Consider the following 210,234-nt stretch of genomic DNA (forward strand, 5'->3'; position numbering starts at 1 on the left):
CTTTCTAACTTCCAGTTATAATTAAACCAGTAATAAATGCTTTCTGTATTGGCGCATTCCCTTTCGAAGCGTTTCAGTAACCACTACTCTGATTTGCTCGATGTGCTTTTGGCTTGGACAGATTCCGGAGATCCCCATCCGATGCTGTCCTCCTCCGCAAGGACTCTGTTTATCCCCGACAAAGAGGACGACGCACTGCCTGCTGATTGCAGCCGTTGCCATTGAAAGATGCTGCGGAGCTTAGAACTCGGAGCTCCGGCCTCGGTGTTTATCTTCCGAGCGATTCCAGCTGCCTGCTCTTGGAGAGCTAAGCAAACAGGCTGTCGGGCAAAGGGTTCTGTCGTTTAAATAGCATCTTGACCGCCCAATGAATCATTCATTTGCCGCCGAATCCAATTATTGCGCATACGCCCTGCTGCACGGGCCTAAAACTTAAAGCTGGCGAGCAACGAAGGAAGACCCACTAGTCACATAAATAGGTGTCGCCTGCAGCTGGAAAAATGGATGCGATGTCTAAATCGGAACCGGAATCTGGCAATGATTTATTATGCGACCACTTAATTGCATATGGATAATGACCTACAAATGGAAAATTATTGCCTTTCATGGGGAATTATCGGGCAAAAGTGCATGTGAGGCTCTAATATCGAGTTCATACGTCTGCAGCTGTTTACCCTTCTAAGGTTATTGTATAGTTAAATACACTCCTGCAGAGTTGAGGTCTACATAGTCATTACAACTTTAATTCGTCGGGTAACTTTTTAAATTTGTGCCTAAATGTGTTCTTTATTGATAAGAGCAATAAATTGCACTGTATGCAATTCCAAGTCGAGTCACATATGTATGAAAATTATGCTATATCAACTAATACGCAAAAAATGGCAACATGAATTATTCGCTAATTGAATTCATGGCGATTGTGTTATATTTATTTGCAATTACCGCGTGAGTTCTTTTAAATATTTCATGTTATGAAAAATTAACAACAGAAATAATTGGTAGAGGCCCAATCATAACAGGCTATATATTTGCGATTATTATTCATAATTGCTTCTTTACTCGCCAAATATTATTAATATTGCGATAATTATTAACATCAGCTCAGAACGTGTGTACAGTAAGGGTAAACAATATGAATGTGTTTCTATATCAACTAGGCAAGCCATGAGTTCTAACTCAAATATTGACAATGAAGGTATAAAGTTTGTTTATTAAAAAAGTTGCATTATGATAACGCAAGTGTCATGGCAGATGAATAATTTTGTGTAAATAAACGCAATTTAGGTTTGTGTGTTATTAATAATGTGGGCTTCTTTAATGTTTCGACATTTCCCTGCATTTACCCAATAATCGCATAGCACCGCAGTTTTTTTGGCTTACACATTAGCTGCAACTATGTGAGTGTCAAAGGGTGTAAAAACAAAGCAAATAGAGTGGGCGAAGTGGGCGGAGTGGGCGGAGATCAATAACATGTAATAGCACGTAACAAAGTCTGCGCTCGTCACGCGCGCAATGTAAAATCAGACAAGAAAAAAAAAAGCGAAAAAAACAATAAATCGATTCGCCTTCAAAATGCGGGAGAAAAAATAAAAATATAAAGGACGAGGAGGAAATATGGAAGGGGTTTTTCGGGGTCGACTGCCACGGCAATAAAGCCAGAAATCACGCTGTGTGCATGCAAATCCCAAAAAGATTTCCACACGCCCCCCAAAAAAATGTGCCGTGGAAAAATTCATTTTTTGGCCACGAGCAGAGACAAACAAAAGGAAACAAGTTAACTAAGACAAGGAAGAGCCAGGAGGAAAATCTCGTGAAAATCTGGGTGTGGGCGACGATAAATTCATATAAATCGCGTTAATTTAACCGCAAGCGCAGTTTAAACAACTCAAATGGCTGGAAAAGCTGCTTCCCTTTCCGCTGCTTTTCCGACTGGACCCGCACCTAAGCTTGATAAAATGTCGCCGCAAAGCTCAAGACAAATAACATCCAGCAAGCCAGGCAGCCAGGCAGCCAGGCAGCCACCTTCCTTCAGAGTTTTCCACCACGGAAAGGTTGCCAGGAGTGCGGAAAAAACGATTGGAATCTAGAGAAATTACGTTCTGAAATGTTTGCCACAATTTGTTGTGCTCCATAATGAGTTGCTTTGTATGCAAGGACAGACCTCTACCGTCTGAGCTCCAAATGGATGGAGTTCTGGGTGGCGCTTGGGCGGCCAAGAGGCCGTTTAAAGTTATCCGCTCGGTTTGGCATTTTAACGCTTTTGCCTCAATAATCCGGTCAAGTGTCGGCTAGCGATTTTAATTGTTTGCAATTATTTCACCGATTAATTGCATTTAATTGGGCCACCAGTAATTGCCTGCTAATGCTAGGCGATCATTCATAGATTTGTAACGCTTTCAAATGTTCACACCTCGGCAGTCAGTTGACTGCACTTCTGTAATTTGATACCTTTAAGGTAGTTACATTCTTATATACATATGTATTTACATAGAACGTTACGGCTTTATTTACTTATAAATCAGTGTGCGCTTTTTTTTGAACCAAAAATAAAGCTTTAATAAAAACGTGGTTACTCTCATGCCCTAAATTATTATTCACAAAAGGGAATTATTTATCATTGGTGGGGCACGGCATTGAAGCCAGACTTTTGGAGGCCAAACTGGCAATCAAGGCCGAAAGTCCCGACTTGGCCTCAACTTTCCTTTGATGGCTCACTTGAAGCTGCGCGAGCCAAGGGATTATTGTGTCCTTGCTCATTTAAGTTTGCCTTTAAAAGTTTTGCTCCATTGGCTGCTAAAAAAGTTGACTATAAACTTGGCTAAGGCTTCGCTGGCGCCGCCTTTTCCTTCATTATAACCGATTCTCGAAAAGTAAAGGGTATATTAGGTTGGTTCGAAAGTGTAATGTAACAGCGTTTTAATATATATCCTGATCAGGAAAAGCAGAGCCCATCTATCCCTGACTTTCTGCCTGTCCGTGATCATAGAAATGTATCCCTCTTATATGCCAGCAACAAACCTCTATAGTCCCAAAATCTCTTTAAAGGACACTTGCCCAAAGGTTTTCTCTAGAAGTAGTTATGAGGTTTGGGATTGCTTACCAACATCCATCACTCTTCACTGAGCTCAGAACATTTATTTTAAAGTTATGAGCACTTAATGCGACCCCCGCTTGGTGGACCCAGTGTGCAATCTTGGGAATGTCTCCATTTCCTTTGTACTTGGTAGATGAGTAACGGGTATCTGAAAGTCGAAAGTTTCTTTTCTATTTTTCTCACATTTCTTTTTAAGGCGCGACCCAACAACCCTGAAAAAAGGGTGGAAAAGAGGTCCCCCGGCGACATAAACGTTAATTGTTGTTGGTCATGACATAAGAACCACCATAAGAATGGCCAACACAGCCAAATGACATTGCTGGCAAAACACAATTTTCGCTATGCATAAAGTGGGTTGGAAGGGGAAACAACTCAGGCAGGCTTCTGCTAATGAACTAGCTAGGATATGCGGCGAATTGAACGTCAACTGAAATCAAGGAGAGTGAAAAGGATTGGGCCACGTTTCTGCAGAAGGCCTAATCAAAGCGACAACTGAAATCCGCAACAAAACACACTCACACACTCCTAAATACCCGTACATACATATATACATATATGTATAAACAACAAGGTCAAATGGTTGGAAATGCGACCGAAATATTTACGGCTGAATGAACTGCTCCTTTCAGTTGGCCAGAAATCGCAACCGACCCGAATTTAAAATACAATCAAGGGAAAGTAATGCTCACTTTATTGAACTCAAAAATGAAAACTCAGAAGTTGCTTAAATGAAAAGTCTTTACCTTCCCATTTCCCTTGCGCAAACTTTCTTTAATTTATTTATTTTGCAGCAGATTTTTCTACTTTGTTGAGTTTAATTAAAGTTTTTGCATTTGCACAACATTTTCAGTGGCTTGAATATTTTTGTATGGCTGCTTCGTATTATTTTTATTCGGCTAAATATTTCAAAAACCATCATACAAATAAATGGCATCTGTTATAAAAGAAACCGCACATTTTAGCTTCTCATGAGTTGACATTATCGAAATGACATCCCGAAAATAAGTACCACATGTCATTTTAAAACCGAAAAAAAGCGGATCCAGTGAAGCAAAAACTAAAACAAAACCGAATCAATGACAAAAGTAAACAAATGAAAACCCAATGGAAGCCTTACATGAAAACCCATTAATCTTGGCTCTGACGCAATTCGCACACAGGTGAAAAGCAGGTGAGGATGGGGGCCAGGAGCCAGGGGCTATGGGCTATAAGGAAGATTAGCCACATTGTTGTGCAATGGCCATCAAAAGGCGACCAGGAACACAGGAGATGATGGCGTCAGTTTGCTCTTAGTCCCTGTTCACCTGTGGCTTTCACGTTTCTCCTCGCAACATTTAATGCGATTTAATGCATGTATTAGGAGAGTGACTGCCATGGCTTATAACATCATCTTCGAATGACAAGTCCTTCCTTTCTTTAGGTGTTTCCATTCCTATCATAAAAATCCAATTGTTGCAGCGTCATTTTAAATCAATGAGCAATTTATAAAAATACTTTACGATAAGGCAACCGCAAAAAAATTGAGACGAGATAAGAAATTATCGGGCATCTGTGTTGGCTCTAAGTATGATTTATTTCTCAATCATACAATATTTAAGAAAAATGTATAATTTTTTAACTGTAATATCATCATATTCAACGTGCTGCCTTTAATGATTATAATTCGATTTCAACATTCTGTTTATAGTAGATCTCAATCAAATCCATCATGCATTGGATGAATACGAAAACCCTCTATCCAGCGCACCAGCTTGGATCATTTGTATTACTTAGTTATAATGCCACCCCTCTCGTCCTGCAACTTGTGTTCAGCTCCTGAAATTATTTGTTTTTGCCTTTTCACTGGAGGACAAGCTCGCTCGACTGACAAAACACTCCCATGTCGATGGGTGGAGCGAATGAAATTTAAAACCGAGACGCCTTTTTAATGCATGTGTACTGTGCACGTCTTCCTTAGTGGAATTAAATTAATGACAAACAATTCCTCATTGTCTTTTCGCTGGTGCGTACTTAGCACGCGCCGGAAATGTATCCATATCCGCTTGAAATTTTTCCATTGTTTTCTTGCTGCACACAGAAACTCGTTGTAGCGGCGATAAAGAGGGCCTAATGCACTCAAAAAACGAAATCCGATGAATTTTTAAAATAGAAGGTTTTTTTAACGTTATGGCTGCATGTTTAAGAACAAGGGTTTTCGATTAACATTTATTGCTTCACTTCCTTCATTTACTACTTTGACTCCAATGGACGCTTCTATTGTGCAAAATTGTAAAACAATTTTATTACTCTAAGCGAAATAAAATATAAAACTTTTATTTTATCAAATACCCCTTACTTGTCGAAATAAACCATGTACTCAAATTTTCGGTGTGCCGAATTGTGAAGTTGAAGGCATGTTTTTAAGAGTGTAGAAGCCGTAGAAAAGGGTGGCAATGTAGGAACAACAAGGTGGGGGACCAACAACAAATCGCCCTTAAGTGGCGGCAGTGAAGCTCCGCTAACTGCGAACGACAAACTGTCGAAGGACCGCCATTAGGCCCAACACTTGGCCAGGACATGGGATCGCACATTAGCAGTCGTAAAACTTATGGCCAGGGCCATTGCTAACTATTAGCCATTATAGGCAGCTGTGCTGCATATATCCACAGCCATCGTGTCCTGCGAAATCTCTTTAATTTGCCACGGCTTCGCCCAATCACAGCCAATGCGAAAATTAAGAATAATCTGTAAAAATTAATGTACATATGTGATGCCCAGTAAGTATACCCGGTACTCGTTGAGTAAAAGGACATACTAGATTTATTTAAAGTTATGTAACAGCAGCAAATCATTTCAGATTTAAAGTGACTTACTGTATTAGCTGTTGATGAAACAGAGGGTTTCTGGTAACATGAACCCTTTCATTAAATTGCCACACATTTTATAAAACTTTAGAGCAACAGTATGGCTCATGTCGATATGTTCAAACCCCTTGGGAAAGTTCCCAAATTGTTTTTTTTTTTGCTTTAATTCTCCAAATTTCCACTTCTAATCACTTTTAAGTTCTCATGTTATCGCATTCCAAATAATATATGTATGTAAACTATTCAAACATATTAAATATAAAAGCGAACCTAATGGAACTTGATTAGAAATAAACAATTATTCATAGAGCGTCAATATAGTTTGGTTATCCACGCAGAACGTATCGTGCTCTTAAATGAAGCTTAAATTGTTTGGTACATTTCTTGTTTTAAGCTTGGCAAAATTCGGAGCGGTTCATACAGACTCCAATGATACTGAAGCGAAATCATGTGTAAAATGTGATAACAATTGTAATGATGACAACGATCTCTGGCACTGCATTCGGATTTGTTGCCCTCGTAAAAATATGATGGCCAATGGCGGTTGTAGTTTTGAGGAGCAACTCTTTCGAACAAAACTTTGTTTAAACATAAAACTCGATGACAATTCGACAGAGACACTATATTTCAACAACCAAACCCTGCATACAACACCGTTTTGGGATATTGATGAAATGATCGGTCTGACCAGAGATGATTACACGTTGTACAAGGTACCCCAGATCTATACTATAATTTCCTGTCTATTTGACAGAACAAAATAATTCCGATTAATTTCAGAACGGAACCATATACATTCACTCCGAAAAGAGGCTCAGGAACAAAACGGAATACTGCTTTTATCCCCATCAGATTTACTCGGACTTTCCACAAACCATATGGATTGTTTTACACGAGTGGTCATCAATAGAGATACCAGGGACTTACGAGCGTAAGGCAATGCCTATAAAGAAAACTTTCCTTTAACTCTCAGAGTTTTCTTTAGTCACACCAGTTTCTCTTATATGCTATATCTTCATAATCGGCATTTATCTTTTCGTAAAAGAACTACGAAATGTCTTTGGAATGTGCCTAGTCAGTTGCATATTCTGCATTTTTCTTACCTACCTTATCTGGCTTATAGATGAATTAAGATGGATAGATGACTTTTGCTCACTGGCAGGTTAGTGGTTTAATATATTTCATTTATATATATTTTATTTAAATATAAAAGAAGCATCAACAATAAATTGTACTCTTATTTTTACTGAAATTGTGTTCTATAGGTTATATCTCGTACTTCTTCGATTTTGCAACTTATCTTTGGCTGTCTATAACTAGCTTTTGCTTATGGAAGAAAGTTACAGCGATCGATCGAGAAGAACATCGCCATCAGTTCATGTTTTACAGTATCTTTGTCTGGGGCATATCTGCTATTCCACTAGGTATAATCTTATTGATGAATCATCTTTGGGAAGATGATCTCCAGAAATGGAACTGGTTGCCCTTAGTAGGATTCAGTAGATGCTCGGTGGAGGGTACGTCTCTATGGCAGAAGTCGCTTTAAAGTATTACAGTTTTTTACCTTTTAACTTCAATTCACAGTTTATAGGTGGTCTTCGTGGGCTTATTATCGGGGACCTTTTATGATCCTTAGTGCGATTAATATTATTATGTTCATTCTGACTATCAACCACATTAAAAAAACGAAAAGAGAAATCAATAAGTTGACAAAACGAGCAGATGGGACCAAAACTTGCCTTACTGTCGATTTTCAAAAGTAAGTGCTTTAACTTTGGAGCTTACGATCCTTAAATATAATTACTACATTTTCTCATCCCAGGATCCTATCATATCTGCGGATCTTCGCCATTATGGGCGGATCTTGGATACTGTTCCTGATTTCTTTGGTCAAATTGAATACCAACTTTTGGAATATTTACGTTATACTAATCCGAGTGCTCCATCGTGGTTTGGGTATCTTAATATGTGTGCTGCTTATTTTTAAGCGCAGCACCTATCGCCTGCTCATTAACAAGTAAGTTCTCCTCAAATTCTATTTTTTTCTTTAATGACATAAGTATATTATAATCAGAATTCGTGGTGAGAACTTTTAAACACAGCCCGATGCACAGATCATGTTTGATTAATGAGAAACCAATACAATTCAACATTGCCTACAAATATTTGAATTATAAGATAGTCTTATAAAGTAAAACAATTTCTGAACAACATATGTTATATTTTTATTCATAATAATTATGATCAATCATTCTTATATAAATTAGAATTTCGAGAAAATCGATGTCATCTAAGTTGTTAATAATCAGTGTTATCGACTGATGAGGTGATGGTTTGCAAAACGGTCCAAAGGCAAAAAAAATCATTGATTTCCACATGACTCTTTGTTATGTAACATTCACACGTACATTGGATGGTAAATATATACTTTCTTAGCATTCTTCCAAGCGGCATTAGTTTAAATACTCTATAATAATGGATAACATCTGATCCATGTATTTCATGTACTTTTTTACAAGAATTGGAATATGTCTGAGATATGATAAGTGGATGAAAACTGTAAAATAAATTAAAATTATACTAATGAAAAGTGGAATTAACTTTTATGTGGACAATCGTTGATAACGTCGTTTATCGGAGGCATTGCTTAAACAATCTAAATATGTTTTTTTCTCCTAGCAGATATGCGCTAAATGTTAAATACCAAAGACAGGCCTACGAATTTATTTCGGCTAATGTGTGTAAGTAATGCTAGCCACAATTTTAGTTTGAAGTCAACAAACCAAACTTTGGACGGATATTCCCATGCAATATACCTATCGATTAAAGGTAGTTCCCCCATAAGTATGCAGAGACAAAGACGCAGCCCAAGTTTGCTGACACATTTTGCCGCGCCCTGAAGCCGCTTTTTACTTAGCTTTCTTGGCTATCGATATGCAAAATGAATGTTGAAATTTCTGTTCGCCCACAGGTCAGGTATTTGACAGTCGGGATCTGGACTATAGAGTTTTTCTTGTTTGGTATATTATCGCATTCCCAATTATGGGTGTTGAAATATGTACGGTTTTTTAAACACACGAGTATTAATATGTGCAACGATTGTACCGAGATTGTGTCCCTTAGGGAAGACGCATATCAGCTCGAGCTCTTTGTTCAAATTATATACAAATTATACGAATTATTCATGGAGCGTCAATATAGTTTGGTTATCCACGCAGAAAGTTTCCAGCTCTCAAATGAAGCTTAAATTGTTCGGTACATTTCTTATTTTAAGTTTGTCTAAATTCGGAGCGGTTCATACAGACTCCAATGATACTGAAGCGAAATCATTTGTAAATTGTGATAACAATTGTAACGACGATGCAGATCCCTGGAACTGCATTCGGATTTGTTGCCCTCGTAAGAATATGGTGGCCAATGGCGGTTGTAGTTTTGAGGAGCAACTCTTCCGAACAAAACTTGTTTAAACATAAAACTCGATGACAATTCGACAGAGGCCCTATATTTCAACAACCAAACCTTCTTACAACACCGTTTTGGGATATTGATGAAATGATCGGACTGACCAGAGATGATTACACGTTGTACAAGGTACCCCAGATCTATACTATATTTTCCTGTCTATTAGATTCCGATTAATTTCAGAACGGAACCATATATATTCACTCCGACAAGAGGCTCAAGACCAAAGAGGAATACTGTTTTTATCCCCATCAGATTTACTCGGACTTCCCAGAAACCATATGGATTGTTTTACACGAGTGGTCATTTATAAAGATACCAGGGACTTACGAGCGTAAGGCCATGTCTATAAAGAAAACTTTCCCTTAACTCTCAGAATTTTTTTAGTCACATCAGTTTCTCTTATATGCTATATCTTCACAATCGGCATTTATCTTCTCGTAAAAGAACTACGAAATGTCTTTGGAATGTGCATAGTGAGTTGCATATTCTGCATGCTAGGTTCTGCAGGTTAGTGGTTAATTGTACCTTTATTTTGACTAAATTTGTGTTCTACAGGTTATATGTCTTACTTCTTTGACTTTGCCTCTTCTGTTTGGAACTCTGTAATTAGCTTTTGTTTATGGAAGAAAATCACATCGGTCGGTCGCCAAGAACATTGCCATCAGTTTCTGGTTTACAGTATCTTTGCCTGGGGCATATCTACCATCCCACTCGGTATCATCTTTTTGATAAATCAACTTTGGGAAGCGGATCTCCAGAAATGGAACTGGATGCCGTTAGTAGGCTTCAGTAGATGCTCGGTGGAGGGTACGTCTCTATGCCATAAGCCACATTAAAGTTTAAACCTATCACAACTTTTAACTTCAATTCACAGTCTTTAAGTGGTCTTCGTGGGCTTATTATCGGGGTCTTTTTATGTTTTTTTTTTTTTTTTTTTTTTTTTTTTTTTTTTTTTTTTTTTTTTTTTTTTTTTTTTTTTTTTTTGGGTTTTTTTTTTTTCCAAAATGCGATGAATTTATTATGTTCATTCTGACTTACCATCACATATCCAGATACCTGACTATGTAACAAAAAATGTCCGTAAGAGATCAAAAAAAAAAAAAAAAAAAAAAAAAAAAAAAAAAAAAAAAAAAAAAAAAAAAAAAAAAAAAAAAAAAAAAAAAAAAAAAAATTATAAACGACTATCAACCACATTAAAAAAACGAAAAGAGAAATCAATAACTTAACAAAACGAACTAATAGGACCACAACTTGCCTTACTGTCGATTTTCAAAAGTAAGTGCTTTAACTTGGAGCTTATGATCCTTTAATAAAATTCCTACATCTTCCCATCCCAGGAACCTATCATATCTGCGCATCTTCGCCATTATGGGCGGATCTTGGATACTGTTCAGTGTTTCGCTGCTAGAATTGAATACAAACTTTTGGAATTTTTTCGTTATACTAATTCAATGGTTCCATTGTGGTTTTGGTATCGTCATATGTGTGCTGCTTATTTTTAAGCGGAGCACATATCGCCTGCTTATTAATAAGTAAGTTCTCCTCAAATCCCTATTTTTTCATTAATATCATAAATATATTATAATCAGAATTCGTGGTGAGAACTTATAAACCCAGCCCGATGCACAAATCATGTTTGATTATTGAGCAACCAATACAATTCAACATTGTCTACAATTATTTTAATTTTAAGATAGTCCTATAAAGTGATACAATTTCTGAACAACAACCTTGTTATATTTTTATTAAAATAATAATGATTTATAATTTTTTATATACATAAGCATTTTGAGAAAATCTGTCAGGCATGCTCCGGTAATCGAATTTGTTAGATTTTTACGATTTGATTTGAAATCAAAAAACTGATGGTCCGGCTTTCGAATTCGTAAGAATTTTTCAATTTGTAAAACGGGCACTTTTGTCTATCCGAAATGAAAAGTAAATTCCTTTTTTTTATATCAAATCAGATCTTATTTACTAAGGGAAAAAAATAGTTTACTCAGTGGTCTATCGATGTTTATTCCTCATCACCACAAAATCATTCTGCAAAATCATTAGACTTAAGTTGTGGCCAGCATCACTTACACAAGTTATGATGTCAGCGGCGATATGAATTACAAGACCCTTGTAAAAGTTGTTGAAAACAATATTCATTTTTAAAAAATTTACCTCAGGCCTTACTATAAATAAATAAAATTATATTATAAAAAAAATTATTTAATATTATATTAAAAGAATTGTCTTCATATCCCTACAATGCGACTGCAAATAAGACCTTTTTTCGGCCTCTAAAGATATTTCCCCCGTTAAATTGCTACAATCAGGTCTTTGGCTCGGTTCGTGATTCAACCCATGTAATGGTACGGCTGTCGTTTCTTTTCCCGATTACAGCCTCGGTTGGAAAAAGAAGCGGAGTTTCAGTGCACTATGCGGCCGGAGATTCCCAATGTTCTGTGTACTCACCACCATTCTTTTAAAAAAGGAAAAGGCACTTCCTGATTCTACTATAATTAATTGAACAATCAAATAATCACAAAAATTATCCCCGAACGGTATAGATGATAGAAGGAGGACGTGAGTCAGGATTATCGATTCGTGATTTAGTATGAATTTATCATGCGTTCTATACCCGCGCTACCATGGTAATGGCACTTGATTTGCATTACCCCTAATGTAACACCATATCGTATGTTACCCTCGATAATTGTTTGGCAATTTGTAATTAGACGGATTCATGGTCTACTTTAAAAGTGTTTTGTTTTTAATTTAATAACGGAGAAAATTACTTCTTCTTTATATTTCATTTAAGTTTTTTTTTGGATATTCCGGAATACAATATAGACAAACTGAGAAGATTACTTTTAATAATCTAGGAAAAATTAGGTTTAATTCCTTTTCAAATTTACAGAAAGCCTTTACACAAGAATGTATCCTTGGTTCCCTAAAATACAGTTTTCAATGTCGGTTTACGTCATTAAATAATTTTACCTAACACGTTTACCTACTACAAGACTTTGGGCCCAATAAACTGCACTGTGGCTGTGTAACAATAATAATAATTCTGAATATATGTATGTATGTTGTATATCATGATTGTCAGGCTGACATTCCTTGGGTATTTGAATGTATACAAAAAATTAGGTTTACAAGAATGTATGAGATATGTAGGTATTCAAATTCTTTTTTCTTAGGCCACTAGAAAAATATTAAGCATTAGAAAACTTTTTTTATGAAACAAGAAAAATCGGGTTTCTCATCGCAACACCTCCAGGCTGCCGAACTACCTGTCCTTCCGATCTGAGATCCCTTACATCAACATACATATGTACATCTCAGTGGTTGCTTGTGGTGGGTATCACGACGAAGAAGGACACATATTATGCAACGGCACGTGCGAGCTTACTTCATAGTTGCCTCCCATTGGGGCAACTGCGATAAACTTTTAGAAATATGAACTTCAATTAGAACATAAAAATAACTTTTCACTACCGGTAGACTAGCATCACTACCGGTAATAGGGTTCCTGATCACTGCTCTAAAGTCGGGTGGCCTTGCCAATTTGCCGAGGTTAAGTTTTGGCTCTGTGGATATGTTTTTAAGCACACGTGGTTGGTTATAAATTCTGGTAAAAAGTTTTCCACTGAAAATTTGCACAACTGCGATTCTTGAATATCAGCCATAAAGGGAACTTTAAAGGGACTCTTCCAGGCTAACATAACTAATCAAAATATGGCAGTGAGACTATACAGTACTGGTTTCGGAACATATAGTTGGTTTTAAAGCTCCCACTTTCGAAATGATTTAACCCTTAACTGATGAACGTGTGTTAGAATTCAAAACAAGCTAATCCATTTTCACTGGACAATGCAACCATAACCATTGATAAGGTCCCGGCACTCGAGCCGGTTCGCCGACATTCTGTAACGTAGTTTCGGTTGGAACCAGGGCTTATTTTCTATCTTCTTAAATTGATAAAACCCCTATTACCAGAAGAGTTTGTGACTAATTTACTTACTTTTCCCTATGTTTCTAATGGATTCTAAAATAAATAGTATGGTACTGATACATTTTGAGTACCTTGTGTGCAGCAGGGCATTTTTCTCGCCGGTCACATGTGCAACAGTATGCCAAGTATGCACCTCATGCCAATATGATCCAAACCTTTGGGAAAGTTTTCAACCGTTTCATTGGGCTTAATCCCCCAAATTCCAACTTTGGATTGTGCATACCCCAATCGCTTCTAAATTATTTCTGAATATTATTGTATTTGCAATTATCGGTAGATATGTACAACTTTTTAAACGCATTCATATTTGAAATAAATTAATTATCCCTCAGGGAACACGCATATCAGCACGAGTTTTCTGTTAAAAAAATTGGAATAGCAATAGAGCTATAAAAACCTTAAAAATTATTCAAAAGGGTCAATATAGTTTGGTTATCCACGCAGAACGTATCGTGCTCTCAAATGAATCTTAAGTTGTTTGGTACATTTCTTGTTTTAAGCTTGGCAAAATTCGGAGCGGTTCATACAGACTGCAATGATACTGAAGGGAAATCATTTGTAAAAGTTGATAACAACTGTAACGATGACGACGACCTCTGGCACTGCATTCGAATTTGTTGCCCTCGTAAAAATATGATGGCCAATGGTGGTTGTAGTTTTGAGGAGCAACTCTTTCGAACAAAACTTAATTTAAGCATAAAACTCGATGACAATTCGACAGAGGCCCTATATTTCAACAACCAAACTCTGCTTACAACACCGTTTTGGGCTTTAGAAGAAATGATCGGACTGACCAAAGATGAGTACACGTTGTACAAGGTATATCCCAGATCTATGCTATATTTTTCTGTCTATTAGACAGAACAGAATAATTCCGATTAATTTCAGAACGGAACCATATACATTCACTCCGACAAGAGGCTCAAGACCAAAGAGGAATACTGTTTCTATCCCCATCAGATTTACTCGGACTTCCCAGAAACCATATGGATTATTTTACACGAGTGGAATGTAATATTTATACCAGGAACTAACGAGCGTAAGGCGATGTCTATAAAGAACACTTTTCTTTAACTCTCAGAGTTTTTTTAGTCACATCAGTTTCTCTTATATGCTATATCTTCACAATCGGCATTTATCTTTTCGTAAAAGAACTACGAAATGTCTTTGGAATGTGCCTAGTCAGTTGCATATTCTGCATATTTCTTACCTACCTTATCTGGCTTATAGATGAATTAAGATGGATAGATGACTTTTGCTTACTGGCAGGTTTGTGGTTTAATATATTTTATTTACATATATTATATTTAAATATAAAAGAAGCATCAAAAATAAATTGTACTCTTATTTTTACTGAAATTGTGTTCTATAGGTTATATCTCGTACTTCTTTGATTTTGCAACTTATCTTTGGCTGTCTATAACTAGCTTTTGCTTATGGAAGAAAGTTACAGCGATCGATCGCCAAGAACATCGCCATCAGTTCATGTTTTACAGTATCTTTGTCTGGGGCATATCTGCTATTCCACTAGGTATAATCGTATTGATGAATCATCTTTGGGAAGAGGATCTTCAGAAATGGAACTGGTTGCCCTTAGTAGGCTTTTTTATGTGCTCGGTGGAATGTACGTCTCTATGGCAGAAGTCGCTTTAAAGTGTTACAATTTCTTACCTTCAATTTACAGTTTATAGGTGGTCTTCATGGGTTTATTATCGGGGTATTTTTATGATCCTAAGTGCAATGAATATTATTATGTTCGTTTTGACTATCAACCACATTAAAAAAACGAAAAAAGAAATCAATAACTTAACCCATCGACCAGATGGAACCACAATGTGCCTTACTGTCGATTTTAAAAAGTAAGTGCTTTAACTTGGAGCTTATGATCTTTTAATATAATTACTACATTTTCTTATCCAAGGTTCCTATCATATCTGCGGATCTTCACCATTATTGGCGGATCTTGGTTACTGTTCCTCGTTGTGATCGTAGAATTAAAAGCAAACTTTTGGAATATTTTCGTTATACTAATCCGAGTGCTCCATCGTGGTTTTGGTATCTTAGTATTTGTGCTGCTTATTTTGAAGCGCAGCACCTATCGCCTGCTCATTAATAAGTAAGTTCTCCTCAAATCCCTATTTAAACCCGTTACTTGTACAGTAAAAGGGTATACTAGATTCGTTGAAAGTATGTAACAGGCAGAAGGAAGCGTTTCCGACCATATAAAGTATATATATTCTTGATCAGGATCAATAGCCGAGTCGATCTGACCATGTCCGTCTGTCCGTCCGTCTGTCTGTCTGTATGAACGTCGAGATCTCAAGAACTATAAAAGCTAGAAAGTTGAGACTAAGCATGCACACTCCAGAGACATATACGCAGCGCAAGTTTGTCGATTCATGTTGCCACGCCCACTCTAACAAACCGCCCAAAACTGCCACGCCCACAATTTTGAAAAATGTTTGGATATTTTTTCATTTTCGTATTAATCTTGTAAACTTCTATCGATTTGCCAAAAACTTTTGCCACGCCCACTCTAACGCCCACAAACTGCCCAAAACTGCCACGCCCACACTTTTGAAAAATGTTTTGATATTTTTTCATTTTTGTGTTAGACTTGTAAATTTCTATCGATTTCCAAAAACTTTTTGCCACGCCCACTCTAACGCCTACAAACCGCCAAAAACTGTCAGTGTTAAAGACTCTCCTTCGCACTTCCACTAGCTGAGTAACGGGTATCAGATAGTCGGGGAACTCGACTATAGCGTTTTCTCTTGTTTTTCATTAATATCATAATTATATTATAATCAGAATACGTGGTTAGAACTTATAAACACAGCCCGATGCAAAAATCATGTTTGATTATTAAGGAACCAATACAATTTAACATTGTCTACAAATATTTTAATTTTAAGATAGTCCTATAAAGTGAAACAATTTCTAAACAACAAACTTGTTAATCATCAGAGCTATGATATAATTATCAATTGAAAAGGTTTGGGTTTGCAAAACCCGATAAGTGGATGAAAATTGTAAAATAATATAATTAAAGTTGAACATTGCATAATGTGTATTTTTTCCTAGCAGATATGCTCTAAATGTTAATTACCAAAGACAGGCCTACGAAATAGTTTGGCTTTGTAGAGAACAAATAAATTAACTAAAGTTTGAAAGAAAGCTGTTGTTTTACTTATTTGCGTAACTCTAGCTTTAAAATTAAAGACACTTGTAACCGCTTTAAGCTGTTTGTCACCAAAAGGGTTTTACTCTCACATTTCATGTCCTCAGTAAATAGATGGACACTTCTCACCGGTTACATGTGCTCCCACAATAAACAAGAGAGAACGCTATAGTCGACTATCTGATACCCGTTACTCAGCTAGTGGAAGTGCGAATGAGAGTTTTTAACACTGACAGTTTTTGGAGGCTTGTAGGCGTTAAAGTGGGCGTGGCAAAAAGTTTTTTGGAAAATCGATAGAAATTTACAAGTCTAATACAAAAATGAAAAAATATCAAAACATTTTTCAAAAGTGTGGGCGTGGCAGTTTTGGGCGGTTTGTGGGCGTTAAAGTGGGCGTGGCAAAAAGTTTTATGGCAAATCGATAGAAATTTACAAGACTAATACAAAAATGAAAAAATCTCAAAACCTTTGTCAAAAGTGTGAACGTGGCAGTTTTGGCGGTTTGTGGGCGTTAGAGTGGGCGTGGCAAAAAGTTTTTTGGCAAATCGATAGAAATTTACAAGACTTATACAAAAATGAAAAAATATCAAAACCTTTTTCAAAAGTGTGGGCGTGGCAGTTTTTGGCGGTTTTTGGGCGTTAGAGTGGGCGTGGCAACATGAATCGACAAACTTGCGCTGCGTCTATGTCCCTGGAGTCTGTATGCTTAATCTCAACTTTCTTTTGTAGTTCCTGAGATCTCGACGTTCATACGGACAGACGGACAGACAGACGGACGGACAGACGGACATGGCCAGATCGACTCGGCTACTGATCCTGATTAAGAATATATATACTTTATATGGTCGGAAACGCTTCCTTCTGCCTGTTACATACTTTTCAACGAATCTAGTATACCCTTTTACTCTACGAGTAACGGGTATAAAAACAATGGAAAGCAATTTATTTTTATCATTGCCCACAAATATTAAGAACCACGGCTATTTGATATATTTCGACTTCTGATAAAAGCCAATTTCTTTCTTCACTTTAAGGGGGGGAACTACCTTTAGAGTCTGCAGTCGCTTTGTATAGAGATATGAAGAAAATTCTTTTTATATCTAAAAAATTTTTTTTCGAAGGTCGACATTTTATTTTAACAAATTTTTACAAGGGGTCACAGTTTTAGTCTGAACTTACTCGAGAGGGTTATTTGTCGTCGATGAACAAAAATCTTTTCGAAATTTTAAAACAAACTCCTGTCAAACAAACTCAGAAAATAAAAATTCGTGGTTTTTACAAAAAGGTTGGTTGTGAATGCAGTCAAAAAGTGTGCAAGATTTAAAATCTTCAGTCTATATAAACCTAGATGATGAGAATCGGTGCATTAGTATTTTTATCACTTACACAAATGTGAAAAATTACGTTTAGAGTTTGCGGTCATGGAACATGGTGACTAGCAGGGAAAGCTCTTAAAGTCAAGAAAGCCCCTGGGAAGGATCTGATTGCAGATGGAATAATACAAATACTCTCGAAGCGAGCACTTCTTTTGATCACATTGATCTTCAATGCGATCCTAAGAGTTCATTATTTTCCGAAGCAATCGAAGAGTGCCAGGATTTCAATGATCCTTAAGCCGGGAAAGCCAGAACAGGACAACAGTTCATATCGGCCGATCAGTCTTCTACCTTCACTAAAAGTGAAAGTCTGTTCACTTCTGGACTTGTTGAATGTAAGGATGACAGCAAAACGATCCCCAACCATCAATTTGGATTCCGCTCTGGTCACAGTACCATTGAGCAACTACATAGAGTCGTAAACCAAGGACCCAAGGCATTCGACCATCGAGAGTGTTTCTTGATATCCAGCAAGCCTTCGACCGAGTGTGGCATATGGGACTACTGGCAAAAGTCAGAGAGATTGTAGTCCAATGCCGGGCCGCTACATCCCCAGCAGGTTCTTTCACTCCTGTGTCCCCCAAGAAAGTGTTCTGGGACCACGTTTCTACGCGATCTACTTGGCACTTCGGCGCAAGCGTTTTATCTACCAACATGTCATAGCACCCACTTGGACCCATGGACGCCAAATCTGGGGTATTGAAACAGCATCAAAATGGAAAAGAAAAGTGCAAACGATGCAGAACAAGTCGTCAAGAGCCATTACCGCCAGCGAATGGTACATGAGTAACCAGACTCTGCACAGAGATCTTGGCATACAAACGGTGGAACGTAAGACTGATGTCCCACCGTAAGGCGATTGAAAAGGAGACAAAATCTCTTGAATTTAACCTAAATAACTATAATTAATAATCTACTAAATTTATAGATACATATATAAAACTTGGAGACAACGACGCAGCCCAAGTTTGTTGACCCATGTCGCCACGCCCATTCTAACGCCCTGTTTATTATATTTCTTGGCTATCGATATGCAAAATGAATGTTGAAATTTCTCGTTCGCACCTTTACTAGTTGTGTAACAGGTATTTGACAGTCGAGGATCTGGACTATAGAGTTTTTTCTTGTTTTGGTATATTATCGCATTCCCAATTATGGGTGTGTAAATATGTACTGTTTTTTAAACACACGAGTATTAATATGTGCAACGATTGTACCGAGATTGTGTCCCTTAGGGAAGACGCATATCAGCTCGAGCTCTCTGTTCAAAAATTTTTATTAGAAATAGGGCTATACAAATTATACGAATTATTCGAGCGTCAATATAGTCTGGTTATCCACGCAGAAAGTTTCCAGCTCTCAAATGAAGCTTAAATTGTTCGGTACATTTCTTATTTTAAGCTTGTCTAAATTCGGAGCGGTTCATACAGACTCTAATTATACTGAAGGGAAATCATGTGTAAAATGTGATAACAATTGTAACGATGACGCAGAACCCTGGAACTGCATTCGGATTTGTTGCCCTCGTAAGAATATGGTGGCCAATGGCGGTTGTAGTTTTGAGGAGCAACTCTTTCGAACAAAACTTTGTTTAAACGTAAAACTCGATGACAATTCGACAGAGACCCTATATTTCAACAACCGAACCCTGCTTACAACACCGTTTTGGGATATTGATGAAATGATCGGTCTGACCAGAGATGAGTACACGTTGTACAAGGTATACCCCAGATCGATAATATAATTTCCTGTCTATTTGACAGAACAGAATAATTCCAATTAATTTCAGAACGGAACCATATACATTCACTCCGACAAGAGGCTCAAGACCAAAGAGGAATACTGTTTTTATCCCCATCAGATTTACTCGGACTTCCCAGAAACCATATGGATTGTTTTACACGAATGGTCATTTATAAAGATACCAGGAGCTTACGAGCGTAAGGCAATGTCTATAAAAAACACTTTCATTTAACTCTGAGTTTTCTTTAGTCACACCAGTTTCTCTTATATGCTATATCTTAACAATCGGCATATATCTTTTCGTAAAAGAATTACGAAATTTCTTTGGAATGTGCCTGGTGAGTTGCATATTCTGCATATTTCTTACCTACCTGATCTGGCTTATGGATCAACTAAGACTGATTGATGACTTTTGCTCAGTGGCAGGTTAGTGGTTTAATATATTTAATATATTATTGTACCTTTATTTTTACCGAATTTGTGTTCTACAGGTTATATGTCTTACTTCTTTGACTTTGCCTCTTCTGTTTGGCTCTCTGTAACCAGCTATTGTTTATGGAAGAAAATCACATCGATCGAACGCCAAGAACATCGCCATCAGTTTCTGTTTTACAGTATCTTTGTCTGGGGCATATCTACCATACCACTCGGCATCATCTTTTTGATAAATCAACTTTGGGAAGCGGATCTCCAGAAATGGAACTGGATGCCGTTAGTAGGCTTCAGTAGATGCTCGGTGGAGGGTAGGTCTCTATGCCAAAACCATTTTAATGTTTTAACCTATCACACCTTTAAAATCCAATTCACAGTCTTTAAGTTGTCTTCCTGGGTTTATTACCTAGGGCCTTCTATTACTTTTTGTACCATTAATATTATTATGTTCGTTTTGACTATCAAACACATTACAAAAACGAAAAGAGAAATCAATAACTTAACCCATCGACCAGATGGAACTACAATGTGCCTTACTGTCGATTTTCATAAGTAAGTGCTATAACCTTGGAGCTTTTGATCCTTTATTATAATTATAAAGTCTTCTCATCCAAGGACCCTCTTATATCTCCGGATCTTCGCCATTATGGGCGGATCTTGGATACTATTCTTCGTTTCGATGCTAGAATTGAATTCCAAATTATGGAATATTTTCGTTATACTAGTTCGAGTGCTCCATCGTGGTTTGGGTATCTTAACATGTGTGCTGCTTATTTTTAAGCGCAGCACCTATCGCTTGCTCATTAATAAGTAAGTTCTCCCCAAAATCCAATTTTTTCTTTAATGACATAGTATATTATAATCAGAATTCGTTGTGAGAACTTATAAACACAGCCCGATGCACAAATCATGTTTGATTATTGATGAACCAATACAATTCAACATTGTCTACAAATATTTTAATTTTAAAATAGGCTTATAAAGTGGAACAATTTCTAAAAAAAATTCTTGTTATATTTTTATTCAAAAAAATAATGATTTATAATTTTTATATAGATTAAAAGCTTTAATAAAATCTATAGGTCATTAAAGTTGTTAAAATCAGGGCTATGATTAGTTATCGATTGATAAGATCCTGGTTTGCAAAACGGTCAAAGGCGAAAAAAGAATTGATTCCACTTAACTGTTTTTATACCCGTTACTCGTAGAGTAAAAGGGTATACTAGATTCGTTGAAAAGTATGTAACAGGCAGAAGGAAGCGTTTCCGACCATATAAAGTATATATATTCTTGATCAGGAGCCATGTCCGTCTGTCTGTCCGTCCGTATGAACGTCGACATCTCAGGAACTACAAAAACAGATTAAGCATACAGACTCCAGATACATGGACGCAGCGCAAGTTTGTCGATTCATTGGCTACGCCCACATACCGCCCAAAACTGCCACGCCCACACTTTTGAAAAATGTTTTGATATTTTTTCATTATCTTATTAGTCTTGTAAATTTCTCTCAATTTGCCACGCCCACACTTTTGAAAAATGTTTTGATATTTTTTCATTATCTTATTAGTCTTGTAAATTTCTCTCAATTTGCAAAAAAAAAAATTTCCACGCCCACTCTAACGCCCACAAATCGCCCAAAGCTGCCATGTCCACACTTTTGTCAAATGTTTTGATATTTTTTAATTCTTTTGCTACTATTATAAATTTCTATCGATCTGCAGAAAAACTTTTTCCCCGGCCCACTCTAACGCAAAAAAACCGCTAAAAACTGCCAGTTTTGAAGAGCCTCCTTCGCAGTTTCACTAGCTGAGTAACGGGTATCAGGTGGTCGGGAAACTCGACTATATGGTTCTCTATTCATTTTATGTAACATTCGCACGTTCATTGGATGGTAAATATATACTTTCTTAGCATTCTGCAAGCCAATCACTCACGCATGATGAAAAATTGTAAAATAATATAATTTAAATGGAATTTATGAACAGGACTTTCAATTGGACAATCGTTGATAACGTCGTTTATCGGAGGCATTGCTTAAACAATCTGGATGTTTTTTTCTTCTAGCAGATATGCGCTAAATGTTAATTAACAAAGACGAAATAGTTTGGCTGTGTAGAGTCCAAATACATAAGCTGTGATTTGCTGTGGGAAGCTGTTGTTTTACTACTTTTATAATTAAAGGGAAGTGGAATAAGCTCTAAACTGTTTGTCACCAAATGGGTTTTATATCAAATTATGAGGTAGTCTCACATTGAACAACTTTACACTTATCTACATCGAAACACAACTGCACGCAATTTACTTTTATCATTTCCCAAATAATACCCCAATAACATCGAGAGCCACTGCACTTTTATTTCGGCTAATGATAAATGCGATTTTTTTTTTTCGCTTTAAGTAAAGACATTGATGCAGCCCACGTTTGTGTTGCCACGACCACGCTAACGCCCACAGTCCGCCCATAACCGCCTCGTAAATACTTTTGAAATTTTGTTATATTATTTGCCAAAATTAAAAGAGGAATTTCCTCTAGCTGAGTAACCGGCATCAGATGGTCGAAGAACTAGACTATAGCGTTTTCTCTTGTTTTAAAATATTATCGCATTCCCAATTATGAGCGTGTAAATACATATGTATAGTTTTTTAAACACACGAGTATTAATATGTGACACGTGTGTACCAAGATTGTGTCCATTACAGAACCCTCATATCAACAAGAGTTCTCTTTTTAAAAAATTGGATTAGTAATAGAGCTATACAAGTTATTCGTCAATATAGTTTGGTTATCCACGCAGAACGTTTCAAGACCTCAAATGAAGCTTAAATTGTTTGGTACATTTCTTGTATTAAGCTTGTCAAAATTTAGAGCGGTTCATACAGACTCCAATGATACTGAAGCGAGATCATTTGTAAATTGTGATAACAATTGTAACGACGATGCAGATCCCTGGAACTGCATTCGGATTTGTTGCCCTCGTAAGAATATGGTGGCCAATGGCGGTTGTAGTTTTGAGGAGCAACTCTTCCGAACAAAACTTTGTTTAAACATAAAACTCGATGACAATTCGACAGAGACCCTATATTTTAACAATCAAACCCTGTTTACTACACCGTTTTGGGATTTAGATGAAATGATTGGTCTGAGCAGAGATGAGTACACGTTGTACAAGGTATACCCCAGATCGATAATATAATTTCCTGTCTATTTGACAGAACAGAATAATTCCGATTAATTTCAGAACGGATCCATATATATTCACTCCGACAAGAGGCTCAAGACCAAAGAGGAATACTGTTTTTATCCCCATCAGATTTACTCGGACTTCCCAGAAACCATATGGATTGTTTTACACGAGTGGTCATCGATAGCGATACCAGGAGCTTATGAGCGTAAGGCAATGTCTATAAAGAAAACTTTCCATAAAATCTTTAATTCTCAGAGTTTTCTTTAGTCACATCAGTATCTCTTATATGCTATATCTTAACAATCGGCATTTACCTTTTCGTAAAAGAACTACGAAATGTCTTTGGAATGTGCCTGGTGAGTTGCATATTCAGCATATTTCTTGCATACCTGATCTGGCTTATAGATGAATTAAGACTGATAGATGACTTTTGCTCAGTGGCAGGTTAGTGATTTAATATATTTAATATATTATTGTACCTTTATTTTTACTGAATTTGTGTTCTTTAGGTTATATCTCGTACTTCTTTGATTTTGCCACTTATCTTTGGCTCTCTGTAAATAGCTTTTGTTTATGGAAGAAAATCACTTCGGTCGATCGCCAAGAACATCGCCATCAGTTTCTGTTTTACAGTATCTTTGTCTGGGGTATATCTGCTATTCCACTAAGTATAACCTTATTGATGAATCAACTTTGGGAAGAGGATCTCCAAAAATGGAACTGGTTGCCTTTAGTTGGCTTCAGTAGATGCTCGGTGGAGGGTACGTCTCTATGCGAGAAGTCATTTTAAAGTATTAACCTTTCTTACTTTTTAACTTCAATTTACAGTTAATAAGTTAGCTTCCTGGGTTTATTATCTTGGACCCTTTACGATCCTTAGTGCCATGAATATTATTATGTTTGCTCTGACTATCAACCACATTAAAAAAACGAAAAGAGAAATCAATAAGTTAACAATACGACCAGATCGGACCCCAGCTTGCCTTACCGTCGATTTTCAAAAGTAAGTACTTTAACCTTCGAGCTTATGATCCTTAAATATAATTACTACATTTTCTCATCCGAGGATCCTATCATATCTACGGATCTTCGCAATTATGGGCGGATCGTGGATATTATTCCTCGTTTCGGTTATAGAATTGAATAGCAACCTTTGGAATATTTTCGTTATACTAATCCGAGGGCTCCATTGTGGGTTTGGTATCTTAATATGTGTGCTGCTTATTTTTAAGCGCAGCACATATCGCCTGCTCATTAATAAGAAAGTTATCCCCAAATCTATATTATCTTATTTTACCCGTTACTCGTAGAGTGAACAGGGTATACTATATTCGTTGAAAAGTGTGTAACAGGCAGAAGAAAGCTCTTCCGACCATATAAAGTATATACATATATTCTTGATCATTTTTCTATATGTCTCGTAAATTACTGTCGATTTGTCAAAAAATGTTTCGATTGATAAGGTCCCGCTTTGCAATACGGTCCATAGGCGAAAAAAGCAGATTTCCACTTGACTCTTTTCTTTATGTAACATTCACACGTACATTGGATGGTAAATATATAATATACTTAGCATTCTGCAAGCCAATTGGTTAGTTTTAATTCTCTATTATAATTAAACTGTATACACTTTACTTAAATTGTAAAATAATAAAATTAAAATTGAACGAATGAACAGCACTATTAAGTGGACAATTATAGGAGGCATTGCTTAATCGGTTGTGATTCTCCTAACAGGTTATTACAAAAACAGACAAATTATTTTGGCTCTATAGAGTACCAAGAATTTTGTGTTGATTAAAAATAAATTTACTTAAGCTTGCAAGGAAGCTATTGTTTTACTTTTTGCAAACAACTAACTGTCTAATAAAAGGGACGTTGAACTGTTTGTCACCGAATGTGTGATATATTTTATCATATGGTACTTTGACAACGTATGTCTCTAGTGAACACCTGGACACTTTTCTCGACGGTTACGTGTCGTCCCACAACGAAAAACAATTGAAAGCAATTTACTTATATCATATCCAAAAAAAATGCCCCAAAATATCGAGAACCGCGGCACGTTGTCATTTATTCCGGCTAATGACAAATGCGAATTTCTTTCATCGCTTTCGTTTGCATTGAACTAGAAATGTATTTTGACAGGCCAGCGAATATATAAATTGCCGGCAAAATTTATTTGCAGAAGGCCAAAGTCGACTTACCTGGCCATGTTACGTCCTTGAAAGCTTTCTACTGTTTGTCCTTCGTTGCGGTCGCAATTTCAAGTGAAATCAACATGCAGGATGACGATGGTGCTCCCCTTTCTGCTCCCGCTCCTTTTTATCCTGCTCCCTATTCAGCTGCCGACTTTGTCCCAATATCCAGACGAAAGGCAGCCACTTAGATCGTTTGTCCCTGTCTTTTGGACCAGCTCCTTTCTGCTGCTCTTTCTTAGGCTCAGATGGTTGATTGAGTTTGAGATTTATGCCTTAAGTGCTGCTGGGGGATTTGTTATCTTGTCCTTTTTGGCCTGGCCTTTACGCATATCGTTTGTTTGCCTTGCTTTCCCTGCTGTGGCTCTGATTCCGCTGAAAATGGTAGAATAAGAACAGTTTTATAGTTGATGATGATGCTGATGCAAATGATGATGATAATGATGACGACGCTCTGCGGTTTCCTTTTTGCTTTCAATTTACATAAGCAGCAGCATCATTAATATTGCAAATGTGTGTGTGGGGTGCACGGATAAAAATAATGACGTAATACTAAAATTTCAATTCAAATAATAGATATAGTATTGATAATTATAGCTACAAAAACACATTCAAAATTAAATAGACAAATATTTTATTATTCTTATATTTTAAAAGAAACTTTATTCTATCTATATCCTGTATATCCAGGCTTCAAATTCGATAAGGAGTTGTTGAGCTCTTGAAATTGCAACATATGTTGACTTTTGTTCACCTATCCCCGTTTAATGAATTAATCTTATTTTTTCTGTGTCTATGCGTGCCTGTTTTTGTTTCCTTTTGAGTTCGCTTTGAGCACTTCTGTAATTTCATTTCCATCCTTAACAAATTTAGCTCGTTGCAGACATTTATCATACGCCCTGTGTGCCATGCGTTCTTCCCACCATAAATCACTCACTTCTGCCCAACTCCCGCTTCCCTCTGGGACTCCAATTCTCCAAATAAAAATGACCAAATGCAATTATAATACGCCATCCAAACAACTTTTAATGCCAACTGACAGCTGCCCAAAGTCTGCCCATTGAAATCGTTGTGTGTTGTTTTATGTTTCGGGCCAAATGTTATGGATTGTGCGCTGATTGATTGTTTAGGCCGGATTGTCCAGCTTAAAGAAGCTGGTTTCGGAAAAACACAATTTTTGAAACTTGAAGGCTAGAATCGTTTTTCTACCAACTAGTTTATTGCGCACGTTTAGTTTTCAAAATATGATATTTCGAAAACTTTGGAGATGAAAAATGTAATCATTTTTTTTACCTTGCAGCATTGTTTTCCCACGCTTTTCGCAATTTAGAATTTAAAATATTTAGTTCCCTGTATGAGTAATTGGCTCTGTTTGCGTGGCGCGGGTTTCAGGTTTCAGGGTCCAGAGTCCCAAGTTCGCAGGAGTTTGGGTGCTTCAAAAAGGACAACTTATGTAAAACCAATGTTGCAGCACTCAAAAACAAGAACGGGCCCATATAAACAGAAGATATACTATAGAAAGCCCAAAAAACACGCCCATTAACGCCCAGAACTCTTTTATGGCTGCCCCGCGCCCTGTTTGTGTCCCTGGAGAAAGGGCTCGATTAGGGGGCAGTGGAAGGGGGCGTGTACTATCAGCTGTTTCCCATTATGACTTCAGCGGAAATACACAAGCAAGTGGAAAACAGTCGAGGAAAAGCGGAAGCAAAAAAAAACCGCCAGTGGTAGTGCAAACACAGTAACACACTAAGACACATGGAAAACTCGCGTACACACGCAAGGCGATAAAAATAAAGCGAAGCCCACGGAGCGAAAGGCAAAAATTGGAACTAAATGCGTATACGTAATGTGATACAACCCACCCACAAAAAATGAGAACTACAGAGTGATAAAACAATGGTGACGTTGACGACGGCGTTGGCACTTCTCAACAAACCAAAAATAAAGGGCAACATAGGGACGAAGCTTTAAATAGCTTTCTTTGGAAAATTTCCTATAAATTCAACTTCAAATAGAAGTAAAGAAGTCCTATTTTTGTATGCAGAAATCACGACTTATTGCGTACCTAATTCTTTGTAGTTACGAATAACTAGTTCCCTTCCGCTTTGTAGTACATTCGATAAGGTTAGGCAAAAAAATGCCAGCAAAAAGCGGAATCGAAAGGAAAAACAAGATTTCGTGGAAATGCCGTGGTGAAAATCGAAAACCGAGAAAAGCGAAACAAAAAATGGTATAACCACACAAACTCACTCATACAGACACACAAAGCTACTTAAGCCCGGACACATAGCACACATTCAAGCGAGGGGAACCCCCTGACAGCTGCCATGGCAAACGTGCGAAAGAGACGCGTGGTGGGAGCGACAGGGACGGGCAGAAACAAACAGTGGGACACGGAGCTTGTCACTTTATTTGGCTCGATTTCAATGCACTGCCGACTTGGGCATATTAGTATGCAAAACTGATAATCAATAGGCGACGACTCAATGCCCGACGCTCAGTGGAGATTATGGCGCAATTTGCATACGGGCATGTGCCAGTCGAAGATGTCGCCACCCGTATCCCTTATCCCGGGAAATCCCCTGAATTCGTCCGCTCAATTCCCTCCAACGAAGGACTCGATGTCGTTTAATTGAGCCAGACCATCGCAATCGGCCCAACTGCCAAAGCGACTTTTTTGCCCTTAATTGAAATAAGAGATAATGACTCCAAAAGGGTTTCAGTCTAACTGGCTAGCAAACAATTATTGCATAGATCAATTTAAAAGTCTATAAAACTTTAAAAATCGATTGTGGCAAATTCAAACATGATCTTAAACTCTTAATCAAAGTAGAACCACACGTTTATTTTTAATAAATAATTATTATGGTAATGCCAATTGCAAAAGTAAATGTATTTTAGGTAATACCTTTAACGTTTTCCCCAAACACTTATTTATCAACAGCAGCATAAGAATTTTTGAACCTACATACATATTTCTTTCCTAATATTTATGAAATGAGAGCTGAAAATACCATAAATATGAAATGCTATACCTTTTCATTGGTTCCTTACGACCTCTTCGCTGAAATTTTTCAATAACTCTCTGGGGATTTTATGGTCGCAATTTGCAATTTATCATCAATTTGATGTGCAAAGGGCCGAACATTAAAGTGGACCAAATGGTGAATGTAACAAAGGGCAATAAAGACGTACGTATATGGCTGCACCAGGCGGTTGACTAGCCCCCAACCAGATCCATAAGCGTTAAGCTTGATTTTCTATTGATTTCTGGTCAGAAGCTCGCTCCTATCACCTGAAATTCTGAGTCAAATGCACCTGCTGCTCCTACACGAGGAGAAATATCGCACTCATTGATTTCAGTTCTAAAAGTTGCTGCTAAGTAGGAAAGTTGAATCCCAGTACTGTATAATGTTACACATATGTACATTGTAGCCCCAGGTCTTTTTTATTAGAGTACCAGAGCTTGAAAGTACTTAACTTAAGCGGAAATCTTCAACGTTAAAATTCGCATTGCTTCATTCCAGGCGATTTTATTGATTGCCTCATTCGAAGAATTATGAAAATATATTTTATTTCATAAATACATAATCAGTCGATGCTAAAGTTATTAAAGAATTTGGCGTTAGAAGCAGAGGGATTGGTACTGCAATTTTCTTCAAGTGTTCCTGAGTGAACTCTTCAGCAGAATAGCAAAAACTATAGCATACTTATGGGCCGCTTTGAGAGTTGCCATAAGACGCTTAATAACTGTGAGTAGTGCCCAGCAGGGGCGTGGAGTAGGAGGGGGCACGGCAAGGACATGGGCGGCGAATTAAGGGTACTCCGTCCGATGTACGTGCCAATGGCCGTAGTCGCAGTAATAAACACACGCACAGCCCAGTTAACACAGAAATATGCCCCAAGTGTCAGGGCGGGCAAAACATGCGATGATGAGTGGGGAAAGCGGTGGGAAATGCGAGGGAAAGCCCAAGGAAATGGGAAATGGATTTTCAGTGGCCTTTGTAATTGTTGTTTTTTGTATTATTCTTGTTTTTCTTTTGTTTTTTTTGTATAATTACTGCGATAGAGCTGGTTTTTCTGTGTATGTGTATTGCTGTGCTGTGGTAAGCACACATAACGGTAATTTAATTAACATACATAAACACTCACACCGGCACACATAGGAAGAATGTGGCACACAAAGGAAGGTGAAAGGTGTTTGGGAGGGGGTTACTTCTTTGGGCACTTACGAATCGGTTTCACAAACTTTTCGACCTTTTGTAATCGATATTTTAATAGGGGCTTAACGCGCCTTTAATATATTAGATATTTATACCCTCGGAAATCACTTGACAACTTGAATTATTTGCAATAATTTGAATTCTTGATTTGATCAACAAGCGCACACGAATTTAGACTATATTTTTTATGCATTTATAATTTGGTATATTTTTTTATGATTTAACTATTTATCTTTGGAGGTGTGTTTACAGGTTTCTTTTTGGGTTTTATTGAGTTGGCTTTTTGCTGCTTTGCCGCCGGATGTTGCACGTTTTGCCAGCACTTCCGCTTCCTGCTTTGCGACCGAACCAACCGTCGAGAAACGCGTTCCGCAAGCGAATAAACAAACGGACTTCCACCGCACTTTTGTCGCACTTCCACGGCCAGTGTTGCCGTGCTGCAAGTCCTGCGCAGTGCGAAGTCGAGAGAGTTAGGCGAGGAGAGCGACTTTCTCTCTCCCGCTCTCTGCGAATGCAACCTGCTGACGGAACATCTGTGTTTTTGTTATTATGCTTTGTGACGACAACAGCAACAGCAACAGCAATAGCAACAACTGCAGCGATTCAATTGCAATTGTGGCGACTGAACATCCAGGTATTTCAATTACACTCACTCGTGTGTCGGGGTCACCGAAAATAACTGCCGACTAATTGATGGCACACAAACGATTTGCGGGCTCATTTTGATTGATTAATGCGAACAGTACATATGCACGTCCAGTGATTAATTTAATTTGACATTCATTTAAAAGGGGAACGAAGCACAGATATCCAAAATGTAACGAAAGCACTTGGCAATTTGTCTAAGGAAGTTTTAATCATCAGAAATATGAACTATGAATATCAGTATGTGTAAAAAGAACAAATAAAATATATAGATATCTGTTTTTCCCCACTTTAAAGAGCTTTAAATGTAAAAATGGTTAAAAGTAGTTATATTTGCTTGTGCTCCTTTCATATTAGAATAAAGCCACAATTAACTAATAATCAGATATTGGTAACAAGCATTTACACATTAACAATAGGCAGTTTTAAGGAACCACGTTTTTCCAAACACAAATGCCTGGCTAGGACAGCTCAAGTACAGCGCCTTTTTTGCAGGACGACTTGCACACAAATGCAGGATTTTGTGCCTCGTCGACGTCGGCGGCGCTGCTTAATGTCAAGGTTTTTTGGCTGCTGCTGAAAGTGCAGCAGCAGCAGGAAAAACAGAACAGAACACGGCACGTGTCCTGCCCCCCAAACGAAAAGGGGCCAGAAAGGGGGTCGATTATGCCATTACCAGGGCAGTCCCGCACCTCTCCTCCCCTGGATCCCCTATACCCCAAGTCCCGTCTGTGCCGCGCATGAATGAGCAAAAATGCCGCGACAGACCCGATTCGAAAGCCAATGTCAAGTGCACGCGGCACAAGGATATGGAGGCAGGAGCACATTACTGACACCCTTGTACCCCGCTGACAGCTCCCCTTCCCCTCTGCCCTGAGCAGCTACAGTGGAGCTTCAAAAAATAGACCTTAGGCTTTCAATAATATTGGGAATCTTTTATGTAGACTGGATAGTTTGTACACAAAATTCAGAGTTTCACATTTGGCAAAGTTCGACGTACAGAAGCTTGACTGTACCTCCGCAGGGAGCATTAGGACGGTCGCTGTTGCGACCTCCGAATGGGATGGCACACTCACCTAAATGGTAGTGTATCTATATTTTATGTGCCATCGATTGCAGTCAATTGCCCCCTTGTTCACAATCCGTCCTTACACCCGAAATTTGTCTCATGCTCTGTGTCCTGGCACGAATTATTGTCCTTATTGCAACACCGCAGGCCCATTCACTTGAGCACCAATTAGTGACTATATGCTTAATATTTGCCAATATCAAACATCAGGTGCTTCGTCAATTAGGTTGTTAATTAGGAAAATAAACAGTAGTTCAGACGAACGATTTCAAATCTTCTAAAGCCACTTACCGTAAATGGGATAACATTAAGGAGAATACATGTTATTGAATTAGTCCCAGAATTCTTTAGTTAACTAACTTAGTGCATCTTTAAATGAAATAAAACAAAACAGTGATTGCACACCGATTTTTAATGAGAATACTTTTTAATAGACTTATACTAAAATAGACTTAATATACGTAATAAAAATAAAAGGACCCTCCCAAAATCTAACATAAGATAAAAACATTTCTCATTTGATATTTATTCAGTGTTGTGTATTATTTCATGTAAGTTTTGAACTTATTTATAATAGATAACCTATTGTGAATAAAATACAATTGTATCGTTTTTCTTCTTTACTGAGTGACTCTCAGCTGCAGAGGATTGGCTGCTTGGCAAAACTTGTTTATTACTTCTTAAAATTTCTCCAAAAAACTCTTTATAACTTAAGACTAAACTCATAATTCCGGCTAGTTTCGAGAACAAATTTCCAAGGACAAAATAAATTACATGTGGTCTACTAAAACTAGAATCTACACCTAAGGAAGAGGTCCGACCAATCCGTTTACGACCAGGTCTTGGGAACACTGAACGGCCCGAATCGCTGGTGACTATCAACGCCCCGCACAGCGAAGTAATACCTCTGGTTCTCCTGGAACTGATTCAAGGTTACGGCCATGGGCAGCAACATAGCGTTGACATCGCCCACATGCCGCCAGCTATCCGTGCTGGGCTCGTGAATCGTCTCCTGGTATGCATAGATCTGGTACGTAACGCACTCTGCGAACCGCGGGCTCGTATCCTCCAGCGTCCAGGATATAACGATTCCAGTGTCAAGGAGACTTATCCGGATAACTGGTCGCGAAGGAGGCACTTTCCAGGATGGATTAAAGGGCTGGGCGGGAGACGAGGGCAGTGGCGCAGGATGTGAATATCTTAAACGAGAGGCTGCAGGCGGGGTATTCTCCGAACGTATCTGCATAGTTACGTTTGAGCCCAAGGGACTTCGCTGACCTGTGGGTAAGTTTGGAAATTAGTACGCTGAATATTTTGGATGTGATAATTTTCCAGCTTACCTCCTCCATTATTCTGGATTAACTGTCGCGCATTAACGCGACCAAGTTGCAGTGGAGAAGCTCGCACTACATTTCCGCCTCCTCGTCCTCCTCTTGTCCCTGCTGCAGCCTGAGCATTCCGCTTAACCGCCGCATTGGATGCCTGACGCAAGCGCGAGTTAGCCTCGATTTGAGCCTGGGCAGCCCTTGCCGCCGCCGCAGCCGCTGCATCATCCTCATCCGTGAGGTCTATGACCGCCTTCTCCTTGGGTTTGGCCGGCGCCAAGCTGGGCTGCTGCTGCTGTCCATAGCTGCCAGATCCCGACCCACTGCTGCTAGATGACATGGGAACTGAAACCGTGGCCCCCGAAAGCGGTTGCTGCATGGCGCGCACTTTCGTTGTGCACTTGGGCACCTGCTTGGCGGGACTCGGTCCTGGGGTGGTGGAACCGGAACCGGGACCAGGTCGAGGTCTGCAATGTAAAACAATTGTAAGTTAGTAATATGAATATGACATGTTTCTGTTGGCGAAGAACGGACGGACAAGTGGACGAACGGACAAATGAACGAACGGACAAATTAACGGACAACCAAATTGTAATTTGGACAAGAATATTTTATAGATCGATAAGGCTATCATCTACCCATTTGGCTTGATTATCCTAACATGTAATGGGTATAACAGTTGCCAAGTATTAAGATTATTAGCTGTTATCGGAATCTATTGGGTCGGAACGATTTCAAATAAATTGCTAGTTGAATATTTCTGCACAAGAGTGGAACTCGCTTTTAATCTAAGAGGACGACTAGGATTATACTCACGGTTGGAACTGTTGTTGCTGCTGCTGTTGTTGTTGTTGCTGCTGCTGCTGTTTTTGCGCTGAGTACGCGGATGCTGAGTTCCGGCCACGCATGACGGCTTTGTTTGTCGCATTAGCCACCGAGGAAGGCGTTGAGCTAGTGGTTCCGGTGTGCTTGGAGGCATACATTGTCCTCTGAGCTACAGGCGGTGACGTCTGCAGACGGTGAACATTGGCCTGATTGCTGACCTGTGGCACGGGCGGTATGTTACCCGGTACCGGTCGCTGGGGCGTGACCTTCTGCATGCAGCCTCGTCGCACAGGTGGCGTACTACTAGTCGCGGTCAAGGATTGAGATGGCCGTGCTGGCTGCTGCTGAGGATTGGAACTTTGAGAGGCACTGATGCCCGGACTCGTTGCGGATGATGATGTGGATGGTCCAAAGGCAGGCGGGGGAGGTCTTGGTCGCGTTGTCGATCGCATCGGGGAGGTGCTGGCCTTGGGTGGCGTTCCAGTGGGCGGCGCCAACACGCTGCCAGCAGCATGAGGTGGCTCCGGAGCGGCGACCGCGGGCTTTATGGCTTTAAACGGAATGCCCACCTGGAGACCAACAGCTCGCGTTATCCGCACGGGAGCGGTGAAATGAGAGTTCTTAGCCTCCAAGTCCTTAAGCACCCGCTTGTGCACCGTCTCCAAATCCAGGAATTGCTTCGACACTTCAGCAATCTTGCGGCGGTAATTGGCGAGCGTGCTCTCGCATTTGTCGAGCTGCATACGGATTTCTGCGAAATCACTTTTTACCAGCATCGCCTCGACAACTTTCTGCAGCACCAGCTCCTCCAGATCATCACGGGTCATTGTGTCGAAATTCCGTCGGAAGGCCTTAAAGAATTCCAAGCGCAGAGGCTTGACATCCTGTTTAATTTCTGGAACAGGCTTAAGGTCGAACTCGGGTTTCTTTTCGACTTCTTTTTTAGGGGATTCTTCATTTTTGGTCTGCACATCATCTTCTTGACCACCCATATCAATTTGCAGCGTACCTTCGTGCGAGCTGTTAGAGTCTGAGTCTTCAGTCTTAGCTTTCTTATTAGGTATCTCCTCCTGAGGGCTATCCACATCATCATGGCTCCGCTTGGTTATATCCTTCAAAGAATCCTCTGCTCTGCTGACTTGTGGGGATGCCTCTTGTCCCGTCTGCGTTTCGAGGTCCATTTTTTCATCGGTACTGAGACGCAACCGTTTTGGAGCCGACTCCTCCGAGTACTCGGCGGGTCGCAATAGATTACTGGAATTACTGTTCCCATCCTCTGTGGCAGTTTGCTTCACCATTTCACGTTTTTTCAGTTTCTCAAACTGATCGCACGCGTTGTCGGAATTGTCTATTTGGAGGTCTTTAGCTTCAGCTTGTTCTGTATTGGACTCATTTTGAAGTCCTTTAATAGCTGTTTCCTTTTGGGAAGTCAGAACTTCCTTTTCCGGTGTCTTAGGCTGCGGTGTTTCATCCTCATCCTCGGAGACAAGAACAACTTCGTCGTCCTTAGCTTGTGGTTTCTCAGAATTTTCAATCGTCGAATTCACTGTAGTTTCCACTTTTTCGGTCTTCTCGAGGGGTTCAAAGAAAATGACTTCGTCGTCAGACTCCGTTTCTTTGGTCTCCTCTTCAACAGTCGCTGTGTTCTTGCTTTCCAAATCCTTTATATTGTCATCAGTTGAAATTTCGCATACTCCATTTATCCTGCCTTCCTTATCGTTTTCAGATATAACCCCAAGTTCATCGTTTTCAGATATAACCCCAAGTTCATCGTCTGCAGCATTTTTTTGTTTGATCTCTACCACATCCTTGTCCGCTTCTAAATCATCTATGGTTGTGTCGTTCATTTCCTGGGTTTGAGTTCGAGCCTCAACTTCAGTTTGGACCTCCTTTTTGGGATCTTCTGTTTCTTCGCCTTCGACCTCCACTAATTCCTCAAGGTCTTCCGTCTTTTCTGTTTCCCTTTTATTTTCCGGCTTTTCTGTTTCCCTTTTATTTTCCGGCTTTTCTGTTTCCTTAACACCTTCCACCTTTTGGGATGGGTTTGGATCTTCTTTTCCCTTGCTGTCTCTCGGTATCTCAGCTTTTTCCGAAAATTCTATTATTTTGATCTCCGAATCATCTTTTTCCTTCTCCTCTTCCGAATTTGTTGTTCCCTTAAGGTTTTCAGGCTCTTCTCTTTCGTTGTGTTCTTCGTGTGCTTCGGATTCTTTGGATTTCTCCGGTTCATCGACGTCCATTGACTCTTCGCTGTGGATTAGGATAGACTCTTGCGACTTTTCGGTTACATTTGGCCCCTCGTCTTCAGGTAACGTGGACTCTGTAGGTTCGTTACCTTTAGTCAACTTTTCTTTCTCTTCACCAGCTTCGACCAGCTCATCTGCGTCCGCACTCACGGACTTCCCTGAGATTTTCTTTTCCAAATTCAATGAATCCTTTGGAGAAACTTTCACATGAGTAACTTCCTCAGTAGCTTCGGTTTTAGCTACTGTTTCCTCGAGCTCTGTTGGCGTTTCGCAGTCTCCACATTCGCCCGACGAGTCTAAATCTATAACTTCAGTGCTGGGTTTTTCACATAAACCGACCTTATGTACTTTCTCATCCTTATTTATATGATCATCATCAGATGAAATTTCTTCTAGATCATTGACAGGTGATTTATCTTCCGTGTTTAGTTTTTTTCCTTTCTTGACCTTCTTAGAGTCCTGAGAGGCGAAGGCATCAAACTCATCGGAACTGGAAATGCTCTCTAAAGCATCCATAAACACATCATCTGTGGATGTGTTTTTCGGGTCTTTTTCAATGTTATCCGCAATATTTGCTGTGATTTCATCTTCTTCCGTTGACTTTAATTTTTCATCTATTAATTCTTCTTTACTCTCCCCTTCTGGCTCAGCCAAATCATCGGTAATCTGTGTGGATTCTTTGGCTGGAGCGTGTTCATCCGTTTCTTCTACTTTCTCCTCAGTCTTTAACTCAGAATCCGGATCGACGCACTCTTCTCCTTCTAGAGAACTAAGCACCTCTTCTCCTTCTTCTTCTTCTGGTTTTTCTCTTTGCTCTTCAAGACATTCGTCCGTATCAGCAGCTGTTCCCATCTTCGTCGACGCAGAGTCGCATTCCTCGTCTCTATCGAGGGACTCGAGATCGTCGGAGTTCTTGGGACTACAAGCCACAATGGAGCTAATCTTGTCCAGGAGCGCGTCCAAATCACTGCCTGGATTACGTTCTCGTTCCGATACCTTTTTCGTTTTGTCAATAACCTTGACGCTATCGGAGGTATCGACGCCATTGGCCAGCACAGAAAGATCCTCTTCGTCGACAGACGTTCGACTGGATTTGTTGACGATGGCTGTAATTCAGATATCGATATACCCCAATCGGATTTATACAAATAATAAAGTCGCACTTACCAGGGGTGGACAGGGTTTCCACTTCACTGCCGAGCTCTGAGGATAGGGTTCGCATTAAGGATTCCTCCGTAGACAGTTCCTTCAGTTCCATGTTCTGGCTTACTTCCATCATTTTCAAAGTTTTTTGATTTTACAGAATTATTCAGACGTCATTGAATTGCTAAAAGAAAGTAAAACCATATTATAGTAAACGACGTGTGTTGGCAACTCTGTTACAGTAACGTGCTACCCCCAACTCCCTTTTTTGTAATAATACGCCGTCCGGTTTTGGGATAAAAAAGCAAAAATAATACATTCAAAAGATTGCTCCTTAAAAAATGTCTGGAAAATAGCTTTCAAAAGAAAGCTCTCTAAAAGCTTAGTTCACAGTTTTCGCCAATCAAAATGCTAATGTAAAAGGTTGAGAACTATACCTTTGAGGGAGTCTGAAGCCAGCGATATTTTATTCGGACTTCGCCTATCTTCTTAACGGCTTTCCCGAATTAATTTTTAAGCCTTTTCTAAATCTAAGATATGTGAACCTCATTGTATTATTGTCATTGAGAGTAGATGTTCCATACTGACCCGATCCGAAAAGTCCAAATCCAGGAACATCATAACTTAAGACCAACAACTTTTTTCTTTTTTGTTTTCGGACTCGATTCTGTGTGTATCTACCTACAGTATAACTGTGTTGTTGTTTTTGTTGTTGGTTGTCTTAGACGTTCGTCGCTTTCCGAACGCAACAATAACTACACGATTGTAGCGAAAAGACAAAGCAAAGCGTAGATAAATATTCGTGCAAGGGAAAAAAGTGCGTGACGAAAGATGCGAATAAGGGAATAAAGAGCAAATTAACTGCTACCTATTAATCTATGGTCAAAACTGTATGGTCTAAGGTGCCACAGACATGCATATAATAGTTTTTACTTTCAAAAGTGAGGTTATGTTGAGTTTATTGGATTTTTAAGCGATAGCGTAACTACAAATGTAATGGGTATATTAAGTTGAGCAACTTACAAGATAAAACGTCCTAATACCCTGTTTACGATTTATTTCGATTTAGCTACACTCAAAGAAATCAAAATGACTTCAACATCTCGCCGCGATTAGTGCAAAAATGAACGAGGTGAACGCCAAACCAGCTGACGTCGAACGAAAAAGAGAGCGAGAGAGCAAACAGCTGAGAGCGGTAAAAGCGGCAGGGGCGTACGGGTGAGCAGGAGGGAGATATACGGCAGGAGGGCGTGTCTCGGGATGATATGATAAGATTCGATAATGGAGTTTAAGAAAACCACATTCACATCTTGAACTTTGGCATGTCGCGAAAAATAGGGCAAGGCTATAGTCGTCAAGTCGTCAATGTTACAATGCTCTATGGCAAGTTGGCAGTCTCTTTTGGTATGGTAGTGCCTTCATAAAATTATAAAAATAAAAGCAATTTGCGGGTGGTATAGAAACAGAAACTATGTGAGAAGGGATCTTCGTTGAAACAAAAAACATGGTTTGATAACAACGAAAAAGCAAAGCATTTAATAATAACGCAAATAGAACGCGTTTTGTTGGTCGCAAGTGGCAGGGCGAGATGCGGGAATGGGCAGTTAGAGCGGGACGACTATATGGTTGCAACTTAATGGGGGAGCATCATTTAAGTAAAAAGCATTATGGAATATCTATTTCCTAGTGCAACTACTCACATCTCCAACCATAGTTAGTAAATAGATTATTTGAAGTGGGGTGGCAGAAAGCAAAGAGCAGGAGGAATTAGCGAAGGCTGAAGCAAAAAAGTAACTGATTACCATACCCTGTCGAAAAAAACTTTTCAAACTTTCAAAACTTAGAACCTAGAGTCCGGTCCGTCCGTCCTTCTGGTCTTTCCGAGACGAACTTAGGACCTTGCCAGGATACCGGTTTTGTAGAAAGTTGCGGAGTGAGCGGGACGGACAGAGAGAGCGGCCGGAGAGCAATTGCGAGAGAGAGCAAGAGGCCAAATATATATATGCACGTGGCTATATATATTTGCCAGTATGTAGGAATTGAATAAAATTCGCGTAGCACTGCATGACAAAGATACAGCAGCAGGGCGAAAGCAACAACTACAACACCGGGCAAACAAAAATTGAGGCGTAAAGTCGTTATATTTGCGGGTCAAATGCTAAAACCGGCGATATTACCTCTATTTAAGGAGTTGGTCCTACGAGCTAGTGCCGTTGGATCGTGCAATTTCGACTTGTTCCGATGATAGTACTTTTATCAAGTTTTCATATTTATGGTCCAATAAATCGTTGCACATGCACACAAATGTAAAAATAAATATGCAACAAAAAGTATCTTTGGACTGATATATGGTCTTTAAAGTTCCGTCTTGTATTTAAGCCCGTGTTAGGCTCTATGTCTATTATAGCTGTCCCGCTCTAGCACCCGCACACACACCAGTTTAGTTCGTTGTAGCAACGGCAAATCGGTGAGCGTGTGTATGTATATCAGAATGTGTATGTGTGCGATTTTGCAACGCATTTACATTCTTTTTAGGTTACGTATCGATTTTGATGCAGAGTGAGGTTAGGTCGAAAAACATCCAAGTTTTTGCATGTTTTACGAAACCAAGGACATTTTTGAAATCCCCTCAGCGCCCTCTGTAGGATTCTGATATCAGACTTCCAAGAAAGACAAAACCCCGAAAAACCTAAAACGAGCAAGCTGCCAGCAGAAGCAAAAGCAAAACGGGGCAGCGTTTTTATTCACCTATTGTACAATTTTATGTTTTCAGGGTTGCCAGGTATGCATTATGTTTGTCATAAATGTAATATAAAACGCGCTATGTCCCAGTTGGTGCAAATCAAATGCCATTAATTGCATAATTGCGACCTTTCTGGCGGGCAGGGTTGCCACCGGCAGGTCATTTATTGTTCTGTTGCTATGGCATTCCTTTAGTTTGTCCCGCTGATATGTCAGTCGTCTTGACTATATTTTAGCATCGTAACGAATCCAGAAATATATCCGATATCGCCCGATTTGCGAATCGCGGTTACTTGACAACCCTGAAAACACAAATGTCTTCAAAGAGACTCGAACCATATCTGACGTATGGTACCCATACCCAGCCCAAATAAAAAAAAAACTTTCAAAAATTCTAAAACAAATCGTAATACCAAGTGAAACATTCGTTTGGACCATTATATTATAGTGTATTTTAAGTATAGTATATATATAACATAAAATAAATAAAAAAAATCTGCACTTACCTTCCTACGACCCAATAAACTAGTTTATTAACTGATGTAGTCGCGAAAAATATTGAAATATGACATATGGGTTATCGGCAACTATCAAATGTCAATGATTTAAATGAATTTAACAGCTCTTTTGTGATTTGTTTACAATTCGCAGGCAATTCCGCTTCCGATGCCCTTAAACGATGAAGAATGAAACACAGACTAAAATCGGACAACAACAAAAGGTGCCGAAAAGAACCAGTCTATGCACAACTGGTTCCGAAGAGCAGCGCACAGATTGCAAACAAGCGGCATGTGCAATAGAGATTGGCGCGTGATTTCAGATGCCGAGTACTGATTTCGTGTGTCGAGAAGAGATTTATTATGGGTTTTTCGAAACATATGTTCTTAATCATTTTAGTTATGGTTCTATTAAGGTGTGTTTAGTCAAACCTTCTTCTTTTGCCTTGAATTAAATAAAGCAACCTTTCCTTCATTCCTTCTCTAAGAGAAAACACAACTTTTAAGAAGTACTTTAGCATTGTATCAAATGTATATGTATATTAAAACATTATTAAAAGGATTTTATTAGAATGAACATTTATTTAATACCTAAGATAAAAAATCATTTAATAAACTTTGGATGTATATACATAATACGTCGTGCTATTCACGCAAGTGCTCATCTCTAGTTTGGAACCAAACAAAATCATATGTTGCTGATAGGGCTGATTAACTGAACTTTTGATATTTGGGAGCGGAACCACTAAGTGTCCGTTGGAACTACACCAAGATCACCCCTCCCTTTCTCTTGCTGTGAACTATATTGTATTGACAAATAAAATAAGTCCGTTATAGTAATGTAAAGTTCCCGTGAAATTTAGTTATGTACGTTGCAAAAATCGTGTTAGTTTAGTTAAGTTCTCCAATTGGTGAACTAGTGTTCGGATTCAGTATGTGCCAGCCCTGAAGGCGGTAGGTAAAACTAGCTCCAGTTCCGGAGCTAGTGAACCAATGGCAATTGGAACAAAATAAACACATCTGTAGATTATAGGTTAATTTGTTTTATAATAACAAATGCAGAAAGTTTTCAATTGAGATGAGCAATCTGCTGAATTTCGCCTTGCGTCAGGGCGTTAATTCTATTAAGCGCCTTAGCCTCCAGAGTTTCAGACTGGCAGCTCCGGCCATTGTAACCAAAACGCCGGTCAGTTCCACGATAAAGAGGTTCTCTTCCCAAACCGCCCCCTTCGATGTGAATACCAGTGTTCCCAAGGACATAATACTTTTTAAGTATGAGAACCCGCGATTCTACCAGATGCTGAACTTTTTCGGAATCTGTCAGTTTGTTTTCTGGACATATCTCTCGCACTTCGCCTTCACGACGCTAAAGGATGCTCCGGTGGTGGAAAAACCCGGAGAGGATCTAAAGTGGTTTCAGCGTATAAATCTGGGCGATAATAAGTACAGAAATGGTATCACAGTCTGTAGTTTTCTGATAGGTGAGACTGCTTTACTACAATTTCGGCGAGGCTCAAATGAAACTCAACCAACATTTTAGGATATGGCATACTGTTTGCTGTCTGGATGTTTACCCTGCGCTCGGTGCGTTTTCTTATCTTGCGGAAGGGGGGTCAGAGCGTATCCTTTGTGACCTACGGACCTTTCAACCGGAATCGCATTATGACTGTGCCTTTGAAGTGCGTCTCCGCTGAGGAATCCCGGAACTTGGCCAGGGTGCAGCTACCCATTAAGGTCAAGGGCAAGACACTGTACTACGTCTTGGATATGCGCGGCGAGTTTCGGAATGCCGAGCTATTCGATTACACAGCGGGCCTTAAGCGTCGCATTTAAAGGCCAAGTTTGGTTGTTACGTAGCTTATTATTTGTAAATAAAGGTGTACACTAATTAAAACTAAACTGCGGCCTAGTAAATGGGCTCCGGTTTCTGGGTGAGCAGCAGTCCAAAGCGCTTCTTGATTGTGAGCCTCTGGCGCGAGTACTTATCCTCCGGCGAAAAACGTGCTGGGTGAGCAGACAGAGTTGGACGACCATCCTCGGTGCGTTTCTGGAAGATCAAGAAGTTGTGACTTTGCCGGCTTATAATCAAAACCTATGATAACAATTTACCTTCAAGGTGTAAACGCGATCGCCGTTTTCGTTAATCGTGTACATTAGATACATTTTTGAAGTTTTTGGATTGTTTTTCCGTGGTCAAAGAACCAGAAAATAAAACACGTGTGGCGTGCGTTTCAGTGTGCTACCATGCTTTGAAAAATTATAAGTGCTAATTAATCCATATGAATCGACTAGCCATGCTGCAAACCGTGGAATAAGTCCCGGCTAAAATCCGATTGTTATCGATTCACTTCCATCTCAAAATATATTTATTTACAATATTTGGCGGACATTTGTCACAATGTCAAATAAAGTGGACAAACTGCACAAACAGGCGTTACGGGAACAACAAAAGCGAATCAAGCCCGGAGAATGCATGAAATACGTGCGACTGGTCATAGATGCCGGATTTCTGGCCATTCCCGTTGGCCAGGAGACTCTGCAACAATTGAATGCGACGGATTTGAAGTACGAAATAAGGAGCTTGCCCGTGAGCCACTGCATCCTGTGGGAACGGAATGTGGGCCAGCAGACGATTGCTGTGGGCAACAGTCCCACTGGCCTGGATGAAGCTTGGACACCGGAAAACCAAGTGGTCCAATGGCTACCCGAAAGCAGCTTCCAAAAGGCAGTGAAGGATGAAAGTCTTGTTTGTCTGGGACCCCGATTGCAGGCTTCATTTCCGGACTGCCAGTACACTATTGTCCTACCAACGCTCCGTCATAGCAAGCATGGCAACTCGGCCAGCCAGGACGCTCTGATTGAAATGCAGTTGCTCCAGGAGCTGCACGTGGAGCAGCTCAATAAGCCGGAAAGCCAGGAACTAGTGGCCCTGCTGCAACGCTATACAAAAGCAATAGCCGAAGCCCCTTACAAGAAACAACGCAGCGAAACATTGGGAGGCTTCAAGAAGTATCTGGCCAACGACAAGAAGCAGTGCGTCCGAGTGGATCAGGGCAATGGATACGGACGTCTCTGGCAGCAGCATCTGAATCGACTGCCTCTGGTCACCCTAGAAGTGGCCGAGTCCATTATAGCCCAGTATCCTTGTCCCAAGAAACTGATTGATCAATTTTCCAGTGATCCACAGGCGGTCCAAAGTCTCGCCGATTTAAAGATCAAGCGCTGCAATGGACCTCAACCCCTTCACACCGAACGACGTATTGGAAATGTTCTCAGCAACAAACTGTATACATTGTATACTGCCAAGGACCCCAACACTCTGATCTAGGAAACTAAACTATAAGACTTTTAAAACTAAGTAATAAACAAATACTTTCTTAGCTTTAGAATCTGTTCATATATTGATTTTCTAAAATATGTACAATTAGAATTAGGTTTTAAGTTAAGAGCTAAATATTTTACATTATTTTCTCATCGTATAAGGTATAATTTAAAAATCACAATGTTCCTATACACATAGCTATGAATTCAATTAATTGTGGTTTGCACACCTGAAGAATTGATAATATGTCCGTTCGGAAGTCGGAACTCTGTGAACATTGGATTGGGCGCGATGAGGAGAATGAAGTGGTGGCCATGGCCAATGAAAAACTTCAGTCCGTGCTCTACAGCGTGGCCAGAATCCGGGTGAATCCCAGGCAGGCAGAGACGATGGTCTGTCCGAGGCCCCAAATCATGGCGTATATGGGCGACATCGGCAAACTGGAGGCGCGATGCACAAAGGCGATAACCGCACTGCTGATAATGCCGCTCGACGCCGGCGACAGGAATCCCATTACCAGGATCAGGATCGAGAAGAATCGTCCGAATTTGTGCTTCCGGAGCGTGAAGAAGGCAACCACGGCGGCGCAGGTGTGGATGAAAATGGAGGAGAACAGGGCCCACAGAAACACATGGTACCACATCTCGCGAAAGGTATTGAGACGCGCCTGTGAACGGAGTCCCATCACATCGGCGATGGTGTCCAACTCATCGGTGTCGTCCGAAAACATGGCTAAAACGTAGTCGATGCAAGTTAACGCGGTATCCCCCTAATTACTAGTTGCTAGTTATTGCTTTTCTGTTGGTCAGTTGAGTGCCCAGCCGCATGTCCGGTGGCGATTCCCTTCTTAAAGCATCTATCAGCCAATATTCACGGATCTGGAAAGCAGAACACTCCCTTCAGACTTCAGACTTGACCTCTTGGCATTTATTTATGCTCACGCCAACACATGTGTGTGCTATAAGCCACACCCACACCACATTCGCCGTATCCTATTGCCGGATTCAGGTTGCAGTCTTTTCCACTAGCTTGATCCTATATAGCATGGCCTAAACTTGCGGTTAGCACTGTAGTTTAGCAAATGTTTGGATTATTTTTAATTCGGTCAACAATCGATTGAACTTTCGTCACGGCACTCAATTAGCCCTCTGCTGGCGGCAGTGTATCCTTATTCGGCCTTAATTACCAGGCTACTGGTGTGTGACGGCCCTAACTCCACATTTTGAGCCCAACAAAGCACTTTTAGTGGTTTTAATTTAATTTTATATTGTTTTTGTCTGCGTTTTACTATGCCAATGGAAATGGAACATTTGGGAATGGGCCAGTTCTGATAAGCAAACAGCTGTGACTCACTTGCGAACTGGTTCGGGGCTTGAAGTGCAGCTCTAATAAACGTATTCGAAATGTCCGTATATAAGGAAGATATTCCAGTGGGAAAGCATAGATTTCTCAAGGTATTAGCTTTCATTAGTAGTGTTCAAATGCAGAGCTTTCAGGTTAAACCGATACTTATCGTTATCGAGCTGCAGTAATCGCCGAACTAGTTCCGCAAAAACTGTCTTGGCACAAGTGACAACTCTACAACCAATCCATAAACAAAAAAATTTTGTGTAAACGAGAAACAAAAAGCGGAAGTTGAAAAACAACACTTTAGCGTATAGTTTGGACCCTTATGATTTGTTAAGTTTCTGTTTTAGAAAATGGAATGCTGAGACAGCCCTGAACAGGTGTAAGTTCGCCTGTCGTCGCTCACTATGACACATTTCTTCCGAGACGAACCTACATACATACGTACATATGTACACATATGTATGCATGTATGTAACTGCATCCATATATGATACATGTATCTTACGCACTCTCGGCTATATACACACCATATATGCTGCATATATGTGTGAACCGTCAGTCTGCTGAAGTTAAAGCCTTCATTTAAAGTACACATGCGATGGATATATACATATTTTTAACCAGCATATGCTTGCGAACCGAGATTAATCAAAGGCCCCCCATTGCAGACTTCATATACTTCGAGCCCCACAAAACCAACGACGCATTTAATCAATGTTCTCCAACGGATTGCCGTGCAATCTGTCGTTTCCGAGCTGTCTCAGTGTACCAAAAGACGAGATCGGTAATGAAGAGCTCCTGCCATCCAATATGGGTACTCGCGAGCCTGTTATACTCAATGTCTACGATATGGTACGCCTACTCCGATTTCCCATTCCTCATCGCACAACTATAAGTGTAACCTTGCATTTGCAGTACTGGATCAACGAGTACACCACCTCAATCGGTCTGGGCGTATTTCACTCCGGCGTAGAAGCGTTTGGCACCGAATTCGCCTACGGTGGACATCCATTTCCGTTTACGGGGGTATTTGAGATCTCACCGCGGGATCACGACGAGTTGGGCGATCAGTTCCAGTTCCGGCAGAGCATCCAAATCGGCTGCACCGACTTCACGTACGAGGAGGTGCGACGAATCGTCGAGGAGCTGGGCAATCAGTTCCGGGGCGACCGATATCATCTCATGAACAACAATTGCAACCACTTCTCCGGCTCTTTAACTCAGGTGAGACATAAATCGAGGAAACTTTCCACTGGGTGGATCCAATACCTTTGCAGATATCAAGCAACATTTTGGGTGTGCTGATAAATGATTCACCGATTGTCAGATACGGTCAGTTACAACCAAAATTTCTTGTAGTGAATCACCTTAAAAGTAGGACATTACGAATGCATCTAATTCAATAAGAAAAACAATTGCTGTTTGGAAGAAACGAAATGCAAGCTTTAAAAGCAATAGAGTTGTTAATGATAATTCGACTATATCTGCAATGCCAATTACTCGTTCTAGATACTTTGCGGCCAAGAAATACCCAGCTGGGTCAATCGTTTAGCGCATTTCAGCTCCTGTGTGCCATTTCTACAAAGATGTTTGCCAAAGTAAGCCCACCTAAATGAAACAAAAGCCAAGTTTATGACTATTAACTACTTTATGTTGGTTTTTAGAGAATGGCTGACACCGAATGCCTTGCAGCAAAGCATTACCACAATCCAAGAACGCGAAGACTCCGACAACAGTCCCCTTTGAGACGTTACCTGACCGAAAATATGTCACTTGGCGACACACAAGCGATCATAGTTCACATCCAACAACAGTCCTAAGACCAACATTGTTAAGTTACACAGAGCGAAAAGCCGGGTTACTCATGTCACATCAATTTCCAAGCCAACAAAGCCCCTAAATAGAAAGCAACAACTATTATGAATAGACTTAAATTAGGCGAAATACATACATACTTACATAGAACATAACTACATTGAGACATACTTATACATAAATGCGAAGTGACTAAATTATTGGCTATTGTAATTTGTATTTGTAATATTACTATTCAGAATTAAGATATTATTAAGTGGCCGATAAATTTAAGTAGCAGGCGCCGTTCAGCAGCAGTGTCATTTATAGAATTTTAAATTAAATACGAAGACATCGAGAAATCATCATTAGGCACTTGCTAAAATTGTACTAACAATACCGCAGACATATTGGTGAACGATATCAAAATGTTGCCCAATTTACTTGTTTACTTTTGTCAGCGGTGGGGATTAGGTTTTTTTGAATCCCCGCCAACCATCGGAGCTCGATTATTGAGATGATTTCCTGGTTGATTTCGTTTACACAATTATACAGAGTTCATAAGCCGCATGTCTATCAAAACACCAAAATGATCTGTTATCAATAAATATATATGTACTTGACATTCTGATATTTACACATGCATAAATACTATTATTAAACATTTTTAAAGAAAAATATATTTTGATCGAAAACATTCGGTTGGGTTTGATTTTTAAGCGAGCGGGGTGGAATCAATATTAAAATATATTATTTGGGTTAAAAAGTGGGAGATCCAAGAAACCTAAATCGGTTTCTATCTATCGTAGAACTCTTCTAGAACTCAATTTAATCCAATCTCATATTTCATAATTTTAAACTAGATATTCTAACCACTTACGCTGAATTTAAAAAGCCAAACCCGTACAAACAACAAATTGGGTGTATAACTTTGTATTATATTTATATATTTTAGACCCAGATTAGATTCATCAGTTGGAAATAAGTTAACTTTTCTTTGTAGTTTAAAACTTGATTACAATTAAGATAAATATATAAGATTTGCTATGTACAATGGGCACCTCTGAGGGATTACCAAACTCAAACTAGACTCGAGACATTGTTGTAGAGGCCAACGGCAGACACCTCGTCCAGATCGATTTCATTGGTTGGAAGATTCGGATGAGGCCAGTTTCTTGGCCGATGGTTAACATGGGGCGGCACAATGGCCTGAAAGGTGGGGGACTGTAGCGGCCTGTAGGTTACCGCATCCACGTAGTCCCCTTGTCTCGGAGGAGCATTTGGTTGTGGTATCCTTCCCACGTATAGATCTTCACTGCGATAGAGACTCGCATTTGGTACGTAGCCGGAATGCATCCTTCTCTGCGGGGTTTGTGGGATCGGTGGACGGTGGGGCAGTTCGTGGAAGTAGGCATCTTTGGGTATGTGTCTCTCGGGCAGTCCAAACTGGCTGGCAGTCCGGTGGGGAATACTATAGGTGGGCGAAGGGTTCGAAGAGGTGCCCTCTATGTGGTGGAAGTTATTGTTCAAGCGGGAGTGTGATCGTGCCGCGATCACATGTGCCGTCTGGAAGTCCTGGCGATTGGAGTCAATGGTGTTTTGGAGTTGGGCCACCATATCCCTTACCTGCCCAGCATTCGGCTTCTTTAGGCACTTGATTTCACTGTTCCGAATCTCCACCTTACTCATATTTTCATTGCCATTTTGCCTCACTTCTGTTTCCTCGGCGTACTCCATGATGGGGTTGGAGTAAAATAAATTCGACATGACGGGATAATTGTCTTCTAAACACAGCGGCTGCCGTTTCATCAGATTGGAGATACCTGCCGCCTCGCTTGCCTGCTCCTTGTACAGCAGCTTGTCGCCTCCCATTCCCTCGGCAGTTTCATTGACAGCCGTCTCCTCTTTGCCCAGATCCGCGAAAGAGGCATCTTTCCGGAGCGCCTTTATCACGGAGTTCAGCATGTTCTCTCCTCTCCCAATACGCTGGTAGTACTTATTGTAATCTGGCTGAGGATTACTGCCTGTGGGGGATGCCTCCCAGTCCCAGCTATTGGAGTTCTGGGAGGGATTTGAGGTCCCACTGGAGTTCGGATAACGCCGCATTACGTTGGCATACTCGTCGAAATTGGGACTATTAACACTCTCTTTGTCGTCCCGTAGCTGGGCGGACTCTGCTCTAGGATGGGGATTATAGGGTGGCGATAAGGAAGAAAGCTGGTGCTTGTCCTCCTGTTCGCTGTCCCTTTCCATGATCAGTGTGGTTTTCTCTAAAAGGACTCCCAGTCTTTCGGATACTTTCAGGAAATCTAGCTTGAGTTCATCTAACTTCGAGTGCTCCAGTTGCGCCTCTGGTTCCGCCGCCCCTTCCACCTGGTCCTTATCCTCCTCTTCTGCATCTTCCTCTTCTGCAGCTTCATTGGAATCTTCATCGCTGTCACTATCCAGCTGGACCTCCGCTGATCGGTGTACTATAGCTTCCACTGCCTGATCTTCGAGGACATCCACACTCCGTGAGTTGGTGAGCCTACCACCTTCATGATTGTTTTCCAAGAGCTCTAGACTGCGGCATCTGGACATTGTTCTTTCGATCCTTGTGTTTTTGTTCTGCTGATCGAAGGTGGACCGCATAGGTTCACCTCTTCTCAGGAACTCACTGAGGTGCTGCCTCTTGCTCTCGCATCTCAGTCTGTCCTCGATCATCGTTCTTGTGAGCTGTTCAATCTGATCGTTCGTTTTGATTGCCAATGCCTGAACTTTGTGACCCAAACGTTCCTTGGTTTTGTGAACGTACTTCTTTAAACTCTTTCTATTGCAATTCAGTTTGTTTTCAATATGTCGGAAGAAGGGACCGCAATAGCATGTGTTGCCCACGCTGACCGGACCCTTGTGAATATGTCCTGCCAAGTCCAGGAAATATTGCTCCCCCGACTTAAGTGGCTCCTTAGGCAGTGTCTCCAGTTTTGGTGAGGGAAAGGCGCGCGGATCGGGAAAGTAATGGCAGCCATAGGGTGACCAGTTGATACCCTTGTCAACCACATCCCTTTCTCGATCTCTGTCCTTGTCCGACCTGCTGCCGCCCTCCTTGGGTTTCTCCTTGCGATTCCGTATCTTCTTCGGCGTGTTCAGGATCTCGATGATTTCTCGGTAGTTCTTCCTGATCGCTATGTGCATGGGACAGTCGCCTTGTGCGTTTTTAATGCCCAGCCGAGCATCTGCCTCCAGAAGAATCCTTGTGAGCTTTCTCCGACCCATGGCACAGGTGATGTGCAAAGCGGTGTCACCGTTCAGATTCGTCTTATTCGGATCGCAAAGGGCGGAGAGCAGGATTCGAGAGACTCCTGCATGTCCATATCTGCAGGCGGTGTGCAGCGGAGTGTCTCCATACTGAAATAACAGATTGTTTAAACAAGCTTATAATGGATATCACCCCCACTTACATTATTCTGGACATCGGGATCGGCGCCGGCCAAGAGTAGTTCCCTGGAGCTCTGATTGTGACCATTTTGAGCGGCCAAGTGCAGGGCGGACAACCCTTCGTTGTTGGCAATTCCCAGGGCGCTATTGTGTAGGGCTTCGATGGTCTGGTGCGCCACCTTCACCCTGCCCTTGTTCTTATCCTTGTCTTTGTCCTTCAGCCCCTTGGCTGGTTTTCCCACCCCCGAGGAAGCGGGTGGTGTGGGGGGGGCGCAGATCAATTTCACGCAGCGACTGAACCCGCGACTGGCGGCCTCGTGGAGCGGGGTGTTCCCCTGCACGGATTCCCTGGCCAATCGATCGGCATTGCTGAACAGGAGACCCTCAACCCGACGATCATCGCCAGCGGCCACCGCCTCGTGCAGCGAAGTCCAGTTGCTGGAGTCGGGCTAAAATCGGAATAGGGGTTACATCAGTGTAAGCTTGGTTGGTACTGGCAAGTGCCTTAACTTACCCCGGAGATCGCGTTCGGGAGAGCTTCCTGTTTCGGGATGCGGGAGGATCCATGCTGCATTGTCTGTGAAAGGATTTGAAGTTAATCAAATTCGTAAAATCATCACCTTATTCATTTACTTTGCAATCTAAATTTTGTAAGTAACCGTTTTTGCACTTCAAAATCAGAAAAAATCAAGACTAGACTTCTTCCTTACATAGCGAATAATTGTTTCATTGTGTCCTTGAATTTGAACCACGTTTGATCTTAAAAACAAGGAAAATCAGAAACAATGATAATATTTACATTTAAATGCATCTCATGTTATTTAGTGTAATAGCCGTTAGAACTATTTGAAAAGCCAAAAATTGTGTAAAGTATTTTATGCTTTGATATAACATTGCTGACGACAAAAGAGCTTACTTGACCTAGGATCAAATGAATATGATCTTCGATCCCATATTTTCTAGACGTGTATGCGCATGTGTGTGTGCCTCACGTAATGGCGTACCACGTAGTAATTGCCATTACAAATAAATGTGGGAGTTACCAAAAATGTTCAAATGAAGATCTCGTAATTTCAAAAACAGTCTTTGAGTGTAGTTTAATGATCTTTCTTCATTGCAAATTGATAAAACATGTATGGTTTCCTTTATGCTTACATTACATTTCTAGGCCTGAAAACCAGGTTTAAAGTACGCCTTGGTTTTCTTTATTCCCAACTTACTTTTCACTAATTTAAAATCCCGTCTACGGACCGTAATTTACTCATTGCAATGCGCCACTCTCACGTATTTACACATGTTTCAATTCGACTATTTTTCAGTGCCCGACTTTGCAATATTTGGCCAACGATTAGTGGAACGCCCAGAGTTAATTTGGCTTCAAGCCAGGCCTAAAAAGAGACTAAAAGAAAGCCAATCACAGGCAAAATTGGCAACAGGTTTCGATAAGGGTTGCCGTATCTTCAACAGCTATCGGTGAAGCCGATAGTCTGACTTATTGTGCCCAACCAAGTACGGTCACTCTTCAAGTAGGCAACGAATTTTGTTTGTCATCGGCATTTCGCATTCAACGTTTTCAATTGTTTTTAAGGAGCTTTAAAAATGGCTTTGGCTGAAATCTGCAAGATATTAAATGCTCCGTACATGAAGCCCACGGCCTGGTCATCGGCGGACATGGAGGAAGAGCAAAACGCGCTTACTTGCAATCTGGCCAATCCCTACACACTGGCTGCACCGCCATTCGAGAATGTATGTAGTTAACTGATTTTCTTAGAGAATCTACTTAACAGTTAAAAATCTTCTTAGCCCCTTCACAACCTCAATCAGATCCAGGCCAATGCCGACAAGACCGGCATCAAAATCAACTTCGATCACGGCACCACAACGTTGGGCTTCAAGTTTAAGGGTGGCGTCCTCCTGGCAGTCGATTCCCGTGCCACGGGTGGATCGTACATTGGCTCCCAGTCGATGAAAAAGATCGTGGAGATCAATCAGTTCATGCTGGGCACTTTGGCCGGTGGTGCTGCCGATTGTGTTTATTGGGACAGAGTCCTTTCGAAGGAATGCCGCCTGCACGAGCTGCGAAACAAGGAGCGCATCTCGGTGGCCGCCGCCAGCAAGATAATGGCGAACATAGCCCACGAATACAAGGGAATGGGTCTGAGCATGGGCATGATGCTGGCCGGTTACGATAAGCGTGGTCCTGGCCTGTACTATGTGGACTCCGAGGGATCTCGAACGCCAGGCAATCTTTTCTCCGTGGGCAGTGGGTCACTGTACGCCTACGGAGTCCTGGACTCCGGCTATCATTGGGACCTGGAGGACGAGGAGGCCCAGGAGCTGGGACGTCGCGCCATCTACCATGCCACCTTCAGGGATGCCTACTCCGGCGGTATCATTCGCGTGTATCACATTAAGGAAGACGGCTGGGTCAACATCTCCAACACCGATTGCATGGAGCTGCACTACAAGTACCAGGAGCAGCAAAAGCAGCAGGTCGCTAAGTAGAGTTTGGATTAAGGGAATATAAGATATTCAGTTTGTATACGTTTGAATTTCTTGGAATAAATAAACGTGCTAGAGACTATGTTGTGTGCTTCATCCAATACGAATTATACTTGTAATGAAAGGATCTCTTGTTTGTTTTACGGTAATTCTCTGTTGCATAGATTTAATAGTAGAAATTTCGGTTTTTTTTGGTAAAAATAAGAGGTTTAGTTTAGGTCTCCTGCTTATTCTTTTGTTGCTGGGAGATCATTTGCAATGTTTCCTTGTGGCGCACTTCCGCTCGTTTTTGCTTGAAAGTCCGCTTTCCACCCTTGGTTTCCACTCGCTTTCTTCGCAGGACTCCCCGTTCCATGGCGCTCCGCAGTTCCTGCTCGGCATCCAAGTGGGAAGGTATGTGGATCTGTCGGATCATGCGATTCCGCACCATGAAGTGATCAAAGGGGTGCTGACCGCCGTTGCGATCGAAGAAAACTGCATGGGTGAGTTCGCAGGTCATGTGTCCATCCGCCACATCGATGATCCCGGCCACGGAGGTCTCGTTGTGCAGATCGATCAGCACGGAATGACCCTGCAGCATTACGGGCCAGCAATTCAAGGTATTGGACACCAAATACTTCTCCCGCGCACTAAACTGCTGCATTTTTCCGATAGGTTTTAAAATAAGTATTTTGCTCTTGGAATCGGAGCTGCCAACTCGCTTTATAAGTAATTTTACACCTTTTAACTTCGATATTTACTCAACTATTAGACGGTTGTGTAAAAAAGTGTGTTATATTATAGGCGAATTTTATGTAAAGCGTGTATTATTGATAAGCAAAAATTATACGTACACAAAGTTCATTAGGTACTTTTCGGATTCTGATCTTAAGGTTAAGAAATAATAAAATACTAAACTTAAATAGCTGTTCCACGCTCCAGATTTTGTTTGATCTCGGCTGTATGCTCGCTGTAGAATCGGTCCAGCTTCTTGTTGAACTTGGAGTTCCTCTCATTGATGAAGTCCACATCCGCATCGTCATTGTAGATCCTCCTGCGAGAGTACTTCTTGCGACGCTCTATCTGCTGCTCCAGGTCTGTAACCATTTTGTTAATAGCACCTGGGGTGTCCTTCGTCCTCGAATGCAAAGAGGTGTGTGCACCACCGTAAAATGCGTCGCCGAGCTCCTCTTTCTGGCGCTCGTACTTTTCCATATCGCGGACAGGCATACTCTTGACCAATCTGTTGTACTGCCTGGCTGTTTGGGCTTCGTATGTGGAGAAACCAAGATCTGGGTTGTCTTTACGCTTCTTCTTTTTCTCAATGCGATCCGCATCGACCGCGGAGACTTCCAAAAGCTTTAGACGTTCGTAATCCTTGCCAGCTGCCTGCGCCTCCGATCGCGCCTTGTCGTCCGCTAGGATCCATTCCGCCTGTCGCTTGCGAGCCTCCCAGTTCTTGGGGAGCTTCTTGCGGGCGTCCTCTGCCACTACTTCCTGGTGGTTGTCCGTACGCGCCTCCTGGCGCTTCTTGTGCAGGTCCAACAGACGCGCCTTGCGCTCCGCCAACTTTTCCGCAGCCGTTTTTGTGGTCTCCATCGTTTGTTTGTTATTAAAACTTGTTTACTTTTTAGAAATTGTGAAAATGCGTTGCTTTGTTTTTTCGGTCTGCATTCGAGGTTTTGAGCCGCGTTGGCAGCACCAGTGAAAACATCTGTTTTGCAGCGCAGTACAGTAAAAAACAAGTATGAGAGCTGATGTAAATGTAAAATTTAATAGCTATAAAATCAACAAGAAGTTGGGGCAATGTTTTATTTTAATAATCATTTATTTGTTTTTGTTTTAAAATTCTTGAAAAGACGTTTCTTAATTTTCGCTCTGTTTGATGTTCGTCACCGTTGTGGTATATACCGCAGTGGGATCTAAAAACGCGTTAGTGCATTTCCAACTTCATGTGCTGTTTACCTCAACACGTGCGGGAGATTTTGTTTATATTTTAGCTCGTGGTTTTTGCTAAAAACCCGCTACAAAATGAAGTTTTCCTACAAAGTAATTTGTGCCAAATGTTATCACTACAGATTGCTAATGTTTGATTTCACAGTTTTCCAACCTGTTGGGCACAATATATCGCAATGGAAACTTGGTCTTCACACCGGATGGCAATTCGGTTATCAGTCCGGTTGGCAATAGGATAACGGTCTACGATTTGAAAAAGTGAGTTACCCTTTAAAATCCAAGGATTTTATTGATATATTAAATTCGTTTGCAGCAACAAATCGCGCACCTTGTCATTGGAATCGCGGTATAACTACACGAACTTGGCTCTTTCTCCAGATGGAAGTCTGCTGATCGCAGTTAATGAAAAAGGGGAGGCGCAGCTCATCAGCATGGTGTCCTGTACGGTGATACATCGTCACAAGTTCCAAATGGGCGTTCAGTGCATCCGCTTCAGTCCAAATGGGGCGTTCTTTGCCGTTGCTGTCCAGAACGTAGTGCTAATATTCTGTGCGCCCGGTGAGATCACCGGGGAGTACAATCCTTTCGTCCTGCGCCGAAAATTCCTTGGTGGATACGACGATGTCACTTGGCTGGACTGGTCTTCGGACTCTCGGCTTTTGGCCATCGGCTGTCGGGACAGCTCCACCAAAATCGTCGCTATCAACTATACAAAGAATTTCCGTACCTATAACCTAAGTGGCCACACAGATGCCATTGTGGCTTGTTTCTTCGAGGCGAACAGCTTGCACTTGAACACCATAAGCCGCAATGGTCAGCTCTGCTTGTGGGAATGCAGCCTGGCGCCCTCGGATTTAGAGGATGCTGAAAGGCCAAAGTTTGCTCCCCCTCAAAGGAAGAAGGAAAAGAAGGCAGTATCTGACAATGAGTCAGAAGATGACGTTGAAAACGTAGTGGAAAAGGATGCGTTAAAGGAGGAATCATCCAAAGAAGCTGAAGATGTCAACCATATAAAAAATGAGGAGGAGACGCAGGGTCATCCCTTCTTTTACAAGAAAATAACTCGTCATTATTTGGCCGACGAGCCGCGCAAAGAGCAGCGGGATGTGCAACTTACCGCGGCAAACTACAACACTCGTACCAAGGTTTTGGTGGTAGCCTTCAGTTCCGGAGCTTTCTACCTCTACGAATTGCCTGACGTGAACATGATTCATTCGCTGAGCATCTCCGACTATCCCATTTCAGCGGCCCTCTTCAACTGCACAGGTGACTGGGTGGCATTGGCTTCCCGGGAGATTGGCCAACTTCTGGTTTGGGAGTGGCAAAGCGAGCAGTACATAATGAAGCAGCAGGGACACAGCAGCGAAATGACCTGCATTGCTTACTCCTCGGATGGTCAGTTCATCGCCACTGGCGGAGAGGACTCCAAGGTGAAGCTTTGGAACACGCAGAGCAGTTTCTGTTTTGTTACTTTCAGCGAGCACACAAGTGGAGTAACTGGCATACAGTTCAGCAGGAACAAGAAGTTCCTGGTTAGCAGTTCCCTAGACGGCACAGTGCGTGCTTTTGATATCAACAGGTGGGTTTTTTAAAGGTCTTAACCGTGTGGTAAACCTAAACGCTTTTCTTTATTTCAGATATCGAAACTTCAGGACTTTTACCTCACCAAATCCTGCTCAGTTTTCCTGTGTGGCTGTGGATTACTCCGGCGAGTTAGTTGTGGCTGGTGGGCAGGACGTTTTCGACATCTTCCTGTGGTCAGTCAAAACAGGGAAACTGCTGGAGATCATCAGCGGCCATGAGGGACCCGTGGTTTCCATAGCATTCTCTCCAGTTGCTACCTCATCTACTTTGGTGTCTGGTTCTTGGGACAAAACCGTCAAGATATGGAACTGCTTGGAGAGCAACAGCGAGCACGAAACTATTGATGCTGTTTCAGATGTTACAAATGTTACTTTCAGTCCTAGTGGTGAAGAGGTATGTGTTGGAGTCATTAGTTCGACATTACAGTGGTAAATATTGCATTCTAACTCTTGCAGATTGCCGTGGCCACTCTCAGTGGTAATATAACCATTTTCGACATCAAATCTGCAAGCCAGGTTAGTGCTATAGAGGGTCGCAATGATCTGAGCGCAGGACGCCTGGAAACCGATATAATAACAGCGGGAAAGAACGCTCAGGCAAAGTGAGATGACCTCAAATCTAGAATAAGTGTTATGTATTAACTGACTCTCCTCCTAGTTATTTTTCCACCATTGAGTACTCAGCGGATGGAGAGTGCATACTGGCTGCTGGCAAGTCTGCGAACATATGTATTTACCATGTTAGGGAGGCTATACTTCTGAAGAAATTTGAAATCACACAAAACCACAGCTTAGATGGACTTAATGTAAGTACTCAAAGAAATCGTAGACTAATATCCTTGCTCACACTTTTTACTTCGTTCCCAGGACTTTATCAGTCGGAAACATTTAAGTGAATTCGGCAACATGGCTCTGGTGGAAAACCGCGAAGAGCTGGAGGGTGGCAGGGTGGCTATCAGACTGCCGGGGGTTCAACGGGGAGACATGTCCTCCAGGCGATTCCAGCAAGAGGTTAGGGTGTTCTCCGTAAAGTTCTCACCCACGGGACAGGCATTTGCGGCTGCTGGAACTGAAGGACTCTGCATATACGCCTTAGATAAGGGTAGGCTATAACAATAACATAATAGTATAACATAATAGTAATTGAAATATTTAATCTACCATTTTTACTGTTCAGGTGTTGTCTTCGATCCCTTCGATCTCTCCTTGGAAGTTACACCGAAAGCGGTCCACGAGTCCCTCAAGCAGCAGAATTACACCAAGGCGTTGGTCATGTCCCTCAAGCTAAACGAGCCCAATTTGATTGCCCTAGTGCTGGAGCGAGTGCCGTATAAGGACAGTGAGTACTATGCTAAATCGCCTGCTGCATTCAGGGGCCAGTCCTTGTCAGTTTTGGCAACCTTCATCGCTGCCGCGACTAAAAATAGCGGCGACACACTCCGCCGTAGGGGCGGTCGCCACTTGCCCTGACTTCGTTCTCCGATCGAATGTGCAAATTTGCACTTTTGCTGTGTTAATAAACAGTTTCAAGGTCCTCGCCCCAACTCTTACCTTGGTTAATAACCCCTTCCAATACCGCTTGCATACGAACTATAATAGTACATGCAAATGGCTTGCCATAAACAGCTTTGCCAGCACGTGTCTGCATTGCATGCATATTGAGTCCTTGCTCCTTTCGCTTTTTCGCTTTTTCAGTCGAACTGGTTTGTGCGGATCTATCGCCGGAGTTTGCCCAGCGACTGTTGCAACAATTGGCCCGTCATCTCCAGTCCACGCCTCACATAGAGTTCTATCTGCAATGGAGTTGCTGTCTGCTGACCAAACACGGAAACCAAGATGGAGTCTTTCAGCACACGGGATTGCTGGCACTGCACGAGGTTCTTTCGCGTAAATACGAAATGCTTAACAAAATGTGAGTGTAATTGTTTTAGTTGTGCACAGAAGTCTCACCAAGGGGTTCATATTTTCAGCTGCGACTACAACAAGTACACGCTGAAAGTACTTCTGGATAGAGCTGACAAGTCGGAGCAGGAAAATGATGGCAAAACCAATGCGACGGAAGAAGATAGTGATGAGGAAATGCTGTTAATCAGGTCGAAGGACGACGAAAATGGGCAGTCGCAGTTTAGCGATGAGGAGGAGAGTGACAGCGGTTCCGAAGAGGAGATGGTTTGAATCCAAGCATACCACCTATTTCCTTGTTATTTAAATCGACGAATAGTTTGTTTGATAGATGTACGCGCCTTGTCTTTTATTAAGAATAAATTTAAAGCTTTCCGATAACATTATTAGAGGGTTCACTGAACTACGAATAGCTGAGTGAACAACAGAACTTAAAAATGGAAAGAATACAGATATTTATATAAACTTAAATTGGTACAGCAGTTACAATCCTAGATAAATATATGCATGTAATATATAGTAGTGATGTAATATATTTACATAGTGTTTGTATTTTCATATCAAATATAAACTCGATTTAGCTTAACAAATATATATTTATATGTTTATAGTTTCAAAAATTATGCCTGATGTGCGCTGTTTGAACTACAGGTCAATTTTAGTATTAGATGTAAAAGCCACAGCTCTAATGTTTGCATTAAAATGCGCTATAATGGATAAATAATTCTAAATATGTATGTAAAAATCTCTAAAAGCATTCACTGTTCGTTTCGTTATTTGTATTTACAATCCAAATATCCTTAGAGGCCATTGTATTATTATCTCCGTAAAGCACCAATTCCATATCTTGGCGGATTTGCTTAAGCCTAATACAAAAGTTCAATTAAAATCGTTGCCCAAGATGATTTATGCGTGTAGCTCGCAATTGTAGAGAGTGTATACTTTGAAAGTAGGGACCACCCTTTCGATTGTGGGTATTGTCACTAGCACAGTGATATACGTTTGTTTGATATCCGGTGTATATAAGGCAGAACTAAACTCAAATTTGGGTAGTCGTTGTGGGATCTTGGTTAATATAGCGAATATATAGAGTAGCGAAGCAATCCATCCTGTGGGAGTGCGCGGTGTCCGAAAGAGTTACGTACGTGTTTAGTTCTGCGGTTGAGGCATAGATTTAAAATAATGTGGGGGATATATCGGTATTGTTCGACGCTAGATCGGATTTGTACAAAGCAAATACTCAAATGAACAATACATATTCTCTGTGAGCAAATAGTCCATAACTAAGCTATACACTCAGTACTGGCATTTCGATGTACCCGATGGTTGTGTAGTAATACCCATGCACCTATTACATATGTAGGTAACTGTAGACTTTCCTTGTGGTTTCTTGTACTTTGATGACGTGAAGCAGCTACATAGCGCCGTTTCCAGATATGAAGATCCAAAGACCTAGCGTCACTGGCATTGCACCTGGCTCCAATTCCAGTCCAGTTGTAGTTTCATCAGCAGATTCGCGTTTGTTCGACTTTTTAACGGAGTCCAGACATGTGCAGTCTGGAGCTCCCCAAATCCTAGGACGACTTCATCAGCAGAATCGGCCAGTACAGGAGCACAAACACAAAGAACAGGATGGGGAATACGGCGCGGGACACCTTGTCGATCTCCCGCCACATGATCTTCTCCACGCCGGTATCCGTATCCGTCCACGCCACGGAAAGTAGACTCTGACGTCTTGCTGGCTTGGGCGGTCCTCCGTTTCCCTGGAGCGAGGTCTAAGGAGTTACATATAGGAGTATATATCGCTTGTGTGACATGTGCCCCTGTTCGCCCACATATCCATATGAGTGGTTAATAATAGCTCACCTGGCCCGGCGTCGTGGGCGTCTGAGTGGCCTTCCGCGACCGCACCGCTCCGCCTTCCCAACTGGCCACCGTCGCACACTGACCCTTCTCCATGTTGCTGATGCGCTACGCGAGTCGAATCGAAACGAATCGAATCGAAATCAGAACGACAAGAAGGTGGCATTACTTATTAAAGCGATATCCCCACAGCTGCCTTACCATGGGCAGTACCTTGGGTATGCGGTTCACCTGGTACTGGTACTGCACGTCCAGCACTTTCACCACCACGAACTCGGCCAGGGCGGCGAACACGGACAGCATGCACCCGGCCATCCAGAGGTCCAGGGCCTGGAAAAGGTGAAATTAACCCTCTATGTTCGAGTTAGGACCGCAAGTTGAGTAATGAACCCACCTTAACGTAGGCGACTGGCGGGATGTCGGCGCCCGTAAACATGGTCACCAGGGTCAGCATGCAGGTCACCAGGAGCGTTACCCGCCCCGGAATGGCGTCCAGTCCCAGCCAGAAGCTGAACCAGGACAGCATCACCACCAACGATGAGGGGGCGAAGGTCTGGATGAGGTGGTGGCCAATCTGGCGCTCGAAGCGGAAGTACACGGTGAGGCGGGAGAAGTTGCCCACCTTCTCCGGCATGTAGCCGTCGCTCTCCTCCAGTTCCAGCGGCTGGCCCAGATTGTACTGCAGCAGCTTCAGTTCCGGATTCAGGGTCACCCCGGAGTCCGACCAGCGCAGCTTAACCTTCTGATTGTTCGACGAGACTTCGGAAGTGGAAATGTCGTCAGATAAAGCTGCCATGGGGGGCCTACAAACTTACAGCTCTCGATGTAGATGGGACACACCTGGATGTCCATGGGGTACAGCTGGAACTCCATCTGGCAGGCGATGATCGCGTGCATCCGGGCCGCATAGCGCACCGTCTTGTTCTTGTAGAGCGTCACCGACGTGAACTTGTGGGTCAGTGTCGCTATTTCTACAACGAAAAGACATCGAGAAGACGTTGCAGAGATGCGGAACAAATGGGTTTTGATTAGAACTATGGCATTGGCATCGATAGACTCATTTCTTGCGCATTTCGGTGGTGGTTCAGTGGTTGGGTGGTGGTCAATTGGTGGTCAGTTGGAGGTGCCGTGATGCTGATCTTGCTCGTGATCACCTAACGTCTAGGTTAAAGCGCGATTATCTACTAACGACGAATGAGTTGATGTTTCGTTTTATTGAATAAGAAAATTGAATCTATCAAAATTAAAGATAACAAGAGAGAATGCTATAGTCGAGTTCCCCGACTATCTGATACCCGTTACTCAGCTAGTGAAAGTGCGAAGTCTTCAGCACTGACAGTTTTTGGCGGTTTGTGGGCGCTAGAGTGGGCGTGGCAAAAAGTTTTTTGGCAAATCGATAGAAATTTAGAAGACTAATACAAAAATGAAAAAATATCAAAACATTTTTCAGAAGTGTGGGCGTAGCAGCTTTGGGCGGTTTGTGGGCGCTAGAGTGGGCGTGGCAAAAAGTTTTTTGGCAAATCGATAGAAATTTAGAAGACTAATACAAAAATGAAAAAATATCAAAACATTTTTCAAAAGTGTGGGCGTGGCAGTTTTGCGCGGTTTGTGGGCGTTAGAGTGGGCGTGGCAACATGAATCGACAAACTTGCGCTGCGTCTATGTCTCAGGAGTCAGTATGCTTAATCTCAACTTTCTACCTTTTGTAGTTCCTGAGATCTCGACGTTCATACGGACAAAAACTTAAATATTTTACAAGTGAACGGATCTCAATCTACTTGCAGATGCTATAATGATTTCAAACAATAAAGTATATATAAAAGAACGACATGCGTAATAATTTTCAAAAATTATATTATTTGAATATCCAAGACTGACTGGTGCTTTACAATCGTGACTGGGGATATAAACAAGGCTGACCGATTTGGAATCGATTTTTGTTTTGTAAATGTTGACAATGGCAACCCAAAATGGAAAAAACCGAATTGCCAACGGGGTGCACACGTGATTCCAAGGTGAGATCTTATCAGGACCCCGGGTGCAACTGCAAATTTTCGTTTTCGTTTTCGGATTCGGAGCGTGGGCGATGGTCCTGACCATGGCGGTGGTGGACTACGGGTGGCTCTACGGTGGATTGGAGTGTCCTGTTTCGACCATGGCATTGGAACCGGAATGGACTTCGTGCGTGTAATGAGGGCCGCTAGTGGGCGGGTCCGGTATTGGGTGGGGAAATTATAAAAAAACTTAAATGTACACTGGTTCTTTCGCTAGGTGTGCGATGTATGGATATATATACACACAAGGAACTGAATGGCACGAGAAAAAACACTTGATTCAGCCAGTAGGTAGTCGGTATATAGATATAGATAGATTTCGAAGAATGTTGAATATACAGGAGACATTGGATGGAAGTTATGCGCTGATACTGATACTGAAACTGATATTGATACTGATACTGAAATCGATTTCGATGGATTTTGGCAAAAACAGAAACACAAAAGTGGCAAACACAGATCTAGAGTCAATTTGATATACTTATATCTTTGTCTAGATGAAAGTTTTTCGAATCTCTTTCACCCTTATTGCGTAGCAGGGAAGTGGACGCAACATATGGACTTCCGTATCCTATGCAGAAGTATCGGTATTGTTAGTTCGGGAATTGTTAGTCGGTGGATTAGTAACCGGTGGATTAGGAAAAAACAAACAAACAAAGGAAACAAAACAAAGTAATTCGTTACTATATACAAACGGTCCACACTTATAGAGTTTAATTAGACACATAGGGTGATGAGCTCAGCTGGACAAAGTGCATGAATCCCGGTCCAAGATACGTAAAACACACAGATATCAACACACACACTAATCGACTAATCTCAACTAGTCAACTAATCGAACATGAAGCATTCGCATACTACATACACACACATAGTCTATGGGGTTGAGTAGTGGGGGTGGACGTACCGGCAATTTTGGAATTTAGAAAGTACGGATCCGGCTGCCAAAAATTCTCAAAGACCTCTGGAAGCAGCGTCACGTAGTCGTCGCCCTCCTCGAATATGTCATCTGGGATCTCCAGACGCGACTCCAGCCAGCGCTGATGTATAAACATGTCTACTCTGAAAATGTACACAGTATCGCTATATGCTCCATTACGATCCTCCGATCTGAGGTGTCTCCGGGCGCGACGGCACTTACCTAAAGTCCATATCCTCTACGTTAATTGAGTTAATATCTACAACGAATATGCTAAAGTCTACTATCACTGGGGAGCCCTTCTTCGAGGGCGGTCGTATTTCTGCAATAAATCAAGGCGATCTCCGGTTAGCCACATTTGGTGTGAACACTTTATTCGCACAATCACGAATCACAATTACCCCAGCCCATCCCACTGAGAAATCCGGAGGAACTTTCGTGCGCGAATTCATTTTAAAGGGGCCTCCGTCTGGAATCCCCCAAAAAACCGAGGATGCCCCCAACTCCAACTCCCTAACTCCCGATTTCCCCACCAAGTTCAGGGGCAGCCCACGGTTTTCATGCGTATTACACAACCCGCGAAAATCGATAGAAATAAAGGTGTTGATTAGCTCCAGCAATTGCCTCGAATGAGGAAAACACGCCTCTCGCTCATTTTGGTGAATTATTCATACCTTTGCCAACGGCTTCTGACCCACCAAAGCAGCTATTGCATAAGTTTGCAATCCGATACTATGCGATTCTAATACTTACAATTTTGACCATACTTTATGAATATTATATATTATATTTAAGTAGAATACTTTCAAGACTTGGAGCTTGCTCAAAAAAAGTAATACATCAGATAAAGGTGTTTCAAACTTGTTATTCGCGTACCGCACTAATTGGCATTACAATGATTTTAAGTGGATAACCATCTGTTTCTTTTCAATATATGTACATATCTGCTTAAAGATTTATTACCCACCGCTTGCCAGTCGTTTATTTTTTCGCACAAAATGTACTTAATTGTGTTGAGTAATTTATGGTGAACATTAAGTTTAGTGAACTTTAGTCGTTTTGGGTGCAAGCCAAAAGAAAAGGAACTAATAAGCGAATAATTTGATTGGTACACCCCGTACTCATAATCATACAATTATGCGGGTGAGTTTCGGTAGAATGTTTCCGTTTAGCATGAAGCATTTTACGAAGTAATGTAAGTTTAATGCCAGCTCTCCTTCAGATCCTTAGATTACACAAATTCTTCGGCAATTCGGGCAGGCAATTGGCGCCGGAAAATGTTATTTTGATTTTAATCGATCGTAATGCCGGATGACGTCAAAAGCCCCGCCCGGGAGCCTGGGGGGACCCCGTAGCTCCTAACCCATACCCCGTAATCCGTAACCCTAACCTAGTATGCCATAGACGGAGGCCCTGAAATTCGCCGCGCCGCGTCACGAAACGAGCGGAGAGGAAAAAGAAAAAAAGCTAAAACGGTGAAGAAAAACCCCGAACACGCATATCCATATCCACATCCATGCCCACGGTTGGCGGTTTCATGGTGCAAACAAATCAGAAATCAGAAATCCGAAAGGAAAAAACGGCTGTGGGCAATCCGTAGCAATTAAACACAAAAGGAGACCGCATCGAAAAGGACACCTCCGAGGAGAACGATTCACCCCGTATTGCATCGGGGCATTGGGGCATTGGGGCCTGTGGGGGGCTATTAGGGGGCTTTGCTAGGGGCACAGCTATGGGTGGAGTTCAACTTACCCTTGACATAATTAGGCGGAAGAACTACTCGCGGCTTGGCTGTGTAGTTCATGTGGGCTTCCGTGGCTTCGCTCAGCCTGCAAAATGAGCAGCACAAAACAAAAGGGGGAAATTCAAATGCAGTTCCTTGTGGGAAGTACTTGGTTGGGTTGGGGATTGGGTGTTTGGGGGTTGGGGGGTTGGGGAAACCCCACCTCACAGGGGTAGTCCTTTCGCCTGATGTCTGCCACATGCAACTGTAGCAAACTTTGTCAATTTAAGTCTGAATTTGAAATTAACTTCCTTCGTGCTGGCCGGCGCTTCGATTCCATTCGATTCGATTCAGCTCGGCTAGGCTCTGTTCAGTTCTGTGCTGTGCTGTGCTGTTCTGTTTTGGTGTTTAACCTCCTGGCAGGCGAGTAATAACATTAGTTTCCTCCGCTCCAGTCGGTCGCATATGCCGTGCAGGATTCTCATTTGACTGTGATCCAATTGACCTTGCTATAGGTATTTCGAACCGAAATCAAACTAAACCGAACCGAACTGAACTGAACTGAACCGATTTGCACATTTGGCAGGACGAAGGTTCCCCTTGAACTGGAAACGATTCTGGGTCTGGGATAAGTTGGGGTTGCACTTGGCGGACTCGAAACTCCAGATGGTATAAGGAATGGGAATGGGTATGGGGAATGGGCATCGGGAGTCGGGGTAACTCGAGCTTACCACATCAGTATGAATCCCAGTCCAAACGATATGAATGCGTTTGTGTTGAATTTGTCGAGCATGATGTTGGGGCGACGGCACGGGAAAGGATTTGTAACACACAGACCTCAAATCATCTCACTTTACACCGACGTGGGAATTTCATAATTCGGTTTCTGTAACACAATATTTTCAATCATTTGCATTGGCTCGCCTTTGGTATTCGCAACTTGTATTTCTCTGGACTGCTGTAGCTTGGTCTGGTTCTTACATTTTGTTTTGATTGGGATTTACTTGGCTCTCTGGCGGTTTCTTACTTTCTTTTTGCCCGCTTTTCACTATATGCACGACACACTATATACACTGAACAAAAGATACATTCGTATATATGGAGAGCAGAGATCGCACATAGACGGGGTCCTGGTTGGGGCCAACTTAATCCGCAAGGTTTTCCCTCCGACTCGGCTGCCGTTCGGAACTCGAATAAACAAGAGCCGAGTTCGCGCGCCGAGTGAGTGATCATCTAGATACGAGTATCTGTATCCGCATCTGTGATATGTGGACTTGTGGATTCCACGCTCGGTGTGTGGGCGTGCGATTGCGGATTGCTGTCGTAAAACGGTATCTACAGTGGTCACTCGCGTTTACTTTCTCTAAGTGCAAGTGGAACTAAGATTAATATCGTAAGAAAGAGTAACGAATAAGAGCTACAAAGGCTGTTGAAATGGTATTCCAATAAATGGAAATAAAGTACATTCATTTACTAAAGTAGTTCTAATCATAGTACTGGACATATTTTTAAGACAATTATTTCAAAGTGCTAATCATATTTTTCCAAAGAAATACTGTGTTTCCCTAGCCACAGAGCTTCCACTGTACGTACGGACGCATAAGGGTCGCAAGGAGCTGGAGCGGCGGAGGAGAAGGAGGAGGAGGAGGAGCTCTGCCGGCGGTCAAGGCATGGCATAATGCTGATGTACTGGCAATTGTCCCGGCCCCGGCACAGGGCACACAGCACAGAGCACACTTCTCGCCAAGATTCAATTGAATCGCGTGCCAATTTTACTTAAGTCGCTGAACAGACAGACAGCTTTTACGGTGGCCGGTGTAACAGCTCAATCTATGCGGCTATTTATGCGACCGATATCTGGCAGATACCAGTGTGCGGATTTCCCAGATGCACGGGGAGCGGACAAGGGGGGACAGTGGGCTAGATGGATAGATCGAGGGTTTCAATTGCAGGCTTCCTGGCCAGCAGCACACACATAATTGCATGGACATCCACTTCCTATAAATTACTTTCTGCGGCTGACATTGGCAATGGCAATGGGTATTTTCGCGCAAATTAAAAATTCCACTTCCAGATCTGCCAGCTCTCGGGAATACGTATGTAGATCTGTAGGTAGTATATAGAAGTGCGGCTGTATGCAGATCGTGAGATGAACCGTATCCGGCTAGGCCCGGCCCGACCACTTGGGAAGTGGTGTGGACACACACAGATAGGGATCTTGCCTAAATCACTCACACCGCATGTCATAACGTTGATCTCACATCTCACAGATACTGTATCTACACACTCGCCTGAATGATGGGCTTCACTTTGATTGAAAACACGCACTAACTCTCGGATGAGTCGAAATGAAAGCCATTAATATTCATGCGCCGGATCCTGCCGGGCGGCTATGTTCAAAGATCCAGCTCGGATTGAAATTAATGGAAGTTTAAAATGGCCCAACATGCCGCCGCATTTCGTTATATAAACACCAGGATGTTCGATCCCCAGCAATTACGATTACATTAATTATGTAGTTAGGGGCATTTACATTAGTAAATGCTCCAGCGGGGGGTCGGCTCCGTTTTCCGAAAGAACGGCCTAAAATTGCGCGACTTTAACGCCCGCCTCACGCGAACTCCACCGTACACCATACTCCATGCACCATCGTGTCCCAAGCCATATTATTCAGATATGTATTATTATATTATTATATGGGGAATTACCGCGCTGCGGGAACGACGCGCGCCCGAGTCCGTTCGCCTTCGCTCAGGAACTAAACTGAACTAAACCCAACTCAACTCAACTGAATGGAGCGGAGCGGAACTGAGCAGTGAAAATACGCGAATTTCTTGGCCGCTCGCCTTGCCAACTTTAATACGACATACGAAAAAATCCCCAACGTTCTGCGGAGGCTCAGGCACGACAACCAACTGTAACGGGTTTCCACTTACAGTGATGGGAGTTGGGTTCGGAATGAGTCTGGCTATGGGCTATGGGCTATGGGCGATGGCCGATGGGGGCCTGGAAGGACGATTGCATGGGCATGGACATGGGCACGGGCGCGGGCCCTCGGTTCGCTTGCAAATTGGTGTTGGGTTCCCTGGAAGTGTGTTTGGGATTTTCTAATCCCCATGCCCACACCCGCCATGAGAGTGATCAAGTGTAATTTCCAATAGCTGCCACAAATCCATCATTACCATAATCATCGTACATGTGTAATTATAAGTAGCAGAACATTAGTCCTAATAATATTATTAATAATAGATAAAAACTGAAATTTTGAAAAGGTTATCTTTCGGGTTTAGGTGTTCCATGACATAGCTATGATCTTTAAGTGTGTTCTGCATAGAATAAGTATTGGAATGCATAAAGTAATATCCTAATATCCAATATCCCTAGCTATTTGTTGACTGACATCCGTTGGGTTTTCCAACGAGCTGCATGCGAGTTGACTTGAAAATTCCACAAAGTAACCAAAACATTAAACAACTGCCACACCAGGCTAATCCCCACCTGCCACTAACCAGTGCCCAAGGGCTGGAAACGAGGCCTGAATGGGCCCTCCGACCTCAAACCTCGTGGGAAATTTCTATATGACTGTGTAAATACAAATCGCGTTTGTAGGACCGACTTTAATATATAGTAGCGCACTGACACAGACATGTCGTGCATATAGTTGATGTAGGCGCTACTGCGAGCTGTACAGTACATATGGACTGGTGGCGGGGTAAAAAGCCACTTTGTTATAGCATTCTTGTAGTTGGCATTGCTGTTCGCCAACTGACAATGAATTGGAGTTTATTTTATTTTCGCTTCGATTGTCTCGCTGTGGACTCCGCTTTATGTCCGCCCGTCGAGCTAGTAGTTAGCAGCTCGCAAATCGCTAGACTAAACTTGTTGTCAGCCAACCAGTCAGTAAGTCAGTTAGGGCTAATTGCCGCCAGGCAGGACATTCGCTGCGTTCTTTTCCAGGGTATCGTGATGTGGCATTGTTGTTGTGGTTTATAGCCTCGGCGCGTGCGGCGCAGTCAGCCACTTTGATTAATGGGCGACCGACAACTGACAACCGACGATGACGCCAACAGGAGGCGACATCACGGGCCGACTCCAACTCCTAATGCTAATGCATTTGATTCGGAGGAACTATTCCCGCAATCACCACAGTCACCGCAACAGTTTGTCGTTTATCCAATCCTTCGTTTATAGATATCACTTAATATATACGCCTGTGTATACATTTCACATTTAAGCCTAGAGAACAGAGCCGGAAACTTAAGCTAGACAATGGAGGCTCCCTGTTGATTGGTTCGCTGGTTGATCTTCACGTGCGTCTGCCGCTTCTTCTCCTCCTTGAAGGCCTCCGTGTTGGCCTTCTTTTCGATGCGGCGCTCGTTGCGATAGTCCTTCAGCAGGCGCTTCCGCTCCTTTTTCTCCTCGGCGGTCTCGTCCTTGGGTCTGATGGACAGAACGCTTAATGTGGAGAGTACCGATTTGGCGCACAGTGACTTTGGCCCAGTGGCAGCGGGTGATTCATCGGCCAGATTGGCAAGCGCCTTGGCAGTTAGTTGGCCATCGACCCCACCTCGCAGGACATTTGTGGGCAGTCCTGTCTTCGGGTCGATCTGAATGGGAGCTGGATTTGTGCTGGCGCTGGAACGACGACTGCGCCGTGGCTCGTCGATCACCTTCGGGTGATTGTAGATATTCGAGTAGGTGGACAGGATAGACTCGCAGTCCCACTTCTTCTGCTTAGGGTCGTCCACCTCGTATTCCACTAACTCCTCCGTGGGATCTGCTTCTCCCTCGACCACATTTCGGTACTTTTCAATGCGCTCACGATCCCACTCTTTGTTATACTCGATGCTCTTGTCCTTCTTCTTGAACTCCTGGAAGCACTGCATCACAACGGGATGTTTCTGGTGCCAGTTGCCCTCGATGTCCTCCAGAGCCAGGTCGCCCAGCTCCGGATCATCGTATGAGGCGTAAAACTTCTCGAAGCGATCGTCCAGGAGGGACAGCTGCTCATTGCGTCGGATAACGCTGGAGGACATGGAGTACTCAGTGAAGCGCGACTTGAGCTCCTCGTCGTCAAAGCGACGTTCGCGCATTAGGGGCGCCAAGCGATCCATAATTTCGTCCTCGTCTTCATCCTCGTTTAGGTCATCGGAATCGAAGTCCATGTCAGATTGCTCCTCCCCATCTTCGTCATCCCACTCCTCGTTGTCGGAGTCGCCCTCAGCCATGGCCTGCATTACGAAGTCATCATCCAGCTCTTCGTTCTCACAATCGCTGTCCAAGGCGGCCACCACATCGGGATCCCAGTCGAGACGCAAAGTTTGTGGAGCCGCCTTGTTTAGCATGCCCTCGGATTCCTCAAACTCACTGGCGAACACTGAGCTGGGCAGCATAAGCTTGGGTGCAGGGCCCGGTTTCTCGTCATCGTGGGCTTTCTGTTTTCTCGCTTGATTGGGATTCTCCATGAACTCCCAAACCACGTCGTTCTCCCGTTTCTTCAGGTGCTGCATGTAATCATAGTCGTCGTCGAAGTGAATGCCAAACGTCTTCAGCTCCTCCTGCCGCTTGGCCGGATCGGTGGGTGGCTCTGGATCCTTGGGCTTTTGCTGGCGCGCCGCCGCCTCGAGGAGCACCCTCTGCGGAGCATTTTCATCGGTCACCAGTGGATCGTGTTGACTGCGATGCACCAAATGGAAGGTGACCGCCTTCTTGCGGTCAATGTACGGCTTCTTGCCCTTAACCTGCAATGGAATATTGCCTTTGAGATAGGTTCTACGCAGTTTAAACGTGTTTTACCCACCATTATTGGATTGTTTTCGGGAAATCTTTTGTAAATACAGAGAAACACATGTGCCTGCTGGAGCTGCCACCCAGAAAGGGATTTTGTGTTACTGCCCTGCGGTCACACTGTTTTGTTCACTGCGTAGTTGCTCTTAGTGTTGAACAACGGCCACTTTAATTCAAAACAACGCGCCTATGAATCTATATTTATTGACTCGCATGGGACCAAACGTTTTTTGGGCTACAGATTAAATACAGAAACAATATTTAAGCTGAGAAAGTTCTAGTATTTTTCGTTCTATGAAATTGATCGTTTTTGAGCTTTTTTTCTGATGGTAAGATTAATTACGTGAAATATTTGTCAAACAGCTAATGATAAGAACTATAAACTGCAACTTTTTCCCATATGATTGTATGATATATTTATCATTAAAGGTAAGTAAGAAGTGAAAATGCCACACTTCCCTCCAAACAAATTATCGTCCATAGTACACAGTAATTGTACAGAGCGTACAAAATCCGGAATAGGTATAAAAAACACAATTTGTACTTGGATATTTATTAAATCGTTTTTATTTGTAGTATGTACATTTACAAACTTGACACTTCGAAAACAATTGTACACTCGCAATGTTTTAAATACACTTGGGTGTGAATATGCTCCAATTTCTACACGTTACATTCATATGGATCTGTAATCTCAGCAGACTCTAAAGATTATACATAAACAAGGGCTTTGAAACAAGTACGATACTAATAAGTAATAATAGTTAGCCTAATTAGTAAAATCAATCTCTTCTACCGGTTAAAAGCTTGCAAAATATCATCTTAAAGTAAATCAGATGTTTCGAATATCTCGGGATCCTTGCTACGCGTAATTATACTCACAGTCCTTAAAGTTTTCTTGACTTTCAATCAATAGATGTAATTTAGTTTATTTCAAAACATTTCTCGACATGCACAGAACAAATTCGAAATGAAGCCTAGTTTTCAATAGTAAGCGATACTCTGCATAGACTAAAAATAAGTATAATCTAGTCACTTTTTGAAGATCGGTATATAGTTATTGCCTATCGAGTCTTTCGGGCACCGAACCCGAGCAGGTCGTTATTGTCTTTGGATGACCTCGCCAGTCCAGCGCCCTCAACTTTGATTTCATTTGCGATTCTTTACAGGTTTTTAGCTAACGAATATAATGATAATTTGATTATTCCCTTAGTAATTTTGTTGCCTCCCAGTTGGCTTTATTTGCTTGAAGGAGAGCGCATCACTAGACAAAAGCACTTGGATTGCAGCTAGGCTAGGTACAGTCTGGTCGGCGGAGTATTCAGGCTATCCTAAATCACTAATCCATTACTTTAGCGCCTCCTTGGCCCTCTGCTCCCACTCGGCGCGTCTCTGGTGGATGCCCTTGAACTCGCCCACGGTGGCTGATCGCTCGATGGGCTTACTGGGTGCTACTGCAGCCGCTGCTCCAGATGTTGCAGTTGGTGCTGCAACAGGTGTTGCTGCTGCTGCCGCTGCCGGAGACGTTGGAGTAGTTGCTGTCGGGTTGGCCTGCTTCAGTTGGAGGGAAAACCTTTCGGCAGTTGGCCTGGCACTCCCATTACTGTTGCTGATATTGTTGTTCAGGCTATTGCGTCCCTGATTGCTGGTCTTGATGGGGGGCAGGTAGGTGACCACCTTTGGTGGCACCTTCTGTTGCTGCTGATTGTTGTTGTTGTTGTTGAGATTGCGGAAGTCGGCCACCGAATTGCGATTGGTGCTGGGGTGATGGGTCACCTGGGTCTCGCTCTTGGGCGCCAGTTTGTCCAGCTTCTCCTCGCTGTTCGACTGGTTCTCCTTGTCGCTATCCACGCTCTGTCCTCCGCCTCCACTGGGCGAGAGCTTCTTGCTGTTGCTCCCTGGAGCGGGGGGTTGTACCTGTGGCAGGGTCACAACCTCGTCGTCCTTCACTTTAAGTGAACGGCGGGCGAATACCTTCATCAGCTCGGGTGTGGGATCATCCTTGGACGGGCTGGGGTTGCCGTTGCTGCTTGCAAAGGATTTCTTGCGCAACACCACGGGGTTGGAGGTGGGTGAAGTGTTTCCATTGACCTCGAATATTTCGGGAGAGGTGGGAGTAACCGGAGTGACTGGAATGGCGGGCGTTGCTGGAATCACCAACGGAGTGGGTGGAGCAGAGTTTTCCGCCTTGGTTATGGACTTCCTGCGCTGCTCCGCCGTCCTCGATCTCTCTTCGCTTAGGAACAACCGCTTGCGATCTTCTAGAGAAAGGCGGTTACTCTTGACTGGATCCTTGGGACTGACTGGCTCCTTGGTATCTTTGACTTCCTTAACATTCTTGGGAGCACTGGGACTACTCTTTGAAAACCCATTGCTTTTCGGTGTGCTCGGTGTAGTGGCAGGAGTAACTGGAGTGGCTAATCCTTCGCTACTACTTCCATAGCTATTCCTCATACTAGTGGCACTAACGGACTTCAATTGCCTGCTCAAGCTGGGCTCCAGTGTCATCGGCCTGACCGCCGGACTAAGAGGCTTCGGCTGAGGGTGCTCCACAATCTCGATTCCCGCCATGTTCTCGCCGCTGCTCCGTCTGAAGCTGAGATCATCGTTGCTTTGACTCCGCTCCGTGGGCGACTTGAAGTTCTTGGCTAGCACCAAGTGATTGGTCTTGTTGTGCAGACGCGCCTGATCCACGCGATTCAGCTGGATCTTCATGAACTCCGGCTCTCCGGTATTCTCCACATTGCTGGAATTCCGCCGACTGCTGTTGGAGGATCCCTGCCCTTTGGCCGGAGTGGTGGGTGGGCTGTTTGAGAGCTTGGCACTCTTGGTCAAAGGACTGGCCGGGCTGGGACTTGAGTTCGCCGCAGGAGCCGTCATCTTTGCTCCCAAATCCAGCAGCTTGGGACGCTGTTTGGTCGGAGTGGTTTGCTCCTTGGGCAGCTTTTCCGCCACATTTCCGGATTTCCGCAGAACGCTCACCAAGGGTGATTTTACGATAAGGTCAATGTTCTGCTCAATCTGGGAGATATCCGCTGATCCCGGACTGCTCACTATTAGCTTTGTGGAGCCGGCCTTTTGCGGGGAGATTTTCGCAGTCGATGGCAACTGACCCGTGGATTCGGCTCGGGCCTGCAGCAATTTGTTGTCGTTGATCTCGAATCCCAGGGACACACACTTGGCGTTGGGGGACATCGGTGAACAGGGCGATTGTGGTGCCTGCTTGTAGTAGGCAGGTACCCGAAAACTTAGCGACAGATCCGGCAAACTCGGCATATTGTTGTGCACGGCGGTGGAGTCCACAGCCTCGTCCTCATAGTTTCGGAAGCTGCGGGACTTTTCAACCGTCTTGCGCTGCTTCTCCTCGTAGTACAGGGGCGAGGGCTCGTCCGTGCTGGTCTCCAACGAGTTGGAGGAGCTGGAGTGCTGGCCCACTGAGTCAGTGGATCGGGATAGCTTCTGCTGGAAGGCACTCAAGCCCACAATCCTTGGTTTCCTCTCGAAGTGCGTTGAGGTCTCCACTTTGCTCTGCTGTTCCCGCACCAAAGTGGTGGACTGGAAGGTGTCGTTGCCCCGCGAGCTCTTGGACAGCAAGTTGGTCACATCGTTGCCCGAGGTGATCTTCTCCAGCGGAGCAGCGCCCAGTTCCTTGGGCATGTACCGCTGTCTGGCGGCAGGACCTGATTTGGGCTTTATTGCCGTGGGTGGATGTGGATGCACTCCGTAGTTACTGACCATGGCGTTTAGTCCGTGCTTGCCCTCGTTGTGGATTTCCCGCTTGATCGTTTGTCGCGTCTCCTGGATGTGCTGCTCGTGGGATGTGGCACTGCGTGACTTGTCCGGCACTTGGAGCGCATCCCGAGCAGCGGCCTCCAAGCAGGAGGTTGAGATCTGCAGCTTCTTGGCCACACTCTGGCTGGAGTCCGTATCCTCAACTCCGTCGTTGGCCCTGGCTATGGATCTCTTGGAGTTCCGATGGATCAGCCTGCGCAGGAATCCACTCTCGTTCTCCTTTTCCCGCTCGTTGGCCAGGAAGTCATCCGCATCCGTGGAAGACTCTCCTCGATTCTCCAGCAATGTGTTGGTCTTGCTGCTCAGACCTCGGAGTCCAAACATGTGGGACGTCGTAGAGGACGAGCTTGTGGTCTTAGTGGTGCTGGTGATGGTGGAGCTCTGATCGATTGTATTGGTTCGCTTGGTCGTCACCGAGCTGGTGGCGTTGGCCTGGACCGGTGGTGCAATGGCAGTTAGAGTCTTCGGTGGCAAAGAGCGCGTCTTGATCTTGAGATCGGCTTCTAAAAGCGAGAGATTCGTTTAGACAATCAGCTGATCTAATGAATTCAACTTTTCTTACCGTGTACAGCTCGTAATCCAGGACTCGGCTTTGGCACATCCTCATTGGCCTCCGGAATGGAAGTCTGAAAGATAATAATAATAATGTGAATAAATGAAATGTTACTCCGGGATTTATCATATCCACTTACCTCCAATGTCATGCGATGCTGCCTGGTGGGTCCTTTCTTTTTCACAGGTCTGATGGCCATTTTGTGTTTGGCGGCCGCGTGGGAAAGGCGATGACGTTCTCCGCCCACGGCGTCCACGTCGTCCTCGTGATGTGATCGCAGTATATCCGAGCCCATCGAGATCGATGAACTGGTGGAAACTCGCGAGTGGTGACGGTATTGATGGGAGCTCTGGCTGTCCTCCGTCTCCACTTCGGCACTATTGACACTGTGCAAGCTGAGTGAAGACACCTCGCTCTGGTGGCCCCGCGACTGGTGACCCACTCCGGAGGTATTCCTACTGCTGGTTCCACCCGCTGCCCTCCGTTGCGGAGAAGCCGGGCTGCGGGGCAGACCCAAATCCTCGTCAGAGGCATCGGGTCTGTTTCGTCGCTTGCGCAGGACATCCGTGAGTTCCGCCTGAAAAGGGAATTTATAAACATGTTATTCGGGTTTTGTTGGCATAGGGCATGTGGTTGATGGTTTAATTTCTGGTGGGTTACCCAGCTTTTCCAGCGGAAAACGAAACGAGCCCGCAGACAACTGCGTCCCAGGCGACTCTCGCCCATGGAAGAGCCACCCAGCTTCATCTTGAAGGGATTCTGCTTAAAGTCGATCATTTGGTGGGCCTCACAGCGCGGACGAGACTACAAATGACTGATGGGTAATCCCCGATTTAGCTGGGCAACTGTGGCTACCGAAGAAGCCTGCGATTCCGAATAGATTGCACAAAGACACTCCCCATTCTTACCGCAAACGAAAGCTGGAAGGGATTGGACTGCGCCCTGAGAGAACCCGAACCTCCGGCTACCATTGTGACGTGAATGTGACTATGGAAATGTCGCTGCCTATGAGGATCACGCGATCTCAAAGATTTCACTTTCAACTCGAGCAGCGGCAACTGACGACACCAAAGTGCAATGTGCAACTGAAGATTTCGATGCAGATGCATCTCGAGTGAAATGAAAACGAAAATGGGAATGGGAATCTGAATGGAAATGGAAATGGCGATGGCGTCGCATTTGCTTTTTACCTAGACGAACACAATTGGTGCAGGGCAGGCACTGAAGATCTGTTCATTGTCAGCTCTCGACCGAGTTTCAAGGGTACGACTCGAGGCACCCGACCTCTGTCCACAGAGTAAACAAACGAGTCCGAAGCGAGGAAGAATCCCTCCTCCAACTCCGGAATTCCCGCCTTCTCGTATCCCATGTCGTTCATCTATCAGTGTTTGCGGCGCGTGACGTCGCCATCTGTTGGTTGGACTCATTTCTGGTGGGGATGCTATTTTTGGGAGCTCGTTGCCCGAGGATTAAGTGCCGGGCTGGTTCAGGTTAAAGACCTCGCCCATCAATTCTAGCTAAACAATTGCAATTGGGGATTTGGGGGCGAGTTCAATGTTCTGCAAGATGATCAGCAGCGACGCCTGCATCCCAAGGTACATATAAATCCTACTTAATTAAAAGCATATTTCACATACATACATATTATATATAGTGAAGTTATTATTGTGTTTATGCTTTTTTAAAAATTATAGATCACATTTACTTGGCCTTACAAAGGGCAGATGTATCTCACATATGGTTTTTATTTCCCTACATCTTCTTAAATAAGAATCATATGAACTACAAGCTGTTAATATCTTTTAACTTAATATTTTTCTGATTATTTCCTTTTCTATCAACTTTATCCTTTTCACCTTGTACTTCCGCACTAAATGGAAATATAGTTTTACATAACCTTGTACAGCTGCTTCTATTCCGCGGAATTTTCGGCGGATCGTGTAGTTGCCATCCGCAGGTAGTTGCCATCCTGCGTACCTTAACCCATTTCGCACCGGAGCTACCTGCACCGGATAGCCACTTCTCAGCCAAGTTCCACTTCGGCTTTGAGTGGGAAAATCGCGGAGCGGACTCGACCAGTCGTCACGTTCACTGATTTATTGGCCCACTTGGCGAGTGGGCCAACTCGCGTTGAAGGAGGAGACAGCAGAAGGGGGAACCAGTGGCTGGTGGTCGGCTCCCAACATGGCCACACACAACCGCCAACATTGATTACCGCAATCCAAGAGAGGGGTTTTCGTCCAGAGAACGGGCACAACAGTTGGCCAAGTGGGAGGCATGGCAATCGCTTTGAATTAAATGCAATTGCATCATTGCGCCGTCCGAGTTGCATTTCAAACGCGGCTCAAACAAATGGCCGCCATCTGCAAGTGGGATAAATGCTCCAAAGTGTGCACATTTACCACCGGTAGCCCCGATCGGCGAATGGTTAGCGTGAATTGACCCTGACTTCGACCATAATCTTTCATATTTATATAGACCAATTGCAATTGCATGAGACATTTAATTCAATTGGTACAAATGATACCGCATGTGGGTAAATCAAGGCAATGGGTCCATTGCTTGCTTTTAACAGCTCAAAGAACTGCGTTTTGTTTGTAGTTTGCTAGATAATAATTGTCTATGAATAGTTCCCGCACTATCTCTCACTCATAGATATATTCCTGAAGTACAAGTAAATCTCTGTCCCGAAACCAATGTAAAGTCTAAGAAACAACACCTAAATGAATTGTAGTTTCTAAAACTACCTTTACATTATATGCTTTCTAAACACTATTGATTTACTAGTCATACATTCTAAGCGCTTCGCTTTAGCGATGTTAAGATTGGCTTTCTCCCCAGCAGACAGACCCAGTGAACACTGAAGAACCCTTCTCCACACTCTCACCCAACTCAGCTCCTCCGGCTGCCTCACATCACAACGCCACATCAAATCGCCGCGAATCAATTTCTCCTCGGCTGTCAACCCAAGTGGCGGAAAGTGGGGCCGGGAAGTGGGCCAGTAGAAGTGGCCAGCCGATATGGACGTGGGCCGCATTTTTCGCCAACTCCAGAATGCGCCCATCGGCGTGCGAAGAAATGCAATTAAAATCCTAACGCGGATGCGCCGAGGACGACTGAACGATTGGACATGGAACATGGTACATGGGGGCCTGAGTGCTCCTAATGGACGCGGAAATCGGTGCGCTAGTCAAATTCAGCAGTGGATGATGGGTTACGTAATATCTGGGAGTGCGGCCCACCAGACGGGAAGTGCCACAGATCTCATGTCGCTGCAAACGAATGTAGGCCGAAAATGAAATTTCAAGTGTCGGGAGCTAGGAAGAAGTGGTTTCTGCCCTCCCCATTCCCCGCCAGAGTTGGTCAATTAGCGCAGAGCGTGTGAAATGGTTCCCCCTTCAATCCACACACACCCATCTACATCTACATCCACATCCATGTCCACATCCAAGTCCAAGTCCGATGACGGCCATGCTCGCTCCCAGGCGATTTTAATGCGTGTTACCGTGTTACCATATCGCTGTCATTCCAAGTCGTCCGGACTAAATGCCCGCCCCTCTCCGCCGGCCATCAAATCGCTCGACTGCATTGTCATTTAGTTTTTCCATTATGGCCATCGTGTAGATGTTTTTCTCTTTCTATTTATCCGCAATTAATTCATCAAACTGGTTGCTTGGCCAGGAGCTCTGACTCTGGGATCACATCTGCTGCACATCGGCTGGTAAATATTTATAGACCTAAGCTCGCTTTCCGACCTGCTCTTCAGCTTTTCAGAGGAAAGTCGCCAAGTGCACTCGACTGGCTGGAGGATTAGCAGGGAGCCGCAGGACAGAATGGTCTTAGAAAATATGTATACTGGAGAACGAACGACGACGTCTGTGGGGCTATGATCCCCTCCTATAAGTGCTTTTAAATATTTTCCAAGAAAATAACAAGACAAGATAAAGTACTTTGAATACTTTTAGTATTGTCTTTTAGATTTTACTACCTAGCCTTTTTCTAATTAGCAAGGTGTATATTACAAAAGCCACCTAATCTAAATCTATCTAATCTCCTATCCTTGAATAATACAATTTAATGTTTAATAATCTATCGCCCGAATTCCCTCCAGCACTTGGGACTTCCGCCTAGCTAATCCAATTAATCCGACAACCAGGGAATCGCAGTTCTTTCAATCTCCACCACAGTTACCCAGTTGGACCGTTAAATCGCAGGTTCAGTAACTTTTTCACTTGGCTAGAGTCCAGGAATCTCGAGGATCGTGGACATAGCGCGGATCGGAGTCGGTTTCGAAATAGTAATCGCAATCGGAATCGGAATCGTGGAAATCGTGTGTCTTCACTGGCTAAAGTCTCGATGCAAACTGATTTAGCGGAAAACCTGCAGGAGTTCAATAGCATAGAAACAGAAAGAAATGCGATTTATTTGCTAACCAGGTTGGCAAATAAGCTGGGAGCCCGCGGAGTGAAAAGCGGGGCGCCGGAGGAGCACTGGCCAAGTGGAAAAAAGTGGAATAACAAGAAGCGGCCAAGCGGCCAGGCGACCAAGCGACCATCGGCTGCCAACTGCCAACTCGTTTGTCCAGAAACCGAAGAAGCAATAGAAGTAGCAGCCGACTGCCGGGAGAAGAAGCCGCAAATTGCCACGCGCTGCCAGAGGTGGAAAATCGCCGGGAAAAGCGGGAGTTTCAGGGGGGGAAAAGCGGTTGGCGGGTGGTGGAAAGACTTACTGCATGGGTGCACAGAAAGAAAATATTGGGTCGTCAATAAATAGGCTATTATCAGCAACTAAAGTTTTAAGTAATTATATAAATAATTAATCCGTAAAATTAAAATCTAAAATCTTAAAAAATTTAAATCTTTGGATTCTATTAGAGGATGATAAAATGATTCGTTAATCGCTAAAATATCAAAGTAAGTTTGATTAACAGCAAAGATTTTAGTTTCCTTAAATATCAACTTGTTTAAATCGATTTTTTGTAGTGCCACAACTAACTTTGGTTTCTGTTTCCAGTTGCAACTTGCAAAACTCGTGCGTTGGCTATAGTTTTTCTTTTTCACTCAAAAAGAAGAGAAAAACGCTCAACCGACTTATGCATTAATGTTGATAATGATGTTCACGATGAGGTTTCATGAGTCTATTAGATAACCGTCTCAGCCAGACTATTTTATTTTCGACTTTCCTTTGGCACAAGTCTCAAGTCGATTTAATTAGTTTAGTTTGCAATTGTTTTTGAAGTTGCTAAATAGTTGTATCTGATATGGGGAATATCTCCAAACCAAAAGAACTACGATTGTCGGGAGTTATTCAACTTTCCCCATGGGAAAAACACTCAATTAATAGATGTTCTGTATCGAAGATAAGTCAGCTAGCTAATCAAAGATGTGTTTTCCCCACCAATCTCGAAAATTAAAAAGCCTTAAAAATCAGAATCGTAGTGAGTCAATGGACTCTGGAGCAGATTTGGTCATCACAAATGCAGTAACCAGTGCCAACAAAGCCACCAATTGACTTTGATTAAAATCAATTTAGATTGATTGCAGCTCAAGTGCTCAGATAACAATCACATCAAGCGGATTCCCCCAGTGACCCGAGGTCCGTGAACTTTGTTCAATGAAGAACAAAAGTGAAATCACTTCCTATTGCAAAAGCATGAGCTATAGAGTCCAGTTCTAATGGGTCAAAGAAATCTGATTTCAAAGGGAAATACGAACTGATTCCCTCCATATTTACCAGCTATTAAATACTCTGCAACTCACCTTGAGTACAATGGATAGACTGCTGGCTGTGGCCGACTCGGAGAAGACGCTGTCATGTGACTGAGACAGGGTGTCCCGAGAGTAGTCTCTGAAATCGAACATTGTACCACCATTGTCGTTTCGAGAGGAGATGAACTCACCCGTCCACATCCAGGAGGCGACCTTCGCTGAGGCAGCGCTGGCTGTCGGAGATGTCAGCGGCACCACCAGCTCCAGGTCCAGATCCGGATCCTGAGCCCAAGCCTATGCTGGACTCCAGTTCCTGCGAGGAGTCACCCACACTGCGAAGATGGCGCTGTTGGATTCTCTGCTCGGCAAAATAGCTGCTCCGGTTGAGGAGAAGGGAGTCCGGGAAGACGGCCACGCCGCCATGCTGTCGCTGGGCCTGGTACATGGCTTCCTGTGGAGACTGCGACTGGGATGGGGAATCGGGAAGAACTGCCACCTGGCTGTGGTCCTGCTTGCTGGCCCGCTTTTTGCCCAGGAGCACACTCAGCAGCTCATCGCGATGCGAGCCGTACGATTTGGACTTGGGCAGCGATTGCGTCTGGTAGTTCTCCTTCAGTTGCTTCGGATTCAGGGGGGATCCTGGTGGCGAGGCGATCCCGCTGCGCAGATTCTTCTCGCTGCTGCTGCTGGCGGGCGGTGGCAAGGTGTTGCAGGATCCGGGTCCTGGCGACTGACAGGCTGCAGGACTGTCCGCAGAGCTATTGATCGTGCGTCGCCGGAAGATGCGCCTCAGGTTACGGAGCGGATGGAAACGACGACGCTTCTGCTGCTGTTGTTGCTGCTGATTTGGGTGCTCTGGAAGGACCAAGAAAGACGTTTAGGAACTAGGCTTAATATAAAAACATTTTTTTTTTTAATTTTTATTTTGAAATACAAAGAAAGAGTAGTTTTCCAGACGCTTGCTGGTGTCATTGTCCCAAACCATAAAATTTACGCATCTATGCCCAGAATTTAAACTTACTGTTGCGTAAAAATGATCACAATCGAAATATTATGCGAAAACATTAGGACCCATAACGTCGCTTAAAATATTTGTAACACTTGCATTCAAAACACATTTATTTCTATTAATTAATAAAGATGTATATTAAATCCGTGTGTTTTATAAGTTTATTATAACTACTGCTGCGTTGGGGAAATCGTTAGATATATACTTGTATAGATATGTTACCTAAATTTCATTAAAATTTAAAGATATTTTAATGTCAAGTAGGGCCAGATGTCAAGCAAGGCAATGTATTCAAAGCTCCCGCTTTGATTGACAGGCGAGCATAAATATTCCGGAGTGAGGGCAAAATCGCTTGGGATTAGGTTTTCACACTCAGGCGAAGGGAATTAAATTATCGGCGATGGGAATTACGTTATCGCAGCAACAGCCAGCGAATCTTATGCCTTCTCCCTTTAGTAGATTCAATTTGAAAAAGGATTTCCATTAAAGTGATGACATAAGTTCACTTTGCAATCAGTACTTCCGTAAAATAGCGCAAACAGTTCATAGTAACTTCCGAGGAAGTGGTCAACTTCATAGGTTACTCAGCTGTTGAACCAATCTTTTGTTAATAGAATCGTTCTGTCATTCATGAGAAGTTAGGACGCCAATACACCGAAAACCAAATGAGCGATAAGAAGTAAACAATAAGCGAGTGAAACGCAGCGAATGGTACAAGAAACATGACCATAAATAGGCAAAAGTTGAAGACCTCTCAATTGGTGGAAGTTCCCAGCCGAATGAGAGGGAAATACGCAGGGATTAGGAGAGCGACAGGGACGGCTTATATACATAGGTGACTCGTCGATAAGAACGATTGGGCACCACGTGAAGAACCTGTATAGAGGCTTACTCGACAAGGTCATATCGTATCTCAAGTTGGCGCGATACACAATACCCAACTTCCCAGACGAAGAACAATTGCATACGAAAATCCGAAAGAGAAAAAGGGGTTATGGAAAACGCTTATCAATCGATTTGCGTTATCTTAAATAGCTTTTATGGCTTTTATTCCTTTCTGAGTGTCTGTAGACGCCAACATGTTTGCACAATTAAGATGGCCGATAAGCAGGAGAAAGAAAAAGAACCATTCGTTATCGATCACAAAGAAATTATTGCTTTTTCCAGGTACACGAACTAGTAAGTATGCCCATGCATCAGAGCTAAGTGAAGTGTAAATACTACGACTTGGAAGACTTTGTTGGGATTTTATGTATGGGCTTATAATCAATATGTTTGTCCACTACAACTGGTGACCTCATTATTCGCAGAGCGTACTGATAAGCCCTTCCGTCATCTGCGAATATTTAACATCTCCCAAGTGACTCACGCATCATCACTCTTTGTGTGTCATTGCCAGAAATGAAAGTTCGGAGAGTAAATACCCATCACTCGGTGGAAAGTCTGCATACCAGCAGTAAGTGCATATATTAATTAGAGAAAAGAACGCCGCTAACGGAAGTACAAGAATTTCGAAAAATAAATCAAAGAACTCAGCCAAGAAAGCTTCGACCTCCAATCAAAAAAACAGTCACGTTTTGGGGCCGCGACACGCGAGCACCGAAAGACACTATATACACAGTATATACATTTATATTGTGTATGTACAAATTTGTTTATGGCCAAACACATGTGTAGTCATGGGTACGACTACTTCATTTATGTTTTTTTGATGGCTCGATTTTAATGATTAATTTCACCTGCGTTGGGGCTGGTCATCGCTTGATTAGTCATGGAAAAAAAAAGTAGTACGCCATACAAATATGACGCGTGGGGTAAGAGGACTCCCAGTGGCACGTCATTCTATTTACGAGTATTGCCCCTTGGGGTGTCTGGCTGTCGGCCTCGGTTCGTCTCCAAAATTGCTTGGGGATCGGGGGCTAATGGAATTTGAACGTCAAGCGCCCAAAAGAGGGAATTACCACCCCACTGAACAAGTGAAAATTGTTTATTTATGGAATGCCTAATTGGGTCAGCAGTCAGTCTTTTTTTTGCGCCGAGTGCCGAATGGAATTACTTCTGCAGCCTACCGAAGTTCTTAAATTAATTAACCAACAGGCGCCCATCTCAGATTGAAAAGTTTCGGCTTGGCTCAGTCTGACGAAGCTGTGATTCAATTTATGAGGCAATCCCGATTACATCAGCATTGTGGATACATTATTTCTAATTCATCTTGTCTAAAGTCTATGGAGCAAGATTCGCCATTGCCTGAGCACCCATATTGTTCACTTGGCTGTGCCCCTGTCATCAGTTTGGGTTTCGCTTTTTCCGCGAATGTGGGCGAGATCTTGGCGTCATTGTCATCTTTGGCTTGGCACTGCTTTGGGCTTTGGGCATTGGTAATTCATCAAAAGCGATTTTCGTCTTTTCAATTTGGCAAGCCGATGCCCAGGGGATTAATGCTAGCTCTAATAGCAACTTCGAGTGCCCACGTGGGACTTTTGGAGGTGTTCGAGTGACACCGATTGCCATTCGATTCTGAATTTGCAATGCCAAAAAGGTTGGGCTGTGGGTTCGTTATTTATTAATTAATCATTGGCAAAAACATTCCCAAGTCTCAACATGCAAATTGTGCAAATCAAATGGCGAACAACTTTTCAACCGATTGCAGTAATTGGAGACCTTTTTTGCCAGTTTTCGCAGCGTTTCTTTACTTGCCAGCGGATGTGAGCTCGACCAGCTCTTGGGATTGTTGTATTGGGTAAGGTCAAGTGAGCCACGCCCACATCCCACCGGCCGCCTCTCGGGGGGAGGGGGTCTACCCCATGTGGGCAGCTTATCCGCTTAACAAGTGCTGAGTTCACTTGCGTGGAATAAAAATAGCGAGCCATCGCGGAGAACGAGAACCAGCACCAGCACCAGCACCCGAGGCCCCAAAGAGGCAGACAAAAGCTCCAAGAATTGCACAACTCTGGCAGCAAAATAAAATGAAATGAAATAAAATAAAAACGGGTCTCGGGGCCTTCAAATGTTGCCTCTACTCGGGCATATAGTAAATTGCAATGCTGTAAGCCTCGAGAATGGTTGAATGCTATGCCGATGGATTGGCCAAGGTTCGTTGAGTTTGTTGGTCAAAGAGTTCAACAGGCGTATGATTAATTACATCAACACTGCGAATAATCGCCGAGTTTCCAATCAACTGCTGCGTAATTGTTCCACACAGAGACTGGGATATCGCCGCCTGGCTGTATCAGTGCATTTGCGGCTATAAAGATTAGACATAGTGCCCAATAACTATAAATAACTTGGGCGTACGACTATCGGAGAGCTATCAAAGATGGTCGAAGAAAAGGAAATGGCCTCAAATGGTAATCCCCTTCGATTATTTTGATTACGTATTTCTTGAAACTTCATAATCCAATACTGCGTGCAAAGTACACGAGAAGGAATGAAATTAGAAGACAATAAATGCCAAGGCGTAGGAACTTTCAATATAGTTATAATATATCATACAATATTGGTAAAAATATCGGATAAAAAAAGGTGTACTTAGTCCTAATAGCAGTATATATCATATATCTCATGAGCTGATTAATAAGTACTTGCTAATGACAAAGTCAATTGTTTTCCTAATAGAAAAGGCTTGAATGTAATGTGCTAAAAACCCTATTTGTGTACATACTCTGAAGTTTATTTCTAGCAATTTTAATAAAGATCAAACGCCAATCAGAGCCTATTCCAGAGAAGACCTATCGCCAATCTCTGGGCCAAAAGACGTCGAGTGCAATCAGTCGTCTGCGTGCCAATGGCCACGGCTTATCAGTTTTAACCAGGCCAAAACGAGGTGCGCACTCGAACGCGACAAATCACAACGACAACGAGTACGGCAACGGCAACGGCGGTACAACGCAGCAAATTGATTACACAACTCATGTGGCACTTCAATTAGAGGCGCCGGCCAATTGGACCAATCCCCATCAGCTCGTAACGAGGTTTCTTCGAGGAGAGATGGGATTGAGCCGAAACAAGCCATTATCAGCGCTTGATAAGCTCCAAACGGATGTCAACTTATATAATGGCCCATGGTTTTGTGGGCCAAGTGTTAGTTTTAAACTAAATGCTCATCGTTTTAATTGGGTTGTAATACTCTTTGTTAGGAGGCACTCATCAGTCAGAAATTATTGAAATGCAAATTCAAAACAAAAAGCGTTCAGTGCTCAGTAGCTACACAATTTCACAAATTTCGCTCTTCGTTCTAGTCCAAAAAATGCACAAAAACACAATACGTTTTATTACCTGTTTAAATATGTATCATGAGGCCGAAAATAGCGGCAGATGTTTTATTCAACTGAAGAATTCCCGCGAATTGTTTACTTTACTGATTGTTGCCTTTTGTAAACAAGCTTGTTTTTTAGTTTTTTAGTTAGAAGACAGAATATGGCATATATCTTTGGGTATATGTAAGTATCTGCTTTAGTTGAACTTCACTTTGCAGCACACACAAGTTTGCACTTAGTTCGATGACTCCAGTGGTGTATGTTTTCCCGATATTATTGATTAAACTTTGTTGACTTTTGCATCTTTCGTATATCTTTGTATCTTTGGGATTCGGATTGATCGCTAGCAGCTGGCGAATGGCGGATTGGGATTACGGATGGGATTGAATATTGCAATTGCATTCAGCGACAATTCAATTAGTGCAATAACCGGCGCGACGCGTTCGGCAGCGAAATTGCTCACCTGTTCAGGTGGAGCGGAGCGCACAGAATGAATTGAATCAATGGGACAGCGCGAAAGACCGCCATGGAAATCGAAATAACAGACCCCCAACACAATACAAGCAAATGATACTCACTCTCGGGCACTGAAATTGAAATCTACGAAAACGAAACGAAGCGAAAAGCCCGAACAGACCCCACAAAACAAGGAAAAAGCGAACCAGCGTACTCAACTGAACTCGGCTAAAATGAATCGAATCGAGTCATCGACAGCGGGATTGGGCTTATTGGCGCGTTGTGTTGCCAATTCGGACTGATTAGCGTTTCTTGGCTCGCTGCAGGTGTCTGCCTGCCGTCTGCGCGGCTAACAGCGCTGTTAACAGCACAAGAGCACAACAGCACAGTGGGCCATAAATGCGATTTAACGAGCCTAATCAAGAAATCAAACCTCAACAAGCTTACGACTTCCGCGAGTGTTCCCTAAAAGATACCAACCACTGTTTTGTGCAATCAGAGCTAATGTGGATAGGTGCAATCGTTACAGTCGGACCATTAAAATGGTTTTCTAATTTAAAAATAAAATGTTATGATTAATAAAACCATACATATGTATCAACTGAATAACTTACATTTGCGAATACTGTATTATTCGTGAAAGCATTGAGTAATTGGAATGACATTTAACCAAGTTTAATTATATTAAAAGCATTAGAATAAACTTAAACTTGTTATGACCTACTGCCTTTACTTGAATATGCCGAGTTCTTGAAGGCAATGAAGTATGGAACTTGTCATTCATGAAGTTTCACCCACTGTCCATCGATCCATTTATTCACGTTGCGACCCACACAGGTGAATAGTATGAGTGCGGTCCGTTATTGTTGATGGCGTTTCTTTGTGGGAGTTGTCATAACGACCACGGTTGGGGTGACCCCAAATGGATAAAGCTTCCTATTCCCATTACGAATCCGCTGGCAGAACCCATGAGGTCGGATTCGCTGTGCATTTGCATTAGCCGTAGAAAGTTGGGGGCGTTAATTAGCACGTGTAGCCAGTAATACCCACAATTATATAAACATTATCCAGTTATTCAGTTGTCGGTGCCTATACTATGAGGGCTAGCCCAACGAAAACAAATAGACAAAGGCCATTTCACATGTGAACTGAACTATATACAACGTGCAGTAGCAGCCATGTGGATGTGGCTCAATCTGAATATGTATTACGGCCACTTTTATCTCTAGCTCATTGTATCTGCATCTGTATTTGATTCAGGGGGAGGTGGCGTCGACAAACCGAAAGCCAAACAACCCACTAATTATGCACATACGAAACAGCCAACAAGCCACATCTTACATCTCTGTGCGTGCCCAACCGTCTGCCCAAGTCGGACATACCCCAGCCTCGTATAGGGTGTTTACAATAACATGGCTTTGTTGGGTTGTTGGTACTACACACACTTTCCTAACTACCATACGATCTGCAGAGGGTTCACGTCTCTGAACTCTGCAATGCGATTCCAACAAAGATAGTTCACTCAGTTTTCAAGGAAGAGCACAGCTCCAATTCCGTTCCATATGATCGATGGCATTACTACGGCATTACTCCCGCAAGTGATGCAATCCAGTCTGCGGATATTTTAAGACAAGGCCGGGTGAAGGGAATTCATTGTACTTTAACAATGCATAGTCATAAGGAAATTTCCTATTTTAGTAGTCCAATAGTAGAAGGAATTTGAAATTTATTATTTCCTTAAAAAAGAAAAGGATATGTTACTCTATGATACTAAAAGTATAACGTGTATCCAGCATAAATCCCTATAAATATCTAGAATACGTTATGTTAGATTTTATACTGTCTTCTTTTAAGCTTCCTATGGAAAATGATTCACGAACAGTGCGCAACAAAGAGTTAACATTATCATATATTTAGCATCAATAGTATTGCATTATGCGGATAAAAATACGTATGCGGATATTTTACTACAAAGATATGTTGGTTGCCAGGGACTTTGCCATTGATGGCTTTTCATGGCGTCACATATATTGGCCTTTCCAAAGCAGATCAACAGATATTCAATGGCCATCAAGCATCCATAAAGCCAAGGCTTAACCTGCCCAACTGCTATCAACCCTCGGGGATGGCAATCAAACCAAACTCCAAGCCTTTGGCAATCAGCGAACCTTTTCGCAACCCGTGTCCTGGGGGATTTTCCCGAAATGATGAACACGTGAAGGAGAAATCCTCAATATTGTAAGCGATTCCCGGAAAGCGAGAGCCACGGCCCCAGGGCAATTTCATAATCCCACATTCCGCACTTGAATGATTTAATAACGCAGCCCAACGAGAAATTCCTTGGCAGGAATACGGGATGTGTGTGTTTGTTTGTTAGCCCAGCTCGTTGGGGGTATTACGAAACCAATTAGATAACTCACCGGCGGTCGGGGACTGGTGGGCATCGTTTCCTGGACTGGAGATGGGCGTTGAGGTGGCCCCATGGCTGTGCGAGTGGGCGTGGCCCTCCGGCAGTGACAATGGTCCCCCGGCACAGCTGGCATCCAACTCCGATTCCAGCGGCGGCGAGTTTTCCCTCACACACGACATCAGGCCGGAAGACATGCTGGAAAAAGGGAAAACTATTTGTAATTGCCATCTGCGAGTATGCGGTGTTAGTAGTATTAGTAGTATTAGCGCAATAGAAATATCTCTTCTCTGCGGTGGATGACTACGACCACGGACTCTTCCGCATCGGAGTCCTCCGTAGGAACCTCCCCTGACTTAGCCCGTACCCATCGCTCAACTGCACTGACATCCAGCGACATCGCACTAATGGATCTCCATTATGGCGGTGTTCTGGGGGAAATTAAACGTCATATTGCATTCGCCGTAAAAGCCACCACAACCTGGCGGAAAACTCAGTCTGCAGAGTGACAGGGTGACAGTGTGACAGGGCAATTGGTTGAGAGAGTCCTTAAGTTGTGGCATTTAATTCAATTTGTGCGGATCTAAAACATAACTACTTATTGAATGCTGGGTAATTTGATGTGTTGACTTGGTAATTATAGATAAACACTAAAGGCCTACTTGACAGTCTTTCACAATTAAAACAATTACCTGCCAACCGAAGAATGCAATAAGAAAGAGTATGAATCCAGTTTGAAAGTGACTCCCCTCTTAAAGAAACAGTCTAGTTTGGACAATTTACAAATAATTTTCATACTTGTGCCTTTAAATTCAATAAAATGACTCATGCAAGTTTTAAATGAATCAATCATTTCTTGTGAATATTTTTAGTTACGCCTAAAGAATTTTTGGTTTATTTATTAAGAAGACAAGCAATATATTTCGGTTTCACATAAATGACAATATGCTCAGAGCATTAGGAATTAATGTGATTCACAATGATTTAAATGCCAAAACTTACTGTCGCTCTGACCAACCAGCCCATCCTTAGTTCAGTCAACCCACTTGATCACCCCGAGTCATCCAATAAATAAAAGTCATGGCCCGGCAAGAGCAGAATGCATCTTCCATTTGCTCGGCGGATTCCCTCGAATCGCTTGCATCGAAATCGCGGCTGGTCCAAAGGCATTTCAAGGAAAGCTATTTCCATCTAGGAATTTGCCCCTTTTCCTGAACTCTGTGGCCTGCAGACTCTGTCGATGTGCATATGCCTTTGGCTCATGGTCTTCCTCCGCTGTCTTTGCCTTTATTTTGGCTTTTCTTTTGGCTTTGAATTGGCGCCGGACGAATGGGTCGTGAGTAATGGCTTCTCGAGCAGATGATTCATGCCAAGTTCGGGGATGCCGAACACTCACAGACGTTGTGAGATTTATATTACATCAGGCGCATCTTGGGTCACTAACATGATTTACGAGTGGTTCAAATGAGATGGTTTAATATTTGTTAGCCTGCGCCATAAACAATCATTGATTGATTAATTGCTAGAAATGTTTAAATGAGCACTCATTCTACATTCTACACTTTTTCATTTCTTAAACGAGAAACACACTTAGTCAAGGAACCCTTGCATAGCGAATTAAAAGGTAAAACCAACAATATTTCGTTGTTAATCTGCTCAAATGGTAGTATAACTCAAGAGCTTTTCATAATGGCTAAACGTCAACTAATTAATAATTTTATGCTGTTGACACCTTTTTCGCTGCATACTTTTGGGCAGTCTATTTATATGACAAGCAGGTTGTAATTAGCGCGTTTGCGAGCGAGTAACTCAACTACTAACGCTCCAGCTCCACAGGGCCAGTGAGTTAACCCAGTTAGTGGGGCTGTCCAAAGAGCGTTGAGCTGACATTTGACCCCTTTAAGGCAACAACCCCACCCACAAGGCGATGCGAACGTGTGTTCCGTGTGCACAGAGTATTTGATGTGCTAATTAGTGGGGAGCACACCCCCCTTTGGACCCCCTTTGCCGCCCCTTTAACCGCTTGAAGCAAGCGCAAATTGCAGTTTAAGCGTTTTTTGCGCATCGAAATGGAAACTGCAGCCGCGGATTCGTGTCGACTCTCGTGGGTGCATGAGTGCACCCATGCACCCAGTTGATAAAATGATGAAGAGCTTCGTAACGATGATAGAAACCGCGGTGACGATGGCGATGACGATGATGCTGATGTTGATTGGGGCAGACAAATGAGCAGCTCTCAGCCAGCCAACACAACTGCAAAATGTTCATTTCGTTTTGAGCATTGGTTAATTAAACGGAATGACTGAACTGGAGGTCTGTACTGCGTATAGATGCTATAAATGGGGGATCAGTCCACTAAATACGATTTTGGCATTGAACTTGGGGGAATGCCAAGGCGAAATTCATAAAATCTTCCAATTGAGCTGGGCATGAGTGGAAATTAGATCGCTAAATAGTATAGTTTATGAGTCAAGTTTGTTTACGAATCATGCACTCGAAATAAATAATTCACTTTGTCAATTAAGCATTTTTAGCAATATGTATTCAAACCAAATATATTAGTCTTTGTCTGAGGTAACTTAAGTTCGAAACGAAGTCGTAGAAATATGTTTCAATAGAACAGTAACATCGTATGTTAATGATAAATTAACCGAAAGTTAACTGAAGTTGTTTCCTTTGAAACATTAGCCTGTTCTGGTAAATTAAAGTTCAATTTAAATCCAGTGATTTCTGTTTAAGAATACCAGGATTGTCCTGTAAGAGACTACTTTATTTCCTTAATAATACTCAATTATAAATTTGTTGGCAGCTGGAGTTTCCTCTGCCAGCTAAAGACCAGCCATTAACGAATACATCAAATTTCCGCAGCGGTAATTGATTAACAGCCCGAAAGTATGCCGCATTTTCGAGGCAGGCAACCGCAATGTGAATGCCGCCTTTGATTTCCCCAGTTGAGGGCTTTTCACTGCTTTTCCGCCGAGACGAGACTGCAGGCAGACGGAAAATTGAGACGTGGTCCCCGGCACTTTTATCTCACTTCGTTGCTGTAGTGTTGTTTAACCGTAGCCGCAAAAGTAACTCATCACAGTCACGCAGTTTTTGCCGGCGGTCTCGCGATCTTGTATCTCGACGTGAAAATCTTACAAATTAACTTTGACTTTCATTTGCATTTCGCAGATGAGCACACACTCAGCACTCAGCTCACTTGGCAAAGTGGGCAAACACTGCAGGGAAAACGAAAATGAAAACGAACAGCAAAGGAAAACAAAGCCAAAACCAAAACAGCCCAAAGTAAAAAACGCCGGCCACAAACTATAATTATGTGTGGCATTTGCATAGGCCCAACACGGAGCAGGCCGTATAATTGCACTAGCTCATTACACAAATTTGCCAACTTAATTACGAAGGGGTATGGGCATAGACAATGGCCCAGGAAGCCAGCTTGCGGCTCTAACTCTAAAGCAAACTCCACTCCAAGTGAGCTTAGAGATTCTCGACTCTGTATGAGGCATTAACTACAGGCAGAGAAAACCATAGGATAATACTTACAATAATTAACTGATAAACTATTCACAATGAACAAAATTTACGATTAATATTAGCTGTATCATTTTAGTTGTCTATTGAGTTTATATAACGAGTTAATATAAGAAATTATTGTGATTGTGTAATACATATGGTGATATTAATGGGATAACTATCCAGGGAATAATCACTGACGTTAATAAATGTCAACAAAATAAACACGATATTTTGCGGAGTGTAGCCACTTGTTACCGACACTTCAGCACAATTCCCAATGTCTAACGCTGGTCAGCAGAGCAAGCGGCAATGCAACACGGCCAAGAGGCACAATGGCCAAGCCAAAGAGCTGGTCGAATTGAAAAGGAAAGTGCCCCTGACCGGAAAGCTCGAACAACCGAGCAACCCGAGAAGGAAAAGCAAACAGCCGGGCTGAACAAAAGTGCATGCTCATCGCCCATCACACGGTGCACAACCTCCGGAGTATTACCTCACCCTATTGCCGCCAACTGAATGGATCTGTCATCACTTTTAATGACCGGGCTTCTATGACTTGGGACAAAATGCGAATCGGGGGCGATTCGGGCCATTTGAAGGTCGTCTCAAAGTGCGAAAATGCCAAAGTTAGGGCTTCAGTAGTGCAATGGCGTAACTCATGGCGAGGTAGAGGGAAAATGCCAGCCGCACTTTCAGTTTGTCTATTGCCATTGATTTATATGCATTTTTCCAGCAGCTTTATTGAGAATCTTAAATGAAAACGCCAGCAAAATGAAATATTTGCTTATTTATGGGGAAAGAGCTGTTCGTATCTTGTGTACACAAAGTTTGGTAGGTAATGTATACAGATGGGGAAGGAAAGCATAAACACTTCTGATCAAAGCCCCAATTTTCCAATTCAAAGTAAGCCCCTCGAGTTATCATTCACCTCTGGTGCCTAATAGGTAGCCAATTATTTGAAATTCAACTCAGCAGCTATTAAGAGAGGTGCCCAAAAACAAATGAATTAACCACCGAACCTAGAATAGGTCTCAGTCCAGTGTCAACCTTTGTTTTTCGCAGAACCATTTAATCGCATCTCGTTCTATTTGATTGGGCTCTTCAAAGGACAGCCGTGTTTATACAGTGCCTATTTTCGCTCCATTTGACAAATGCGAACTTTGAACCCGAGGCCCACTCGAGGCGCTCATGGAAATGTCCCCACCTTCCTATCAATCAATCTGTGTATGATAGATGGAAATCGATGGAAACCAATGGGGTTGGGGTCGGTAAAAGTTCCGATAAGAGCGATTATGATGATTACGATGATGATGATGATGACGCAGCAGTCGCTGATTCAGAGATTCTGACCCCGAGAAACTAAATAGAGAACACACTGACTGGCTGACTGATGCTGCTGTTGATTTATTGGCTGTTTACTTCTGCGTCGTTTTAATTGACTAACAGATGGGATTGTGGTGTGGAGAGGGGAGCTCTCCTGCCCTTTACATACTGCAGATCCAGATCCGAGTCGGTGGGACTGCTGACATTGCGGGGGATCATTCCGTTCACATTCACATTCACCATTCACGATTCACCATAAAAAAGCACTCTTGAATCTTCACTGCTTCTCCGCGCTTTCCATGCCATCCGCGTGGCCACAACTTGTGGCTGCTGGAAGTGAGCGACTGACTCGGAATTTCTGTCCGGATCTCGCGTCCCCGAAGGGTAAAGCACTTCTGGGGCGGCGGGTGGAATCGGAGGGGGTTTCGAGTGCGTTCGTGCCCAAGGTCAAGGAGCGCAACTGCGAGATGTGCTCTCAGTGCGCCGTCCCGCTCCCTCTGTCTCGCCATCCTGCTTGCTCTTTTTGCGTGGGCGACAGCATCGCAGCATCGCTGCTCATACAGTTTGGCAGTCACTGGAACTATGTTGCAGGGAACGTTAAATTGTGAGATGCTGCCACTAGAGAAGTTCTTCCTTTAGAAAGAGGTTTTCGGATAGTTATAGTAATATAACTATTTTCAACCCAATGATTTTAGTTAACAATTTTCATTGAAAAATAACAATATCCGGGTCAAATTAAAATAGTATTTAAATTTGTTGCAAATCAAGCTAAAAAACGTACTTATATCGTTTTAGTTTTTTTTCAGCTTCGTCTAGCCTATGATCTCAGTGTAATTTATAGGCGAAAACTTTAGAGAAGCTATGTTGCCAACCGAATGTTGCCAGGACCTTCGCGACTCCCTGCGCAGTCGCAATTTGGGCAACAGAAAACAAAAGTGAAGCCAACACACACACGAAGCCATGCAAAAAAAAGAGAGAGCCTGACCTAGTCAACGAATTTGGCAGAAGTCTGTCACCGAATAACCAAATAAGGCAAAAAGGAGCCGACTTCCTTCCTCTCTGCAGCAGAATCCCTGTACTCTTGCATCCCTGTGCTCGTGGAGAGTGGAAATTTTCAGCAGTGTTCAGGATTTTCCACCTCCTTGAAATTAGTCAAGGAAATCCGAGGAGCCGACTGTCTAATTTATGGGTTTGGCCAAAAACGGAGGACAGCACAAGGTTGTCCGCCTTTTCTTTGGCAGAGCTATTGCCTCTTTCCGGCGAGAAGGTGTTAAGCTGCGTGGTTTACGGGTTAATCAGTCTGATTATATTGTTTGAATTACACGCGGATTCAAGGCCGATCTGCCACCAAGGCCTTTCGCTGCCTGCAAACAATGAGGGCAAAAGCGTTATTGTAATGAGAATGAAACCCCAAACGCAGCTCACATTACCATAACAACAGAGACGTCGCCCAGGTGCGAATAAGTATATATATTAGCATATATAAGCCCGTTCACCTCGCATTTTAGAGCTGCACGTACATTGAGTTTTGAAGGGTTCTTTCCGCGCATAAGCGTAAATTTGAAGAGGCCAAAAAACATAGCAAATGCCAAAGTTCCAGAGTTTTGAACAAAGTCATAAACAACGGGTCGTTTTCCCTCCTCAGGGGCTTCTAAACTCTTGCCAAAGGGAACCACAACTCATGGCAATTTAAAATTGCTATATTTAAGCAGAAAAATATGCCCAGATCAAAGCGAATTATGATTGCGCATCACTCTTTATCTACGAATGTGTTTCCCAATCCCAGAAGCAATTCCAAATCGTTGCCCAACTCACCTGATTTCGCTGAAGTGGTTTTGGGGTCTGTGCAACTTTATTTCTGGGCAATACTCGTACAGTAATTTTCCGCCTTTCGATTGTGTTTAGATCGTTTAAGGTGTCGTTACATTGTTCGAATCTCTTTTGTTGGTGGTCTGAAAAGAAGAACGAAAACAGATTGAGTAAACGAATAAGTGATCATGGTTTTCGAGGGTGAAGTGATGCAATCCAAGGTTGGATCAGCTGCTGCCGAGGGACACATGTGTGGGGCATGTGTATCCCCAAGAAGTGTAAGCTATTTATGAACTCATCAAGTTCATGTTCATCGAAACCGAGCAATGATCTATGGACTCATGTCTACGAGTTTGAACTATACACAACACTTAAAAGTAATCAATAATTGTCGGAGCGCTATTACAAATTATTACGCCTATTTAGCAAGGCGACCATAGTCAATCTTAATCTGGATGACTAAATATTACATGTTACCAAAAGATATGGAAAGATATGCTATTTAATGGTTAGGCATTATGCAAAACTTTATTTTGAAAGTTTTTCTCAGTGTGCAGTTGAAAAATCTCCTGCAATAGAATCAATCACCACTCTGGACGGTCATTGACCCACAAAGAGAACATGAACCCCGGCACAATCTGCCATCCACAGGCGACTCCTGGACTTCCCAGCCCCATTAGCCGATGATAACGGCGAAAGTCGGGCGTAAATCTTGATTATCCCCCGACACTACAATGCCACAATGGCTGAGGAAGAAACTAAAGACCCGAACAGGCGCATTACGTAAGGCCTGAATACCCAAAACAGACTTCATTTTGTCACGTTTCTGCCAAGCCCGTGGCGAAAGGAATTTGCACATTGGGCTAGGCCTTCCTTCCCTCCGAGGACCCTGCGCCACCCCCTTCGCCCACCCTAACCCCTTTGAATTTGCATATCCCTATCGCATATCATGCGGTGTATTGAAAGCCGGTGCCCCATTATAAGTATATGAGGCCATCCCCAGCACCTCCTCCTTTGCTCCCCAACTGATGGGCTGATGTGTGCGTGTTCTCAGCTGATTTGCATAGAAATGGGCCTGCAAAAATGTCGATAGGCGGGAAAAGTCGGCGAGGGAGAGGTCAGTTCTTTGTGAAAAAGTATGACTGAACCTGCAATTAAATTGGGCCAAAATAATAGAGCTTTATGTATTTTTTAAGATTTTTATATGCATTTACCCACTTTAAATAGTCTTCCCAAATGCATATTAAATAGTTAAAACTTTGTATAGGTAACATGTTGACTTCTCCGTAGTAATGTGATGCACTTTTCCATTTCCGATGCAATCTTCAAGATGCTTTTTACGATTGGTAGTGAAACTCTACCGAGCAATATCATCATCATTAATCGCCCAAAAAGCATGTGTATACAAAAAACCATGATCTAAAACCATGATTTCTACGCATTTCCACGTACGATACCATGCCATTCGAGATCGAGCACTCGAGCAACTGCCCACTGCAAAGGGCTTTTATTAGATGAGTGTTTTATGCAAATGGCGATCGTATTCCGGATTTCGTGTTTCTGATTCCGGCCCAGTTTCAGTCCGGCCAGTGGGCTAGAACGAGCCGTAAACTTTCACTCCCCGCTGAAAACGAGTAGGCCCTGGGTTATCTAATTGGATTGTTTGGGGCTGGCGGAGATTAATTGCAGGGGAGATCTCGTCGAGCCTCTTCGAAGATGAGCACTCACAATGGAACCATAACAATGTTGAAAAGTAAAAGTTTCTGTTTGGGCCATCGAACAATGCATCGAATGATGAATCCATGAATAAATTATCCGAACCTGGATTCTAAACGGGTTTTGGTCAGCTTAATTTTACCCATTCAAAGTCTAATTGAATTTCGTTTGTCATTTGCTTTGTTTTCTCTAAATCAATTTGGCTTGTGCCGGAAGAACATAGTGCGTAAACCCATATATAACCATTTTTAGAATGCAAAATTTTTAGTTTTAATGACTCATCAGGCCAAACAGAATTCGCTGAATACTCCAAAAATAAACAAAAATGCGAGAGTGAGGGATACACTTTGCATGTCCATTAATATATCCACGCAATAATAAGTGAACGAAAGACATAATTGCCTGCTGTGCGGAATGCCAACTATTCCTCTGGCCCAAAATGGTGGATATACATTTTACATTATAATATATATAATTTCATATACTTTACAACTCAGCAAAATGTTGCTATTAATATCAGAATGAATATTTGCAAAGATTATAGTAAGAAGTGCGTAGCTTCTACACATTTAAACACCCATTTTAGTGCCTTCGAATAAGATCTATAGTATATTATCTCAGAAGAGTACAATGTATGTGATTTTCCAAAGAAAAGTGTCCAGTTTTCCGAACTGCTTATTCCGGGATGTTATGGCTCACTTTCTCGCTCACGTTTTCCGCCTGGCAATCGCCGCAAATAGGTCAGTTCAGATGGGGGTTACTGAACTCTCTCGCCCGCCGGCCAAATGTATTTATGGAAAATTTGTCACATAACTTTGTGGGCCAAGAAGTGACGCCAGCGATTGCGAATTCAGCGAAGACAGAATTTGCCTAAAGTCTGGAGTAATTCAACACTTCAATGCCACACAGCTCGTAAGTGGAATGGTAATAAAAGTAAAACCGAAAACCCGAACAACAAACTGAAAACTGAAAACTGGAAAACCACAAGACCACATCAAGCCAGAGGCGTAAAAAACAAAAAAGAACCGCAACAACAGCAAACTTAGCAATATCATTTGGATGCTAACAACCCAAACTTTGTTTGGATAACTCGAACGAATTTTGCACTTCGCAGAACTGTGTAGATACAACTTTTTGATAGAAGTATGGGTTTCTTTCTCAAGTGCTTAAAAAAACGCACGTATTGCTTGGAAAATCGAAGTCATCATCGATGCGCCACAAACACATTAACATTTTCTTATTGCCACCACTGAATTTCTAATGTTTCAGTGGAGTCTTTCCCTTACTTTCCATCGCTTCGTTGGGTTTCGATCCGCTTTTTTCAAAACAAATCCAAAACGAACCGCACAGCACAGAACTTGCCACTTCAGCGGGGTCCCTCATAAATAGTTGAAGAGTTGTGTTGTTCAATAAAGCAGCTTTGCCCCTCGCCTATTCCCCCTTCCACCGAAAGATCATCCATGGCTTCTTCACTCCATTCTGTTTCTCCCCCTAACTCAAAAACTCGTTTCAGTTAATTGTTGCGTTAATTTATATTCTGAAAACAGTGGAAAAAAGTAACAAGAAGTACGTACTCTCTCCCTGCTCCGCCCTCCACACCTCTCACTACCAACTCTTGCCACACTTAATATGCTCTAATTGAGCTGAAAATATGATCTTGGGTTGATTTCAAACTTGGTTAAGCGGGCACACATAAAATGCTAACAAAACATAATTTATGGCATGTGGTGAGTAAGTATAATTTATCTGTCTCTAATATCTGAATCTTCTTGGTGACGCACTTGTTTCGAATTTGGCAGATTTGTAATTGACTGCTCATCGTTTCCAAGATCACCATTTAACCATTCATAGAGCGGTTTAAATTGGCAAATTTGTCAAAATTAATATCATTTCACATCTAGAGCACCTGAACTGCTCGAGCTACCCACGCCCTGGGGCCACTTACTCATGGTTTAGCTGGCCGTTAGTCACTCACCTAAGCCGCACATTAAGATTGCAGCGGGCTGGGAACAAAGGAGAATCTCGAGATCCCCTCTTGGGGGCATGATCCACGGGCGATCAGACCCGATGAGCCGTTAAATAGAATATCGTAGACCCCAAACCCGAATGCTCGGCAATGAAACGAGTACGGACCAGCTTTGGAAATCAACCTAGCCCCTTGGTCACCATCATCATCGTCTTCCCCAAGCCCCTCGACTTCGATCATCTCGAGTACAAGTCAATGGGGCATGAACATGAATAGCGGAAAGCGAAGCAACTCCAAATTGTAACGTTCATATGGATAATAAGATGGGTTTTCCTCTGACGAAAGAACCTGTTCTTAAAATGAATAATTGTAACAAGCATTTTTATACTGAGATCATAGTTATTTTATTTTGTATCTCTATGACCCCTTTTAATTTCATTCATGAGTTTTATGATAAAAACTCTTCAGAAACCCATTATCATTAGTGCTGTTAGTCAACACAACTATAAACAATTTAAGTGTATGAATAATGCTCCGGTATCCACTGAAATGTTCGATGACCAATAATTTGCGCAGAAAAAACGAGGAAAGCCAATCGATGTGTTTGCTTTTGTGGGCTGGTGAAAATCGGAAAACCAGAGGCGAAAGGGAAAATTGTGGGAGCGATAAATACTTGGCTAAGTTTGAACGCTCGAGTAATTCGCAAGCACGCTGAAAACGAAATTCAATTGTGAAATTAAATTTCATTGAATTTAATTGCGGGCATGATCGGATCAAACAAACAAATCGAACGCTCTAATCAAAGCCAGCGGAGCATGAAATCCGCCAAGTGACTTCTGAACATTCCTGCGCTGAATGCAGGGAGATTGGATCTGGTTTCATTTCAGTGTTTTTCCAATCCCTGGGTGTGGTCCGGATACAGTTCGCGATAAGGCTGAAGATCCCACAGCTATGCTTTGGATCGTATATTCTCGTACCACCCGTATATCTGTCCGTGCTTTATCCGCCTGGAGCTCATTTCTTCTACAGAGTGAAGCACTTCCTTCAACACCCCAGCTGATAAATGGACAAAAGGGAAAGCAACTGAATAACAATATGAATATTTATTAGACTCTGCTTTCAGTTCAGCTGCCACTGCCCGAGAATTTGGAAATAAATAAATATTTTATCGTCTCTAATTTATTACCCTTTTAAAGCTCAATAGGTCATCAATGTGTATTCGAATAAAGAATTGATGCAAATGAAATCGTTAAATCGTTAGTAAATGCTCTTAAAATGAAGTATATAATATTTTGCATTATTCAAACACATTTCAAGGTTAGTGTAATTTCTGCCCGACTTTTACTGCACCAAGCTCGAAAGTCTTTAGGCCTTTTTCACGATATGCACGACCTTACCAAACAGACATGCCACCCATCTGCTACCTAAAAACTTAATAGCAGTGACCCAGAAAGAAAACCAAAAAAAGTTATTAAAAGTAAGTACGCTAATAGCGCGCAAATTATAAAAGAAACGCATCAAAAAGATTGGCCAACATTAATGCCTAATCGTTTTAGCCTCTTGTGCATAAAGAGTAAAGTTACCAACATAGGCAGCCAAAGTTACCAACTCACCCAGTCCCATCCTCAAACTTTGTTTATATACAGCTTACAGCTGATATACCTTTCCGGACTCTAAGCCGGACATGATCTCCGCGAAGAAGGTGACTTTGGTGTGCAAAAGATTAGTTTTTTCCTATTTTCTCCGCTCTTTGCCCCAACGAAAGTTGTCCGCCAGCTCTGACAATTCTTCAGCATTAACCCAAATAAAAGTGAAGCAGCCAAAATAAAAATATAAGGTAAACTGACCAAAACAAAGAGCGAAGAGAATAGAGGTCGAATGTGTGCCATTGTGTCGATTGAATATTTGATGCCCCGAAGAGGCGTCTGCATAATTAAGAAAGAAGAACCGCTACAAGAAAGCAAACAACACCCCCTCTTCTGATCGGTTCTTTTAAAGCAAAAAAAAAGATTTTAAAATTTTAAAAAAAGTATTCTATTATATAATTAGAAATATATGTAAAAGTGGTTCGAAACAGGAAAGCGCATCCCTTAACCAGGCAAAACGTTGTGACGAATGCATCTGCATCCAACGCTCTGAATTCGAAATGTGTGACGAACAACAACTAATATTTATTATACATTTAAATATGTTGAACTAATTTTAAGCCTTGGTTTCCAATTGCTGACGGCGTCACTTGCTGCTTTCCCAGTGGTATTGAAGGCAAGAAACCTGTTGCTCCGTAACTGAAAAGAGCTTCTGCGTAGCTGTCGATTGTAAAGTGAGTTACAAGTGGCTGTTCTCGTTATTTTGTAATTCGACATGCAAAGCACGTGCAATTGTCTCGACTCGAGCACCTCCCACCGCCCTTCTCCTTGGATGACGTAGGACATAGAATGCGACTGGTGTTGTTACTCAGTCCACAGAAAATATATAATATGCACACATATATGTATGTGGCTCTTGTTTGCCAGCGTGAAGGTCTTCTTCGCGGACTGCCTCGTCATCGTTCTGGTTTGGGCATTAGGCGATTGTCTGGGTCTGAAGCAAACACAGTGACTGCTAGAAGTATCTCAGCTAGCTCAGCTCAACAATTTGTATGTGTGTCATTGTGGCAATTGATTTGAATCGCGTGCATGCAACCTGATAAACCATCGTGAATGGTGTGAATATGAAATGTCTTATAGCCATTCGTCTATACGAACTCGTGTATTTCGCCTTTTATGCCTTGTTACTGTTACGTGGCTTGTGCCCAGAATGGCTAATGAGCTGGCCAAAACGGGCATAAGTGCTCGCTAATAATAGCAGTTTACTTGAGGCGTTCATTGCAGGGCTCAGCCCAAGTGTTCTTACTGAGGGCTGAATACAAATGCGTTAAGGGATAATCTAATATATCAGCTAAAATATATAACGAACTTCACAAGCGAAAGTTAACAGGGAATCGAAAACGATATAGTCTTGAAAAGCTAATAAAGCATAATATTTTAGAAAAATAAGCAAAACAAATAACTTCGTATTTCTATCTTAATTTAGTATAGACGTCTCCTTATTTTTTCTTGAGTTCCCATCGCATCAAGTTGGAAAGCAATTGATACAGCCACATAGTGTTATCCCCACCACTTATTAATTTACCAAATTAATTGGTTACACATGCTCACGAGTGTATTTTCCATGTTTTTCATACACTTGTCTATACGAATGGCATGTACATACATATGTATCCATGTACCTCCCCCGTTGAATCCCATTAACAATGCTTTTAATTACCCCATTACAGCCGCTCCCCAGTCCACAAAAATTGGCAAAGACAAAGACAGATACAGAAGCTAACTGTTTTGCACAACGCAATTTGGATTAATTAAACCTTATAGACTGGGAGACGAGCGCACCACACCTCAAAATGTGGAAATGTAGAAATTGCGAAATGGCGAAATGTCAGGGCAGTAAAATCACTAGATGCTGCAGCAAAATTGCGTCGAAAGTGATCCCATTCTACTTGAGTACCGCCACTGACTCACTGAACTTGTATTTATATTAAGAATGCTCATGCTCATGGCGCAAAACATTAAACTTATTAATTAACACTTGGCTGATATCTTGGGGGAACATCTTTGAGCAGTTTTCAACGTGCTTTGTTTTGGAAACGGCTTTTACCACTTTTTCGCTCGTCCGAGCATTATTGTTTCTCTTTTGTGATTAATGGGTGCGTTACCATTGGGATTTAGTGCGCGACTGACTTCGGCTAATACCATCCGCCATCCCCCTTGGAAAAGCACCCGGATCCCCCACTAGCCCCACCCATAAAGCATCTCTCATGCCTTTTCAATTACACCCCTCTGTGTTTGAATTTTGCGCCACATTTTTAATGCCGAAACCATAAAAGTGCTCATGTGTGTGCAGAAATAAAAATGTAAAAAATTGGCTAAAATAAAAGCAGGCTTTTTCAGACTGAACGCCGAATGCTCGTTAGCAGCAGCGGCTACCAAACTACCGAACAAGCTCAAAAGCGCGACTACAAAAAGTCTGAAATTAGTTTCGAATTTTTGAAAAACTCACTTTGCCATGGCGGAATGTCTTAGTCACGCCACCTGCTGCAATCCACTTGGGATTGGATCTTGGGCAGTAGGTAGGTGGGAAGGTAAGGAAGGTACTAAGCGCACTCCAAATCTATTGGGTAAACACTGCAGACGAAGCGTGTGGCATTAAAGCCAAACACGATAATTGTGCCGAGACTCTTGGGCCGGAGATTGTCAAGGTCGTGCATCTTACACGAGTTAGTCCAGATAAATGTCATTGCGTTAAAGAAAACAATATATCTAGGGATGTTTAGAAAATACTCTGAAAGTTCTTAACTATATTCGGATATACTTAAATAATACTTGTTTCTGTCTTATCAGATCAATTTGAAGAACTAAATTAATGTAGCTTCAATATTTAAATAGAGTTTAGTTTCCATCTACAGGATGGAGCGTGGTTTTAGCAATGTATCTTTCTGTGTAACCCACTACTTCGGTTGCAGTTCATTTTGTGTCTCAATTAAAGAGACGCAGTACGGCTTCGCCTCGAAGTGAATATCATAATGCATGCTTATCGGAAACTACACATTGAACACATTTAGAGTGGCCCCATGCATAGCCGGGAAATGAAGCAAAGGGGCGACGAACAAAGCGAAGAGAAAAAGATACGGATGGCAGGGGATGTGTGCTCAAGCCCACTCCCTCCAAGTAATATGAGACATTGCCAAGGGCACATGAAACAAAATAATCAAAACCTTCGGCGGATAAACGCTTGAGTGCAGGTCAGAAAGGAAGAAGGACCCCGCAGCCCCTGATGTCCTCGGCAAACACTTTGCGGAGTCCACTCGAAATATACTCATGGATGCCAAAGCCAGGCCCGCCGCTGCTGACTCATTTTCCTTGAGTTCCGAACAGGTTGGCCGACTCACACTTGCACACATCCGCACCCCTGCAACCCGGACTCAAGCAGCACTCAGATACAAATGCAAATGCCCACACAACTGCGCAAACATTGCGAAAAACATCGACTTGGGGTTCGGGAACAACTACGCCCAAGCGGAATGAAATGCCCTGAAATTGCATGGAAATTAACAAAACAAAATGCAATGAAATAAAACTAAAAGGCGAGGCTAGGCCTCCAGATTCGCCACAGCGATACCTTTTTAATCGAACTATGGCGCGGAGAATTGCGATTTCTGATTCAACTTTTTGGTGCGGCTGGAAAAAGGTCTTTCAAATCTAAGAAAAATAACAGGCAGCAAGGTGGCAATTCGTAAATCGCAATTGGTAAAGGTCAGCAAACATGTCACTAGTTATATGGTTTCTATTTTTAATTAGGAAAAAGGATGGAAACTATGCACAAATCAAAAAAAAGTAAGACAAATGGACTTATTCTAAGCTGGCAGTTGAAACAGGGTTAGCTAATGTAATTTCCCAATGGTATTCAAGGCTAAATGTAATTGGTGGGAACGCGCATCGAATAGTTCGCACATTTAACATTGTTCTCACAACTCCAGGTGCGAATATACCCCTCTGGAAGCGCTGTAAAAGTCGCTGGGTACGTGCACAACTTAAAGGCGAACTAAGAAACACAAGACGACGACAAAATTTACTTTAGACCAAGCTCAAGCTCAAGTCGGAGCTCCAACTCCGGTGCTCGAGTGAACAACTCGATGCAATCGGCCAGCGAATTCGAACGAAAGGTACTTGAAAAAGTGCATGCGGGTTCATTTCCTGTTTGCTCTTGCCATTTGAGCTACACGGCTGCAAATAATCTGTATTACTCACAGTTTATGTACTAAAAATGCAGCAAATAGTAATAGTAATAGTAATAGAGGAAATGAAAGGAGAACATTTATTATAAAAGAGCATTTATATGTTTTTTAACGGCATTTAGCTGCAACAGAATTCTAATCTGATAATGCTAATCTGATGATGAAGTACTTCTGTGGAAGTAATTATGCCATGCTCAGTATGGTTTTCTAAATACTTCTTCTATGTGTGCTTCTAACTTATTTGCATTTCATGGCAATGTTTGGTATGGATATTTTAAACAATTATTTTTTCTGTGCACCTCAGAGAGGCTTCTTGCCATTTTGCGATGTCAGCTGAACTCGACGACAAACATGCTCAAGCAGTGGCGATTTCCCCCCATTTCTACCCCCCAACTGCGCAGTCTTAAAGGTTTTTACATTTATTTTTTACTATTTTGTGTTTCGATGTTTTTTTCTGGTGCTGGTGCTTTGTTTTTGCGGCCAACTTTTGCCTTCTTTCCTGCACTTCGGCCGCTTAGCCGCTCTCTAATTTGCCTACAGCGTCTAACGATCATCGCATATTGGGCTTTTGGCTTTACGTCAGTGCAAATTATATCCACGTAGGTTACGATTTTTGACACTTTTCCAGCGCCGCGTCTAACGGTATTCGAAGCCATGGTTTAATTTATCTCTGGACTACAGTTATTAATGATTGGTTTTGGCCAGAGCTGCGGGCCAGGAAAGTGTTTATCGTCGGATCGATTATCAATTACATATACACAATTTTTCGGCTCTTTTTCGTCGCATTCATTGGGGCTTGTGATTAATTGACCGTTAGCAAGTTGTCATTTTGATTGCGTTTTAATGCGGCGCCGAACTTTCAATTATTAGGTAAACCAAATTGCGCCAAATGTCGCAGAAAAGGTGAGGTAACAGCCCTCGAGCTAGACAGCTTAGCCATTTAGTATTTCAAAATTAAAGCAAACAGTCGAATTAAAAAATAAACTTTACATAAATTGTTTCCCACGTTTCAAAGAACTCGTATACCGAATAAACAATGAAAGTGTTAATTTCGCTGTTGTAGCTCAACTGGTTCTGGCGACATTTTTGCACATTCAATAAAATTGAATTGGATTTAAATTTTAATTAGGCTTAAAAATTAGCGCGATCTGAAGAATGCTTTCATTGTTTTGTCTTTCTAAAAGAATATGTATTTATGGCTGTGGACACTGTCTTAATAAAATAATGCTATGTTAGCTATGTCTTAATAAATTGACTTAATAATGTAATGTTTACCATGTCTGCTCTTGTAATAAATCATTCACGCAATTCATAGATTATTTTAATAATTTGAACTCAAATAAGTTACAAGCTGAGGTATTTATTTCTGCCTTTTTCATATTCATATTTGGATAATCTTAACGAAAACTTAAGAAGTTTGGATTTAACAAACGAAGAGTGGTTTTTAAGTGAAGTGAATCTTAAGCAACAGGTTTTTTGACCGATTGAATTATATTCCGAAACCACATATTCCTAGTTTCCTGATGAGATCACCTAGAACCACCGCCACTCACCTTTTGGAACAATGTGAGCGATCTTCGCCGGATTCCGGAGGTGCTTCGTACCGCATTCAAATTGGACCAATTGGGGCAGAGTTACCAACTGGCGTGCTGATCTCGTTAGAATCTAAGCTCGTTTCTTTCCGTGTTTTTCGGGTTTTCAGATGGCAGACGGAGCGAGACGCGGGCAGGCACTTGGTATGGGTACAGATATGGATGAAGGTATATATAGGTATGGGTCTGGTTATAGGTACTAGGCGGGGGTACTTGTTGCTCTCTCGGACCCCAAAACCGAAACCAAAACCAAAACCTCCGATCTGGACGATGGCCAGAAAATGGAAACGCGATTAGGGGCAGGCGAAAAGGGTATGGGTACACAAAAAAGATGCAGAGCCAGCAGCACGGAATATGAAAAAAAACGAAAACAATGCCAGAAAAATCAACATGCACACACTGACACCAAGAATATGTATCTTAAAACTGGTTTAAGATTTGTCGGGGATTTGCTGGCTCGGCCGCATCGAGTGTGTGTGTCTATGGGAGCGCTGTTTGTACTTTCCAATAACAAATCCCACTTCTTGTTTGGCTCTTTGAAAATACGCACACACGGATATTATTTCCACTCAGAATCCTATTCCGAAACAACTGTTGCACCTCGGTGGCAGATTCAAACCCGAACAGATCTGTAGGATGCAAGGATCCATCACCCACTCACTTTGCAGGGAGCACTTGCGGTCGTTATCGCATTTCCAAATATGTGTGTTTTTTGTATTCAAACTACCGGCACACGAGTCGGCCGATCGCCGTTTCAAAAACATTCAATTCCAAACACCGACAACCGAGCGAACGCACGAACCTCCCGCGACATCCGCAAAATACAAACTGAGTCGGAACCAAACGACACCGAATGCTGGCTAGAGATGGCAAGATGCCGCACTGGCGAATAGGGGTGGGATCGTGAGGCTACTTGATTTCATAGCACTGTAACTCACTCACGAACATCGCACGAAGTATTGGGCGATCCCGAACTTTGTTTAAGAAATAAACATTTTGTGAAACTCCAACGGCATTTATTCAAATCAATGGAAAAATAGTTTCCATTCCCTATTTTCCCTGAGCCAAGTTATGTGCCACGATAAGTGGAATATCCAAAGGGATTGAGCAACAAAGGAATGTGATAGTTCTGGTTCTCACTGCAATCCACAATCAAGTCGATCGCTGGATACAGGGTCTTCACATTGCGCTCTGCGTAATAGGCGCCCACGTGAAAGGTCAGCTTGTAGATCCCGCTGGGGAATTGACCAGGTTGCAACAGCAGACAGCGACCATCCGCATCAGTTTGGGCCGCCCGAAGAGATCTCCACTCCTGAATCTCATCCAGCCTGGAAACCGTTACTCTCACATTGGCTGCCGCCTTTCCCACTGATGTATCCTAAAGGGGGAAACGAAAAGGTATTTTCGTATAAATACAAATAAAATTATAAATATAAAGTTGAATATAGGTTACCAATATGTGGGTAGAAAACTTTCGCGCTTCCATCCTGAGGGCAACTTTAAGACTAAATATTGCAGGTATCTCTGGTATCTCAGCAGATAGCAAAAGCTGCAGATTATGATAATGTTTATCTTAATCTTTGATTGCATTTTGCATTAGGCTTTGAAAAGTACTGATAAGTGGGATGCCAAAATTGTAAGACAGAAATCTTTAGAAGAATAAATCAGAACGATCTTTGGGGAAAGCGTATTCCAAATAATAGGTTGAATAAAACATAAGGTTTTAAAAATATAAAAATCGTTTGATATTCAGTATTTGTTTAAAGTATTAGTAACTTCGACATTGATAAGAGCTGGTCACACTACCCGGCTCGTTTGAACTGCACGTGTTGACTATTTCGTTAGGTAGTGCAAACTGAGTTGAAATTTACCCATAATGGCTGAGGAAGGACCACCAGAGCCGAGCATTGACTTTGTCCCAGCTCTTTGCTTCGTACCACGCGGCGTGGCCAAGGATCGCCCCGACAAGATCGTGCTGACGCAGGCGGAGCTGGCCAGGATTATCGGTGATACGCAGCAGGAATTGGACGAGGAGAGCGCCGACGAGGAGGAGGATGGCGAAAATGACGCGGAGGACCATAACGACATGGATGTGGACGACCACGAGGATGCCAACAGTGAGAACCGCAATCCGCAGGACGAGTTCCAATTCCAGGAGTATGACAACGAGGCGAATGCCAATGTCACCAGTCTGGCCAACATCGTGGACGCTGGCGAGCAAATCCCCGATGAGGACGAAGACTCGGAGGCCGAGGACGAGGTGATCAAGCCCAGCGACAACCTTATTCTGGTGGGTCACGTGCAGGACGACGCCGCTTCCATGGAGGTGTGGGTGTTCAACCAGGAGGAGGAGGCTCTCTACACCCATCACGATTTTCTGCTGCCCAGCTTTCCCTTGTGCATTGAGTGGATGAATCACGACGCGGGCAGCGAAAAGGCGGGCAACATGTGCGCCATCGGCTGCATGGATCCGATCATCACCATCTGGGATTTGGACATCCAGGACTCTATCGAGCCCACCTTTAAGCTGGGTTCTAAGGGCAGCCGCAAGCAGAACAAGGAGCAGTTTGGACACAAGGATGCCGTGCTGGATCTCTCTTGGAACACCAACTTTGAGCATATTCTGGCCAGCGGCTCTGTGGACCAAACTGTAATTCTGTGGGACATGGACGAGGGCCAGCCTCATACCACCATTACTGCCTTTGGTGAAAAGGTTCAGTCGCTGGAATTCCATCCGACAGAGGCCCAAAGCATCCTAACCGGCTGTGCCGATGGATTTGTGCGACTCTTCGATTGCCGCGACTCTGAAGGCGTCAACTCGTCCAGCATTCAGTGGAAAGTTGACGGTGAGGTGGAGAAGGTCCTGTGGCATCCCACTCAGAACGACTACTTCATCGTGGGCACCAACGATGGCAGCTTGCACTACGCCGACAAACGTTCTCCTGGCCAGCTGCTGTGGTCCGTAAAGGCCCACAACGAAGAAATCTCCGGTGTGTGTTTCAACAACCAGATGCCCAATCTGCTGACCTCCACCTCCACGGAAGGCACCCTGAAGGTGTGGAACTTTGATGGCACAGAGGCAAAGCACGTCTACGAGCACGAGTTCAACATGGGCCGCTTGCAGTGCATGCGCCAGTGCCCCGAAGATCCCTACACCCTGGCCTTTGGCGGGGAGAAGCCTCCGCGCTGCGCGATCTTTAACATCAAGAACTCGATAGCCGTGCGCCGGACGTTTGGAATCGCTGACGCGGAGTAGGTAAATCGTCCAGATACGTATTTATCTGTGTATATCTATGCTTTATATGACTTTTAAATAAATATGAATTAAATGTAAGGACCCTAATGATCGACTTTTATGTTAATTAAAATTTATTGATAAGTTGTGCATATATGCACTTTACACTTTTCTGCTTAAAAAAATAATAGACATTTCAGGGGGATGGGGCACAAGCGGAATACAAAACATTAACCCTAAACATTCCGAGCATTTCTTAAGACTACATTACGTATACCAAATAAGCTTAAATGTGCTCCTAACTCTTGAATAGACCCACGCACATCAGGAGATTTCGGCGTGTAAAGTGCAGGGTAACGAATGGCGAGTTCTTGCTGGGGAACGTCCGCATTAGGTAGACGTCCTCGTCGTTCTCATCCTGGTGGTGCGACACAGTTATGTGATTGCTGATATAGTCTTCGGTGACCTTGTGGAAGTCCCACAGAGTTAAGTTGTTATCCAAGCCGGCTGCAGCCAGGACTGTTCCATCGCGACTAAAGGTGATTGTGGACACAGTGTTCGTGTGCCTCAGAAGGGTGGTGACCAGTGATCCGTTGGACAGATCCCAGATGATGATGTTGTGGTCTACGGAACCCGAGGCCAGATACCGTCCGCAGGCGGAGAAGGCCAGAGAACTCACCGATCCCTTGTGGCCCGTCATTAGGCGCACCGACTGACCAGTCATGTTGTCCCACAGGCGTACCGTACGATCGCTAGAGCCGGTGGCCACATAGTTGGAATTGGGATGAAATTGCACACAATCCACGTCCGACAGGTGACCCACGAAGACTCGCAACGCTTGATTGGAATCCGTGGCCCATAGACGAGCGGTTTTATCGTAGGAGCAAGAAACAAAGTAGTATCCATGCGGCGCAAAGCGCACATCCCACACCGGGTAAACGTGCCCGCGGTAGGTGACCACACAGGACCAGGTAAGCAGGGACCACAGCCTTATAGTACTGTCCTCGGAACATGAGAGCAACAGGTTCATCTCAGGTGCAAAGGCACAGCGGTATACGGGTCCGGTGTGACCCAAAAAGCTTCTGGTTACCTCACCGCTTCGGTCATCCAGCATGCGCACATTGATGTCCGCCGATTCCTTGTCCAGTTCGCGAAGGGCATCTGCATCCTTAAGCGCACGCAGCTTGGCGGGCGTCAATGACCAAATCCTCACACTCGAGTCTCCAAATCCACAGGCCAGCATCGTGGAATCGTCTGAAATCTCGGCACAGGTTACGCCCTGATGGGAATTGAGCACCGTGTAAAAGACGGCAGAGGGCAGTTGATCCTTGCTGAGGGCTAGCCGCTTGCTGGCTTCCCTGAGAGCTTTAAGCTTTAGCAACTTGTCCGAATCCTTCAGTTCCGGCAGGGGAATTCTGTCGATGGATGGAGCATTCGGATCCGACTTGGACTTTTTCGACAGCAGGGGATCCTTTTTCGGCTTTTTCTTTTTCGGACGATCCGGGGCATCCGGATCATCGTCCTCCTCCTCTGGTGCCGGCGCTGGAGTGGTTAGAGTCTGAAAGTCCACCTCCTTGAGCAGTCCGTAGTACACCCGCATCTTGTTGTCCTGTCGCTTGGCCTCTCCGATGTGCGAGCCAGCGGTGGCGACGCACTGCAGCTTGTTGCGTGCCATGCCTTCGTAGGTGTCGAAATGCAAGTACTTGGAAACAATGTCTGCCACAACTTCCTGCCGGCGATCCTGGATGTGTCGCTTGAACAGAGAGTGCGAGTCCCTGGACATGCGAATGACAAACTTATCCTGCTCCATGGCGACTACGAGGTCATTCTCAAGCAGCTCCTCCGGCTTGGACAGCAGAAGTAGGCTGAATAGACCCTCTATGTAATAACCGTCGAGATCGCATTTGTACTTCTCAATGAATTCTTTGGCCTTTTCCCTCAGTCCACTGGCTAGGATCTTGAAGTAGATCTGCACCAAAATGGGGTACAGTACCATGGACAGCTCATGCTTGTATATGTCCAGGGATTCCTCAACGAAAGTGCGCAGCTCCTTGTATGCCTGCTCATAATGCTGGGCATCAAAACTGTCGTCGCCGATGAACTTGGCCAGTGCCTCTGCAGCATTGGCCTCCGTCACCGCGGACTGCTTATGAGGCTGCGCCGGAGATGGAACATGTTTCCGCTCCCGATTGGCGTCTCCAACACCCAGAGCTGCGCCCAGCACCTGCTGAACATCACTTTCGCTGATTTCCGACAAATCCGCACTGCTCACATTCGCCTCTTGGCAGAGCAGCTCCTCCGTGCTCTTCAGCTGGTACTTCTTGATGAGTTTCAGCAGGCACAGCAACTCACGCTTGTCGTGGGACGATTGAGTACCGTTTCCCCCGTTGATATTGCTCATTTCCAGACTCATTTTCGCTGAAAATTTAATATTTGGAACCTGTGTACTATTTTGTTGTGCGTGGATGTGTGTGACCAGATTAGCAGCGGCTTAAAACGCTTAAGTGTATAATAAAATATACTGAAATGCTACAAGTACAGCCAAAATATACAGTAAATACTGGCGTTACTGGATTATAAATTATAATACAATATTTAATAAATTACTTAGCTTTTTACCAATGATAATCATTTTTGATTTAGATATAAGGATATAAATATGATTACTATTATGCAAGCTACGACGAATTTAAATTCATGTATAGATTAGGAGGGCTTACTGTGGACAGCTGACTGAATACTTTTAGTATTTTTTAAGCTAATATATTACCAGAATCAAAACATTCGTAATGAAGAGGAGAGTAATTGTGAAAAAGGTAAAATCTAAAGTAACCGGTCAAAACAGCGAGCTAATTTTTAAAGCAGAGGGTAAAATATGCTATGCATTAACAGAATTAACTTGCCATTGCGTATTTCAGTGTATTTGTCTGGCGCCTACCCTCCAACTCCTTGAACTTTGACACCGCCTCCTCGAAATTAACCCTTGTACTCGTGCTTTCTGTTCTGTTTTTGTCCATATTTATTGTATGAAATGAATGAAAATGAAGATGCGGTAGGTCAATAACAAATATATTAACCCTATTAGCTAATGTCGTGATCGATTTTCGCAGAAAAAAGTCGTCGGCAAGCGGAATTCGGTGTCGTTCGATCAACAAGATCCCGGACAGCCGAGATTCAGCTTCTCTGGAAGAGTACAGGAGCTAGTCGAGGGCTATAATTCGGCCATACAGCTGCTGGCGCCCAAGTGGCCCTGGTTTCTCTACCCCGGATATCTGACATACGCCGTATACTGGCGTTACGCCAAATATTACAAGGGCAAGTTGCTGCTGACCCCCATTCCGAACCGCCTCTACGATCTGCTGATCAAGAACGAGCTGATCAAGTCGGAGCACCTAGTGTTTGCCAGCCAGGAGGTGTACGACAACTATGCGGAATCGCCGGACGTCAACTTTGTCAACTTGGTCATCCGCGGGAGGAGGGTAAGGATCGGTAAGCCGTTAGCTTCAGATGAAGGAAATACGACCCAAACGGTTATCAAGCAAATGCTTCAGGAGGCGCCGCATACCATTGTGGCCCAGATCCTGCCGGCTGTCCAGTGCCAAGCCAATTGTCTGTATGTTCAGGTGGGTATCGAGTATAAGTAAATTAAATATATGTTATAATTCTATGTTTGGTACACTTATAGGAGAACTTCTACGGCAACATATTGGATCGCTTTCGAATCCGCTCCAACTGTTGGGTGCAGGTGGAGCATTTTGCCGACGAGCAGACAATACCTGGAATAGCAACCAAAGCTCACGTGTACTTAATCGCGGATGCCCACGAACTTCCCGCCGAACTGACAGAGATTATCCTGAGCAACTATTTTAATACACCTCGACTCATGCATCGTGGACATACCTACCGCATTGAGGTCAACGCGGAGTTGGTGGGCACTGCGACTTATGCCCACTATTACCTGATATTCGCTCATCTAAGCCACGTCCACTTAAAATGTATTCACTTGGAGACGAAGGGCAGCGAGTTCGAGCTGCAAGCGGTTGTAGCCAAAAACTTTAGCAACCTCGTTCAAGTACCGGCATCTCACAGCTTCCTACCTCGTCAAATGCTTGACAGCATGGCCATCGTTGAGAACTACCCAAGTGGTCTGCGAAAGCCTTATAAACTGTTGCGCTCCTCGGTAGATGCCTTCCTGCCAAAGAAGTCCTCCTGCCTGTCCTCAAAGCACATCTTTCCTGTGTTCCTGCTTCATGGCGAGCGAGGATCTGGCAAATCGAAGCTCGTGAACGCCGTAGCCCAGGAGTTGGGAATGCATATTTACGGAGCAGACTGCGCCGAGATTGTTTCGCAAGTTCCCTCCCACACGGAGATGAAGCTAAAGGCCGTATTCGCCAAGAGCCAAGTTTGCGAACCGCTTATGATTTGTTTCCACAACTTCGAGGTAAGAGTTTTTCTTCAGTAAATTTACAGATTTTGTACAACTTATATTTTTAGATATTTGGCATAGACAACGAGGGCAATGAGGATTTGCGTCTGCTTTCCGCCTTCCACGTGCAAGTCCAGGAACTCTTCAACAGGGACCGCAAGCATCCGATTGTAGTGGTGGCTTTGACTAGCGACAGACACCTCAAACCAATGATACAAGGACTTTTCCTGGAGATTATAAACATTGATATGCCCAGCAAGGAGGAGCGATTCGAGATTCTTCGTTGGATGCACGTGCGCGAGACTTTCAACGATGTAATCTACAACCAGAAGGCCATCGAGCAATTGCCCTTGTTCTCGCGGGAAAATCAGTCGCAGTTCATGTCACGCATTTCTCCCAGTTGGAGGCAAACGCTCAATGTCCTGCAGGACGTGTCTGCAAAGTCACAGGGCTTTTTGCTGGGCGATCTACAGTTGCTCTACGACAACGCGGTTCGCATGAAGATTCGCAATAGGTTGGGTAGGAGCACCCTGGATATGTCCCACTTTGCCAAGAACCTTACCGACATGCAGAGCTCTTTCGCGGACAGTTTGGGTGCGCCCAAAGTACCGAAGGTTTATTGGTCGGATATAGGTGGTTTGGCCAAGCTTAAAGATGAGATCCAAAGCAGCATCGGCCTGCCGCTTAAGCATGTTCACTTAATGGGCAAGAATCTACGAAGATCGGGAATCCTGCTTTACGGTCCCCCAGGAACAGGAAAAACACTGGTGGCCAAGGCTGTCGCCACCGAGTGCAACTTGAGTTTTCTTTCTGTTCAAGGTCCTGAGCTATTAAACATGTACGTGGGCCAGAGCGAGCAGAATGTGCGCGAGGTCTTCTCCAGGGCTCGTTCTGCGGCGCCTTGTGTGCTCTTCTTGGACGAACTGGATTCCCTGGCTCCCAATCGAGGTGTGGCTGGTGATTCTGGTGGTGTAATGGATAGGGTGGTGTCGCAGCTCTTGGCGGAAATGGATGGAATGAGCGATGGCGACACTAGCAAACCCATATTCATTCTGGCCGCCACCAATCGCCCCGATCTTATTGACCCCGCTCTCTTGCGTCCCGGTCGCTTTGACAAGCTTTTCTACGTGGGACCCTGTTCAACTGCCGAAGACAAGGCAGCCGTTCTGCGTGCTCAAACCCAGCGATTCGCTTTGGAAGCCGGGGTGGACATGGAACAGATTGCCGAGCGTTTGAAGAGTGAAATGAGCGGAGCAGATCTGTACTCCATCTGCTCGAATGCATGGCTCTCGGCTGTGAGACGCACCATAGACGGACACTTGAGTGGAGCAATAACAGAGAAGGAACTGGTGCCAGAGAACGTAATCGTGCAGGTGGAAGACTTTACGAAGTCTTTCAACAAGTTTGTACCCTCGATCAGCGCCAAGGATCTGGAGTATTTCAACAACCTTAAGGCTTCTTACAGTGTCTAAATTATGCGCAGCTGGTTAACTAGTTCTAAGAGTGAGTTTTTTACAGACATTTTTCGTTGTTTTTCAATAAACCCGTTGATAGTTCACAATTCCCAGCGAGCTTCCACTCGTTTGAACCATCCGAAGGTGGAACTCTCATATGAAATAGGAACCAGCGTGTTGGAGGGCGACTCTAATTACTTCGGAAGACAGCAGGAGGTACGTGATCCCAATTAACCTTTGGGAAGTGGGTTCTTATCATTCCGGACAAAACTTCGCCCCATGCAGAGTAGGAAAACTGCGTCTTCTGATTTAAATGATCCCTGCGATGATCTGCACTCTATAATCTCGGGCTGATGAGGGATTCATTATCTATTTCAGCCGGCAGACAGCGTGCTTATCGCGATTCCCCGGTTTATAGACTCTGCCGGGCGAAAGCTGTTGATGCCGGCACCTAATCTCAGTGGGTTCAGTGCGAGTCTGGGAGGTGCGTCAAGAGGTGTTGCCAAACATTGTATATTTCCATTCCCCTGTTATATAACGGCCATGGCTTTGGTGTGCGTGGAGGACTTTGAGAAAAAGGCTGCTGGGCAACTGGAGAAGAATGCCCTGGACTACTACCGCAGCGGCGCCGGTGAGCAGTTCACTTTGGGACTGAATCGCGACGCCTTCCGCCGGCTCCGTTTGCGGCCTCGCTGTTTGAGAGATGTCTCCCGCCTGGACATTAGTTGCAAAATCTTCGGAGAGCAGATGAAGTGGCCTTTGGGCATAGCTCCGACGGCTATGCAGAAGATGGCCCATCCGGAGGGCGAGGTAGGCAATGCCAGGGCGGCCGGAAAAGCCGGCTCCATCTTTATACTCAGCACACTGTCCACCACTTCGCTGGAGGATTTGGCAACTGGCGCCCCGGACACCATCAAATGGTTCCAACTATATATCTACAAGGATCGGTGAGATACTAGTATTTATATATCTATTCTATAGTAAAAACTATCAACTTAAAATACAGTACCATCACGGAAAAACTGGTGCGCCGTGCCGAGAAGGCCAACTTCAAAGCGCTCGTCCTGACTATCGATGCCCCTATTTTCGGACACCGTCGAGCCGATGTGCGCAACAACTTCAGCCTACCATCGCACCTGACATTGGCCAATTTCCAGGGCGTTAAGGCTACTGGAGTGGGCAATGCCGCAATGGGCGCCTCAGGCATAAATGCGTACGTCTCTAGCCAGTTTGATCCAACCATCACCTGGAAGGATATTGCCTGGCTGAAGAGTATCACTCATCTGCCCATTGTGGTGAAGGGAGTTCTGACTGCCGAAGATGCTGTGTTGGCCCAGGAGTTTGGATGCGCCGGACTCATTGTTTCCAACCACGGAGCCCGCCAGATCGACACGGTTCCGGCCTCGATCGAAGCCCTGCCGGAGATCGTAAAGGCCGTGGGAGAGAATCTGGTGGTTATGCTGGACGGAGGCATCATGCAGGGCAATGATATCTTCAAGGCTTTGGCTCTTGGAGCAAAGACTGTCTTTGTGGGTCGTCCAGCTGTCTGGGGTTTGGCCTACAATGGACAGAAGGGCGTGGAAGAGATGCTGAGTGTGTTGAGAAAGGACTTCGAGATCACCATGGCGCTGATTGGTTGCCAAACTTTGGGAGACATCACGTCGGCAATGGTGGTGCATGAGAGTCAATATGCCAAGCTATAAATCAGAAACGTTTTAGTGTAGATACATAAAACTTATCAAACTTGCTTTTATAAATTCAATAAACATGTCAATAAAAATAAACTTAAAACATATTCTAGCAATTAACATCTTTATCGGTTTCCTCAGGTGATCATATTAATTAAGATTTTTAAATGTTTAGATGTCAGTCATTTTAGAAATATAAAGTCATATTAACATACAACATCTTTATAAAATTATATCAACAATGGAATTTCTAATAGCGTATACAATGTTTGGTTATTTAAACACCTGCTTTGCATATTAGTTTACAGAGTCTTTTTAAGCTCTTTTCAAATCAACAGTTTCCTAATGAAAGAGATAATTGCGAGTTTTAAATTAATATAAATTACTTAAATGACGAAACACAATTTTTGAGTGAGTGATAACAGAAACGGTAGATAATCGTCCGATAGCAATGCTCGAGTTAATCGATGAGTGTGCGAACTCGCAGCTATCGCAAAACTCCCATCTCTAAGAGGCATGTACATATAGGAAAAAATTAACAAAACGCGAGTCGATTAAAATACAATGCTAGACGGCTGGTACTGTAGATCCCTGGCCAACCAGGAAGATGGCGCTATCAAGGACGAGCCCCCGAGCGACGATGAGCCCCAACCGCCCGCCAGAGATCGTGTCCCGCCAATTTCCCGAGGAGCAGCACCCGCTAGCTCATCCTCGGTTTCCGCGGGCCTGGGAGCGGGCGAAACCGACTTTAAGGAGCGCTACAAGAACCTGAAGAAGAAGCTGAAGTTCCTCATATACGTAAATATCTAAAGTTGAACTTGGCCAACGGCAAGTCACAGCTTTTTGTGTTTACAGGAGAACGAGTACTTCCAGGATCTGTTGCACACCAACCAACGGCGTCTGCTAAAGGTTTCCCGGGATCGCACCTTCTTGCTGGACCGTCTGCTGCTGTACGAGAAGCCGGCCAAGGACTCCAGCGACTCGGATGCCACCGACAGCTCCGATTCGGAGCCAGCATCAACGTCAGGTGCGGCCGGGGGATCGCAGATATCAAAGGACGCTATTCGGCGCAAGCACAAAGACAAGGGGGCACCGGGAATACCAGGTGTGCCTCCGCACATGCCCACTGTGGGCGCCACACGAGGACGAAGACGGAAAATCCTAACCGGAATGTTGCCCGCGAACCATGGAATCACAGCAATCGCTGCCAAAAAACAACTTACCGCTACAGTTTCACCTTCGCAGCAGCCACTGCAACTCCACAGTGCTCCAAAGGAGGTGTCGCCTGGCTTCAGCCAAGCTGAGATTGCCCGCCAGCTGCAGGAGCGACGACCCAACCCGTTGGAGCTCATGAGTCCGGAGTGTACTTCGGCCACCGTCCCCACTACAATGCTCAGCGATGAGAGCCCCTCTAAGTGGTAATAAGATGTACCCTTTTCACATTGGCTCATCAATCTAATAATCGTGTTTTCTTAGTTATCCTAATGAGAGCCTGCAGCATCTGATGGAGGACGACTCTCACTCGCACGAGGTGGCCGCCGAGGAGTGCGTGCCCATGGAGTACACAAGTTAATATTTTTACTGAGCTAAATACTAAAAGCTAATAAATTCACTAGATCCATCTATGATCTTCAGTTTAACATACGTGTTTTAAATTAGCTTTCTTGATTCAAGATTCCACGGCCTTTCTTAATTAGATTGCAATTTAAATAGCTGCTTGGATTTCTAATAAACAAAAAAAAAACATTTAAAGTCGGACCATTTAATCGTGATCAAACACAAATATATACATTGATTATCAGGATATTCTGAATATATATAGGATATCTTTAATTTGTACTTTATAACAGCAATTGGCTAAGCAATTTTTTTTTATGTTTATGTTTTTCTCTTTGCGTATGTAAAGCTACAATGCGAGTAGTTGAAATAAATAATAGCAAACATTTTCAAAAATGTTTGGCATCCCTGGAAAACTGAAAATGCGATGGCGCGAAGAGTCGGCTTATCGATAGACGCTGTACATCGACCGAAGTCGCAGCCCTGGTAATTGTGTGCCAGCCCTGCCGCACAAAACACCAATGCAGAACAACCCTGTCTCACCAATTTATTTCGACGCGACGCGAGTGGAGAAAAACAATCAAGTTTTATTTGCTAAGACGTGATAAATTGTGGCGCTTCACCAGTTAATCGCTTCGAACGGACCGCTGGCGATACGGGTGCCACCAGATGAGCAGCTCGTGAACGATGGCGCTGAACAAGAGGAAGAGCCCGTACTCGGACGAAATTTCGGGCGCCGAAGTGGACTACAAGTTGTCATGTCGCTGCTGCTTGAAGACGAATGTGGAGTACCTCAAACTGGACTCGGTGGCGGTGGCGCGCAGTCTCGACCCGGCGGACGCTTCTGAGAAGATCCCGCTGCTCCGTTGCCTGCTCTTCTGCGTGAGCGCCGAGAATACGCCGGAGCTGCCGCAGAACATCTGCATCGAGTGCAGCAAGAGTCTGCAAATCGCCTACTACTTCCTTCAGAATGCCCTGCGTGCTCACGAGATCCTGTGCCGGAAGCTGTGCCCCAAGGTCTCAAGGAGACTGAATGGCACTTTGGCTCAAGAGCCAGCGCTGGCAGAGGTGGGTTGCCCTAAATAGTCGCCTTTCCAGCGTTCAATACTATGTTTTCCCCTTTCAGCCGGGGTCACAGCCCCTGAAAACAATGCGGCACGAGTGTCAGGTCTGCGGAGAAGTGGTTTACAATCGCCTCGAGCTCAAACAACACATTCGCCAGCATGCAGGTACAGTTTGCATTTCGCCACAACCGTAATTTACTTCACTAACAATGTAAATTCTTTTCCAGAGGGTCTGTCGTACAACTGCAAGTTGTGCAGCTTCACATCGTTAAAGCAACGCGTTTTGTTCGAGCACTATGTGACCATGCATAACATGCCCCTAAGCCAGGCAGAGGAGCACGTAAAATCAAAGCCTTTCTCAGCGCCAAAAGAAGAGGAGCTCAAGGCGGTGTGTACGCTTGAGGACATGGAGTTGCTGATACCCACCGTACTAAGGCCGGAAGATTACGTGCAGCCGCAGCCGCATATAGATAACGAGCAACTGCAAGACATTGAGCAGCAGCTGGCCGTTAGCATGGGTGAACCCGCACCGGCAGTGGACACCCTCACTTCCACCCTTCCGCCCATGGATACGCCCAATGTTAGCATCGGCACTGAGTACCTCGTTCTGCCCGATGGTTCGCTGCAACAAGTTAACGGAAGCGGTAAGTTGAGCGAGCACGAAGTTCATGATTGCAAAATGAAAAACTCATAATGATATTTTTAAGGCGTGGTCATCGAGTATATTGACGATAGCAAACCGAATAATTCAGCCAACGTCAATATAAGCCTACAAAATCTGCTGTCCAGCCAAAATGAACCAATGGACATCGATGTCAACGAATTAATCGTGGAGGATATGATGCCGCAGATAAGAAGTAAGATCATTTTCCGAGACTTACAAACCTATTCTACTATTTTTTTTTACGCTTACAGTCAAGGCAAAACCACCCGCTAGCGGAACATCCATTTACAAGCACAAGTGCAAATTGTGTCCGAAAGCATTTTCCACTGTAGCGCGTCTAAAATCTCATCAGTTGACTCACAGCAGTTAGTTTATTCCACCTTCATTAACAGCCGTCTTTTATCATACCCGATGACTAATTCACTCTCTTTCAAACAGATCTGCCCAAATTCTACTGCGACCAATGCAATTTTTACTCACTGCGCAGCGCCGATCTTATACAGCATTACAAGATGGTCCACCATCGGTTTGAAGAAAATGGAAAGATCGGAAAAGATCAGGCGCAAGTTGGAGAGTCCCGCGTCTACTCGTGCGACATGTGTCTGTTTGAGACGTCCACCGTCAGCCAGTTGCGAACCCACTACAAGGAGCGGCATACGGTGCAACCCACGGAGGTGCAGCTGCGTCCCAGTTGGACGGGCGAGCCGGCAGCCAACCCTGCCCCAACTACACCGAAAGGCGTTGCCGCCAAGCAGCAGACTCCAGCTACGATATCAAATCACATCGACATCCCGTTGGGCATTAAATGTGAGTCTTGAGTTCGTTTTAACCAGGGCATTTGAACTGGTATCAACTTTCACCGGGTTTTTGGACAGTTATGAAATAATTCGCAAAATTCTCACTAAGCTTTTCGTTAGTTAAATGAGTATATTTAATTATTATTTATTAGGTATTTCACCATATTTTTTGTTGAGCTTTTAACTAACTTTGTGCAATATTTTTTTTTAAATTTTTTTTTCTTTTTTCGGTAAACCATAAACCAAAATTCTACACAGAAGTAAAATTGAATGTTTATCCATGAAAATATAGATCATAGCAATCAAATTTGAAATTGTAAAATTTGTTGTACATACAAACTTAGCATAACACCGTGTACTTTTTAATGTATCGTGTATATCAAGGCACTGTCCTCTTTCTAGTAAATTGATGCTCATATCATAATGGCAATTAGTTTTTTGGCATTAAATATCGGGTAGGATTGGGGAATCTCTTTAGCCATCGCGCTGATGAAACTACAAAAAACGTTGAGGCCTTTATTCCATGTAAATAAAAGCAAATCGAATACAAGTGGAGGGATTGTGGACTTCCGGTAAGGACTTTGAAGGAGCAGTTTATATCGTTTTTGATAAAATTTAATTGTTCTTAGTTACCGTTGTTATTTTTAAGTTACTCCAGCCTGCACTCTAACCAAATTTTATTTAAGTCCAACAGTTTAAATTTGTGTACTCGTTTGAATTCCCCGGCTTTCCATTAAATATGTTTCATGTTGGCGTGTTTGTAATGTAATATCTTCCAGATCCCTCTGTTGTTGTGGAAACGCAAGCGCCAGTGGAGCAACCGGTACATCAACCAATGGTCAACCCAGTGCAGCAAATAGAGCCGATGGCCACCACATCGACGACCATCACTGAATCGGGCGACATCAACGTAGTGGTGGATGCGACGCCGCTCTTCTATGCAGCAACCTCCAATTCCCTGATTGTGACGAACTCGGCGCCAGTGACAACGGTGGTGGAATCCACCGGAGAGGCCGAAAACCATGCGTTTGGAATCTTTCCCGAAATCACAGAGGGCAATCTGCCCGAAAACGAAGCCGTACAGCAGACACCAGCAAACATATCTGGCAATTCGATGTTTGGCGACATGCAGGACTTCATTGACAACACCGATGTGGCTGCCATATGCACAATTCCCGCGGATGACATGCCCGTTGTGGATGGGGACGACATCGTGATTGATAATAACAATATCAGTCTGGACTTTGATGCCGAGAATTTGTTCGAGGACTTCGAGGAGGAAGAGGAAGCAGTGGGCGAGGAAGAAGAAGACGTCGAGAACGATGACGAGAATGACAACAATGATGCTGCCACGGATCAAAATCTGCTGCTGACCAGCGACGATGATGATGTGGACGACTTTGATGACGAGCAGTCGAAGCATCTGCAGAAGCCCTACTGCATTTACTGCAATAAGAAGTTTACCAGCCAGTATAAATTCGAGAACCACATGTTTATTCACCGGGGTAAGTCAGCTGGCTCGATCACATAGCTCAAGTAACCCATTACTCATGCACATATCTGGTTCGTCTGCAGGCCTGGCCCCCTATCGCTGCGAGTTGTGCACCAACCTTTACAACATGAAGCGACTGCTGATCAGACACTACAAAACTGTGCACAAACGAATGCCCACGAGGGACATGGTCCAGGCGAAGGGCGATAAGGTTTCCGTGGCCCGCACAAACATCGAAAAACTGTATCCTGGCAGGATAAAGAGTAAGCTACATGAAGTATAATTCAGTTCACAGCATCAGCAGTTTCTATCTACCTCCAGAACCAATGCTCATGTGCGCTAAGTGTCCGTTCGAATGCGAATCAGATTCCGAGATGCGCAAGCATCTAAATGCCCACCATGGGATTAATGAAGGAGGTGAGTAGACAATATATCAACAAATGTTAAGCTTTACTTGTGGTTTTTCTATCATTAAGATTATATTCATTTCAATTATTAAGTTTGTATTGTTTCATGAAAGCTTTCGATCAAAGGTATAATTTATGGTTATTCCTATGTTTTTATGGAAATGTGCTAACATGATCAATTATATTTTCATTTTAGTGTCCGAGCATGCAAACGAAGTGTTTATCATTCGCAGTAAGTAATTCTGTTATTTTGATTGGTTTAAAACCATTTTCTTCCTTATGGCTTTATATTAATACCTGTTAAATCCAACAACAGAATTACCATTTGAATGCCCGCGCTGCATTCGATCATTTGCTGCTAAGACCACCCTTAGTCGCCACCTGCAGCGCAGTCATTTGGTAGACACAATTATAGAGATGCAAGTGCCGCAAAGCGAGGAAGCCACCACGACGACCATGGCCACATCATCGTTAACAATACCTGGGCCAGAAAACCCGGTCATCGAGAATAGCCAGCAAAATGAGATGATGCAGACGGATGTTGGGGCTGAGAAGATGACGACGGCTGCTTTAGGCAATGGCGATGGCAATGGTAAGAGCCTCAGTAGCCTTGCACGAATCAACTCAAATTCCCATTCCAACTATGCCCAACACACGCCAACGCATAATTCAAAAGATAATCTAAAAACGCTGTTGTTCGGCGACGAACAATGATCGTTGATTGTTGTTGTACTCACCAGAAGTAGCCGTCAAAGAAGATGGATCAGGAGAACACGCGGAGCCGGCGGTGCAAGAGGAAGAACTGGATCCCGTAACATTGGACGCAGCCACCGCGGTGACTACAACAGCAATAGCAGCAGCAATATCAGCGGCAGCAGCAGCGGAAGCTAATTCGTCAGAGTCACCCGTTACAACCACAGCTTCGTCGTCAACTACTCTCTTTCCAACGCCCACACCGTTTGATTTTGAATACGACATAATGAGAGACGAAGCCCAGCAATCGTCGCCCAATATCCATGACGTCTCCAAAGCCTTTAGCGACAATGCCTCATCCAGCAGCCCAATTAATGAAAGCGACAAACTGCTTTCCGCCACTGTCCTGGAAGCATCGCCAGCGAAGGGCTTACGCTCCAACACCCGTCTGCATCGCTCTTCCATTTATGTGTGCAAGCTCTGTAGCCAAACATTTGACGAGCTGGGCAAGCTAGTCAAGCATGAAATGGAGCTACACTCCAGCACGGAACGATCTCGATGGGGCTATCAGCACAAGTGTGCCATCTGCAATACATCGTACCGCACGCTCACGTTGCTCAAGTTCCACATGAAGCGACACAGCAATCGGAAATCACAGTGCAAGCTGTGCCCCAAAACCTTTGTAACAATCGCAGAGCTCGAGCGGCACACGAAGGCCAAGCACAGCAAGGATAAGACGCTTCGGTGCTCTTTGGATGGCTGCCGGAAGACTTTTGCCTTCAAACACCATTTGGTACGCCATCAAAATGCCTCACATTTGAGCACGCGGTACATATGTCCCGTTTGCAATAAGGAGGAGCAATCCAATGTGCATTTGAAGAATCATATGAGCGTGCATAAAGGTGAGATAACCTACAAGTGTCCCAAGTGCGATCGCTCCTATTTGCGGCGTGGCAGGTGAGAGATTCACTTTCTAATCGTTTGTAAGCCTTCTAAAATCATTTCTCTTACACAGACTCGCAAGCCATGTTCTCTTAATCCATAATTTGCATCTCACCACCGAAGAGTTGGATAAAATCTCATCCCAGGCTAAGCGCCAGGCCGAACCTAACGACCTTAAAGACACGATGCCCCGGGCGCACCTGGGCCGTCGAAAGGATGTAGGTAGTGCTAGAGAAGAAAATGGGGAGCCCACAGGAGCTGATGATAATTCCAAGTAGTTTCAGCCTACGCTCTTACAATCAAGCAAAGTAATCGCACAATGTACAAAGTTTGATATAGTCTAAGTACTGTTCCTCTCCATCGTTTTAGCGCATCTAATGTCTTGAAGTTTTCCTGTTAAGTTGTAGACTAAGCCATTAAACACAATCTCTCATATAAAATTAGCTGAAATACAGACGAATGATCATTTATTGACAGATAGATTCCAGTGACAGTGAAATTTTCAATGTATTATGTGGATCCAAAAGAAGGCTATGCCCAATTGGCGACATGCAGCTTACGGAACCGCTTTAGACATAACTATCCGCAACCATCTCGCCGTCTCAAGCTGTCAGTAATTAATCCATTCGATTTCCAAGCATGATTGAGGCAACCTCTACCAGCTGGCTCTGTAATAGCCAAAGAGAAACGCTTCACATATAGTGTTTAAAATTCTCCATTATATATATATAATTTTTTTTTTGGCAAGCGGCTCCTATGAGTCGTGTATTTTATATATTTACGAGCAATGTCATGGATAGAATAACCCAATAGTTTTAAAGAAAGAAAGATTAGTAATCTTCAACGATGTTATACTTATAAAATATACATACATTAAATAACTTTTACTACTAGATTCGACCAAAATTGGTATTTATATTGCTTGCTTCGGTCAAGGAAGCTCCTTCTTGAAGATGTTCCACTTCCAGCTCCACTGGTTTTCCAGGCTGAGCAACTGCTGGTAGGAAACATAGTCATCCTTAGCGAATTCTTTTAGGCGGGCCAACTGCATCATAGCCTCTTCGGTGGAGTAGATAGGCTCTATCAAAGTCACGGGATAAGGCTCATCACAATCATCCTTATTCGAGATCGGTTCGCTTTTGACCAGAATGGCCTCGAACTCCTGTAGATCCAGGCTGTCGCCGGTGGCATTGTAACCGATGTTGTGTCGCTTCCGCCATTTCTCCAGCCATCCGGAGGATGCGGAGAAATTGGAGTAGCCCAGTTCCACCGCTATTTGCTTGGCCTTCTCCCGGACCATTTCCCCTGATATGGGTATGTTCTCGCTCCGAACTCGCGAGAACCAATCGAAGCACATCTCATCGATCTGGGCGCCCCGCTGACTGAGGGGATTCCTTCGCATCTGGTTCATTTTCAGCTCTCCGGTCAACAAACCCTCTTTAATAGACTGTTTGTGCTTCAAAATGTCTGCTGCTTGTGTCTTCCCAATGTTAAATCTGCAGAAATTCGTTACTTTTACTTGTTCATTTGTATGTATGTATGTATCAAGCATTGACCTTACCTTTTAGCCAGATCCCGAACCGTTAGCTTATTTCGCTCCTGGGACCGGATTACCTCCATTTTCTCCTCCAAAGTGAGCAGTGTTCTAGTTTTCCTGACTCTTCCCGGTAGCATATTTGGTGACGAACATTACTAGTGAGCGATGAACACTATTGTCTGTCGAAATTGGTGGAACTCGCTGCAAAATTAGACAGTTTTCTTGTCCGCTCAAGGGAGTGTCCGTCCGCCCACATATACTCGGTGCAGTGTGACCAGAGCGAGAGCACGTACAAAAGGCGAGGGCGTATGCAAGATTTTTTTTAACGGGGGTTAATGGGGAATTAAGAACTTTTTTATTTTTAATTATTTCTAAAGAAAACTCTTGTCCAGTATTGTAGCTATTTTTGAAGACGAACCACAATGGCTATAGCCCCTGAACCATTTTCAGATCAGCGACTGTAACTCAAAAGTTACTGCCCGAACACAACGTCCTGTAATCTTATTGTAATCATGTAACTTTATACGCAATACCTACAAATTAGCTCCCATACGAAGTGGTGCACCCCCCGGACCCCTTTGGGTACGCCCTTGAATCTAAAAATACGCTCCTGGCAGCCGGCATGGGAACTTGTGCGACTCGAGACACGGTCACACTGCTTTTGATCACAAAAGAGCGGTATAAAATACAATACACATTGTTTGCCGAACATATTTTGAAACGCCTACCACAAACTGATAATCCAGCGAAGAGGAGCATCTTGATCAACCGCAGCGCCATGGACGCCGCCGTACCGGATCCCGCGCTGCTGGCCATGAACAAGCTGAACAAGGGCTCCAAGTGCCGAGCGTGTCTATCGGTGGACCGGAAAACCGTGCAGTTGAGCGCCGAGGTGCCCAACCTGCAGAAGAGTCGCACCTACGCCCAGAGCCTGAAGCAGGTCACCAACCTGGACCTGCGGGTCATTAGTCCAGGTGGGTACCTGTGGCCCATGCAGATCTGCGTGCGCTGCTGTCGCGCCCTGGAGGTGGCGATGCACTTTGTCGAGATGGCCCTGGATTCGAATAGAAAGCTCCATGGCGAAGCTAAAAGCGTAAAGCTGCCCAGTCCCACTGGAGAGCTTAAACGGAAGGCCAGCAACGAAACGATCCCCTGGAACCAGTTTAGCCAGGAGTTCGAGCAGTTTGTCGAAGGCTACGAGGGTGCGACTACGGGTCCCATCGAGGAGAATGTGCTCTACATGCGAGGTACCAAGGTGCCCCGACTGGATGTCGACGCTTCATCGGGTAGCAAGACAGCGCCGAAGGAAGATGAAGGTACCCTTTTTGATTTCTTATCCTAACATGCACTCTAATATACGTAATTCACCCCCAAAAAGTGATACTTTTCGATGTCAAGTACGACACCAATGATCTGGAGGAGGAGGACGAGAACGACGGCTCAGATGCCAAGAACAATGAGACCTTCTTTGAGAACAGTATTACACCTGGAGAGACTGTTATGGTCGTATCCGTCGCGGAAAAAAATGGCGAGAATAATAACAATTACAATTTCAATAACAAAAACGGCGATGTGACGGATGACGAGTGCGACCTTATACAACGCGCTCTGGAGATGACTCTAAACGACGAAGGCTGTAGCCAAAGTCCGAAGAAGGACGCCAACAATGAAACTCAGATGAAATGTAAGTATATCTAAACTATTTATAGACTATTCATAGTTATCATTTCTGCTTTCTAGCCAATGGAATAGAGGTCTCATCTCCGCTCTTTATTAAGCTGGCCACGACTAGCAGTACGATGGTCAATATACCCATTCTGAAATGCAACATTTGCCAATACTCGCATACCGATGCGGAGCAGCTCCAAATTCATTACAAAAGTATTCACAAGATTTCTATGATCGAAGACGATATAATTGGTCTAAACAAAAGTGAGCTGCTTTTTCTATTCACTTCCTTGCACCGATCTTATGAGTTTTGTTTCAGATCAAAACTTCAAGTGCCGACCTTGCAATAGTTATGAGACGAAAGACAGGAATGAAATGCAGAAGCATCTGATCGACCACCACAAAATAGATGGAGATTTCGGTAGGCTTTAAGATTCGGACTAGGAGATCCATTACTTAATGCGTTTATCCACCAGAAATGTACTGCTATATGCAGGCAAATTGCCCGGCTTGCGACAGGATCTTCAAGGATCAGCGCTCGGCCAGGAAACATTACACCAGGGTGCACACCCCGGTGCAAATTGCGGTGTCGCCAACGGAAACATATGCTTGCACGGCATGCGACAAGGTGTTCAACCAGAAGGCCAGCCTCCACAGCCACCAGCGTTTCTGCCAGGTGAAGGATGTCGTGCACTGCAGCTTCTGCGATCAGCAGTTCAACAGCATGCGCAAGTACGAGCTGCACTTGCAGCAACTCCATGCCGTGGAAACAGTACACGAGTGTGAGATCTGCCGGCGGAGCTTCAAGAGCGCCGAAACCCTAACCATGCATCGCAAGCGGCACTCGGAGAGGCACTTCCAGTGCAGTAAGTGTTCGCTTAACTACGTAAACTCGGCTGAGTTGCGAGTGCACTACGAGCGAGCTCACGTCAACGAGGAACCTGTGAGCTGCCTAACCTGTGGCAATCAATTTCAAAACATGACCCTGCTGCGCGAGCACGAACAAAGAAGTCACCAGAAGTCTAAGGTCTGGCGCTGTGAGGTGTGCAACTTCGAGACGAAGACCAGGTGGCACAGGCGTCAGCATCAGTACGAGCACATGGATTACCCGTACAAGTGTCAGAATTGCACCAGCGAGTTCGCTGATCGCAGCAAGTACGTAATTTAATCTATCACGGGGACCGGAATTCATCACTATGCCTGTTTCAGATTCCGCCAACATTCCAAGAAGGTGCACGGCATCGAGCTGAGCGACGAGCAGTTGGCTGAAATGTTCCGCGAGAAGAAGGGCTACACCAATCGTCACGATGCATTCAACAAGTCGATCAACTCGCTGGAGATTCCAGGTCTCACGGAAGACTGTTTTACAGAGCTGGAGAGCTTGGGCGTGGATTATGACGACATAACTACAGATCTCTTTGCCAGCTCCGCCTCTCTGGACAACCTGCTAAATTTGATACCTTAAAAACCGGCGACGATCAATCTACCTGCATAGAATTTACAATTGAAACGGGGAAAATATTAGCTGACGAGAGCAAGAAGACTGCCTGCACTTTACAAATCGCCCTAACCGAAATAGCAATTATACACCGCACTGTTTAAGTTTGAACAACTATTTTGCTCAACAAAATCAGATCTGAACATTCATTTATATGTATTCACATTGAAACCATGATATTTTTGAAGTCACAATCTCAATAAACAAGGACACACGCGTTTCTGAAGCGCACAAAACTCCCTTGCGTTCGTTTTACACTCTGTCGGAGTTTGTATTTAAACTATTTCAATTTCAATAACTAATTAACGCCCTGGATGAATTTTGAGAGGAAGTCGGTGGGCTTGGGTTCCTGCGACTCCTTCCAGTAGCGCATGATATGGCCCTTCTGTTTCCAGATCTCCACGGATTCCTTAAGCTCCATTTGGCCCTGCATAAGAGGATATGATGACCTTCAGCATTTATCTTTTGTAGATGGTTAGATGGTTTACCTTGATGACCAGCATGTCGATCACACGGATGTCGGTCACAGTGCGATGCTTGACGAACTCCTCGCGCAGCTTGTCCCGGCACTGCTCCACGGTCATGGGAATGTCGTAGTCCATGACTGCAAGGGTATGGATGGCATTATGTGGCGTCGGGATACGGATTCGCACTCTGATGACATAACCAGGAGCACTTACCGATGTAGGGAATCTGGCGGTACCAGGCCTTGTACAGATTGAGGGCTCGCTTGCGGGCCTCCTCCCGGTCCACGGACAGGATGGGACGCACCTGCTGCACGGCTCGCTTCACGGCTTCTCGTCCGGCCATTTGATTTGTTTTTATTTCTTTCTGTTTTTCCTACGACCGAATTGCTCCAAGCAGAACAGTGTGACCGCAGTTCAGTATGCACAAATGGACAAAAGCAAACTCTGTTAAAATATTTTAAAGCTGATTCTTTTTTTATTTGAATCAATAAAAAATGTTGTTTTTATTTCAATCAATAAAATATGTTTTTTTATTTGAATCAATAAAAAATATTTGTTGCTTATAAACTTTAATTTCACGTAATTGCCATGGTTGCTATTTTATGAAAAGGATAATTTGAAATACCCACAGTAAGAACAGTAAAGCGAGCAAATGTAATAGATTTGCTAAGCGCTCCCACAAAGTAACCGAAAATAAATTGCTTTGGATCAAAATTAATTGTTTAAACTAAAATTAATATGCTACTTTAATTGATTTTATTTTGTCCACTTGTAATATTTTTTATCGTAAGTAAAAGAGATGGGACTTCCAACTATTTCGTTACTTTAGTAATACTAGGATTATTTAAGGCAATTCCTTTTTTTTGTTACCCATACAAAACAAAAGGTTCTTCGAAAAGATTGCGATTTATTAATGTATACAACTCGCTGCCTTTTCCTTAAATCATAGGGTTCTTAAAATAAGTTTAATGATCGGAAGTCGATGATTCAAAAGTCCAGTATCAGCACACCAATCGGTAGGATATGTACCGCCCCGCCGTCTCAGAGGAACGGATGATCTTAACCACCTGGCCGCGCTTGAGTCCGAAGTATCGGGCCACGGGATCGCCCGCCTGGATCCTCATCAACATGTTCTCCTTCAGTTTGTAACGGCTCAGCAGCTCCTGCTTCTCCTCGACGGTCATGACCACGTGCTCCGGGACCAGTTCGTGCTCCGTGATGTTGATGAGCAGCTCGGATTCGAGGAACTGCTCCAGGATGTACTTGGGTGCCATATCCACGAGAGATTGCTTGGCGGAGGGCGTCATTCCGCCCTGAACCACAACGATGGCCCGGTGGATGTTCTCTTCCTGCATACGGGTGCAGTACGTCTTGATGGTCTTGATGCCGATCTTCGGCTCCTCGGGGAAGAAGACAAACATCTGGTCCGTGGGATCGTCATTATGGGCCACCAAAACTATCAAATCGGAGCGAGCGGGCCGCTTTTCGCTCGGCTTGTCGCCGAACATCTCCTTGAACTGCTCCAGAGTCTGGTCCAACTCGTCTTGGGTCACCAGGTAACCCCTATCGTGGCTCAGCTGCATGATGGTCTTGCGAATGCGCCACAGCTTGTAGGTTTCCGCTTCGTCATCCATGGTTATTTGCAAAAATTTACAATTTCTAAATTATAAACAGAGCACGCGGATGCGATAGTAGGACCAGAGCATGCCGGTGCCAATAATACCGTGCGACAGCTGCAGTAAATACGAAAGAGGTTCTCATATTTAGCGAATAGCGAATACTCGAACCGATTTATAAGAGTGGTACAGCAGTGTAATTAATAAAAATGTTAACATTTTCAGCTCTGTAATGGTAAATTTAGCACCGAAAGTAGAAGCCGCCAAGTAATATTCTTACAAACAATAAAAAAATTCTGAAAAACAATTGAATTTTATGGCTTTTTGGCTCCCTTTTTTTACAGCAGTAGAACTTAATAAAAAAAAGAAATAAGACCATCGTCTGTTCCACTGTGCATCTTTTTTAGGGGCACCTTGTACGGAGATCCCTGTAGAACCTAGTATGGGGCACCTTGTACGGAGCACCGTGCTCGGATCACCTTGCATGATTGCACTAGTAGAGGTAAAGGCATACTAGATTTATGGGAAATTAAATTGAAAATAGAACGAAAATTAAATATGTACATATATGAACCGATCGCTGGATTGCCAGACAGGTTCAAGCAATTCATTACGATTGAAATTTAAATATTCGATAGTGTTTTTTTTTTTTAACGGAAGAAGGACACCTTTTGTATTCAATTAGGAACAAATATGATCTTAAAATGTTGATCTTGTTTCCGACTGCTTCGTTATGAAAATGTTTAAAAAATTTACTTTTAGTCCAGAATAATTAAAAGTTTCAAGATGTGACCATTAACCCAATGGATATCTGACAATGTCTTGTGGTATTCCATTTTCAATTATTTTCGACACCCATTTTAATGCAATCAAAATGTGATAAACATATATGTGTGTACATATTATATGTATATACATAACATATGTATGAATTCCCCAGCTCACGTTTTGTGACCCCGTAATGAACCCAACTCACTTTCCTCCAATATTTTACGTGCAACATTCAATTAGGACGCAGACGGGCAAATAATATGCTGCGGTGGCATGCCGCTCTTCTTATCCTTTGTCTGCGTGCCGCTCACTAAAAATGCCGTTAATATTTCCCAGCCCGCCTTTCCACACATTTTCCATCCTATTTCCCACTGCCGAGTGCAATTATTTGGAACATCATCGGGTATGACTTTCGCATCCGCACGTCGCCGACGCACCATCGTCAATGACTGACAGTTTATTTAATAGAAAATTCGCAATGTGTATGGTTGCTGGTTTGGCGTTTGTTTTCCAAATAGTTTTTCTCGACGGCCTCATACGACCGCGAACGGCATTGACAAATTGTGCAGAAAATATGCATAATAAATGAAGCCACGCACTTTGAACTTTTGCAGTTATTAAAAGCGGGGAGCGTGTGGAATCCTCACGAGGACATGACTGAATTTAAAGACACTAACAATAAATTCTGGGTAAGTAGATTATGTTTCTTAGCTTCCATAAACAGCATTCTTTAAATTACTATCATGATTTATGCAGAAAATTCGAATTTTTGTGCCAAAATTATTACATAAAATACAAAAGTTATAAGGAGAAAAGAAAGATATCTTTCTCATTAAGATCGCCAAAATGTTTTGTAAAATATGTTGTTCATGCATCTTGAAATCTTCTTTGTCTTGACTATGTCTCATAGAATAGATTCATATTTCTGAAATATTTTTGTATCTCCTTTTCAATTTTCCATTTTCGTTAAAGGGCTACTTGATGCTCTCTCAGATTAGGAAAAATCCCAGGCCCCACTAGCAATAGTTTTCCCTGCGAATGCATTCTTATACTTATTTGGAATTTATTGGTTCCGTCACCCATCCCCAGCGCGATGATATTGAAATTTCGAAGTTGCCCAGCGCTCCATATGGCCAGACCACATTAAAAGCGGGCGGAAAACAAAGTTCCCGAAGCGCGGGAGGGGGCGAAGGGGAGAAGGGGGAAAAGTGGCGAGTATAAAGGGAATCTAATAAAAATCCACTTTGTGCAAGTATGAAAAATGAACGATGAATTGCATTATAAATGCAAAAATATTGCAGGAAGCACGACACCACCGCTGGACAAGCGCGTCGGAAAATCTGATCAAAATTATTGAGGCGCACGGAATGGGTAAGTCGCGGAAGGGGGCGGGGCTGGGACGTTGCCGGGGGCGTGGCACTCGCTGCAGCGGAACGTGGCGCACTTGCAAAGTTTTTGCGGCGACGCTAAGCTGTTGATAACGCCGATGATGACGACGCGATAAGCGCGGCGATAATGTTTGGGGCGCCGCCAAAAGCCCCAACTTCAGGTGAGTCGGTGGAGCAGAGATGCCGAACATGGGGAGTCCTGCCAGGGTACGAAGGATGTGTACCTACAACTGGCTTCTACAATATATTACATTTCAGATTGAAATAATTATTTATTATTGCTTGCAGTACTGGAACTATAGGGATAAGCTGTAAGTGGATATTCGTCCCTTTAATATATGCATACAATTTAAATGCTCTGACCTTTATGCAAACATAATCATTTAAATATCTGAAAGTATTAAGTGTATGATCTTTTAAGCCTTTTCCAAAACAGAAGTACCTTCGGTAGTAAACGCTCGATAATGATAGCCCATAGTACCTTTAGCAGCACTCGACGAGAGCCGCCTGAGCTCCAATTGGCAAGGACAAAAGCCAGCATGTCCTTGTGGCTGTGGTCGTGGCTCGTCGTCCTGTGCGTGCGCTGCATGGAGAAATGCGCTCGAAATGGCATTTATTTTCGGTTTAGCTGATGATGAGCCACGGATAATGGCGCGGGGATAAAGCGAGCGAGCATCCAGGCAGACGAGCAGCACCGGGAATTTATAATTATTATTTCTGCTGGATGTGCCAGAGACTCCAGTCTGGCCATTGACATTGGGCCAAAGCGGGCAAAGCAGGAAATGCATCAAGGCTTGTGTGCTTAAATCAGTGTGCAGTCCCTGGTCCTTGATGTTCAACCTCGCCTCAAAAGAGCATACCAGTTAACAACAAAAGAACTCACAGCACCGAATTGCGAAAGATCGCAAACGGATCCGGCCATGCACCTGCAGTAGCGCGGGATCAGCGTTTCTGTGGGAGCGACGAGGGCAAATGCAGAAAGCTTGCACGCGCATCCGGCCGTGCATCTGCATTGGCCTCGAAATGCGAAGCTCAGCGTCTGGAGAGCTTCCGTGGGAGCAACGAGGGCAGAGGCAGCGACGGAGCCAGCACCGACGCCAACAGAGGCAGCGACGGTGCTGGGAGGTATAAATAACACCCAAATTGTAAAATAGCTTTAGTTCAATTTTGCTTAAAAATAAACACGGACTTCTGTCCAATAAAAACTATTAAAAAATCGAATTAACTTCATTCGGATTAACTTACCTATCACTCGATGTTTATGCCACAAAAAGTGGCTAAATAGCTGGCCTGATCGTGTGAGCTTTATCATCATACTTATACTTAACTTATATACAAATTCATAGTTAAAAATTAAGTATAAATAGTTTAAATTTAATACAAACATTGCATTATTGTTATTTTATTATTATTTCATTTATTTCAGTATTTATTGCATCTTATAGTTCATAGTTCCAAAAAGGGGATTACTTAATTGAATCTATCACGATTTTGCAGGATCAACATACTGTTGAAAATCAATTATAGGTATTGAATTTAATGGTGATTGGTTTTCAGTTCATCTGATGGGTAGTTTATATAACTACAATGGGGTTTTAAACGAAACATGTATAGGTATGTTTAGGGTGCATGTGGAAGCTGTTGTTTTTTGCTCCGTGTAGCTTTAGGTTAATTTCTGCAACTATCAATAGCATTTCAGTCACTGCAGTGTCCCCAGTGTCCTGGTTTCGCTTTGTGCATAAGTACTGTGAAAAATCGAGCTTAGGGGCAGGTATGGGTTTTATCCGGGAGCTGCAATCTATCGGTGGCAGGCGGCAGCAATCACAGCCGACCCCCTGCCGGAATCGCAGCCCTCTGACCCACGCCCATGCCCACGCCCCTGCCCATGCCCATGCCCATGCCGTGCAATTATTTGTATAGGAATTTAAATTGAATGTCAGTCTGTTTGTTTCCATAACATACACACTGGCTCTGGCACTCGCACTCGCACTCTCGCATTCGCACTCGCACATTGCTGACAGTTTAAGGAACATGTGGAGGCAGCCAAGAGGACAGGAGGGCAAGCAGAGGGCGAGCAGGGGATGGAAAGGAAGATGGAGGTCCTGGGACCAGGACATTGTCGCACATAAGCAGTTCTTTGGTTCCTTCGACGCTGCCGCTCGCTTCCTTGTCTGCTGTAAAATTCCAAATTTGTTTTATTTGATTTCTGCGCTGCTCTCGTTTCCCCCTCCTTATTTGCAGCAGTCGGAGATGCTGCTGCATATTTCCCTTTATGCAAAATATATGCTATAAATGGCCCCGCCCCACCGCCTCCATTCGAAATCTCGTGTCACATGTCGCACGCAGTTAGGTGCCCTCGTTGTTATTGTAATTGTTGTAAATGTCGCCCAGCGACAATATCGCATTTGCATATTTCTGTGCCAACACAGACGCGCATATATGTATACAAGTATGTACGTGTGTATGTGGGTAGTGCACCCTGGTTACCCTTTACTGCCCACGTTTTGTGCATTTTTACTTAATTTTATTTGTATTGGATTTGCGCCGCTGTCTCGGCGAGTCCTCCTCTGTGCAACGCAACGCAGCGCAGCGCAGCGCGATTTCGGAATTCTGCAATTTGCACAATAAATTTTAATTCAATTTACTGTTAAACTCACCCAGAGACACAACAACTAACTAAATGCGGACGCGGAAGTGCGCATTCTGGCATGACAATCGTCCTCCGGCAGCCGGGAATCCCGCGATTCGGGCGGCAGGGGAGGAGGACGTGGTGCAGCCGGAGATTACCATCAGCCAAGGGTACAGTGAAGCCATGGCACGGGGGAATAAGTTCGGGATGGGTGCATGCTGATGAAATTCGACTGCTTCTTTTATTTGATTTATCCGTTTCTAAATACACGATTAGTAAAAACCAAATATTCCAAAAAAGGATGTTTGTACCAAGTTTTCCGATGAGTCAGAATGTAATTTAAAACATTTAGAAAGCTTAACCAGTTTGAAACCACCATGTTGTAAAATAGATTGGTAACTCCACCATAATTTGGGCTAACCGTAGCCAAGCGCGGCAACCTTCGTCCTGCGACCACAGGACCAATCCGCCGTTAGTTAGAGAACTTTATGTCCTGCAGGACCGCGAAACGGGCAATAAGTTGCGCTTATTATGATAATGGGTGCGCATGTGCAGCCATTTTGATTGGGCTGCCGCAGGATTGCAGTGGCAGTGCTAAATGCAACGCCAGTTATCAAACGTAAGTGAATTGAATGTGCGCAGCTGCATTGTCGGAAACCGGAAACGGAAATGGAAATGGGAATTGGAATGGGGATGGAAACGGAGCTACGCAAGCGACTAAACCAATTTGGAATTGTTGTCAAAAGTGCGGGACAGCTTTCGTTGTCTTTGTGTTTTTTGTAGCTATTTTGTGTCTCTTTCGTTTCGCTGCCGCTGATGTTGCCAAAGGAATGGAGCCAAAGCCGCAGGATCAGGCCCAAAACCGGGACGATCCTGGCCTGCAGAATGAGCCGCCGACCATAGTGTGAGTGTGTTCCGCTTCCGTTTCCTTTTCCGATCAATGTAAAGGCTACTTTGCAGCCACTCCATGACCTCTTTCTACATCTACAATCCGTACGAGAAGCGCAGTGTGGAGGTGCCCCTAACGTGAGTTTTATGTGGGATATTGAAGGATGCGAATAATATTATTTACCTACCTACCATTTTAAACAAAGTAACTGTGACGCCTTCATTTCCCTGCTGAAGTGTGTGATTGGAACGGGCATCCTGGCGATGCCGCTGGCCTTCCGGTGCTCGGGATTCGTGGTGGGCGCCGTGATGTCCGTTCTACTGATGATACTCCTGACGTACTCCATCCACTTGCTGGTCTGTAAGTGGCTACCTCGCCCAACCGGATCCCCTCATTAAATACCTTGCAACTTCAACAGATAGCTGGCATGACGGAGTGCTGTCGGAGGCGCCGGGTTCCTCAAGTTTCCATGCCGGAGGCCGTGCGGATCGCCTACGAGGAGGGTCCCAAGTGGGTCAATTGCCTTGGCCGGGTCGCTGGTTTTCTGACCACTTGCGTTTTGGTCTTCGGTCAGTTCCTGCTGTGCACCGTTTACCTGGTTTTCGTGTCCAAGAACTTCAAGGAGATCGGTGACCATTATGGCGAGAGGTACAACGAAAGGTATTATGTGTTGGCCGCCTGTTTGCTGCTCTTGCCGCTCTTCATGATCCGCCGTTTAAAGTATTTGGTGCCCTTGAATTTGGTCTCCAACTTCCTGCTATACGCGGGATTTGCCTTAATCATGTACTATCTGTTCAATGGTCTTCCCAATATAAATGACCGTGAGTTGGCCACGCCTCCAGTCGAATGGATTGAGTTCTTTGCCATCGCCGCCTTTTCCCTCACAGCCGTGGGTTCTGTAAGTTTTATTAATTTGTATTATATATCTCGAGAACTTCTAGGATTTTCTTTTTTTCCAGATGCTCGTTGTTGAGGCCCATATGGCACATCCGCAGAGCTATCTGGGCCTCTTCGGAGTCCTCAACCTTGCGGTTTTGTTCATCCTGCTGTCCAACATGTTTTTTGGCATCATCGGCTACTGGCGTTTTGGGGAGAGTGTCCATGCCAGTATCACCCTAAATATTCCACAGGATGAAATGTACGTAATACAGTTGCTAGTTAGCTTTCTAACTCTTTTAACTATATTCCATATATATCTTCTTCGCAGCCTTTCCCAGTTCATCAAGGTCTTCATAGCCTCTGGAATATTTCTGAGTTATCCTCTGAATGGGTTTGTAGTGATTACTGTGATCTTTAGCGACTATGGGAGATCGGAAGCGAATCAAAGGAATCGCACGCTGATGGAATACTTGGTGCGATTAGTGTTCCTTTTGCTGACAGGTGAGTTTTGCACTTCAAAAAGGATATTATAAAAACTTCCACTGGATTAATCCTTTTTCGCAGGTGCAGTGGCGATTGGAGTGCCCAATCTAGCGGCTCTCACGGAACTGGAAGGCGCTTTCTCGCTGAGCAACCTGAACCTCCTGTGTCCGGCACTCATCGATGTGTTCCTGAACTACAGCGTGGGATATGGCCGGCTGATGTGGAAGCTGATTCGGGATGTAGTACTCATCCTTATTGGTCTGATTTTCGGGACTGTGGGCTGCACGGTGGCCGTGAAGCAACTGATCTGTGATTTTCAGTTGACACTCAGCAGTATGTAGGGGAGAAGGGGCTGCACTTTTGGATTTTCTCAGCTTGCGGAGCTTATTGTTGGAAATAAAATCGGATTTACCAAGTTGTCCGCCCTCGTTCCTTTGCGTTCTCGCGCTTAAGAACCAAATATTTGGTTGCTTGTTCGGGGGCTTTTAATTAATTGCCAGCCAAGTGTTTGCCGGCTGCTGGCTTATCCCCTACTAAGTCGGTTGTCTAAGCTCTGGCGGCCGCTCCTTGTTTGCTCAACGTGGCGTATACTCGCCTGGGCTGGGCGCACATCAAGTATACGCCACGTTTAATTAGCTGAGCCCAGCTCCGGAGCCCGGAGCCCAGGAGCCGCCGATCATTTAAAATGGAGCCCTCGCTTTGGGGGGAACTGTAATCAAATGCAGTGAAGGGCCGGGACCGCAAGTCGCAGCTTCGTTTGCGCCTGGTTTGGGGGTTTTAAAATTGAATTCCTTGCCTCAATGGAGCGCAAATACAAAAGGCAAAGTTGCCTAGCTGCCGCACAATAAACTAAAAGACAAATACACAAATACAAATTCCGAGCCAAGAAGAGGAAGTTAAATCCCTGCCCGTCCTGCAGCTCCTGCAAATATATACGTACACGAATACCTATATAATTTTATATATATTTTATATGTATATATAAATAGGCACAGGAAAAGCAACTGCCGACGACGGCGACGGCGACTGTTGACTGCGCCAGTGTAAATAGCACGGCCAGCGAAATACAATAAAAAATAAATACGAAAAAATAGTCCTGCAGCTCCTCAAGGAACTGCACGAAGGACAAGGAAGACCACTGCAGCAAACACACAAAACACAATTTCCATTCTTCAAATAGAAGTACACACAAAAAAAGTAAAACCGAGTGGAGGCTAAGAATAAAACGTTGCGACTGCCAGCGACAGCAGCCAGGACGAAGGGAACCACCAGTGAGGGGAGGCCAGGAGCCAGGACGAGTACGAGTACGAGTATCCAGTATCCTGGGGCATGATTTTTGCAGACATGTTGCTTAAAACTTAATTTAGAGCGCCGCTTGCACTGGCCCCCCGAAAAATAAGGCCCGAAACCGAAGAGCAAATCAACGGCAAAAAACATCCTGGTAAAATAAGACGAGCAGAGACGCGAAATGAGATCAGGAAAAAAGGAAAAGCTCACATAGAAAATTCGCCAGCGGCGGCCGCTTCAACTAATTTTCGTATATAATTCCGTGGGCCAGACAGGATGCGGAAGTGGTTTGTTGGGTGGTCGGGTGGCTGGGTGGCCGGGTGGCCAGGACTACTGCAGCCGGTTTCTTGCCTAGTTGTCAGTGCAGCATCATGTCAGTGTCATTATCAAACAATTCCGAGCAAACCCGCAGGAGTCTCGGGGAGAATGTGCAGTGGAGTGGGCGGCGGAGCAAGTCCCACATGGTTGGTGGCTTAAATGTCGCTGGCCCCTTCGCCGGAGTCTCAGACAATGCGTGCCACAACTTCATTCCCGACTGTCTCGCTCCGTGTCTCGCCTGTCACATGTCCGCTAGTCGCAGTCGAGTCCTGTCAGCCTAAACTCTCAAATTGAAAAAATTCCCATTTTAATACAATTATTTGTAGGCTAAAAAGAAACGATGGCGAGGCTGCGCAAGGCGATGCCCAGGGATGGGAACATCGTATGATGAAAGTCGTGGGGATTGCACATTTCTTCTCAAGTTCATTATGACTTTTTAAATTCACAATCTTAAAATAATTACACCTTCTACTTGTATAGTAACAGGCCAAATTATTGAACAGCTAGAGGAAAGCATTGGTCTGTCCGTCTGTTTGTATGTAGTTTTGTCCGTATGTTTGTCCGTTTGAATGTCTAGAACTAAAAACTATCTATCATTTTATGTCATATACAACAATACAGTATATACACCTTTCGCTGTTCTGATGACGAATTAAAGTTTATTTACCGACTGCCTATAAATCGGTTATTCAGTTTGCTGAAAATATGAAATCCCGATAACTGGCCATTCCCCTTAACCAGACCCTCGTAAGCATGAAAAATCCGTGTGAAGAGCTCCACATTTCTAGGACTGCGAAATGACTTCTCACAGTTGTTTGCGGAGGATTGACATGGGGCAAAGAGGCAAAGTGGTAAAGGGGCACGGATGAAAGGGGATCCTGTCGGCCAGATGAAGAGCCCGGAGCACAGGTGAAGGTAACTCTGGGGTCGAGTGTCTGAGGTCTCGTACTCTTGAAGCGGCTTTGGCACGTTCCATTTGTGCCGCCTAACATTTATTTACTTGGCTGACTGAAATGTCATATTTGCCTTTGGCCCACGTTTACTTCATTCTGATTGTATGTGATTTGCATGCCGACGGGTAGGGAAAATTAAACCGCAAGGACAGGGGGGGCATCCGCATAGAATGGGAGTGGGAGCAGAGAAATGGAGAAAGAAAGCCAAATTGTCACAGCGGCGAGAGCATCTCAACTATTTACTTATTTATTTCGCATTGAATGAGAGTTTGCCCGAGAATTTTAGCCAAGTTCCCAGTATTTGCAGCGTTCCTTTCCAATTTGAAATGTGCACTGGCCGTTGACGTGGAATAATGCTGGTATGCCAGCCAGCTAACCATCTATCCCTCTAAGCGCTCTGCCATCTAACCTTCCATCCATCCATCCACCCATCAATCCGTCCACCTATCCACCTATGCAGCTATCCAGATACCCAGATATCCACATCCTTCTGCTGGCATTTGCTTTTGTTTGCGGCATGCGATTTGTAGATTTTTCAACCCGAAACGCTTTGGCAGTGGACACAGCGGCAAATAATGTAAGTCCAGGGGCGAAGGCAGTGGCATATGGGATACAGGATACCAGATACTGGATACTGGGTACTGAATACGAGATATATGGCGGCGGAGAGATTCCGGAGAACTGGTCAACAATGTGCCAGTGCATAAGTTTATAAGGCATTATGCAACAAATATGCAACAGAGCCGGCTCAAAGCCTCGGGTCACATGGCCGCTTGCATGCTAAGTTCTTCTTGCGAAGAAGGGGGGTTGGCAAATTTTACCCCAGAGGGCCAAAAGAGTTGGCCAAATCACTCAGCTCCAGTTTGCTGGCCGATTTGCATACTCAAGCAGTAGTCCGGGCATCCTTAAGATACGAAGACACAACTTCTCGCCTGCACTCGAAGCCAGAGAAGAGGAAATGAATGCATAGAAATGAAAATTAGAACGAATTTATTCTATATTTGATTTATTTTATAGTAAAAGTGTTCGATTGGGGAAAGTAAGAGTGCAGAGGGTGGGCTGCTTATTATCAAAAACCTTTCTGTAGATTGTGTGATTAGTTTCAAGGACGACAAGCCTTTCCTTTGAGTGTTTTTGAGCATGTTTAGGGAAATTAATTTTTCCGAGTGCAAGCGTCTGCAATCAGTGAGAGTTGAGACTGGGGTTTCCCCTGCATCCGAGTCTGCTAATTAAGTGTGTGAATTCCTATCGGGCGGGGGTGTTGTTGTTGTTGTTGTTGTTGTTTTTCTAATGAACCAACTAATTGCATCTAACGGCAAGTGCAAAAGTAATCAAAGTGGCAGGCTCCCAACTGCGAGAGCAGTTGCCCAGAGTCGGCAAAATGGCAATAATAACGAAACTTTGCTCAAGAATTTTTGGAATGTTGCACAAATATGCGCAAGAATGCAGGAAAATATGCTTGGACCAATGCAAACGTGATGGGGCGTGCGGGTGCGAGAGAGAGAGATGGCTAGAAGGGGGACCGAAAGAGACGGGTAGATGGGTAGACGGGATCGAGTGAAGTGGCAGACAGAAGCTAGAAGCTCGTTCAAGTTCTGTAGCTGTTGCTGTTGCTGGCTTATATCAATAATTGCCAAAAGCAAATTGGAAAAGTTATGCGCCTGCAGTTAATGCGACCAGCGGAAATAGTCGCAGTCAAAATGGCGCAACAACCAAACGGAAGTGCCCCAAACACCCACACACACACTCATACCCACAAACACACACACACACTTGAGCATGAATACCCAAAGTTGTTATTAGTATTTTAGTTTTCGAAAGGGTATGTAAAACTTTGTGTGCACTTAAAGCTTAACTATGAAATAATAAACTATTTTAAAACACATTTTTAGGTGGGTTTATGTTGCTTGTTTCAATTTAAATTAAAAAGAAAATCAAAATGAAATTTATTTGTTGATTAAAATATTCAATTATATTAGCATAACCAATTCATAGAACTCCAGTGGGCATCATTAACTTATTGATACATCTACAGTATTTGCTCTTCGGCAATTGAAATCGGTGCTTTCCCAGCCGATTTCGATTTCTTCTTGTTTTGTTTCAAAATTTTGTTTTGCAACTTGTGTATTTTTTCCTTTTTGGGCGAGAGCAAAACTTGCCTGGCACTCGGGATTTGTTGAAGCAGCTCTTAAGATACTTTCGGTATGCCAATTGGCATTCGGTATCGATTTGGCTGCTGCTTGCCTTGGCTTGCTACTCTTCGTTGTTCAAACTTGTTCAGGCTTTTGGCCACGGAAACCGCGAATTGGCTCGCCTCATTGAGTTGATACTCGCAATTAAAACGGCTCCCAAGCTGCCACTAATGATCGAAAGATGAGTCTATAAAAGCGGCGCTTCTAACCAGACAGCTGTATTCGAATTTGCAAAATGAAGCGAGTTCTAGTGTTGCTGGTAGTGCTTAAAATGTTCGCTTTAAGCGAGGTGAGTAGCAGCTCTAATAGAAAAGGACTTGCTAATAAAGGGAGCTTTTCTGTCAGTCGCGATTCGCCAAAATAAACATCAATCTGGGACTAACCGTGGCCGATGAATCACCCAAGACGATCACCGAGGACATGATTCGCCTGTGCGGGGATCAAACGGATATTTCCCTCAGGGAGTTGCACAAGCTGCAGAGGGAGGACTTCTCGGAGCCCTCGGAATCGGTGCAGTGCTTCACCCATTGCCTCTACGAGCAAATGGGTCTCATGCACGATGGCGTCTTTGTGGAACGCGACTTCTTTGGCCTTCTCTCGGATGCCAGCAATCCCGATCTCTGGCCGGAACGCCAGTGCCACGCGATTCGTGGCAGCAACAAATGTGAGACCGCCTTCAAGATTCACCAATGCCGTCAGCAGTTGAAAGAGCAGCAGCAGAGCTCTTTGGCCACCAAGGAGGTGGAGGTGGAGGTCACCACCGCACCAGCCGAATCCGATGAACCGAAGCCTTAGAATTTGGTATATGGGCTTAACAATTAAAACACAAGCGTACAAACATTAAATGAAAACTCCTGTATAAGGCAAAAACTCAAAAGTAGTTTACCCATTTCCTTGCATATACATAAACTGGATTATTAATGATTTATCCAAACTTCTTCGTCTCCCAATAACACCAGATTTGAGCTAGTTCTTAGCACTTCTTCTTCTTGGTTATGGTAAATTGAAGTTAATAATTTGTTTCGCGTTCCTACAATAGGTTGGTTACAGTGTAAATAGAGGTCCTGCTTAGCACGACTCCACTTTGCAAATTGAACATCTTGGACAGCTCCTGATCCCTGATCCAATGCGGCGTTTGGTATTTCCATATGGCCAGAGTCGGACACTTGACTCGACGGCGACCATTAGCGGTGGGAGCTCCGTGGACTGGGGATTTTCCCGGCAGCTCCTGCGGTTACTTCGCTTTTCTATGGAAATTTTGCCACTTAGTGCCGCAGACGAAGGCGGCAGCATTGTTAGCTAAGCGCCGTTCGTGGTGCACACACAGATGTGTAAATGACGCTAATGCCAGATCGAAGTTGGGAGTTGGCCTCAGACTCCACTTAAGACCACCCAACCCGATCCCAAACCCAGATCCAAAATCCAAGCCAAAGAGCAGCAAACCACCCACCATTTTTGCCCACTTGTCTGCGATTTCGAGTGCATTTCGTGCGGCAATTATTTTTTGCTCAATACTCGGCAAACGCGCCACTTGACTTTAAATTGTCGCCAGATGCTCTGTGACCACCTGAACTCTCGACTCAGCTCTACTCGACTTGACTCGATTTTCCATTTCCATTTATTTTGCGGTGCCACGCCCACTTGGCTGCCTTTTAATTTGTTGCCTGCGCCAATTGTTAAGCAAAAGTGGCTAATTTGAAATTCTTTTGAGCGAAGTGCGCACATTTTTGAATGTCAACTTCCCGGCGTCTTCCCCAATGCAGTGCACATTTCCCCCCTCCCCCCCCACTTTTTTCCGCCCTCATTTTCACCCCGAAAAGCGGGAGAGCGGGAAAGCGGGAAAGCGTCCGTCTTTGGTGGCTTTGTCTTTGTCTTTGTGTCACGCGGCATGAAATTGAATTTTCGGTCTGCACCGCCAGCAGAAGCGACAAGTGACAAAAGCCCGGCCAATTGTCGGGTGACCTCCAGCGCCCATGCTCCCAAAAAATAACAACACACACCACCCACTGCCAACTATTGCCACCCCCCCGCAGCCCCCTGAGGCCCTGAATTATGCCGGCGGGAGGGAGGGGCGTACCAGCGCCATTTTGACACTCATACAGCGTAATTCGAAATGAATGAAAATTTCTTTTTGTCTTTTGCGTCGGTTTTTCAGCTGTTGATGCTCCTGTTTTTCCCGATTTTCCCCCGAATGCTTTTGTTGTTCTTGGTTTTTCTGCTCTTGAATTTCAATTTACATAAGTCTCTGCTTTTCCATCTCTTTGTTCGACTTTCATCTCAACTTTTGCCTACTTTCATTTCCCACTGGCCTCTCGGCTTCTCGACTTCTCGTCTTCTCGACGCGGCGGAGTCGCTGTTTTTGTGGTTAAATGTAAATTTTATTGAATTTAACTCTTTTTGTGTCTGTCTGGCTAAGCGTTAAAGGGGAAATTGCATAATTATGCCCGATCTTGGGGGCAATCCGCAAATGTGCAATCCAAGAAATAACACAAAAGGACTTGGGGGAAATGAAGGAACTGCATACTTCTTTTCTCTGTACTCTGTAACCCATTCCAGTTTTCCCTAGGCTTACATTTCTTATCCTTTCCATTTCTTCTTCCTTTAATTGATGAAAGAAGTTTTTTTTCCAGGAAACACACTCAAAACTATGCATACGGTTTTGTTTTTAACTAAGCCTTTGTTTTATATTCCCAAAATGCATTCTCAATACGGAAATGCGGGATTTTTTTGGTCATTGGTAATTCGTGCGGTTTTAATTCATCTTGAAAATTGATTTCGCTCAGCAGACAAACAGAAGTACAAAAAGCGTAGATGAGATGGCGGTAGCCGAAAAATACATTTATATTGCTACATTTATGGAACATGGCAATCATTAATAAATCAATTAAAATAAATTGGAATTTTGTGCGCTGATGTTGAACAAGAAGAGCATATTTATGCCCCATCAACGGGCGATTTGGCTTTAATGCCCATACTAATTGTGAAGTTATGAATTCAAAACAAATATGCACATTTAACTACGATATATATTTTAATGTTTATTATCTTTTTACAGAGCCTCACAATATTTGCACAGCTTCGATGACTTTACGAGGGTAGCTACAGTTCGGTCATTGAAAACCACGAGCTGTCTTGTTTTTGTTTACCCATTCCTGCCCTCCCTCTGGAACTCCCCCTACCCCTCCTACTTCCCCTACTCCCTCTATAAGAACGTTTCTTGTTCTGCTGTGTGATGGATTCGGTTCCATGCCATTTAATGCAATTACGCAAAGCTTACATTGCCCATTTTCCCCATTTTCCGGCATTTCCCCGCAGCGGCCAGTATAAATCAGATAGGGAAAAAATGAAGCGGACGGCGGCAATTTTTGATGGCAGCCCTGACATTTTTAAGTGACAGACACTGGCCATGCAGAGAGCTTAAATTATTCATTTGATTTACGGCAAAAACATAAATCCACCGCAGTCGGCGGTGGGAGTCGCAATGAGCAGCAGTTGCATATTAAAATGCATTTATATCAAATTATGTATCATCTGTCAGGGAACTGCAAAAGTGCACAGCGCAAAAAACAGGGTGATATTCTTAATGGACCTAAAGAATATTGGGAGTTGGTTACATAGAATAAAAAACTTGACTGCTTAGGAAGCAGATGCTTTTGTATCTTGTATCCTCAAGTTCCTTTTCCTCTTTAAGCGTTTGCTGGTTTATATTTCGTTGGTAATTCAGTTCAAATAGGATCAAATAAGTTACTTGTATGGTATGGTATTGCTGTAACTGATCTACTTGAACCATAGTTCAAATACTTAGAATGCAGCCTGATTTCATCTAAACTAGTAGTTATGTACTTTAATTTTTCTTTCAGTGTGTTGGAAGGGGTGTGAGGACAGCTAGGCAATCGCTCTCGGACATGGAACTACTCTCAGCGCCTTACAACTCGGAAGACATGTCGAAAGTTGCGCGACGTCTGTCGTTAGTAGATGTGTTAAGTAGGGAATTCTGAGAAGGTGGGCGGCATCGGGGGCGTGGCACTGGAACTGGCACTGGCAGTGGGCTAAGATGAAGGCAAACAGACAGGCGACAAATCCTCACCGCAGCTGCAGCAGAGTGCAGGAGGGGGGGAGGAGGTTAGACATGAGCGTTAAGAGCATTAGACTAAACTTTGCCTTTGCCCTGATATAAGTATGTACGTATGTGCGATGTCCTAATAGAAAATCCTCCAAAAAATATGGCTATGATGCTGGGTTAGCATGTGACAGGGCAAAGACGTAAGGGGATTGCCGAGCATTTACCAGTCAAACCCAACACTCTTCTATAATGGAGTAAATGGGCAAAGGAGCCACCAGGATATGTATTTGTTTTCATGACTACCGAAAAGAAGCTAAAGTCTCTTAAACATTGAATATTGCATAATAAACATACATAGTACATCGTACATATTTCTTGCTAATATATTTAAGAAATATGTGACGCAAAGGCAACTTTCATAAATTAGTTATAAAAACTTGTAGTAATAATCACATAATTAACAGTCATAAGAGTCGCGCAAAAACCTCGCCTAACTTTCCACTAGCAGGCCATCTGATATTGATAATAATCCCCAACTTTCCAGCTCTTTCACTCTTTTTCGTCGCACTGGTTATACTTATTTCACTTTTTTGTTATTTTTATTATACCCGTTACTCGTAGAGTAAAAGGGTATACTAGATTCGTTGAAAAGTATGTAACAGGCAGAAGGAAGCGTTTCCGACCATATAAAGTATATATATTCTTGATCAGGATCAGTAGCCGAGTCGATCTGGCCATGTCCGTCTGTCCGTCCGTCTGTCCGTCTGTCCGTCTGTCCGTCTGTCCGTCTGTCCGTCCGTCTGTCCGTCTGTCCGTATGAACGTCGAGATCTCAGGAACTACAAAAGCTAGAAAGTTGAGATTAAACATACGGACTCCAGAGACATAGACGCAGCGCAAGTTTGTTGATTCATGTTGCCACGCCCACCCTAACGCCCACAAACCGCATAAAACTGCCACGCCCACACTTTTGAAAAATGTTTTGATATTTTTTCATTTTTGTATTAGTCTTGTAAATTTCTATCGATTTGCCAAAAAACTTTTTTCCACGCCCACTCTAACGCCCACAAACCGCCCAAAACTGCCACGCCCACAATTTTGAAAAATGTTTTGATATTTTTCATTTTTGTATTTGACTTGTAAATTTCTATCGATTGATTTTTCATTTTCAATTTCCAGCCGCCTGCTGTTTGTTGGCTGGCTGAGAGAAAAGTTTTCCGCCTTTCGCCGGCTGCTGGCAGCTGTTGCGTGTTTTGGCCCCATCCGCATCCACATCACCACACCATCCCATCCCATCTCATCCCATTCCCATCCAAGAAAGTAAGGAGGAAAACAAGGACGCACGAACCACCGGGCCAACAAAATATTACTCGAGCTTAGAGGCAGTAACTGTTGTATGCTTTCGGGCGCCAAAAGAGCGGGCCGTGAAGGGAGTCGAAGATTTGGCCAAAGGTCGATATGCCAGCGAAAAAAATGTAAATAGAGTTCTTTGGCCAGGGGCAGAAGTGGCGCTGCTCGCCAGCTCCTCTGGCCAGTGGAGCGGGGGTATAGACCACAAAATCTCATCACGTTGTGCAAATACGGCCAAATACGGCAAAATACGGCCGCATGCCAGCCGGGCGTTCGAGTGCAGATTAAAAAATGGCCGCAAATAGCTTGGGGCCAGAAAGTAGGGCCGCTTTTCACACTTGAAAATCGATTACGCAGCTGTGATCTGACACGCCCCCTCTCCTCTATAGAAGCTATAGCTTCCCACGCCCACATGTTGGGCCGTGTGTGAAAGTCTTTTTATTTGCTTTGGTTTGGTCTGACTTCGTTTTGTTTTTTGGCAAATCACGTATTGGCAATTGCTTACACGCTGATTGAGTCCGAAAGCTTAGGGCCTAATTAGGTGGCCCCTGGAGAACGGTTCGGTTTCTGCCATTTCATGGCAGTCAAATCAACGGAGCTGCAGCTCCAGCTACCCATCTTCAAGTTTCATTTGTCATACGAAAGGTGCACGGAGAAAAACGCACTTTAAATGAAGAAATTCAGGTTGTTTGTCAGCATCTTAAGTTGTAATGTTTTATATATTTGTTTGAGTTCCAACTCTAGTAGTGTCATAATGTAGCCACTTTAATGCAGAATTTCGATCAGATACTTTTGGCTCCTCGGTTGTAGGACTTTTCCGCACACTTTTCTCTCAGTGCACTCAAGGAAACCTCAATCAGCTTGAAGCGCCAGCTGAGGGTCTGCGTTCTAGTCTGAATTCGAGACAGCTGAAGACAACAGGGCGACACGAGGAATTTCTTCATTTACAGGAGACGGTTTGTGGTGAAAGTTGCTGACATGGCAAAGACAACAGGGCCAAAAGAGACGCTGAGCGAGATGGCGAATCGGGTGGCAGGGGCACAGATGAAGGGGGGCCCAGGAGGAGGAGGAGGAGGAGGAGAAGGAGGGGGGAAGTGCCGCTTGACGGCTTGTTGCGGTTGTGGTCGCGATGTTGGGTTTTAGATTTTTGCCAGCTGCTGTCGTGCCCCTTGCATGCCATGCAAAAATAATTGCAGACATTTGTGGTCCGGCAGAGGGCAACATCCCAGTATACCAGCATCGCAGTATCCCAGCATTTATTCCTGCTTATTGTATTAATTAAGAAATTTTAGTTGGGAATTCGGGCTGGTGGATTTGAGGTCTATTAAAATGAGTTGGCCACCAGTTGCCATTAATTTGAGGCAGGCACGTGATGCAGCGGCAGCCAGACAGGAATGTGCAGCATTCCGGAATGCGAGAGTCCTTATTCCTTGCTCTTTCTCCTTGCTGCTTGCTACTTGCTCCTTGGGAAGAACTGCATTCCCAGTGCCGTTTCGTTTCGTTGCGTTGCGTTTCGTCTCCGATGGTTAATGAGTTATGTCAAAGGAAAACAATGTTTGTTACTTCATTTATATGCCATTATTATTTGTGTTGTGGTCGTCCTGCTCCTCCTGCCGCCTCTGCTGACTCTTCATCATCTTCTGGCCATGGTATCTTAGTTTTTCTTTCAGCTTCAGCTGGCTGGCAGCCATGCTCCATTATGCTCCTTGTTATTCGCCCTCTCCCTCTTGCCATCCAGCTTGCCATCTCGCTCGGCTGGTTGTTTATGGCAAAAGTTTTCCTCCATTTTGCTTTTTATTCTCGGGCAGTTTGTTGTTGTGCGGTCGTATTGTGCCATGATTATGATTGTATTTCGTCATGTCACTATTATTTGCTATTTTTCGCTTCAACTTTCGCCCCTCCAGCGCTCTCATTTGTCTTACTTCTCTTGCCGGCTCCCCTTGGATTTAATTTGCTTCTCGCAAATCCATTTAAAGTTGAATTTAATGCCCGGACCGCTTGGGTGATTCTTTTCGAGGGCTTCAATTTAATTATGCTGATTTGCTCCACATTGGCGTCCGTCGAGGAGCTTAAAATATATTGCGCATACGCCGTGTTGCGTATTCGTATGCAGTGCCACTGCCGCCGGCCTAAGTACCGACAATTGTAATTAAAACTAATTAATTGCGCAAATATTTGGCTTTGCTAATGAGTTTAATGAAATGTTATTGTTGGCTGCCACTTGTCCCTGACCAGTTTGCCAAACAAAAGATGAATTTACTTGGTTAATTACGCCAGGAATGAGCATAAAGTGCTGCCATTGAGGTTTGTCTAATATGATTTTAATTAAAGTAACCTGGGGTTGAGTTTCCTTATGCGGCCTGAGTGCAGGTTTATTTTTGTGGGTGAGAAATAATTGAATTATGATTCTAATTAACTTAGGCTTTGCTTGCGCAATTAGAGCATTTAAATATGCACGAAATCACCGTAAGTCTCCACTGATTGAAGATTTTTATTAGGTTTCAACTAAGTTCTATCACAATGGATCACTAAAATAATAGTTCCACTATCTTACCCCATACAAATATTGATTCGATTCCATATGCTGGGGAAAACTTAACAGATTGGGTAATAAACAAGAGCACACTTGGAAAGAGACGGCACTATGGTGTGCGAGAGAGACGGCAGCAGACACCTGGCCTTCTCCCCTCACGACTTCCTGACTGAGCTCCTTTAATTGTGATAAAGCTGTCGCTCCGCCGAGGATCTTGGGGAGTTGCTCGGTGGTTGTGGCAACTGCGACATGTTGTGCACAACAAATAATAAAAGCAGCAACAAGGGCAGTCAGCCACCAACAACAACAGCCATCAGAAGCAGTTAATAGAGGGAAGCGCAGTTTATCAACTTAACATGTTGGCGGGGAAGAAGCGGTGAAGAAGCGGGAAAGGGGGTTGGAGTTTTTCGGGGAAATGCGGACTTGTAACGAGTTGTAAATGTGTGCGTGAGCGTATCTGTAGCTGGGTGTGTGTCTGTCTGAGTGGCTCTGTGTGCGTGCGTGCGCTCAATGATTAATTGCAATAAAACACTCATGATCCAGAAACTGGGAAACTGGGGAAGCGAAAACCCGTACGAATATGATAAATGGTATTTTGTATTGCCCACACTCGTGCCAACACATACAACTTTGCACCGGGAAAAAATACTGGTAGTGGAGGAGTGAATTCACCATTAATTCCCTATAGTCTTTGTTACTTGCTTTTGTAGTGAAACTAAATTTAAAATTTGATGTACAACATTATAACTAACTAAATATAAAGTTATTTATATAAGTCACAAGCTGTGGAGCCCTGAAATTAACTAGAAATGTGTATTAAAGAAGGCACAATACTTCTTTTTATTCATAGATGAAATCCCTTTTTTTGTAGCCAACTGTTTGGCATCTTCACAAATGATTTAAATGCTTCAAGCACTTCCCTCACTTAATACAATAGATCTTTTTTTGTTGTGTACCTCGAAATTGTCTCTTCGGCTTGTTGGCACTTGGATCCGCATAACCGCGAGCGTCTTTACTTTTTGGTTATTTTTCATTTTTTGCCCGGCTCAAGCCCCATTTTTAGTTCGCATTCGTAGACGCTCAAATTTATGCTACGCTTTTGTCTGCCTCCCTGGTAGCTCCTTCCTCGAAAGGGGTTGTGCGGAAAATTCGGAAAAGGCGGAAAAATAAGGGGGAAGGCAAAGGAGGAGGAGGAGGGGCTTGACTTGTCTTGCCTGCTTTCCTTACAATGGGAACACGTACATTTCCCGGGCGTACGTGATGTCGAGTATTCATCAACAATATTCGTTTGTTTGCCACGCCAACACATCCACTCGCACGCTCATATATAATGAAAACATTGTCGTGGCAGTTCATAGACATCTCAAACTCAAACTCTCCAAGTGGATGTTTGTTGTTGATTATTATTTCCGGTTTGTGCGTTAGCATTGCGTTGCCTTTCGTTGCCTTTCGTTGCCTTCTTCAAGTTTGGCAGCCGGGCGTGAGGGAAAAAGCAGCCAACTTCCCTGCCACTTGGCACGCTCATTTGCCAAGTTGTAAATTAAAGTTGCTGGGCGGGAAAAACGAAACGCAACGAAAGAATATCGAATCTGATTCGGGCATGTTTGTGGTTTTTAATTAACGTTAAGTATGCAAATTTGCCATCAGGGACATGTCGGAAGGCGGGCAGGCAAACAAATTGAAAATGTGTTCTTGGCGACAGGTTTCCTCGAAGCGGAACCGAAAATTTCCCGGCTGTTAGCAGTGGCCAGCACAGTTAGCTGGGCAAAACTGTTATATCCTTCGAGTCCTTGGAATACCGTAAGTGTCCTCGCACTTTATAGCACGGAATCAAGAGCTTTTCCGCGGCTCTCTTAGCTTTTGGCAGCGCTCTCTTTGGCATTCTCTTATACGGAAATTCAGTTTTCCGAGTTCCGACTTTCCGCTTCGTGTCGCCAGCCCGGAAAGTCCATTAATTTCGCCTAAATATGCCGGCTAAAGGCGACATAAAACGAAATCAGTTGTGCAATTTGCTCGACAGTATTATTTCAATTAGATGCGAAGAGAACGCCTCGGCTTTCCCGCTCTTCCGGCTGCATTTTCCTCTTCCACGCGCCAATCGACGCCATGTTGTCTTGGCTGCCAATGGAACAGGCGTTCAGCAGCAGATGCCCCATCGATGACGCCGAAGTGCCTAAAAACTTAACCCAGTTCCCGGCGACGTCGTCATGGCCAGAAAGCGAGGGATGCTGCCTGCACAATCCATATCGCCATGTACTCGTACTCGCAGAGGGATGAGTGTTCGCATAGTGTGCACATGCATTGTGCGAATTCGTTTGCATTTAATGCAATCTCTCTCGCTCACAGGACATTAGCATGCACGTCCGCCGGCCACATAATTCCAGAAAAGTGTCCAGCTAATGTGTCCTTAATAGCGACATCATCCGCTCCTCATGTGACCGCCATCCTCCGCCTCGTCCAACTCGTCGCCCCAAATGGAATTAAGTCCACTAAAAGCGAGCGGAAGCGAAAGAAATTAACGCTCTGGGATTTTTCCGACTTCCATTACAATGTTACGCCAGCCATTTTACTTTTTTTTGGATCTCTGCGCACTCTGTGCTATGCAAATTTTGGTGCATTAGACAAAGGGTGTGGAAAACCGGGCTGGAACTGGACATTAAAGATCTCGATGGAGATAAATCTTCGGCAGGGCATATATATTTACTATTCGTGCCCACATGCGAATATGTATCTTTGTATCTTCCACATTTAATGGCCGACTTGGAGCGGGAGTACGAACCGCAAGTGACTTTAGTGAAATTTACAAGCTGTCAATAATTTATAGGCGCTGAGGCAAAAACTTTACTGCCAAAGTGCCGTAAATTGGCAGCTCGCAGTTGCCTTTGTGGTTCTATGCGTGTGTGTGTGTGTGTGAGTGAGAGTTTGCGTGTGTGCGCTAGTATGTGTTAGCCATGTTCGGGGTGCGCGAGTGTGTGTAGTTAGCGGTAACGGTAATTGTAGCGGCATCAATTTCGCCAACATAAATATTCATATGCGCCACTTTGTCAGTGGCTGGGATTTTTGGGGCGCGTGTCGGGGAAATTGGCGAAACAGAGGAAGTAGTACTTGGCTAACACACACACTTAGGCCCTCAACCACACACACACACACGCACTTACACATAGATACTGCTTCAGCTTGCGTGCGCTAATTTGACGGCACAGGATTTATTTAATTTTCGGTTTGGCGTGGAGGCCCTGCTCAAAAAATAATACAAGTCCTTGAGACAATCGAGTTGCCATATGTATATATCTTGCGGGAAAGTCTGCGGCCAATTTATTAAAATTAATTAGCTGCCATACATCTATGCATGTGCATGTGTGCGATTTCCCATAGCCGCCAGTTGGAGTTAATGAGATGCCGAAATTGAGCGAATTTCAAATATTTGCCAAAGGAAGTCTTCCAGAGGGCCAGAAGCCACAAATGCACATGTTTACCCAAGATGGTTTACAAGTGCTATTACTCCAAGGAGCATATTCATATTAATGCCTGCCTTTTAGCCCCTTTTTCATATTTGCAAAAATGTATTATGTGCTTTGTGTGTATAAAATTCTAGTTAAATATATTTAATATTTACATTTAAACTGTTTGAATTGGACCAGATCATTAAATAACAATTAATTAACCATGCTTGCCAACTATGAATGTTCTGGAAGGCGGTGAGTTTAATGTGTCGATAAAATAATGATCAAATTAAAATATACAAAAGGGCTTTTCTTCTGCTCGCCACAAATTGGCATATACTCGTAGGAGGTAGGCATTTAAGGCACTTAAAAGCCGATGAATATTTAATATTTGAGCGAAAACATTTACCCCGAATGAGGCCCCAAAATCAAACTACATTTCTGGCCGACCTACAGCTAAACTTTTGCCTGCCGGAATGTTTGCCGTGCGATAAGGAGAGTGTGGGCCATCAGCCCAAAATATACGGAATACACCGAGTACACCCCTTCTTAAAGTTTGTTTAAGTAATTTGGCCAAAAATGTTGCACAAAACGCTCCACAGAATGGGAATAAACAAACAAGTTCCTGTGCCGCGGGGTGAGGAGAAGGGGAGCGGCTTAGGATGGAGCAAAGAATGTAATGTCAAGGGGAGACTATTGGACACTCCCTATATAGACGTGGTGCTGCACAAGTTTGGCAAATTCCTTGCAACAAGGACAAACAAGGCTCCGTTGTTGGACCATTAGTCGATGTTGCTGCTGCTGCTGCTGCTGCTCTTGGTGCGGCTTCATTGCCCTTATTGGCTGTTCAAAATAATTACAATAGTTTCGCCCCAGTTCAGAGCCAAGGGGGAGACAGGAGAAAAAATGCTAAAAATTAAATTCATGTAGTGTCGAAAGTTGCTGCCTTGATGGGCGATGAGTGCAAGTTGCACTGGATGTTGCTGCTCTCTGTAGCTGTGTATATTGCACTTCATGTTGCCAGCTATTTAACTGGTTATTTCTCTCGTAGTTTCTGATGTTTTCATAGTAGCATTCATTTGGAAACTTTCGAAATATCAGAAATGAAAGGTGCTCTAACCTGTTTTCGAGTTGCCGTCCACAGGATACAGCTCTAATGGGTAATTGGTAGATAGAATACTGCATTTATTTGAATGTTATTGCTTTATTTCACTCATGCTTTTCCGTGCCAATTGCAACATTTATAGATCGATCTGTTAGAAAGGGGATGGTAATAAGTAAATGACTATTTGTGAAATAGGAACGAATTGAGCTTCATATTATCGCAACTATTGCAGCATTTAGGGGTTAAACTAGAATCCAAGCAAAACCCATCAAAGAGCAAGGTACTAAGTGCTATTGGAACATTCATAGATTGAGCTGTAAGTTGAGATCCCATTGATCCCCATCGAAGAACCTATTTTTGCTCTGTGTAAAGTACCCAAAGACTCAAAGAGTATTGCTACAGCAATGTACTTAACTTCAAACGGAGAACAGACAAATGTCCAGCACTCAGGTGTCCGATGGCAGAAGACGCATTGCTATAATTACAAAAGTTTTTTAATAAATACACAACCAGAGCGGTGGGAGCCAGAGAGAAAAATCAACACTGCGGATGGAAGTTCTCCACGCTTTTCAGTTGTTTGCCAGCTTTTATATTTTCTTTTTGCTTTCTGTTTGTTTTCTGTTTGTGTTGTGTCATCGACAGCGACAACAATGAAAAGAAGCTTCGTTGTCATTTTGATTTGAAACTGAGACTGGCTGGGAGCTGATGGCGATGGGGGTTGGAGACTGGGTTCTGGGTTCTTGGGACTGGGTCTTTGGGACTGGGTCTCCCAAGTCGCAAGGTTTAACTGGCAGACATTGCCTGGACATTTCCGGTAATAAACAATTTGTGCGACAAGGCATTGTCAATATGGCCGATCAACTTGAGCCTTTTGTCCACTTCCACTGGCTGCTCCTTCGGCCCTCCCACTTACTTAATGGGGAGGGGGGAGTGGAGTGGAGTGGGGGTTGCAGCTGCACTACTGCATTTGCATGCTAAATGGATGGGCGTGGCCGTGTCTGGGGCGCTCCTCGTTTGTTTTTCGCCATTTGTCAAATGTCAGTGCTCATGAGCTGTTATTATTATTAGCTGCAGCACCCCAGCATGATGATGGCATTTTCTCCGCCACTCGCCATTTTCCTCGCTTTCGCCCCGCATTTCCCTCGCTTTTCCCACCCACCATCTTGCTCCATGGCCATTGCTGTTAGACAACCGACATAATTGCGTTTTGAGAAATGCGCATCATTTTTTATGCAGCACTTTGCATTTTCTATTACTTCATTACAGGAGGCGGCACGAAATGCACTTGCAGCTCGACCATCCAGCTTTCTCTTATTTTACGCATACATCTTCACTTTTCACAGGAAAACATTGTGAGCGTTCAAGTCAATGGGTATAGAGACACTCTTTGGGGTACAATATTTCATTTTTATATCTATGTAAAAAGATCAAAACTTCATCATAATAATTACTGATTATCAAACTAATATTGTTAGCATGCACTTAACTATTATTATGCATACCTTGAAGATTTACAACATGTTTTTATGTTTTGAAAGTGTTTTATAATAATTTTCAATCTGTGTTTTAAGTCCCTGCTCTTTTGGAAAACCCTGACTCCCACAAGTAGGCAGAGATTGATGTCAACGGTGGGTGGCTCGGTGGGTGGTGCACTTATGCGTTGTGTGCTTGGCAATTGAAACTCAGAATTTGCCAGTTAATTTCAAGCGTAAAGAAAAACAACGGCTAAAAAGCGGTTAAGCTGTAAAAAGGCTAAGAGGGCAAAAAGTTTCCTAGCGTTGATGCTGGCAACGTTTTAAATTTTCATAATTCATGGCTCCTTCCTTCTCCTTCTCCCTCTCCCTCTCACTCTGCCTCTCTCTTTCTTTCTTCTACTTTTGGCGTTTGTTTGGCCCACACTCACACACACATACACACACCCAAGGTGGAGTCACAAAAATGGGAAAAGCAAAAGGCAGGAGCAAAAAATCTGCGCTGCGCTCTGCGTTTCTAATACCGCAAAGAGTTTATAGTTTAGACCACCCGTCTCTTTCTTCGCCCAATACCCGTCTCTTTCGCTCTAGCCAATGCAGTGGCTATAGCGGCGCTTTGTAGGCGTTAAAGTTGAGCGTTGCAGCGCTGAAAGTTGAGCAAAAACTTTTGTTTTATGGTCTTTTATATGCGCTGTCAAAACTCCACCACATAGGAGAAAGACAGAGAAAGATGGTGGCTGGTGAGAGAGACGGAGGATGGGAGGCATTTCGCAGCGAGAAAGAGAAGGCTAGCCAGACAGAATTTAGCCGCTCACAATCCCACATACACTTGTCGAGATAAATAGTCGAACATGAGCGTCCAAATAGTCGCCAATGTTTTGGCTCCCAGCGAATCCTCCTCCTCTTCTTCTTCTTCTGCTGGCAGCCAAAGCGAAAGTTTCGCCACCAAAGTTATGAGTTATGTGTGAAAGTGCCAACTTTACACGCTGTCACACAATTTGCGCAATTTTCCCTCGCGCCATCTAGCGGGCGGAAAACAAAACCGCGAATCGCCAGCGGACTTAAAGTGCCATTTGCCTTCTGTGTGTCTGTGTGTGTGTGTGAGAGTGAGTGGAAAACGCGACTTGAAGTGGCTGGAAAACTAATTGACAGGCAAAAACCGAAAGCGAGCTTTCGATTTTTAAGACCCTCCGACTTTGTCTGACCAGCAGCGCTGACATGCCGTTAAGCACTTAACACTGAGCGCAAACAGCGAACATCCAGCTCCGAGCATCGAAAACAGGCAGCAGCCAGCGGAAACAACAGCCACCCGAAAACAGGGAACAGCAGCAGTGGTGGTGAGAGGGGGGGTGCCACACCAGTGGGAGAATTTTATGCAAACGCAAGAGCAAACGGGAGCTGGAAATTGAAGGACCAGCGGCCACTGGCCACACACATCCGTCGCAAATAGAAAAGAAAGGCAGCTGGGAAATTGCGGAGTGTCCATTGCGGTATTCGAGTCTAAAAACACCCTAACTAAGTACTAGAATTTTCAAATTTGGGCCATCCTACATCCTCTATAACAAGCTATACTCACATTTCTTAAGACTTCATATATGAAAAACTGTGATATATGTACATTATATTACATTATTATAATAATTGAGTTATTTAGTCTTTGAGGGTAAATCCTTAGAACGTACGAGGCATATTATGTATGAGTTTTGCATATTAAAAATGCATTTTCCGCAAACTGCCGCGCTTGTGACCCTGCTGTGCATATCCCCATGTTCCAGGGTATTATGACAGGGTATCATACCCCCCGCCCCCCTCCAGCTCCCCGTGCTGGCTGTTGCCACGTTGTTGGCATTTTTAATACCGCACGCTTTGTCGTGTTTGACATTTTAATCGTCTTAAATTTTATGTTGAGGTGCGCACCCGCTCTCCGTTTTGGCCACACAGATAGCGATATTCCTTCGGGCCCCTCGACGGGGCAACTTTGCTGTGCAACGGGCCACAAGTAAAATTTCCGTTCGAATTACTTTCTAATTCTATAATGAATTGTTTTTGGCCACGCGGAGAGGGGGGCGTTAGCTAACGAGGGAAATTTACATTGAGCGGCATCAAAAGTTGCGTATACGCCATGCATCACGGCCAGACTTTCGGGGGCGTTGGTGGGAAAGTGGGCGAGGCAAAGTTCCGTAAGCGCCTCATATAATTCTGCTGCTTTGTTTTCGGCTTTCTTCTTTTTTCCAATTTTTTTTGTTTTTTACATTTCTCCCTCTTAGCTGCTACTGCTGCTGCTGCTGCTGCTGGCATAATTTGGGGCATCTTTCGACCGTTCGGCCACGCCAACCATGGCCATCACGGATTTCTCCACCCCACCCAGTCACCCAGTCAGCCAGTTGGCCAGCCAACCAGTGAGCCAGTCAGCCAGTTGGCCAGGCAGCCGGGAAACCCAGGCCACTTATTTATGATGGCCACCCGGGCTGGGTGCTTTGTATTTGTCGCATTCCATACCTATATCTCTATCTGCTGGGGGTGTGTGTTCGTAGTTTGCCCCAAGCCACTAAGTTTGTTTAAGCAGCTGTGGTCCAGCTGTCGAAATCCCTTGCATAAATTGCCGGATTAGTATTGTTAACCGAAAGTTTTGTTTTGCATTTTAAAAAGGTGGCCCTGGCATATGGCTAAAATGAAGTTGCCACAGAGTTTCGCTCGAATATCTCTATGTATGTATGTGCGAAGGAATCTGGTTCGGGCATTTCTGATTATAGAACCCGAAACGATTGCTCTGCTCTTCCGCAGTTCTGCAATTTGTTTGCCACACCGCGGGGCACAAATCCTTCGATATGCAAAAGCATCCATATACCCGTACTCGCATAGTATCCATATAGTGAGTGCTCGTGCTTTATAACTTCTTGATTGTTGCTGCTGTTTTGCCGCTTCTGCCCGACAGGTGGAGGGAAAACAGCTTGCGGCAATTATGGCGAATTCGAGAACTATTTGCACTCTCTGCGGAGTTGGAATCTCCACTTGCGAGCCTCACTCGCTTCCCAGCGCTCTCGTTCGCAAGGTGTACGGCAACAATGAGGCAGCGGAAGTACTTAAGCGCAACGCAGAGCACTTCCTGTTTTTGTTTTGCCAATACAAGAAGCGACGAAGCACCTTCGACTACCCTGTCGAGTTGAATTTGCAACGCTTCAACTTGTCGGCGAACCCATTGAGTGCTATTCTATGGGGTATATTGGGTGTGTGAGAAAAAGCCAGGTGATGACTATATCTAATGGGTAAGTCAGCAGGAAAATGATTACTTGTAATTGAAGCGAGCCAACATGATTTTACTATTATTTTAATACGTGGAAAAGCTTCGAAATAAAATCTCTTTTTGTTCAAATTTAATAAATCCTTAATTGACTACATCAGTTTTCTTTGCTATTACACCTTATTTTTATAAAATTTCATCACACCCTATCATCCATTTACCTCAAGTAAAGTTGTGTAGGTGGCTTTCTGCCCTGCCAAAACCTTGCATGCTTAAGTAAAGCAAATTGAAAAGTTTTCCCGCTGTTCCAGGGTATCCCCAAGACGTTTCCCATTTCCTGGGGGTCCGGTGTTTTTTGTGCAGCTTGTTTTTAGCATTTCTCCTTTGGCGTGCAGTTGTATTTCTTTATGCAGGCGTCTTGGACCGACTTATTCCGCTCCGCTCCTTTCTCGCTTGGCAGCGACTTTAATGCGCGTTGCCGGCATTTCGTTGGTTTTTGGCGCTGAAAGCGGCACATCGCTCTGAGCCAAGGATCCAGGATTTCCAGCTCCAAGTCCAAGTCCAAGTCCAGTGTACAGTATCCCGTGTCCAGTTGGGGAAACCCGTTTCGCTGGCGAGCTAAGGCCAAACCAAACTGACAGTCCGACTGGCAGCTTCTGATGGAGCTTCCACGGGAGCTGCAGCTCCTGCACAGATCCTTGTTGGCAACCAGCAAACATACAAAGCATTTTAATTTCTTTTATCCTTCATTACAGCTGCTTCCTTTTGGCTATTTCATTGCGTTCCACTTCGCTACCCCGACGAGTCCTGCCGTCATCGCAGTCGCCGGAGTCCTTGGAGTTTCTCCGTCGTCTGCTGTGTCAGATTACATACACTCCATTAACATTTTATGCGCTTGTATTATCGCAATTAAATTTTTAATGTTTTCATTTCGAGCACATTGCATTTTCATGTTCCGCCCCCGTTGAAGCCCCGCCCGCTCCTTTTTCCTTTTGGCCAACACCCTTGCCAACCGCCGTTGGCATTGGCAGGAGCCAAGCAATCAGCACACGCAGCACCGCAGACAAACACCTCAGCCGCACACACACACACACACACACCCACACACAACCTGGAGAGCCCCTCATTTCCCTTGAAACCCAACAGCATCTACACTGGGAAAAACTGCGAAATAAACTAGTCAACTGTAGGGATGTTTTAATCCTTATTTGCAAAGCTTTGATGGTAAAATACGCACAATGAGTACAACAAATGTACCACAAATTGTACTTAAGAAACTACTTGCATTTATGTATAATTTGTAATTTTTATAATAGTTATAATTCATAATTTATGACTTGCATAATTTCATACAATTAAGTGTGCTTACATCCCATTTACAATTGCACAATCAAATAGCCCATTAAGCTGATTCGCTTCACAATAAGGTAGGTACAATAAGGTAAAATTACAAAATGTACTACAATGCTCTTGTTATTTATACATTTTAAACAAAAGATTAGGTTAGATTAGAGATTTGTTTCTGAATCGGGGAATCTATTTTTTTAGCCCAGTGTGCCGATGGATATTCAGTTTGCCGCCTTCGGCCGGCGGGAACAACAATGGAGGCAACAATGCAGGCAACGCAGTGAGCCAAATGTAAATGTTGGGGCAGGGCGCGGGATGGGGCAACTGTTATGGGTGCAACTTCAGGTTCAGCGCGAGACGAGTGGCAACAATTGCAAACAGCAAAAAGCATTTTGTGCCGTAATAACTTTAATGAAAGTGTTGGCAGTAATCGCACACTGTGCGCGACTTTCCCCGCTCCCATTTTCCGCCCAGCCCGCAAGTTGGTGCGTGGAAATGTGAAAATGTGGAAATGTGGAAATTGGCGCTGCAACTGAAGCTGCTAATGCGCACGTGTCGGATTGACGAGTCTTTTAATTAATTTAAATTGCATAATTTAAGCACTTTAAGCTCGACAGAGAGCTGCCAAAGAGCAGTCCCCGCAGTTGGCCAAAAGACAATGGATGCTCATCAGCGCAGATCCTCTGTCTAGCCCCCGATTCCTGGACACTCCACTCCTGGCCACTCCACCCACCGGTCAATTCTCGGTTACATGCATGACTGGGCCGGAAATGAAGCTTTAACGACTTTGGCCGGGCTGCCAAAGTGAACACAACTTCCGCTGGCAGGCCCCGTCTGTTTCCAGTGTAATCAGCGAAAGTCCGCAGAACGGTGGCGAGATCTCGTCGAGAAATAAATTTGCTTAAAGCAATCGAACTGGGCTCACCAATCCCAACGTTGCTTAATATTACTGAACTAAAGTGAAAGCTTAGATAGTTTAAATATGAAATAATCCGTAAATATCCTTGACACCTTTCCCATTGTCTGCACCCTTGAACAAATATTGTTTTAATTGCCTGATGTGATTTATAACTTAATAATAAGTTCCTAATGCTCTGGTCACACAAACCGTATTCAAACCGAAAATCCATTTTGTCAACAGCAGCCGTTTGAATGGAAAATGCAAGTTTCCATTCGGGAAACTTCCTCGTTTATCCCACTGCACACGCACACTGCGAAAGTGGCAGCTAAATCAAAGATATTTCAATTACGCCACCCCTTCATCAGGCGAATAAATCAAAGTCAGTTGTAAATTTGACACTCTGTGACCGCTGTTCCCGCACTTATTAGACCTGCTTTGTGGCAAAAGTGGCTCTGTGGCACAGAAACAGAAATAGAAATGGAAAATGTACGCCGATGCTGATGCGGCTCCTTACAATCAATTCCAATGATAATAAATTCAATTTTTGCTGCGCACGCGACTCCGACGGACTAAATTGAAACGTTCCACACGTACGCCTAAAACTATCACTAGCCAAGTGTGACTATGACTATGGATTAGTAGTCGGCAGCAGGAGGAGGAGCAGGATGAGGAGCAGGAAGTGCGATGCACTCTACGTCTATGCCCGTCTCTTTCGCAGCCCATCGCTCCGTCCCTCTCCCTCTCCCTGCGCCCGTCCAGGCTGTCTGCTTCACACTTTTGTATGGCCTGCTAAACACAATCCTCGTTGCGGTGTCGAAGGCAAAACTTTTGCTTTTTCCGTTACAAAAAGTTTTTCTTTAGAAAATTGTTCGCCTTTGTATTGGATCAGCGGCAGTGGAAGAAGAAGCAGGGGCGATAGCAGCTGCGGTGGGAAAAGTGCACTGCAAAAAAATCCATAGCTAAGCTATGATGCGACTATCACTTTAGTCAATGAAATGCACATAGTTTTCAAAGCTCTGAAGTTTGGTTTTATACATTTAAAGGTGTGTTTACCCAACTTTCCCCTTTGAAATCTGCACAAATGTGGGAAATGTCAAAATTGAATGATTTAGTTATTTAAAGTAGCTCTAGTTTCCTATCCAATATGCATGTCAATCTAACTAAATATTTCTCCCAGTGTGCTGGTAACATCAGCGTCGTCGGCGACGTCAGCACGTGTGGTTTGTGGTGGTTCCGCCGACTGGACCGCCGCCCATCAACACTTGGCCTGCTCATGAGCCCTGAAACGTGTTTGACATCGCCGAGTAGTTCCCACTCTTTGCGAGACGGCTCTTAGTGCTCGCAGATCCCAGATCCCAGGTCCCAGATCCCACAGGTCAATGGCTAAACTAACCTCAATTATTTGTCATTCAATATGATTATGGCCGAGAATCTGGCGCTGACTGCGATTGCGAATGGCGAATTGCGTTGCGGCTTGCATATTGAATATGGCTAAGAAGGATGGCAGGAATTTCAGCTGCGGGCCTTTCGCCTTTACCCCAAACTTCTTGGCTCGTGGATAACCCTAACAATAGCCTTGGCACAAAGACATAGAAAGCAAACTTGGCCATTGTGCTGGGCAAACATGCTTAATTATTCCATTAAAGTAATATTGCCTGCTTGCTACCTGGCTACCTGGCTGCATGCTGCATCCCTTTTCATTTCCATTTTTTAGCGCTGCCCGAACGCTGCTCGTTCTTTCGGTTCCGCTTTCTGTCTCCGAGCTTGTTCATTGCTTTTGTGGCTTTGCTGTTGCGGAGTTGGCGCTTTGGAACTCACTAAAGTTCAATTAAAACTTAGTCAGCTGCTCGTCTGGTTTTGATCCCGACGATGACGATGGCAATGGCAATGGCGATAGTGCAACCAACTCCGATTTGCCGCCCTGTGCGAGTGCATTGACCATTAAATGAATTTTAATGTCTGCCCTCATTGGCTTCTGATGCGACTGTCGCCTGGTCCCCCACTACTTTGCCTCCGTGTCTCCCGGAAAATCTCCATCCCCCCTTGGGAAAGTTTTCACCTTCTTTTTGTGGCACGTGAGGATGTCGTCAGTCAGCTTGACGCGCCAACTGTCTTTCACGTGAAAAGCGGATGAAAGGAGGGTTGCCTGATGGCAAACTTTAAGCACAACTTAATCAACATCAATGCGAGAAAATTATGATTCGTTGTTGTCGTGTGTGAAATTATCGTTTCCCGTAGCCCAACTGCTGGAAAAGTTTGTCCTGCCAAATTCACATTATTCACAAAAGTGTATCTACAGCAACAGTCAGTTTCGAAATCGTAAATCGATTAGGAGGAATATTAAATGCATATCTTAACATATTTTAGCATAATCACATGGCAGTTTGCAAACTATAATTCAAACGCAAGGTCCCACGTTGGGCGCCATTAAATAAACTTTCGTGACATGACTCCACCATCTCCGCCATTTTGAATATGTATATGGAAAGTTTCTTTAGAGTATGCAATCTAATAGTCTTTTGGCTAAATTAGTTGGGGAACGTTGCCCAATTGAGTCGCCATATTGCGCTGTGGGACACTGTACATGTGTATGCTTATTAGTCATATTCGCATGGATTTGGCTTTGACAAAGTCGGAAAAAACGTGGTAGATGTCGCAGGATATAAACTTGCACGCAGACACAAGAGCACTACGGAGCCAAGCGGGCCAAAAAGCTTAAGCCAACAACTTCCATAAGTAGATCCACACAACTTTCCCAGCATCTCAAGTCGTAGAAGAGTGTGTGTGTGTGGGTGTGTGTGTGTGTGTGTGTGCTGGTGTCTAAGTGCTGGGTAAGGAGCTACAATTTTGACAGCCATTAATGCGAAGCCATCATTAAAACTGCAGGAGATACTCGCTCACCGTGAAGTTGGGAGTGATGCAGCCGAATTTGATGGGTTTTGATTCATTAGAAAATCACTTCCCGACATTTAATATGCAAATCAGCGTACAGTGATGCGGATGAAGATGGGAATGGGGATGGGAATGGGGATGGGGATGGGGAAGGCTTAGTGTCGCTCGTCCGCATTTCTAATGCTGCTCTTTCGACTTGCGCGCATAATTTTCTAATTAAGTTTTCCTTTGCAGCTGCATCTCCACTTTCCCACTTTCCCACTTTGTGCTTTTCCTGTTGCTGCTTTTGTTGCTGCAATGACTTTTAAGTAGCTTGCCGGGATTAACTGGAAGTCAAGTGCAGGCAGCCGAGTGGAGAGTCTCAGTCGCAGTCTTAGTCTCGGTTCCAGTGTCTCAGCGCCGTGCAAATGTCGTGAATAATTTCTATAAATTTTTTTGCCCGCTCCAAAAGCTCCTTTTTTTTGTCTTCGGTGTCTGCGCCTTTTGCACTTTTAACAAGATTTTAATTTGAGCTCATTATGTTAAGCTCTGTTCAAAGAGAAGAAACTTGGACCTGACTGCGGGCACTCAACTATTCCGTATACACATCCGTGAAATAGAAAATCCCGGCCTTCACATGCCACACCACTGCCATGATGTTGAAGCGATAAGTTGCCGATTGATGCTTCTGACAGCTGGAAAGCCACGTCGACAGTGGGCGTGTCCATCACCGCCTGCACTTTACGCATAGCTTTATAGATTTTTCCTGGAACTGCCGTAGATACTGCCGTTGATACTGCCGTAGATACTGCCATACTTTTTCGGAACGTCCGCACTCATTAATTGCAAACCGTTTGTGAAATGTTCACAGCTCTCATTGCAGCTCGTTGGCTGCGTTTTTGCGGCTCTAACGAATTCATTTCATTTCCGCTGCATTCATTTGCACGACGTGCGAAAGAGATTCCAAGTGGGAGGATGGTGCGGTCGCCATTTCATTGCATTGCGGCCACAAGTCCTGGCCAGAAACCGAGCCAGTATAAGGACCATTCCCGTCCTCCGTCCCGTGCCCGTTCCCGTGCCCGGATCCTGTGCCACTGCCACTGCCACATTGTGCACGCGAACTTGAGCGTTGATGATGACATTCCCGAACGCAAAGTCCACATAGCAGCGAGTGTCCGATTTGGAAGGTGCACTGGGAGAAACAGGCCATCGCTGTAGCAGCACATCCCTAGTCAAGTACAAACTTAACTTCATTCTTGGCGAGATTCATAGAAGTCTTAAAAAGCTGAGTTTAAATTCATTTCAGTTCCATTCCTTCAGTAAGAATAGAAAAAGCTATATATTGTAGTTTGCCGAAATAAAATATCTGTAACCTTTAGGAATAAGAAATAGGTTCAGATGTCGAGTAGCTTGTTTCTCGCAGTGCATTTTGCTCTCTGTCCTCGCTGCTCTGGGCATTTCCGTGTGCCGTTCCATTTCGCTGCGCGTTGTTAACCAAGCAACTTCCGAGGGTAATTAATTCGAGTACTCCAGCGTTCGTCCTGCCACGCCCCCCTAACCGTCCGTGCCGCCTACCGCCCACCGCCCACCGCCCACTTTCCACCGCCCACCACCCACTTGCAGCAACGTTCGTTGTCTGTTTTAAACGACTTACAACTCGGATTACAATTAGACAAGCTGTTCGTTCGCTTGTTCTGTTTGCGCAAATAGTTGCCGCTGCTTCTTGCTCCGCTTTTTGTGCAGTCTTCACCACAAAATTTGCATGTTACATTGTCCCATACAAGGCGAAAAAGTGGGAAATGCGGAAAGTCGGAAAAGCCCGCGGGGAGTGGGTGGATTTTCGCATTTATTTGCGCTGCCCTGCGCAGCACAGCGGTTTCGTTCTGCAAAATTTAGCTAAAATATTCACACTCACTTTTCGCATTTCCTTCGCTCGCGCGCTTTCTTTTTCAACTAATTGCCATCTCTGGACCCCCCACATCCCCCACACAGCCCGTAGAAATATGCCAACAATCAAAAGCAAATCACAACACATCAAACTTCCCGCATTATGTGAAATGAGTGTAAACAAAAAGCAAACAGCAAAAAAACAAAAAACAAAGAAAACGAAAAAGTTCGTCCACGCAAATCTCATCAAAATTTCCGGAGCGGCGGGTAAATCATAAAAATATATTACCCACTTTAAAGCTAGCCGGCACTTCATCAACGCAGATTCGGTCCTTAAAAGACAAACATGTAACTAAACACCGAAATCACGAAAACTGAGCCGTGGGCACAGGACGCACGAAATGTCAAATTATAGGGACTACAAAAACTTTAAGTCGTGCACAGTAAGAAAAGATAGGACCAAATATAGCAAAGGCTACGAGTTACATAGTGCACTCTTTGCTATGGCTGTGAAGGGAAAACTGCGTAGTGACGAAGCATACCGCTCGTACTTACAGATTTAAAAAGAAATTCTTTTAGATAAACAATAAATCTAGGTTCAAACAGTAATTGATACATTCACCATTCCAATGGGATGGTATAACAAATGCTACGGATTAGATAGTGCACTCTTTTCTATGGCTGTGAATGGAAAACTGCGTAGTGACGAAGCATTACCGCACGTATTTACTGTTTTAAAAAGAAATTCTTTTAGATAAACAATAAATCTAGGTTCAAACAGTAATTGAATACATTCACCATTCCATGAATTTACTTAGATAACATAATGTAGGTTCAAACAGAAATTGAATACATTCACCAATTTAATAGGTTGTAACAAAACAACTTCGACAGTGTATATTCCTTTGTTCTATCTGCCCTGCTCAGGTTTACGGGGTCTGGACACAGGCTGTCATAAAAAATGGCCCTGAGTATTAGTTTTGTGTGACATTTGCTCAGAGTGGCTTGCTCCTTTCCCCCACTTTCCTCCCTCCTTTCCCCCGCCTTTCCCCCAGTGGCAGCACTTCTTATCGGAAGGACCAAGCAGCTTCCACTTTCGGTCCCCCAGCTCGACTGTCAGCGGGACACAGCTGAGGTATTTTGCTGCTCGTTGTGGCGCAATCTACGCTCCTGGCCACCCACCCACCCTCCTCTAATGACAACACAAAAATCAACAGTACGAGTATTGCAAAAGGTGGACGCTGCGAATCTAAAATGCAAATCCGCTTTTTATTTCATGCAATTATTCTTGGCCATTGTTTTTGTTGTCGTTCATCTTCGCCGCGAGTGCTTAGAGACATAAAACAAAAAAAAACAGAAAGCGAGTGGAAACTTTATGGTTTTGCCGAGTGACTACTGAGATACTCTGGAAAATATTCATAAATGTCTGCTGATTTCAGATTATTCACTGTGGTCTGTTTAAGTAGGTTATGTACAGGTACCAGTTTGTTACAAATATTCAAGTTGCATTTAACACTTAAACTGATGCTTCTCTAAACCTATATGAATCTGAATTAATTGCAATTGCAATTACAAGAATATGGAATCAAGCTTACTATCTGCAAATGAATTGTAATAATATTCTACTGCAGAACTTCGCACATAATAAATACAATATTTTCCTGAATTTCCTAACTCCAAATAAAATAGATTCTGTGGTCATTTGTCTGTTGTTCGTGCGTTTCGTCAGTTAAATTGCCAGACGCAAAAAGGTGCGTTTCGTTAGTTCTTTTTTGAGGACGCTGATCCTGGTATGCTAGTCCTGGTATCCTGGTCGTGGCATCCTGGGTCCTGGGAAGCATTCATCATCTGGGCCGCTGACGTTTGCCAAATGTCAAAGTGTTTTGTGTTCAGTTGTCGGCGAAACTTGACTGCTGATTGACAGCGCGAAATGTTGGCGCATGTGTTGCAACTCGAATGCCAGCGAGTGACTTTCGGAATGTTATGTTAATGAGTTATTGTCTTCAAGTGGCAAAGTGCAGCAAGCTGCAGTTGCTGACTGCTTCTGCAGGCCGAACAGTCAGTTCCGCCCCCCACAGTCACCCGATTTTTCCCCGCAACCGACACAGTGTGTAATGAAAAAACAATTTTGAGAATTTGCCAGCATGCTGGCAAAGCAAACAAGAGGCGACATCACTTGTCATAACATTTGCGACCCGGACGTGCCACCTCCACCTCCATGGCCATCGCCATCGCCATCCGCATCCAGATCTCCATCGCCATCCCCATCCCCAGCAGCTCCTTGTGTTTTGTATATTCTGTATGTTTTTAGTCATTTACCAGACCCGGGCTGCATCGAGTCCTTTTCAATTACCACCAAAGCGTGCAGGCACACTGAGAGAAATGGAACTTCAACAGAGGCTCAAAGAAATCGGCTCAATATTATTACTTTCAAATCGAGAGTGAGTAACCTATTGCAGTATATAGTAAAGGTTTGTAAAAGCAGCTTGGTATTTCGCTCAGTGCGCACACGTATATTTATATTTGTCATTGTTATCAAATCGGACAGTTAATTGCTTTTGTGTGTGCTCAGACAATGGGCCACAGCAGTTTTAATTGTTGCCATATTTTTGCAACAGCTTTAAGTTGAGGGCCTCCAATCAACGCAGGGCAGGATCGGGGGAGGAGGAGGGACCTGTGCCCCACAACCAGAATCCAGAATCCAGCCAGGCAATTTTCTTTCGCTACTCCATGCTGGGCATTGTGATTAATCAATAGGCGAGCCCCTTGGCTAGGTGGGGTCCCTTCAGAGGGTCTGCGATTTGGGTGGCTCTTGGGGAGTACACATCCGTGGGTTTGGGTTGATTAAATAGGCGCGTTAGAACGCCTGTCACACACACACACACACACACACACACACACACACACGCAGAGCATTGCATGTGTTATGTAATCAATGAATCAAATGATTTGATTTATGATTGCTTTTGATTTGCTCCACTCACAACCACAACTTCCCGCTGCTAAATGAATTATGTGCGTAACTGCGGATAAGAAATGCGGCCTCCTTGGGTTAATGATAAGATTTTGATAAATAGTCGGGCCCACGCAGTGCCAATCATATACATTTTAAACTACACAGAAAACAAATCAACTTTGCTTAAACATATACATAAATTAAAGGCTAAGAAGGGTAAACTTTTGATTTATAAACTGTGAGATTAAACAAGTTAACCCATGGAAACATGAAACAAAATTTAATTTATGGCTAATTTAAAACACTTTCTTTAACTTTGGTTGAAAATGTTTGACTTTGTTGCAGAACTTTCATTTAAACAAACACCTGGCGGCGAATGAGCATCAAATCACGGAATGATAAGTACGAAATGATTGACTGCCTGATTGGATGAGCGGAATTAGAAGCTGATTGAAAATTCTGATGGGTCAAGGTTGCTGAATTATTTCCGTTTCGTTTCCCTTTCGTTTTCCATTTTTCGAGTTCTATAAGAGCCCACGCCCCTTGTGGAAAGCTGTTTATTTGCTCGTCTGCGTCTGGGTCTGCATTTCGGTGACATTTTCGCCATTAGCCAAATGTCAATGTTCGTCGGCGAGTGGTAAGCACTTATAATAGATGGGACATCCAGTCGGTTACCAGCGGCGACAACAAATGGGGCCCACGGCTCATGGATTCTGGATCCTGAATGCTGGATGCTGGATACTGGCTATGGGTTCCTGGCTGTTGTCAACTGTCAACTGGAGGATTGCGTGGAGTGCAGACGCGGATGCTGATGCTGATGCGGATGCGGATGGGCGATAAAAGAATGCCACTAAGGCCATTTGATTGCCGCCCCCAAACAACTGCAGTCGTCTGCCAGATCCTGACAGCGAAATCTTCTCAGGGATAATTTGAATAATTTCACTGACCCCAGCCAATCACCCAGCCCAATGCCCAGACCAAGACCCAGTCCCATACCCAGACCTAGAGCAGCTCCCTCCATGCGCGGCTGACAAATGGCTTTTAAATCACCTGTCCAGACTTGAGTTAAGAGTTCAGCGTTCAGCGTTCCGTTCGCCGCCCCCGCGCTCTGCAGATTTTCTTTTTGCATACTTAAGACACTTGGCGTTGACTTGCAATTCGCTGCAAGTGGAATGGATGAGCCCTGCCATTTCCACTTCACTTCAGAACCGCCACCGCCATCCGCTATTTATGGCACGCACGTCTGCCAGCGGGACAACGCGGCGTATGCGTAACCGCAATGAAAGGCCGTGCGCTGTATCCAACTATGAACATGTACACAGGAAAAAATACATCAAAAATTACTCAAGGGAGTAACTGAATATTTGGTTGTTGTCTTTAGAGTTTTTGACCTGATAAGTGTTGTTTACAATTACTTGAAAGGATCAAGCATATATGCTTGACTGGCTTATTGAAACTTTGATTAGGTGAACACAATATTATTAGTCATATATATTGAAAACTACATTGCCATTACCCTAATTAATTGTTACAGATTAAGGTGCACATATTCTAGTGAGGTTTTTCTTTCGGTGCCGCTTTAGTTCGGCCGCAGTTGCAGCTCATCAGGAGTTTTGCCTGGATGACGGCTTATTATCAGCAACGGCAGCACTTTGCACGGCCCGCAGCACATGGAAATTGTGGGGGACGCGGGGTGAAGTCGAGTGGAGTGGAGTGAAGTGGACTGTACAGGAGGGGAGAGGAGAGGTGGTGAGGTGAGGTGAGGAGGATGCGGTGCTGGCCAGAGGAATGCATGCACTTTTGTGATGGATTAACCGGCGCTTAAGCTGCAGTCGAGCGATAAGTGCCGCTCATGGCAGGCCATTTTGTGTGATGCCGCTCCCTTTCCGAATCACCTGCCCCGAAATGGCACGCCTGCCGCACCTGCCACACCTGCCACACCTGCCGCACCTGCCACACTTGCCACACGGCCACCTGCCGCGATGGGCAAATGGAGGTGAGCAACTGTAACGGAAGCTGGCAATGAGAGTCGTTTTAAAATTGAAATGTAATTTCCTGCAGCATGTGGCACGGGCGGCAATAGACACTCACGACTCAGGACGCAGGACTCTGGATGCAGGACGCAGGACTCAGGACGCAGGTCGAAGGACTCGGGTCCTGGGAAATGGTAATACCATCACGAACCTACAGGACACAGCTCATGTGAATATGATTCGCGAAGGAGTAAAACTACATTCGAATGGCAGGCACGTAAGTCAAAGTCAGGGATACCCATAAATAAGTTAGTTTCAGCCCCAGCAGGGATGCTCCCTATTTCCCCATTTCCCTATTTCGCAGGGGCGGTCAGAGGGCGTGGCTTGCAGAACAGTTAGCTGATTAACTTCGCCAGAGTCGATGGCAAAGGATGTCCCATAGACGTCATGCATATTGATCTAGGTGCCTTTCCTGGGTTCGTAAAGGGGCGGAATATAAAATAATATAAAGTTCAAAATATGTGAGCAACTATTTAACTAGGCTTTCGTTAAGAGCAATTAAAGGAACCGACTTAAGGCGGAGTTGGTGTGCAGTTTCGATAACAGGCTTAAGCTTAGGCTATTCCAGGCCACTTTCTAGCTTATTAACGGACAATATCCTTTAGAATTGGAATAGTAGAAGATATTGGCCCCATTGTTGGGCCTTATAACTTGAGTTAACCCAATTTTACACATGGTCAAGTGATTGATTCATAATGGAGATCCGCTTACCCCTATTGTTGCAACTATTAAATGGATTGCATGCCCCATTGTGAGGCAATTGCCTTCATGCCTCCCTACATGCGATACGGGGCTTGTTTGGATGATAGTAGTGCTCCAATGGACCACCCACCACACACCACCCACCACCTACCCCACTCATCATTCAACAAGGATGCTTAATACATTTTGTGACCTCCGGCACTTGCCGCTTGTTGTTGCATGTGGATGCGTTTGATTGGTTTTAAATTACATTCCGAAATCGTTCTAGCTACGAAATTATTGCAAGAGCCCCATTGCAATGCCCTGCAATATTCATATTCAAATTAATTATGCGCAGAAAAAGCGAGGTCAGTTTTTTGCCATAGATTATGTATCTGCGCATTTGTGGCCATTAGATATTGGCATTTCGAGTAAATCAAACACGAGCGTATGCATAGCAATTAAATTAATTGCTTTATATATGTGTGTGCATGTGTATGTGTATGTGTATGTGTATGTGTATGCACTGGTCAAGTGCTGGCGATTCGATATGGAATTCCACATTTATTTGCAATTATTCATGGCCCTGGCCTGCAATCGAATTAATCTCGTTGTGCCCAGTTTCGGCAATTTGATTATGGCGACTGTGACATTTTGCATTAGCATTTGACGGAGCTGACATGGCCAGAAACAGCTCTCTACTACCAGCACTTTCCCCAGGGTCCTGCCAAAGTTTGTGCAGCTGCACTTCCGCTGCGCTGACGGAAGAGCTCCAACTCCAGCGCCAGCTCCAGCTCCAACTTCGGTTCCATTGGGGCAAAAATCGGGGGAAAGATAAACATTTGTGCCACGCCGGCTGCTGCTACTGTTGTTCCCGCTCCCGCAATGGTCATCAATAGCAGACGACGGTGCCGCACTCACAACCAGAATCAGCATCGACATCAGCATCAGAATCAGAAACAGATTCACAACCAGAATCGCATCGCGTTGCACGACAATCATCGATGAATTGGACGGGCAAAGTTTTCGTTTCCCAACCGGACGAGCGACTCCATCTCCTGCGATTCAGATTCCGATTCCGATTCCGATTCCTGTTCCTATTCCGATGCTCCAGCTCGGACTTTGGCTGCTTTCTGTTTCAGCTGCTGTTCCACCCACTGCTCCTCCTGCCACTGCTCCCCCTGCTCCTGATGCTCCTCCGATTCTTCGGCGAAGTTCACTACAGTTGAGAAATTACTTATTTTTCAATTGTTGGCCCTCTGCTGGCCGGAATGGCATTTGGCATTGTTGTAGCCGCGCCGGCATTGCCGTGCAATCTTGATTACTGTCAGTGGCAGCAGTTGTATTTAAAATTGGCTAACAAGTTGGCTTCCCTGGCCGGCAAAAGAATCCCGGCGATGCTCGTTTGCTGCCGCTTTTCTCTACTCTCACGGGGGGCAAGCATATTTCTGTTGTCCTTTTTAGCGGTCCTGCAGGACCGCTTTAAGCTCGGATTGCACTTAACAGATATTTTCCTCGTCAAATATGGTATTCTTTTTTGTTGCGCTTAGTTGAACTAACAGTTCAGTTCAAAAATGATATATTTTAATAATTGCAACAATGCTATGCAACCAATTGTTAATTTTTCCGATGTTTCATACGCTATATTATTAAATATCAACACGTGAAAGAGTATTTAAAACCAGGCTCAGCTGCTCACATTTCCCAAGCTACTTTTCATTTGGTTTTGGGCAGCCGCCGTTTCTTTGTTGCCTTTTCCCCACTTTCCCTATTCCTTCTGCTCCACCCGCACCCATTCACCCAACCTCCCACTCCCAATTGCGAATTTTCGCAATGATCTGTCCGCGACGGCCATGTTGCCATTTATTTTGCACCCCAAAATCTCCCCATCGCACAAATGTTTGCATGCGCCTGCTGTTTTAATACCCGCTAGTTGAAGGGAAATAGGGTATACCAGATTCGTTAAAAAGTATGTAACAGGGAGAAATTCGCGTTTCCGGCCGAACAATATATAAATAAGTATATTATTGATCAGAGTCTCTCCTCGAAACGATCTGGCCATGTCAGTTTGAACGCCTTGATCTCAGAACCTATAAAAGCTAGAAAATTAAGATTAAGCTAGGCGATTCCAAAGGCATAGACGCAGAGCAAAGGTTGCCACAGAGAACATATCATAGTTAAGCAAGTGGTTGAACCCTTGTGGCAGCCCAAAGAGGGCCGGTGTCCGTAGTGTCCGTGGTGTCCGTAGTGTCCGTTGTGTCTGTTGTGTCCGTTATGTCCGCGGTGTTCGTGGTGTCCGCGCATTCTGGATGTCGGGATGCCGAGTCTGATATGCCAAAAATAAGATGATGACACGCTCACAATTTTGAAATTGATTAGATTATTTTTAGTTAAATGTTTTTTTTGGCCCATTTCTATATAAATTTGTAAATATCTTCTAAAAACTCCCATTGCCTGAGTAACGGGTATCTGGTAGGCGAGGAAGTCGAGTGCAGTGCTGTATCTTGTATTTCGAGTTCATTGTGTACATTTGTTTGGCAACAATTTGATGTTCATTGGGATACTGTCCATTATGGCGTGATTGCCTGCGGGCCATCACCATCAATATACGTGCAGCCCCCTCCCGCAATTAGGGCTTAATGAAATGGCCAACGAAGTAAACGTTTTTCTTGTCGCGGATGGCAAAAACGAAGGGGCGGTCGGCCTTGAAGACCTTGCGATCGGGATTCTTCTTCACGACTTTGGGCTGGACATCTAATTGAAATTCAAATATATCAGATGTAAAATAGAAGACGGCATTTTAGTTGGCTCACCTGATTCCGGTGCTACCTCGCACCCAAATTCCGTAACATTCAGAAATACTTTGTGTCTGGCTTCCGAAATCCTTTGTGGTGATTTCTTTTCAAAAACGCCACTCAAATTTGCTTGTCCGGCCTCAAAGACACTATTAATACCCATCTTAAATATAGAATAGTTAGAGGTGTATTTCAAAGTAATTACAAAGTGACCCACCTTTTGTAGTGGAACCTTGAGATCAACAGAGCTCTCGATCCTGAATTTCGGAATGGTGACATCCACTTCCTTCATCAGACTCCTGGCGGCCACCTCGTTCATATCCAGTTCAGCAAGTTTTTCCTCCAATTTGGCCAAGCCATCGATGGCCGTCGGCAAAATAAACATCATGGTCATGTTGGACCTCTCGAAGGGCAACTGCAGGATCTGCGACTTGAGCTTCTTGGACTCGCCATAGCGAAACTGACCAATCTGCCTCATCATGGGGAGTTCCATCCGCTGGCGAGGATTGATCCAGAAGTCTTCGACCTTGGTAAGTTGCAGGGGGAATATCTTGTCCCATTTGGCTCGAAAGAACAGGGAGTTCACAAGGATTACACTGGCATCGGGATTGAAGACATCGGGCGTAAACAGGTTTCTTACAGTGTAAAACGTTTGCTTTTCCAGCCACTTGTTAACTTTTTTGACAGAATCCTCCGGGTTCAAGTAGTTAAGAGCATCGGCCTCTGCATTGAAGAACTCCAAGGCCATGCTATTGAAGTCAGTCCGAATTTTCTCCTCTTCATTGACGTACAACCGGGTGACCAATCGCAGGGCTACTCCTCTTTTCGCACAGGAGCACTCGTCGCTCCAGGACTCCGCGTGTTGTTTGGCGACTTCCGACTTATTGGACACACCCAGGATCAACTTGGAGCGCAGCTCATCTGCACTCTTCCCGCCGGCCCCCATGAAAACCAAGGTCATGGCACTACGGGCAGCAGCCGGAGATACCATCATGTTCACGGGCGGCACCTCATCGTTGAGGGCACGGAACAGATTCCGGGCGAAGACAATGGGACTGGCACTCAGCGATGGTGCCGTAGTGCCCCCGGAGGCCATCGGGATCAGCCAGATGATGAGAAATACTGGGTAAAGCAGGCAAAGGCACTTGTAATTTTAAAGAAATACTACAAACTCGGGGCTACGAAATAACTTACCCCATTCGCTTGGCATGTTGCGATCCAACTAAAGCTCATCGATGCTCTGTAAAGAACTGAACAATGGGTTTGAGGAGATGAGTCACCAACTTGTTCGAGATTATCTCTAGAGATTCAGTCGCATCCAAACCGGTTGCCTTAGGTCAGCATTATCAATATCATTAAGAAAGCCCTTCAGAATCTCACGATGTTCATGAATCGTGAACAAATAAAAGTGAATAAGCTATTAAGTTTATTTCAATGTCTTTAGGGTTATTTATTGTACATATTCTGTAGAGCAATTGTGCTAAACTTTAATTTAAGCACTCTGCTGGTGGAGTGAAACAGTTTGTTTTGGATATCAGTAATACGGTTATGGAATTGTTTATTGTTGGCTGTGGACGCTGTCATTGATGTCAATAGCTTTTGTTATTTCGTTATTGTTTAGCTAGTTTTGTTTTGCCGAATCGCATCGCTGCCAATTTTTTATCTCGACTAACAAATATTTTCGCAGCCCTCGAGATGAGGGAGCAGAATTGGACGGTGGAAAATCGGCGGGAAATAGGGGGAAATCGAGGGAAATGCAGTGGGGCTTGGCATTGTTATTTGCATGCCACGACAGCAAGTCAATAATGTCAATGTATTGGCAGTTGGCTTGGCGGTTCACCCAGCGGCCATCTCTTTCTATTGGCAGCTGTGTGTGCTTAGCCCTCTCTCCCTCTCTTTCTAATAACCCAACTCTATCCCCTTCTTTGTCTGCTTATGTGTGAGTGGGTGGGTGTATGTGCCTCTGTTGATGCTGGAGTGACTTAAATGATGTCTACACATTCCTAGTTGTCAGTGAATGTGAATGTGAATGCGAATGGCGCCCTCCCTTTTGTGCCCACTCTACCCATCTCTCTCGGCATTGTTCTACCCGTCTCTTTCGCATAAAGAGACTGCAGGTATGCATTGCTGTGCACAGATTTCGCGCCTGATTGCTCTGCTTATGCGCCTGATGCGTTTTGTATTTATATTTCAATTTCATTTCGTTCACCTTTTGACGTCACGCTTTCTACATGTCTAGGCACCTGATTTCTGTGTGTGTGTATGTGTGTGTGTGTAACTGTATCTGTGTGTCACGGCTGTCCCTGTGTAAGTATGTGTGTGCATTTCATTCAATCATGCATTTGTTCATGCACTCGGCTGGCGCAAATGAACAAATTTCACGTCTGATTGAGCCATTTAAGTGCGACGACTCGCCTGACTAATCGACCCCCATTACCCATTACCCATTCGCCATTTCCCATTTCCCACTCCCCAATTTCCATTTCCATATTCCTCTGCCCATTTTCCATTTCCCCAATAGCGAGCAATTTCAATGGATTTTCAAATGCGTTTAATTTGCAATATTTTGATCGCATTATGATGAGCCGAAACTTTTAGCCATAATGCAATTATAATTGAATTCTTTTGTCTTTGGCGAAGCAAGGCAACTTCTCTCTGCTCAAGTGCGAATTCGCTAGGGTATCACATTCAAATCGCGCACTAATTGCATTTTCATCAAGTAGCAAGTACCAAGTGGCAAGTAGCAGCAAGTGGCAAGTACCCAAAGCGCCCCAAGGTAGGCAACATATTCGACATGGCTTCGAAATTTTCTGTATTATGCGGCTTTGATGGCTTAGGCATTGCCAGCGAAATGAAACAATTCGCCAAGCGGCAAGAGGCAAGTGGCAAGAGGCATGAGGCAAGAGGCAAGAGGCAATAGGCAACCAGGCGGCGGGATGATTTTCCCGGAAGCGGGGTGGGGGTTTTTCGCAGCAACAGCAGTTGCTGCATTGGAAACTCACACAAATTTTCTCGGCTGCCCCCTTCAGGCTATCATTTTCGATTGCGAAAGTTTCTGTGTGCTGTGTTGCGGTTGCCGCGCATCGAGAAGTACTCAGCCAACTAGTTTGCGGCTCAGAAAATCCCACTCGACCCGTCCCCAAAACCTCTTTCGAGTTCCTTAGAGCGGACCGCAATAAATACGAAATGTTCGCTAGAATATTGAGCAGCAGCAGCAGCAGCAGCAGATGCGAAAACCGACAATGGCGAGTTGATTGGCTCGACTATGTAGGGAATTAACCTTTTTAAGCCCGGTTCTTAGCATATGGGTATATGTATATGGTAATTCGATTTGATGGCCAAATCAATGTTGCAAGGCGAATGTAAGTGATACAGAAACTGGGTCTCATTCACTACCGTATTCTATTTGCCCAATTCTCAATCGCTCTGGCCATCCGATGTGTGACTTTGCAGCTTTGTCCATTTGATTTGTGGTCCATTTTGCAGTTGAAATCAAACAGCAGGCGGAATCTGGAAAACAGTAAACAACCGACTGAGCGGCAGAGTGGGTCGAAAGCTGTAAGCTTCGACAGCAAACTGCATCTGCCAAATGCAAACTGCCATCCACCATCGACAATCGGCAATCGACAAATGTGTTGCAACACGTTGTCACGCATACGCACCGTTGCACAGTTGCACCAGTGGAGGGAGAGAACAAGACGCACATTGGGCTCAATAATTAATTGTTGTGCCACACTTGTGCTGCAATTGAAATTTCGCCTCGAACACCGATACCGAGACACCTGTGCACACATCTATTTATTTATTAATTAAATCATTCATTGTGCAATCAAACTTCTGGGAATTCTATTTGCTGAGCTCAGTCGTCGAGGTGAGTTTAAGTCTCTGAGCTATTGTCCCAGGCATTCATCATTTAATTAGTTGTACGGTTTGTGCGTGAATTGTCTGATTTGTGGTATATGATTTCAATAAATCAAGAGCAACAGTTTTGTGCCTCTTCCTACTGGGGTTTTGTGTGGAGTTTTGTGTGGGGCTTGCGATTGGTTTTCGGTTTTTGGTTTGGGTTAGGAGCTGTCTGAGCTGAATTCAATTGATTTTCCTCTATTTTCACAGAGTTTGCTCATTCTATTCCCGTGGTTTTTTCCCCATTGGACTGCTGATTTTTGTTTATATTTTTTCGACATTTTCACAATTTTTTTTTCAGCATTGCTTTGCTCTTGTTGGCTCTACTAGTGTTTCCGCTCCTCTCGTGAGTTCTCTTTTTTATTTCTGTCGAGGCAAAATTGTTTGTATTTGTTTAGGCTTATGGCCAAGACGATAAAAACGTCTCAAGCGCAGACAAATGCCCAGATAAAACAAGTGAATGCCGCTGACTTGGCGCAATCGAAGTTCGGTTACTCTTCTGAAAACGAGACAAAATCGAGTTCAATCCTAAGGAGCTATTGTTACACGGAAGAATTTTGCTAAAAGACTCAGATTTTAGCTTCGCATTTCAGGGATAATGATCTAAAGCTCAAAGCCGAGGCTTAATGGAAATGCCTTTGCATTTTGATTTTAATAACGACGACTTTGTTTAATACGATATCGTTTATTTAATAACGATACTCCTAGTAAAAGCTTATCCTTTAACAGAGAATTTTATGAAAAAACAGTAAAACTGTAAATATATAGGTGCTTGCATTTTAAAAATCCTACCGACGTCTTAGAAGAGTATCGAATGGCACGTTGGCAAAACATTGAAAACACAATTTGATGTCTAAGCTTGACTCCGCCGTGGAGTGGGATCTACCTAGCTGTAGCTATAGCTATAGGTATTACCAACGACACACTGACATGTGTGTTAGTACTGCCAAGCACATGTGAGGAGCCACGTGGAGCGGCAAGGACATTTACAAATACATTTACAGATCCGCACGGAGAGAGTTTTGTAATAGACAGTGGAGAGGCTCTCCAGCAGTCACTTCTATAGACATTGGCTAAATTTAAACAGCACAAACACACACACACACACACACACACGCTCACACACACACACGGACATTGTTGAAGTGAAAAGCGAAGAGCTACATTTCCTGTGCCTTTCTTCGATTTGATTTTTCATTTCCGCTGCAAATGGTGACAAAGTTGGAAATCCCTCAAAGGTGAGTGGGCCGGGGAAAAAGGTGGCGAGAAGCCTGTGCTTGACTATTTGTATGTTGTGTTGATTTCTCGTGAAATATCAATACAAGCCAAGCAGCAGAGCAAACAGACCCGTTTCAGCTATGTGTACTATACCCGTAGAGCTGCAGGGGAAGGAGACCATACATCCAGGACTTCGTCCACTTGAGATTTCCAAGTTGCAGCCGCTGAAGTGAGTCGGCGAGAATTGTCCTTGGCTCCTAACTCCTGGCTCCTGACAGAGAGAAAAAATCACCTTCAGCGTGATATGGTTCAGTTCCAATACCCCTAACAATTAGTTACTTTTCCTGACTGAAACACCTAATAGATTATATTATTCATTTATTGCTTAAGTAAAAAGAAAAAAGGTGCTTTGCTTTAATAATTGTTCAAACCAAACTAAGCAAAGTGACACGATTAAAATTGTTATTATTATTAGCAGTTAAATCCCGTTTGCTTTATGGTCAGCTATTTTCAAAACGACACCTATAATTTTCTGCACTGTGGCGGAAATGCGAGGCTCCCGGCTTTTGTGGCCAGCAGGAAATTTAAACAAAGCCCAAACTGAATTTAGCACCTCAGCTGGCAGCTGCTGTGGTCTTTCATAAAATTTGGCTTCCAGCGACCAGGGACGGCACGGGAACCGTTGAGCAAAGGCCAAAGACCAGTGACCGCAGTGACCGGATCCGGAAACGGCTCCCGAATGGGTGGCGAGGTGAAAGGAGGGGAGGAGAGTGGAGGAGAGGGGAGGCCCATGGACATGGGTTCCACAAACAGTTCTGTCAACAGTGTCAATGACAATCATTAACACAAATCAATGGGATTAACAATATTTGGGTCCCAAACGCACGCACACACACGAAGGGGGAGGAGGGGGAAAGGTTGAGTTAAGGCAAACGCCATCATTCAACTTTTGCGACACCAACGCAAAATGCCAAAAGCGCTGCAACCGCAGACGTGGCCCAAACACTCACACCCCCACTCACACTCACACGCGCACTCACTCATCCTTACGCACACTCACACAAACACACACACACACACACACACACAAAGGCGTACAAATCAACATGACAGGCGCAGGACCTAATCCGAAAATAGTGCAAAGTGAAATGAATGCATGAGGAAGCAGGGGGCGAAGGATCGGCGGCGTGGGGATGCCATGTCGAAAAATGGTCAGCACTTAATTTCCTTCCCTCCAGGACTTGGACTTAGACGCCCCCGTAGTTTTCCTTTGTTATGCATGTGTGCATGTGTGTGTGCCGCAGGACGATTTTAAATGCCCCGCAGCCCCAAGAAATGAAAAGACACAACCGATTTGGGCGCTTTCTGCGCCTTGGCCAGTGACAACGCAGGACGATTTGCGACATGGCCACAGTTGTGCGGCCAAAAGCAACCTCGAAACAGGCCACCCCAAGATACCCCCTCTACCTCCCATACACTCGGGTTATATATACCGGTTCAATAACTATCCGCCGACAACCACGTCCTCAGCAGCTGCGTCCCAGCAGCAACTGACGGGGCTGGAACCGTAAATCCCAGCCGGATTGTCTCAAGGATTCTTAAAGATGCGATCAGAGCATGTGGACAAGGAGAACGTTTATTCAGGAGGAACTTAAAGGCTTTGGGAAACACACGAGCTTATTGTTTTATCATCCAGAGTTTACTTTGGAGTTTAGTTTAATAATATGACAATAATAGGGTATAACTTAAAGATATCTGCATGCTTAATCTCAACGTTCTAGTTTTAACAGTTCCCGAGACTAGAATATTACCTTGTTGATTTAGAACCATATTTAAGTCTTTAGAGATAAAAATGTGATTCTAGCTTCAAAATATCAACAGCAGGCACTCTTTGCCTCAAAATCAAACCATACCCGCACTTGATTAACTAGACGCCTTGAGTTTGGCTTGTATGATAATCTCCAAACGTTTTTCATGTTTTCCATTTCCCAAGCAAGGCTCTGGGTTATGGCCAAAAACCAACTAGTGAAGCGATCGATGGCAGTTATTAATGCAGTTGCCTTGACCAAAATTCCGGAGCAGTCCGACACTGAGTTCCTGCGGCCAATTCGATTGCCGGTAAGTGCAGTCTGGCTGGCAGCAAGGCTGGCAGTGGTAAAATGCTTTTAATTAATTTACTTAGCAGCCGGAATGTCAACGGCAGTTTCAGCAGCCGGAGACAAAAAATGGAAATCTGGTTGCAGAATGAAGTTGTTTGCAGTTTTCAGTTTGCAGTTTGCAGTTTACAGTTTGCAGTTTGCCGTTTCTCACCTTTGTGGGGCACGCACGAATGCTTCACTTAATTTTGTGGCCCATTCCTCGGCTGGTTTTCCCTTTTCCCGGGAAAACATGTCCTGCTTTTGGGCCCTGCATAATTCTCTGTCAATGGCAAACATGTGCCAAACTTTTGCACCGAAATTTGTTAACTGTCAAAATTTCGAGTGTCTCTGAAGGGTGAGTGTGTGTGTGTGTGTGTGAGTGGCAAATCAGGTGAATGCCACAAATTTTGCCGAGGAAATCTCCGTGCGTGTGTCTGTGTGTGCTTGCGTGTGTGTGTGTGTGTCAAGCAGGTGTTGGCATGCTTTTAACTTTTCAACTGTAAACTGTTTATGTGCATAGAGAATCTTGTTCCCTTTTTTAAATCTTCCAACGGGCAAAGTTTTTAACCCGGCACTTGACTGCCGCTGTATGTGTGTGTGTGTGTGTGTTTGCGTGTGTGCGATCCGCTCGGTGGCCATTAAATAAGTTTGGATTGTCATGGCAACTGCAATGGCAACATTGGCGCATAATTAAGAGCCCACCCAGTCCGTCTCCTTGGCCATTTGCCAACTAATTGATTTGTCCGAAAAGGCAAAGGATTTCGTGTTTTGTGTGTTTGCAGCTCCAAACCCAATGACAACGCACGTGCGCACAGCGGTACAGAGGAAAAAACAATCCAATTTGGCTGGAAGAGCCTGCAAAGTCTTTAAGCCAGTTCATTATACACACGGCATCGAGTACTCAAGTTAAGATTTATAATAACTTTGGCAATAATGTTTGGATAGGGCCATTCTTATTAAGGAGAAGTTCAGCTAAGATATGGTCACAGCTGACCATCACTCATTTTTCTCTCTGCAGGACTTCATTAGTGCCTTGTTCTCTTGCCGTGTCCAGTGCATGCTGATTTATTCATTAGTAAGCTGACTTCTTGCCCAGTCCCAAATTGACGGGGACCATGCGGCGTATGAGCGATCCGCAAGTGTTTTGCTTCAATTATTTAAACAAAACCCGAGACTCGGGACTCGAGCAGTGCATATGACAAGTGGAACTTCTTTTCGGTGCCACCTTTTCGTTCGTTTTGTTTAGACCTTGCCAGCTGCATGCTGTGCGCAAAATGCCAGGACGGAAGTCGCCAGGATGCAAAATCCGGAAATGTGGTTAACTGTAAATGCTGGACGCGACACCAAGTGCAGAAATGCGGGGCAGAGGGGGAGTTGGAGGGGTGCTTGTTGCAGGGCGGAAGTGTCGTTTGACTTGATGCTGGATTCCGTCAGATTCCCATTTCCCAACCGCCCGCCGGGTGGCTAAAGTGGGTGGCCCTAAAACCTGGGATTGCCGCCTGGGGTGGCTGGGTTGTGGAGTAGCCCCCTTCTCCCCTTTCGATGTTGTTGTCAACCAGTTAATGGTCCATTGTGGCCTGTTTTTGCCGACAGGCGGCGAGAGACACCGCGTCGTGCTGAGCTGCTGAGCTGGTGAGCTGCTGGCAGGCTGCAAGTTTTCGCGCTTTCAGCCAAAACCACCGCCACTTGCGGCCAACGCGGCGTATACTTAACGCTGCTCACGCTGCACGGGGGATTTTTGTGTTTATTTAATTGCTGTTGATGAACCCAAACAGCAAGGTGACTGCCAGCAATTAGCATAGAAATTACAGCAAGTTTTTCACCCGCTTTCCCTCCCTACTATTGCCCTTAATTATCTTTACTTTATGTTTTCTTTTTTTCTCAAAATCCTTGCCCTTGAGCGCAACTGATTAAGAGTGAGTAATTACAGGTAATAAAGCTTGTGATGAGGAGCTCTTATGCTTTCTTGGTGGCAAGTGTCTTAATCATGCTTGTTGCAATGGTTATACGAGGTTTGTAAATATATATGCGTCATAAAGGAATCTCAATTCGAAGCTAGCCGTAAGATAAACTATTATGTGTCACAAGGACATGAGTTCAGCAATATGTTTGTCTTACTTTAAGAACACCAAACCATTCAGTTCATTAATTCAGATAGAACTTTCTAAGTAACTCCCATGTTATTGGGTTTAGCTGGCCAGCAGTATTAATGCGGAAAAAATATACACAATAAAGGGGACGAACTTGTCAGCCGTAAATATTTAAAGGGAAATTTGAGCTGCTGCTAATTAACCATAAAGGGGCGGCGCTGAGGGGGCTGCTGAAGTATTTCGCACAAAAAGAGGTTATGACAAAGTTAAACTTTCGTAGCTGGCCAGCCAGCCATAGTTGGCCAACTTTTAAGCGGCTTGCGCCGAATTATTTGCTATTTATTTTGCATCGTTTTCATGGAGTGCGCACGGGTCAGTGGCAGAAACTCCGGAGCGTGTCAATGTAAAGTGACTCCATAATTAAGAAAGCAATAAAAATGAGACGAGACGTGGCACGACGACGAGCTGCACAAAATGCAAAAAACATACAAAAAAAAAGGAAGTGAAAAATTCTACGGGGGAATAAGCCGAAGCCAAGGCAAAGTTATGAATCTCATAAAACTTTCGCCATGGGCGGAAATGAGTAAGCTGGCCTGGCTATAGGAAAAAAACTTGGGGGGCGCAGGTCCAGGGGGCGTGGCTGAAATGTCGCCGCTAATGACCGGCTGGCCATGCAGATACTTATTTCATTTCTATTTTGGTCAGCGGATAAAAACGGAAAGTAGAAAACAGGCAACTTACCAGAAGGCAGCGGAAGTTGCACGAAGCCAAGGAAGCCCCGATTCCTCTCTCTCTTTCGCACCCCGTCTAGCTGTCTCTTTCCTTGTTATCTGCTCCGTTCCCTTCATGTTGGTGCATTTGATTGGCGCCAATTATGCAGGCAGAAAGGGGCGTGGCGGGCCTGTGTGACCTGTGTGTCATGCAAATGCAGCTAATGTCCGGCACTCATGAGTCACAAATCATGAGCGGAGTGGGATGGGAACACTGCGAGAAAAGTGGGCTACGAACTGAAACGGAAGCTGCCATTCAGCAGGCTTTTGTTATAATTTTATGCGCATTTACAAGTAATTAGTAGTAATTAGTAATGAAGGAAGCATTGTTATGTGCATCGATGAGGGGTTGAAAAGTATGGGTCACTTTGTGCGGGGAAAGAGCAGCTGTTCACCTGAGTTGATTTTCGCAATGAATGGAATGGCTTTAAGCTGGATAATTAAACGCGCCCTCCCCACGGAACACTAAATCGCCACACGCACACGCCCACTTACGTGCCACGCCCACTCCGGTGAAGAGGCCAACAAACTGCAGGCAAAGTTGAAGCTGAGAGCCGAAGATAAAGCTGAAACCGAAGCCCAAAATGAAGCTGGTCATGTGCCATTTGGGTGAGCAAACTTTCAATCACGTAGCGTTTAATTTCCCAAAGAGAATTGTGCGGATAAGTGCCACGCCCCCAAGCACCCGCGGCCGCCGTCCGCCCCCTGGTTGTGCGATTTTGGCGCTGCTGTTTGTGCCATAAAATTTAAAAATGGATGAGTGCGAGCATTCTCTGTCTGTGAGGATTGTTCGTGAGGATTGCGTTGCCAGAATCGTTTCGCCCCGCGAATTTCTGGCTGTTGTTTCGATTTCGATTTCGGTTTTGGGTTTAGGGCTTCCTGATTTCGGCCCTGCTTGGTGCTGGCCAAAATTCGGCATGTGAGCTGCAGCAGCTGCACGAGTGCATTCACTTATTCGTTTGTGCGTTGATTGTTGACGTTTCACGCGTGCAAACATCATAACATTCAGCAAAGCGCAGCGAAAGGCATGGAAAATATTTATTGAAATTTATTAACACAGCTGGAAATGCTTGCAAACTCCAAACAAAGTGTCTGCCATGCTGCTTTAACTGGCCAATGAAAAAAGCGATTTAATTTATAACTTCCGTTTAGTCAAGCAATCAGTTTATGAATGCATACCTTGAAAATAGCACTAGAAAGTTGAATCTATACAATACAATAAATTTCTTGCTTATTCAACCATTTTTGGCATGAATAAATGGAATTAATTTTAAAATATTTTGCTGTGCAAGGGCCACACTTAATATTTACTACTTAAGATGTAATATGTTCAATAATATTTCCTCAATATAACTGAAATTTGAGATGAAGTGGGACTTAATGAATGTGTTACTTGCTTTAGGTTTTTATTTACCTTCTGGCTTTTCTGTGTTGAGTCCATTCATTTCATTCAGCTGCTGGCCAGCGCGATTATTGCAATTTTTCTTCATTAACTTTGCCCGGCACTCATTGAGCTCTCAATAAACACTCACAAAAGTCTGCTGGCCGCTCTTTCAGGACCTCGGTGTATTCATGCCATTGACAAACGAAGGCCTTCCATCTGGAAGACCGCAGGATGGTTGTGCAAATGTAAAATGTTTGAATGAGGCTCGGCTCGAGTGTGGCCAGAGCACGGTTGAGCGCATTGCTAAGGGCCGGCGCCCCATGAGTGTGACCACCGTTGCGATTGCAGCAAGTGTTGCAGTTGCCGTTGCAGCCAGTTTGCTTTTGGGTTAAGGCAACGCTAACGAGCAAAAGTTGGGAGTTGCCTTAAATTTAGCTTCGTTCCTCTCTTCTGGTCAGTGGAGTTCTCTTTCTACTTCAATCAGCAAGTTTTCCCCGCGAAAACCCCTCTTACTCACGCGCTCCGCAGCTCCTAGCCGGCGAAAATTGCAACTTTTGTGTCAAGCGCTAAAATTACAGCGCAAAGAATGACGCAGAGGCAACAAAGCGAAAGAAGCGGCAGTTAAGGGGTGTAAAATGGGGCAGAGGGTTGGCTTTTAGCTCGGCTTTAAGAGCTGTCATCTCGTGCGTTGCACAGTCGTGTGCTTGTGCTGTGTGCGTGGCAGCGTTTGAAATTACACCCAAAAGGACAATTAAGCATGAAGTATTTATGTGCCGACGCCTCGCCAGCTGAGGAACCGTGGCAGCAGCAGCAGCAGTAGCAACATCAGCAGCAACACGAGCAGCAGCATCAGCAGCAGCAGAAGCAGCAACAGCAACAGCAACAGCAAGTGGCAGCGATGCGTTGCCATCATCCTGTTGTCGTCGGAGCGGCCTGAGAAATAATTTCATTATGCTTGCAACTTAATGCCAACTTACAGTTTTACAGCCTGGCAGCTTCTTCTTCATCTTTTTCATTACTGCTGCTGGCCGCATGACTTTGCTTTTAGTTCTTAGCCCTTTTTACTTGCTGCCGGGGCGCAACAGGGGCAGCAACAGCAACACAGAAATCCCGAGCTGGACAAGCTCCTTGCCACTTCTCTCATCCACGGCCGACTTTATTATGCGAGCTCAGCACTAAATTTTATTGTCAGTTCATGTCCTGCTGAATTATGTAGCGCGGCAAGAGCAACAGTAACAGCAGCAACATCGCCGAACCACAGATAGAGAAATATGGGTATGGTACATTTTAATGAATATACTACAACTTCACTGCAGACGGTGAAGGAAGTTAGTGCAGGTAATACAAGAAATCATAGATAATTGAATACTTTGTTAGATACCATGAGCAGTTCTTATCTGCCTGTGGGATCCCAACTGCAACTAGTATTTCTCCCAGTGTAGGCGCATAAAGTCGGCCCGTAAGCAGGACAGCATTATCATTGTAATGCATTTTGCTTAGCTCTGACTTGACTTTTATGCATTCGCGAGCACTCAACAGGCCGGCAAAGGGCGGACAACTAACGTTCTGGACCTTATTAAAACCCATCAAAGCCGGAATCCGAACCGCGGATAAAGCGGGGGAGGGGAGTGGGGATGGATATGTGGGGGTGAAGGGAAGGGGAAAGAGAAAGGTCGAGGCGCGAAATGCCTTAATTAACATTTGTCACTCCGGTAACAAAGCCGAGTTCGCCGAGACTGATTTGGCACACAGGCGCGTAAATTGAATTGTGCATTGACCTGATTCGCAAAATGGAATGCAGAATGGGTGTGGGAATGGGATGGGGATTGGGATTGGGATGCGAGTGGCAGGGCACAAATTTAAGCATATTTAGTAAACAATTTTAATTAAATGCCAGGCCGCAGCCGAGCGCGCAGCACCGAGCAGCGAGCACCGAAACAAAAACTATGCACATTAATTTGCGGCATTTTACTGGGAGCTCCAGAGCTCCAGAGCTGCCACCGCCAACCACACCAACTTTTTAATTCAATCCTCTCAAGCAGCCGAACTTGGGCCCTTCAAGGGATGCGATGGCGGCCTCTTGTACATGCAATTTAATTTGACAAATTTGCTGAAAATAGTTTCGAGCAAACGAAAGAACGAGCCAAGCTGAAGAAAAAAAAACCTGACCAAAGGCAAAAAAACAAAAAAACAGAAGAGGAAAACAAAAGTTGACTCCGCAAACATTCCGTTCCACTCGGGACTTTGGCTAGCTCATTAAATTTTCCATTCCATTTTTTGAGCTCTGCTTTGGCTGCGTCGTGTGCAACAAAATGTTGCCATCGGCCATCGGGCAGCGGGAATCCCCGGAGCCTTTGGCCCCGGCCAAAAGCAATCAAAAGTCAATGGGCAACACTTAAAATGTCGATGCGGGCGCAACATTTTTTGCAGTTGATTTATTTATTACATCGGGGGCGCCCCACGACCACGAGAATGGGGCGGAGAGTCTTTGCCCCCCGGGACGATTGCATTTTCGGATGGTTTTAGTTTGGGTTTGGACTGGGTTTCGACCACGCGAAGGATCTTTAAGTCGAAGTGTCTACCTTGGAGTCACTTGCGTTTGCCGGTCACGATTTGAGGGAATTTTTTATATTAGGCCCTCTCTCGTTTATGTGAAAATTATGTGCAACATACGAGGGTGCAGCTGGGGAAACTGCAACATTTCAAGTGACAAACCTGCTCGCCTGGTGGCCCTCTGTCCACGTACTCAAGCTCTCAATAACCAGCCAGGCTGCCAGGCAGCCAGGGATCTAGGCAGCCAGGGCGAGAAATCCAGGCACGTAATTTTAAATGGCTTTTACTGGCGGCAGTCAACTTAAACTTTTGCGCGGTACCCGGCATTAGCCGACTGCCGGTGACAGTCTGTCCGTCCATCCGTCCATCTGTCCGCCTTTCTGGTTGGACGTCCGGAAACGCTGTCGATGGCAGTGTTAAATGCAGCTGCCACACACACACACACACACACACACACACGGGGTAAGTGGCAAGTGGCAATATGAGATGCCGCTGGCCGCAGGCGATGCGGCAAGTGCGAAGGCAACGCCACTAACCGCAATGTTAACGGCCATATTAATGGCACCTTTTTTGAGGCACCCCGTCCCATACCCAGTCCCGGGGCCCTTAACCCATGGCAGCCCCACCGCAAGAGGGTGTGTCTGGGGTTACAGCTGCTTGACTTTGATTGCACGCCTCATCAGAGTTGCGCCGTGATTTCCGACTCCGCCACTCGGCCACAAATAAAGGCCTTCAAACGGACCACGTTGCGTATGAGTGATGTGAAGTATATGAACTGGTCAGCAGACGAAGTGCGAGAAGTGGGTGCCAAGTGTCAGCTGGAAATGAAAGTTTCGTATGATTACAATGTATTTGTATTACCGTTCTCGCAGATTGAGTTTCATGATAGGGAATCTTGATTTCAAACAAAAAATTTACTGGGAATGGAACTTAGTTAGTGATACTTTTATTCTAGAGATCATTAAAAATGTGTGTCGCCAATAAATCTAAAACTATTTTTCAGGCTCCTCGAGGCGAGCTGTGCTTAAACTGAACTTTCGGTTGAATGGATCTGCATTTTACGTTTGAACATTTGTCTGCTGGGAGGATAATCAACCATTCAAGTGGCAGCCGGCAGCCAGCAGCCGGCAGCCGCGGATTCCGAATCAAAATCTAGAGTCCAAAGTCCAGGGAGCAGCCACAATTCAACATTCAATTCACCTTGAGCGAACTTCTGGCCGTGCCGCCGTCGAGTGCATCATTTGTTATGGCCCAAACGTGGCCAGACAAGACAATGCAGCACATATATGTAGCTATTCCATATCCATGCATATATATATAGGGATATATAACTGATTCTGGAGCCGAGGAAGCGAGTGCCTAACCAGGAGCACGTGACGCGTCACCGCCGTGGGGCATGCAAAGTGGATGCCTATGAATTATGAATCGAAGTCGGAATGCGAATCAGTTTTTGAGCCGGAATGCATTCCGTCTGGGATGCTGGGCTGCGGGGATCGTGGGGCTAAGAGAGGTTTTAGCCACATCTGCTGCCAATAAACGTGGAGGCCAGCGCACTATAATTTGCGGCAATGATAGCTGCGGGCGTGTTTTATTCCCGGCAGTCAGCTTTTTGGGTTCGTTGTTCCTTGTTCGTCTGTGCAACATATGCTCATCAAAAAGAAGTTAATTTCTCTGCTCCCTTGTCCGTGTGTGCGTGCTGTTCTTTCCCTCTCTCTCTGTCTCTGCCTCTGTCTCTCTCCTGTGTGTGTGTGTGTTGCTCTGTGCTTGTGTTTGTCTTGTGTCGACTGACATTAAGCTGCTTGTTTGCACAACATCTCAAAGGACAACGGCAAGCCAACAATCAGCCAGGAGCCAGTCAAGTCTTGTGCTTCCCCTCCTCCCCTTTCCCCCCTCTCCCACGCTCTCCATCTCGGCCTTCTCTATATATAAATGTATATATATATATACATATATATATCTCCGAATGTGTGTGTGTAATCCCAATGCAACTTGAGCCAAAGATGGGGACAGGCTGCCATTGGAGCTTGTCTCCTTCGCCTCTGTTTCTTTTCCGTTCTTTTTTTGATACTCTAGCCGAGGGTATGCCAGCTTTAACCCGATATCTTGTAGTCTCAAGATCTTTAATATAAAATAGATATAAGAATTATAAGCAGTAGGATAATCAAGTAAAGATGCCTGCAAGTTGGCAATGAAATTATCACTTTTGTTAGAAATGAAGCTATTAAACCTCCTAGTTCCAAATATATTGATGCATACTTTTGCACACTGATTAGTTATTTAAATGATCTAATTATTTCTTAATGAATTATTTACTAATTATTTGCGATCTTAATGCTAGTTACTCTTTGTGTTACCAGTAATAGAGGCATTTAAGCTTCGGCTTGCTGCAGGTTAGCCTGATATTTCCGTTGTTTTTTGCGAGTCGCCTTTGTTTTGTCCTTTTGAGTTGCTACTGGTGCTGCACTGCTTTTATTATATGTTGCATGTATCCTTAAGGGAAGTTAATTAAATTTACTGACCATGCTATTAAGCAAACAGAGCTGCTGTTTGCAGACATGCTGCATCTTCCCGATCCGCCCACGTCCCACGTCCCATAAACCCATTCCATCGCTCTCCATGTGCAACAGGGATAATACTCAATTAAGCATAAAGCAGTTTGGTCCGCATGTGTTTAAGTGTCACGAGCAAATACGCTCCGTCTCGTCCTCGTCCACGTCCTCGTCTCGGTTACTCAGTTTCAACTTGCCGGTTTTCAGTTGCCAGTTACTGGTTTTCCGCTGCCATTGCTCCTCCTCCGGTCCTGCTCCCGTCCAGCTCCTGTCCAGCTCCGGTCCCACTCCCCATATGGCCAAGTCCCGGCTGAAGTTAATCGAATGAGCCAGCAACAACATCCACATCCAGCTGGACGCAAGTAGACGTGGATTTAATTACGTTGGGCGGCGAGTTCGTTAAATTGAATTTACTGCATCGATGGCAGTGCATAAAAATGCAATCAGCGTTATGGCAACAATCGCTTGACCTCATTCTGGGCCAAGAAGTAGGCAAATATCCTTCTTTAACCCTGAAAATGTGTCGGTTGGTTTTGCTAAGTGTAGGTAATTCAAGTACTTCCAGGTTTGCAACTTATATAGCTTTTACCTTCCGGCAATAATACTATTTGTATCCAAACAGATCGAGCAAAAAGCGCAGGAAAATTAAACGAGGACAAAAAAGGGAAATAATTGGACTCGAACTTTTTATTTAAATGAATTTAATTTAATACCTGATTAAACGTCTCAAAGAAAAGAAAAAATTGTTCAAAAAGCTGCTATAACAAATTAAAATCGGAAAAACAGTGCTATATATTATTTATTCCTTCAACCATGATTGGTATTAATATAAATGCCTTTCTACAAAAAATTATATGCTAATTAAAGAGTATTTAACGTGCTTTTTATAAAATATGCACTTTTAAATTGGATATCGATTTCGGCTGATTTTAACTGAACGATTCTTGACAAGATTCCAAGCGATTACGCGTCAACAAGTCTCCGGCCTTAAACAAGCACATCCATCAGCTATCCAAATGGAGAGCAACACGAGTGGATTATGTTAATTGCCAGCTAAAACGTTCTAGTGTAAACAGACTAGCACTTATACGTAATTAATAGTGTGAGAAGAATTGGGAAATGCGAGACATGTTGGCAATTGATGCTCAATATCACTTATTCAGGTCAATGGCTCAAGTACATTTGCGGATATGCAGCATCCCAGCTTCACAGCATCACAGCATCCCTGGCAATACGTAAGATTGCGTGCAGCTTAGCAAGCTTCCGTTCCATTCCATTTCGTACCAATTTCCGTTCCATTTCCATTCCCCGCTCGCCCCACAAGGCACACAAACAGCACACACACACACATTGAAATGACCAGTACGAAGTTAAATGCAATCAGCATGGCGAAGGAAAAAGTTTCTATTTTGATTTTTTCTTGGCACTTTAAACTTTGGCCATGCAGCGTACATATTTATTTGTGTTTTGTTTATTTTATCTATGCTTCGTTACACACCAGCTCACACCCGCACACCCGCACACTCGCACACACAGCCCGCCCACTTAGATGTTTACAGAATTGCACTGTTTTAGCCAGAGTTCGGGGGCTCTGAGCCAAAGTGAACTGAACTAAACTGAACTTAACTGAACGGAGCTGAGCTGAGTTGAGCAGGACCGAAACTAAACTGAAACGAAAGAAACGAATCGTTGCGAATGCGAATGTGAATGCGAATGGAATGCGCACCCCTGACGAAACGTAGGAAAGTCTACTTACGAGCAGAATTGGCCATTTGTGCAATTGCTCTGCCTGAGTGAACTTGCCTATTTTGGCATGACGATACGATGGCAGCTAGGACACAAAAGCACTCGGCACAGAAAGGGTTCCCCCCACCAATACCAGCACGCAGTCAGTTGCTGCACTGAAAACAAACTATATATACATGTAATTATACATTTTATGCATTTATAACCCTTGGAACGCTATTGACAAGTGAATTTTCAAATATTTTATATGATATGCCTTTTTAATACTTTTAATTTCTAAAAAATAATATGTTGCAGGTGGGACTATTTCGCTCAGTGATTGAGTGCTTTAAGGCCACATTATCATCCCGCCCACAGCGGTCTGTCTGCAAAGGTCCTTGGCAAAAAGTTAACTCGCTGCGACGGCGACTGCTGTTTATTTAAATGTATTCCCTTACACATACACACACATGCGCACCTTGGGGCCAGCTGCTCCCCTGCAGCCCCCATTACCCAGCCCCCATCCCTCTTGGCTCCGCACAACCCACTTTGCCCCGCTGCTGCCATGAATTATTTAGTTTGCATTGCGCTCGAGTGAAAGTTGCTTGAAAATTTAATTTCAAGATTTCTGCTACCCGCTGCCAAAGCATTTCGCCTGCGAGTCCTTCGCTCGCTCGGCACTCGGTTGATTTTGAAAGGGCCAAAATGGCAAATGCACTTTTTGGTAAATAAATAACACACGGGCCAAATGAGATAGAAAGTCAGCTGCAGTTGGCAAATTTATTTAGGAAATCAATGAGCAAGCCATGAAGTTGTCTGCGTCGACAACTTTGCGTCCGGAATGGCATTACGGCGTCCAAAGACACACGGCCATAATTTGAATCAAGAGTCAGCTGAGGAGGTGGAGGTAATCGAATAGGCAGAACTCTGCAGGCAAACCGAATCAGCAGAATTACTTCGACAACTGCCTGGGAAATATCAAATATTCTGCCCGGTTCGAGTGCACTTCCTTTTCGTTAATGGCGGCTCATAAAAGGTCCTGCCCAGGCCCAAAGCTGAGGTAATTCACTAAGCCAAATGAGGCCGAGTCTGAGCCAAAGAAACGCCAGCTCAATTGTCTGGGCGTAATTTCCATGTACGAGGGCCCACAAGGACAATCCCTTGACAAAAGCCACCACCACAGCCACCGAAATCCCAACTTTCAACCCACGGTCTCTGCAACCAGCAGCGACTGCTTTTGTGTATTAAAATTCAATTTTCAAACGACGCATGACGTAAAGGCGTGTTTATGTTTGCGCTGCCAACAAACTAGTCAATGCAACTAACCAACTTGCTGAGGCTGGAGAGTGAGTGCCTGCAATACACATCCTGGATACCCTACCTCTATAGGGATGCACGGAAATCTGCTGTCCAGCTCAAGACTCGTTTGGAAAGCGGTTACTTTCAGAGCCTTTCACCCTTCCACTGTACGAAACAAAGTATTAATTTCAAATGCATGTAAGTGATTATTTTAAAATAAAGCTAAAACCTTTTTAAAGTATAATAAAGTTATATGTTATATATGTTTATATGTTGTACTACAGTTTGTTGAAGATGAATAACTACAAAACATGGTTTATTGAAACAAAAAACTCGGGCATCATTTGAAATGCATTTCTTTTCGTGCATAACTGCTCTGACTCCGACTCTGGCAGGACGAAATCAATTTGGCGGTGCTCGTATGTGCTGGCAAATGTTGACGCTGCGGCCAATGCCGGCGCATATTGCTCATCCGCCACGTGGAGCACATAATAAGGCGATGCGGCTGTGCGCGCTGCGCAGCGCTGCGAATTGGATTAAAGCGACAGCAAGGCACAGCTGCACTAAGCATAATGAGTTCAACTTGGAGTTTTGCAATACAAGGGCCTTGTGCGGAGTTCGCCGGCGGCATTTGGAGAACATCAAAGGCATAGTTAAACAGTTTTTGCCAACCTGAACGCAACTCAACCCAAGCCAAGCCAAACCCAACCAAACCAAGGCAAACCCAACTTTCCATCCCGTTCTCGTTCCCGCCCCGCTGCGCCGGCCACTAATTTGTGTGTGTACCTTGAGAGTCTTTACCGCCAGCGATTCCAACGATGCTCACTGCTCATATTTCATAAGTCGGCTGATGCTGCTGCTTCTGCTGCTGCTGTTGCTGCTGCTGCTGCTGCAACCTCACGACTTTTGACATCAAAGCTGTCTCATGTTTGGGATTTTAAATAATGCTGCCTCGAAAATTGGTTTCGCATTACTCAACACTAACGTTGATGTCGACACGGGTCCCAGGCGATGCCGGCGCATCGACAGCTGGTCCTGCTGCTCCTTATACACATATATATCCCATATATTCTATATATGTATGTGTGTGTGTGGTACGGCCCCAACCAGCCACACCCCCTTGCGAGAACATCAGGCGCATACTTTGCGCAAGGTCTTCAAAGTGAATTTCACCAAAGATGTGAAAATATGTGTGCTAAATTATTAAAAATGTTTTTGGCAGCATATCCTGTTAGTGAGCATAGCTATTTCTCATGCAGGACGACAGGAAGGATGGCTGGTTGCCTGAATGGCGGGCAGGGCAGGGCAGGGCAGGGCAGGACCCAAAGCTGAAGTTCTGTCGTTACATCGTTGACTGGCAAAAATATTTTCGAATAAATTTTTCAAATCGCTTGCAAAGCCATCTTCACATCGTCATTCCTGCCCCTGTCCTTCGTTCAGCCGGCTTGCTGTGTCCACTGGCATTCCAGGTGAAGGTCAAGCTGCATTCCTCCACCGCCATCTGTCGCAGAAGAAAAAGAAATGAGAGTGCGACAGGCGCATCTGCATGGGAAGTTGCACATTTTTATGCCGCTTAAGCGCAGAGCGAACACTTAGTGGCCATTTGGCTAATTTTCCAGCAGGACCCACTCCGAGTTACCTTGCTAAAGCATCTGCTGCATTTGCCTGCCTAGCGATGGTCAAGGAAAAATATTACAAATCATAAAAAGTTGCTTATTTAAAATGTTATTAGTTAAACTACTCTCAAAAACTAGTACTGTCAAAGGAAGCAGAACGTACATTCCTCTTGGATAATTACCTAATTTAAGGAAAACTTACAGTGGCATGGTCACACCACACATGTGCTTTCGTTTATGATGCAATAAATCAAAGGCTGGTCCCACTTAAATAATATGAGGAGCCAGGTAAACATGTAACACACTGTAATCCCATCTCTAGGTGGTTGTACGCCACGGGAGGCAACTTTAAGTAACAAGTTGACCTTAAAGTTTTGCGGGCTAAGCTCGGGCAAGGGCGTCATCTCAGCCCGGCTTTACAACCCCGTTGCCAGCAAAGTTTCAGCAGCGCATAAAATTTACGTAGCAATTGCAGTGCACTCGAGGCGCACCTGTCCCCGAAAGGAAGTCGGAGGAAAGAAGGAGTCTTCCGGCGCAGGAGAGCCCGGGACTCACACACTCGCCCAGTTGGCCACATGGGGAATGCGTGTGTTTTATTTTTGGCTGCGCTTTTCAATTAGAGACGCCCACTTAAAGGCTCGTGTGTCGTCGGTGTTTGGCAACCGCAGGAACAATGTAACTGCCAGTTCTGGGTTTGTTTGCCCAACTCCAGTCAAAGGTAGCGGCGAAAGGAGGGGAAGAGCTGGTGCATACACAGAAAGAAACATAAAATCCTTTGAAAGAAATAAACACAAAGAACTCCTAATGTGACCATGCTACCAGAAACAGCACAGTGTGACCATACAACCAAAGAACTGGTGAGAATTAGTGCATATAAATAAAATCAAATTGAGTGATTCAAATTAATTGTAAAGGAGGTTCTTTAAAATATGTATACTTTAAGTAGTTCATATAAATTTGGAAATTCTCTTTGTTTTGTTCGGTGCTGTAGGCTTTTTGGCATGGCATCAAATTGTTAATTGTGTGTAACAAAGTTATGAGCTCAGCTTTGCCACCGCCCCTCCTCGCCGTCAGTCCATTGCGGTTGAGCCTGCCAAAAAGGAGCGTTCTGGAGCCTGTGCCAAGAAATTTTAAACCAGTTCAAACAAGGTTCAAAACAAGCCATAAACAATAAAAAAAAAACGAAAAGGGAAACAGACAAAAAATGGGGGAATGAAATGGGAGCGAGCGGGGCTGGGCAACCAAAGACGTAAGGAGAGACATAAACAAGCGTCCGGCAGTCGAAGCGAAAAGAACAAAGGAACGACAGCGGCCGGGCAGGAGGAAAATCCAAACTAGGTGTGTACTTAAATGGCAAAAGAAATGCGAGCGGAAACACATAAAGCACGCCAAGGAGCAGCGGGAAGGCTGCGATGGTGGAGAAGGTGGAGAAGGTTGGGAACGATGGGAAGCCAGGATCTGCGTCCTGCAGACAAACTTCCGCTGGAGGAAATTTTATGCAGGGCACGGCAAAAGGATGCGCAGCGCTTAAATAATACATGGATGCCATGTTGATCCTGCTTGGTTAAGGTGCGGTCGGTAAATGTCTTATAAGGAAGTTTGCCGCCATTCCCCCAGCCCCTCTCCCTTCCCCTCTCCTTCGCCACTATATTCCCCTATCGGAACAATAAAGTTAAGGCGAAACCAACCCCGACGGAGAAGGACGCAGACTGACCGTCTGGGTTAATTGTGAGCCATTGTGAGGCATTGTGAGGCAAGTGGTTTACCAAGCGGTTGGCGTGCATTGTGGCTGGCTTATGAAATACGAAGCTGGGAAGTTAATTTCTGTCTTCAGTCCTTGATGAGCTGGATTCCGCGGACTGCGACTTGCACGCGTGGGGTTTCATTGCATACTAAGTAATCTGTCTCAACGTATGGGCATCCGTTAGATATCCTTCACTACAATTGAGTAGGTATTTAATACTGTGCTTAATATTAGATATATGTATTTCACTGATTTTAAAAGGGGATTTAAAGTAACCAATAGGTTAAAACTACACGTGAGTGATTCCGATGGCGAAAACTGTCACTTACCCTTGAACTCCAGCTGAGTGCAGGCATAATTATTCACCGCCTGCACTTGATTCAGTGCCCCTGAAAGCCGCGAAGCCACGAAAATCACGGCGGCGTGGGTCGGCATGCCCAATTGATGACCCTGACCATAGGCACTGGTTTGCAGGTTCGCTGACGCGGACCTATTTCTGCCCTCTGAATGCGAAATGGACGTGGGATGCGTGATTACTGGAGCACGAGGGGCATTCACGGGCCGTGTCTGGGTCAATTAGTCAGCTAACCAGCGGATGGTGGAGGTGGGCGATGGGAATGGGAATGGGAATGGATATGGAAATGGAAATGGGCCTGCGAATGGCAATGGCAATGTGAGTAGTACCTGTGCACATACTGTGTATGGCGGTGCGGGCGAAATTAACATTTGGATGCGTGCGAATTGGCGGCGGTTCATCGACTATGCAGGCGAAGCCGCAGACGCTAATTCCACATGCATAACGGTGGCCAAAATCCCTGCTCCGGCGTTCCGGGGGATTTTCGGCCAACGAATTCGCACACTTGGCACGATTATGTAGCCGTCGGGCTCAAGGACATGCGAGTGGTCGGGCTCCTGTTGTTTGCCATCCTGACCGACATCAAATGTCAACGGCAGCGTTCTGTAAATGCCAATATCGGGCGAATCGAGATGAATCAGGCAGTGAGGCAGTGAGGAAGTCAGGCAGTTAAGTGGGTCACACCGCACCCATGCGAGGGCATCAATCAAGTGCAGGGCTCCCGTCCCGAGCGCAAATTAAAAGACAATTTATGCCAATGTCATCGCATAGATGTTTGCAATTAATTAGGCACACGCCTCCTGAAATATGCATGAAAAATTATACCCGCCTCATATCCGCATATCCACATATCCGCATGTGTGACATTTTCACGGAAAGCGAACCTCGATGCGTGTGTATTTCCACTTTGGAGCGGAATTAATGTCCGCCGTGTCCACAGAGCTTTGACCCCTATTACACTGGCAAGTGGGTGAATGTGAGGGTGAGGATGGGGATGAGGAGCTATACTTGGCATACTTGGATATGGTATCCTTTTTTTGGGTTGGTCCGCGCTTCCTTTTTTATTTGGAACGGCAAACGTCACCGACTGGGGAACCCGTGTGGCTCATTAAACCCACGGTTTGGAAAAGTGGAAAAGTCATGCTTCCGGCTAATTGTCCTGGCAACGTCCCTTATAGCTCATCACCTGGCCACCCGAGCATTATTTAAATGAAGGCTAATTGTAGGCGGTTGTGGAATAAAAAGCGATTTAATTAACACTAAACTAAGTGATTCACGTGGCCCTGCATTCGAAAGGAGGAGCTTCTTTGGGGTTAATGTGGAGCATGACATGGAAATTGGCTCGTATAATATGAGTGATGCCATGATTGTGACGTCGTGATACAGGTTGAAATATTAGTTATGTGTGCAGAGGAAAGATTGTAAGAGTAAGCTATTAACAATATCTTGATCATTCCTTATTTTAACGAGTCTAGTCTAGTGTGCATTAGATTAGGGTTTTAAGCTTAGACTCGTCATATTATTTCAATGTTCTATCATTGTTATGTCAATAACTTTCACGCTGACCTATTTCAGTTTGTTAGTGTGTAGATGTTAGTCTAGATTCACCTAGATTCGCCCTTTTAAAGTCTCTCAGAATGTGTCAAACTAGGTAAACCAACATTCTAGGTCTTCCAAGTCTCAGAGTGGACCATGTGCAATCAGAGGCAGATGATCGAACCGGAAGTGGCACATCGGCGGCGCTAACAAGCGCATTGACCAAATGGCGGCCGTTGGCCAGTGGCCATTTTGCAGGAGAAGAGAGAGAGAGAGAGAGAGAGAAGGAGAGTGGCGCAAACAACAATGATGTCAACAGCATTTAAGAGCGGAAGCAGCGGGCAAACAGCCGACGGGTTGGAAGTATAGGGTATCGGGTAGGGGTAAGCGGTAAGGGGTAGCGGGTAGTGGAGGTCTGGCAACGACCCGATGGCTGCGCATTAACATTTAAATTAACGTTAGCTCGGGCACACGTTTGGCTGCACTGCCATTCATTTGCAGCCTCCTCTCGATACGCAGTCTACCTTTGTCCCCACTTTGCTCCTCATTGCACTTGCTCTTTGAGCGGAGCCTTCGTCCCGGTTTTTCACCATTTTCCCCATTTTCCCCATTTTCCTCCGCTTTTCCGCTTCTATTTTTTGCATTTTCGGTCTGCGCCTTCTTGCCTGTTTATATTTATGCCGCTTTTAGTGCAAATGAGTGTACGCCTGAGTTCGGTCAGACATTGTTGTTGTTGCTGTCGCTTGTCGCTCGCCCGTTGTTGATTTTAAATCTGTGCACTGACAACGGCCAATAACAGAAACTGCGCAGCTCGGGAGCCTGCAGTATCGCACAGTGTCCTGAAACCACAAGGACCTGCGGGAATACGAGGCCTTTCAATAAAGGTTTCGTATATTTAAGCTCTATTCTGCAAGGAGATTAACTGCATACGAAGTCTTTGAATGCAACTCTTCTATTAAAGTATCTCAGATCAATAAAAACTCTGAAGAAGTGAATTCACAATATTACCCATATGTTTTATTAGCTGAACCATCTTTGCATAAGACACCATTCCATGAGTATTTAAGGAGAGGTGAAAACTATCGGGGAGTTCGAGCTTCCGCCCACTGTTAACTTCTGGCGGGGGCGACTTCACTTAGGCACTTTAGCAAATTGGCTGGCCAATTGAATGCATTATCAATTACGCTTCGCCAAACAGGCATTTAGACGGAGAATTATGAGTGGGTGGGTGCACTGAGATAAATTGCTGGTCGATGGTGGTGGTGCTGGGTGCATTTAAAGCGGAGTGGGAAGCTTCGAGTGGCAGTTGGAGGTTCGAATGGAAATTGGAGTGGGATTGGGAGTGGAAATGGGAGTGGAAGTGGGAGTGGAAGTGGACGAGCACACGTTCGCACAAAAGAAGCGGCTACAACTTTAATGAGCTGGCTGTCGTGACATAAGCGATGTCGAATTGGGGCTTTTGGTGGGTTAAGGCTGGTTAGCCAGCCCGTTTTGAAGTGGTGCCACAAGGACATGCCGCATGCCACAATCCTTAGAGCCCGCATGAGTATCACTATCCCCACTTCGCCTGGGGATTCCTGCTGTAACAGACTTACGCAGGCCACAGGAGTCGTAAAAAAGTTTTATGTTATTTTTATGGTGATGACAATTGCGTTTGCGTTCGCATGTGTTGGTGCACACACACACGTCTGTGTATGTGCGGGTGTTATTGTTGCTTACTCAACATGCATTTATGCCCACACAAACACACTGAGTAACACAATCTCGAGCGAGCTTCCTTGTTTATGGCGCCCTCGCGTGCTGGCGATGCCAACTTTTATTCAAGAATCCGCTCTTTTTGGTTTAAGAGTCCCTCTGTCTTATCGCCCCGTCTCTTTCTGCCCCTCTCCTGCCATCTCTTTCGCCTTTCTCCTTTCCGACTGCCCGCTTTCGTTCCACTTGCGCGCAGTGCAAGTGTCAAATTATTGGCTGCAAGCGAAATCCATACAAATTCGATACACTTCAAGTGCACTTGCCGCCAGTTGCCAAAAAAAGCAGAAAAGTGAGTGCGAAGGGGAAGTTATTCTATACCGTGGCAAAAAGAGCGAGATGGAAAGATGGCGATGGCGGAAGGAAATGGAGATGGCTGCGCTTGCACCTGCGGTCGTTGTCGCTGCTCTACACCGAGAGAAACATTGCTTCTCCCCATGCACTTGCCAAAAAAGGTTAGGAACTCATTTCTGTTTGAATGACAAAACTATCTATTTCCGTAAGCTGACTAAGAGTGTGCTTAGCTTTCATTATTACTTTCTTTCAGACTCCTTCCGAATCTCTACAGATTTATGTTTCATGCACAAGCTGACTTAGTAATTCCATTTAGTCTACTAACATAGGATTCACATTGCAGTGCACTGCCTGATGCCATTGGCAGTGAGCAGGCAATTTCGGCATCGAAATCAGACAAGTCTGGTAAGCGATACCAGAGGAGTCCCTTTGGTTTGGGGCAGCTGCCAAGCCGAAGCATTTAAACGTGCCACATTTGCATGACATCACACAAAGAACCCCCCGGCCACTCCCCCCGTTGCGCCCCTTTCAGGACAACTTGGCAATCTGATTTTGCGATTTTTGCCGCGCCTCTGGATTAGCACCTCTAAGCTGTTTAGCCAGCCAGTCGGCTACTGCAACTGCAGCCGTTGGGTGGCAACTTTTGTGGCAATCGACAGATGCCTCCGCTGCGAGAGCCACTAATCCCCCATCGGAATGCCTAAAGAGGACTTATAAAAAGCGAGTTTGGCTTAAAGACGCCAAAAGTTGGTCATAGATAAACTCATTTCTAACGGCAGAGGTTGGACAAGGAATTAGGTTCCTACAACTTAAAGAATTTAGTTAACTTTAAGTGAAGTATACAAGATTCTTTAAAAGTTATGGATTATGCTGGGATATGTATTTTCAATCTACCCGATAGTATCTGATAGTCTAGGCATTTTATAAATAATATAATATAATATTATAACGAATACAACATAGTTCTTTTGTCTTTAAATAAATGCTTGGTGAGAATCACCTTATACTTAAGTCAAAGGAACCTGAGCTCCGAGCAGCCAGCAGATTTCGCCAGCCTTTGGGATCCAAGTGCTTTGGAAGGCTAACAACGCCCTCGACTGCCTTGGTTTGCATTTGGGCTGGGCAGGCTTGTTAGCTCTATCGGGCCGTGGATCTCTGTAGTTCGAGCCCCGTTTTATTCGCCCTATTTGGGAGCCACCCCATTCCCACACTCCCTTCGCCACCCAACACCCCCTCTCGGCCATTCTGTGTGCCATTCTGTGGGCTTGTCTGCAGTTGATGTCATTGTCATTGGCACTCGCTGGATGTGTGTTATCTTGGGGGCCAGACATTCAAAGGACGAACCACCCAGCCACCCAAGCCCCCAAAGCCACCCAGCTCTTTATTATTATCCATTTTCGGTGGGAGTCGTGGCTAAAGCGCTCCATAATCGTTATGCTGCAAATATTATGGCAAATGACAGTCTTTGCTTGTAATCATAATTTTCGTGTTGCTACAGTTGGAAAGGGCACGCCCCCATTGCAGCCATGTACGCCCCCATTTGCGTATGTGCACATCACATGTTTCTCGATTCTCGAGCTTGTCATCCCATCGCCGGAATTTGTCTTTTCAGTTTCCCACACACTTCTCACAGTTTTTCCCACACGTTTTCCGCTGCTTTTCCTTGTCGTGTCTAATAATATTGATTTGGTGGCAATTTTGTGGCGTCTAAAACGAAAGAAATTGCATTTGTTCACTCCCCGGGTGGCTGGCGCTAAAAGCGCCTTGGGTCTTTCTGACTTTAAGGATGCACACACCATCACCATCTCCATCACCATTTTCCGAGCCCAACACGTTGCACGAGCACTCCTGCAATACACAAGCACTCATATGCCAGGCTGAGCTGAATTCTGCCTGTAATTTATACAAAAAGCGACTGCAGCGCAAAGCGTTGTTTCCAAATGAACTTGGGCCAGAGTCCTGTCTACGAAAAAGTGGCGAATAAAATGTGCTCTATGTGAAAGCGTACTTTGGGTTTTGGGTTTTCACGGTTTGGTCTTTAAAGCAAAAAGGGCGCCCAAAAGCATGCTATCATTTATAACTCTTCAAAGTGGGGAATCTCCACTGGGGATGCATTCATTCTTAGTATATTAAGTAACAGTTCTGCAGTTACAAATAGTCCTTTGAGAGGTATTAAAGTTTACATGTTTACAGAACCGAAGCTTAATCTAATAGATAGTATTTAAAGTCATTTACCAAATTATAATAATAATTGAGTACTAAACCACAATAATAACCATATATGTATGTATTTATATTACTAGAATAATAATAAATGGTACTTAAAAAAAGACACAATGAAAAGACATGTATGAATTTAATAAAGTAACAAAGTTACTTAGTTATTCTAGGAACACGAACAGGATTTATATCTTTAAAATGAGTTACAGTTACCTCAATAGTCGCAATTGCAGGGTAGCAAGCTGGTCATCAATCCGTCCTGTGTGTTTACCTTGCATGTTGGTCCCCCCCAACCCCCCAACTACTCCCTCGCCGCAGGACTCCTAGTTAGCTGATGCAAGTTGGCCGAGGCAGGAAAATCAGCAAAATAAGTTAACATGCCGGGCGTGTTGAGCCACTTTGACAAGCTACAAATGTTGTGCAGGGCACGGCAGCCACGGCTCCACATATCAGTAACAAAAGCGGCAGCAGCAGCATACAACATGTCTGTCGAAGGGTGGGAAACCTCCACCCCCCTTCGGGAAAGCGGGAAAACTTTTTAAAAGTCATATTCCCTGCGCACCGCTCGCAAAGTGGTTTGAACTTTAGAAACAATTTTGATAAAGATGCAGCGGGCAACTTGTGGCCACGGAAAGGGAAAGGAGCGGCGGCAGTTCCCCAGCCAACTCAACAGCGATGCACCCTTACATTTCTCGCAGTGCATTGCTCTTTGTAGCTGTATGTGTGTGTGTGTGTGTGTGCGTGTTTCTGTGTGCAGGTCATGTATGTAATTAGAAGTTTCGCTGCAGCAGCAGCACAACAAAATCAAGAAAATGAAGAAGATGAAAAGTTTTTCAACCTTCGGTTCGCTTCGTCCTTTCGGCCTTTGGGTCTCTTCAGGATTCAGGACTCAGGACCTGGACTTTGGAGCTGCACGGAAATAAAAGAGTTACGTCTGCGGGCCAAAATTAAGAGAAACGGGCTGCAAAAGGACGAAGCCAAGTTGCCTGCACTTTTGTCGTTGGCCATCTTTCACCGGCCGTCTGCCATGTGTGCCATGTGCCATGTGTGTCTGTGCGAATCTTCATTAGCAGACTGAAAGACCGAAAGACTGAAAGACTGAAAGACTGCAAGACTGAAACAAAGTCTAAGCGATTTCCCATTCAAACTTCTCGAAAACAAAGTTTTGCGAGCGGAAAAAAGAACATTGATTTAAATTCAGGACAGCACACTTTCTGGCTGACCCGAAAATGACTGACAATCCAATTACCGCCGGCAAATTGTGATTTACTATAAGCACGCTCCACGCTCCACGATCCATAAACACATGGCCACATATAAGCAGGCTTAATGCAGACGAAATGCCAAGGGCCAGGACACTTTTGCTGATGCCCGCTTGCCATAAAATATAATTAAAAATTAATACACCAACTTGCGCCGCCGGGGCTTTAATGTCATTTATGCAGATTGCCAGCGATTGCAGTTGTCGTCTATGGCACGGAGGCCATAGACTGCTGGTCAACCCGATCCCGTGGGGCTAATGATGTGAACTGTTTGCCGAATGCCGCCTGCAATCACAAAAGTTAAATATATGCAGTGGACATACATATGTACATACATATGTACATATGCCAGTGGACAGGCCAAAATCAACATCATTTAAATGCAACAACAGCTTTGCAATGCCAACCTCCAGTGAAATGATAGCGATTTATGTATGTTTTTTTTTGTAATTTTTTCTATATTTCAGTTTTTTTGGAATTTTTTATTTTTTTGCTTTGTTCACAGAAATTCTCATCAAAATATCAAGTTACGTACAATAATAGTTGTCATACGTGGAAAAATGCCTTCGGTTTATACTTATACAAGAATAAAAATAACGTTTTTCTAATGTTGATGGATCTTGTCTCCCCCTCTCCTCCTCTTCACTTTTTCACTTTTAGCTGTTTTTATTGGCTTCATTCGGCCGCTGTTGTTCTTGTTTTGTTTGTATAATAAACTAAACCTAAGTACAAGAAATGTTCTCCATCTCCATCTCCATCTGCATCGTTTTTTGGCCTTCGTGTGCCCAATTGTTTCTGCTATGTTTTCTGTGTTTATTTTCTAGATTCTCTTATAATTTGTTACCCCATACAAAATGATTTCCGAATGGAGATGCACAAAAAGCCGCAACAAACAAGCCATAATAATAATAATTCATAATGTTTAATGATCAATAATTTTTGTTTTGTTTTGTTTTCGCGTATGCGTTTGCTTTTGCTTTGCTTTTGCTATAATTATATAATCTAGGTGGTTAAGGGGCGCGGGCGAGGCTGAAAATATGCTTATTGAATTAAATTCTATTAATTATTCTCGCAGTTAATCAACTCATAAACTATGCAAACATTTCCGAGTCCAGTTATTCGCTCTATTTTATATAGTTTTTAATTTTCTGTTTGACTTGCGAAGCGCTAAAAACAATCAATCGTAAAAAACACAACTGTCAAGGATTTTAGGAACCTGGAAAGTGGGGATATGGGTAAGGGGGTAAAGGGGTAAAAGGGATTTTTGTTTTGTGAACTAAGCACACATTGAATGCACATCAATAATAGTAATTAAACACTGACAATTAGATTTTTCGCTATTTGCTATTAGCTAAGAATTTTTCTGTTTCGCACAAGCATTAAATATAATTATTATTTTTTGGTTTTACTATTTTTTTGTTTTGATTTACTTACTCCTAAAATGTATTTCTCAATTTGGTTTTCCTGTGCCGAAATCTGGTGAATTTTCCTCGTATTTCTGTAGCCTTTGCTTATGTTTGATATCAATTACACTGCCTTACGATTACAATTACAAATATGAATGCATGCCTGGGGTTGCGATCATGTACAGAAACGAGGAAGGGCTAAACTGAGTTGTCGCGTAAAAGTCCTAAGTAATCACCACTTGCTGCCCCCCAAAATGTCTACTGTCAGTAGCCCCAATTCCCATTTACTACTCCCCTAAGCCTATGACCTCTGACCTGCTCATCTGCATTCCATCACCGTTCTAGCTTTAGTAACCGTTCGTGCGTTTGTAGCTCAAATAAACGTAAACGTACTTCATTAGTTGTAATTTATAATGCTGTGCCTTAATTTGTAGATGCTTTGCATAATCCTTCCCAAAAACGGACTTCTCCTTCTTCTTCTTGCCCGACTCGTCCTTACGACAGATACACATCAATTTAGTTCACGCACACACTTACACACTCTAACTCACACGCACACCTCGCACACCTCACACACACACAACTGCCACGTAAATAGGTTCGCCATACGCACTAAGTATATCCTCTTAATACCATATCCGATGTATATATTCATATATTTTTATGTAGTTTCCTTTTGAGTTCATTTAACATTAAACTAATTCATTTCACTAAACTATACACAAAATCTTTTACGAGTTATGCCCTTATTTGCCTACATAAAATGTTTTACTCCTTCTCCTCCCCAGATCCCCCACCCCCCTTCCCATGCCCACATTCCCGACACCATTTTCCATTTTCCGACCCTCTATGTGTGTGTGTATGCCTATCTCCTCCCATATATTTCTGCTATACTAAGCTTGGCCCTGCGCCATTTAGTCTACTCTTAAACTAAACGCTTATGATATTCCGCTCCGGGGTGGGGAAAACGTGGGGAAAATGTGGGGAAACTGTGGGGAAACTGGGAGCGGGGAGGAATGGGAAAATTGCTAAGCACATTTGCAAACGAAACTCTAAACGAAATTAAAATGTATTTACTCTAGTTTTAGTATACTTTATAGTATTTATTTTTATGTGTGCCTGCTGCCAAATATTTTCCTGCCCTGCGACTTCTGTCTTCTTCTGCCTTCTGACTTCCGGCCACTGTGCGCTGCCTTTGGTTGTAATGCTCGGCTGTAAATCTGTAGAAAATGTTTATAGATTTTCCCTCAGCAACGGAGTCGCAGACTGGCTGACTTCGCAAAGGCAGACCCCGGGGAGTTTGCCTTTGTAAAATGCTCAAATGCTCAAGTGTAGACACTAAAATATATCCATAGTTTCGGTTTAGTACTCTCTAGACTCACATTCAGCGTTACTTAAAATTCGTACTTCATTAACTTTAATTGCGGGATCGCGGCAAGGCCTTCCCTCTTACGTATGCGTAGTTTTGCTGCCGAATCGGAGAATCGTAATCGCGTAATCGCGTAATCGAAATTAAATCGCAATTCCCGTAATCGAAATGATCGAGAGGTCTTAACCTATGCTATAAACGCACTGGGCTCACACATCGAACACTATATGCGATTTGGAGTACAATATCTTAATCCTTCGGGTTCGAAATCTCGAATACACTCGTGCGTGTACACACATATATATATATATATATATTTGTTTACTTTTTCTATTTTGCAATTGTTGCATAAACGCGGAACACCTCGTTGACCAGTCTTTCATTTTGTTTTACCTTTTTACACAATAATTTTGTTTAATTTTTTTTCTCATTTTAAAATACACTTCTTCGGTTGTAAAATACATATATATATATATTCTTGTTTATCCATTTCTATACTGCCGCTCACTCTGCGTGACTCTCGTGACTATCCAATATCTGCTTTAGGATCTAAATTTACGCTTTCGATTTTAGTTTAAAGGTTTTCTATACAAAATATTTTATATATTCGGGATTTCTATTTTACTGTTTCGGTTTTTCGTTTCGGTTTTCTCTCAAAAGTTAGACTAAACTGATTGAAGCATTTTTGACACATCGTATTGGTATTGGTTTTGGATTTGGATTTCGATTTCGGTTTTCACGTATTCATTAAGTATTGTTCAGTGCAATTTTCGCTTGGAAGCCAAACGGGATTCTGGAACTGGAAGAACCCCTTGGGGTCTATTGGGATTATCCGTTTTGTGGCGAGTCGATCTGATGATATACAGATACAGATACATACAAATACAAATACGATAACACTCAAATGACACAAAGCACAAGCAACACGGTACATAGTGACTTCGACCACGATTACAGTCGAAATCCTCAAAATTCTCCACACATCGACAATCGGTGAGAATAAAGCTAGAAAAGGAGTCAAACTGTATTTCGTGTTTGTATGTACATAAACATTC

The 210,234-nt window shown here is 43.9% G+C and overlaps 31 protein-coding genes and 2 pseudogenes across 51 annotated transcripts; 18 read left to right on the forward strand and 15 right to left on the reverse strand.

Moving 5' to 3' along the window:
- The first annotated feature begins 4,108 nt into the window (after nucleotides 1-4,108).
- On the forward strand, nucleotides 4,109-8,048 carry LOC122612839 (probable G-protein coupled receptor Mth-like 12). 4 transcript variants are annotated; one of them, XM_043786693.1, is made up of 6 exons: nucleotides 4,109-4,265; nucleotides 6,553-6,650; nucleotides 6,718-6,868; nucleotides 6,923-7,099; nucleotides 7,203-7,454; nucleotides 7,529-7,666. In XM_043786693.1, exons 2-6 carry the CDS (start codon nucleotides 6,612-6,614, stop codon nucleotides 7,564-7,566), a joined length of 657 nt encoding a protein of 218 aa, XP_043642628.1. In that variant the 5' UTR covers nucleotides 4,109-4,265; nucleotides 6,553-6,611; the 3' UTR covers nucleotides 7,567-7,666. The 4 variants fall into 4 exon arrangements, 2 of the variants coding, with proteins under 2 accessions (XP_043642628.1, XP_043642627.1); XM_043786692.1 differs by lacking the exon at nucleotides 4,109-4,265 and adding an exon at nucleotides 7,760-8,048 and having other exon boundaries at nucleotides 6,294-6,650; nucleotides 7,522-7,696; XR_006325652.1 differs by lacking the exons at nucleotides 6,553-6,650; nucleotides 6,718-6,868; nucleotides 6,923-7,099; nucleotides 7,203-7,454; nucleotides 7,529-7,666 and adding exons at nucleotides 4,515-4,714; nucleotides 4,782-5,075.
- Nucleotides 8,049-9,173: 1,125 nt separating this feature from the next.
- On the forward strand, nucleotides 9,174-10,938 carry LOC122614424 (annotated as a pseudogene).
- Nucleotides 10,939-13,870: 2,932 nt separating this feature from the next.
- LOC122612841 (probable G-protein coupled receptor Mth-like 12) lies at nucleotides 13,871-15,528 on the forward strand. The gene is made up of 6 exons (XM_043786694.1): nucleotides 13,871-14,227; nucleotides 14,297-14,447; nucleotides 14,501-14,677; nucleotides 14,781-15,032; nucleotides 15,093-15,267; nucleotides 15,330-15,528. The coding sequence occupies exons 1-6, from the start codon at nucleotides 13,871-13,873 to the stop codon at nucleotides 15,526-15,528; spliced, it is 1,311 nt and encodes a 436-aa protein (XP_043642629.1).
- Nucleotides 15,529-19,328: 3,800 nt separating this feature from the next.
- Nucleotides 19,329-20,954, forward strand: LOC122612840 (annotated as a pseudogene).
- Nucleotides 20,955-22,956: 2,002 nt separating this feature from the next.
- LOC122614425 (probable G-protein coupled receptor Mth-like 12) lies at nucleotides 22,957-24,638 on the forward strand. The gene is made up of 6 exons (XM_043788987.1): nucleotides 22,957-23,313; nucleotides 23,383-23,533; nucleotides 23,596-23,772; nucleotides 23,838-24,089; nucleotides 24,157-24,331; nucleotides 24,395-24,638. The coding sequence occupies exons 1-6, from the start codon at nucleotides 22,957-22,959 to the stop codon at nucleotides 24,636-24,638; spliced, it is 1,356 nt and encodes a 451-aa protein (XP_043644922.1).
- Nucleotides 24,639-32,070: 7,432 nt separating this feature from the next.
- LOC122613934 (activating transcription factor 7-interacting protein 1) lies at nucleotides 32,071-40,408 on the reverse strand. Of its 2 annotated transcripts, none has more exons than XM_043788356.1 (5): nucleotides 40,251-40,408; nucleotides 37,027-37,186; nucleotides 33,605-36,965; nucleotides 32,804-33,255; nucleotides 32,071-32,741 (listed from the first exon to the last, which is right to left on the reverse strand). In XM_043788356.1, the coding sequence occupies exons 2-5, from the start codon at nucleotides 37,136-37,138 to the stop codon at nucleotides 32,293-32,295; spliced, it is 4,374 nt and encodes a 1,457-aa protein (XP_043644291.1). In that variant the 5' UTR covers nucleotides 37,139-37,186; nucleotides 40,251-40,408; the 3' UTR covers nucleotides 32,071-32,292. The 2 variants fall into 2 exon arrangements, with proteins under 2 accessions (XP_043644291.1, XP_043644293.1); XM_043788358.1 differs by lacking the exon at nucleotides 40,251-40,408 and adding an exon at nucleotides 38,026-38,150.
- An 819-nt stretch (nucleotides 40,409-41,227) lies between these two features.
- On the forward strand, nucleotides 41,228-42,140 carry LOC122613994 (transmembrane protein 223). The gene is made up of 2 exons (XM_043788443.1): nucleotides 41,228-41,722; nucleotides 41,782-42,140. Exons 1-2 carry the CDS (start codon nucleotides 41,320-41,322, stop codon nucleotides 42,072-42,074), a joined length of 696 nt encoding a protein of 231 aa, XP_043644378.1. The 5' UTR covers nucleotides 41,228-41,319; the 3' UTR covers nucleotides 42,075-42,140.
- Nucleotides 42,083-42,492, reverse strand: LOC122613995 (H/ACA ribonucleoprotein complex subunit 3). The gene is made up of 2 exons (XM_043788444.1): nucleotides 42,351-42,492; nucleotides 42,083-42,288 (listed from the first exon to the last, which is right to left on the reverse strand). Exons 1-2 carry the CDS (start codon nucleotides 42,402-42,404, stop codon nucleotides 42,148-42,150), a joined length of 195 nt encoding a protein of 64 aa, XP_043644379.1. The 5' UTR covers nucleotides 42,405-42,492; the 3' UTR covers nucleotides 42,083-42,147.
- Nucleotides 42,493-42,610: 118 nt separating this feature from the next.
- Nucleotides 42,611-43,572, forward strand: LOC122612471 (crossover junction endonuclease EME1). Its single transcript, XM_043786124.1, has one exon. The coding sequence runs from the start codon at nucleotides 42,640-42,642 to the stop codon at nucleotides 43,567-43,569; it is 930 nt and encodes a 309-aa protein (XP_043642059.1). The 5' UTR covers nucleotides 42,611-42,639; the 3' UTR covers nucleotides 43,570-43,572.
- Nucleotides 43,573-43,704: 132 nt separating this feature from the next.
- LOC122612473 (transmembrane protein 170A) lies at nucleotides 43,705-44,899 on the reverse strand. Its single transcript, XM_043786127.1, has 2 exons — nucleotides 44,505-44,899; nucleotides 43,705-44,441 (listed from the first exon to the last, which is right to left on the reverse strand). The coding sequence occupies exon 2, from the start codon at nucleotides 44,291-44,293 to the stop codon at nucleotides 43,907-43,909; it is 387 nt and encodes a 128-aa protein (XP_043642062.1). The 5' UTR covers nucleotides 44,294-44,441; nucleotides 44,505-44,899; the 3' UTR covers nucleotides 43,705-43,906.
- A 222-nt stretch (nucleotides 44,900-45,121) lies between these two features.
- On the forward strand, nucleotides 45,122-47,404 carry LOC122612472 (deubiquitinase DESI2). Its single transcript, XM_043786125.1, has 5 exons — nucleotides 45,122-45,292; nucleotides 45,582-45,765; nucleotides 45,829-46,137; nucleotides 46,423-46,511; nucleotides 46,578-47,404. Exons 2-5 carry the CDS (start codon nucleotides 45,628-45,630, stop codon nucleotides 46,657-46,659), a joined length of 618 nt encoding a protein of 205 aa, XP_043642060.1. The 5' UTR covers nucleotides 45,122-45,292; nucleotides 45,582-45,627; the 3' UTR covers nucleotides 46,660-47,404.
- A 229-nt stretch (nucleotides 47,405-47,633) lies between these two features.
- LOC122612283 lies at nucleotides 47,634-51,529 on the reverse strand. 2 transcript variants are annotated; one of them, XM_043785780.1, is made up of 4 exons: nucleotides 51,345-51,529; nucleotides 50,639-50,701; nucleotides 50,148-50,573; nucleotides 47,634-50,094 (listed from the first exon to the last, which is right to left on the reverse strand). In XM_043785780.1, the coding sequence occupies exons 2-4, from the start codon at nucleotides 50,696-50,698 to the stop codon at nucleotides 47,788-47,790; spliced, it is 2,793 nt and encodes a 930-aa protein (XP_043641715.1). In that variant the 5' UTR covers nucleotides 50,699-50,701; nucleotides 51,345-51,529; the 3' UTR covers nucleotides 47,634-47,787. The 2 variants fall into 2 exon arrangements, with proteins under 2 accessions (XP_043641715.1, XP_043641716.1); XM_043785781.1 differs by lacking the exon at nucleotides 51,345-51,529 and adding an exon at nucleotides 50,758-50,883.
- A 104-nt stretch (nucleotides 51,530-51,633) lies between these two features.
- LOC122612284 (proteasome subunit beta type-5) lies at nucleotides 51,634-52,708 on the forward strand. Its single transcript, XM_043785782.1, has 2 exons — nucleotides 51,634-51,870; nucleotides 51,928-52,708. The coding sequence occupies exons 1-2, from the start codon at nucleotides 51,724-51,726 to the stop codon at nucleotides 52,627-52,629; spliced, it is 849 nt and encodes a 282-aa protein (XP_043641717.1). The 5' UTR covers nucleotides 51,634-51,723; the 3' UTR covers nucleotides 52,630-52,708.
- Nucleotides 52,709-52,820: 112 nt separating this feature from the next.
- On the reverse strand, nucleotides 52,821-53,390 carry LOC122613559. Its single transcript, XM_043787780.1, has one exon. It carries the CDS (start codon nucleotides 53,267-53,269, stop codon nucleotides 52,841-52,843), a length of 429 nt encoding a protein of 142 aa, XP_043643715.1. The 5' UTR covers nucleotides 53,270-53,390; the 3' UTR covers nucleotides 52,821-52,840.
- On the reverse strand, nucleotides 53,385-54,308 carry LOC122613558 (pre-mRNA-splicing factor Syf2). Its single transcript, XM_043787779.1, has one exon. The coding sequence runs from the start codon at nucleotides 54,202-54,204 to the stop codon at nucleotides 53,524-53,526; it is 681 nt and encodes a 226-aa protein (XP_043643714.1). The 5' UTR covers nucleotides 54,205-54,308; the 3' UTR covers nucleotides 53,385-53,523.
- A 246-nt stretch (nucleotides 54,309-54,554) lies between these two features.
- LOC122612168 (periodic tryptophan protein 2 homolog) lies at nucleotides 54,555-58,330 on the forward strand. Its single transcript, XM_043785601.1, has 10 exons — nucleotides 54,555-54,654; nucleotides 54,707-54,819; nucleotides 54,875-56,140; nucleotides 56,199-56,538; nucleotides 56,601-56,746; nucleotides 56,803-56,950; nucleotides 57,012-57,246; nucleotides 57,322-57,483; nucleotides 57,840-58,056; nucleotides 58,115-58,330. Exons 1-10 carry the CDS (start codon nucleotides 54,637-54,639, stop codon nucleotides 58,317-58,319), a joined length of 2,850 nt encoding a protein of 949 aa, XP_043641536.1. The 5' UTR covers nucleotides 54,555-54,636; the 3' UTR covers nucleotides 58,320-58,330.
- A 1,283-nt stretch (nucleotides 58,331-59,613) lies between these two features.
- On the reverse strand, nucleotides 59,614-67,356 carry LOC122612169 (glycine receptor subunit alpha-2). 5 transcript variants are annotated; one of them, XM_043785604.1, is made up of 10 exons: nucleotides 67,314-67,356; nucleotides 65,337-65,491; nucleotides 64,635-64,711; nucleotides 63,105-63,204; nucleotides 62,871-63,025; nucleotides 60,725-60,880; nucleotides 60,304-60,668; nucleotides 60,111-60,239; nucleotides 59,913-60,017; nucleotides 59,614-59,821 (listed from the first exon to the last, which is right to left on the reverse strand). In XM_043785604.1, exons 2-10 carry the CDS (start codon nucleotides 65,396-65,398, stop codon nucleotides 59,621-59,623), a joined length of 1,350 nt encoding a protein of 449 aa, XP_043641539.1. In that variant the 5' UTR covers nucleotides 65,399-65,491; nucleotides 67,314-67,356; the 3' UTR covers nucleotides 59,614-59,620. The 5 variants fall into 5 exon arrangements, with proteins under 5 accessions (XP_043641539.1, XP_043641540.1, XP_043641537.1 ...); XM_043785605.1 differs by lacking the exon at nucleotides 67,314-67,356 and adding an exon at nucleotides 65,587-65,762 and having other exon boundaries at nucleotides 60,123-60,239; XM_043785602.1 differs by lacking the exon at nucleotides 67,314-67,356 and adding an exon at nucleotides 65,587-65,760.
- Nucleotides 67,357-68,766: 1,410 nt separating this feature from the next.
- LOC122613251 (protein LTV1 homolog) lies at nucleotides 68,767-70,501 on the reverse strand. Its single transcript, XM_043787343.1, has 2 exons — nucleotides 70,406-70,501; nucleotides 68,767-70,346 (listed from the first exon to the last, which is right to left on the reverse strand). The coding sequence occupies exons 1-2, from the start codon at nucleotides 70,406-70,408 to the stop codon at nucleotides 68,868-68,870; spliced, it is 1,482 nt and encodes a 493-aa protein (XP_043643278.1). The 5' UTR covers nucleotides 70,409-70,501; the 3' UTR covers nucleotides 68,767-68,867.
- Nucleotides 70,502-71,301: 800 nt separating this feature from the next.
- LOC122612448 (serine-rich adhesin for platelets) lies at nucleotides 71,302-107,136 on the reverse strand. 3 transcript variants are annotated; one of them, XM_043786074.1, is made up of 8 exons: nucleotides 106,290-107,136; nucleotides 95,231-95,367; nucleotides 88,587-88,771; nucleotides 80,637-81,300; nucleotides 80,497-80,584; nucleotides 74,877-75,314; nucleotides 74,747-74,810; nucleotides 71,302-74,687 (listed from the first exon to the last, which is right to left on the reverse strand). In XM_043786074.1, exons 3-8 carry the CDS (start codon nucleotides 88,768-88,770, stop codon nucleotides 71,740-71,742), a joined length of 4,386 nt encoding a protein of 1,461 aa, XP_043642009.1. In that variant the 5' UTR covers nucleotide 88,771; nucleotides 95,231-95,367; nucleotides 106,290-107,136; the 3' UTR covers nucleotides 71,302-71,739. The 3 variants fall into 3 exon arrangements, with proteins under 3 accessions (XP_043642009.1, XP_043642010.1, XP_043642008.1); XM_043786075.1 differs by having other exon boundaries at nucleotides 106,990-107,127; XM_043786073.1 differs by lacking the exons at nucleotides 95,231-95,367; nucleotides 106,290-107,136 and adding an exon at nucleotides 88,941-89,182.
- Nucleotides 107,137-107,328: 192 nt separating this feature from the next.
- LOC122614580 (5-hydroxyisourate hydrolase) lies at nucleotides 107,329-107,871 on the reverse strand. Its single transcript, XM_043789149.1, has 2 exons — nucleotides 107,782-107,871; nucleotides 107,329-107,706 (listed from the first exon to the last, which is right to left on the reverse strand). The coding sequence occupies exons 1-2, from the start codon at nucleotides 107,812-107,814 to the stop codon at nucleotides 107,398-107,400; spliced, it is 342 nt and encodes a 113-aa protein (XP_043645084.1). The 5' UTR covers nucleotides 107,815-107,871; the 3' UTR covers nucleotides 107,329-107,397.
- A 252-nt stretch (nucleotides 107,872-108,123) lies between these two features.
- Nucleotides 108,124-109,671, forward strand: LOC122613521 (periodic tryptophan protein 1 homolog). The gene has a single exon (XM_043787732.1). It carries the CDS (start codon nucleotides 108,205-108,207, stop codon nucleotides 109,582-109,584), a length of 1,380 nt encoding a protein of 459 aa, XP_043643667.1. The 5' UTR covers nucleotides 108,124-108,204; the 3' UTR covers nucleotides 109,585-109,671.
- Nucleotides 109,672-109,717: 46 nt separating this feature from the next.
- Nucleotides 109,718-112,045, reverse strand: LOC122613205 (transcription initiation factor TFIID subunit 5). Its single transcript, XM_043787266.1, has one exon. The coding sequence runs from the start codon at nucleotides 111,974-111,976 to the stop codon at nucleotides 109,862-109,864; it is 2,115 nt and encodes a 704-aa protein (XP_043643201.1). The 5' UTR covers nucleotides 111,977-112,045; the 3' UTR covers nucleotides 109,718-109,861.
- A 264-nt stretch (nucleotides 112,046-112,309) lies between these two features.
- LOC122612131 (peroxisome assembly factor 2) lies at nucleotides 112,310-115,791 on the forward strand. 3 transcript variants are annotated; one of them, XM_043785541.1, is made up of 5 exons: nucleotides 112,310-112,379; nucleotides 112,482-112,615; nucleotides 112,674-113,186; nucleotides 113,249-114,004; nucleotides 114,058-115,529. In XM_043785541.1, the coding sequence occupies exons 2-5, from the start codon at nucleotides 112,595-112,597 to the stop codon at nucleotides 115,459-115,461; spliced, it is 2,694 nt and encodes an 897-aa protein (XP_043641476.1). In that variant the 5' UTR covers nucleotides 112,310-112,379; nucleotides 112,482-112,594; the 3' UTR covers nucleotides 115,462-115,529. The 3 variants fall into 3 exon arrangements, with proteins under 3 accessions (XP_043641476.1, XP_043641475.1, XP_043641474.1); XM_043785540.1 differs by lacking the exon at nucleotides 112,482-112,615 and adding an exon at nucleotides 115,544-115,791 and having other exon boundaries at nucleotides 112,339-112,379; nucleotides 114,058-115,492; XM_043785539.1 differs by lacking the exon at nucleotides 112,482-112,615 and having other exon boundaries at nucleotides 112,339-112,379; nucleotides 114,058-115,530.
- Nucleotides 115,792-115,886: 95 nt separating this feature from the next.
- Nucleotides 115,887-117,238, forward strand: LOC122612132 (peroxisomal (S)-2-hydroxy-acid oxidase GLO5). Its single transcript, XM_043785543.1, has 2 exons — nucleotides 115,887-116,390; nucleotides 116,450-117,238. The coding sequence occupies exons 1-2, from the start codon at nucleotides 115,987-115,989 to the stop codon at nucleotides 117,144-117,146; spliced, it is 1,101 nt and encodes a 366-aa protein (XP_043641478.1). The 5' UTR covers nucleotides 115,887-115,986; the 3' UTR covers nucleotides 117,147-117,238.
- Nucleotides 117,239-117,617: 379 nt separating this feature from the next.
- On the forward strand, nucleotides 117,618-118,771 carry LOC122614003 (INO80 complex subunit E). Its single transcript, XM_043788454.1, has 3 exons — nucleotides 117,618-117,929; nucleotides 117,987-118,549; nucleotides 118,608-118,771. Exons 1-3 carry the CDS (start codon nucleotides 117,696-117,698, stop codon nucleotides 118,702-118,704), a joined length of 894 nt encoding a protein of 297 aa, XP_043644389.1. The 5' UTR covers nucleotides 117,618-117,695; the 3' UTR covers nucleotides 118,705-118,771.
- A 428-nt stretch (nucleotides 118,772-119,199) lies between these two features.
- Nucleotides 119,200-125,227, forward strand: LOC122613712 (transcription factor E4F1). Of its 5 annotated transcripts, none has more exons than XM_043788023.1 (13): nucleotides 119,202-119,756; nucleotides 119,815-119,917; nucleotides 119,980-120,396; nucleotides 120,460-120,609; nucleotides 120,668-120,781; nucleotides 120,855-121,223; nucleotides 121,993-122,718; nucleotides 122,789-122,968; nucleotides 123,027-123,122; nucleotides 123,309-123,344; nucleotides 123,429-123,704; nucleotides 123,853-124,762; nucleotides 124,821-125,227. In XM_043788023.1, the coding sequence occupies exons 1-13, from the start codon at nucleotides 119,376-119,378 to the stop codon at nucleotides 125,023-125,025; spliced, it is 3,963 nt and encodes a 1,320-aa protein (XP_043643958.1). In that variant the 5' UTR covers nucleotides 119,202-119,375; the 3' UTR covers nucleotides 125,026-125,227. The 5 variants fall into 5 exon arrangements, with proteins under 5 accessions (XP_043643961.1, XP_043643958.1, XP_043643959.1 ...); XM_043788024.1 differs by having other exon boundaries at nucleotides 123,856-124,762; XM_043788025.1 differs by having other exon boundaries at nucleotides 119,827-119,917.
- A 354-nt stretch (nucleotides 125,228-125,581) lies between these two features.
- Nucleotides 125,582-126,566, reverse strand: LOC122613713 (tigger transposable element-derived protein 6). Its single transcript, XM_043788029.1, has 2 exons — nucleotides 126,309-126,566; nucleotides 125,582-126,243 (listed from the first exon to the last, which is right to left on the reverse strand). The coding sequence occupies exons 1-2, from the start codon at nucleotides 126,419-126,421 to the stop codon at nucleotides 125,679-125,681; spliced, it is 678 nt and encodes a 225-aa protein (XP_043643964.1). The 5' UTR covers nucleotides 126,422-126,566; the 3' UTR covers nucleotides 125,582-125,678.
- Nucleotides 126,567-126,921: 355 nt separating this feature from the next.
- On the forward strand, nucleotides 126,922-129,686 carry LOC122612909 (zinc finger protein 2). Its single transcript, XM_043786786.1, has 6 exons — nucleotides 126,922-127,600; nucleotides 127,663-127,968; nucleotides 128,025-128,216; nucleotides 128,272-128,373; nucleotides 128,429-129,107; nucleotides 129,162-129,686. Exons 1-6 carry the CDS (start codon nucleotides 127,063-127,065, stop codon nucleotides 129,415-129,417), a joined length of 2,073 nt encoding a protein of 690 aa, XP_043642721.1. The 5' UTR covers nucleotides 126,922-127,062; the 3' UTR covers nucleotides 129,418-129,686.
- A 10-nt stretch (nucleotides 129,687-129,696) lies between these two features.
- Nucleotides 129,697-130,333, reverse strand: LOC122612910 (NADH dehydrogenase [ubiquinone] 1 alpha subcomplex subunit 6). The gene is made up of 3 exons (XM_043786788.1): nucleotides 130,131-130,333; nucleotides 129,939-130,054; nucleotides 129,697-129,877 (listed from the first exon to the last, which is right to left on the reverse strand). The coding sequence occupies exons 1-3, from the start codon at nucleotides 130,258-130,260 to the stop codon at nucleotides 129,749-129,751; spliced, it is 375 nt and encodes a 124-aa protein (XP_043642723.1). The 5' UTR covers nucleotides 130,261-130,333; the 3' UTR covers nucleotides 129,697-129,748.
- A 474-nt stretch (nucleotides 130,334-130,807) lies between these two features.
- LOC122614082 (DNA-directed RNA polymerases I, II, and III subunit RPABC1) lies at nucleotides 130,808-131,643 on the reverse strand. Its single transcript, XM_043788553.1, has one exon. It carries the CDS (start codon nucleotides 131,549-131,551, stop codon nucleotides 130,919-130,921), a length of 633 nt encoding a protein of 210 aa, XP_043644488.1. The 5' UTR covers nucleotides 131,552-131,643; the 3' UTR covers nucleotides 130,808-130,918.
- Nucleotides 131,644-137,052: 5,409 nt separating this feature from the next.
- On the forward strand, nucleotides 137,053-138,988 carry LOC122614143 (glutamate transporter polyphemus). Of its 4 annotated transcripts, none has more exons than XM_043788633.1 (7): nucleotides 137,053-137,225; nucleotides 137,282-137,347; nucleotides 137,416-137,566; nucleotides 137,629-138,108; nucleotides 138,170-138,348; nucleotides 138,418-138,590; nucleotides 138,654-138,988. In XM_043788633.1, the coding sequence occupies exons 1-7, from the start codon at nucleotides 137,152-137,154 to the stop codon at nucleotides 138,911-138,913; spliced, it is 1,383 nt and encodes a 460-aa protein (XP_043644568.1). In that variant the 5' UTR covers nucleotides 137,053-137,151; the 3' UTR covers nucleotides 138,914-138,988. The 4 variants fall into 4 exon arrangements, with proteins under 4 accessions (XP_043644568.1, XP_043644569.1, XP_043644571.1 ...); XM_043788634.1 differs by having other exon boundaries at nucleotides 138,660-138,988; XM_043788635.1 differs by lacking the exons at nucleotides 137,053-137,225; nucleotides 137,282-137,347 and having other exon boundaries at nucleotides 137,441-137,570.
- A 4,569-nt stretch (nucleotides 138,989-143,557) lies between these two features.
- On the forward strand, nucleotides 143,558-144,117 carry LOC122614639 (general odorant-binding protein 56a). The gene is made up of 2 exons (XM_043789259.1): nucleotides 143,558-143,611; nucleotides 143,668-144,117. Exons 1-2 carry the CDS (start codon nucleotides 143,558-143,560, stop codon nucleotides 144,115-144,117), a joined length of 504 nt encoding a protein of 167 aa, XP_043645194.1.
- Nucleotides 144,118-175,689: 31,572 nt separating this feature from the next.
- LOC122613670 (serine protease inhibitor 42Dd) lies at nucleotides 175,690-177,217 on the reverse strand. The gene is made up of 4 exons (XM_043787965.1): nucleotides 177,194-177,217; nucleotides 176,217-177,121; nucleotides 176,018-176,162; nucleotides 175,690-175,958 (listed from the first exon to the last, which is right to left on the reverse strand). The coding sequence occupies exons 1-4, from the start codon at nucleotides 177,207-177,209 to the stop codon at nucleotides 175,834-175,836; spliced, it is 1,191 nt and encodes a 396-aa protein (XP_043643900.1). The 5' UTR covers nucleotides 177,210-177,217; the 3' UTR covers nucleotides 175,690-175,833.
- Nucleotides 177,218-210,234: the final 33,017 nt, after the last annotated feature.

Source organism: Drosophila teissieri, chromosome 2R (genome assembly GCF_016746235.2).
Source record: "Drosophila teissieri strain GT53w chromosome 2R, Prin_Dtei_1.1, whole genome shotgun sequence".
Lineage (NCBI taxonomy): Eukaryota > Metazoa > Arthropoda > Insecta > Diptera > Drosophilidae > Drosophila > Drosophila teissieri.

Coding starts and splice junctions, on each gene's coding strand:
- LOC122612471 (XM_043786124.1), top strand. CDS start 42,640: ATGTCAAATAAAGTGGACAAACTGCACAAACAGGCGTTACGGGAACAA.
- LOC122613558 (XM_043787779.1), bottom strand. CDS start 54,204: ATGGAGACCACAAAAACGGCTGCGGAAAAGTTGGCGGAGCGCAAGGCG.
- LOC122612168 (XM_043785601.1), top strand. Junction 54,820..54,874: donor ACGGTCTACGATTTGAAAAA/GTGAGTTACCCT, acceptor ATTCGTTTGCAG/CAACAAATCGCGCACCTTGT. Junction 56,539..56,600: donor TCAGTCCTAGTGGTGAAGAG/GTATGTGTTGGA, acceptor TAACTCTTGCAG/ATTGCCGTGGCCACTCTCAG.
- LOC122612841 (XM_043786694.1), top strand. CDS start 13,871: ATGAATCTTAAGTTGTTTGGTACATTTCTTGTTTTAAGCTTGGCAAAA. Junction 14,228..14,296: donor ATGAGTACACGTTGTACAAG/GTATATCCCAGA, acceptor GATTAATTTCAG/AACGGAACCATATACATTCA. Junction 14,448..14,500: donor TATACCAGGAACTAACGAGC/GTAAGGCGATGT, acceptor GAGTTTTTTTAG/TCACATCAGTTTCTCTTATA.
- LOC122612448 (XM_043786073.1), bottom strand. CDS start 88,963: ATGTCAGTGCAGTTGAGCGATGG. Junction 88,772..88,940: donor TCAGTGCAGTTGAGCGATGG/GTACGGGCTAAG, acceptor CCCTTTTTCCAG/CATGTCTTCCGGCCTGATGT. Junction 80,585..80,636: donor CGCCTCCTGGATGTGGACGG/GTGAGTTCATCT, acceptor GTTCGATTTCAG/AGACTACTCTCGGGACACCC.
- LOC122612473 (XM_043786127.1), bottom strand. CDS start 44,293: ATGTTTTCGGACGACACCGATGAGTTGGACACCATCGCCGATGTGATG.
- LOC122614425 (XM_043788987.1), top strand. CDS start 22,957: ATGAAGCTTAAATTGTTTGGTACATTTCTTGTATTAAGCTTGTCAAAA. Junction 23,534..23,595: donor GATACCAGGAGCTTATGAGC/GTAAGGCAATGT, acceptor AGTTTTCTTTAG/TCACATCAGTATCTCTTATA. Junction 24,090..24,156: donor CAGTAGATGCTCGGTGGAGG/GTACGTCTCTAT, acceptor TTCAATTTACAG/TTAATAAGTTAGCTTCCTGG.
- LOC122613713 (XM_043788029.1), bottom strand. CDS start 126,421: ATGCTACCGGGAAGAGTCAGGAAAACTAGAACACTGCTCACTTTGGAG. Junction 126,244..126,308: donor GTTCGGGATCTGGCTAAAAG/GTAAGGTCAATG, acceptor GAATTTCTGCAG/ATTTAACATTGGGAAGACAC.
- LOC122612472 (XM_043786125.1), top strand. CDS start 45,628: ATGTTCTCCAACGGATTGCCGTGCAATCTGTCGTTTCCGAGCTGTCTC. Junction 45,766..45,828: donor TACTCAATGTCTACGATATG/GTACGCCTACTC, acceptor TTGCATTTGCAG/TACTGGATCAACGAGTACAC. Junction 46,138..46,422: donor TCTCCGGCTCTTTAACTCAG/GTGAGACATAAA, acceptor TACTCGTTCTAG/ATACTTTGCGGCCAAGAAAT.
- LOC122613205 (XM_043787266.1), bottom strand. CDS start 111,976: ATGAGTCTGGAAATGAGCAATATCAACGGGGGAAACGGTACTCAATCG.
- LOC122613712 (XM_043788023.1), top strand. CDS start 119,376: ATGGCGCTGAACAAGAGGAAGAGCCCGTACTCGGACGAAATTTCGGGC. Junction 119,918..119,979: donor ACACATTCGCCAGCATGCAG/GTACAGTTTGCA, acceptor ATTCTTTTCCAG/AGGGTCTGTCGTACAACTGC. Junction 120,610..120,667: donor TATGATGCCGCAGATAAGAA/GTAAGATCATTT, acceptor TTACGCTTACAG/TCAAGGCAAAACCACCCGCT.
- LOC122612284 (XM_043785782.1), top strand. CDS start 51,724: ATGGCTTTGGCTGAAATCTGCAAGATATTAAATGCTCCGTACATGAAG. Junction 51,871..51,927: donor CTGCACCGCCATTCGAGAAT/GTATGTAGTTAA, acceptor AAATCTTCTTAG/CCCCTTCACAACCTCAATCA.
- LOC122613934 (XM_043788356.1), bottom strand. CDS start 37,138: ATGATGGAAGTAAGCCAGAACATGGAACTGAAGGAACTGTCTACGGAG. Junction 36,966..37,026: donor GGAAACCCTGTCCACCCCTG/GTAAGTGCGACT, acceptor TCTGAATTACAG/CCATCGTCAACAAATCCAGT. Junction 33,256..33,604: donor CAGCAACAACAGTTCCAACC/GTGAGTATAATC, acceptor TTTACATTGCAG/ACCTCGACCTGGTCCCGGTT.
- LOC122612909 (XM_043786786.1), top strand. CDS start 127,063: ATGGACGCCGCCGTACCGGATCCCGCGCTGCTGGCCATGAACAAGCTG. Junction 127,601..127,662: donor AGCGCCGAAGGAAGATGAAG/GTACCCTTTTTG, acceptor ACCCCCAAAAAG/TGATACTTTTCGATGTCAAG. Junction 128,374..128,428: donor CAAAATAGATGGAGATTTCG/GTAGGCTTTAAG, acceptor TTTATCCACCAG/AAATGTACTGCTATATGCAG.
- LOC122612283 (XM_043785780.1), bottom strand. CDS start 50,698: ATGCAGCATGGATCCTCCCGCATCCCGAAACAGGAAGCTCTCCCGAAC. Junction 50,574..50,638: donor TCCCGAACGCGATCTCCGGG/GTAAGTTAAGGC, acceptor TTCCGATTTTAG/CCCGACTCCAGCAACTGGAC. Junction 50,095..50,147: donor ATCCCGATGTCCAGAATAAT/GTAAGTGGGGGT, acceptor CTGTTATTTCAG/TATGGAGACACTCCGCTGCA.
- LOC122613670 (XM_043787965.1), bottom strand. Junction 176,163..176,216: donor TCAAGGTTCCACTACAAAAG/GTGGGTCACTTT, acceptor TCTATATTTAAG/ATGGGTATTAATAGTGTCTT. Junction 175,959..176,017: donor CGAGGTAGCACCGGAATCAG/GTGAGCCAACTA, acceptor AATTTCAATTAG/ATGTCCAGCCCAAAGTCGTG.
- LOC122614143 (XM_043788633.1), top strand. CDS start 137,152: ATGGAGCCAAAGCCGCAGGATCAGGCCCAAAACCGGGACGATCCTGGC. Junction 137,348..137,415: donor AGTGTGGAGGTGCCCCTAAC/GTGAGTTTTATG, acceptor TTTTAAACAAAG/TAACTGTGACGCCTTCATTT. Junction 138,349..138,417: donor AATATTCCACAGGATGAAAT/GTACGTAATACA, acceptor TCTTCTTCGCAG/CCTTTCCCAGTTCATCAAGG.
- LOC122614639 (XM_043789259.1), top strand. CDS start 143,558: ATGAAGCGAGTTCTAGTGTTGCTGGTAGTGCTTAAAATGTTCGCTTTA. Junction 143,612..143,667: donor AAATGTTCGCTTTAAGCGAG/GTGAGTAGCAGC, acceptor CTTTTCTGTCAG/TCGCGATTCGCCAAAATAAA.
- LOC122614003 (XM_043788454.1), top strand. CDS start 117,696: ATGCTAGACGGCTGGTACTGTAGATCCCTGGCCAACCAGGAAGATGGC. Junction 117,930..117,986: donor AGCTGAAGTTCCTCATATAC/GTAAATATCTAA, acceptor TTGTGTTTACAG/GAGAACGAGTACTTCCAGGA. Junction 118,550..118,607: donor GATGAGAGCCCCTCTAAGTG/GTAATAAGATGT, acceptor GTGTTTTCTTAG/TTATCCTAATGAGAGCCTGC.
- LOC122612132 (XM_043785543.1), top strand. CDS start 115,987: ATGGCTTTGGTGTGCGTGGAGGACTTTGAGAAAAAGGCTGCTGGGCAA. Junction 116,391..116,449: donor CTATATATCTACAAGGATCG/GTGAGATACTAG, acceptor CTTAAAATACAG/TACCATCACGGAAAAACTGG.
- LOC122613521 (XM_043787732.1), top strand. CDS start 108,205: ATGGCTGAGGAAGGACCACCAGAGCCGAGCATTGACTTTGTCCCAGCT.
- LOC122613994 (XM_043788443.1), top strand. CDS start 41,320: ATGAGCAATCTGCTGAATTTCGCCTTGCGTCAGGGCGTTAATTCTATT. Junction 41,723..41,781: donor AGTCTGTAGTTTTCTGATAG/GTGAGACTGCTT, acceptor CCAACATTTTAG/GATATGGCATACTGTTTGCT.
- LOC122614580 (XM_043789149.1), bottom strand. CDS start 107,814: ATGGAAGCGCGAAAGTTTTCTACCCACATATTG. Junction 107,707..107,781: donor AGTTTTCTACCCACATATTG/GTAACCTATATT, acceptor TTCCCCCTTTAG/GATACATCAGTGGGAAAGGC.
- LOC122612910 (XM_043786788.1), bottom strand. CDS start 130,260: ATGGCCGGACGAGAAGCCGTGAAGCGAGCCGTGCAGCAGGTGCGTCCC. Junction 130,055..130,130: donor CCGCCAGATTCCCTACATCG/GTAAGTGCTCCT, acceptor ATACCCTTGCAG/TCATGGACTACGACATTCCC. Junction 129,878..129,938: donor TCGACATGCTGGTCATCAAG/GTAAACCATCTA, acceptor CCTCTTATGCAG/GGCCAAATGGAGCTTAAGGA.
- LOC122612839 (XM_043786692.1), top strand. CDS start 6,294: ATGAAGCTTAAATTGTTTGGTACATTTCTTGTTTTAAGCTTGGCAAAA. Junction 6,651..6,717: donor ATGATTACACGTTGTACAAG/GTACCCCAGATC, acceptor GATTAATTTCAG/AACGGAACCATATACATTCA. Junction 6,869..6,922: donor GATACCAGGGACTTACGAGC/GTAAGGCAATGC, acceptor AGTTTTCTTTAG/TCACACCAGTTTCTCTTATA.
- LOC122613559 (XM_043787780.1), bottom strand. CDS start 53,269: ATGCAGCAGTTTAGTGCGCGGGAGAAGTATTTGGTGTCCAATACCTTG.
- LOC122614082 (XM_043788553.1), bottom strand. CDS start 131,551: ATGGATGACGAAGCGGAAACCTACAAGCTGTGGCGCATTCGCAAGACC.
- LOC122613995 (XM_043788444.1), bottom strand. CDS start 42,404: ATGTATCTAATGTACACGATTAACGAAAACGGCGATCGCGTTTACACC. Junction 42,289..42,350: donor ATCGCGTTTACACCTTGAAG/GTAAATTGTTAT, acceptor TTGATCTTCCAG/AAACGCACCGAGGATGGTCG.
- LOC122612169 (XM_043785604.1), bottom strand. CDS start 65,398: ATGCTCGACAAATTCAACACAAACGCATTCATATCGTTTGGACTGGGA. Junction 64,712..65,336: donor CTGGGATTCATACTGATGTG/GTAAGCTCGAGT, acceptor CTCATTTTGCAG/GCTGAGCGAAGCCACGGAAG. Junction 63,205..64,634: donor TCCGCCTAATTATGTCAAGG/GTAAGTTGAACT, acceptor GATTTATTGCAG/AAATACGACCGCCCTCGAAG.
- LOC122612131 (XM_043785540.1), top strand. CDS start 112,353: ATGAAGAGGAGAGTAATTGTGAAAAAG. Junction 112,380..112,673: donor GGAGAGTAATTGTGAAAAAG/GTAAAATCTAAA, acceptor CGATTTTCGCAG/AAAAAAGTCGTCGGCAAGCG. Junction 114,005..114,057: donor TTTGTTTCCACAACTTCGAG/GTAAGAGTTTTT, acceptor TTATATTTTTAG/ATATTTGGCATAGACAACGA.